Here is a 265,536-nt window from a genome sequence, read left to right on the forward strand (position 1 = left end):
GAAGAGCCTGGATGAGGCCCTTGGTGCCATGGTTGGGTTGATCAGATGGTGCTGGGGGAGAGGTTGGACTGGATGATCTCAAAGGTCCCTTCCAACCTGGTTCATTCTATTCCATTCTACTCTATTCTATTCTATTCAGAGGGGGGTGGAGGGGACCCCAGGGCTGTGCTGACAGCAGCTCTGCACCTGGGAGGTGGTCAACGAGCCCCAGAGTGCAGCAGTGGCTCAGCTCTGCCTGGCTGATGTGAGGCTTGGGCTGGAAACCTTCAGAGCAAGGCACAGGAGTTGTGCTGCCCCTGGCTGGAGGGCAGGAAGCTCTCAGAGGGGCAGGGAAGGGAGCTCCAGGCTCAGGCAGCTCCAAGCCCCTGCCATGGGCAGGGACACCTCACACCACAGCAGGTTGCTCACAGCCACCTCCAGCCTGGCTGCAAACACCTCCAGGCAGGAGGCTTCCACCACCTCCCTGGGCAGCCTGTGCCAGGCTCTCACCACCCTCCTGGGGAAGCTTCCTCCTGTGGGAGGGATGAGTGGGCACTGAGGGGAGTGGAGCTCCATGGGGTTGGACTCACTGATCTCCAGAGGTCCCTTCCAACCCCTAACATCCTGAGAGCCTGGGAGTTGGTTTGGTTGGAAGAGAAGAAGTTGTCCTCCTGGCTGAGAGAGCCAAGGGTGTCCTGGGGGGGTCATGGAGAGGAGTGTGGCCAGCAGTGCAAGGGAGGTTCTGCTGCCCCTCTGCCCAGGGAGGAGCTGGCAGGAGCTGGTGGGAGCCAGAGAAAGGCTGGGGGGAGCAAGGTGGAGTTTGGCAGGAACTGCTGGGAGCCAGGGAGGAGCTGAATAGGGTAGAGGCTGGCAGAAGCCAGGGAGGAGGTGGTAGGAGCAAGGTAGAAGCTGGCAGGAGCCAGGGAGGAGGTGGTAGGAGCAAGGTAGAGGCTGGCAGGAGCCAGGCAGGAGCTGGCAGGAGCAATGCAGAAGCTGGCAGGATGCAGTGGGAGCCAGGGAGAGGCTGGGGGGGAGCAAGGTGCAGCTCGGCAGGAACTGCTGGGAGCCAGGCAGGGCTTGGGGGGAGCCAGGGTGGTGTTGGGGGCAGCTGAAGAGGAAGCACTGGGAGCAAATTGGAGCTCTTCAGCTGTGACCTCCCTGCTTCAGCTGTGCCCAGAGCTGTGCTGAGTCCCCAGCTCTGGGCTCCCCAGCTCAGGAGGGACAGAGAAGTGCTGCAGAGAGCCCAGGGGAGGCTGGGAAGCTGCTGAGGGGCCTGGAGCAGCTCTGGCAGCAGCAAAGGCTGAGAGCCCTGGGGCTGAGAGCCTGCAGCAGAGCAGCCCCAGAGGGCAGCTGAGCAATGCTCAGCAAGAGCTAAAGGAGCTGTGGGGGGCAAGAGGCTGGGGCCAGGCTCTGCTGAGTGCTGCCCAGGGCCAGGCCAAGGGGCAAGGGGCACAGAGTGGCAGGCAGGAGGTTGGAGCTGAGCAGGAGGAGAAAGTTGTTTGGGGTGAGGCTGCTGGAGCCTGGAGCAGGCTGCCCAGAGAGGTTGTGGAGTCTGCTGGGGTGGAGAGCTTCCAACCCCCCCTGGGCACTGTGCCCCTGGGCAAGCTGCTGGGGGAGCCCTGCTGGGGCAGGGGCTGGGCTGGGGGAGCCCTGCTGGGGCAGGGGGGGGTTGGGCAGGGTGCCCCTTGCAGCCTGCCCCACGCCCTGGGGGCTCTGCCCTTGTGCCCTGCACAGAACGGGGACGCAGCCAACCCTGCCTGCAGCGGCATCGAGGGCGTGCTGGAAGCTTACCACCAGAGCCTGCGCAGCGTCCAGCTCTACGGCCCCACCAACTTCGCCCCCGTGGTCAACCACGTCGCCCGGTAAGGGGGTCCGGGTGCCAGCCCCCCCCGCCCCAAATCCCCTTCGCCCCCGGTGGGAGGATCTGCAGCGCCCCCTGGCGTCACTCAGCGCTTGTCCCCAGCTCGGCGGCGGAGGTGCTGGACGGCTCGCAGTACTTCGTGCTGCTGATCATCACCGACGGCGTCATCTCGGACATGGCACAGACCAAGGAGGCCATCGTCAACGTGAGTGCCCCCCACCCCCCGACGGGCGCCTGTGCTGCGCCCCCTGCCCGTCCCAGCCCCCCCCGGGCCCCCCCTCGCCGTGCTCGCAAGCGGCACAGTCCCCAGCGCTGCACCCCTCGGGCCCTGCGGCGCCTGTGCTGCCCCTGGGGGGGGTCACAGGGGCCGAGCGTGGGCTGGGCACCCCCTGGCTGGCACCCTCTGGTGGGCGTGGGGGGCAGCAGCTGGCTGGGGAGCCCCGAGCAGGATGCCCAAGGTGGCTGTCGTGGCCCTGGCTGCAGGATGCCCACTGTGAGCCCAGCAGGGACCTGGGCACGGGGTCGTGGCACGAGATGCCCAGCACAGCCCCAGGTGCACGATGCCAGTCAGAGCCCCTGGGCACGGGATGATCATCGTGGCACTCAGTGCAGGATGCCCATCATGAGCCCAAGGGAATGATGCCCATCATGGTGCTGGCACAAGGTGCCCACCATGGCACTCAGGGCTGGATGCCCATCATGAGCCCAAGGGAATGATGCCCATCATGGTCCTGGCACAAGGTGCCCATTATGGCACTCAGTGTAGGATGCCCATCAGGAGCGCAAGGGAATGATGCCCATCACGGTGCTGGCACAAGGGAATGATGCCCATCATGACTCTCAGAGCAGGGTGCCCATCACAACCCCAAGGGAATGATGCCCATTACAGTCCTGGCACAAGGGAATGATGCCCATCATGGTCCCGGGCACAAGGTGCCCACCATGGCACTCAGGGCTGGATGCCCATCATGAGCCCAAGGGAATGATGCCCATCATGGTCCCGGGCACAAGGTGCCCATCATGGCACTCAGGGCTGAATGCCCATCATGGTCCCGGGCACAAGGTGCCCACCATGGCACTCAGGGCTGGATGCCCATCACGGTCCTGGCACAAGGGAACGATGCCCATCATGGTCCCGGGCACAAGGTGCCCACCATGGCACTCAGTGCAGGGTGCCCATCATGACCCCAAGGGAATGATGCCCATCACGGTCCTGGCACAAGGGAATGATGCCCATCATGGTCCCGGGCACAAGGTGCCCACCATGGCACTCAGGGCTGGATGCCCATCATGGTCCCGGGCACAAGGTGCCCATCATGGCACTCAGGGCTGGATGCCCATCATGGTCCTGGCACAAGGTGCCCACCATGGCACTCAGGGCTGGATGCCCATCATGGTCTTGGCACAAGGTGCCCACCATGGCACTCAGGGCTGGATGCCCATCATGGTCCTGGCACAAGGTGCCCACCATGGCACTCAGGGCTGGATGCCCATCACGGTCCTGGCACAAGGGAATGATGCCCATCATGGTCCCGGGCACAAGGTGCCCACCATGGCACTCAGGGCTGGATGCCCATCATGGTCCTGGCACAAGGTGCCCACCATGGCACTCAGGGCTGGATGCCCATCACGGTCCTGGCACAAGGGAACGATGCCCATCATGGTCCCGGGCACAAGGTGCCCTTCCCAACCTGCCCCCTGGGTGCCCACCATGAGCAGGCAGCAGCACTCATGCCAGGGTGCCCACGGGGGTGCCCCCCCCGGAGCTGCCTGCCGCCACCCCGGGCAAAGAGGCTGCCCCCGGGGCCGGGCGGGTGCTGGGGGGGGCACCTTTGGGGGCACCACTCCAGCTGGGGGCCTCTCCCCTGCTCCCTCCCCCCCCGGCTGCTGCAGGCTGCCAGGCTGCCCATGTCCATCATCATCGTCGGAGTCGGCCAGGCTGAGTTCGACGGTGAGCCGGGGGGGGGGGCTGGGGAGGGGGCGGGGGGGGCCCAAGAAGCATTTTGGGGGTGTCTGGGGGGGGTCCAAGAAGGATTTGGGGGGGGGGGTCCGAGGAGGATTTAGGGGGATCTGGGGGGGAGGTCCTTTGGCCACTGGAGAACCAGGGATTGAATTGGGCAGGGCTCAGCTGGTGATGACTGAGAGCCCCCCCCGCCGTGTTTTGGCTTGGGGGGGTCCCTAGAGACCCTCCCCACACCCCCACACCCCCTCCCCAGTCACCAAAGCCTCCCCCCCACCCAAATTCCCAGTCCCACTCCCCTGCCTGCACCTCCGGGGGCTTGGGGGGGGGCTGCTGAGGCTGGGGGGCTGCTGGGGGGGGATTAAAGGGGTGCCCCCCGCATGGAGTCGGGGGGAGCTGACCCCCCCCCCCCTTCTGTCCGTGTGTCCCCCCCCGAATCCCCACCCCAACCACCAAACCCCCCCCCCCCCCGGTAATTCCCAGTCCCACTCCCCTGCCTGCTTGCAGCTGCTGGGGCTTGGGGGGGGGGGGGGGGCTGCTGAAGCTTGGGGGGCTCCTGGGGGGCGGGAGGGGGATTAAAGGGGTCCCCCCCCGCATGGAGTGGAGGGTGCTGACCCCCCCTCTGTCCGTGTGTCCCCCCCCAAGCCATGGTGGAGCTGGACGGGGATGATATTCGCATCTCCTCCCGGGGCAAGGTGGCTGAGAGAGACATTGTGCAGGTGCGGAGCGCCCCCCGGCGGCTGGGGAGTGAGGGACCCCCCCCAGAGTAGCATCCCCACTGCTGTTGGGGTGACCCCAACTGGTCCCAGCATGGGGGGGGTGAAGGGAGCGACTGGGACACTTAGGGGGGGAGGAGGAAATGAAGGGAGGGCACCGGGATTTGGGGGGGCACTGGGAGGTGATGAGGGGCACTGGGGCAGGGTGGGGGGCAGTGGGAGATGCTGGGGGGCACCGGGAGATGCTGGGGGGCACTGGGAGATGCTGGGGGGTACTGGGGCATGGGAGGGGCACTGGGGCATGGGGGGGCACTGGGAGATGCTGGGGGGCACTGGGGCATGTGGGGGGCAGTGGGAGATGCTGGGGGGCACCGGGGCATGGGGGGCACCGGGAGATCCTGGGGGGCACTGGGGCATGGGGGGGGCAGTGGGAGATGCTGGGGGGCACCGGGAGATGCTGGAGGGCACTGGGGCATGGGGGGGCACCGGGAGATGCTGGGGGGCACTGGGGCATGGGGGGGCACCGGGAGATGCTGGGGGGCACTGGGGCATGGGGGGGCACCGGGAGATGCTGGGGGGCACTGGGGCATGGGGGGGCACCGGGAGATGCTGGGGGGCACTGGGGCATGGGGGGGCACCGGGAGATGCTGGGGGGCACTGGGGCATGGGGGGGCACCGGGAGATGCTGGGGGGCACTGGGGCATGGGGGGGCAGTGGGAGATGCTGGGGGGCACCGGGAGATGCTGGGGGGCACTGGGAGATGCTGGGGGGGGCAGTGGGAGATGCTGGGGGGCCCTGGGGCACGGTGGGGGGGCACACTGGCACATGGGGGGAGGGGGCCGGGACACGAGACGAGCAAAGCTGGCCCGGGGGGCACCGGGACGTTGAGGAGGGGGCGGGGGGGGGGCGGGGGACCAGCGGGCCCGTCGTGGGCCACGGAGAACCAGATTAGCCTCCACCTCCCCAATGCCCCCAACCCCCTCATTCCCCCCCATGGCCCCCCTCCCCCCAAAGCCTGAGCCCCCCGCTCTGTGCCCCCCCAGTTCGTGCCGTTCCGGGACTACGTGGGGGGCGGCAGCAGCCCGGTGCTGAGCATGGCTCGGCTGGCCAAGGACGTGCTGGCCGAGATCCCCGAGCAGTTCATCTCCTACATGAAGGCTCGGGGCATCAAACCCCAGCCCGCGCCCGCCAGCCCCGACCCCCCCGGCCCCCCGCTGCCCCCCGAGCCCTGATCGAGCCCCCCCCGGCACCCCCCGATCCCACCCGAACCTCTCTCCCCCGAACCTCTCTCTTTATCCCCGGCCAGGGACTGGTCCCGGTGTGGGCTGGGGGTGATGATAGCCCCTGGGGGGGTTCCTTCCTCCCCCCTCACTCCTCCTCAGACATTTTTGGGGTCCCGATGCCCCCCGAGCCGTGATCGTGCCCCCCCCCCCCACCACCACCCCCCAATCCCAGCTGAACCTCTCCCCCTCCCCCCTCTCCTTATCCAAAGGATCAAAGGCAGCAGCAGGACCCTGCCAGGGACTGGTCCCAGTATGGGCTGGGGGTGAGGGTAGCCCCTGGGGGGTTTCCTTCCTCCCCCCCTCACTCCTCCTCAGACCTTTTTAGGGGTCCCGGCCCCCTAAGCCCTAATAGAGCCCCCCCTGACACCCCAAATCCCACCTGAACCTTTCCCCCTCTCTCCTTATCCAAAGGATGAGAGGGAGCAGCAGGACCCTGCCAGGGACTGGTCCCAGTATGGGCTGGGGGTGATGGTAACCCCCCTGGGGGGGTTGCTCCTCCCCCCTCACTCCCCCTCAGACCTTTTATGGCGTCCCGACCCCCCCGGCCTCCCACTGCCCCCCGAGCCCTGATCACTCCCCCCCCCCGGTACCCCCAAACCCCACCTGAACCTCTCCCCCTCCCCTCTCTCCTTATCCCCTGCCAGTGTGGGCTGGGGGTGATGGTAACCCCTTGGGGGGGTTCCTTCCTCCCCCCTCATTCCTCCTCAGACCTTTTTAGGGGTCCCGGCCCCCCACTGCCCCCGGAGCCCTCATCGTGCCCCCCCCCGGAGCCCCCCAATCCCACTTGAACTCCTCCCTCTCCCTCTCCCCTCTCTCATCCAAAGGCAGCAGCAGGACCCTGCCAGGGACTGGTCCCAGTGTGGGCTGGGGGCGGTGGTAGCCCCCGGGGGGGGTTCCTTCCTCCCCCCTCATTCCCCCTCATACCTTTTTAGGGGTCCCGGCCCCCCACTGCCACATCCTGACCCCCCCCCAGTAAAAAAGGGGGGGGCAGGGGGTCCCCCATCCCTTTGAGCACAAACCCCGGGGGGGCAGCAGCCACTTTGCCCCCCCCCCCAGCAAGGGGCAGAGTCCCTTTAGGTGACCCTGGTGACACAGAATGAGTTCAGGACCATTGCTGAGGGCCACATCCTGCTCCCCCCGCAGTAAAAAAGGGGGGGGGCAGGGGGTCCCCATCCCTTTGAGCACAACCCCCGGGGGGGGGGGGGGGAGTCAGCAGCCACTTTCCCCTCCCCCCATCCCAGGCATGGGGTCCCCTCTGATGGCCCTGGTGGCACTGAGCCCATCCCTGGGCTGCTGCATGGCCCCCACCCACCCATCCCCTCCCCCTGAAGCCCCTTCCCAGCCCTACAGACAGCTTCCCCCTCCCTCCCCCCCCCCCCCGAATCTCTCAGTGTGTGGTTCCCCCCCCCCTCCATCTTTTGTACTTGCATGGACCCCCCCCTTCCATCTCCCCCCCCCCAGTGTCCCCTGTGAGTTTGTATTGAGTGGCCTTAAACTGGAGTAAATTTTAGTCTTCTACTTGCTGCCTGCTGGCCTCTGGTGGCCTTTCATGGGGGGGGGGGGGGGGACAGCAGCTGGTGGCACCTCCCTGGGCCACTGCCACTGTGTGTGTCCCCCCCCCCAGCAGCCTGGTCACCAAGCTGGCCTTGGAAGGATGGAGCAGCTTGGCCAAGATGACCTTTGGAGGTCATCTTCCAACCCAAACCACTCCATGGCTTGGAGCTGAGGGCAGTGGCCAAGGGGTGACCCTCAGGGGGGGTTGGTGGTGCTGGGCCCAGCCCTGCTGGGTGGGGGGGGACATGGACAGGGGGAGGGGGGTGGAGGTGCTCTCAGCAGGGCTGGGATGGCACCAAGCTGCTGCTTGGGAGCCTGGAGGGAAGGATCCATCCCGGGGGGGGGGCACTTGGGACAGGCTGCAGAGGTGGAGCCAAGCCAAGCTCAGGAGGTTCGAGCGAGGGCAAGGTCCTGCAGCTGGGGCAGGGCACAGGGAGGGGATTCTGCCCCTCTGCTCTGCTCCCCTCAGCCCCCACCTGGGGGTCCCAGCACAAGGAGGACCTGGAGCTGCTGGAGAGGCTCCAGAGGAGGCCACAGAGATGAGCAAAGGCTGCAGAACCTCTGCTGGGGCAGGCTGGGAGAGCTGGGGCTGAGCAGCCTGGAGGAGAGAAGGCTCCAGGGAGAGCTCAGAGCAGCCTTGCAGGAGCTGAAGGGCTCCAGGAGAGCTGGGGAGGCAACCACCTGTGGGGTGCCCCAGGGAGCAGTGCTGGGCCCCAGCCTCTTGGACATCTTCATTGATGATCTGGAGGAGGGGATGGAGTCCAGCAGCAGGGAATGTGCAGAGGACACCAAGCTGGGGGCAGGAGCTGAGCTGTCAGAGGCCAGGAGAGCTCTGCAGAGGGACCTGGACAGGCTGGGCAGAGGGGCAGAGGCCAAGGGCAGGAGATTGAACACAGCCAAGTGCCAGGGGCTGCACTTTGGCCACAGCAACCCCAGGCAGGGCCACAGGCTGGGGGCAGAGTGGCTGAGAGCAGCCAGGCAGAGAGGGACCTGGGGGGAGTGGTGGAGAGCAGCTGAACAGGAGGCAGCAGGGTGCCCAGGGGGCCAAGAAGGCCAAGGGCAGCCTGGCCTGCAGCAGGCAGAGTGTGGCCAGCAGCAGCAGGGAGCTCATCCTGCCCTGTGCTCAGCACTGCTGAGGCCACAGCTGGAGTCCTGTGGCCAGCTCTGGGCTCCTCAGGTCAGGAAAGAGGTTGAGCTGCTGGAAGGTGTCCAGAGAAGGGCAACAAAGCTGGGGAGGGGTCTGGGGCACAGCCCTGGGAGGAGAGGCTGAGGGAGCTGGGGTTGCTTAGCCTGCAGCAGAGGAGGCTCAGGGGAGACCTTCTTGCTCTCTGCAACTGCCTGCAGGGAGGTTGGAGCCAGGTGGGGGTTGGGCTCTTCTCCCAGGCACCAGAACAAGAGGACACAGTCTCAAGCTGTGCCAGGGGAGGGTTAGGCTGGAGAGGAGAAAGAGAGATTGGCCCTGGGGATGTGCTGCCAAGGGAGGTGGTGGAGTCCCCATCCCTGGAGGGGTTCAAGAAGAGATTATTGAGAGTGAGGCTGGGGAGAGCCTGGCACAGGCTGCCCGGGGAGGCTGTGGCTGTGCCCTGCCTGGAGGTGTTCAGGACCAGGCTGGATGAGGCCTGGAGCAGCCTGGGCTGGGGGCAGCTGTCCCTGCCCAGGGCAGGGGGCTGGAGCTGGCTGAGCTTTGAGCTCCCTTCCCCCCCAACCCCTTCTGTGGTGCTGTGAAGATGCTGCCCAAGAGACAGAGCTGCAGGAGGGGGCAACAAGCTGAGCTCTGCAGCTCTCCTGGGCTGGGATTAGGGAGAGTGAGGCTGGGGAGAGCCTGGCACAGGCTGCCCAGGGAGGCTGTGGCTGTGCCCTGCCTGGAGGTGCTCAGGACCAGGCTGGATGAGGCCTGGAGCAGCCTGGGCTGGGGGCAGCTGTCCCTGCCCAGGGCAGGGGGCTGGAGCTGGCTGAGCTTTGAGCTCCCTTCCCCCCCAACCCATTCCCCACCCCCCTTCCCTGTACCCCCCGGGGTGCACCCCCCCCCTCCCCATACCCTCTGTGCCCCCCCCCCAAAGAGCAGGACCCCAAGGTTCCATTTTTGGCTTTCTAATAACCCAAATATACAGAAATTCCCCTTACAAAGTGGGGGTGCAGCCCCCTCTCCCCCTCCCCCCCCAAAACCAGGCCAAGGGCAATCGGGGGGGGGGGGGAAGGGGGGGGGAAGGCCCCCCCCAGGGTTATGGCTTTTTAATATGGGGGGGGGGGGGGTGGGGGGGGAAGGTTGTGACACTGTGTCCCTGCCCCCCCCCCCCCCCCCCCCCCGCGCCCCCCCCCCCGGCCCCAAGCGAGTCCCAGGGGGCTGCCAAGCACATGCAAAAGGGGGGGGGGGGCGCTAAAAAGGAGGGGGGGTCCCCCAATTCTGCCAGTGCCATGCTAAGGGGGGGGGTCTGGGTGGAGGGGGGGGGCAGCCTTGTCCTGTCATGATAGCTGGGGGGGAGGGGGGGAGCACACACACCACCACCCCCCCCCCCCCCCACCCCCCCCAGGACACCCCCTCCCCCTCCCCTAGCCCTGCAGCTTGGGGGGGGGGGGGGGGGCACTCAAAGCCCTTCCCCTCACCCAACCCCCCCCAACCAAAGTGGGGTGCAGGGTGGATTGGAAGGGGGGGGTGGGATATAAAGCCCCCACCCCCAACACCTCAGCTATGTTTGGGGGGGGGGGGAGGTGGAATATTGGAGTGCCCCCCCCCTAAAAAAGGGGGCTCCAGTGTAAGGGACTTAACAGTGCTGGGACCAGGACCTGAAGTGGGGGGGGGGGGGGGGGGGAAGGAGAAGTTGGGGGGGGGGGGGGGGCAAGCAAAGAACCTACCTTGAATTGGGGGGGGGGGGGGGGAAAGGGGGGGCTGCTTTTTTGCTCTACCTGCACCCTGAGCCCCCCCCCCCCAAAGAAAAAGAGCTTCAAGCTTTGCCTCATTATTGCTGCATCCCCTTGGCCACAGCCAGCCTGAGGGGGGGGCTAGGGGGGGAGGGCAGAGCCTGGCTGTTACCCTATGGGGGTGGGGACCCCCCCCCCCCCCTTTTAATTAAGGGGGACCCCCCCTCATCTAACGTGAAGGGGACCCTCACAGTCTAACATTAAGGGGACCCCCCCTTTAAATTAGGGGGACCCCCCCTCATCTAACATGAAGGGGACCCCCCCAGTCTAATATTAAGGGGACCCCCCCTCATCTAAATTGAAGGGGACCCCCCCCAGTCTAATATTAAGGGGACCCCCCCCCATCTAAATTGAAGGGGACCCCTCCCCATCTAAAATTAAGGGGAACCCCCATTACATTAAGGGGGACCCCCCCTCATCTAACATGAAGGTGACCCCCCCCAGTCTAACATGAAGGGGACCCCCCCAGTCTAATATTAAGGGGACCCCCCCCCTCATCTAAATTGAAGGGGAGCCCCCCATCTAAAATGAAGGGGACCCCCCTTTAAATTAAGGGGGACCCCCCCTCATCTAACATTAAGGGGACCCCCCCAATCTAGCATTAAGGGGATACCCCCCCTCATCTAAATTGAAGGGGACCCCCCAATCTAACATTAAGGGCACCCCCCCTTTGAATTAAGAGGGCCCCCCCATCTAAAATTAAGGGGACACCCCCCCTTTAAATAAGGGGGGGACCCCTCCCTCATCTAATATTAAAGGGACCCCCCCCCATCTAAAATTAAGGGGACCCCCCCTCAGCTAAAATAAAGGGCCTCCCCCCCTTTAAGGGGTGCCCCCCCCCCTTTAAGGGGACCCCCCCTTTAAGGGGTGTCCCCCCCATTAAATTAAGGCTCCCCCCCATCTAAAATTAAGGGGACCCCCCCTTTAAATTAAGGGGACCCCCCCCTCAGCTAAAATTAAGGGCCTCCCCCCCCCTCTAAGGGGGCCTCCCCCCCTTTAAGGGGCCTCCCCCCCTTTTAAGGGGACCCCCCCTTAAATTAAGGCCCCCCCCATCTAAAATGAAGGGGACCCCCCCCCAATATCTCTCCTTAGGGGTCCCCGGGGGGGGGTCTTGTATTGCTTTGGAGAAGTAAGCAGCAGGGGCTTGGGGGGGGGGGGGGGGGCGGGCTTGGGGGGGGGGGGGGGGGGAAATGTGGCCCCCCCCCCCCCAAAATACCCCCCCCCATAGTTGCCCCCCCCCCCAGCAGCAGGGTTTGTCCCCAGCCCCCTCCCCCCCCCGGATGTTTATTTGGGGGGGGGTCGTCCGGGGGGGTTGTGGCTCCCTAAAGGAGCCCTCCCCCCACCCTGCCCCCCCCCCCCCCCCCCCCCCCCCAGCTCGGGGGGGGTCACAGTGGAGTCGTTTTCCTGTCCCCCCCCCAGCAGCGAAGCAGCTCCCCCCCGGGGGGGGGCAGGCAGAGGGGCCCGGGGGGGGGCACTGGGAGGTGTCCCCCGGCCGCGAGGTCACTCCAGGAGGTCCTGGGGGGAGAGGAGAGAGAGGGTCACGGGGGGGGGGGCACGGAGTGGGGGTGTCCATGGGGGGGGGCACGGAGTGGGGGTGTCCAGGGGGGGGGCACGGAGTGGGGGTGTCCATGGGGGGGCACAGAGTGGGGGTGTCCGGGGGGGGCACGGAGTGGGGGTGTCCATGGGGGGGGGCACGGAGTGGGGGTGTCCGGGGGGGGCACGGAGTGGGGGTGTCCATGGGGGGGCACAGAGTGGGGGTGTCCATGGGGGGGGGCACGGAGTGGGGGTGTCCAGGGGGGGGGCACGGAGTGGGGGTGTCCAGGGGGGGGGCACAGAGTGAGGGTGTCCATGGGGGGGGCACGGAGTGGGGGTGTCCAGGGGGGGGCACAGAGTGGGGGTGTCCATGGGGGGGGCACGGAGTGAAGGTGTCCATGGGGGGGGCACAGAGTGGGGGTGTCCATGGGGGGGGGCACGGAGTGGGGGTGTCCATGGGGGGGGGCACGGAGTGGGGGTGTCCATGGGGGGGGCACAGAGTGAAGGTGTCCGGGGGGGGGGCACTGAATGTGGGGGGACACAGATTGGGTCCATGGGGGGGGGACATAGAATGGGGGGGGGGGCACGGAGTGGGGGTGTCCATGGGGGGGGGCACAGAGTGGGGGTGCCCATAAGTGGGGGGGACATAGAATGGGGGGGGGGGCACAGAATGGGGGTGTCCATGGGGGGGGGGCACTGAATGGGGGGGGGGACACAGAGTGGGGGTGTCCATGGGGGGGGGGGGCACTGAATGGGGGGGACACACAGAGTGGGGGTGTCCATAAGGGGGGGGGACAGAATCGGAGGGGACACAGAGTGGGGGTGTTCATAATGGGGGGGGACATAGGGGGGGGGGGGGGACACAGAGTGGGGGTGTCCATGGGGGGGCACTGAATGGGGGGGGGACACAGAATGGGGGGGGGAGGGGAGGGGGACAGAATGGGGGTGGTGCACAAAGCAGGGGGACACAGAATGGGGGGGTGCCCAGGGGGGTAGGGGACAGACTGTGGGCAGCCCCCAGGGGCGGGTGCCAGGGCGTGGGTGCCCCTGGAGAGGGGGTGCCAGGGCGTGGGTACCCCCAGGGGTGGGTGCCAGGCTGTGGATGCCCCTGGAGAGAGCATGACAGACTGTGGGTGCCCGCAGGGGTTGGGTGCCAGGCTGTGGGTGCCCGCAGGGGCGGGTGCCAGGGCGTGGGTGCCCGCAGGGGTTGGGTGCCAGGCTGTGGGTGCCCGCAGGGGTTGGGTGCCAGGCTGTGGGTGCCCCCAGGGGCGGGTGCCAGGGCGTGGGTGCCCGCAGGGGTTGGGTGCCAGGCTGTGGGTGCCCGCAGGGGCGGGTGCCAGGCTGTGGGTGCCCGCAGGGGTTGGGTGCCAGGCTGTGGGTGCATGCAGGGGTTGGGTGCCAGGCTGTGGGTGCCCGCAGGGGTTGGGTGCCAGGCTGTGGGTGCATGCAGGGGTTGGGTGCCAGGCTGTGGGTGCCCGCAGGGGCAGGTGCCAGGCTGTGGGTGCCCGCAGGGGTTGGGTGCCAGGCTGTGGGTGCCCGCAGGGGCGGGTGCCAGGCTGTGGGTGCCCGCAGGGGTTGGGTGCCAGGCTGTGGGTGCCCGCAGGGGCAGGTGCCAGGCTGTGGGTGCCCGCAGGGGTTGGGTGCCAGGCTGTGGGTGCCCGCAGGGGCGGGTGCCAGGCTGTGGGTGCCCGCAGGGGTTGGGTGCCAGGCTGTGGGTGCCCGCAGGGGCGGGTGCCAGGGCGTGGGTGCCCGCAGGGGTTGGGTGCCAGGCTGTGGGTGCCCGCAGGGGTTGGGTGCCAGGCTGTGGGTGCCCCCAGGGGCGGGTGCCAGGGCGTGGGTGCCCGCAGGGGTTGGGTGCCAGGCTGTGGGTGCCCGCAGGGGCGGGTGCCAGGCTGTGGGTGCCCGCAGGGGTGGGTGCCAGGCTGTGGGTGCCCGCAGGGGCGGGTGCCAGGCTGTGGGTGCCCCCAGGAGCGGGTGCCAGGCTGTGGGTGCCCGCAGGGGTTGGGTGCCAGGCTGTGGGTGCCCGCAGGGGCGGGTGCCAGGCTGTGGGTGCCCGCAGGGGCAGGTGCCAGGCTGTGGGTGCCCGCAGGGGCGGGTGAGAGCCCCGGCAGGGGCAGGGGGCACAGAGCCTGGGCAGCCCCTCGCTCACCTCGTCGGAGTCGTCGTGGTAGCCTCCCTTGGTGGCACAGCTGGCACTGCCCAGCCCCTCCAGCCCCTCGGCGCCGTTGGCCTCTGCCTGCTGCCGCAGCACCGAGTAGCGATGCACCAGGAACCTGCCACAGGGCACAGCTGGCACAGCCTGCCCCTGGCAAGCCTGGCAGCACCATGGCAGGGGGGGTGAGGGGGGCACTGGGACCTGGGGGTGGCACTGGGGGGTGTGAGGGTGGGACTGGGGGGTAAGGGTGGCATCAGGGTAAGGGTGGCATCAGGATGGCAGGGGGGGTGGGGGGGGTACTGGGACCTGGGGGTGGCACTGGGGGGTGTAAGGGTAGGACTGGGGGGTAAGGGTGGCATCAGGATGGCAGTGGGGGTGAGGGTGGCAGTGGGCTGGCACCCAGCTGAGGGTGGCACTGGGACTTGTGGGTGGCACTGGGGGGTGTAAGGGTGGGACTGGGGGGTAAGGGTGGCATCAGGATGCATGGGTGGCATCACAGTGTGTGGGTGGCATCAGGATGGCAGTGGGGGTGAGGGTGGCAGTGGGCTGGCACCTGGCTGAGGGTGGCACTGGGACCTGTGGGTGGCACTGGGGGGTAAGGCTGGCATCAGGATGGCAGTGTGGGGGGGTGTGAGGGTGCAGTGGGCTGGCACTGGTCTGAGAGTGGCACTGAGGTGTGAGGGTGGCACTGGGTGGCAGCAAGGTGTGGGGGTGGCACTGGGGGGGCACTGGGGGGCACCAAGGTGTGTGGGTGGGCCGGGGGGGCACTGGGTGGCACCAAGGTGTGTGTGTGGGTGGCACTGGGCAGCGGGTGCCCCTCACCTGCCCCCACAGATGTACTTCTTGACCAGCAGGGTGCCAGCCGCGGCGCTCAGCAGCAGCACTGCCACCACGGCCAGCACGATGGGCACGGAGCTGGGCGAGGCTGCCTGCGGGCACAAGGGACAGGCCTGCGGCTGGGGGGCACCAGGGGCACCCCCAGGCCCAACCAGCACCCCCCGGGAGCAGGCCCTGGCATCGCCAATGCCCAGAGAGGGCTCTGTGCCCAGCTGCCATCACTAATGCCAGGAGATGGCTCTGTGCCAATGCCCAGCTGGCACCACCAATGCTCAGAGAGGCTTCTGTGCCCAGCTGGCACCACCAACACCCAGAGAGGGCTCTGTGCCCAGCTGGCACCACTAATACCAGGAGATGGCTCTGTGCCAATGCCCAGCTGGCATCACCAATGCCCAGAGATAGCTTTGTGCCCAGCTGGCATCACTAATGCCAGGAGATGGCTCTGTGCCAATGCCCAGCTGGCATCATCAATGCTCAGAGAGGCTTCTGTGCCCAGCTGGCACCACCAATGCTCAGAGAGGCTTCTGTGCCCAGCTGGCATCACCAATGCCCAGAGATGGCTCTGTGCCCAGCTGGCATCACCAGTGCCCAGAGAGGGCTCTGTGCCAAGGCCCAACCCATATCACACTGCTGCCCACAGCTGTCCCCAGCCCCCCTCTGCCCACAGCTGTCCCCAGGGTCCCTGCTGCCCACAGCTGTCCCCAGCCCCCCTGCTGCCCACAGCTGTCCCCTGCCCCCTGCTGCTCACAGCTGTCCCTTGTCCCCTGCTGCCCACAGCTGTCCCCTGCCCCCTGCTGCCCACAGCTGTCCCCAGCCCCCCTCTGCCCACAGCTGTTCCTTGTCCCCTGCTGCCCACAGCTGTCCCCTGTCCCCTGCTGCCCACAGCTGTCCCCTGTCCCCTGCTGCCCACAGCTGTCCCAAGGGTCCCTGCTGCCCACAGCTGTCCCAAGGGTCCCTGCTGCCCACAGCTGTCCCCTGCCCCGCTCTGCCCACAGCTGTCCCCTGCCCCCTGCTGCCCACAGCTGTCCCCTGCCCCCTGCTGCCCACAGCTGTTCCTTGTCCCCTGCTGCCCACAGCTGTCCCCTGCCCCCTGCTGCCCTCATCTGCCCCCTGTCCCCTACCAGCTGCCCGGGGCTGAGGAGGTTGCTGGTGCATTTCTTCTTCATGTCCTTCTCCTCCCGGCTGGGGCTCTCCCCCCCTGCACATTTGTCCCCAGGGATCTTGCGGTACCTGGAGAGAGGGAGGGGACAGCTGGGTGCCAGCAGGGCAGGATCCGTGCCAGCTGGGTGCCAGCAGGGCAGGATCCGTGCCAGCTGGGTGCCACCAGGGCAGGATCTGTGCCAGCTGGGTGCCACCGGGGCAGGATCCGTGCCAGCTGGGTGCCACCAGGGCAGGATCCGTGCCTGCTGGGTGACACCGGGGCAGGATCCGTGCCAGCTGGGTGCCAGCGGGGCAGGATCCGTGCCAGCTGGGTGCCACCGGGGCAGGATCCGTGCCAGCTGGGTGCCACCGGGGCAGGATCCGTGCCTGCTGGGTGCCACCGGGGCAGGATCCGTGCCTGCTGGGTGACACCGGGGCAGGATCTGTGCCAGCTGGGTGACACCGGGGCAGGATCCGTGCCTGCTGGATGACACCGGGGCAGGATCCGTGCCTGCTGGATGACACCGGGGCAGGATCAGTGCCTGCTGGGTGCCAGCGGGGCAGGATCCGTGCCTGCTGGATGACACCGGGGCAGGATCCGTGCCAGCTGGGTGCCACCGGGGCAGGATCCGTGCCTGCTGGGTGCCACCGGGGCAGGATCCGTGCCAGCTGGGTGCCAGCGGGGCAGGATCCGTGCCTGCTGGGTGCCACCGGGGCAGGATCCGTGCCAGCTGGGTGCCACCGGGGCAGGATCCGTGCCTGCTGGATGACACCGGGGCAGGATCCGTGCCTGCTGGGTGCCGGCCTGCCGGCAGGGGGCGCTGGGAGGCCGGATGGGAGGGGTCCCGGGGGTCGGGGGGCGGCCGGGGCCGTACCCGCTGGTGCGCAGCAGCTCTCGCCGCCCGTAGAGGCAGAACTCCAGGTCGTGGCCCTTCAGCTCCGGCTGCTCCACGCACTCGGAGTGGTTCTCCGGCCGGAAGTAGCCAAAGTCACTGCAGGCAGAGGGGACAGGGAGCTGAGACCCTGCCCGGCAGGGTGGCACCACCCCCACAGCCATGGGGACAGGGAGCTGAGACCCTGCCCGGCAGGGTGGCACCACCCCCACAGCCATGGGGACAGGGAGCTGAGACCCTGCCCGGCAGGGTGGCACCACCCCCACAGCCATGGGGACAGGAGCTGAGACCCTGCCTGGGGACAAGCAGGACCGGGGTGACAACAGCCCCACAGCACTGGGGACAGGAGCTGAGATGCAGCTTGGGGACAAGCAGGAGCCAGGGTGAGATCAGTCCTGCAGCACTGGGGACAGGATGGGGAGAAGCTGAGACTCAGCCTGGGGACAAACAGGACCAGGGTGAGATCAGCCCCACAGGGCAGGGGACAGGAGGGGGAGAAGCTGAGACCCAGCTTGGGGACAAGCAGGACCAGGGTGAGATCAGCCCCACAGCACTGGGGACAGGAGGGGGAGAAGCTGAGACCCAGCTTGGGGACAAGCAGGACCAGGGTGAGATCAGCCCCACAGCACAGGGGACAGGATGGGGAGAAGCTGAGACCCAGCTTGGGGTCAAACAGGACCAGGGTGAGATCAGCCCCACAGCACTGGGGACAGGAGGGGGAGAAGCTGAGACCCAGCTTGGGGACAAACAGGACCAGGGTGAGATCAGTCCCACAGCACTGGGGACAGGAGGGGGAGAAGCTGAGACTCAGCCTGGGAACAAACAGGACCAGGGTGAGATCAGCCTCACAGCACTGGGGACAGGAGGGGGAGAAGCTGAGACCCAGCTTGGGGTCAAACAGGACCAGGGTGAGATCAGCCCCACAGCACTGGGGACAGGAGGGGGAGAAGCTGAGACCCAGCTTGGGGACACTGCAGGGCCAGGGTGAGATCAGCCCCACAGGACAGGGGACAGGATGGGGAGAAGCTGAGACCCAGCTTGGGGACAAGCAGGACCAGGATGAGATCAGCCCCACAGCACAGGGGACAGGAGGGGGAGAAGCTGAGACCCAGCTTGGGGACACTGCAGGACCAGGGTGAGATCAGCCCCACAGCACAGGGCACAGGAGGGGGCCGAGGCGCCCCCGGTGGCTACCAGAGGAAGTCCTCGAGGGTGCAGGGGCAGACGGAGGGCTGCTTGGTGACGACGTAGTCCCTGCCGTTGTGGCAGAGGGAGGACTTGCGCAGCCGCCGGTACTGCTCCTTGTAGCCCAGGATGCAGCCGTCGCTGGGGTCGCTGCTGTTGCTGGAGTGAGCCAGCCAGATGATGTAGTCCTTGTCCTCGCCTGCGGGGGACAGGGCTCAGCGCCACGGCCACCGAAGGCACTGCCACCGGCCTGGCACCCCGGCACCCCGGGTGCCCCCCCCCGAGGGAGCCCTGTGAAGGGCTCTGCTAAAGGCACCGGCACCGAGTGTCCTCCAGCTCGGCCCTGCCTGGCCCCAGCGCTGCTGTGCCCTGCCCTGGTTGTCCCCTGGCCCTGCCTGGCCCCAGCGCTGCTGTCCCCAGCCCTGGTTGTCCCCTGGCCCTGCCTGGCCCCAGTGCTGCTGTGCCCTGTCCTGGTTGTCCCCTGGCCCTGCCTGGCCCCAGTGCTGCTGTGCCCTGTCCTGGTTGTCCCCTGGCCCTGCCTGGCCCCAGCACTGCTATGCCCTGTCCTGGTTGTCCCCTGGCCCTGCCTGGCCCCAGCGCTGCTGTCCCCAGTCCTGGTTGTCCCTTGGCCCTGCCTGGCCCCAGCGCTGCTGTGCCCTGTCCTGGTTGTCCCCTGGCCCTGCCTGGCCCCAGCGCTGCTGTCCCCAGTCCTGGTTGTCCCTTGGCCCTGCCTGGCCCCAGCGCTGCTGTCCCCAGCCCTGGTTGTCCCCTGGCCCTGCCTGGCCCCAGTGCTGCTGTCCCCAGCCCTGGTTGTCCCCTGGCCCTACCTGGCCCCAGCGCTGCTGTGCCCTGCCCTGGTTGTCCCCTGGCCCTGCCTGGCCCCAGCGCTGCTGTGCCCTGCCCTGGTTGTCCCCTGGCCCTGCCTGGCCCCACTCCTGCCTGTCCCTAGCCCTGTTCCAACACTGCCTGTCCCTAGCCTTGCTTGTCCCCAGCTATAGTTAATCCCAACCCTGCCTGTCCCCACCTCTGGTTGTCCCCAGCCCTGCTTATCCCCAGCTCCAGCTGCCCCCTGCTCGTGCCCAGACCTGGCTGTCTCTGCCACCAGCTGTCACCAGCCTTGCCTGTGCCCTGCTCAACCCTGGCTGTCCCTAACCCTGCTTGTCCTCAGTCCTGGCTATGCCTGGCACCAGCCCTGCTTGTCCCCACTGCTGCCTGTCCCCAGCATCGTCTGCCTCCAGCCCTGCCTGTCCCCAGTCCTGACTGGCCTTGGCCCTGGGCTCTTTACCCCAGCCCTGGCTGTCCCCATCCCCTATACCCCCAGCACTGGCTGTCCCTGGCCTCATGCACCCCCAGCCCCATTTACCCCCATCCCTGTCTGTCCCCATCACCATTTGTCCCCTGCCCCATGTACCCCCAGCCCCATGTGCCCCATCCAGATGTACCCCATCCTCATTTGTCCCCATCCCCACGTACCCCATCTTCATGTACCCCTCAGCCCTGCATGCCCCCATCCCCACATACCCCATCCCCATGTGCCCCCATCCCCTCGTGCCCCATCCCTGTGTATCCCATCCCCACCTACCCCATCCCCATGTCTCCCCATCCCCATGTACCCCATTCCCCATGTGCTCCATCCCCATGCACCCCATCCCCATGTACCCCCATCCCCATGTGCTCCATCCCCATTTGCCCCATCCCCATGTACCCCATCCCCATGTACCCCATGCCCACGTGCCCCCATCCCCGTGTACCCCATCCCCATGTACCCCATTCCCCATGTGCTCCATCCCCCTTTGCCCCATCCCCATGCACCCCCATCCCCATGTGCCCCATCCCCACATGCCCACATGCCCATGTACCCCATCCCTATTTGTCCCCATCCCCATTTGTCCCCATCCCCGTGTGCCCCATCCCTATTTGTCCCCATCCCCGTGTGCCCCATCCCCATTTGTCCCCATCCCCATGTCCCCCATCCCTATTTGTCCCCATCCCCATGTCCCCCACCCCCGTGTGCCCCATCCCCATGTACCCCCACCCCCGCGTGCCCCCACCCCCGCGTGGCCCCGGCACGGCTGTGCCCGGGGCTGGCACTCACAGGTCCTGGCGAGCAGCTGGCTGAAGTCGATGGTGTAGGACACCCACTGGCGGGAGAGGAAGCTGCCGCGGAAGCCCCAGACGCTGACGTTCATGGAGCGAGCGCCGGGCTCCGAGGCCAGCCCCGTGAAGAAGATCGGCTCCGCCGAGAAGCTGTACTGGTACCAGCACTGCCCCTCGTCCGTGGAGAACCTGCCCACGGGGCACAGCGGCTCAGCGAGAAGCTGTACTGGTACCAGCACTGCCCCTCGTCCGTGGAGCCTGCCCAGGGGCACAGCGGCTCAGCGAGAAGCTGTACTGGTACCAGCACTGCCCCTCGTCCGTGCAGAGCCTGCCCAGGGGGCACAGCGGCTCAGCCAGAAGCTGTACTGGTACCAGCACTGCCCCTCGTCCGTGCAGAGCCTGCCCAGGGGCACAGCGGCTCAGCCAGAAGCTGTACTGGTACCAGCACTGCCCCTCGTCCGTGGAGAACCTGCCCACGGGGCACAGCGGCTCAGCGAGAAGCTGTACTGGTACCAGCACTGCCCCTCGTCCGTGGAGAGCCTGCCCCGGGGCACAGCGGCTCAGCCAGAAGCTGTACTGGTACCAGCACTGCCCCTCGTCCGTGCAGAGCCTGCCCAGGGGGCACAGCGGCTCAGCCAGAAGCTGTACTGGTACCAGCACTGCCCCTCGTCCGTGGAGCCTGCCCAGGGGGCACAGCGGCTCAGCCAGAAGCTGTACTGGTACCAGCACTGCCCCTCGTCCGTGCAGAGCCTGCCCAGGGGCACAGCGGCTCAGGGAGAAGCTGTACTGGTACCAGCACTGCCCCTCGTCCGTGCAGAGCCTGCCCAGGGGGCACAGCGGCTCAGCGAGAAGCTGTACTGGTACCAGCACTGCCCCTCGTCCGTGGAGCCTGCCCAGGGGGCACAGCGGCTCAGCGAGAAGCTGTACTGGTACCAGCACTGCCCCTCGTCCGTGGAGCCTGCCCAGGGGCACAGCGGCTCAGCCAGAAGCTGTACTGGTACCAGCACTGCCCCTCGTCCGTGCAGAGCCTGCCCAGGGGCACAGCGGCTCAGCCAGAAGCTGTACTGGTACCAGCACTGCCCCTCGTCCGTGCAGAGCCTGCCCAGGGGCACAGCGGCTCAGCCAGAAGCTGTACTGGTACCAGCACTGCCCCTCGTCCGTGCAGAGCCTGCCCAGGGGCACAGCGGCTCAGCGAGAAGCTGTACTGGTACCAGCACTGCCCCTCGTCCGTGGAGCCTGCCCAGGGGCACAGCGGCTCAGGGAGAAGCTGTACTGGTACCAGCACTGCCCCTCGTCCGTGCAGAGCCTGCCCAGGGGGCACAGCGGCTCAGGGAGAAGCTGTACTGGTACCAGCACTGCCCCTCGTCCGTGCAGAGCCTGCCCAGGGGCACAGCGGCTCAGCCAGAAGCTGTACTGGTACCAGCACTGCCCCTCGTCCGTGGAGAACCTGCCCAGGGGGCACAGCAGCTCAGCCAGAAGCTGTACTGGTGCCAGCACTGCCCCTCGTCCGTGCAGAGCCTGCCCCGGGGCACAGCGGCTCAGCGACCGCAGGGCCACGGCGCTTGCAAGGGACCCAGAGACCCCGGGATCACAGGGGATGGAGGGGACCCAGAGACCCCGGGATCACAGGATCCCAGGGGGTGGAAGGGACCCAGAGATCACTGGGCTGCCAGTGCCCATTGCTGCCTCCTGGCCAGCATCTCCCTCCACCAGCCCCCCCAAACCCTCCTCTCTGCAGGCCTGCCCTGGATCTCACCATCCTCTAGGCCTTGCCTCCAAACCCCTCCAGGGATGGCAACTCCACCCCAGCAGCCCTGTGCAGCCTTGGGCCAATCCTGGGGGCTCCAACCCAAACCTCCCCCACCGCCCACCCCCCGGCACCGAAGTGCTGGGAGCTCGGGAGGTGCCTGCCCAGCGCCCCCCAGTGGGAAGGGAAGGGAAGGGAAGGGGAGGGGAAGGGGAAGGGGAAGGGGAAGGGGAAGGGGAAGGGGAAGGGGAAGGGAAGGGGAAGGGGAAGGGGAAGGGGAAGGGGAAGGGGAAGGGGAAGGGGAAGGGGAAGGGGAAGGGGAAGGGGAAGGGGAAGGGGAAGGGGAAGGGGAAGGGGAAGGGGAAGGGGAAGGGGAAGGGGAAGGGGAAGGGGAAGGGGAAGGGGAGAAGAGGACGAGACCAGGTTGGAAGAGACCTTCAAGATTATTGTGTCCAACCTACCATCCAACACCACCTAATCAACTAACCCATGGCACCAAGCACCCCATCAAGTCTCCTCCTGAGCTCCTCCAGTGATGGGGACTCCACCACCTCCCCAGGCAGCCCATTCCAATGGGCAATCACTCTCTCTGTGTAGAACTTCCTTCTAACCTCCAGCCTAAACCTCCCCTGGCACAGCTTGAGACTGTGTCCTCTTGTTCTGGTGCTGCTTGCCTGGGAGAAGAGACCAACCTCTGCCTGTCTGCAACCTCCCTTAAGGTAGTGGTAGAGAGCAATGAGGTCACCCCTGAGGGGTGACCTCTGCAGGCTAAGCAACCCCAGCTCCCTCAGCCTCTCCTCCCAGGGCTGTGCCCCAGACCCCTCCCCAGCTTTGTTGCCCTTCTCTGGACACCTTCCAGCAGCTCAACCTCTTTCCTGACCTGAGGAGCCCAGAGCTGGCCACAGGACTCCAGGTGCGGCCTAACCAGTGCAGTGTACAGGGGCAGAATGACCTCCCTGCTCCTGCTGGCCACACTCTTCCTGCTGCAGGCCAGGATGCCCTTGGCCCTCCTGGCTGCCTGGGCACCCTGCAGGCTCCTGTTCAGCCTACCATCGACCAGCACCCCCAGGTCCCTCTCTGCCTGACCGCTCTCAGCCACTCTGCCCCCGGCCTGTAGCACTGCCTGGGGTTGCTGTGGCCAGTGTGCAGCCCCTGGCACTTGGATGTGCTCAGTCTCATGCCCTGCAACCTACTGGATGACGTTGACAGGCTGGCTGGTGTGCTCAATGGCCACGATGAGCCCCCCTGAGTCGAGGATGGCGTAGTGGTGAGGCCCCTCCAGCATCCGGGCCCAGGTGTAGCCTCCGTCGTCGGAGATGTAGACGTCAGGGCTCATCACGGAGATGGCCCCCCCCACGCTGCCTGCAGGGAGTTGGGCAGGTGGGACAGGGGCCAAGGGGGGCTCCTTGCACCCCCATGGTGCCCACACACCACACACAAACACACACACACCCCCCACCCCGGGGCAGGGGGGAGGGAGGGTCGGTACCGTGGGCGATGATGATGCCGACGGCGTTGGGCTCGGAGAGCGGAGCCATGGGGACGTTGAGCTTCTGGGAGATGCTGTAGGAGGCGTGGATGTGGAGACTGCACTGCAGGAGGGAGAGGAGGGGAGGAGGAGGGGAGGAGGAGGAGGGAGAGGAGGGAGAGGAGAGGAGAGTTTCGGAGAGGAGAGGTTCAGAGGGAGAGGAGAGGAGAGGTTCGGAGAGGAGAGGTTCGGAGAGGAGAGGTTCGGAGAGGAGAGGAGAGGAGAGGTTCGGAGAGGAGAGGAGAGGAGAGGTTCGGAGAGGAGAGGAGAGGTTCGGAGAGGAGAGGAGAGGTTCGGAGAGGAGAGGAGAGGAGAGGAGAGGAGAGGAGAGGAGAGGAGAGGAGAGGAGAGGAGAGGAGAGGAGAGGAGAGGAGAGGAGAGGAGAGGAGAGGAGAGGAGAGGAGAGGAGAGGAGAGGAGAGGAGAGGAGAGGAGAGGAGAGGAGAGGAGAGGAGAGGAGAAGAGGGAGAGGAGAGGAGAGGAGAGGAGAGGAGAGGAGAGGAGAGGAGAGGAGAGGAGAGGAGGGAGAAGAGGGAGAAGAGGGAGAAGAGGGAGAGGAGGAGAGGAGGAAGAGAGAAGAGGAGGAGAGGAAGAGGAGGGAGAAGAGGAGAGGAGGAAGAGAGGAGAGGAGGAGAGGAAGAGAGGAGAGGAAGAGAGGAAGAGAGGAGAAGAGGAAAGGAGGAGAAGGAGGAAGAGGAGAAGGAGGAGAGGAAGAAGAGAAGGAAGAGAAAAGAAGGAGGGAAGGAGAGAGGGGGAAGAGCCCAGCCAGGAGCCCGCAGGGCCCCAGCACAGGGCAGTCACCCTTTAACTTCTAGTGGATGCTGGGGAGTACCCCCAGCCCCCCCTCCTGCTCAGGGCTTGCCAGGCAGCCCCACAGTGAACCCACAGCCCCACCACAGTGTGACCCATGGCCCCACAGTGACACCCACGGCCCCATGGAATGACCCACAGCCCCACAGTGCCACCCACAGCCCCACACTGACACCCACGGCCCCATGGAGTGACCCACAGCCCCACAGTGCCACCCATGGCTCCACAGTGCCACCCACAGCCCCATGGAGTGACCCACAGACCCCATGGAGTGACCCTCAGCACCCCAGTGCCACCCCCAGCCCCACGGTGCCACCACAGCCCCCCAGTGCCACCCCCCAGCCCGATGCCCAGCTGCCCCCCACTCCCTCAGCATCTCCAGCAGGAGCTGAGGGAAGGACTCCCTGGCTCCTGAGCAGCCCAAGGTGGCAGCAGGCTGGGGGCTGTGCCCCACCTCCTCCTTGCTCCTGGCTGTGGAGTCACAGGTGGTGTTCTTGGGCTTCCGCAGGGGCACCCACTCCCCCCCGCGGTCAAAGGTGATGACAGACTGGATGGAGTTGTCTGGGAGGAGAAACAGGCAGGAGGAGGAGGGGGGAGGAGGAAGGAGGGAGAAGAGGGCAGGGGGGAGGAGGGAGGAGGAACAGAGGGGGGAGGAGGGAAGAAGGAGGAGGGAAGGAGGAGGAGAGGAGGAAGAGGGAAGGAAGAGGAGGGAGGGAGGGAGGAGGGGGGAGGAGGGAGAAGGAAGAAGGAGGGAGGAGGGAGGAAGGAGAAGGGAGAAGGAGGGAGGAGGAGGGAGAGGGATGGAGGAGGAGGGAAAAGGAGGGAGATGGATGGAGAAGGATGGAAAGAGGAGAGAGAAGGAGGGAGGAGGAAGAAGGGAGGAGGCAGAGGAAGAAGAGAAAGAGGAGGCAGAGGAAGAAGGGAAGGAGGAAGCAGAGGAAGAAGAGGAGGAGGAGGCAGAGGAAGAAGAGGAGGAGGAGGAGGCAGAGAAGGAGCCGCTGGTGAGCTTGGGCTGCTGCCTCCTTCCCCTCCCTGCTCCCCTCCCGCCCCGGCCGGCAGCCGGCCGCAGGGAGAGGTGAGCCCAGTTGTGGGGTGGGGGGAGAGGGAAGGGGGATGGGGGGTGGGGGGCCGGGGGGCTGCGGGCTCCGCTGAGCCTTGCAGGGCACCCACCCTCGGAGAGGACGCTGGTGATGTAGATGCCCCGCAGGGAGGTGACGTTGGTGAAGTCGGTCTCGCCGCCCGTGGTGGTGTAGAGGTGGCGCTCCAGCGACTTGGAGTAGACGATGCCGCGGTCGTCCGAGGTGTAGATGGTGCCGAAGCCGGTGTCTGCGGCAAGGAACTGCCGAGCCTCAGCCCAGCCCTGCCCCAGGGCGCCGCCAAAGCCTGCCCCCCGGCACCGCGGCTCCCCGGCACCGCGCCCCCCCGGCTCCCCGGCACCGCGGCCCCCCGGCACCGCACCCCCCGGCACCGCGCCCCCCCGGCACCGCGGCTCCCCGGCACCGCGCCCCCCCGGCTCCGCGGCACCGCGGCTCCCCGGCACCGCGGCTCCCCGGCACCGCGCCCCCCCGGCACCGCGGCTCCCCGGCACCGCGGCTCCCCGGCACCGCGGCCCCCGGCACCGCGGCCCCCGGCTCCCCGGCACCGCGCCCCCCGGCACCGCGGCTCCCCGGCACCGCGGCTCCCCGGCACCGCGCCCCCCCGGCACCACGGCCCCCCGGCTCCCCGGCACCGCGGCTCCCCGGCACCGCGGCCCCCGGCACCGCGCCCCCCGGCACCACGGCCCCCCGGCTCCCCGGCACCGCGGCTCCCCGGCACCGCGGCCCCCGGCACCGCGGCCCCCGGCTCCCCGGCACCGCGCCCCCCCGGCACCGCGCCCCCCGGCCACCGCGGCTCCCCGGCACCGCGGCTCCCCGGCACCGCGCCCCCCGGCACCACGGCCCCCCGGCTCCCCGGCACCGCGCCCCCCGGCACCGCGCCCCCCGGCACCGCGGCTCCCCGGCTCCCCGGCCCCCCGGCACCGCGGCTCCCCGGCACCGCGGCTCCCCGGCACCGCGCCCCCCGGCTCCCCGGCACCGCGCCCCCCGGCACCCCGGCTCCCCGGCACCGCGGCTCCCCGGCACCGCGCCCCCCCGGCTCCCCGGCACCGCGGCCCCCCGGCTTCCCGGCACCGCGCCCCCCGGCATCGCGGCTCCCTGCCGCTCAGACCCCGCCGGGGCCGGGGACTCCCTCGCTGCCCCTGGGCCAGGACTCTGCCACCCGCAGGGGGAAGAAGTTGCCCCCAGTGGCCAGGCTGAACCTCCCCTGGGGCAACCTGAGGCCATTGCCTCACGAGGAGAGGCCAGGAGCCCGGTGCCATGAAACCACTGAATTGGTTTGGCTGGGAAGGAGCTTTCAGCTCATCCAAGCCCAACCATTCCCTGGCTCTGCCGAGGCTGGGGCTGAACCCTGGCCCTCAGCACCACAGCTCTGAAAGCCCTCCAGGCATGGGGACTCCACCACCTCCCTGGGCAGCCTGGGCCAGGCTTTGAGAACCCTCTCAGGGAAGAAGTTTCTTCTTAAGCCCAACCTAAACCTCCCCTGGGGCAACCTGAGGCCATTTCCCCTGATCCTGTCCCTTGTTCCTCAGGGAGCAGAGCCCAACCCCCCCCTGGCTGCAGCCTCCTCTCAGGGAGCTGCAGAGAGCAATGAGGTCTCCCTCAGCCTCCTCTGCTCCAGGCTCAACCCCCCCAGCTCCCTCAGCTGCTCCTCCCCAGCCCTCTTCTCCAGCCCCTTCCCCAGCTCTGTTGCCCTTCCCTGGCCCTGCTCCAACCTCTCAATGTCCTTCCTGGGGTGAGGAGCTCAGAACTGAGCCCAAGACTCAAGCTGTGGCCTCCCCAGTGCCTAATCCAGGGGTATAATCCCTGCCCTGCCATGGCTGTCCCCCCTGTGGCTGTCCCCTGTGGCTGTCCCAGGCTCTGCTGTCCCCTGTGGCTGTCCCCCCTGTGGCTGTCCCCCCTGTGGCTGTCCCCCCTGTGGCTGTCCCAGGCTCTGCTGTCCCCTGTGGCTGTCCCCCCTGTGGCTGTCCCCCTGTGGCTGTCCCAGGCTCTGCTGTCCCCTGCAGGCTGCACTGCTGCCTGTGGCAGCATTCAGGGATCACAATCACAGCATCACACAATGGGCTTGGGTTGGAAGGGAGCTCCAAGCTCAGCCAGCTCCAACCCCCTGCCATGGGCTGGGACACCTCCCACCAGCTCAGCTGGCTCAGGGCCTCATCCAGCCTGGCCCTCAGCACCTCCCCATGCAGCTTTGGCCCTGCCTCAGTTTCCCTCAGGCTCCTCCTGAGTCTCTTTTGGGCTCTCACAGGGCCACAGGTTGGGGTTTGGGGGAGAGGAGCCCCTGGCACCAGGAACCTCCCTGCTCCCAGCTGTGCTGCCTGCAGGGCTCAGCTCCTAGCAGGGAGCTTCTCCCCACCACCCACAGCAGAACTTTCCCTGCTGCCTCCTGCCTCTGCCTGTGGTTTCAACCTGGAAGTTCCAGGCCTGGCAGCCTGAGCTCAGTGCCAGGGAAAGTGATGGAGCAGAGCATCCTGGGGGCAATCACTGCACCTGAAGGATGGCCAAGGGCTCAGGCCCAGCCAGCATGGGCTTAGGAAGGGCAGCTCCTGCCTCTCCAACCTGAGCTCCTTCCATGCCCAGGGGACTGCCTGGTGGCTGTGGGGCAGGCTGTGGATGTGGACTGCCTGGACTGCAGCAAGGCCTTGGCCACCATCCCCCACAGCCAACCCCTGGCTGAGCTGGCAGCCCCTGGCTGGGGCAGCAGCTCTCTGAGCTGGGTGAGGAACTGGCTGGAGGTTGAGCCTAGAGCATGCTGGTGACCTGCTGTGGCTCTCAGGGCCTCCCCTGCAGCCACACTTCCTGATGGAGTAACTTCCCCTCCAAGGCCCTGCAGAGGCATGCTGAGAGCTGCAGGGGATGCCCAGCTGCCCCCTCCCCCACTCACCTCCAGGCTCATCCACGTGCATGAAGACCAAGTCGTCGTTGGCAGCCAGGATGGAGTAGAACTGCTCGTGGCCCACGGAGGGCAGCTGAGCCATGTTCCAGCTCTCCCCCTGGTCCAGGGAGACGTGGATGCGCCTGGTGCTGCCCTGGGGCAGGGGAGGGCGAGCCAAGCTTCAGCATCCCTCCTCCTCCTCGCCAGGAGAGGAAGGGGACAGCAGGGGGAGAAGGGAGGGGGGAGGCCAAGGACCTTCTCTGTCATGACAGAGGCGAAGAGGAAGCGACCCCCCAGGCCGAAGGAGTAGATCTTGGTGCCGATGACCTTGAAGGTCCTGCCGAAGTCGTTGGTCCTCTTGAGCTCCAGCAGCCCCAGGTCAGCTTCTTGAGGGGAAGGGGCAGGGCTTAACCAGCTGCAGCCTCCCCGGCTGCCCCCGGCCCCGGCAGCCCCCCGGGGGCCCGGCCCGGCTCCCTCCCAGCTCCGCCGCGGGGACAGCCCCACGGGAGCGGGGCGCTGGGGAGGCTCTGGGGGGTGACACCCTGGGGAGGGGGGGACACCGTGGGGAGGGGGTGACACCATGGGGAGGGGGTGACGCCGTGGGGAGGGGGTGACACCCTGGGGAGGGGGTGACACCGTGGGGAGGGGGTGACACCATGGGGAGGGGGTGACACCCTGGGAGGGGGTGGGGCTGAGTGTGACACCGTGGGGAGGGGGGGACGCCGTGGGGAGGGGGTGACACCGTGGGGAGGGGGGGACGCCGTGGGGAGGGGGGGGACACCGTGGGGAGGGGGTGACACCGTGGGGAGGGGGGGACGCCGTGGGGAGGGGGGGGACACCGTGGGGAGGGGGTGACGCCATGGGGGAGGGGGTGACGCCGTGGGGCTGGGGGTGACACCGTGGGGAGGGGGTGATGCTGTGGGGCTGGGGGTGATGCCGTGGGGGAGGGGGTGATGCCGTGGGGGAGGGGGGGGACACCGTGGGGAGGGGGGGGACACCGTGGGGAGGGGGTGACACCGTGGGGGAGGGGATGACGCTGTGGGGCTGGGGGTGATGCCATGGGGCTGGGGGTGATGCCGTGGGGCTGGGGGTGACACTACAGGGCTGTAGGTGACACCATGGGGCTGCCCTGCACAGGCTGGGGAGGTCCTGGGGTTGCTCCCCAGCACCCACCAGCAGTTACTGGGTGAATCCCTCCCCCCAAGGCAGAGCCTCCCCCAAGACATGGATCCCCCCCAGACCACGAAGCTCTTACTACAGGAGTTGTTCAGGTAGGTGGTGAAGAAGATGACATCATTGGAACCCCTGGGGAAGAGGAGGAGATGGGGGAGACCACCCCCCAAGGAGGGTGTGACATGGTGAGCTGGGGTGCCACCAGCCCCCCCAGAGCAGGCAGCCACTCACCACTTGGCCAGGCAGACAGCTTTGTGGATCTCCTCCCAGCTCTCCCCAAAGTCCTTGGAGATCCAGAGGCCATTCTGCAGGAGCCAAGAGGTTGGTTATGGACAAGGCCTCCGCAGCCCAAACCCTGCCCTGCCCCCAGCTCCAGGCCTCCAAACCAGCCCCAGCCGAGTCCCCGGCCCCATGGCAGCACAAGGGACAGCCCTTGGGCACAGGGATGCAGCCCAGGAGATGCAGCCAGGGTCTACATCTTGGCCAAGGTCTGGCTTGGGCATGCAGCCCAGGAGATGCAGCCCAGGAGCTGCAGGCAGGGTCTGGCTTGGGGATGCAGCCTAGGAAATGCAGCCCAGGAGCTGCAGCCAGGTCTGGCTTGGGCATGCAGCCCAGGAGCTGCAGCCAGGTCTGGCTTGGGCATGCAGCCCAGGAGCTGCAGCCAGGTCTGGCTTGGGCATGCAGCCCAGGAGCTGCAGCCAGGTCTGGCTTGGGGATGGAGCCCAGGAGATGCAGCCCAGGAGCTGCAGCCAGGTCTGGCTTGGGGATGCAGCCCAGGAGCTGCAGCCAGGTCTGGCTTGGGGATGCAGCCCAGGAGCTGCAGCCAGGCCTGGCTTGGGGATGCAGCCCAGGAGCTGCAGCCAGGTCTGGCTTGGGGATGCAGCCCAGGAGCTGCAGCCAGGCCTGGCTTGGGGATGCAGCCCAGGAGCTGCAGCCAGGTCTGGCTTGGGGATGCAGCCCAGGAGCCGCAGCCAGGTCTGGCTTGGGGATGCAGCCCAGGAGCTGCAGCCAGGCCTGGCTTGGGGATGCAGCCAGGCCTGGCTTGGGGATGCAGCCCAGGAGCTGCAGCCAGGCCTGGCTTGGGGATGCAGCCCAGGAGCTGCAGCCAGGTCTGGCTTGGGCATGCAGCCCAGGAGCTGCAGCCAGGTCTGGCTTGGGGATGCAGCCCAGGAGCTGCAGCCAGGCCTGGCTTGGGGATGCAGCCCAGGAGCTGCAGCCAGGTCTGGCTTGGGCATGCAGCCCAGGAGCTGCAGCCAGGTCTGGCTTGGGGATGCAGCCCAGGAGCTGCAGCCAGGCCTGGCTTGGGCATGCAGCCCAGGAGCTGCAGCCAGGTCTGGCTTGGGGATGCAGCCCAGGAGCTGCAGCCAGGTCTGGCTTGGGCATGCAGCCCAGGAGCTGCAGCCAGGCCTGGCTTGGGGATGCAGCCCAGGAGCTGCAGCCAGGTCTGGCTTGGGCATGCAGCCCAGGAGCTGCAGCCAGGTCTGGCTTGGGCATGCAGCCCAGGAGCTGCAGCCAGGTCTGGCTTGGGGATGCAGCCCAGGAGCTGCAGCCAGGTCTGGCTTGGGCATGCAGCCCAGGAGCTCCAGCCAGGTCTGGCTTGGGGATGGAGCTCAGGAGATGCAGCCCAGGAGCTGCAGCCAGGTCTGGCTTGGGGATGGAGCCCAGGAGCTGCAGCCAGGTCTGGCTTGGGGATGGAGCTCAGGAGATGCAGCCCAGGAGCTGCAGCCAGGTCTGGCTTGGGGATGGAGCCCAGGAGCTGCAGCCAGGTCTGGCTTGGGCATGCAGCCCAGGAGCTGCAGCCAGGCCTGGCTTGGGGATGCAGCCCAGGAGCTGCAGCCAGGTCTGGCTTGGGCATGCAGCCCAGGAGCTGCAGCCAGGTCTGGCTTGGGCATGCAGCCCAGGAGCTGCAGCCAGGTCTGGCTTGGGCATGCAGCCCAGGAGCTGCAGCCAGGTCTGGCTTGGGCATGCAGCCCAGGAGCTGCAGCCAGGTCTGGCTTGGGCATGCAGCCCAGGAGCCGCAGCCAGGCCTGGCTTGGGGATGCAGCCCAGGAGCTGCAGCCAGGTCTGGCTTGGGCATGCAGCCCAGGAGCCGCAGCCAGGTCTGGCTTGGGGATGGAGCCCAGGAGATGCAGCCCAGGAGCTGCAGCCAGGTCTGGCTTGGGGATGCAGCCCAGGAGCTGCAGCCAGGTCTGGCTTGGGGATGCAGCCCAGGAGCCGCAGCCAGGTCTGGCTTGGGGATGGAGCTCAGGAGATGCAGCCCAGGAGCTGCAGCCAGGTCTGGCTTGGGGATGGAGCCCAGGAGATGCAGCCCAGGAGCTGCAGCCAGGTCTGGCTTGGGGATGCAGCCCAGGAGCTGCAGCCAGGTCTGGCTTGGGGATGCAGCCCAGGAGCCGCAGCCAGGTCTGGCTTGGGGATGCAGCCCAGGAGCCGCAGCCAGGTCTGGCTTGGGGATGCAGCCCAGGAGCTGCAGCCAGGCCTGGCTTGGGCATGCAGCCCAGGAGCTGCAGCCAGGCCTGGCTTGGGGATGGAGCTCAGGAGATGCAGCCCAGGAGCTGCAGCCAGGTCTGGCTTGGGGATGGAGCCCAGGAGCTGCAGCCAGGGTCCGGCTCGGGGCAGCATCCACCGGAGCCCTCGGTGCCCCCCGGGCAGGGTCCCATCCTGGCTCTCACCTCGGTGCTGAGGGCCAGCAGGTAGTTGGCGTTGTGGGGGTGGTAGGAGACCTGCAGCAGCGGGTGGAAGGGGAGCTCTGTCTGCACGAAGTGCTTGGCGAAGTCGGAGGAGCGGAAGATGCGACCGCCCCGGCTGCCCCCCGAGACGTCCCCCGTCAGGATCACCTGGGGGAGGGGGAGGAGGAGGAGGCTCAGCCTCGAGGGGAGCTTCAGGGGGATGCCAGCACCATGCCAGGATCCACCCAGGCTGGGGGTGGGGAGGGGCCTGGGCCACCTTGCCGGAGCTGCCGGGGCCGATGGCCATGCCGAACTCGGTGCGGATGAAGGTGTTGTTGATCAGCCCGGTGATGTCCTTGAAGGTCTTCCCATAGTCCTCACTGGGGGGGGGGACAGCAGGGCTCAGCAAGGCCCCCAGGCCACCACAGGGCACATTGGAGGGGTCAGTCCCCTGCCCAACCCTGCCCCCAGCCCCAGCCAGCTGCCAGTGCCCACGGCAGGGGGGTGGGGAGGGGGAGGTCTCACCTGCGGTACAGCTTGGACTGCCCGAAGCTCATAATCACCAGCGGCACCTGGAAGGTGGTGAGCACCAGGACCACCTGGGCAGGGAGGGGGGCACAGAGCTCAGGGCACAGCCCCCCAGGGGGGTCTCCCCACCACCACCCCCCCTCTGTGTCCCTATCCCCACCCCTGTGTGTCCCTATCCCCACCCCTGTGTCCCTGTCCCCATCCCTGTGTCCCTGTCCCCACCCCTGTGTCCCTATCCCCACCCCTGTGTGTCCCTATCCCCATCCCTGTGTCCCTATCCCCACCCCTGTGTCCCTATCCCCACCCCTGTGTCCCTATCCCCACCCCTGTGTGTCCCTATCCCCCACCCCTGTGTCCCTATCCCCACCCCTGTGTCCCTGTCCCCATCCCTGTGTCCCTATCCCCACCCCTGTGTCCCTATCCCCCTCCCTGTGTCCCTATCCCCATCCCTGTGTCCCTATCCCCCTCCCTGTGTCCCTATCCCCACCCCTGTGTCCCTATCCCCACCCCTGTGTCCCTGTCCCCCTCCCTGTGTCCCTATCCCCCTCCCTGTGTCCCCCCACCCCACCCCTGTGTCCCCACCCCCCCAGGGAAGGGCTGTGCCCCCCCTGCCCGCTCCCCCTCCCCCCACCCCAGCTGCCGCCAGCCCCTGGGGGGCAGGGTGAGGCCACTGCTGCCCTTTGGGGGGCGTCAGTGCCCCCTCCCCAGCGCTTACCCCGGTGCTGTCCCCAACCCAGGACAGGGACACGGAGCCGCTGAGGTCATCGAAGATGCACTGCAGGGCAGAGGAGACAGCTGGGGGGGACCGGCAGTGGGACCCCCCCCCGACAGGGCAGGGCTGCGGTGCCCCACAGGTGCCCTCCCCCGGGGACACCACGGGCATGGGCACACCACGGGCATGGGCACACCAAGGCCCTGGGCACACCGCGGGCATGGGCACACCAAGGCCCTGGGCACACCGCGGGCATGGGCACACCGCGGGCATGGGGACATCAAGGGCATGGGCACACCGCGGGCACGGGGACATCAAGGGCATGGGGACACCGCGGGCATGGGGACACCGCGGGCACGGGCACACCGCGGGCACGGGCACACCACGGGCCTGGGCACACCACGGGCCTGGGCACACCACGGGCCTGGGCACACCGCGGGCATGGGCACACCGCGGGCATGGGGACACCGCGGGCATGGGCACACCGCGGGCACGGGCACACCGCGGGCACGGGCACACCGCGGGCCTGGGCACACCGCGGGCATGGGGACACCGCGGGCCTGGGCACACCGCGGGCCTGGGCACACCGCGGGCACGGGCACACCGCGGGCACGGGCACACCGCGGGCCTGGGCACACCGCGGGCATGGGGACACCGCGGGCATGGGGACACCGCGGGCACGGGGACAGCGCGGGCACGGGGACACCGCGGGCACGGGGACACCAAGGGCATGGGCACACCACGGGCACGGGCACACCACGGGCATGGGGACACCGCGGGCACGGGGACACCGCGGGCATGGGGACACCACGGGCATGGGGACACCGCGGGCCTGGGGACACCACGGGCATGGGCACACCGCGGGCATGGGGACACCGCGGGCATGGGGCCCCTGCCACCCAGGCAGGGGGGACGCTGTCCCCACGGCTGCAGGAGGCTCCCCTCAGGCCTCCCCACCCAGCGCCACAACCTCCCCAGCCGGGCACTGGAAACGGCCCCAGGGCCACCCCGGGGCCACCCAGGCAGGGAGGGGACAGCGGTGCCACCCCGTGCCCTGCCCCCCCACCCCCGGGGGCAGCGCCTCCTGCAGGGCACCAGGGGAAAGGAAGCAAACTGGGGAGGGAGCAGAGTGAGGACTGCCCAGGCCGGGCTGGCACAGCACCCAGCGGCCGCTGGCAGGGCACAGCTGGCGGCCAGGAGCCAGCGGGGCCTGGCACTGACCCTGGCACTGATCCTGGCACTGATCCTGGCACTGACCCTGGCACTGATCCTGGCACTGACCCTGGCACTGACCCTGGCACTGATCCCAGCAGGTCCTGGTACTGATCCTAGCACTGATCCCAGCAGATCCTGGTGCTGATCCTGGCACTGATCCCAGCAGATCCTGGTGCTGATCCTGGCACCAATCCAAACAGATCCCAGTACTGATCCAAACAGATCCCAGCACTGATCCTGGCACTGATCCAGACAGACCCTGGCACTAATCCTGGCACTGATCCAAACATATCCCAGCACCCATCCTGACAGATCCTAGCACTGATCCCAGCACCAATCCCAACAGATCCTGGGCACTGATCCTGCCTGGAATCAATCCTGGCTCTGATCCTGACAGATCCCAGCACCAATCCCAACAGATCCTGGGCACTGATCCTGCCTGGAATCAATCCTGGCTCTGATCCTGACAGATCCCAGCACCAATCCCAGCAGATCCGATGCCAGCACCGACCCTGCCAGGTAGCAGCACTGATCCCAACGCTGATCCTCAGGGATCCCAGCACCGATCCCAGCAGATCCCAGCACAGATCCCAGCAGTACCAGCCCTGGGCTCAACATCCATCAGGAGGTGCCCTGCCCCACGCAGGGGAGTCTGTCTGTCTGTCTGTCTGTCTGTCCCACTGCAGCAGGTGCAGGGCAGTGTCTGTCTCTCCATCCCGGCGGGTGTCTGTCTGTCTCTCCATCCCAGGGGGTGTCTTCCCAGGGCATGCAGGGGGGATGTCTGTCTGTCTGTCCTGCTGCAGCAGGTGCCCCTCTGCCAGCAGGCATGGGGTGGTGTCTGTCCCTCAGGGCAACATCTGTCTGTCTGTCCCATCCTGCTCCAGCTGGCACCAGGGGCTGGCCCAGAGTCAGGAGACGTCTGTCAGTCCATCCATCTGTCCCAGGGGGTGTCTGTCCCTCTGTCTGTGCGTCTGACCACCCACCCCAAGGGATGCAGGGAGGTTATCTGTCTGTCTGTCCGTCCCAGGGGCGGGCTGGCTGTCCACCTATCCCAGGGCAGGTGGTTGTCTGTCTGTCCATCTGCCCATCCCAGTGGGCAACGTCTGTCTGTTCAGCCCAGGGGATGTGGTGTCTGTCTGTCTGTCTGTCCCAGAGGGCAGATATCTGTCTGCCCATCCCAAGGGCTGTCGAGAGGATGTCTGTCTGTCTGTCTGTCCACCCGTCTCAGGGGCCACAGGACAGGTGTCCGTCTGCCCGTCTGTCCCAGGGGATGCCGTGGGGATGTCTCTCTCTGTGTCCATCCCTCCCGGGGGATGCGGGTGCCTGTCAGTCGCTCCCAGGGGCCGCCGGACAGCCAGCCGTCCGTCTGTCCGTCCGTGCCGCCCGCAGGCCGCCAGTCGGGCCGGGCCGGGGCCGGTCAGGGCTGTCCCTCCGCCTATCCCGGGGCGGGGCGGGGCTGAGTGTCCCGTGTCCCCCCCCCGCCCTTCCCCTCCCCGCCCCGGGTAGCTGCCGCTGCCCCTCCCGCTGGCTCTGGGGGTCTGTCGGTCTGTCCGTCCGAGCGCCGGTCGGGCCGACCCCGCCGCCTCACCTGGTGCGTGTTGTTGCCCAGGGCGGCTGGGTCTCCGCGCAGGCCGCCGCAGGCCTCTCCTCCTCCGGCCGCCGCCAGCCCGTTGCTGCCGCGAGGGAACCGTGCCCGGTGCCGTGCCGGTACCCGCAGCCCCAGAGCCGCCGCCGCCGCCAGCGCCAGCCCCAGCGCCAGCCCCAGCGCCGCCCGCCGCGGGCCCATCGCGACTCCGGCCGCCACCGCCGCCCCGCTCCCGGGCCCGCTGCCGCCAGCCCGCCCCCCGCCTCCCATTGGCTCCCGCCGCACCGCGGCACGCCCCCGCGGCGCGCCCCCCTGTTGTGACTGGCTCAGGGAGGTGTCGCTCTCTCCTGGAGCACGCCTCCCCCGCGGCGCGCCCCGCCCCGCGCCTTCTGGTTAGCTCCTTCCCTTATCAATCGTCACCCTCCTGCTGCTGTGATTGGTCAGAAGCACTTGCACCACGGGCGCGAGCCCGCCCTCTCCCTCTTGACCCCTCTCTCTAATCTACCTAGCGACAGCCCTCTGATTGGCTGCATGGCGAGGCAGAGATTTTTCTGATTGGCCAAAGCTACAGGTAGTGGGGGGCGCGCCTCCGTCGCCGCACCGCCCACGTGTGCGGGACCCCCGGAGCCGGTTCGGGTCCCGGGACGGGGACGGGAGGAAGCTACTGCGGAAAGTGGGAGACCTGGGGAGGCTGAGGCTGATTTTGGAGGTGCGCAGGCGGCAGGGGACAGCAACGTGTGCCCCCCGGGGCTGGTACAGGTGGCGCCCGATGCCGGCGACACCGGCGCACAACGGCCACGCTGCACAAGCAGGGCTGGAGCGTGGCTGCTCCCCCGGCGAGCTTCGGTGCATCCCATGGGGCAGTGACCATCCCTGGGAGTCCGCTCAGCGCCGCAAAATGCACTTCCCCCAGCTCAAAGGGGCGGTGGGTAAGGGGACTGGGGGCTCTGTCACCACCCCAGGTGGCTGAATTCCCCACAGGACCCCAGTGAGAGCCTCGGGGAGCTCGGACTCAGCCTCGCAGCCCTCAGCCAAAGGGAACTGTCACCTTTCCACCCTGCCCTGCAGAACCCAGCCCGGGTTTGATGTGCGAAGGGCACCAGGAAACGCGGCTCTGCCCGGCTGGCATCGCTCTGCCAGCCCCAAAGGTGAGCAAAGGGGCAGAGGTCAGAGCCCCTCGGTGGGAGGAGGGCACCAAGAGCTTCATCATCCTCATTCCCCCACACACACACGGAGCCTCCAGTGGCTCAGGCTCTCAGCTCCAGCTTTCCACTTGTGCTCTGGGCTGCAGTTTTCTGTTCAAGCTCCAGCTCTGAGCTCCAGCCTTGAGCTCCAGTGTTCTGCCCAGGCTCCAGCTCCTGAGCTCCAGCTTCACATTGGAGCTCCAGCTCCTGAGCTCCAGCTTCACATTGGAGCTCCAGCTCCTGAGTTCCAGCTTCACATTGGAGCTCCAGCTCTCCCCTCCCCGGGAGGGATCAGATAAGGAGCACAAAGCTTCGGTTTTCCCTCGGGAGCAGCTCTCTCCTGTGCTGCCGGCAGCAGCAGCAGCCCCATGTGACGAGGGCAGGGCATAAAGGAGCATTTTCTCCCGGGTGCCCTGCTGGGAAGAATCAGCTTTTTGTGTGTCTGGGGTTTGTTTGTGTCCCCAGAAGAGCAGGAGGGCCCTGCAGGGCCACCCACTGCTGCCTTCCCAAAGGAGAACCCCAGAGCCCCAGCGTGGTCAGGGCTGGAAGGGAGCTCTGGAGCTCATCCACTCCAACCCCTGCCCCAGCAGGGCTCCCCCAGCAGAGCTCATCCACTCCAACCCCTGCCCCAGCAGGGCTCCCCCAGCAGAGCTCACCCACTGCAGCCCCTGCCCCAGCAGGGCTCCCCCAGCAGAGCTCACCCACTCCAGCCCCTGCCCCAGCAGGGCTCCCCCAGCAGAGCTTCCCCAGCCCCTGCCCCAGCAGGGCTCCCCCAGCAGAGCTCCCCCAGCCCAGCCCCTGCCCCAGCAGGGCTCCCCCAGCAGCTTGCCCAGGGGCACAGTGCCCAGGGGGGGTTGGAAGCTCTCCAGAGCCTCTCCACAACCTCTCTGGGCAGCCTGCTCCAGGCTCCAGCAGCCTCACCCCAAACAACTTTCTCCTCCTGCTCAGCTCCAACCTCCTGCCTGCCACTCTCTGCCCCTTGCCCCTTGGCCTGGCCCTGGGCACCACTCAGCAGAGCCTGGCCCCAGCCTCTTGCCCCCCACAGCTCCTTTAGCTCTTGCTGAGCATTGCTCAGCTGCCCTCTGGGGCTGCTCTGCTGCAGGCTCTCAGCCCCAGGGCTCTCAGCTCCTGCCAGAGCTGCTCCAGGCCCCTCAGCAGCTTCCCAGCCTCCCCTGGGCTCTCTGCAGCACTTCTCTGTCCCTCCTGAGCTGGGGAGCCCAGAGCTGGGGAGCCAAACACTCCAGATGTGGCCTCCAGATGAGAAAGGAACTTGAGACAGCAGTGAGAGGACGGAGACCTTCGAGGCAGGGGGAGGCTGAAGGCTGTTTACAGCTTCCACCTCCACCCCAGCTGATAAGAGGCTGCCTTCTGCTGGGCTGGGTGCTTTTTATGAGGCTGACACCTGGGGTGGTGCCCCAGCTCCATCCTGGCCTGCTGGATCTTCAGGCCAGGTGAGCTCCTCCCCCACAGCCACCTCAGCACCACCTTGACTTTAGCTTGGGGCTGAGGACTGGCACCAAGGGGCAGGAAGAGGGCTCCCAGGCTGGAGCCAGAGGCTGGAGCCAGAGGCTGGAGCCAGAGCCAGGCTCCCACGAAGGGTGAAGTCCATCGACTTCCCTTCTTGTGTTTGCTTTCCCTCCTGCAGATAAAGGAGCTGTGCCCAGCCCCTGCCATGACCTCAGGCACAGCCTGATGACCTAATTGGCTTAATTAGGCCAAGAGGGAACTCCCAGCAAGGCTCCAGAGAGGAAGGCACTGGGCAGTTGTTGGCCAGGGCTTGAGTGCCAGCCCAGCTCCTTCCTGCCTCCACCTAGCAGCACTGAGAGGATCTCATTAACAGGATTGGGATTTCCCCTCCTGTGAGAGGTGCTGGGGGGGAAAGTGAGGATCAGCTCCAGCTCTCTGGGACCTTGCCTGGCTGGAGACCAGCAGCACTGTGCCCAGTTCTGGAGCCTCTGCTCCAGGAAGGGTCTGGAAGGTGCTGGAAGGGCTCCAGAGCAGGGCCAGGAGGAGGAGCAGAGGGCTGGAGCTGCTCTGCCCTGCAGACAGCCTGAGAGAGTTGGGGTTGTGCAGGCTGGAGAGGAGAAGGCTCCCAGGAGACCTCCTTGTGGCCTTCCAGGAGCTGCAGGGGGCTGCAGGAAAGCTGGGGAGGGACTTTGGAGGGGGTCAGGGAGGGATAGGACTGGGGGGGATGGAGCAGAACTGGAAGTGGGGAGCTGGAGATTGGCTGTGAGGAAGAAGTTGTTGGCCAGGAGGGTGGTGAGAGCCTGGCACAGGCTGCCCAGGGAGGTGGTGGAAGCCTCCTGCCTGGAGGTGTTTGCAGCCAGGCTGGAGGTGGCTGTGAGCAACCTGCTGTGGTGTGAGGTGTCCCTGCCCATGGCAGGGGCTTGGAGCTGCCTGAGCCTGGAGCTCCCTTCCAGCCCTGTGATTTTCTAATGCCCAGAGGAGGGAAATGATTCATGGAGTCAGCCCCAGCTGGGGGCTGGGGTCCTGTGGTGTCCCCAGGGCTCAGGAGCCAGAGCTGTTTAACCTCTTCCTCCATGATCTGAACAAGGCACTAAGGCTCCCTGAGTGAGTGCAGACAGCACCAGGCTGGGTGGCAGTGAGGAGCTGCTGGAGCCTCTGCAGAGGGCCCTGGGCAGGCTGCAGCCAGGGGCTGAGGCCAAGGGGATGAGGATCAGCAAGGCCAAGGGCTGGGGGCTGCACTTGGGGCACAGGAAGGCTCCAGGCTGGGGGCAGAGGGGCTGGGAGCTGCCCAGCAGGAAAGGGCCCTGGGGGTGCTGGGTGCCAGCAGCTGGAGAGCAGCCAGGGGGTGCCCAGGGGGGGCAAGGAGGGCAGCAGCAGCCTGGCCTGGAGCAGCAGTGGGGTGGGCAGCAGGGGCAGGGCAGGGATGGTGCCCCTGGGCTGGGCACTGGGGAGGCCACAGCTTGAGTGCTGGGTTCAGCTCTGGGCTCCTCACCCCAGGAAGGACATTGAGAGGCTGGAGCAGGGCCAGGGAAGAAGGATCTGGAAACCAGAGCTGGGGAGGAGCAGCTGAGGGAGCCTGGAGGAGGCTGAGAGGCCTCCTGGAGAGAGCTGCTCTCTGCAGCTCCCTGAAAGGAGCTTGGAGGGAGGTGGGGGTTGGCCTCTTCTCCTCAGCACCAGGCAACAGGAGAGGACCTGGCCTGAAACTGTGCCAGGGGAGGCTGAGGTTGGAGGGGAGGAGAAGTTTTCTTTGCTCCAAGAGTGGTCAGGGCCTGGCAGAGGCTGCCCAGGGAGGTGGTGGAGTCCCCATGGCTGGAGGGGTTGCAGCAAGCTGTGGCCATGGCAGCTGGGGCCAGGGTTTGGGTGGCCATGGGGGGGTTGGGGTTGGCCTGGATGATCCTGGGAGGTCTTTTCCAACCCAAACAATTCCCAGAGGGAACCAAAGCCCAAGGCTGCTCCTGGGGTTTCCCCCCTGGGCAGGAGCTCCAAGGCAGCTGCTACACAAAGAAAACCCCAGCAGGAGGAGGAGGAGGGCAGGGAGGAGGCAGCCAGCAGGGAGAAGCAGCTCCAGGGTGATGCCAACCCCTGCAGAGCTCTGCTGGGGGAGCCCCAAGCTCTCCACAAGAGGGACAGCAGCCCCTGCCACTTCCCCCCTCCCTGCCAGGCCCAGCAGGTCTTGTCCTCCTCTGCCCCTGGCTTCAACCCCAGCTGCCTTCTCCCCTTCCTCCTCCTCCAGAGAGCCAGGCCAGAGTACCAAACTGCTTTATTGCCTCCTCCTCTCCTGGTGGAGCTCAGCTCTGTCCAGCAACTGTAAAAAACCCTCTCTGAGCCCCTGGAGAAGAGCACTCAGCCCCTGCTGGGGAAGAAAACCACCCAAAGAGCACAGCTGGCAGGGGGGAACTGGGCCCAGGTGGCTTGGGTCAGGATGGGACAAGCCTCAGGGGGAGCCTCCTTCCCCCTCCCCCTCCTCCTCAGATGTCCTTGATGACCTCCTCCAGCTCCTCTTTGGTGTACATGTGGAACTTCAGGCCAGGCTCCACGGTGGCAAGCTGCAAGAGAAGGAGCAAGGGGTTAAAGGGGCAGGGGGGCAGAGGAGCTGCAGCAGCAGCAGCAGCAGCCAGAGCAGCTGTTCCCTCTGCTGCCTGCTCTGCCAAGCCCAGCAGGCTCATTCCAGCCAGGACCATGCTCCTCCAGCCCCTAAAATAGCTGCCAGCCACCCAAATAGCTTGGGCTTGACTCAGCCTCCTCCTGGCAGCAGTCTCTCACAGGACCACAGAATCACCAAGGTTGGAAGAGACCTCAGAGATCATCCAGGCCAAGCTGTCCCCAAAGGCCTCAGGACTAGAGCAGGGCTCCAAGGGCCACATCCAAGCCCCCCCTGAGCACCTCCAGGGGTGGGGACTCCACCACCTCCCTGGGCAGCACATCCCCAGGGCCAACAACTCTCTCTGGGAAGAACTTTCTCCTCCCCTCCAGCCTGAACCTCCCCTGGCACAGCTTGAGACTGTGTCCTCTTGTTCTGGGGCTGGGTGCCTGGCAGAAGAGCCCAACCCCCACCTGGCTCCAACCTCCCTGCAGGGAGTTGCAGAGAGCAAGAAGGTCTCCCCTGAGCCTCCTCTCCTGCAGGCTAAGCAACCCCAGCTCCCTCAGCCTCTCCTCCCAGGGCTGTGCCCCAGACCCCTCCCCAGCTTTGTTGCCCTTCTCTGGACACCTTCCAGCAGCTCAACCTCTTTCCTGACCTGAGGAGCCCAGAGCTGGCCACAGGACTCCAGCTGTGGCCTCAGCAGTGCTGAGCACAGGGCAGGATGAGCTCCCTGCTGCTGCTGGCCACACTCTGCCTGCTGCAGGCCAGGCTGCCCTTGGCCTTCTTGGCCCCCTGGGCACACTGCTGCCTCCTGTTCAGCTGCTCTCCCCCACTCCCCCCAGGTCCCTCTCTGCCTGGCTGCTCTCAGCCACTCTGCCCCCAGCCTGTGGCACTGCCTGGGGTTGCTGTGGCCAAAGTGCAGCCCCTGGCACTTGGCTGTGTTCAATCTCCTGCCCTTGGCCTCTGCCCCTCTGCCCAGCCTGTCCAGGTCCCTCTGCAGAGCTCTCCTGGCCTCTCACAGCTCAGCTCCTGCCCCCAGCTTGGTGTCCTCTGCACATTCCCTGCTGCTGGACTCCATCCCCTCCTCCAGATCATCAATGAAGATATTGATCAGGCTGGGGCCCAGCACTGCTCCCTGGGGCACCCCACTGGTGCCTGGCTGCCAGCTGGCTGTGGCACCATTCACCACCACTCTCTGGGCTCAGCCTCCAGCCAGTTCCTCACCCAGCTCAGAGAGCTGCTGCCCCAGCCAGGGGCTGACAGCTCAGCCAGGGGTTGGCTGTGGGGGATGGTGGCCAAGGCCTTGCTGCACTCCAGGCAGAGCACATCCACAGCCTGCCCCACAGCCACCAGGCAGTCCCCTGGGCAGTGAAGGAGCTCAGGTTGGAGAGGCAGGAGCTGCCCTTCCTAAGCCCATGCTGGCTGGGCCTGAGCCCTTGGCCATCCTTCAGGTGCAGTGATTGCCCCCAGGATGCTCTGCTCCATCCCTTTCCCTGGCACTGAGCTCAGGCTGCCAGGCCTGGAGCTTCCAGGTTGAAACCACAGGCAGAGGCAGGAGGCAGCAGGGAAAGTTCTGCTGTGGGTGGTGGGGAGAAGCTCCCTGCTAGGAGCTGAGCCCTGCAGGCAGCACAGCTGGGAGCAGGGAGGTTCCTGGTGCCAGGGGCTCCTCTCCCCCAAACCCCAACCTGTGGCCTTGTGAGAGCCCAAAAGAGACTCAGGAGGAGCCTGAGGGAAACTGAGGCAGGGCCAAAGCTGCGTGGGGAGGTGCTGAGGGCCAGGCTGGATGAGGCCCTGAGCAAGCTGAGCTGGTGGGAGGTGTCCCAGCCCATGGCAGGGGGTTGGAGCTGGCTGAGCTTGGAGCTCCCTTCCAACCCAAGCCCATTGTGTGATGCTGTGATTGTGATCCCTGAATGCTGCCACAGGCAGCAGTGCAGCCTGCAGGGGACAGCAGAGCCTGGGACAGCCACAGGGGACAGCCACAGGGGACAGCAGAGCCTGGGACAGCCATAGGGAACAGCCATGGCAGGGCAGGGATTATACCCCTGGATTAGGCACTGGGGAGGCCACAGCTTGAGTCTTGGGCTCAGTTCTGAGCTCCTCACCCCAGGAAGGACATTGAGAGGCTGGAGCAGGGCCGGGGAAGGGCAACAGAGCTGGGGAAGGGGCTGGGGAAGAGGGCTGGGGAGCAGCAGCTGAGGGAGCTGGGGGGGTTGAGGCTGGAGCAGAGGAGGCTGAGGGAGACCTCATTGCTCTCTGCAGCTCCCTGAGAGGAGGCTGCAGCCAGGGAGGGGCTGAGCTCTTTTCTTGAGGGACCAAGTGGGCAAATGGCCTCAGGCTGCCCCAGGGGAGGTTCAGCTTGGCCATGAGGAACAATTTCTGCCCCTTGAGGCTTGCCCAGGCCTGGCCTAGAGGCAGTGGTGGAGTCCCCAATGCCTGGAGGTGATTAGGAAGAGCCTGGCTGAGGCCCTTGGAGCCATGGTTGAGTTGATCAGGAGGTGCTGGGGGAGAGGTTGGGCTTGGTGAGCTCTGAGCTCTTTTCCAACCTGGTTAATTCCTCTCCTCTCCCCTTCTCCCCCCTCTCCTCCTCTCCACTCCCCCCCTTCCAGCAGCACCCTTCAGCCCTCCTGGCTGGGAAGCAAAGCCCCAGGAGGGAGCAGAGCAGGGAGCAGAGCAGGGAGCAGAGCAGGCAGCAGAGCAGGCAGCAGAGCAGGCAGCAGAGCAGGCAGCAGAGCAGGCAGCAGAGCAGGCAGCAGAGCAGGCAGCAGAGCAGCCTCAGGTCCTGCCCAGGCAGCTCCTCCAGGGAGGAGCTTTTGGAGGGTGGACTGCAGGCCAGAGAAACCTTCTGGTCCTCAGCACATTCTCCTCATGCTCAGCCCTGAGGGGACTGCTCAGCCCCTGCAGGGCTCTGCCAAGCACAGTTAAGCCTCTGGCTGTTAAAGAGGGAGATGAGATCAGGGTACTGTACACTGCTCCCCCCCTGCCTCTCCTCCTGCCCACTGTACTGGGGCAGCAGCCAGGGCAAAGCTGGAGCTGAGGGAGGGCAGGGGAGGCAGAGCCCAGCTGGCTGCCAGGGCTCTGGGGCTGGGCACCCAAGCTCCCTGCTGCTGACAGCCCTTTAATCCTCCCCCTCCAAGGGGGAGAGGGGGGAGAGGGGATTGAATTAACCAGGTTGGGAAAGACCTTCAAGGGAGAGCTCCCCAGCAGCAGGATTTGCTCTCAGATTGTCTGCAGAGCTGGGGGCAAGGGGGAGGAAGAGAGAGAGAGAGAGAGAGGGGCAAAGGGGGGGGAAGGGAAAAGGGAGAGAGAGGCAAGGGAGAAGGCAAGGGAGGAAAGGGAGAGGGGCAAGGGAGAGGGGGGGCAAGGGAGAGGGGGGCAAGGGAGAGGGGGGCAAGGGAGAGGGGGGGCAAGGGAGAGGGGGGGCAAGGGAGAGGGGGGGCAAGGGAGAGGGGGGGCAAGGGAGAGGGGGGGCAAGGGAGAGGGGGGGCAAGGGAGAGGGGGGGCAAGGGAGAGGGGGGCAAGGGAGAGGGGGGCAAGGGAGAGGGGCAGGTGGAACAAGCTGCTTTGGGAAGCTCCTGGTGTCTCATAAGCACCAGGACCAGAGGCCAACTCCAGCCAGCAGCTTTGCTCTTCCTCCTGCTCCTCCTCCTCCCCACCAGCACCACCCCACTGGGAGGGCTGCCCCCCCCCACTGCTGCCCCCCCCCAGGAGCCCTGCCAGGGGGAGCAGGGGGCCAGGCAGCAGCCTGCTGCAGGGGCAGCAGCTCCCATCCCTGGAGGCTGCAGCTCTCTGCCCCTGCTGCCCAGGGGACTGCTGGCAGCAGCCCAGGAGCCAAGATAGCAAAGCCTGGGGCTGGGGAATTTGCCTCCCTTCTAGGATTACCAGGGGCAGGGCAGAGAGAGAGAGGCAGGGGGGAGAGGCAGCCCTGGGGGGGTCTCCAAGCTGCCCATCCTGAGCTGCTCCAGGGCTTGCTCCATGCTCCAGGAGCAGGGACAATGCTCTCCACAGCCAGGCAGCCTCTGCCTGGGACACCCTGAGCTGCTCCAGGGCTTCCTCCATGCTCCAGGAGCAGAGGCAATGCTCTCCACAGTCAGGCAGCCTCTGCCTGGGGCCATCCTGAGCTGCTCCAGGGCTTCCTCCATGCTCCAGGAGCAGAGGCAATGCTCTCCACAGTCAGGCAGCCTCTGCCTGGGGCCATCCTGAGCTGCTCCAGGGCTTCCTCCATGCTCCAGGAGCAGGGAGAATGCTCTCCACAGCCAGGCAGCCTCTGCCTGAGGCCATCCTGAGCTGCTCCAGGGCTTCCTCCATGCTCCAGGAGCAGAGGCAATGCTCTCCACAGCCAGGCAGCCTCTGCCTGGGGGCATTCTGAGCTGCTCCAGGCCTTGCTCCATGCTCCAGGAGCAGGGACAATGCTCTCCACAGCCAGGCAGCCTCTGCCTGAGGCCATCCTGAGCTGCTCCAGGGCTTGCTCCATGCTCCAGGAGCAGGGAGAATGCTCTCCACAGCCAGGCAGCTGCAGCCTGGGGGCATCCTGAGCTGCTCCAGGGCTTGCTCCATGCTCCAGGAGCAGAGGCAATGCTCTCCACAGCCAGGCAGCCTCTGCCTGGGACCACCCTGAGCTGTTCCAGGGCTTGTTCCATGCTCCAGGAGCAGAGGCAATGCTCTCCACAGCCAGGCAGCCTCTGCCTGGGACACCCTGAGCTGCTCCAGGAGCAGAGGCAATGCTCTCCACAGCCAGGCAGCCTCTGCCTGAGGCCATCCTGAGCTGCTCCAGGGCTTGCTCCTTGCTCCAGGAGCAGAGGCAATGCTCTCCACAGCCAGGCAGCTGCTGCCTGGGACACCCTGAGCTGCTCCAGGGCTTGCTCCATGCTCCAGGAGCAGGGAGAATGCTCTCCACAGCCAGGCAGCCTCTGCCTGGGGCCATCCTGAGCTGCTCCAGGGCTTGCTCCATGCTCTAGGGCAGGGAGAAGCCTTCCCTGCCCAGCTCAGGAGCTTCCTCAGCTGGGGCCATCCTGAGCTGCTCCAAGGAGCCAGGACAGGCAGCAGGGTCTGATGCTCCAGGCCAGCTTGGAGGAGGCTCTGAGCCCCTTGCTCCAGCAGGAGGTGTCCCTGCCCATGGCAAGGGCTTGGATCCTGATGATCCTTAAGGTCCCTTCCAACCCAAACCATTCCAGCCTGAGCTGCAGGGGGCTGGAAAGAGAGGGGGAGGCCAGAGAGGGGCAAGGAGGGGGAGGCCAGAGAGGGAGGGAGAGGGGCAAGGAAGGGGAGGCAAGAGAGAGGGAGGGGGCAAGAGAGGCAGGGGGAGAGGCCCCTTCCAACCCAAACCATTCCATCCTGAGCTGCAGGGGGGTTGGATCTAGAGGACCCCCAAGGCCCCTTCCAACCCCAAGCATTCCCTCAGCCTGCCCTGAGGAGCCCAGGCAGCAGGGGCAGGGGGGGCTGGACCCCAGCAGGGGGTCTGGGCAGGGGGGGCTGGGCCCCAGGCAGCAGGGGGGCTGGGCAGGGGGTCTGGGCCCCAGCAGGGAGCAGGGGGGCTGGGCAGGGGGTCTGGACCCCAGCAGGGAGCAGGGGGGCTGGGCAGGGGGTCTGGACCCCAGCAGGGAGCAGGGGGGCTGGGCAGGGGGTCTGGACCCCAGCAGGGAGCAGGGGGTCTGGGCCCCAGCAGGGGGTCTGGGCAGGGGGTCTAGGCCCCAGCAGGGGGTCTGGGCAGGGGGTCTGGGCCCCAGCAGGGAGCAGGGGGGCTGGGCAGGGGGTCTGGGCCCCAGCAGGGCAGCAGCCCCCTCCTCACCTCGATGTTGGTGGCATTGAGCTTCTCCTCCATGACCTGCTTCAGGATCACCAGGGAGGACTTGATGGCTTCCTTCAGGGTCATGGACTGCAGGGCAGAGCAGCCATGAGCCCAGGGGCAGAGCAGCCATGAGCCCAGGGGCAGAGCAGCCTTGAGCCCAGGGGCAGAGCAGCCTTGAGCCCAGGGGCAGAGCAGCCATGAGCCCAGGGCAGCCCTTCCCCCTCCCCCCCTCCAGCTGCAGCCCCCCCACACCCAGAGCCCCCCCCTGGCAGCCCAGCTGGGGCTCAGTGCCCTCCCTGTGGCAGCTGCAGGAGGGCAGAGCAGGCTGCTGGGGGAGGATGGGGACAGGCACAGGGATGAAGGCTGCTGGGGAAACCTCTCCCCAGAGCCTTGAGACCCCCAGGAGGGGCTGGGGGCTGCTTCTCCTCACCAGGCAAACAGCTGCAAGCCCCAGAGCAGCTCCTGGGAGCTCCAACACCCTCCTGGCAAGAGCCTGCAGGGGGGGGAAGCACCCAAAGGGGTGCTGGAGAAGGGCTGTGAGGCATCCAGAGGGGGGGTGGAGAGGACCCCAGGGCTGTGCTGACAGCAGCTCTGCACTTGGGAGGTGGTCAACGAGCCCCAGAGTGCAGCAGTGGCTCAGCTCTGCCTGGCTGATGTGAGGCTTGGGCTGGAAACCTTCAGAGCAAGGCACAGGAGTTGTGCTGCCCCTGGCTGGAGGGTGGTGGTGCCCTGGGGGGGGGGCTCTGGAAGCTCTTTCCCAGCCCAAAGGCCTCCCAGCCCCAGCCCAGGCCCTGGGGGGGGGGCTCTGGAAGCTCTTTCCCAGCCCAAAGGCCTCCCAGCCCCAGCCCAGGCCCTGGGGGGGGGCTCTGGAAGCTCTTTCCCAGCCCAAAGGCCTCCCAGCCCCAGCCCAGGCCCTGGGGGGGGGGCTCTGGAAGCTCTTTCCCAGCCCAAAGGCCTCCCAGCCCCAGCCCAGGCCCTAGGGGGGGGGCTCTGGAAGCTCTTTCCCAGCCCAAAGGCCTCCCAGCCCCAGCCCAGGCCCTGGGGGGGGGCTCTGGAAGCTCTTTCCCAGCCCAAAGGCCTCCCAGCCCCAGCCCAGGCCTTACCTTGTGGTAAACCTCCTGCAGGGAGCTCTGGGCCCCCTCTGAGGCAGAGCCAATGGCTCTGGCATCACACTGCACAAAGGTCCCCGAGGGGTCCATGTGGAACCTGGGGGGGGGAGAGAGACACAGAGCAAGGGGCAGAGAGCAGAGGGGCTGCGAGGGGGCCCACCCCTGGGAGCCCCCCCAGGAGCACCCCAGCACTGCCCAGAGCAGGGCTCAGAGCTGGGGGGGGGCTCAGAGCTGGGGGGGGGGCTCAGAGCAGGGCTCAGAGCTGGGGGGGGGCTCAGAGCTGGGGGGGGGGGCTCAGAGCTGGGGGGGGGGGCTCAGAGCTGGGGGGGGGGCTCAGAGCTGGGCTCAGAGCTGGGGGGGGGCTCAGAGCAGGGCCCAGAGCTGGGGGGGGTGGACCCAGAGCTGGGCTCAGGGCTGGGGGGGGGGGGACACAGAGCTGGGGGGGGGGACACAGAGCAGGGCTCAGAGCTGGGGGGGGGGACACAGAGCAGGGCTCAGAGCTGGGGGGGGGACACAGAGCAGGGCTCAGAGCTGGGGGGGGGGGGGGACACAGAGCAGGGCTCAGAGCTGGGGGGGGGGGCTCAGAGCTGGGGGGGACACACAGAGCTGGGCTCAGAGCTGGGGGGGGGGACACAGAGCTGGGCTCAGAGCTGGGGGGGGGGGGACACAGAGCTGGGCTCAGAGCTGGGGGGGGGGACACAGAGCTGGGCTCAGAGCTGGGGGGGGGGACACAGAGCAGGGCTCAGAGCTGGGGGGGGGACACAGAGCAGGGCTCAGGACACCACAAGCTCCTCCTGGGCATTGCTGCATCCAGGCTGCTTGGGGCCCTGCTGGGCTGAGCACACAGAGGAGGAGGAGGAGGAAGAGCCCAGGGGCTGGGGGGGCACCAGAGCCACCCTGGATGCCCTCTCCCCCCCCCCAGGGCTGGCTGCAGAAGCCATTTGCCTCCTTTTGGTTGCCCCCTTTGGGCTTGGGGGGGGTTGAACTGAACCCAGCAGGTTCTCCACCCTGGGGAGAGGGTGAGGAGGAGGAGGAAGAGGAGGAGGAGACCTTCCTGGGAGGTCTCAGCAGGGTTCTGGAGCAGGGAGCTCAGGTTGCAGCTCCTCCAACCTCCTCCCCAGGCAAGGCCACAGCAGGCAGCTGGGCTCAGGTTACCCCCGGGGGGGGCTCTCTGCTGCTCCTTGAGGGGAAGGGGAGAAGCAGCCCAGGGTGAGGAGAGCTCAAACCCCCTCCCCTCCTGCCCAGGAAGCTGGCAAAGACCCCCAAAAACCCCCACCCCCCCCAGGGGGGGCTGAGGGGGGCAGAGCCAAGCCCTGGGAAGGTATCAAGAAGGAGCTAAGAGGACAAAACTCTGCCCCCATCCCCCCCCCCCAGGGCTTGGCTTCAGTGGAAAGCTCAGAATGAAGGCCCTGGAAGGGCCCTGGGGGGGCAGGGGGAGGCCTGAGCCCCGGGGGGGGGGCAGGGGGAGGCCTGAGCCCCGGGGGGGGGGGGCAGGGGGAGGCCTGAGCCCCGGGGGGGGCAGGGGGAGGCCTGAGCCCCGGGGGGGGGCAGGGGGAGGCCTGAGCCCCGGGGGGGGGGCAGGGGGAGGCCTGAGCCCTGGGGGGGGGGCAGGGGGAGGCCTGAGCCCCGGGGGGGGGCAGGGGGGGCAGGGGGAGGCCTGAGCCCTGCCCTGGCTGCAACTTACAGCTGAGGACCTTTCTCGTCCACCCCTCCGAAGAGCAGAGCCACCCCGAAGGGCCGGGACTGGGGGGGGGAAGGGAAGGGAGGGGGTCAGGAGAGGGGGAGGGCACAGAGCCCCCAGCACCCCCCCCAGCAGTCCCCAGCACCCAGAGCAGCCCCCAGAACCCCCCACAGCAGCACCCCCCACCCAGAGCAGCCTCCCCCTCCCCCAGAGCAGCCCCCAGCACCCTTCAGAAGCAGTCATGTGTCCCCCCCCAGCAGCAGCCCCCAGAGACCCCCTCCAGAGCAGTGACCCCCTCCAGAGCAGCCCCCAGTGACCCCCCCAGAGCAGTGACCCCCTCCAGAGCAGCCCCCAGTGACCCCCCCAGAGCAGTGACCCCCTCCCACCCAGAGCAGCCCCCAGTGACCCCCCCAGAGCAGCCCCCTCCCACCCAGAGCAGCCCCCAGTGACCCCCCCAGAGCAGCCCCCTCCCACCCAGAGCAGCCCCCAGTGACCCCCCCAGAGCAGTGACCCCCTCCAGAGCAGCCCCCAGTGACCCCCCCAGAGCAGTGACCCCCTCCAGAGCAGCCCCCAGTGACCCCCCCAGAGCAGTGACCCCCTCCCACCCAGAGCAGCCCCCAGGGACCCCCCCCAGAGCAGTGACCCCCTCCCACCCAGAGCAGCCCCCAGTGACCCCCCCAGAGCAGCCCCCTCCCACCCAGAGCAGCCCCCAGAGACCCCCTCCAGAGCAGTGACCCCCTCCAGAGCAGCCCCCAGAGACCCCCCCCAGAGCAGTGACCCCCTCCCACCCAGAGCAGCCCCCAGTGACCCCCCCAGAGCAGTGACCCCCCCCCCACCCAGAGCAGCCCCCAGTGACCCCCCCAGAGCAGTGACCCCCTCCCCCCCAGATCAGCTCCCAGAGACCCCCTCCTAGAGCAGCCCCCTCCCACCCAGAGTAGCTCCCAGTGACCCCCTCCAGAGCAGCCCCCCTCTTAGATCAGCCCCTCCCCCCTAGCTCAGCCCCCTCCCCCCAGCTCAGCCCCCTCCCCCCAGATCAACCCCCTGCCCCCCCTTAGAGCAGCCCCCTCCTCCCCAGCGCAGCCCCCCCCCGCAGCCCCCTCCCCCCTAGCTCAGCCCCCCCAGCAGCCCCCTCCCCCCCAGCTCAGCCCCCTCCCCCCCTACATCAGCCCCCTCCCCCCCCACATCAGCCCCCTCCCCCCTCTGCAGCCCCCTCCCCCCCTACATCTCAGCCCCCTCCCCCCCTCCAGCTCAGCCCCCTCCCCCCCAGCAGCCCCTTGCCCCCCCCAGCAGCCCCCTCCCCCCTAGCTCAGCCCCCTCCCCCCCTAGCTCAGCCCCCTCCCCCCCCCCCCGCAGCCCCCTCCCCCCCCCCGCAGCCCCCCCCCCCCCCCGCAGCCCCCTGCCCCCACCATGGCCCCGGGGTCTGCGTCCTCCTCTCCGAACTGCAGGGCCAGGTTGGAGACCGCCTGGGTGACACTCTCCACCGTCATGGTCTCGTTGTAGGTGAACCAATGGTTCTGCAGGGGGGGGGACACACACAGGCAGCCCTCCAGCAGCACCCCTCCCCCCCCCACAGCCACCCCCACCCCCCCCCAGCACCCCCAGGGGGATGTGTGTGTGCCCCCCCCCCCCCGCTGCAGCCCCCCCTGCAAGGCAGAGCCAGCTGGGAAGCAGCAGCAACCTTTCCCCCCCCTCCTCCTCCTCCTCTTCCTCCTCCTCCCCCCCCCCAGCAGGCCCTTGGGGGCCAACACAGGGCTGGAGCACTTGGGGTGTCCCCCCCCCACCCCCCACCTCCCCAGCCAGGGTCTGCTGCAGAGGAAGGAGAGAGCTGAGCTGGGGGGGGGGGGGAAGGCTCCAAGCCAGGAGCCCCAGAACCAGGGCAAGGCAAGGGGCAGAGGCTGGGGGGGCAGCTGGGGGGGGGAGGAGGGGAGGGGGGGCAGCTGGGGGGGGGGGGCAGCTGGAGGAGGGGGGCCGCTGGAGGAGGGGGGCAGCTGGAGGAGGGGGGGCAGCTGGGGGGGGGGGCAGCTGGAGGGGGGGGGGCAGCTGGAGGGGGGGGGGCAGCTGGGGGGGGGGGGCAGCTGGGGGGGGGGGCAGCTGGGGGGGGGGGCAGCTGGGGGGGGGGCAGCTGGGGGGGGGCAGCTGGGGGGGGGCAGCTGGGGGGGCAGCTGGAGGAGGAGGGGGTGGGCAGCTGGAGGAGGAGGGGTGGGCAGCTGGAGGAGGAGGGGGTGGGCAGCTGGAGGAGGAGGGGGTGGGCAGCTGGAGGAGGAGGGGGTGGGCAGCTGGAGGAGGAGGGGGGGACAGCTGGAGGAGGAGGGGGGGACAGCTGGAGGAGGAGGGGGGGGGCAGCTGGAGGAGGAGGGGGTGGGCAGCTGGAGGAGGAGGGGGTGGGCAGCTGGAGGAGGAGGGGGGGACAGCTGGAGGAGGAGGGGGGCAGCTGGAGGAGGAGGAGGGGGGCAGCTGGAGGAGGAGGAGGGGGGCAGCTGGAGGAGGGGGGGGGCAGCTGGAGGAGGGGGGGGGCAGCTGGAGGAGAGGGGGTGGGGGGCAGCTGGAGGAGGAGGGGGGGGCAGCTGGAGGAGGAGGGGGGGGCAGCTGGAGGAGGAGGGGGGGGGGCAGCTGGAGGAGGGGGGGGGGCAGCTGGAGGAGAGGGGGGCAGCTGGAGGAGGGGGGGGGGGGGGGCAGCTGGAGGGGGAGGGGGGGGGGGGGCAGCTGGAGGGGGAGGGGGGGGGCAGCTGGAGGGGACTCTGCCCCTCTGCTGTGCCCTGCTCAGACCTCCCCTGCAGGGCTGGGGCAGCTCTGGAGCCCTCAGCACAGGGCCCTGGGGGGGAGGCCACAGGCAGGGCCCTGGGGGTGGGGGGGGGTGGGGAGGCCACAGGCAGGGCTGGAAGCCCTCTGCTGGGAGCCCAGGCTGGGAGGGTTGGGGCTGTGCAGCCTGGGGAGCTGGAGGCTCCCCAGGGAGGCCTCAGAGCAGCCCTGCAGGGTCTGCAGAGGCCTCCAGGAGAGCTGGGGAAGGGCTTTGCAAAGGCCTGGAGCGAGAGGCTGAGAGGGGAGGGCTGCAGGCTGCGAGCAGCTGCATTCAGACTGCAGCTCAGGAAGGAATTCTGCCCCAGGAGGCTGCCCCAGGGGAGGCCCTGCCAGAGGCTGCCCCAGGGGAGGCCCTGCCAGAGGCTGCCCCAGGGGAGGCCCTGCCAGAGGCTGCCCCAGGGGAGGCCCTGCCAGAGGCTGCCCCAGGGGAGGCCCTGCCAGAGGCTGCCCCAGGGGAGGCCCTGCCAGAGGCTGCCCCAGGGGAGGCCCTGCCAGAGGCTGCCCCAGGGGAGGCTGTGGAGGGTCCCAGCCTGGAGCTGCTCAAGGCCAGGCTGGGTGAGCAGCCTGGGCTAGGGGCAAGGGGTCCCAGGGCAGGGGGCTGCTGACCCCTGAGGTCCTCTCCCAGCCAACCCCCCCCAGGGCTGCTGTGCTCTGCCCCCAGCAGCGGAGGGGAAGCAAAAGCACAGCCAGGAGGCTCTGCAAGAGCCCCAGGGGAGGGGGGGAAGAGCTGCTGACCCCCCAGGGGAAGGGGAAAGGGAAGGGGAAAGGGAAGGGCTGCTCCCCCCAGGGGGAAGGGAAGGGGAAGAGCTGCTGACCCCCCAGGGGAGGGGAAAGGGAAGGGGAAAGGGAAGGGGAAAGGGAAGGGGAAAGGGAAGGGGAAAGGGAAGGGGAAAGGGAAGGGGAAAGGGAAGGGGAAAGGGAAGGGGAAAGGGAAGGGGAAAGGGAAGGGGAAAGGGAAGGGGAAAGGGAAGGGGAAAGGGAAGGGGAAAGGGAAGGGGAAAGGGAAGGGGCGAAGAGCTGCTCCCCCCAGGGGAGGGGAAAGGGAAGTGGAAAGGGAAGAGCTGCTCCCACAGGGGAAGGGGAAAGGGAAGAGCTGCTCCCCCAGGGGAAGGGGAAAGGGAAGAGCTGCTCCCCCCCAGGGGAAGGGGAAAGGGAAGAGCTGCTCCCCCCCAGGGGAAGGGGAAGGGGAAAGGGAAGAGCTGCTCCCCAGGAGCCTTCCCACTCCGCCACCAGTTGCTCTCTGCTGCAAAAATCCTCTTGCCCATGGGCCTGGAGGTGCCCCCCAGCCCCCCTAGGGGCCCAGGCAGGGTAAGGACCCCCCCCAAAGGGCCCAGGGGTGCCTGAGGAGGAGGAGGAGGAGAGCCAGAGCCAGCTCTTACCTGGGTCTCCACTCGAGCTTTATCAATCAGGGTCTTGGCATCAGCTATCAACCCACTCATGGCACAGCCTGGAGGGGCAGAGGGGCAGGCAGCAATCACTTCCCCCCCCCCTTGCCTTTGTGCCCTCCCCAGTGGGGTGAAGGAGGTCCTGGGGGGGGAGGGGAGGGGGCTGGGAGGGAGGATGGGATTGGAATGGATTCCCTTGAGAGCCAAGGGGGGAGGGGAGGATAACCCTCTGGGAGGGCAGCACCCAGCTCCCCCCCTGCCAGCCCCCAGAGCTCAGCTGCTTGAGAGTCACATTCTGGGGCCTCCTGGGAGCCTCCTGGGGGCCTCCTGGGGGCCTCCTGGGGCCTCCTGGGAGCCTCCTGGGAGCCTCCTGGGAGCCTCCTGGGAGCCTCCTGGGAGCCTCCTGGAGCCTCCTGAGAGCCTCCTGAGGCCTCCTGAGAGCCTCCTGAGAGCCTCCTGAGAGCCTCCTGAGGGCCTCCTGGGGGCCTCCTGGGGGCCTCCTGAGGAACCCACCCTGCATGGAAGGGGAACTGGCTCAGCCCCCAGGGCTGGGGAGGCAGCAGGAGCCTCCAGCACAGATCCTGCTCCAGGGGGGGGTCACAACTCCTCAGGAGCTCCTTCCACCCCCTCCTGGCACCAGCACCAGGAGGACTCTGCAGCTCTCCTGCTCCTTCTGGCCACAAGCCCTCGGTGGGAGGCTGCAGCAGGGGCTGCAGGGGGGCTGGGGCCCACCTGCCATTGGTGCTCCAGGAGGAGCTGGCCTTGGCTCAAGCCTTCCCCTGCTCTCCCCAGAGCTAAATTTGGGATGAGCTCTCACCAGGGAGGTCACTGAGGCAAGAGGGGGGAGGGGTGGGGAGGGAGGTTTGCTCCAGCTGCCTCTCTTCCTGCTCCACTGACTATGTCCTGCTGGCTTGGAGCCTGGAAAGCCACTGAGCAGCAGCTGGGGGTCAGGGGGAGGCAAAGCAAGGGAGGCTCCAGGCCTTGCTTCCAACCTTCCCAGGGGAGTTGAAAACCTCCTTCTGAAGTCTCTCCCAAAGCCTTGAGGGAGGCCTGGGGCCAGTTCTGGGCTCCTCAGCTTAAGGAGGGACATTGGAGACACTGGGAGGGGTCCAGAGAGGGACAAAGAGGCTGGGGAGGGGGCTGGGGGCACAGCCCTGGGAGGAGAGGCTGAGGGAGCTGGGGTTGCTTAGCCTGCAGGAGAGGAGGCTCAGGGGAGACCTTCTTGCTCTCTGCAACTGGGGCACAAGGCTGGGGGTTGCTTAGCCTGGAGGAGCTGAACAGGAGCCAGCAGTGTGCCCAGGGGGCCAAGAAGGCCAAGGGCAGCCTGGCCTGCAGCAGGCAGAGTGTGGCCAGCAGCAGCAGGGAGCTCATCCTGCCCTGTGCTCAGCACTGCTGAGGCCACAGCTGGAGTCCTGTGGCCAGCTCTGGGCTCCTCAGGGCAGGAAAGAGGTTGAGCTGCTGGAAGGTGTCCAGAGAAGGGCAACAAAGCTGGGGAGGGGTCTGGGGCACAGCCCTGGGAGGAGAGGCTGAGGGAGCTGGGGTTGCTTAGCCTGCAGGAGAGGAGGCTCAGGGGAGACCTTCTTGCTCTCTGCAACTCCCTGCAGGGAGGTTGGAGCCAGGTGGGGGTTGGGCTCTTCTCCCAGGCACACAGCCCCAGAACAAGAGGACACAGTCTCAAGCTGTGCCAGGGGAGGTTCAGGCTGGAGGGGAGGAAGAAATTCTTCCCAGAGAGAGAGATTGGCCCTGGGGATGTGCTGCCCAGGGAGGTGGTGGAGTCCCCATCCCTGGAGGTGTTTAGGGAGAGCCTGGATGAGGCCCTTGGTGCCATGGTTGAGTTGATCAGATGGTGCTGGGGGAGAGGTTGGACTTGGTGAGCTCTGAGGTCTTTTCCAACCTGGCTGATTCTGATCCTGATTATGATTCTGACTCTAGTTCTGATTCCCATTCTGATTCTGTTTCTGATCCTGATTCTGATCCTACTTCTCAGGCTGCCCAGGGAGGTGGTGGAGTCCCCATCCCTGGAGGTGTTTAGGGAGAGCCTGGATGAGGCCCTTGGTGCCATGTTTGAGTTGATCAGATGGTGCTGGGTGCTGGGTTGGACTGGATGAGCTCTGGGGCTGGAAGCTCTTGGTGAGCTCTGAGCTCTTTTGCCAGTTCCTCCTAGAGAGGGATTTGCCCTGGGGCTGTGCTGCCCAGGGAGGTGGTGGAGTCCCCATCCCTGGAGGTGTTCCCAGAGGGCCTGGATGTGGCCCTTGGAGCCCTGGCTGAGCTGTCAGGAGGTGCTGGGTCCCAGGCTGATGATCTCTGAGGGCTCTGCCAGCCCTGATGGCTTCTGGCAGCCTCCCAGGAGCCCCAGGCCTGAGGCCCTTTGCTGCTTACCAATGTGGGAGTCGATTTCCACAATCTTCTCAATGCTGCTGGGCTCCATCAGGGGGGAGGTGATCCTCTTCTCCACAGCCAGGCAAACCCCCTCTGAGGTCTGGATCCCAATGGCTGTGGAGCCAAGCTGCAAAGCACCACACTTAACTCCAGCCCTGCCCCCACCCCCACCACTGCTGGGCCCAGCAGGAGAGCTCCAGGCAGGGCAGAGCTCAGTGCTCAGCTGGGGATGGCTTTGGTGTGGAGGAAGCCACAGCCCTGCCAGACAGAGCCACACAGAGCCCCCCAGGGTGCTGCAGGCTGAGAGGGAGCTCTGGAGCTCAGCCACTGCACCCTCCCCCTGCCCCAGCAGGGCTCCCCCAGCCCAGCCCCTGCCCCAGCAGGGCTCCCCCAGCAGAGCTCCCCCAGCCCCTGCCCCAGCAGGGCTCCCCCAGCAGCTTGCCCAGGGGCACAGTGCCCAGGGGGGGTTGGAAGCTCTCCACCCCAGCAGACTCCACAACCTCTCTGGGCAGCCTGCTCCAGGCTCCAGCAGCCTCACCCCAAACAACTTTCTCCTCCTGCTCAGCTCCAACCTCCTGCCTGCCACTCTCTGCCCCTTGCCCCTTGGCCTGGCCCTGGGCAGCACTCAGCAGAGCCTGGCCCCAGCCTCTTGCCCCCCACAGCTCCTTTAGCTCTTGCTGAGCATTGCTCAGCTGCCCTCTGGGGCTGCTCTGCTGCAGGCTCTCAGCCCCAGGGCTCTCAGCTCCTGCCAGAGCTGCTCCAGGCCCCTCAGCAGCTTCCCAGCCTCCCCTGGGCTCTCTGCAGCACTTCTCTGTCCCTCCTGAGCTGGGGAGCCCAGAGCTGGGGACTCAGCACAGCTCTGGGCACAGCTGAAGCAGGGAGGGCACAGCTGAAGAGCTCCAATTTGCTCCCAGTGCTTCCTCTTCAGCTGCCCCCAACACCACCCTGGCTCCCCCCAAGCCCTGCCTGGCTCCCAGCAGTTCCTGCCAAGCTGCACCTTGCTCCCCCCCCAGCCTCTCCCTGGCTCCCACTGCATCCTGCCAGCTTCTGCATTGCTCCTGCCAGCTCCTGCCTGGCTCCTGCCAGCCTCTACCTTGCTCCTACCACCTCCTCCCTGGCTCCTGCCAGCTCCTGCCTGGCTCCTGCCAGCCTCTACCTTGCTCCTACCACCTCCTCCCTGGCTCCTGCCAGCTCCTCCCTGGCTCCTGCCAGCCTCTACCTTGCTCCCACCACCTCCTCCCTGGCTCCCAAAGGCTCCTGCCAGCCTCTACCCTGCTCCCACCACCTCCTCCATGGCTCCTGCCAGCCTCTACCCTGCTCCCACCAGCCTCTCCCTGCATCCCACTGGTTCCTGCCAGCCTCTCCCCAGCTCCTACCATCCTCTCCCTGGCTCCCACTGGCTCTGCCTTGCTGCCAGCAGTGCCTCCTGGCTCCAGACACTGCCCAACACAGCCTGCCCCAGCTGCACCCAGACCATGGGGGAAGCAGGGAGACCCCCAGGGGAAAGGAGGGGGACAGCCAGGGTCAGCTCCAGCTGGGGTTTGGTTGACAAAGCCAAACCTCCTCCTCCTCCTCCTCCTCCTCCCTTCACAGCTGGGCACCACACCCAAAGTGCCCCCAGAGCTGGGGCAGCCCCATCCAGCATGGGATGCTCTGGGAGGTGGGGAGGAGGCAGAGGAAGGCTCCCAGCAGATGTGGCTGCAGCTGGGAAGTGACCAAGACTCTTCCCAGAGCCTTCACCTCCCCAAGCCTCCCCAAACAGCAGCCCTTGGTGCCCCTCAGTCAAGCAGCACAGGGAGAGGATGAAGCCAGCTGCCTCCTCCTCCTCCTCCTCCTCCCTCACCACTCCCCTCCCCCCCCAGTCTCAACCTCTTCCCACTCTCACACCCAGGATATTTGTGCCCCCAAGAGCCCTCAACCCCCCAAAAGGATCATCTGGCTCTGCAGAGGTTGCTTGGGTTGGTCACAACCTCCTTCACCCTCAGGGGTTAGATACCAGCTGGGGGGGGAAGGGCTGCCCCAGGAGCTCCTCAGGGGGAGGGAGGAGAAGGCTGCCCCAGGAGCTCCTCAGGGGGAGGGAGGAGAAGGCTGCCCCAGGAGCTCCTCAGGGGGAGGGAGGAGAAGGCTGCCCCAGGAGCTCCTCAGGGGGAGGGGAGGAGAAGGCTGCCCCTGGAGCTCCTCAGGGGAAGGGAGGAGAAGGCTGCCCCAGGAGCTCCTCAGGGGGAGGGGAGAGAAGGCTGCCCCAGGAGCTCCTCAGGGGGAGGGGAGGAGAAGGCTGCCCCTGGAGCTCCTCAGGGGAAGGGAGGAGAAGGCTGCCCCAGGAGCTCCTCAGGGGGAGGGGAGGAGAAGGCTGCCCCAGGAGCTCCTCAGGGGGAGGGGAGGAGAAGGCTGCCCCAGGAGCTCCTCAGGGGGAGGGGAGGAGAAGGCTGCCCCAGGAGCTCCTCAGGGGGAGGGGAGGAGAAGGCTGCCCCAGGAGCTCCTCAGGGGGAGGGGAGGAGAAGGCTGCCCCTGGAGCTCCTCAGGGGGAGGGAGGAGAAGGCTGCCCCAGGAGCTCCTCAGGGGGAGGGGAGGAGAAGGCTGCCCCAGGAGCTCCTCAGGGGGGGGAGGGGGCAGAAGGCTGCCCCTGGAGCTCCTCAGGGGGAGGGGAGGAGAAGGCTGCCCCTGGAGCTCCTCAGGGGGAGGGGAGGAGAAGGCTGCCCCAGGAGCTCCTCAGGGGGAGGGAGGGGGCAGCAGGCTGCCCCAGGAGCTGAGGGAAGCCAACCTGGCAGGGAGAAGTTGCTGGTCTGGGGGGAGGCTTAAGGGATTATTGAAGCCCTACAGCCCACAGAGCAGAGAGGAAAGCTGTGGTGGCTCAGGGCAAGAGGCAGCAGAGTGCTCCCCTTGCTCTGAGGCAAGTGGTGGTGGGCACAGCACCTTGGCAGTGCCTGGCTCGTGGTGCAGGGGCACTCAGCACCTCCTGCTCCCAGCTCCCCTTGGAGCCCCATCAGCCCCTGCTTGGCTTTGGGGGTGAAGTGGGTGCTTGGCAGGAGCCAGGAAGGGGAAATCAGTGGGGTTTGGTTCTTCAGGAGCCATAAAAGGACAGAGCTGCAGGAGGCTTGGCTGGGCAGAGGCAATCAAAGGCTGGCACACAGCTCCCCTGCCCCAAACTGCAGGTGAGAGGCTGGCACAGAGCCCCCAGGGGGAGGGGGAGGTGGGGAGGAGAAGAAGAGGGTCGCTTGGCCTCTGGGGGAAGCTCTGGGGTTTTGTCTCTGCTCAAGAGGCCAAGGCCCCCTCAAATGAGTCCCAAGGCAGCAGATCCCCCCCTGTGTTACCCCAGGAGCCAGCCAGAGCCAAGGCCAGAGCCCCCAGGGAGCAGAACCTGCCTGGTCTGCCCCAGGCAAAGCCAGGCTTTGGGGTCAGAAGGAGCCTTCAACATCACCCTGCAAGAGGCAGAGGGAGCTGATGGTTACCTTGATGGCCTCGATGGCATACTCCACCTGGAAGAGCCTCCCCTCTGGAGAGAAAGTGTTGACACCCCTGCAAGAAGGACAGCAGGGAGGCAGTGAGGGGCAGGGAAGGCTGGCAGGGAATTCAACAGCGGTGGAGGGCAAGGTGGGGGCAGGCAGGGCCAGGTCCCACAGCAGGAGCCCAGCAGCCTCGGGCAGAGGCAACAAAAGGAAGGGCAGCAGGGGCTGGGCAGAGGCCAGGAGGAGGAGGTTGGTTGTCACAGCACACCCCCTTGGGACCCCAAAGGTTCTGCCTCCTCTCTACCCCAGCAGGCTTTTGTTTCACCAGCACAGCCCCGTTCCTGCCTCCGGAATCCCGCCACAGCCCCGCGCCCCGGCCCGGCCTCCCCCGCTCCTCCCCAGCCCCGCGCCCGAGGGCTCCATCCCCGGGCAGAACTCTCCCGGGGTCTCACCGAACTCCTCCCGAAACCAGGAGGCACTTAACGGAGAGCCTACAGCCGCAGGAGCGCCCCCGCAGCCCGGGGACCGCCCTCCCCCCCCGCCGGCAGCCTTGGGGGGCTTCCAGTACCGGAATCTCCCGGTCGCACGGGGCGAGCCCTTCCCTACACAGTGTTTAACGGAGCCAAACGAAGAGGGAAGAAGGAGCCGCCGGGAGGGAAGCCCCCGGGCCCGGGGAGACCGGGGAACCAGCAGAGCCCTCCGGCCACGGCCCAGCAAAGCTGTGGCCTCCCCGGCAGCTCCTCAGAGGGGCTGCAAGGGAGAAGCACCGGGCAGGGCCTAGCGGGCTGTGAGCGGCCGCAGGCCCGTGACTCAGCCGCAGGCCGCGGGGGGCGGGGAGGGGGCGGGAGAAGGGGGGCGGGGAGCGGGCCGGCACTCACCGATCGTACTCGGAGCGTGTGAGAAACATGGCAGCGGCGAAGGGACGCGGGGGAGCCGCGGGGAAAGAGGGAAACCGGGCGGCGGAAGCGGGAACCGGGAGCGCGCGGCCACCGCTTCCGGTCGGCAGCTCCGAAGTGCGCAGGCGTGAGCCCACCCCCTGCGCCCCACTTCCGCCCGCGCCGCTTCTCTATTGGTCAGCCTCCGCGAGGGGGTTAGCCAATGAGGAAACAGGGAAGGCAGGCTCGGCCGAGAGGCGGAGGGGGCGTGGCCATAGCAGCGAATGGGCGGTGCTGTGGCGAGGGGGAGGAGTCATAGCGCTATGGGGCGGGGCTACGGCACGCCGCCGGCTCCCGGCTGGGGGCACAGGGTACCGGGGAGGGGGTTTCGGGGCAGAGGCAGCGGGATGCCCCCGGGTCTTCTGAGGCCGTGCGGGCTCCCGGTGTGGTGCGCACAGACGCGTTACCGCCCCGTCGAGCCGCTAACGGGACTCTCGGCACCGCACCGGGAGCCGGCATGGCCCCGGGGCTGCCCGTCCCACTCCCGCTCCCAGCGACACAGGGAGACTAACTGAGGGTCGAACGGGAGGAGGCACCGAGGGGGCGGGAGAACGGACTGTCCCAAAGGGGAAGTGTCCGGGGGCGGCCTTTACCGGGGGGGCGGAGCGGTGCTGCCCGCCCCGGGGGCGGTGGGGGTGCCCCGGTGGCGGCTCTGACAGCGGAGCGGTCTCCCAGTGGGTGGTGGAGGTAATACCGACCGCCCCCGGCCCGGCCATGTCGGAGCCCGGTACCACCGCCACCAGTGACAAAGCGCTCCGGCTCCAGGTATGACTCCGGTGTGATCCCCTCCTCTCCTCTTCCTCCCCGGTGACCGGGACAGTCTCCCTCCTCGGTAGCCCGGCGCAATTCCCCGAGACAGCTCTCGATGCAATTCTCGGTCCCCCAATACAACTCCCGCTGCAATCCACCCACCGGTGTTCCGGTGCGACCCCCGGTGCAGTGTCCCGGCGCAACTCTCCGCTGTTCCGGTGCCGGGGGCTGGTGTAGCCCCCCCGCCCAAGAGTCCCGAGGCAATTCCTCGCCCGGGACAACTCCCGGTGCAGCCACGCGGTCCTGTGTTGCAACCCCCCGGGCCCCCGGGACTACGCCTCTCAGGAACAGCTCTTTCGGGGACCCTCAGAGCTGTCCCAGGTGTCCCCAGCCCCCCAGGTCAGCCCGCCGGTCCCCCGGAGCAACCCCCGGTGTCCCCGTTCGCTCGGGGTGCAGCTCTCCGGGACGGAGCAGCCCCTCGGAGCAGCCCCCCGCAAGTCCTCCGAAGCAGCCCATGGCGTAGCCATCGGTAATCCCCTATCGCCCGGAACAGCAGCGGTGCCCCCCCCGGGCCACCGGAGCAGCTCCCCGTCCGGTGCAGCGCTTCGGAGCAGTCCCCACGTTCCCCCGGAGCAGCCTCCCGTGTAGCCCCTGGCTACCCGCAAAGTAGCACTCGGTGCCTCCGGCTCCCCCGGGGGCAGCACCCCGGTCTCCCCGAGCGGCCCCCGGTGCGACCCCCCCGCTCCCTCAGAGCAACCCCCGGTGCCCCCCCCCGGTCCCCCGTTGCAGTCCTCGGCGCAACCCCTGGGTATTCCAGAGCAGCACCCGGTGCCTCCCGGTCCGCCGTTGAAGCCCCCTAGTGCCCCCCGGGGCATTTCCCGGTGCACCTCCCGCAGCACCCCGGTGCAGCCCCCGGTTCCCCGGTGCCCTCCAGTCCCCTCTCTCTCCTCGCAGGAGAGAGTCCTGGCCGGGGTGCGCTGGGGTCGTCTCCTCGAGCCCCTGGGCTTCATCAAGGTGCTGGAATGGGTGAGTGTCCCCCCCCCCGCCGTCAGTGTGTCCCCCCCCGCCGTCAGTGTGTCCCCCCCCGCCGTCAGTGTGTCCCCCCCTTCCCCGGGCTGTGTGAGTGTCCCCATCCCGGACCTGCTCCCCGGCTCCAGGCTCCCCCATCCCGGGCCCAGCCCCTTCCCCAGCACCCCTGAGTGTTGCTCCCAAGGACCCCTCCCCAGCCCCCCCCCCCCCCCCCCATTTGGGGCTCCCTCATTGCTTCTCTAAAGCTTCCCTGGGACAAGGGGACCCTGAAGACCACCCCGAGGGTGAGAGGACCCTGGACCCCCCCCCCCCAGCCCCTTCTGAAGCCTCTCCTTCCCCACAGGGACCCCAATCTGGACAGGTCCGGGGCTGGGGCCCCCAGCCGCCTGTATTCAGGCCCTGTGTGTCCCCCCCGCGGGTGACCTTGAGCAGGTGGCTTCCCCCAGCCACCCCAGAGGGGACAGTGACATGGGGGGGGGGGCGGGTCCCCAACTTTCCCACCGGCTTGGGGGGCGGGGGGGGAACAGTGAAGAGGGGTGGGTGGGGGGAGAGGGGTAGGGGTCAGTGGACTTCAGGGAAGGGGGACCCTGGGGGCGGGGGGGGGAGCCCGCGGCCATGTCCCGGCCGTGCCATGAGCGGCTCCGGGATTGTGTTTCAGGATGGCATTTCGGTGGCACGGCCGCGCCGGGGCCGAGGGGCTCCCGCCGGGCGCCGGGGCCGAGGGGCTCCCGCCGGGCACCGGGACCGAGGGGCTCCCGCCGGGCGCCGGGACCGAGGGGCTCCCGCCGGGCACCGGGACCGAGGGGCTCCCGCCGGGCACCGGGACCGAGGGGCTCCCGCCGGGCACCGGCGCTGGGCAAACTGGAGCAGGGGGGGAGGGAGGGGGCTGAGCCCCGCGGGGGTGAGGCTGGCCCCCTGTGGGGGCCTTCTCCCCATCCCACCGTGCTGTGGGTGATGCCAGCCAGGAGGGTACTGGGCACCCGGTGCCGGTGGGGGCAGGATGAGGAGAAGTGAGTTCAGGATCAGAGCTCACCAGGGGGTTGCAGGATCAGTGCCCACCAGTGGGGCTCAGGATCAGTGCTCACCAGGGAGGCTCAGGATCAGTGCCCACCAGTGGGGCTCAGGATCAGTGCCCACCAGTGGGGCTCAGGATCAGTGCTCACCAGGGAGGCTCAGGATCAGTGCTCACCAGTGGGGCTCAGGATCAGTGCTCACCAGGGAGGCTCAGGATCAGTGCCCAGCAGTAAGTGCAGGATCAGAGCTCACCAGTGAGGCTGAAGATCAGTGCCCAGCAGTGGGGTGCAGGATCAGTGCCCAGCAATGGGGTGCAGGATCAGTGCCCAGCAGTAGGTGCAGGATCAGAGCCCATGAGCAGGTGCAGGACAAGACCCGCCCCACAGTGGGTTGCAGGATCAGTGTCCAGCAGTGGGTTCAGGATCAGTGCCCAGCAGTAGGTGCAGGATCAGAGCCCATGAGCAGGTGCAGGACAAGACCCGCCCCACAGTGGGTTCAGGATCAGTGCCCAGCAGTGGGTTCAGGATCAGTGTCCAGCAGTGGGTGCAGGACCAGAGCCCAGCAGTGGGGTGCAGGACCAGAGCTCACCAGTGGGGTTCAGGATCAGTGCCCACCAGTGGGGCTCAGGATCGGTGCTCACCAGTGAGGCTGAAGATCAGAGCCCAGCAGTGGGGTGCAGGATCAGTGCCCAGCAGTGGGGTGCAGGATCAGGCCCTGGGTGTACAGCCCAGCCCCAAACCCAAACCTGGAGGCCAACCTGCTCCTGCTTCCTCGCTGGGTGCCAGCCGTGGCTCTGCCCATCCCCGTGGCACCAGACCTGGCTGCTCCCTTTCCCCCAGGATGAGTTACTGGAAAGCTGGTTGGGAACCGATGTGTTCCCAGCACCCTGCGCTGGTCACAGGAGCAGCTCAGCACCACAAAGGGCTCAACACGGCGCCGGTGTCATCCCCCCTCCCCCAGCGAGGGGACTGATGGCAGCAGGATGACCCTGGGGGTCCCTCCACGGTGGCGCTCCCAGCTTGCCGGAAACCCTCTGCAGCGCTCAGCACCCTGCCCAAATATCAGGGGGGCGAGGAGGAGGAGGACGTTGGCCTCGCTGCCCAACCCCCCCGCGGTGCCCCCCACCACTGCCCCACTCGTCCCCCCGCGCCCGGGGCAGCCCCGCTCGGCGCTGGCACCGGAGGCTGACAGCTGCGGGGGGTGGCAGCTCGCCCTGCGGTGACTCAGCGCCCGCGGGGTGCGACCCCCTGCCCGGGTTCATGCCACCCGAGGCTGCGAGGGGGTGGTCCCGAGGGGCTCCCGCAGGGTCCTGGAGCCCTCTCCCCACCCCCCCAGCCAGCAGCTCCTCTCCCGCAGCTCTTTGCCATCTTCGCCTTCGGGGCCTGCGGCTCCTTCAGCGGCGAGACCGGAGCGACGGTGAGGTGTGAAGGCGACGCCCCGGAGATGAGTGCCATCGCCGTGCAGTTCGGGTACCCCTTCAGGTAAGGGGCAACCCCCCCCCCCCGAAACCCCCACCCCAGCGCCACAGGGAACTCGAGAGGGGGACGCTGACTGAGCCCCCCCCGCGGTGCTGGGAGCGGGGCCACGGCCCTGGACCAGCTGCACCCTGGCACCGTGGGGCATCCCTGGCACCCGAGGCCATCCAGATGCCAGCCGGGGAAAGATGAAAGGATACTTGGGATCCCTGTGGAGGGCAGGATGGAGCTGGGCCAGCCCCGAGCTGTGGGTTTAACCCCTTCCTTTCACCACTGCTCCCGTGCTGGGCACTGCACTGAGGCAGAGGGGCCAGATCCTGCCCCAGCAGTGGGTCCGTGCCCGGGAGGGCAGCCCACGGTGGTCACTTCCCCCATGCCCAGCAGCCTCTCCATCTCCAGAGGGGTTGTTTTGGGGCTGGCAGAGCCATCTCTGCTGCCCTACTCACTCCCAGGGGACCAGCCCAGCATGCTTGCTTCACCCCCATCCTCATCATCCCCTCACCTGGGTGACCACCCCCAGCATGCTTACTTCACCCTCATCCTCATCATCCCCTCCTTACCTGGGTGACCACCCCCAGCATGCTTACTTCACCCCCATCCTCATCATCCTCTCCTTACCTGGTTCACCATCCCCAGCATGCTTACTTCACCCTCATCATCCCCTCCTTACCTGGGTGACCATCCCCAGCATGCTTACTTCACCCTCATCCTCATCATCCTCTCCTTACCTGGGTGACCATCCCCAGCATGCTTACTTCACCCCCATCCTCATCATCCCCTCCTTACCTGGGTGACCATCCCCAGCATGCTTACTTCACCCCCATCCTCATCATCCCCTCCTTACCTGGGTGACCATCCCCAGCATGCTTACTTCACCCCCATCCTCATCATCCCCTCCTTACCTGGGTGACCACCCCCAGCATGCTTGCTTCACCCCCATCCTCATCATCCCCTCCTTACCTGGGTGACCATCCCCAGCATGCTTACTTCACCACCACCCCAGCAAGGTTTCCCTCCCCCATCCCCATTGCCCTCCCCAGCCCCATGGCACCACCCCAGCAAGGTTTCCCTCCCCCATCCCCATTGCCCTCCCCTGCCCCATGGCACCACCCCAGCAAGGTTTCCCTCCCCCAGCCCCATTGCCCTCCCCTGCCCCATGGCACCACCCCAGCAAGGTTTCCCTCCCCCCATCCTCGCTGCCCTCATAGTCCCACTCCATCTTTGGGGGACCATCACCTCCAACCCTGGAGGATCACCCCAGGGTGGTTATATCCCCATTGTCCCCCTCCACCCCAGGGTGGTTACTTTGGCCATCACCCAGAGGATCCCACTCCAGCCCCGTGGCAAGGTTTCCCTCCCTCCCCTCCCCCAGCCCCATCCTGTGGCCCAGCCCCCAGCTGCCCCCTCCCTCTGGCCCAGGTTGTATCAGATCCCCTTCTCGGCGCCGGACTGCGCGGGGGAGTCGCAGACCCTGCACCTCGTGGGGGACTTCTCCGCCCCTGCCGAGTTCTTCGTGACCCTGGGGGTCTTCTCCTTCCTCTACGCCATGGTGGCCTTGGTGCTCTACCTGCGCTTCCATTCCCTCTACAGCGAGAACAAGAAGCTGCCCTTCGCGGTAGGGCTGCCCGCGGCCCCTGGCGGGGGGATGGGAGGAGGGGGCGGGCTGGGGGAGCGGGGGGAGTGTCTTTTGGGGGTGATGGGGGCGGAGGGGTGGGGGGTTGGAGGGGGGGGGGGGGATGTTCTGGGGTGCACTGGGGGGGTGGAGTGTTTTGGGGATGGGCGGGGGGGGTGATGTGTCTTGGGGGTGGGCTGGGGGAGTGTCTTTTGGAGGTGAGGGGGGTGGGATGGGGGGGCGGGGGTGGTGTTTTTTGGGGGCTGGTGTGTTTGGGGGGGGTGGGCTGGGAGGATGTTCTGGGGGTGTTGTGTTTTGGGGATGGGCTGGGAGGGGGGGCTGGTTTTGAGGGTGTTTTGGGGGGTGGTGTGTTTTGGGGGTGCTCTGGGGGCTGTTTTGGGGGTGGGCTGGGAGGGGGTGTGTGGTTTTGGGGGGTGGGTTGGGGGGTGGTGTGTTTTGGGGGTGCTCTGGGGGCTGTTTTGGGGGTGGGCTGGGAGGGGGTGTGTGGTTTTGGGGGGTGGGTTGGGGGGTGGTGTGTTTTGGGGGTGCTCTGGGAGGGGGTGTGTGGTTTTGGGGGTGGGTTGAGGGGGTGGGCTGTTTTGGGGGTGCGCTGGGGGTGGGGTGTTTTAGGGGTGGGCTGGGGGGGGGTGTGGGCTGCTTTGGGGGTGGGGGCTGGGGGCTGAGCCCGGTGTGTGTGTCCCCCCCGACCCCCGGCAGGATTTCTGCGTCACCCTCTGCTTCGCCTTCCTCTGGCTGGTGGCGGCGGCGGCCTGGGGCAAGGGGCTGAGCGACGTCAAGGCGGCCACTCGCCCCTCCAGCCTGCTGGCCGCCATGGCGGTGTGCCAGGGCCCCGACGTCACCTGCAGCGCGGGCACCACGCCCGCCATGGGGCTGGCCAACATCTCCGTGGTGAGCCGCGGGGCCGGAGGGCGGCCGGGGCCGTGCAGGGGAGGGGGGCGGCCGCGGGGGGGCGCCGCCGAGAGCGGGGAGGACGCGGTGTCGGGGGGGGGGCGTGGGAAAGGCGTGGAGAGCGCGGGGGGGGGCACGGGGGGGGGCACGGGGGTGGGCACGGGGGTGCATTGGGTGCGTGGGATGTGTAGGGGCGGGGGGGGTGCATGGGGCACGTGGGACACAGGTGCATGAGACACATGGGACACAGGTACATGGGACACAGGTACATGAGACACAGGTGCATGGGAGACATGGGACACAGGTACATGGGAGACATGGGACACAGGTACATGGGACACATGGGACACAGGTACATGGGGCACAGGTACATGGGACACGGGACACAGGTACATGGGGCACAGGTACATGGGAGACGTGGGACACAGGTACATGGGAGACATGGGACACAGGTGCATGGGACACATGGGACACAGGTACATGGGGCACATGGGACACAGGTACATGGGGCACAGGTACATGGGACACATGGGGTACACAGGGTACATGGGGCACAGGTACATGGGACATGTGTGACAGGTACATGAGACATATGGGGTGCACAGGGTACATGGGAGACATGGGACACAGGTACATGAGACACATGGGACACATGGGATACATGTACATGGAAGACATGGGACAGGGACATGGGACACATGGGACACAGGTACATGGGACACAGGTACATGGGACACAGGTACATGGGACACATGGGGTGCACAGGGTACATGAGACACAGGTACATGGGACACAGGGTACATGAGACACATGGGGTACACAGGGTACATGGAAGACATGGGACAGGGACATGGGACACATGGGACACATGGGACACATGGGACACAGGTACATGGGAGATATGGGACACATGGGGTGCATGGAAGATAGGGAACACATGGGACAGGCACATGGGACACATTGGACACATGGGACGCAGGTACATGGGACACATGGGGTGCATGGGACATGTGGGGTACATGGGGTATGTGGGGTACCTGGGACACATGGGAAGCATGGGGTACGTGGGGTGCCTGGGGTATGTGGGGTACATGAGAGACACATGGGACACATGGGGTACATGGGGGACACGTGGGGGACACATGGGACAGGTGGGGGACGTGTGGCACACGTGACACCCGAGGCAGGTGTGTGACCCGGGGCTCCCCCCGGGCTGTCCCCGCGGGGTCCCTCCTGTCCCTGCAGCTCTTCGGCTTCCTCAACTTCCTGCTGTGGGCTGGGAACTGCTGGTTCGTGCTGCAGGAGACCCAGTGGCGGGCGCAGGCGGCACCCCAGGGCCCCGACGCCGCCGAGCAGGGTGCCGTCGACAAGCAGTAGCGCCCGTGGGTGCCCCCGGGACCCCGCTGCCGCCGAGCAGCGTGCCCTCGGCAAGCGACGGCGCCCGTGGGTGCCGCTCGTCCCCCCGGAGCCCAGCGCCGCTGAGCAGGGTGCCCCCAACGCGCGGTGCCACCTATGGGTGCCACCTGTCACCCGAGGCCTTGCCGAGCAGAGGGCCATCGACAAGCGGCAGCGCCGATGGGTGCCACCTGGCCCCTTCAGGAGCACCCATGGGTGCCACCCATCCCCTGCAACCCCGCTGAGCAGGGTGCCATCGACAAGCAGTAGCACCCATGGGTGCCCCTCACCCCCTACAGTAACACCCATGGGTGCTTCCCGTCCTGTGAATTGGCACCCATGGGTGCCCCTCATCCCCTACAGTAACACCCATGGGTGCTCCCCATCCTGTGAATTAGCACCCATGGGTGCTTCCCATCCTGTGAATTAGCACCCATGGGTGCCCCTCATCCCCTACAGTAACACCCATGGGTGCTTTCCATCCTGTGAATTAGCACCCATGGGTGCTTCACATCCTGTGAATTAGCACCCATGGGTGCCCCTCATCCCCTCAATAAGCACCCATGTGTGCCTCTCACCCCTACAGTAACACCCATGGGTGCCCCCCACCCCGTGATTTAGCACCCATGGATAGCCCCATCCCCTGAATAAGCACCCATGGGTGCCCCGATCCCCTGCAGTAGCACCCATGGGTGCCACCTGTCCCCCAGGACCTCGCGCCGGCCGCCAGCAGGGGGCAGGGTGCCGCAGGCCGCGGGGGTGTGGGTGCTATAGAGGGGGACATGGCACCCCGGAACTGGGCTGTCTGTAGGGGGTCTGCGTACCCCAGGGAGCCCCACGCTGTATGGGGGGCAGGGGGAGACTCTGTGTGGGGCACATAAAGTCCGGGGTACCAGCTCTATATGGGGGGGCCCAGAGCCCCTGAGTCTGCCTCTGTGTGGGGGGAGAATGCAGCCCCTGGGTGCAAGGAGCTTTATATAGGGGGGAATGCAGCCCCTGGGTGTAAAGAGCTTTATATAGAGGTGAATGCAGCCCCTGGGTGCAAGGAGCTTTATATAGGGGGGAATGCAGCCCCTGGGTGCAAGGAGCTTTATATAGGGGGGAATGCAGCCCCTGGGTGCAAGGAGCTTTATATAAGGGGGAATGCAGCCCCTGGGTGTAAAGAGCTTTATATAGAGGTGAATGCAGCCCCTGGGAGCAAGGAGCTTTATATAGAGGTGAATGCAGCCCCTGGGTGTAAAGAGCTTTATATAGGGGGGAATGCAGCCCCTGGGCGCAAGGAGCTTTATATAGGGGGGAATGCAGCCCCTGGGTGCAAGGAGCTTTATATAGGGGGGAATGCAGCCCCTGGGTGTCAGGAGCTTTATATAGGGGGGAATGCAGCCCCTGGGTGCAAGGAGCTTTATATAGGGGGGAATGCAGCCCCTGGGTGTAAAGAGCTTTATATAGGGGGGAATGCAGCCCCTGGGTGTAAAGAGCTTTATATAGGGGGGAATGCAGCCCCTGGGTGCAAGGAGCTTTATATAGGGGGGAATGCAGCCCCTGGGTGCAAGGAGCTTTATATAGGGGGGAATGCAGCCCCTGGGTGCAAGGAGCTTTATATAGGGGGGAATGCAGCCCCTGGGTGCAAGGAGCTTTATATAGGGGGGAATGCAGCCCCTGGGTGTCAGGAGCTTTATATAGGGGTGAATGCAGCCGTGGGTGTAAGGAGCTGTATGTAGGGGCGAAATCAGCCCCTGGGTGTAAGGAGCTTTATACAGGGGTGAATGCAGCCCCTGGGTGCAAGGAGCTTTATATAGGGGGGAATGCAGCCCCTGGGTGTAAAGAGCTTTATATAGGGGGGAATGCAGCCCCTGGGTGTCAGGAGCTTTATATAGGGGTGAATGCAGCCGTGGGTGTAAGGAGCTGTATGTAGGGGCGAAATCAGCCCCTGGGGGTCAGGAGCTTTATACAGGGGTGAATGCAGCCCCTGGGTGCAAGGAGGTTTCTACAGCGGGCTATAGGCTGTACGCAGCCCCTGGGCACCAGGAGCCTTATACAGGGGCTGTAGGTAGCCCTTGGGCATCCTGCCCCCGAGGCTGAGTTTCTCCCAGGGCTGCCCAGCTCTCCGTGGGGCACTCCTGCGCCCCAGGCCCCATAGAACACCCCCGGGGCCCCAGCCCCCCTCTGGCGCCCCCAGCTGCCAGTCCCTGCAGCGCTGTGTGCCCCCCGCAGGGGTACAGGGACCCCAGCGCTGCACAGGGAGCATAGGGAACCCCGGGTCCCCCACATCTGTATCACGATATGGCCCCCCAGCCTCTCTATCGGTCTATGGATGCCCCTAACCCCTATATCACGATATAGACCCCAATCCCTATAGCAGAGTACGACCCCCTCCAACGCCTCTATCATGACATAGCCACCGCCCCCAGCCCCCATATCACGATATGGACCCCAATCCCTACAGCATTATATGACCCCTCCAGCCCCTGTATCACGATATAGCCACCGCCCAGCCCCTCTATCACGATGTAGCCATCCCCCCAAGCCCCTGTGTCATGATATAGCCACCCCCCCCTCGGCCCTGTATCGCGATATAGCCATCCCCCCCCCCCCCCGAGCTGCCATATCACGATATGGATCTCCAGTCCCGACAGCTGGCTGTGGACCCCCCCCCAGCCCCGCTGGCAGCCCGGTGCCGGTGCCGGGCGGGGCTGCCTGCGGGACTACACCGCCCGTGGTGCCGCGGGGCGGGCGGGGGCGCGCGGCGCATGCGCGGGGGCGCGCACGGGGCGGGGGCGGCGGCGGCAGCAGCGGCGGCGGCCGCCGTTGGGGGGGGGGGGAGGGGGGGGCGCGCTCGCTCCCGCGGCGGCGGCGGCGGCGATGGCGGCGGAGCGGCGGCTGCTGCCCAGCCTGGACGAGTTCGCGGGGCAGAGCTGGAGCGCCTGGGTGGAGCGGGCCGGGCCCGCCGAGCCGGGTGAGGGGCGGCGGCGGCGGGGGGGGGGGGGGGCGGGGGGAACCGGGAGGGGGGGGGTGACCGGCGGGGGGAGCAGCGAACGGGGCCGCGCCCGCCGCCCCCCGGTCCTAGCGCCGCCGAGCGGCAGGAGGGCAGCGGGAGCGGAGCAGCGGGCACCGGGCGTATTGCGCCGGGCACTGGGAAACGGGCACCGGGAAGCGGGCATCCTGCGCTGGGCAGCGGGAAATGGGCACGGGGAACTGGGCACCGCGCATCGGGCACCGGGCGTCTTGCACCGGGAACCGGGCATCCGGCGCTGGGAACCGGGCAGCAGGAGTGGGGCATCCCACGCTGGGCAGCGGGAAATGGGCACTGGGAAGTGGGCATCCTGCAGCGGGAGCTGGGCAGCAGGGAGAGAGCAGCCGGCACTGGGCAGCCCACACCTGGCACCGGGAGCTGGGCAGCGGGCAGCAGGAGCAGGGCAGCCCACACCTGGCACCAGGACATGGGCATCCTGCACTGGGCACCGGGAAATGGGCACAGGGAGCTGGGCATCCTGCGCTGGGCATCCTGGACTGGACGCTGGGAACAGGGCAGCAGGAGAGCTGTGCCCAGTGCAGGGTGCCTGGCACTGGGAGCTGGACAGTGGGAACCAGGCAGCTGGCACTGGGCACTCAGCACTGGAAACTGGGCATCCAGAACCAGGCAGCCAGAGCTGGCACTGGGCACCCCAGGTGCCAGGTATCCCTGGGTGCAGTGGGCACTAGGTAGCCTGGAGCAGGAAGTGGGTAGCCAAGCCTGGCAACCAATTTGCCACCCAGGCTGGGCAGAGGATGCCAGGTGCCCAGGATGGGCACCAGGTGGTATGGCATGGCTGGGTGGGCCTGGGTGCCCAGTATGACACGGCTGGATGGAACTGGGCACCAGGTGTGGCATAGCTTGATAGGAGTGGAGGTGGACTGGGCACCCAGTATGGCACTGGGCACCCAATATAGCACAGCCAGGCAGGAGTGGGTGCCCAGTGTGGCACTGTCAGACAGCATGTCCTGGATGGCATGGTCAGACTGGACTGGGTGCCCAGTATGGCATGGCCAGACAGGACTGGGGTTGAACTGGGCACCCAGACTGGCACTGCTGGCTGGGACTGGGCACCCAGTAGAGGAGAGCTGAGCGGGACTGGGTGTCCAGTTTGGTGCTGCTGGATGGCACTGGGCACCCAGACTGGCACAGCTGGCCTGGTGCCCACCAGTTGCCCCACAGCAGATTCCACGGCAGCTGGTTGGGTCTGGGCCACCACTGGGCACAGCTGGGATGCCCCCAAGGGTGTCCCTGGGGTGTCCCAAGGGTGTCCCTAGGGTGTCCCAGGGGTGTGCCAAGGGTATCCCAAGGGTGTCCCAGAGGTGTGCCAAGGGTATCCCAAGGGTGTGCCAGGGGTATCCCAGGGGTGTGCCAGGGGTATCCCAGGGGTGTGCCAGGGTGTGCCATCCCGGTGGGGCAGGGCTGGGAGGGGTTGGGTCACTGTGGGGCCAAGCCTGCTCCCGGGATGGATCCATCCCAGTTTGGTTGTCCTGGGCACGGTGCCGGTGCCAGGGAGGACTCAGCTGCTGGATGTGGCCCAGGGCAGGCCCAGGTTGTCCCTGTGCCAACCCCGCTGAAGGGCTTCTGTCCCTGGCAGGAGCTGGGCAGGAGCTGGAGGAGGGAGGGAAGAGCAGCAGCAAGAAGCTGGAGGCCATGACCCTGATCAAGGAAGGTGAGTGCCAGGGCTGGGGCACACCCCTGGGCATTGGGCTCTGCCAGGCTGTGCTGAGCTGTGCCAAGCTGTGCCCAGCTGGTGTGAGCTGTGTCAAGCTGTGCTGAGCTGGTGTGAGCTGTGCCAAGCCATGCCAGGCTGTGCTGAGCTGTGCCAAGCTGTGCCCAGCTGGTGTGAGCTGTGTCAAGCTGTGCTGAGCTGGTGTGAGCTGTGCCAAGCCATGCCAGGCTGTGCTGAGCTGTGCTGAGCTGTGCCCAGCTGGTGTGAGCTGTGTCAAGCTGTGCTGAGCTGGTGTGAGCTGTGCCAAGCCATGCCAGGCTGTGCTGAGCTGTGCCGAGCTGTGCCCAGCTGGTGTGAGCTGTGTCAAGCTGTGCTGAGCTGGTGTGAGCTGTGCCAAGCCATGCCAGGCTGTGCTGAGCTGCGCCAAGCTGTGCCCAGCTGGTGTGAGCTGTGTCAAGCTGTGCTGAGCCGGTGTGAGCTGTGCCAAGCCATGCCAGGCTGTGCTGAGCTGTGCTGAGCTGTGCCCAGCTGGTGTGAGCTGTGTCAAGCTGTGCTGAGCCGGTGTGAGCTGTGCCAAGCCATGCCAGGCTGTGCTGAGCTGTGCTGAGCTGTGCCCAGCTGGTGTGAGCTGTGTCAAGCTGTGCTGAGCTGGTGTGAGCTGTGCCAAGCCATGCCAGGCTGTGCTGAGCTGTGCTGAGCTGTGCCCAGCTGGTGTGAGCTGTGTCAAGCTGTGCTGAGCTGGTGTGAGCTGTGCCAAGCCATGCCAGGCTGTGCTGAGCTGTGCTGAGCTGTGCCCAGCTGGTGTGAGCTGTGTCAAGCTGTGCTGAGCTGGTGTGAGCTGTGCCAAGCCATGCCAGGCTGTGCTGAGCTGTGCCCAGCTGGTGTGAGCTGTGTCAAGCTGTGCTGAGCCGGTGTGAGCCATAGTGAGCTGTACCAAGCTATGCCAAGCTGTGCTGAGCTGGTGTGAACTGTGCCAAGCTGTGCCCAGCTGGTGTGAGCTGTGCCAAGCTGTGCTGAGCCGGTGTGAGCCACACTGAGCTGTGCCAAGCCGTGCCAGGCTGTGCTGAGCTGTGCCCAGCTGGTGTGAGCTGTGCCAAGCTCTGCTGAGCCGGTGTGAGCCACACTGAGCTGTACCAAGCTGTGCCAAGCTGTGCTGAGCTGGTGTGAGCCACACCAAGCTGTGCCGAGCTGTGCCAAGCTGGTGTGAGCCATACCAAGCTGTGCTGAGCCAGTGTGAGCTGTGCCAAGCCATGCCCAGCTGTGCTGAGCTGGTGTGAGCCATACCAAGCTGTGCCACGGTGTGCTGAGCCAGTGTGAGCTGTGCCAAGCTGCTCTGAGCTGGTGTGAGCCATACTAAGCTGTGCCAAGCCATGCCAAGTTGCACTGAGCTGGTGTGAGCCATAGAGAGCTGTGCCAAGCTGTGCCAAGCTATTCTGAGCTGGTGTGAGCCATACCAAGCTGTGCTGAGCCAGTGTGAGCTGTGCCAAGCCATGCCAAGCTGCTCTGAGCTGGTGTGAGCTGTACTAAGCTGTGCCAAGCTGTGGTGAGCTAGTGTGAGCTGTGCCAAGCCATGCCAAGCTGCTCTGAGCTGGTGTGAGCCATACCAAGCCGTGCCAAGCTGCTCTGAGCTGGTGTGAGCCATACCAAGCCGTGCCAAGCTGTGGTGAGCTGGTGTGAGCCATACCAAGCTGTGCCAAGCTATGCTGAGCCAGTGTGAGCCATACCAAGCTGTGCCAAGCTGCTCTGAGCTGGTGTGAGCTATAGAGAGCTGTGCCAAGCTGTGCAAACTGCACTGAGCTGCTGTGAGCCATACCAAGCTGTGCTGAGCTGGTGTGAGCTGTGCCAAGCCATGCCAAGCTGCTCTGATCTGGTGTGAGCCATACCAAGCTGTGCTGAGCCGGTGTGAGCTGTGCCAAGCCATGCCAAGCTGCACTGAGCTGGTGTGAGCCATACCAAGCCGTGCCAAGCTGGTGTGAGCCATACAGAGCTGTGCCAAGCTGGTGTGAGCTGGTGTGAACCATACCAAGCTGTGCCAAGCTGTGCTGAGCCAGTGTGAGCTGTGCCAAGCCATGCCAAGCTGTACTGAGCTGGTGTGAGCTGTACTAAGCTGTGCTAAGCCATGCCGAGTTGCACTGAGCTGGTGTGAGCCGTAGAGAGCTGTGCCAAGCTGTGCCAAGCTGCTCTGAGCTGGTGTGAGCCATAGAGAGCTGTACCAAGCTGTTCTGAGCTGGTGTGAGCCATGCCAAACTGTGCCAAGCTGGTGTGAGCCATACCAAGCTGTGCCAAGCTGTGCTGAGCTGGTGTGAGCCATACCAAACTGTGCCAAGCTGGTGTGAGCCATACCAAGCTGCTCTGACCTGGTGTGAGCCATACCAAGCTGTGCCAAGCTGCTCTGAGCTGGTGTGAGCCATACCAAGCCATGCCAAGCTGTGCTGAGCTGGTGTGAGCCATACCAAGCTGTGCCAAGCTGTGCCAAGCTGTGCTGAGCTGGTGTGAGCCATACCAAGCTGTGCCAAGCTGTGCTGAGCTGGTGTGAGCCATACCAAGCTGTGCCAAGCTGTTCTGAGCTGGTGTGAGCCATACCAAGCTGTGCCAAGCTGTGCTGAGCTGGTGTGTGCCATACAGAGCTGTGCTGAGCTGGTATGAGCTGTGCCATGCCATGCCAAGCTGCTCTGAGCTGGTGTGAGCCATCCCAAGCCGTGCCAAGCTGTGCCAAGCTGGTGTGAGCCCTGCCAAGCCCTTGCCCACCTCTGCCCCCGCAGACATGAACATCTTTGGGCACTGCCCTGCGCACGATGACTTCTACCTGGTGGTTTGCAACCACTGCAGCCAGGTGGTGAAGCCCCAGGCCTTCCAGAAGCACTGCGGTGAGTGGCACCCCGGGCACCGCCGTGCCCCCCCGGCGCCGGCCCTTCGGGTGCCGCCCCGCAGCGGTGGGCACCGCCCCCCCGTGGGTTTTGCCCCCCCCGTGCCACCCTCCCGTCCCGGCAGAGCGCCGCCACGGCCCCCTCAGCAAGCTGTACGCCCGCGCCGCCGCCGCCGCCACCGCCGCCCGCTGCCACGGCGCCGTCAACGGGCAGCCGGTGCCCGCCGGGACCCCTGGCACGGCCAAGGCGCTGCGGGAGAAGCCAGCAGGTGCCCGCGGGCGAGTCCAGCCCCTGCCCGAGCGGCCGGACAAGGACCTCTGGTGAGGGTTGGCACCGCTGGCCCTGCCCTTTCCCTGCCATGGCACCGCTAGCTCTGCCCTGTCCGTGCCATGGCACCCCTGGCCCTGCCCTTTCCATGCCATGGCACCCCTGGTGCTGTCCTTTCCCTGCCATGGCACCCCTGGCCCTGCCCTTTCCCTGCTATGGTACCCCTGGCCCTGCCCTTTCCTTGCCATGGTACTGCTAGCTCTGCCCTTTCCGTGCCATGGCACCCCTGGTGCTGCCCTTTCCACCCCATGGCACCCCTCGTTGTGCCCTTTCCGTGCTATGGCACCCCTGGTTGTGCCCATTCCATGCCATGGCACCCCTGGCCCTGCCCTTTCCGTGCCATGGCACCCCTGGCCCTGCCCTTTCCACCCCGTGGCACCCCTGGTGCTGCCCTTTCCACGCCATGGCACCGCTGGTGCTGCCCTTTCCTTGCCATGGCACCCCTGGCCCTGCCCTTTCCACCCCGTGGCACCGCTGGTGCTGCCCTTTCCTTGCCATGGCACCCCTGGCCCTGCCCTTTCCACCCCGTGGCACCCCTGGTGCTGCCTTTTCTATGCCATGGCACCCCGGTTGTGCCCTTTCCATCCCATGGCACCCCTGGCCCTGCCCTTTCCACGCCATGGCGCCGCTGGTGCTGCCCTTTCCGTGCCCTGGCACCGCCTCTGAACGCCCCCTCCCTCCCCTCCCCCCCTCTCCCCCAGCCTGTTCGTGCCAGTGGTCAACCTGGAGAAGATTCCCAGCATTCCCAAGGCGGATGGGCACGGGCTCAAGGTGCCCCCCAGGGCCGTGCCCAGCAGCTCCAGGGAGCCCTCGGGGAAAGCCGTGGCCGCCGCGGTGCCCACGGAGCCGCCGGTGCCAGCCGGGCCGGGGGGGGGCCTGGCGCTGCCCGGCCCTGCCTGCCAGCCGGAGCCGCTGCCTGCCCCGGGGGAGAGGGACGCGGCGGGCACCAAGGCACCCCCCAGGTCCCACAAGAAGCTGGCACGTGAGTGCCCCTCTCTGCCTTGCCAAGCACAGGGGGAGGGCAGCAGCCCAGTGCCCAGGTGGCACCGGCTCCCTGCCTGGCACCGGCTCCCTGCCTGGCACCGGCTCCCTGCCTGGCGTCCCAGTGCCGGCAGCTCGGGGGCAGGGTCCGGCAGCGGGGAGGGTCCCGAGGGGGCATCTCCTCCTTTCCTTTGCCCCTGCAGGTGCCAGTCTCAGCCAACAGTGCCGGCTGGCGCTAGCTGGTGCCCCCAGTGGGTGTTGGCAGGGGTAGGGGGTGGGTGCCAGGCTCGATCCCCCCCCCCCCTCCCCACCTCTCGTGTGCCCCCCTCCCAGAGCTGGGAGCTGGGCAGAGAGCTGTGGGCACCAGCGATGCCACAGCAGGACCCAGGCTGGGGGGGATGGGGGGGGGGGGGCTCACCCCAGGGCAGGAGGTGAAAGTTGGGGGTGGGCAGGAGTCGGTGCCACCCCCCCCCAGAGGAGGACGCTCAGGGGTGGGGTTTGTGCCCCCCTGACTCACCCCAAGGCCGGGGGGGGGGCAGGACTGGCACCCAGCAGCCAGTGGTGGTCCCAGTTGGATTGGGGGCCCCCCCTTTGACCCCCCCCGAGCTGCCAGCCCCTCCCCCCCCCCCATGCCACCTTCCACACCAAACCTCAACCAGTCGGGGGGGGGGGTGGGGGGGGCACTGGGGGCTGGTGCTGGGTGCCAGGGGTGCTGGCATGGGGTGGAGGAGGGGTACCTGGGGGGGGGGGGAGAGGGGGGATTCGGGGGGGGGGGGGCAGTGTCACCCCTTCCTGCCTGAACTGGGGGGGGGGGGGGAGGTCGTTGGGAGGATGAAGGAAGGGGAGTGGGGACGTGGGGGGGAGGGGGTCCCCATTTCATTCCCTTCCGACCTGAACTGGGGGGGGGCAATGTGAGGGAGCTGGGATTTGACAGGGGGTGTCCCCAATTGAATCAGGAAGGATGGGGGGGGGCAGGGATGGGAGAGGAGATTTGGGGGGGGGGGCAGGGATGGGAGATTTGGGGGGGGACAGGGTTGGGGGTGGAAATTGGGGGGCAGGGATGGGAGAGGAGATTTGGGGGGGGGGGGCAGGGATGGGAGATTTGGGGGGGGACAGGGTTGGGGGTGGAAATTGGGGGGCAGGGATGGGAGAGGAGATTTGGGGGGGGGGGGGGCAGGGATGGGAGATTTGGGGGGGGCCAGGGATGGGGGTGGGAATTGGGGGGCAGGGATGGGAGAGGAGATTTGGGGCGGGGCAGGGATGGGAGAGTTGGGGGGGGGACAGGGATGGGGGTGGGAATTGGGGGGCAGGGATGGGAGAGGAGATTTGGGGGAGGGGCAGGGATGGGAGATTTGGGGGGGGACAGGGATGGGGGTGGGAATTGGGGGGCAGGGATGGGAGAGGAGATTTGGGGGGGATGGGAGTGGATTTGGGGGGGGAACAAAGATGGGAGTGGAAATTGGGGGCCAGGGATGGGAGTGGAGGTTTGGGGGGGTCAGGGATGGGAGTAGTTTGGGGGGGGGGGCACAGGGATGTGAGTGGATATTTGGGGGGGACACAGGGATGGGAGTGGATTTTGGGGGGGGGGTCACAGGGATGGGAGTGGATTTGGGGGGGGGTCACAGGGATGGGAGTGGATTTTGGGGGGGGGTCACAGGGATGGGAGTGGATTTTGGGGGGGGGGTCACAGGGATGGGAGTGGATATTTGGGGGGGGTCACAGGGATGGGAGTGGATTTGGGAGGGGGCACAGGGATGGGAGTGGATTTTGGGGGGGGTCTCTCATTTTACTGGGAGAGCCAGGGTGGGGAAGCAGAGCTTTGGGTGCCTCCCATCTCACCCCCTTCCAGACCCCTGCCTCTGGGGGGGGGGTCAGAAGGGTTCCCCACCTTTCCTCACCCCAATATAGCCAGGACCCACCCCCCCCCCGGCAGAGACCCTCCCTCCCCCTGCAGCGACCCTTCCCCTCCCCCCCACCTTGCCCTGCTGTGCCTGCAGGCAAGGAGTGTGACCTGAACCGGCAGTGCGGGGTGCTGAACCCCGACACCAAGAAGATCTGCACTCGCCTGCTGACCTGCAAGGTACTGCTCGTGGTATTTTGGGGGGGGCTGGGGGGGGGTCGGCTGGGTGTTTTTCCGACCCTCTGACCCCCCCCGTCCCCTCCCCTCCCCCCGTCCCAGATCCACTCCGTGCACCAGCGCCGGGAGGTGCAGGGCCGCGCCAAGGACTTCGACGTGCTGGTGGCGGAGCTCAAGGCCAGCTCCCGCAAAGGGGAGCCCCCAAAAGAGAGGAGCCCCCCCGGGAAGGAAGCTGGGCCCCCCCAGCCTCCGCAGGACCCCTCCTCGCTTCCCCAGCCCCTGGCGGGGCCCCCTCCGTGCCGAGCCAAGCAGCCTCACCCCCTCTGCCCCCTCCCCAGGTGAGCGGCTGGGGAGTGGGGGATCGAGGGGGTGGGGGGTCACACACACACGCCCGCACGCACGACCCCCCCCCCAGATTGAGCACCCCCAGACTGGGCACCTCCGAAATCCCTCACCCCATGTCGTCCCCTTTCCCCCCCCCCCCCCCCCAACCTGTGCCGCAGGACTCAGCTCTCCTCCGACAGCGACCCCGAGGACGCTCCGGCTGCCTCCGGGGAGGGGGCTCTGGGGGTGTTCCCCTTCCCCCTGCCCAAGGGGGGGAACCGGGTGTCGAGTGAGGAGAGCGAGGAAGAGGGGGGCAGCGAGGAGCCCCCCCGGCCGCCCACCCGCCCCCCCCGGCCCCAGGCGGTGAGTAAGGAGGGGACCCCCCCCCCCCCCCACTACCAACACCCGGGCTGGGTCGGATGGATTGAGACCCCCCCCCAGCCCCACCACGAACCCCACGGCTGGCTGGGGCTCGTTGCTGGGGGAGGTGGGAGGGGGGGGTTGGAGAGGGGGAGGTGGTGGTGACCCTTGTGCGTGCCCCCCCCCCCCAAAGTTCTGCACCTTCGGGAGCCGCCTGGTGAGCCCTGGCTGCTACGTCTTCAACCGGAGGCTGGATCGGTTCTGCTCCGCCCTGGGCTCCATGCTGGAGAGGCATCTCAGCTCCCACATGTGGAGGTCAGGGGGGCACTGGGGGCGGGGGGCCGGCACGGGGAGGGGGCCCCGGGGGGGCACTAAGGGCTGGGGGGTTGCTGCTGGGTGCCAGGGTGCAAAATCACCCAGCCCCGAGGGGCAGTTTGTCCTCCCCGAGGTCCTGGCACAGGGTGGAGAGAAGGGACCTGGATTGAGGGGGGAGAGGGGGAGTGGAGATTTGGGGGGAGGGGGCTCTGGAGGAGAAGGGGGAGCACAGGGAAGGGGCACTGGGGGGGCACTAAGGGCTGGGGGGCTGCTGCTGGGAGCCAGGGTGCAAAATCACCCAGCCCCGAGGGGCAGTTTGTCCTCTCCGAGGTCCTGGCACAGGGTGGAGAGAAGGGACCTGGATTGAGGGGGGAGAGGGGGAGTGGGGATGGGGGGAGGGGGGCTCTGGAGGAGAAGGGGGAGCACAGGGAAGGGGCACTGGGGGGGCACTAAGGGCTGGGGGGCTGCTGCTGGGTGCCAGGGTGCAAAATCACCCAGCCCCGAGAGGCAGTTTGTCCTCTCCGAGGTCCTGGCACAGGGTGGAGGGAAGGGACCTGGATTGAAGGGGGGAGAGGGGGAGTGGGGATGGGGGGGGGCTCTGGAGGAGGAGGGGGCACGGGGAAGGGGCACTGGGGGGGCACTAAGGGCTGGGGGGCTGCTGCTGGGAGCCAGGGTGCAAAATCACCCAGCCCCGAGGGGCAGTTTGTCCTCTCCGAGGTCCTGGCACAGGGTGGAGGGAAGGGACCTGAATTGAGGGGGGAGAGGGGGAGTGGGGATGGGGGGAGGGGGGCTCTGGAGGAGGAGGGGGCACGGGGAGGGGGCACTAGGGGGGCACTAAGCATTGGGGGCTGCTGCTGGGTACCAGGGTGCAAAATCAACCAACCCTGAGGGGCAGTTTGTCCTCCCCGAGGTCCTGGCACAGGGTGGAGGGAAGGGAGCTGGATTGAAGGGGGGAGAGGGGGAGTGGGGATGGGGGGAGGGGGGAATGGGAATTTGGGGGGGAGGGATGGGGGAGTGTGACCCCTCCCTGCCTGAACATGGGGAGGATGCAGGGAGGGGAGCAGGGATTTGGGGGGGGGGGGTGTGTCCCATTTCACTCCTTTCCCACCCAAACAGGGGGACAAGGTGAGGATGCAGGGGTGGGAGTGGGGATTTGGGGGGGGGTCCTGCCTCACCCCTTCCCACCTGAACCAGGAATGATGGGGGGGGGGGAGGGGAGAGGGATGGGAGAGAGGATTTTGGGGAGTCCCTATTTCACCTCCTTCCTACCTGGAAGTAAGGATTTGGGGGGGGGGAGGAGAGGGAAGGGAGTGGGGATGAGGGGGAGGGATGGGGGAGGGATGGGAGTGGGGATGAGGGAGGGAAGGATGGGAGTAGGGATTGGGGGGGAGGGATGGGAGTGGGGATGAGGGGGGGAGGGATGGGAGTGGGGATTTGGGGGTGGGGGTGGAAGTGGGGATTGAGGGGGAGGAATAGGGGTGGGGATTGTGGGGGAGGGATGGGAGTAGGGATGAGGGGGGAAGGGATGGGAGTGGGGATTTGGGGGGGTAGGATGGGATTGGGGATTGGGGGAGGGATGGGAGTAGGGATTTGGGGGGGGGGGGGTGGGAGTGGGGATTTGGGGGGGTAGGATGGGAGTGAGGATTGGGAGGAGGCAGGGATAGGAGTGGGGATTGGGGGGGGAGGGATGGGATGGGGACTGGGGGAGGGATGGGAGTAGGGATGAGGGGGGAAGGGATGGGAGTGGGGATTTGGGGGGGTAGGATGGGATTGGGGATTGGGGGAGGGATGGGAGTGGGGATTGGGGGGGGAGGGATGGGATAGGGACTGGGGGAGGGATGGGAGTGGGGATTGGGGGGGGGAGGGATGGGATGGGGATTGGGGGAGGGATGGGAGTGGGGATTGGGGGGGGGAGGGATGGGATGGGGATTGGGGGAGGGATGGGAGTGGGGATTGGGGGGGGAGGGATGGGATAGGGATTGGGGGAGGGATGGGAGTGGGGATTGGGGGGGGGAGGGATGGGATGGGGATTGGGGGAGGGATGGGAGTGGGGATTGGGGGAGGGATGGGAGTGGAGATTGGGGGGGGAGGGATGGGATAGGGACTGGGGGAGGGATGGGAGTGGGGATGGGGGGGGGGAGGGATGGGATGGGGATTGGGGGAGGGATGGGAGTGGGGATTGGGGGGGGAGGGATGGGATAGGGACTGGGGGAGGGATGGGAGTGGGGATTGGGGGGGGAGGGATGGGATAGGGACTGGGGGAGGGATGGGAGTGGGGATTGGGGGGGGGAGGGATGGGATGGGGATTGGGGGAGGGATGGGAGTGGGGATTGGGGGGGGAGGGATGGGATAGGGACTGGGGGAGGGATGGGAGTGGGGATTGGGGGGGGAGGGATGGGATAGGGACTGGGGGAGGGATGGGAGTGGGGATTGGGGGGGGGAGGGATGGGATGGGGGGTGGGGGAGGGGTGGGAGTGGGGATTGGGGGGGGAGGGATGGGATAGGGACTGGGGGAGGGATGGGAGTGGGGATTGGGGGGGGGGAGGGATGGGATGGGGACTGGGGGAGGGATGGGAGTGGGGATTTGGGGGCGGGGGGGGGAAGGGGGTGGGCATTTGGGGGGTGTCATTTCACCCCCTTCCCATCTGAACTGAGGTGGGGACAAGGTGGGGAAGCAGAGCTGGGAGCTGGGGGGGTCCTGTCTCACCCCTCCCCACGTGAAGCAGGAAGGAAGAGGGGGGGGTCCCACCTTGCTCCTCCCCACCTGAATTAGGAAGGATGGGAGGAGGGGGCAGGAGTGGGAGCAAGATCTGGGGGGGGGGGGGGGTCCCATCTCATCCCTCTTCACCTGGACTGGGGGGGGATGTGGCAGGGATAGAAGCAGGTATTTGGGGGGGGGGGAGGGGGTCTCATCTCGCCCCCACCACACTTCAATCTGGGGGGGGGGGGGGCGAGTGCACACGAGGAGGCAAGGACTGGAGTGGGGGGGAGGGGATGAGGGTCCCATCTCATCCTCCCCCCTCCCTTCCCACAGGAAGATCCCTCCAGCTGCCGAGCCCCCTCTGCACAGCCCCCCGCCCCCCCCCCAGCCCTGCCGCCCCCACCTGTGGCCTCACCACCAGGACCCCCTCACCCCCACCACGGACCTCATCCTCCTCCTCCTCCTCCTCCTCAGCAGTGCCCCTGCGGGAAGGCAGGGTCCCCACCGTGGGGTCCCCCCCGGCAGCAGCCGCCTGCAGCCAGCCCGAGTGTGGCGGGGGGGGCAGCCAGTCCATCACCTCCCCCCTGCCCGCCAACACCCCCTCCCCCTCCTTCAGCAAGTTGCCTTCCACCAAGGCCAGCAAAGCCTCCCGAGCTCGGGAAGCTGCCGGGGGTGGGGGCAGGGGTGGGGGTGGGGGTGGGGCCGGGGGGGGGACGGACCCCGACACCCGCAAACGAAAGCCCCCCCTCACCCCCGGCTGCCCCCCCTACAAACGGACCTGTCCGGGTGACGGGGGCAAGAATAAACCCCCCAGCTGCCAGGCTTTGCCCCCCCCCGGCAAGACGAAACCCACCCCTGCGGCTTCTCCATCCTCCTCCTCCTCCTCCTCCGCCGCCCCCACCTCTCCCCCCGCCCCCCCCCCCCAACTCCGCCATCCTCAACGGCACCACGCGGGTCAAGCGGCTCCCCCCTCCCTCCTCCCTGGACTGCCGGGCCCCCCCCGTTGCCACCACCGTGGACCCCCGAGGTTCGCCGCTGCACGGCCCGCCGGGGGTCCCGCCGGGGGTCCCGGCGCCGCCTCGGTGCCTCTCCGATGACGAAGTGAAGAAGCGCAAGAACTCCGCCACCTACTGCCGGCCCCTCAAGCCCAAGCCTGTGCCGCCCCCTCCCCCGGCCGGGCCCCCCCAGCCGCCCCCCGCCTCCGCGCCCCCCGACTCCGCTGGCTCCATCAGGAGGAAGAAGCCGGCGACCCCCCCGGGCTTCGAGGAGAAGCGAAGCGCCCTGAAGGTAAGGGCTGGGCTGGGGGGGAGGGAGGGAGGGGTCCCGGCTGAGGTGGGAGGGGGTGTTTGGGGGGGCTCCTGAGGGGGCGCAGGGGCCGGGAAGGGGAATGGGGGGGACCCCACCAGGGCCGCTGGCACTCCCAGGGGGGACGGTGGGAGCCACCTTCCCCCGGGGCTTTGGGGCTGCTTGTGGGGGCCCACGGCCCCAGGGGCACTCTGGGCCCCGGGGGGGAGACCACCGTGAGGGCAACGTGGTCTCAGTAAGGGGGGGGCCAGGAGGACAGCTGGGCCTCAGGTGAGTGGCACCGTGGGGGACCCCCAGGGGATGGCAACGGCTTAGGCTGGGGACACCATGGGGACCCCGTGGGGGTGGCAATGGCTTAGCTTGGGGACCCCCTGGGGGTGGCAGTGTCCTGGGCAAGGGACACCATGGGGACCCCCTGGGGATGGCAGTGGCTTAGGCTGGGGACACCATGGGGACCCCCTGGGGCTGGCTGTGTCCTGGGCAAGGGACACCATGGGGACCCCCTGGGGATGGCAGTGGCTTAGGCTGGGGACACCATGGGGACCCCCTGGGGGTGGCAATGGCTTAGGTTGGGGACACCATGGGGACCCCCTGGGGTTGGCTGTGTCCTGGGCAGGGGACACCATGGGGACCCCCTGGGGGTGGCAATGGCTTAGGTTGGGGACACCATGGGGACCCCCTGGGGTTGGCTGTGTCCTGAGCAGGGGACACCATGGGGACCCCCTGGGGATGGCAATGTCATAGGTTGGGGACACCATGGGGACCCCCTGGGGATGGCCATGGCTTAGGTTGGGGACACCATGGGGACCCCCTGGGGGTGGCAATGGCTTAGGTTGGGGACACCATGGGGACCCCCTGGGGTTGGCTGTGTCCTGGGCAGGGGACACCATGGGGACCCCCTGGGGTTGGCTGTGTCCTGGGCAGGGGACACCATGGGGACCCCCTGGGGATGGCAATGTCATAGGTTGGGGACACCATGGGGACCCCCTGGGGATGGCAGTGGCTTAGGTTGGGGACACCATGGGGACCCCTTGGGGATGGCCATGGCTTAGGTTGGGGACACCATGGGGACCCCCTGGGGATGGCTGTGTCCTGGGCAAGGGACACCATGGAGACCCCCTGGGGATGGCTGTGTCCTGGGCAGGGGACACCATGGAGACCCCCTGGGGATGGCAATGGCTTAGGTTGGGGACACCATGGGGACCCCCTGGGGATGGCAATGTCATAGGTTGGGGACACCATGGGGACCCCCTGGGGCTGGCTGTGCCCTGGGCAAGGGACACCCTGGGCACTCTCTGAGTACCCCCTGGCCTGGGGGAGGGGGCTCTGGGGGACGCTGTGCTCTTGGGTGACGAGTGGTGGCTGCTCTGGGGGGGGGGGGGGTTGCTGTGGAGCAGGTAGGGGACCCCCCGGGGACCCCCTGGGGCTGCGAGCAGGGGGCGCTGGGCTGGGGGGCAGGGTCGGGATGCTGTGGGGACCCTCTGGTGGCCTGGCTGCGGCTGGGAGGTGTGGAGCCTCTGCTAGGGGCTGCTGGGGGTGCTCTTGACCCTGGGGGTGGGTGAGGGGACACCCCGGGGCTGGGGTCAAGGCCCCCCTCTTGTCCCTGGGGTCACTCCCCACGGCTGATCCCACATCTCCTGTCCCACAGTCCAAAGCCCATTAACGCTGGGGCCGCCTGGGCCAACCCCCACCCCCCACCCCCCCACCCCCACCCCTCACCAGGCACAGGTCCCCTTGGGGTGCCGGGAAGCCCCCACTGGATACCACCGAGAAACTGAGGAGAGGGGAAGGGGGGGTGGGGGCGCAGAGAAGCCCCCCCGGGTCCTACCCCACCCCCCCCAAGGAAACCAGAAGGAGAAGAAGAAGAAGAAGGAAGAAGGAGAACCTGCAGAAAATACCTCAAGACTCTCAGTTCTGTTCTCTTGCTGCTAACCCAACCCCTCCCCCACCCCCCCCCCCCAACCCCCCCCCCCCCCCCCGGCAACCCAGGTGGCCACAGCCGGGATTCGGAGGGGGAGGGGAGGGGAGGGTTGGGGAGGGGAAGGGGGGGGGGGGGGGGGGCCCGGCCACCAGGCGACCACCGGGGCCACCAGGAGGCCACCCCCGAGGCCAACCCCCCCTCCCCCCCCTCCGCCCCCCCCTCCCCTCCCCCCCCCCCCCCCCCCCCCGCCCGCGGGTATTTATAAGAATTATTGTTGGCTTTTGTTTCCTTTTGTAAGAAAAACCACAAAAAAAAAAACCCAGAAAGGGGGGAAAAAAAAAACCTCCAAACCAACCCAAAGTGAAGATGGAGGGGGGGGGGAAACGGGGGGGGGGGATCTGGGGCGGGAGGGGTGGTCCCCGGGAGCCCTGCGAGGGCACCAGAGGGGCTGGGGTGGCCCCAAGCCATTAGCGGTAGCAGGGGATGGGGGAGGGGGGGGGGGAGGGAGTGAGGGCCCCCCCCCGGGGATGAGGGCAGAAGGGGGGGATAGGGGTGGTCTGGGATGGGGTAATCCCCCCCCGCCGGGAGGATATTAGGAGCTGGGGGGGGCACAGAAGTGGCCCGGGATGGGTTGGTCCCCCCAGGGGTGACAGCAGGGGCTGGGGGGGCACAGGGGTGGCCCTGGATGGATGACCCCCCCCCCGGGATGACAGCAAGGGCTGGCGGGGCACAGGGGTCGCCTGGGATGGGTTGGTCCCCCCAGGGATGACAGCAGGGGCTGGGGGGCACAGGGGTGGCCCGGGATGGGTTGGTCCCCCCAGGGGTGACAGCAAGGGCTGGGGGGGCACAGGGGTGGCCCGGGATGGGTTGGCCCCCCCCAGGGGTGACAGCAGGGGCTGGGGGGGCACAGGGGTGGCCCGGGATGGGTTGGTCCCCCCAGGGGTGACAGCAGGGGCTGGGGGGGCACAGGGGTGGCCCGGGATGGGTTGGTCCCCCCCAGGGATGACAGCAGGGGCTGGGGGGGCACAGAGGTGGCCCGGGATGGGTTGGCCCCCCCAGGGGTGACAGCAGGGGCTGGGGGGGCACAGGGGTGGCCTGGGATGAGGTAATCCCTCCCCCCCCCCGGGAGGATATTAGGAGCCCTGGATTGGTTCCCCCCCAGGAATGACAGCAGGGGCTGGGGGGCATAGGGGGTGGCCTGGCATGGGGTAATCCTCACCCCCCCCGGGAGGACATTAGGAGCTGGGGGGGGCACAGGGGTGGCCCTGGATGGATGTCCCCCCGGGATGACAGCAGGGGCTGGGGGGCATAGGGGTGGCCTGGCATGGGGTAATCCTCACCCCCCCCCGGGAGGACATTAGGAGCTGGGGGGGGCACAGGGGTGGCCCGGGATGGGTTGCCCCCCCCAGGGTTGACAGCAAGGGCTGGGGGGGATAGGGGTGGCCCGGGATGGATGACCCCCCCCGGGATGACAGCAGGGGTTGGGGCACAAAGGTTACCCCGGATGGAGTGACCCTACCCCCGCCCCCCCCCCCCAAGGGAGGGCAGCATTGGACTGGAGGGGACAGAGGTGGCCCTGGCGGAGGTGACTTCCCCCAGGGAGGAGAGCAGGAGCTGGGGGGGCACAGGGGTGGCCCTGGAGGGGGTGACCCCCCCGCAGCGAGGACAGCAGGGGCTGGGGGTGACCCCGTGGGAATGGATGGGGAACATTAAGGGACAGTGGGGGGGGGGGAGGGGGGGTGTCATGGGGGTGCTGGGGACCAGAGGAAGGGGTTTGGGGTGCCGCGGGGGGGTGGTCAGTGAGCTGCCGGGGACCGAAGTGGGGAAACAAGTCGCTGGGGGGGGGGTCAGTAGAGTCACTGGGGAGAGGAGGACCATAAAGGAGCATGGGGGTGCAGGGGGCTGTGGGGGGCCTGTGGGAGTGGATGTGGAACCATAAGGGACTGTGGGGGGGCCAGTGGGGGGGGTGGGGGTCTCCCAGCACAGCCAGAGGGAGCCAGAGGCGGCTGGAAGCAAGGGGGAGCAGGATGTGACCCCCCCCCGACCCCCCAAGCCTCTGCTCCTGCAGCCCCTCCGTGCATCCATCCCGACCCTCGACGGGGGCTGGGGGGGGGGGGGGAGTGTGTCAGCCTGACCCCCGCGGGGGTCCTGTCCTCCCCAACCACCCCACACCCAGCGAGGAGCCCCCCCCCCATTAAAGCCCCCCCCTGCACCCCCAAACCGGGCGAGCGCTGCAGAGGCACCAGGGGGAACAACTTTATTCGGGCCAAGGAATCAGCGAGCAGCTGCCAGCGCGGGGGGGGCTGGGGGGGGGACACGACTGGAGGGGGGGGTGACATGGAGTGACACAGGCTGGGCCGCAAGGCCACAGGGCCAGGGGGGTGCTGGACTCCCCCAGGGTCTCACTCCCTGCTGGGGGGAGGGGAGGGGGGAGCCTCTGCTCGTGGCTGTGAGTTGCACGGTGGGGGGAGGAGGGGCGAGAGGGCGCTGGGATGGATGGGAGGAAGGTCCGGGGGGGGGGGGGGGGGGGGAGCTGCACCCCTGTGGGTCCCCAGGGGGGTGACCTGCCCCTCGTGTCCCCCCCCCCTGCCGGGGGTGGCACATGCTCCTCGGTGGGCTCATGCTTGGCGATACACATGCACGGCGTGGGGGGGGGGCTGGCAGGGAGGGGGCAGCGCCCTGCCAGTGTGGGACCACCCCCCTCCCCGCCCCCCCCCCCCCCCCCCCCCCCCCCCCCAATGTCACAGCCCGGGGGGGCGCGCCCAGTGCTGCCATCCTTGGGGGGCACTCAGTCTGTCACCTGCCGCCCTGCCACGTCTGGTGGGCAGTGGGGCTGGGGGTGCCCCTCCAGCAGTGCTGCCCCCCCCCCCCCCTCCGGGGAGCTCCTCCTTGCCCCTCAGGGTCCCACGGTGGAGGTGACCTCGGTGTGGGTGCACAGCAGCGACGCTCAGTCCGGGGGGGTGGGGGGCGATGCCATTCGTGTCCGTGCGTCCCCAAAGCTGGGGGCAACGTTCGGGGGTCCAGGCTGTCCCCTCCCCGCCCCCCGCCCTGCAGCACAGCCCTCGGGGACAAGTCTCAGCGGCAGAGGGGACAGGGCACGTCCCCGGGGACCGTCCCCGCGGCGTGTCCCCCACCTCTACACCACGATGGGGGTGTCGGAGAAGACGGAGCTGACCGAGTCCGGGTCCGACACCTTCCTCTGCGCCTTGGGGCCGTGCCTGGGGGGTGGCTGCGGGGTGCCCCCCGCCTTGAACCTCCCGTTCTGCCCCGGGCCGGCGGCGGAAGCCGAGTGAGACCGACACGGCTCCCCGGGGACCCCGGCGGCGTGGTTCGGAGTGGTGCTGAGCACCGAGGAGTTGATGCTGTCGTCCCGGGGGGCCGGGGGCTTCTCGGCGCCGCGGCAGCAGCAGCAGCGGCAGGGGGTGAGGTACAGGTAGATGAGCACCAGCACCACGCTCAGGATGCAGCCCACCAGCGTGGTGTAGGCCGTGTTGAGGGTGTCGTGGGGGCCGTGGAGGGTGAAGTTGTGCACCAGCAGCTCCACGTAGAGGGTCTCGTTGAGGAGGGGGCCTGCCACCCAGCAGGCGTAGGTGCCAGCGTCCTCGGGGCGCAGCGCCCGCAGCTGCAGGCTGCCGTTGGCCAGCAGCGCGGCGCTGCCGTTGCCCCCTTCCTCCAGCACCCTCTCGCCGCCGGGGGTCAGCCAGTGCCGCTGCCGCACCCCCCGCAAGCGAGTGTCGCAGCCCAGGGTCACCGTGTCCCCCAGGTGGGCTTCCAGCACCGCCTCCCTCGCCTCGCTGCAGTTGAGGGGCTGCTGGCCGGCCAGGCTGAGGATGCCGACGGGCACCGTGGCGGCGGGGGGCAGGCACCGCAGCTCCTCCTGGAAGTCCACCACGGCGCTCAGCCGGCGGCGGTGCCCGCGGTCCACCAGCTGGAAGAGAGGGCAGGAGCAGGCCAGGGGGTTGGCGTGCAGGTAGAGGCGGTCCCGGAGCCAGGCGGGCAGCGCCTGCAGCTCGCCCACGGGCACGGAGTGGAGGCGGTTGGCGGAGAGGTCGAGGAGGGCGAGCTGGGGCAGGCGGCTGCCGTCGCGCAGCAGCTCCAGCGGGAAGCGGGCGATGCGGTTCTGCCCCAGGTAGAGCTTGCGGAGCCGGCCCAGGTTCTCGAAAGCCGTGCGGTCCACCGAGGCGATCTCATTGTTGTAGAGCAGCAGCACCTCCAGCTCCGCCAGGTCGCTGAAGAGGTTCTCCTCCAGCGCCCGCAGGCGGTTGGAGGAGAGGTCGAGGTGGCGGAGGTGAGGGACGTGGGTGAAAGCCTCGGTGGAGACGAAGGAGAGGCCGTTGTGGCTGAGCAGCAGGGCGTGCAGGTGTGCCAGCCGCCCCGGTGCCCAGTCCGCCCGCAGCCGGCTGACGTTGTTGTGGCTGAGGTCGAGGACGGCGGCGAAGCGCGGCAGGGGGGTGGGCACCGCGCTCAGCGCCGCCTGCGAGCAGCTCAGGATGTTGGAGGCGCAGACGCAGCGCGGAGGGCAGCTGCCGCCCGCTGACCCCCCTGGGGGCAGCAGCAGCAGGGGCAGCAGCAGGGGCAGCAGCAGCGGCACCCTCCTGCCCCCCATGGCCGTGCCCGGCCCCACGGCCTCAGCAGGGTGTTGGGCACCGGGCAGCGGCATGGCTGTGACCCTCCGGTGTGCGGGGGGCACAGGGTGGCTCGGGTCACCTGGTGTCACAGCATGCACCAGGCTGGCTGTGCCCCCCCGTGTCACCAGACAGGGTGGCTTTGGTTTCCCGGGGGGGGGAGTGGAGTGGCTTTGTCACTTAAGTGTCACAGCATAGGCTACGAGGTGGCTTGGTCACCCAGTGGGGCAGAGGGGGGTGGCTTTGTCACCCAGTGTCACAGCTTGGGCTATGGGGCGACTTTGGTCACCCAGTGGGGCAGAGGGGGGTGGCTTTGTCACCCGGCAGGCCGGTGGGGGTGGCTTTGTCACCCACTCACAGCATGTCCTGAGGGGTGGCTCTGGGCCACCCAATGTCACAGCACGCCCCCAGCTAGCTGCTCCCCCGGTATCACTGTGCAGGGTGACTTGGTCACCTGGTGGGGCAGAGCGGGGGGTGGCTTTGTCACCCAGTGTCACAGCACGGGCTGCAGGGTGGCTTTGGTCACCCAGTGTGCCAGGCTGGCTGCTTGCCTAGTGCCATGGCACAGAGCCGCTTCGGCCACCCAGAGTCACCGCGCAAGGTGGCTGCTGTCCCCTGGTGTCACGGCATGCCCTGGTGTCACGACGCAGGGTGGCTTTGTCACCCGGTGCCACCGCGTGGGGTGGCTTTGTCACCCAACCTCGCAGCGCTAACCGCGGGCTGGCGTCGGCCCCCGGTCGGCACGGCGCGCACCGGGCTCGCTGCTCGCCTCGGGTGCGGCGGCAAGCGGCGGCTTTGGCCACCCAGCGCGGTGGCTTTTGTCACCTGCTGTCACGGGGTGGGGGCTCTGTGACACGCAGCAGGCTCCCCCCTCACCCAGAGTCCCGGCGCGGGGTGGCTTTGTCACCCGCTGGCACAGGTCCCGCCGCGGCCCCGTTCCTCCTGCGCCGCGGAGGTGGTCCCGGTCCCTCCCGGTCACCCCCGGGGCTCTTGGTCCTCCCGGTCCCCACCGGCCCCTCGCGACCTCCCCCGGTCCCAGCGCCGCTGCGTACGGAGCCCGCCGGAGGATGCTCAACTCTCCCCCACCCCCGCCCGGGGCGTTACCGGGGCCTGGTACCGGGGCCGGTGCGGAGCAAGGCGGCCAGGGGAGGCCGAGTCGGACCGAAACGAGCCGAACCGAACCGAACGAGGCCGAACCGGACTGAAGTGAGCCGAACGAGGCCGAACCGAGGCGGGCAGAGCCGAATCGAACCGAGGGGAGCCGAACAGAGGCTGGCGGAGACGAGCGGGGCCGAGCGGATCCGAGCGGTGCCGAGCAGAACCGAGCGGGCCGGGCCGAACCCAGCCGAGCCGAGCGGGCCGAGCCAGGCCGACCCGAGCCGAGAGGTGCCGACCCGGGCCGACCCGAGCCGATCAGAGCCGAGGGGGACGGAGCGGAGCCGAGCGGGCCGGACCGAGCCCCCGCCGGCTGCGGAGCGGCCCCGGGACAGGGTCTGGGGGCGGCCCCGGCGCGGCGCACCCCGCGCACGGCCCTTCCCCATTGGCTGTCGCTGCATCGCTCTCGACCAATGGCGGCGGCGCCTCGTTAACCCCTCGCGAGCCGCGCGTCGCCCCCCCGGCTGAGACCCCCCCGGGGGAGCCGGACCCGGACCGGGACCCCCCGGCCGGGATCACCCCCGGCCCGGCATCACCCCGCAGACCGGCACCGTGCCTGTCCCCGTCCCACGCTTCTCTCCATCCCCATCCCACCCATCTCGTCCTCATCTCTGTCCCCCGGACCCGTGCCTCAGCCTCGTCCCTAGCCCCATCCTCAGCTTCATCTTCATCCCCCTCTCCATCCCATCCTCATCCTCATCCCTACCCCAAATCCCCTCTCCATCCTATCCCATTTCAACCTTATCCCCAGCTTCATCCTCATCCCTCTCCTTATCCTTGTCCTCATCCCCATCACCCCCAACCCCATCCCCATCTCCATCCTCATCTTCACCCTCATGCCGATCCCACTCTTCATCCCATGCCTTCTTATCCTTATCCCCATCCTGATCCTTGTGCCCATCCCTGTTATCCTCATTCTCATCCTCACCCCATCTGTCCTATCCTATCCTATCCTATCCTATCCCATCCTATCCTATCCTACCCTACCCTATCCTAACCTATCCTCTGTCCTATTCTATTCCATCTCATCCTCATCCCCTTCCTAATCTCCTATCCCCATCCTCATTCCTGTCCTCACCATCCCCATCCCTCCAGCCCCATCCTCATCCCCATCCCATCCTCCTCTCCATGCCCACGCCCCTCTCTGTCCTATCCCATTTCATCCTTATCCCTATCCCCATCCTCATCCCTGTCCCTATCCCCACTATCCCCATCCCTGTATCCATCTCCACCCTCATCCCCATATCCCTCCCCATCCCATCCTCATCTCCATCCCCATTCCCAATCCCTATCCCTGACCCCATCCTCATCCCACCCCACCTACACCCCCATCCCTCCTACACCCCCATCCCTCCTACACCCCCATCCCACCTTTATCCCATCCCACATCCCAAATCCCTCTGTGCTGCCCCCAGCTCTGCCCCATCCTGCTGCGCCGGGACCCACTGCTTGTACTGTCCTGTCCAGCCCAGACCCCCCCCGGCACTGGCCCAGCCCCCCCCGGCACTGGCCCAGCCCTCCCCTTCCAGCTCAAGTTCCCGGGGACCGACCCCACCCCAGCGCCCCTCAGCCCCTCTGGGATGAAAGGGTCACATCCTGCCCCGAGCTCCCTGTCCAGGCGGGGCACCCTTGGGTGCTTTCACCCGCAGCCAGCCATGAGCACCCCATGCCCGCCCGCCCCGGTGCCCTCCCCCCTTCTCCTGGGTTATATTTTTAGCCCTGAAAGGTTTCTGCTGCTTTTTTGGGGCCAGAAGGAGAGGGAAAGGAGCCGGAAGGATCCGTGCCAGATGATGCAGCTCTTATCGGAGGGGGGGGGCAGGAATTAAAGGGGACCCCCGCCGGGGACTGGGTGACCTCGGGGTGCCCTCACCCTGTCCTGTGGTGCCTGTGTGTGCCCCCTCCCATCTCCCCCCTCCCCCCGATAAAATTTTGTCCTTTGCTCACCCTCGATGCCTGCTCTAATCCTGCTGCTAATCTCTGCCCAGCATCCACTGCCCGGCCTGGCACCCACCCAGCCCCCAGACCCCCCCCTTCCACCCCCCCCCCCCCCGACTTGGGTGCTCTGCCCAGCATCCACTGCCCGGCCTGGCACCCACCCAGCCCCCAGACCCCCCCCTTCCATCCCCCCCCCGACCAGGGGTGCTCTGCCCAGCCTGGCACCCACCCAGCCCCCAGACCCCCCCCTTCCATCCCCCTCCCCCGACCAGGGGTGCTCTGCCCAGCATCCACTGCCCGGCCTGGCACCCACCCAGCCCCCAGACCCCCCCCCCTTCCACACACCCCCGACCAGGGGTGCCCAACCTGCCCAGCCCACCGGTGGGGTCTGGGTGGCCCTGACCTTGTGCCAACGCAGTGAGGACATGGCAGGGAGGGAGGGGGGAGGGAGAGGCACAGCACAGGCACGGTGTGCCAGGCAGGATTGGTGCCAGCTGCTTGAGTGCGGTGGCACTGGATGGGCTGACCCCACTCCGCCCTGGGAAGGACAGCAGGGACTGGAGGGCATAGGGGTGGCACCAAGGGGGGCATCAGAGGTTGGGGAGACAGAGTGAGCACCCCCCAGGGAGGACAGCAGGGACTGGAGGGCATAGGGGTGGCACCAGGGGGGGCATCAGAGGTTGGGGAGACAGAGTGAGCACCCCCCAGGGAGGACAGCAGGGACTGGAGGGCATAGGGGTGGCACCAGGGGGGGCATCAGAGGTTGGGGAGACAGAGTGAGCAGCCCCCAGGGAGGACAGCAGGGACTGGAGGGCATAGGGGTGGCACCAAGGGGGGCATCAGAGGTTGGGGAGACAGGGTGAGCACCCCCCAGGGAAGACAGCAGGGACTGGAGGGCATAGGGGTGGCACCAAGGGGGGCATCAGAGGTTGGGGAGACAGAGTGAGCACCCCCCAGGGAGGACAGCAGGGACTGGAGGGCATAGGGGTGGCACCAAGGGGGGCATCAGAGGTTGGGGAGACAGAGTGAGCGCCCCCCAGGGAGGACAGCAGGGACTGAGACCCCCTCATGTCCCCACCCTGGTGGCACAAGGTCAGGGACCCCCAGAGCCCTCCGGTGGGTCAGGGAGGTTGGGGGGTGGGTGCTGGCAGGCAGGGCACCCCAGCTGCGGGGGGTGTCTGGGTGCTGGGTGAGTGCCAGGCTGGGCAGTGGGTGCTGGGCAGGGATTAGCACCAGGATTAAACCAGAAAGTGAGGGCGAGTCCAGGACATTTGTGCTGGCACAGCTGCAGGAGCCGTGCCAGGGTGCCAGGGCGCCAGGGCATGGGGGTGCCAGGGTGCTGGGTATGGGTGTGTAAGGGTGCTGGGGTGCTAGGGTGCTGGATATGTCAGGGTACTGCGGTGCCAGAGCATCAGGATGCCAGGGTATGGGCATGTCAGGATGCCAGGGTGCTGGGGTGCCAGGTATGGGTATGCCAGGGTGCCAGGATACTGGGGTGCAGCAGTCCAGATATGGCAGGGTGCCAGGGTTTTGGGGTGCCAGGGGACTGGGGTGCCAGTGTGCCTGTGTACTGGGGTGCTCAGTACCAAGGTGCCAGGATGGCAGGATGCCACCTGGCCATAGTGCCACGGTGCTGAGCTGCCAGTGTCATAGGGTGCTGGGATGGCAACGTGCCAGGATACTGAGGTACTGCCAGGACAGTGGGGTGCTTGGGAACCGGGGTGCCAGGGTGCCAGCAGTGCCAGGATGCTGGAGCACCAGGACAACGGGGTGCCAGCAATCAGGTGCCAAGCTAATGGGCTCTTTGGGGTGCTGAAGTACTGCAGTGCCAAGGTGCTGGGGCAGTAGGGTGCTCGAATGCTGGGATGCCAGGATGCCAGGGCACCCCCCTCTCAGCACACACCATGCCAGCTCCCTGGGGATCTGCCTGGGCTGGAAGATGGGCACCCAGGTAGAGTGGGCACCCAGGTTGGGGTGGGAACTCAGGTTGGAGTGGGCACCCAGGTTGGAGTGGGCATCAAGGGAAGGGTGGGAGCTCAGGTTGGGGTGGGGGCACCCAGGCTGAAGTGGGCACCCAGGTTGGGGTGGGCACCCAGGTGGGAGTGGGCATCCAGGGAAGGGTGGGCACCCAGGTTGGGGTGGGTAGCTAGGGAATGATGGGCACCTAGGGTGAGTGGGCACCCAGGGCAGCATGGGCAGCCAGGCAGAGTTGGGCATCCAGGGTCGGTTGGGCAGACAGGTTGGAGTGGGCACCAGGGCACCCAGGCTGATGTGGGTACCTAGGGAAGGAGGAGCAGCTAGGTTGGGATGGACAACCAGTGGGCATCCAAGGAAGGGTGGGCACCCAGCTTGAGGTGCAGGTACCCAGCTTGAGGTGAAGGCACTCAGGTTAGGGTGGGCACCCAGGTCAGGGCGGGCACTCATGCTCAGGGACAAAGGGGGTGCCCAGGGCTTCCTCCACCTAAGGTCAGGGCAGGTGCCCCAGAGGGGTGATGTGGGGCAGCCCTGGTGCCCTTCAGGCCTTGGCGCTGCCGCTCGCCGTGCTGCCCGCCGGAGCGGTGCCCGCCGTGCCCGGGCAGCCCCTGCCAGCCGCCGGGGCTGGTTCATGCCAGGTCCCACGTTTCTAATCTGGGCTGGTTTGGGCTATTTTTGGGTTTTTGTTACCTAGCAATGGGCACGTGACACCCAGGGCCTGTGCCAGGGCCTGTGCCAGGGCCTGTGCCAGGGCCGTGCATCGCCCGCCTGGCCCTGCCCGCTGTGCCCCCACCACCCTCTGCCACCCGCCCGGGGCTTGTGGCCTGCACCCCCCCCACCTAGGGCACCCACGGGCTGGGCTCAGGGCACTGCCAGGAGGATGCTCGAGGCCTGGAGGGGCTCCTGAGGGGATGCCAGGCTCTGGCTGGTGTTGGGGACCCCCCCCCCGCCCCGCAACTGTGCCAGGGGAAACCGAGGCACGGAGCCTGGCACCGCCCTGCTCCCAGCTGGCTCCGTTGCTGAACCGAGAGGAAGGGAAGGGCACAATGGGCTGGGGGTGGACAGAGCCGGGGGGGAGCTCCTTGGCATCTCTGAGCGGCCCCCCCCCGGCCCTGTGCCCACCCCCCGCAGCCGTCCCCATCCCCACCCCGTGCCCCAGCGCTGCGGAGCTGCCCCCTTGTCCCCTCCATCCCGCTGCCCCCTCCCCAGGCTGCCTCCTGTGCTGCCCCCCTGCTCCCCCTCCCTGCTCCCCCTCTTTGCCCTCCCCATGGCCCCCAAGAGACTGCTCCCCCCCAGCCCCCCCTCCAGCGGCCCCTTCGCCCCCATCCCCTCCCCATCCTCTTTTAGGGGGCAACTGGGGGGCAGCTGGGACCAGAATCCAAAGTGATGCCCAGGGCAGGACCTGGGGTCGATGGGGAAGGATACCCCCAATCCCCGCGGGGTGAAGCTGGGGTCCGCACGGCCGAGACAGCCCCCGCGGGATCCCTCCGCTGCAGCGGGGCCGGGGGCGGGGGGGGGGGGGGGGCCGTGCCGGGGTACCGGCGGCTGGCGGCAGGCGCTAGGACCCAGCAGCAGGCGGTGCGGAGCATCCCTCGCCGCAGCGGCTCCGGCCCCGGCCCGGCCCCGAGCGTCCCCCACACGCCCCCCCGCACCGGGGACCCCCGCCCACCCCGGGGCCCCCCCTGCGGCCTGCCCGGGGACCCTCGGGCCAGGCCCCGGCCCCATGCAGCCCCCCAGGGTAGGTACCGCGGTCGAGCTGCCCCACCGGGGCGATGCCCGGGGGTGGGGTGGGGGCGATACGGTGTTGGGAGTGGGGACGCCGGGAGATCGGAGGGGGGGTGCCCAGCCGGTGACATCGCCCCTGCACCCCCCGGGACTCGTTGCCTTCATCCCCCCCCCCTTCCATCCATACCTCCCTTCCATCAGCATCCTCCCTTCCCCCTGAGCTCCCTGCGGTGCAGAGGATGGCTGTCCCCCCCCCCGGGGAAGCAGCCATGGGTGAGGGTCTCTTGGGTAACCCCCAGACCCCTCCCCAGATCCGGGGCTCTGCTTTGCAGCTGGTGGCCCCCATCGGGGTGGGTGGGGGCGCAGCGCCCATGTCAGGGTTGGGCCTGGGTGGGGGTGTCCCTGAGGGCCCTCAGAGCACGAGGGGTGAAGCCAGGCGTTGGTGCCCCCCCCCCCCAGCCATCCCTGAGGCCCCTCGGGGTCCCCAAGTTCTGGGTGAAGGGTCCCACTGGGGTGGTTTGGGTGGAAACATCGGGGGTTGGGGGTTTCAGCCCCAGAATTGCTCCTTTGCAGAGGCTTTTGCTTGGGAACAGGGCTTGGGGGTGGGGAGGGTGTCACAGAGGGGCACCCAGGGGCAATGGGGGGGCTGCGATTTGGGGTCACGCTGAGTGAAGACCCTCCCCCCCAAACCTAGGCCATCAGGAGTCCCCCTGCCCAGGGTCGTGTCCCCTACCCTGCTGCCACCTCCACCCTCCCTGCAGGTGCCCGGAGCTGCCCAGCAGCGAGGAGCAGGGAGATGAGCAAGGCTGGGGGGCACCTTTGGGTGCTCTGAGCGGCACCCCCCAACCCCACCTCCCCCCAACCCTCCCGGGGCAGCACCCACCCGGAGCGGGCAGAAGGTAGGCAATGATGTGAGCCCCCCCGTGGGCGATGCCCGGCCCCCCGAGGATGGGCGATGGGCCGGTGAAGGCCCAGGATGGAGCCCTCCCTGCCCTCGCCCTGGGGCTGGAACGGCTCTAGGGGGGCTCGGGGGCTGCAGCCCAGCCCCAGCCCCATGCCCCCCAACGGCACGGCCGACGCCAAGCCTAAAGACGTGGCCTCCAAATCGGTTGGGCTCTTCTTCATGCTGCTGCTGGACCTGGTGGCCATCGTGGGCAACGCGGCCGTCATGACGGTGATCGTCAAGACCCCGGCGCTGCGCAAGTTCGTCTTCGTCTTCCACCTCTGCCTGGTGGACTTCCTGGCCGCCCTCACCCTGATGCCGCTGGAGATGCTCTCGGGCTCGGCCGTGTTCGAGAGCCCGGTGCTGGGCGAGGCGCTGTGCCGAGTCTACCTGTTCCTCAGCGTCTGCTTCATCAGCATGTGCATCCTCTCCATCTCCACCATCAACGTGGAGCGCTACTACTACGTGGTGCACCCCATGCGCTACGAGGTGAGGATGACCGTGGGGCTGGTGGCCTGCGTCCTGGTGGGCGTCTGGCTCAAAGCCGTGGCCACCTCCCTCGTCCCCGTCCTGGGTTGGTTGGCCCCCGACCACCGCCCCCCGCCGCCGCCTTCCTCCTCCTCGTCGTCGTCGTCGTCGTCGCCGCCGCCGCCTCCCGCCGGCCGCGGCTGTTCGTTGCAATGGAGCCGCGGGCCCTACTGCAAGTTCTTCGTGGTGTTCTTCGCCGCCTTTTACTTCCTCCTGCCCCTCCTCATCATCGTGGTGGTCTACTGCAGCATGTTCAAGGTGGCGCGGGTGGCCGCCATGCACCACGGGCCGCTGCCCACCTGGATGGAGACCCCGCGGCGGCGCCGCTCCGAGTCGCTCAGCAGCCGCTCCACCATGGTGACCACCTCGGGAGCCCCCCGGACCACCCCGCAGAGGACGTTCGGAGGGGGCAAAGCCGCCGCCATCCTCTTAGCCGTGGGGGGCCAATTCCTCTTCTGCTGGTTGCCCTACTTCTCCTTCCACCTCTACACGGCGCTCAGCTCCCAGCCCTTGGTGGGGCCGGCGGCGGAGACCGTGGTCACTTGGCTCGGGTACTTCTGCTTTACCTCCAACCCTTTCTTCTACGGGTGCCTCAACCGGCAGATCCGGGCCGAGCTGGGCCGGCTCCTGACCTGTTTCTTCAAGCAGCCCCCCGAGGAGGACCTGCGGCTGCCCAGCCGGGAGGGCTCCATCGAGGAGAACTTCCTGCAGTTCCTGCAGGGCACCGGCTGCCCGGCCGAGCCCCGGCCCCGCACCCCCAGCCCCAAGCGGGACCAGCCCCCCGTCGATTTTCGCATCCCGGGGCAGATCGACGAGGAGGCGGTGGAGGGCTCGGAGCGACGCGGGGGGGATGGGCTCTGTGTGCCCCCGGGGGGCCTCTCCCAAACCTGAGCTGTAGCCTTGGGGCAGGGGGGGTTTGGGGACAAACACGGCTGCAAGGGCAGAGCTGGTCTGAGTCGCCTGGCTGGGGTGGGTGGGGGGTCTGCGACGTTGCCCTGGGGGTCGGGGATCCCGGGGGAAGGGTTGGGGGGGTTCGGTGGGGCACGACCCCAGAGAAGCTGTGGGGCTAAGAGGCTTGGGGTCATCCCCACCCTGGCACGAAGGGTCTCCTCAGGAGGGGTGCCCCCCAGGTGCCCAGCACCCCCGCCAGCCAGCTGGCAGATGGGGATGGAACGCCCCAGAGGGGCGTCCGAGTCCTCTCTCTGACCCCTGCCCCTCCCAGGCCACTCCTTGCTTCCCCACCACCACTCACGCTGTGCCTGCCCCACGGCCGGGGGACCGAGGCCTGGCCCTCGGCGAGGGGGGCACAGAGCTGGAGCTCCTCACTGCAGGGGGAGCTGGGAACGGACCCACGGCAGGCTGGGGCTGGGGTCGGTGTGGGCTCGGGGGGTGCTCGGTGTGGGGCTGGGGTCGGTGTGGGCTCGGGGGGTGCTCGGTGTGGGGCTGGGGTCGGTGTGGGCTCGGGGGGTGCTCGGTGTGGGGCTGGGGTCAATGTGGGCTCGGGGGGTGCTCAGTGTGGGGCTGGGGTCGGTGTGGGGCCGGGGTCGGTGTGGGCTCGGGGGGTGCTCAGTGTGGGGCTGGGGTCGGTGTGGGTCGGGGGGTGCTCAGTGTGGGTGTGGGGTCGAGGGGTGCTCAATGTGTGGCTGGGGCTGGGGTCGGTGTGGGTCGGGGGGTGCTCGGTGTGGGGCTGGGGTCGGGGGGTGCTCAATGTGTGGCTGGGGCTGGGGTCGGTGTGGGGGTCGGGGGGTGCTCCCCTCGAGGGCTTCTGGAGCCGCCGTACGGCCAGGCCCGGCCAAGCCCCCGTGTGGGGCTGGGGTCCGTGTGGGACCGACGCGGGGGCCGCCATGGGCCCCACCGAGGCCTACGGCTCCCACCGTGCCCCGCCGTAGCGAGGCGGAAACTGAAGAGCTCCTCCCGGCCCCCGCGGAGGCGGAAGCGAAGCTCCCTCGGCTCCCATCGTGCCCCGCTCCACCGAGGCGGAGGCGCGGCGCACGCCCCCGTTCCCATCATGCCCCGCTCTACCGAGGCGGAAGCGAGGCGCCCGCCTCCGTTCCCATCGTGCCCCGCTCTATCGAGGCGGAACTCCCACCGCCGCCTCCCATCCCGCACCGCGGGGACTGCGCTTCCCGTGGTGCCCCGCGGCGCGGGACCGGATATCCGGCGCCGCCTCAGGGAGCCGCCCGGGCCGAGGCGAAGCGAGAGGCTCAGCCCCGCTCCGGCGCCGCTCCTGTCCCGCTGCCGGCGGCCGGGCCGCTCCGCCGGCCTCCCCCCACCCCGCCGCCGCCATGGGTTGCACGCTGAGCGCCGAGGACAAGGCGGCGGTGGAGCGGAGTAAGATGATCGACCGCAACCTGCGGGAGGACGGCGAGAAGGCGGCCAAGGAGGTGAAGCTGCTGCTGCTCGGTGAGGAACGGCCCCAGGGGAGGCTTGGAGGAGGGCTCTGAGGGGCCTAAAGTGCTCCGGAGGGAGGCCTTCGGGAGTGAGAGGGCTCCGGGGAGCGCGTTAAGAGGCCCAGAGGGCTCTGGGGAGGGTCTCAGGGGGCCGAGAGGGCTCTGGGGAGGGTCTCAGGGGGCCGAGAGGGCTCTGGGGAGGGTCTCAGGGGGCCGAGAGAGCTCTGGGGAGGGTCTCAAGGGGCCGAAAGAGCTCTGGGGAGGGTCTCAGGGGGCCGAGAGAGCTCTGGGGAGGGTCTCAGGGGGCTGAGAGAGCTCTGGGGAGGGTCTCGAGGGGCCTCAGGAAGGGGCTTAGGGGAAGGTGTGGCTCTTTAGCGCTGAGGAGGGGGCTTTTGAAGGTCCATAGAGTGCTTTAGAGAGGGGCTCTGTGGGGGTCCCAGCATCGAGGAGGGGTTCGATAAAGAGGAGGAGAGGAGGGCTGAGGGATTCTGTGGAGTCTCTCGGGCTTGGAGAGGGTGAAGGAGTCCCTGGGGAAGGGAGCTTGGAGCTTCCCGAGGCTCAGGAAGGCTCTAGGGGTGCCCGAGGGGAGGGAGGGGATCGAGGAGGTTAAGAGGCCTTCAGAGGGCAGGGGGTGAGGAGGGGGGGCGGTGATGGGGGCTGAGGAGAGTCCCGAGGGGTCCAGGGAGGTGTGAAGAGGATGAAGAGCTGGGGCAGGATCCTGCAGGAGGGCTGGGGAGGAGGGGACCCAGGGTAGGGCTGGGACAGGGCCGCTGGGAGCAGCAGCTGAGGGGGGGCCTGGGCTCTCCACGAGGTCCCCAGGTGCCATCCTGTCCCCTCCCCCCAGGCTTCCCTGATCCCCTCCGGGGGGGATGTGTCCTGCCCTGCCGAGGGCCGGGGGGCTCTGCTGCTCTCCCGGGTGGAAGAGCTGCTCCCTGGGTGGGCCCTGGGCTGGCTTCTGCCTGCTCCCGGGGGCAGATCCCTCCCTGGTGGCTTTGGGCTGAGGCTGTGGGAGCTGGAGGGGCTCGTTGGGCTGACACAGATGGCCTTGCAGCTCCCTCTTTGTGGGCCAGAGGAGGAGGAGGAGGAGGAGGAAGGGAGCCCTCTGCTTAGGCACAGAGATCCTGTCGGTGCCACTTGGCTGCTGAGCTCTTTGCCCAGCTGGGAGGGGGGAGTTAGATCCTTTGCCCCCAGAGGTGCCCAGGCTGGGGGGGGAGCTGCCCTGGCAGGCTGCTGTGATCCTGCTGCCACAGATCCCCTGCTGGCAGCTGCCTGCCTGGGGCAGGGGATGGGAGCTGGGCTGTGGCCCAGCTGGTTCTGCAGAGCTCCCAGGAGGCTGAGAGCAGCCCTGGAGGAGCTGCTGGGGGGGCAGAGAGCCCAGCAGGGAGGTGCTGCTGCTGCTGCTGTGCTCCTGCTGGCCCTGGGCCTCCTTTGGGGGCTGTGGGGAGAGCTCCTGCTGGCCCTGGGCCTCCTTTGGGGGCTATGGGGAGAGCTCCTGCTGGCCCTGGTCCTCCTTTGGGGGCCGTGGGGAGAGCTCCTGCTGGCCCTGGGCCTCCTTTGGGGGCCGTGGGGAGAGCTCCTGCTGGCCCTGGGCCATGTTTGGTGGCTATGGTTGGAGCTCCTGCTGGCCCTGGGCCTCCTTTGGGGGCCGTGGGGAGAGCTCCTGCTGGGTTTGGGTCATGTTTGGGGGTCGTGGTCAGAGCTTGTGCTGGGTTTGGGCTATGGTCAGAGCTTGTGCTGGGTCTGGGTCATGTCTGGGGGCCATGGTCAGAGCTTGTGCTGGGCCTGGGGGCCATGGTCAGAGCTTGTGCTGGGTCTGGGGGCCATGGTCAGAGCTTGTGCTGGGCCTGGGTCATGTTTAGGGGCCATGATTAAAGCTCCTGCTGGGTTTGGGCCATGGTCAGAGCTCCTGCTGGGGTTGGGCCGTGGTCAGAGCTTGTGCTGGGTCTGGGTCATGTCTGGGGGCCATGGTCAGAGCTTGTGCTGGGTCTGGGTCGTGTCTGGGGGCCATGGTCAGAGCTTGTGCTGGGTCTGGGGGCCATGGTCAGAGCTTGTGCTGGGTCTGGGTCGTGTCTGGGGGCCATGGTCAGAGCTTGTGCTGGGTCTGGGGGCCATGGTCAGAGCTTGTGCTGGGTCTGGGGGCCATGGTCAGAGCTTGTGCTGGGCCTGGGTCATGTTTAGGGGCCATTATTAGAGCTCCTGCTGGGGTTGGGCCATGGTCAGAGCTTGTGCTGGGCCTGGGTCATGTCTGGGGGCCATGGTCAGAGCTCCTGCTGGGTTTGGGCCATGGTCAGAGCTTGAGCTGTGCCTGAGCTGTGTTTGGAAGCTCTTGCTGCTGAGGACTGAGGCCCAGAGCAGGCAGGAGCTGCAGCCTCTGGAGCCTGCTGGGTGCAGCCCCACTCCTCCTGTGGCTCCTTGCTGTGTGGTGTGAGCTCAGGAGCAGGCAGCAAGGTGGAAGGGGTTGGCTGGACCCTGTGGTGGTCTCCCACTGCCTCTCTCAGGTGGGTTTCATCTCAGAGAGGCAGAGTGAGGTTGGGAGGACCACAGCAAGCTGCTGGATGGGACAGGGTCAGCCACAGCCTTCCCTCCTGCCTGTGTCTGGCAGGAGTGATTCCACCTCTGGCAGGCTGTTTGTGAGGGAGCTGGAGAGGGCTGTGGGGTGAGAGAGAGCCTGCCAGGAGGGGCTGGGGGTGTCCACAGTGGGCAGTAATCACCCTGCAAGCTCCACAGCCCCAGGGGAGCAGCTTCCCTTTGGCCTGAGGCTGATTGTTGCTTCTGAGCATCTCTTTGGACTCAGCCTTGTGCAGGCCCTTGCTGCAGGGGAGCTGCTGGGCAGCAGCTGGGCTGGATGTGGGGCTGGGGGTCTGCCTCCAGCCTTGCTGAATGGCAGTGCCCATTGGGATCAGGGCTGCACCCAGCTGGAGCCTGCAGTCCCCTCCTGGGGCTTCTCTAGCCCTAAAGAGGAGGCTGAACAGGGAGCTGGCCAGGCTGGACACCAGGAGGGGAAGCTGAGCCCAGGGCAAGGGCAGGGAACTGCCCCTGGGCAGCAACAACCTCCTGCAGCAGCACAGCTGAGGGGGGAGCTGCTGGAGAGCAGCTCCAAGGAGCAGCAGCTGGGAGTGCTGGGGGCCAGCAAGGTCCCCAGGAGCCAGCAAGGAGCCCTCATGGCCAAGGAGCTGCAGGGGGTCCTGGGGGGCATGGAGAAGAGTGTGGCCAGCAGGGCAGGGGAGGCTCTGCTGCCCCTCTGCTCTGCCCCAGCCAGGCCACAGCTGCAGCCCTGGGGCCAGCTCTGGGCTCCCCAGCTCAGGAGGGACAGAGAAGTGCTGCAGAGAGCCCAGGGGAGGCTGGGAAGCTGCTGAGGGGCCTGGAGCAGCTCTGGCAGGAGCTGAGAGCCCTGGGGCTGAGAGCCTGCAGCAGAGCAGCCCCAGAGGGCAGCTGAGCAATGCTCAGCAAGAGCTAAAGGAGCTGTGGGGGGCAAGAGGCTGGGGCCAGGCTCTGCTGAGTGCTGCCCAGGGCCAGGCCAAGGGGCAAGGGGCACAGAGTGGCAGGCAGGAGGTTGGAGCTGAGCAGGAGGAGAAAGTTGTTTGGGGTGAGGCTGCTGGAGCCTGGAGCAGGCTGCCCAGAGAGGTTGTGGAGTCTGCTGGGGTGGAGAGCTTCCAACCCCCCCTGGGCACTGTGCCCCTGGGCAAGCTGCTGGGGGAGCCCTGCTGGGGCAGGGGCTGGGCTGGGGGAGCTCTGCTGGGGGAGCCCTGCTGGGGCAGGGGCTGGGGGAGCTCTGCTGGAGGAGCCCTGCTGGGGCAAGGGGTGGGCAGGGTGTGCTCCAGAGCTCCCTTCCAGCCTGCACCCTGCAGGGGCTCTGTGCTCAGCACTGTTCAGCTCTGCTCCCCCCACCCCCAGGCCTCTCAGCATGGAGGTGTAGCAGGAGAGTGAACTACCAGGGGGGCAACATCTGGGCTGGGAGCTTTGCCCTTTGAGTGAGGCTCTGAGGAGCTGAGGGCAAAGCTCCTGGGGGGTTGGTGTTGCCTTTTGTTCCCTTTCCCATTGTTGGAGGAAGCTTTGGGTTTGGTTTCCCCCCCTTACAGCATAGGAACCTGGGATCCAGAGCACCCAGAGCAGTGCTGGTGACTGCTTGGAGGAGCTCCTGCAGTGCTTTATGTAACTGGAGCCAGGCTCTGGCAGTGCTGCTGCTGCTGCAGGGGAGTTGAGGAGAAGCTTCTCTCCTCATCCAGTTGGGAATCCAGAGCCCCAGCTCAGGCTGCCCAGAGCCTGAGGTAGGCTCAGGAGCAGCTCAGGGTGGTGCAGAGGGCAGTGGCTGATCCCCAGCACTGCTGCAAGCACAGCCTGGGTGTTAGGAGAGCTTGGGGATGAGCTCAGAGCCCCAGAGTGGGGCAGGCTGGAAGGGAGCTCTGGAGCTTACCCAGCCCAGCCCCTGCCCCAGCAGGGCTCCCCCAGCAGAGCTCCCCCAGCCCAGCCCCTGCCCCAGCAGGGCTCCCCCAGCAGAGCTCCCCCAGCCCAGCCCCTGCCCCAGCAGGGCTCCCCCAGCAGCTTGCCCAGGGGCACAGTGCCCAGGGGGGGTTGGAAGCTCTCCACCCCAGCAGACTCCACAACCTCTCTGGGCAGCCTGCTCCAGGCTCCAGCAGCCTCACCCCAAACAACTTTCTCCTCCTGCTCAGCTCCAACCTCCTGCCTGCCACTCTGTGCCCCTTGCCCCTTGGCCTGGCCCTGGGCAGCACTCAGCAGAGCCTGGCCCCAGCCTCTTGCCCCCCACAGCTCCTTTAGCTCTTGCTGAGCATTGCTCAGCTGCCCTCTGGGGCTGCTCTGCTGCAGGCTCTCAGCCCCAGGGCTCTCAGCTCCTGCCAGAGCTGCTCCAGGCCCCTCAGCAGCTTCCCAGCCTCCCCTGGGCTCTCTGCAGCACTTCTCTGTCCCTCCTGAGCTGGGGAGCCCAGAGCTGGCCCCAGGGCTGCAGCTGTGGCCTGGCTGGGGCAGAGCAGAGGGGCAGCAGAGCCTCCCCTGCCCTGCTGGCCACACTCTTCTCCATGCCCCCCAGGACCCCCTGCAGCTCCTTGGCCATGAGGGCTCCTTGCTGGCTCCTGGGGACCTTGCTGGCCTCCAGCAGCCTCCCACCAGAGAGGTTTCTCCTCCTGCTCAGGTGGAAGCTCCTTGGCCTGAGTGCAGCTCTGAGAGCCTCTGCAGAGGCTGTTAGAGGAGAAGGCCTTGGAGCTCCTGGCCTGGTGACTGCCTCCACACAGGGCAGTGCTGAGGCCAGATGCCATCCACCAGAGCAGCAGAGGAGGCCAAGGAGCTGCTGAGCTCCCAGGGAGAGGCCAGGAATTCATTGCAGGGAATCACAGAATTGGTTTGGCTGGGAAGGAGCTTTCAGCTCATCCAAGCCCAACCATTCCCTGACTGCTGAGGCTGAGCCCTGGCCCTCAGCACCACAGCTCTGAAACCCTTCCAGGCAGGGGGACTCCACCAGCTCCCTGGGCAGCCTGTGGGGCTCAGATGGGAGGCAGAATGGAGCAGATCTCCTCTGTGCTTGGAGCTTCTTGGAGGTCCCCAATGCACTTCTGGAAGGTGTCCAGAGAAGGGCAACCAAGCTGAACAGGAGGCAGCAGTGTGCCCAGGGGGCCAAGAAGGCCAAGGGCAGCCTGGCCTGCAGCAGGCAGAGTGTGGCCAGCAGCAGCAGGGAGCTCATCCTGCCCTGTGCTCAGCACTGCTGAGGCCACAGCTGGAGTCCTGTGGCCAGCTCTGGGCTCCTCAGGGCAGGAAAGAGGTTGAGCTGCTGGAAGGTGTCCAGAGAAGGGCAACAAAGCTGGGGAGGGGTCTGGGGCACAGCCCTGGGAGGAGAGGCTGAGGGAGCTGGGGTTGCTTAGCCTGCAGGAGAGGAGGCTCAGGGGAGACCTTCTTGCTCTCTGCAACCACCTGAAAGGTGATTGTGGCCAGGCAGGGGTTAGGCTCTTCTCCCAGGCACCAGAACAAGAGGACACAGTCTCAAGCTGTGCCAGGGGAGGTTCAGGCTGGAGGGGAGGAAGAAATTCTTCCCAGCCAGAGAGATTGGCCCTGGGGATGTGCTGCCCAGGGAGGTGGTGGAGTCCCCATCCCTGGAGGTGTTTAGGAAGAGCCTGGATGAGGCCCTTGGTGCCATGGTTGGGTTGATCAGATGGTGCTGGGATGGACTTGGTGAGCTCTGAGCTCTTTTCCAACCTGCTTCATTCTGTTCCCATCCCATCCTTCACCCAGCTCCTGGGGGACCTTGCTGCTGCCCTTTCCCTCTCTTGAGCTGTCAGAGCTGCAGCTTCCAGCTGAGTTTTCCCTGCTGCAGGGCTGAGGATCAAGTGCAGGATCCCTGGATCCTGTCCCACGAAGGGCAGAGCTGGGGAGGAGCAGCTGAGGGAGCTGGGGGGGTTGAGGCTGGAGCAGAGGAGGCTGAGGGAGACCTCATTGCTCTCTGCAGCTCCCTGAGAGGAGGCTGCAGCCAGGGGGGGGGTTGGGCTCTGCTCCCAGGGATAGGACAAGGGGAAATGGCCTCAGGCTGCCCCAGGGGAGGCTCAGCTTGGCCATGAGCAACAATTTCTGCCCCTTGAGGCTTGCCCAGGCCTGGCCCAGGCTGCCCAGGGGCGGTGGTGGTGTCCCCAGCCCTGGAGCTGTGGTGCTGAGCGCCAGGGGGTGGTGGTGCCCTGGGGCTGGGCTGGGGGCAGGCTTGGCCTGGATGCTCTCAGAGGGCTTTTCCAACCCAACCACTTCCAGGCCTCTGTGCTCCAGCCAGATCAGAGCCTTGCTCCCCATGGCTGTGGGGTCAGAGAGCATCTCCCGGTGCTGATCCCCCTCCCCCCTGCCCCCAGGCTCTGCTGCAGCCGCGGCCAGGCTCCTCTTTCATGGCATCCCAGGAGGTGTTCGGTGACTTCCCTGCCCCCCCCCCATCCTCCCCTGCTCCTTCACAACACCCGCGGCTGGGGGGGGAGCAGTGGCACCGAGGGAGGTGGGGGAGCTCAGCCCCCTGCAGCTCTGTGGCTTGGGGGCTCCATCCCTCAGCCCCCTGCAGCTCTGTGGCTTGGGGGCTCCATCCCTCAGCCCCCTGCAGCTCTGTGCTCTGGGGGCTCCATCCCTCAGCCCTCTGCAGCTCTGTGCTCTGGGGGCTCCATCCCTCAGCCCTCTGCAGCTCTGTGCTCTGGGGGCTCCATCCCTCAGCCCCCTGCAGCTCTGTGCTCTGGGGGCTCCATCCCTCAGCCCCCTGCAGCTCTGTGCTCTGGGGGCTCCATCCCTCAGCCCCTGCAGCTCTGTGCTCTGGGGGCTCCATCCCTCACCCTCTGCAGCTCTGTGCTCTGGGGGCTCCATCCCTCAGCCCCTGCAGCTCTGTGCTCTGGGGGCTGCATCCCTCAGCCCCTGCAGCTCTGTGCTCTGGGGGCTCCATCCCACAGCCCCTGCAGCTCTGTGCTCTGGGGGCTCCATCCCTCAGCCCCCCTGAGCTCAGCCCCCTGCAGCTCTGTGCTCTGGGGGCTGCATCCCTCAGCCCCTGCAGCTCTGTGCTCTGGGGGCTGCATCCCTCAGCCCCTGCAGCTCTGTGCTCTGGGGGCTCCATCCCTCAGCCCCCTGCAGCTCTGTGCTCTGGGGGCTCCATCCCTCAGCCCCTGCAGCTCTGTGCTCTGGGGGCTGCATCCCTCAGCCCCTGCAGCTCTGTGCTCTGGGGGCTGCATCCCTCAGCCCCTGCAGCTCTGTGCTCTGGGGGCTGCATCCCCCAGCCCCCTGCAGCTCTGTGCTCTGGGGGCTGCATCCCTCAGCCCCCTGCAGCTCTGTGCTCTGGGGGCTGCATCCCTCAGCCCCCTGCAGCTCTGTGCTCTGGGGGCTGCATCCCTCAGCCCCCTGCAGCTCTGTGCTCTGGGGGCTCCATCCCTCAGCCCCCTGCAGCTCTGTGCTCTGGGGGCTCCATCCCTCAGCCCCTGCAGCTCTGTGCTCTGGGGGCTGCATCCCTCAGCCCCCTGCAGCTCTGTGCTCTGGGGGCTGCATCCCTCAGCCCCCTGCAGCTCTGTGCTCTGGGGGCTGCATCCCTCAGCCCCTGCAGCTCTGTGCTCTGGGGGCTCCATCCCTCAGCCCCTGCAGCTCTGTGCTCTGGGGGCTGCATCCCTCTGCCCCCTGCAGCTCTGTGCTCTGGGGGCTGCATCCCTCAGCCCCCTGCAGCTCTGTGCTCTGGGGGCTGCATCCCTCAGCCCCCTGCAGCTCTGTGCTCTGGGGGCTGCATCCCTCAGCCCCTGCAGCTCTGTGCTCTGGGGGCTCCATCCCTCTGCCCCCACAGCTGTGTTTGGAGGGCTCCTTGCCTCAGCCCCCTGAGGGGTGAGGAATGAGCTGTTCCCTCTGCAGGGGAGCCCTGGGGCTGCTCCCCAGCCTCCTGCTTGTTTGGCTCAGTGCTGAGCAGCTCTGCAGTGCTGTCCCTGCCTGGGGCTGGGGGGGGGTTGCTCTACATAAACAGCCACAGCCCAGGAGGAAATTTGATCCAGAGACAGCAGGCTGCTGAAAATCTGCTCCAGATCTCCCTTCCCACCATTCCCTCTGCCAGCTCCTCCAGGTTGCTCAGCCTGGAGAGGAGAAGGCTCCAGGGAGGCCTCAGAGCAGCCTCCCAGCACCTGAAGGGCTCCAGGAGAGCTGGGGAGGGACCTGGGCCAAGGGCTGGGAGGGACAGGAGGAGGAACAATGGCTTTGAGCTGGGAGAGGGGAGACTGAGAGTGGAGAGGAGGAAGAGATTGTGGAGAGTGAGGCTGGGGAGACTCTGGCACAGGCTGCCCAGGGAGGCTGTGGCTGTGCCCTGCCTGGAGGTGCTCAGGACCAGGCTGGATGAGGCCTGGAGCAAGCTGTGCTGGGGGGAGGTGTCCCTGGGCAGGGCAGGGGGCTGGAGCTGGCTGAGCTCTGAGCTCCCTTCCAGCCTGACCCCATTCCATCAATCTGTTGCTTTCTGGTAGCTCCACTGCCAGGGGCCTGAAATTCAAGGCTCAGCCTCCTCTCAGGGAGCTGCAGAGAGCAATGAGGTCTCCCTCAGCCTCCTCCAGGCTCAACCCCCCCAGCTCCCTCAGCTGCTCCTCCCCAGCCCCTTCCCCAGCTCTGTTGCCCTTCCCTGGCCCTGCTGCAGCCTCTCAAGGTCCTTCCTGGGGTGAGGAGCCCAGAGCTGAACCCAGCACTCAAGCTGTGGCCTCCCCAGTGCCCAGCCCAGGGGCACCATCCCTGCCCTGCCCCTGCTGCCCACCCCACTGCTGCTCCAGGCCAGGCTGCTGCTGCCCTCCTTGGCCCCCCTGGGCACCCCCCAGCTCCCTCAGCTGCTCCTCCCCAGCCCCTTCCCCAGAGCTCTGTTGCCTTTCCCTGGCCCTGCTCCAGCCTCTCACTGTCCTCCTGTGCTGCCTTCCTCCCCTGCTGGTGCCTGGGCAGAGCAGGCTCTGTCCCCCCCCCCCGGCTGCAGCCTGCTGGCAGGGAGCTGCAGGGAGCAAGGAGCTGCAGGGAGCAAGGAGCTCTCCTCTCAGCCTCCTTTCTGCTCCCCCCAGGGCTGAACAACCTCCTGACCAAGCTGGAGGTGTCCCCTGCTGACTGCAGGGTGACCTTCGCTGCTCCCTTCCACCCTCAGCTGCTCCTCACGAGGGCAACCCCTGGGGCCAGCCCTGCCCAGGCTCTGACCCCCCCCTGGGTCGGGCTCTGCAGTCCCAGGCTGGGCTCTGCCCTCGGTCCCCAGCTCTGCTCTGCCCCCCCGGGTCCCAGGGCCTGGCTGTGGCACTCAGGGCCGTGGTGCACTCAGTCAGGAGGTGCTGGGTGGCAGCTTGGGCTTGTGGTGAGCTCTGAGGTCTCTTCCAGCCCTGCCTGAGTCTGTGCTTCCAACCCCCCCAGCTGGCAGGGAGGCAGCTGCAGGGAGTGAGGGATGCAGCCCCCAGAGCACAGAGCTGCAGAGGGTGAGGGATGCAGCCCCCAGAGCACAGAGCTGCAGGGAGTGAGGGATGCAGCCCCCAGAGCACAGAGCTGCAGGGGCTGAGGGATGCAGCCCCCAGAGCACAGAGCTGCAGGGGGTGAGGGATGGAGCCCCCAGAGCACAGAGCTGCAGGGGCTGAGGGATGCAGCCCCCAGAGCACAGAGCTGCAGGGGGCTGAGGGATGCAGCCCCCAGAGCACAGAGCTGCAGAGGGTGAGGGATGCAGCCCCCAGAGCACAGAGCTGCAGGGGCTGAGGGATGCAGCCCCCAGAGCACAGAGCTGCAGGGGCTGAGGGATGCAGCCCCCAGAGCACAGAGCTGCAGGGGGCTGAGGGATGCAGCCCCCAGAGCACAGAGCTGCAGAGGGTGAGGGATGCAGCCCCCAGAGCACAGAGCTGCAGAGGGTGAGGGATGCAGCCCCCAGAGCACAGAGCTGCAGAGGGTGAGGGATGCAGCCCCCAGAGCACAGAGCTGCAGGGGGCTGAGGGATGGAGCCCCCAGAGCACAGAGCTGCAGGGGCTGAGGGATGGAGCCCCCAGAGCACAGAGCTGCAGGGGGCTGAGGGATGGAGCCCCCAGAGCACAGAGCTGCAGGGGCTGAGGGATGGAGCCCCCAGAGCACAGAGCTGCAGGGGGCTGAGGGATGCAGCCCCCAGAGCACAGAGCTGCAGGGGCTGAGGGATGCAGCCCCCAGAGCACAGAGCTGCAGGGGCTGAGGGATGCAGCCCCCAGAGCACAGAGCTGCAGGGGGTGAGGGATGCAGACCCCAGAGCACAGAGCTGCAGGGGGCTGCAGGAGACCTCTTGCTTGGTTGACAGGAGCCCCCTGGAGGCAGTGCAGCCCCCAGGGCAGCAGGGGCTCCCCCTGCCTCCCCAGCAGGGCCTTCTTTCTGCTGCCTCTTCCCAGCCTGAGTTCCCCAGGAAGAATCCTTCCCAGCCTCTGCAGTTTCATAACTCTGTGATTCAGGTCCTGTTCCTGAGCTCCTCCAGCCAGGGCTGCCTGACCTCAATGAGTCACTCAGAGCTGGGGCTGCTCCCCCAGCTCCACCAGCCTGGGGCTTCCCAGGGGCTGGCAAGGCTCCAGGGCACAGCTCCTGGGGGGGGGAATCTCAACCCTGGGAGGTTGAGAGGGCTTGGCAAGGTCTGAGCAGGAGGGATCTGGCTGTAGGAGATGAGAGAGAGCTTGGCAGGCTCTGAGCAGGAGGGATCTGGCTGTAGGAGCTGAGAGAGAGCTTGGCAGGCTCTGAGCAGGAGGGATCTGGCTGTAGGAGGTCACAGAGAGCTTGGCAGGCTCTGAGCAGGAGGGATCTGGCTGTAGGAGCTCAGAGAGAGCTTGGCAGGCTCTGGGCAGGAGGGATCTGGCTGTAGGAGCTCAGAGGGAGCTTGGCAGGCTCTGGGCAGGAGGGATCTGGCTGTAGGAGCTGAGAGAGAGCTTGGCAGGCTCTGAGCAGGAGGGATCTGGCTGTAGGAGCTGAGAGAGAGCTTGGCAGGCTCTGGGCAGGAGGGATCTGGCTGTAGGAGCTCAGAGGGAGCTTGGCAGGCTCTGGGCAGGAGGGATCTGGCTGTAGGAGCTGAGAGAGAGCTTGGCAGGCTCTGAGTGAAGGGATCTGGCTGTAGGAGCTGAGAGGGAGCTTGGCAGGCTCTGGGCAGGAGGGATCTGGCTGTAGGAGCTCAGAGGGAGCTTGGCAGGCTCTGAGCAGGAGGGATCTGGCTGTAGGAGCTGAGAGAGAGCTTGGCAGGCTCTGAGTGAAGGGATCTGGCTGTAGGAGCTGAGAGGGAGCTTGGCAGGCTCTGAGCAGGAGGGATCTGGCTGTAGGAGCTCAGAGGGAGCTTGGCAGGCTCTGAGCAGGAGGGATCTGGCTGTAGGAGCTCAGAGGGAGCTTGGCAGGCTCTGAGCAGGAGGGATCTGGCTGTAGGAGCTCAGAGGGAGCTTGGCAGGCTCTGAGCTGAAGGGATCTGGCTGTAGGAGCTCAGAGAGAGCTTGGCAGGCTCTGAGCAGGAGGGATCTGGCTGTAGGAGCTGAGAGGGAGCTTGGCAGGCTCTGAGTGAAGGGATCTGGCTGTAGGAGCTGAGAGAGAGCTTGGCAGGCTCTGAGCAGGAGGGATCTGGCTGTAGGAGCTGAGAGAGAGCTTGGCAGGCTCTGAGCAGGAGGGATCTGGCTGTAGGAGCTGAGAGGGAGCTTGGCAGGCTCTGAGCAGGAGGGATCTGGCTGTAGGAGCTGAGAGAGAGCTTGGCAGGCTCTGAGCAGGAGGGATCTGGCTGTAGGAGCTCAGAGAGAGCTTGGCAGGCTCTGAGCAGGAGGGATCTGGCTGTAGGAGCTGAGAGGGAGCTTGGCAGGCTCTGAGCAGGAGGGATCTGGCTGTAGGAGCTGAGAGAGAGCTTGGCAGGCTCTGAGCAGGAGGGATCTGGCTGTAGGAGCTGAGAGGGAGCTTGGCAGGCTCTGAGCAGGAGGGATCTGGCTGTAGGAGCTCAGAGGGAGCTTGGCAGGCTCTGAGCAGGAGGGATCTGGCTGTAGGAGCTCAGAGAGAGCTTGGCAGGCTCTGAGCAGGAGGGATCTGGCTGTAGGAGCTCAGAGGGAGCTTGGCAGGCTCTGGGCAGGAGGGATCTGGCTGTAGGAGCTCAGAGAGAGCTTGGCAGGCTCTGGGCAGGAGGGATCTGGCTGTAGGAGCTCAGAGAGAGCTTGGCAGGCTCTGGGCAGGAGGGATCTGGCTGTAGGAGCTGAGAGGGAGCTTGGCAGGCTCTGAGCAGGAGGGATCTGGCTGTAGGAGCTGAGAGGGAGCTTGGCAGGCTCTGAGCAGGAGGGATCTGGCTGTAGGAGCTGAGAGAGAGCTTGGCAGGCTCTGAGCAGGAGGGATCTGGCTGTAGGAGCTGAGAGAGAGCTTGGCAGGCTCTGAGCAGGAGGGATCTGGCTGTAGGAGCTGAGAGAGAGCTTGGCAGGCTCTGAGCAGGAGGGATCTGGCTGTAGGAGCTGAGAGAGAGCTTGGCAGGCTCTGAGCAGGAGGGATCTGGCTGTAGGAGCTGAGAGAGAGCTTGGCAGGCTCTGGGCAGGAGGGATCTGGCTGTAGGAGCTGAGAGAGAGCTTGGCAGGCTCTGAGCAGGAGGGATCTGGCTGTAGGAGCTCAGAGAGAGCTTGGCAGGCTCTGAGCAGGAGGGGTCTGGCTGTAGGAGCTCAGAGAGAGCTTGGCAGGCTCTGAGCAGGAGGGATCTGGCTGTAGGAGCTCAGAGAGAGCTTGGCAGGCTCTGAGCAGGAGGGATCTGGCTGTAGGAGCTCAGAGAGAGCTTGGCAGGCTCTGAGCAGGAGGGATCTGGCTGTAGGAGCTGAGAGAGAGCTTGGCAGGCTCTGAGCAGGAGGGGTCTGGCTGTAGGAGCTCAGAGAGGGCTGTAGGAGGTGGCTGCACACTTCCCTGGGTGCCAAGCTGCCTGCTGGCTGGCCCCAGAGTGCTGGGGATGGAGTCACAGCAGCAGGGCAGCAGTGCTGTCCCCAGGGCTCAGTGCTGGGCACAGTTCCCTTCAGTGCCTGCATCAGTGGTCTGGGGGAGGGCATCAAAGTACCCACAGCTGGCACCAGGCTGGGTGGCAGCGAGGAGCTGCTGCAGGCTCTGCAGAGGGCCCTGGGCAGGCTGCAGCCAGGGGCTGAGGCCAAGGGGATGAGGATCACCAAGGCCAAGGGCTGGGGGCTGCACTTGGGGCACAACAACCCCAGGAGGGCTCCAGGCTGGGGGCAGAGGGGCTGGGAGCTGCCCAGCAGGAAAGGCCCTGGGGGTGCTGGGTGCCAGCAGCTGGAAAGCAGCCAGGGGGTGCCCAGGGGGGCAAGGAGGGCAGCAGCAGCCTGGCCTGGAGCAGCAGTGGGGTGGGCAGCAGGGGCAGGGCAGGGATGGTGCCCCTGGGCTGGGCACTGGGGAGGCCACAGCTTGAGTGCTGGGTTCAGCTCTGGGCTCCTCACCCCAGGAAGGACCTTGAGAGGCTGGAGCAGGGCCAGGGAAGGGCAACAGAGCTGGGGAAGGGTCTGGAGAGGAGCAGCTGAGGGAGCTGGGGGGGTTGAGCCTGGAGCAGAGGAGGCTGAGGGAGACCTCATTGCTCTCTGCAGCTCCCTGAGAGGAGGCTGCAGCCAGGGGGGGGTTGGGCTCTGCTCCCCAGGAACAGGACCAGAGGCAATGGCCTCAAGCTGCCCCAGGGGAGGTTTAGGTTGGACCTTAGAAGAAACTTTTTGACTAAAATGGTTCTCAAAGCCTGGCCCAGCTCCCTCAGCCTCTCCTCCCAGGGCTGTGCCCCAGACCCCTCCCCAGCTTTGTTGCCCTTCTCTGGACACCTTCCAGCAGCTCAACCTCTTTCCTGACCTGAGGAGCCCAGAGCTGGCCACAGGACTCCAGCTGTGGCCTCAGCAGTGCTGAGCACAGGGCAGGATGAGCTCCCTGCTGCTGCTGGCCACACTCTGCCTGCTGCAGGCCAGGCTGCCCTTGGCCTTCTTGGCCCCCTGGGCACACTGCTGGCTCCTGTTCAGCTGCTGTCCCCCACTCCCCCCAGGTCCCTCTCTGCCTGGCTGCTCTCAGCCACTCTGCCCCCAGCCTGTGGCCCTGCCTGGGGTTGCTGTGGCCAAGGGGCAGCCCCTGGCACTTGGCTGTGCTGCTTCTCCTCTGGAGTCCCCCTCAGGGTTTCAGTGTAACTCCATCCCCTGGCCCTCAGCATCTTCATTTCCATCTGGAGCATCAGTTTCCTGCCGGCTGGGGCAGGGTTTCAGCAGCCTTTCAAGTCCTCTCCTCTCTTGGGGGTGGTTTTCCTCTCCCCCTCCCTCCCTCCCTCCCTCAAGGTCCTTGAGTGGAGGCTTGGAGGCACATCCAGGCCAAACCCCTCCTGCCTCAGGGTAAACAGAGCTGGCTGCCAGCAGGGCACAAAAGGTGCTGATCAAAAGCTGCTGCCAGGGTGGCTCCTGCTGCAAAACCTTTCCAGCCCCTCCAGTCAGCTGGAAAAAAAGAGAGGAGGAGGAGGAGGAGGAAGGCAGCTGGAGCCTGCAGCCAGCTGCAAAGGGTTACAGAGGGTTCAAGCCTCCAAGAGCAGCAGGGAGAGCTTGGAGAGCAGGGGCTGGAGGGGGAGAGGGAAGTGTGAGGGATGAGGACCTTGGGAGGGTGAGGAAGGATGAAAGCAGAGGGAGAGGAAGGCCTCTGAGAAAGCTTAGTCAGGGAGCCATGGATGGGTTGGGTGGGAAGGGAGCTTCAGAGCCCCTCCAGGCCAAGCCCTGCAGCCCCCAGGGACATCCCCAGCCCCAGCAGGCTGCTCCCAGCCCCCTGCAGCTCTGTGCTCTGGGGGCTGCATCCCTCAGCCCCTGCAGCTCTGTGCTCTGGGGGCTGCATCCCTCACCCCCTGCAGCTCTGTGCTCTGGGGGCTCCATCCCTCAGCCCCTGCAGCTCTGTGCTCTGGGGGCTGCATCCCTCAGACCCCTGCAGCTCTGTGCTCTGGGGGCTGCATCCCTCAGCCCCTGCAGCTCTGTGCTCTGGGGGCTGCATCCCTCAGCCCCCTGCAGCTCTGTGCTCTGGGGGCTGCATCCCTCAGCCCCCTGCAGCTCTGTGCTCTGGGGGCTGCATCCCTCAGCCCCCTGCAGCTCTGTGCTCTGGGGGCTGCATCCCTCAGCCCCCTGCAGCTCTGTGCTCTGGGGGCTGCATCCCTCAGCCCCCTGCAGCTCTGTGCTCTGGGGGCTCCATCCCTCAGCCCCTGCAGCTCTGTGCTCTGGGGGCTCCATCCCTCACCCCCTGCAGCTCTGTGCTCTGGGGGCTGCATCCCTCACCCCCTGCAGCTCTGTGCTCTGGGGGCTGCATCCCTCAGCCCCCTGCAGCTCTGTGCTCTGGGGGCTCCATCCCTCAGCCCCTGCAGCTCTGTGCTCTGGGGGCTCCATCCCTCACCCCCTGCAGCTCTGTGCTCTGGGGGCTCCATCCCTCACCCCCTGCAGCTCTGTGCTCTGGGGGCTGCATCCCTCAGCCCCCTGCAGCTCTGTGCTCTGGGGGCTGCATCCCTCAGCCCCCTGCAGCTCTGTGCTCTGGGGGCTGCATCCCTCAGCCCCCTGCAGCTCTGTGCTCTGGGGGCTGCATCCCTCAGCCCCCTGCAGCTCTGTGCTCTGGGGGCTGCATCCCTCACCCCCTGCAGCTCTGTGCTCTGGGGGCTCCATCCCTCAGCCCCCTGCAGCTCTGTGCTCTGGGGGCTGCATCCCTCACCCCCTGCAGCTCTGTGCTCTGGGGGCTCCATCCCTCACCCCCTGCAGCTCTGTGCTCTGGGGGCTCCATCCCTCACCCCCTGCAGCTCTGTGCTCTGGGGGCTCCATCCCTCAGCCCCCTCCAGCCAGGAGGTTGGAGCTGAGCAGGAGGAGAAAGTTGTTTGGGGTGAGGCTGCTGGAGCCTGGAGCAGGCTGCCCAGAGAGGTTGTGGAGTCTGCTGGGGTGGAGAGCTTCCAACCCCCCCTGGGCACTGTGCCCCTGGGCAAGCTGCTGGGGGAGCCCTGCTGGGGCAGGGGCTGGGCTGGGGGAGCCCTGCTGGGGCAGGGGTTGGAGTGGCTGAGCTCCAGGGCTCCCTTCCAGCCTGCACCCTGCTGGGGTTCTCTACCCTTTGTGTGCAGCTCTGCTCTCTCCTCCAGAGGCCTGGAGGGGAGCAGGGCAGGGGGGAGCCAGGCCTGGCTGGCAGTGCTGGGGGATCTCCAGCTGGCAGAGGTGGTCTGGGGGCTGCTGGGGGCTGCTGGGGGCTGCTGGGGGCTGCTGGGGGCTGCTGGGGGCTGCTGGGGGCTGCTGGGGGCTGCTGGGTCTTTGGGCAGGCAGGGGCCAGGCAGGGACAGGTTCAGTGCTGCCTGCTGCAGCTGCAGAGGGATTTGAGGTCACCTGAAGGGGGAATGGCAGCAAATGTGAGGAGGGGAAAGAGAAGGCAGAGAGGCCACCTGCAAGAGTGGCTTCTCCAGCCCCCACTGCTGGGGCTCTGGCTTCAGGCCTCCTCTCTGGGGCCCACTGAGGCTTTCCCAGGCTCACAGAGCTGGCAGGGCTGGAAGGGAGCTCCAGGCTCAGGCAGCTCCAAGCCCCTGCCATGGGCAGGGACACCTCACACCACAGCAGGTTGCTCACAGCCACCTCCAGCCTGGCTCCAAACACCTCCAGGCAGGAGGCTTCCAGCACCTCCCTGGGCAGCCTGTGCCAGGCTCTCACAGCTCCCTGAGGTGGGGAGTGGGGCAGCTGGAGCAGGGCAGGGCCAGGTTGGGCATCAGGAGGAAGTTCTGCACAGGGAGGCAGGGCAGAGCCTGGCACAGGCTGCCCAGGGAGGTGCTGGAGGCTCCATCCTGGCACCACTCAGGATCAGCCTGGCTGTGGCCCTGGGCAGGCTGCTGTGGGTGAGGGAGGCCCTGCCTGTGGCAGGGGGGTTGGAGAGGAGGACCTTGGAGGCTCCCTCCCAGCCCAAGGCACTCTGTGAAACGAAGCCAAGGCTTCTGTGGGGCCTGCAGGCTGGAAGGTCTCAGTGTGCTGAGCTGCTGGGAGGCCATGGCAGGGGCACAGAGCTGCTCCCACAGCCCTCCTGGCTGCCAGCTCCACTGCCATCAACCTCAGCAGAGAGGAAAGGGCTGGGGAGGAGCAGCTGAGGGCCCAGCTGGCACCAGGCTGGGTGGCAGTGAGGAGCTGCTGCAGGCTCTGCAGAGGGCCCTGGGCAGGCTGCAGCCAGGGGCTGAGGCCAAGGGGATGAGGATCACCAAGGCCAAGGGCTGGGGGCTGCACTTGGGGCACAGGAAGGCTCCAGGCTGGGGGCAGAGGGGCTGGGAGCTGCCCAGCAGGAAAGGCCCTGGGGGTGCTGGGTGCCAGCAGCTGGAGAGCAGCCAGGGGGTGCCCAGGGGGGCAGGAAGGGCAGCAGCAGCCTGGCCTGGAGCAGCAGTGGGGTGCGCAGCAGGGGCAGGGCAGGGATGGTGCCCCTGGGCTGGGCACTGGGGAGGCCACAGCTTGAGTGCTGGGTTCAGCTCTGGGCTCCTCACCCCAGGAAGGACATTGAGAGGCTGCAGCAGGGCCAGGGAAGGGCAGCAGAGCTGGGGAAGGGGCTGGGGAGGAGCAGCTGAGGGAGCTGGGGGGTTGAGCCTGGAGCAGAGGAGGCTGAGGGAGACCTCATTGCTCTCTGCAGCTCCCTGAGAGGAGGCTGCAGCCAGGGGGGGGTTGGGCTCTGCTCCCCAGGCTCAGGGGACAGAAGGAGAGGAACTGGCCTGGAGTTGTGCCAGGGGAGGCTGAGGTTGGAGAGGAGGCAAAATGTCTTTGCTGGAGGAGTGGTCAGGGCCTGGCAGAGGCTGCCCAGGGAGGTGGTGGAGTCCCCATGGCTGGAGGGGTTGCAGCAAGCTGTGGCCATGGCACTGGGGCCAGGGTTTGGTGGCCATGGGGGGGTTGGGGTTGGGTTGGGGTTGGCCTGGGGGAGCTCAGGGGTCCCTTCCAACCCAAACCATCCTCTGGCTCTGTGATCTTCAGCAGGGAGCAGAGGTGATGAGCAAAGCAAAGCTGCTGCTGCAGGGGAGGATGTTTGCTGCTGGCACAGCAGGGCTGGGAGGCCAGGCTGGGAGGGTTGGGCTGCAAGCTGGGGGGAGGACATCCTGCCTGGATTGGACCTGACTGGGATCCCCTTCTGCTTTCCAGGTGCTGGAGAATCTGGGAAGAGCACCATTGTGAAGCAGATGAAGTAAGTGAGGAGGAGGCCTGGCAGCTGGGCTGGGGGGGAGGGGAAGGGAGAATCCCACAGCCTCAGCATGGAGAGGCTGGAAGGCAGCTCTGGAGCTCACCCACTCCAACCTCTGGAGCTGGAGGTGGCTGTGAGCAACCTGCTGTGGTGTGAGGTGTCCCTGTCCATGGCAGGGGCTTGGAGCTGGCTGAGCCTTGAGCTCCCTTCCAGCCCTGCCAGCTCTGTGAGCCTGGGAAAGCCTCAGTGGGCCCCAGAGAGGAGGCTTGAAGCCAGAGCCCCAGCAGTGGGGGCTGGAGAAGCCACTCTTGCAGGTGGCCTCTCTGCCTTCTCTTTCCCCTCCTCACATTTGCTGCCATTCCCCCTTCAGGTGACCTCAAATCCCTCTGCAGCTGCAGCAGGCAGCACTGAACCTGTCCCTGCCTGGCCCCTGCCTGCCCAAAGCCCCAGCAGCCCCCAGCAGCCCCCAGCAGCCCCCAGCAGCCCCCAGCAGCCCCCAGCAGCCCCCAGCAGCCCCCAGCAGCCCCCAGCAGCCCCCAGCAGCCCCCAGCAGCCCCCAGCAGCCCCCAGCAGCCCCCAGCAGCCCCCAGCAGCCCCCAGCAGCCCCCAGCAGCCCCCAGCAGCCCCCAGCAGCCCCCAGCAGCCCCCAGCAGCCCCCAGACCACCTCTGCCACCTGGAGATCCCCCAGCACTGCCAGCCAGGCCTGGCTCCCCTCTGCCCTGCTCCCCTCCAGGCCTCTGGAGGAGAGAGCAGAGCTGCACACAAAGGGTAGAGAACCCCAGCAGGGTGCAGGCTGGAAGGGAGCCCTGGAGCTCAGCCACTCCAACCCCTGCCCCAGCTCAGGCTGCCCAGAGCCTGATGTAGGCTCAGGAGCAGCTCAGGGTGGTGCAGAGGGCAGTGGCTGATCCCCAGCACTGCTGCAAGCACAGCCTGGGTGTTAGGAGAGCTTGGGGATGAGCTCAGAGCCCCAGAGTGGGGCAGGCAGGAAGGGAGCTCTGGAGCTTACCCTGCCCAGCCCCTGCCCCAGCAGGGCTCCCCCAGCAGCTTGCCCAGGGGCACAGTGCCCAGGGGGGGTTGGAAGCTCTCCACCCCAGCAGACTCCACAACCTCTCTGGGCAGCCTGCTCCAGGCTCCAGCAGCCTCACCCCAAACAACTTTCTCCTCCTGCTCAGCTCCAACCTCCTGGCTGCCACTCTGTGCCCCTTGCCCCTTGGCCTGGCCCTGGGCAGCACTCAGCAGAGCCTGGCCCCAGCCTCTTGCCCCCCACAGCTCCTTTAGCTCTTGCTGAGCATTGCTCAGCTGCCCTCTGGGGCTGCTCTGCTGCAGGCTCTCAGCCCCAGGGCTCTCAGCTCCTGCCAGAGCTGCTCCAGGCCCCTCAGCAGCTTCCCAGCCTCCCCTGGGCTCTCTGCAGCACTTCTCTCTCTCTGGAGCAGGCTGCCCAGGGAGCTTTTGGAGTCTCCTTCTCTAGAGATCTTCCAACCCCACCTGGATGCCTTCCTGTGTCACCTGCTGGGGGCTTGGTCTCTGCCTCTGGAGGTCTCCTTCCAGCCCTTAGCATTCTGTGATTCTCTGAGAGGCCAGAACTGGACCCAGGTAGAATGGAATAGAATGAACCAGGTTGGAAAAGACCTCAGAGCTCATCAAGTCCAACCCAGCACCCAGCACCATCTGATCAACTCAACCATGGCTCCAAGGGCCTCATCCAGGCTCTTCCTGAACACCTCCAGGGCTGGGGACTCCACCACCTCCCTGGGCAGCACATCCCCAGGGCCAATCTCTCTGGCTGGGAAGAATTTCTTCCTCCCCTCCAGCCTGAACCTCCCCTGGCACAGCTTGAGACTGTGTCCTCTTGTTCTGGGGCTGGGTGCCTGGGAGAAGAGCCCAACCCCCCCCTGGCTCCAACCTCCCTGCAGGCAGTTGCAGAGAGCAAGAAGGTCTCCCCTGAGCCTCCTCTCCTGCAGGCTAAGCAACCCCAGCTCCCTCAGCCTCTCCTCCCAGGGCTGTGCCCCAGACCCCTCCCCAGCTTTGTTGCCCTTCTCTGGACACCTTCCAGCAGCTCAACCTCTTTCCTGACCTGAGGAGCCCAGAGCTGGCCACAGGACTCCAGCTGTGGCCTCAGCAGTGCTGAGCACAGGGCAGGATGAGCTCCCTGCTGCTGCTGGCCACACTCTGCCTGCTGCAGGCCAGGCTGCCCTTGGCCTTCTTGGCCCCCTGGGCACACTGCTGGCTCCTGTTCAGCTGCTGTCCCCCACTCCCCCCAGGTCCCTCTCTGCCTGGCTGCTCTCAGCCACTCTGCCCCCAGCCTGTGGCACTGCCTGGGGTTGCTGTGGCCAAAGTGCAGCCCCTGGCACTTGGCTGTGTTCAATCTCCTGCCCTTGGCCTCTGCCCCTCTGCCCAGCCTGTCCAGGTCCCTCTGCAGAGCTCTCCTGGCCTCTGACAGCTCAGCTCCTGCCCCCAGCTTGGTGTCCTCTGCACATTCCCTGCTGCTGGCCTCCATCCCCTCCTCCAGATCATCAATGAAGATATTGATCAGGCTGGGGCCCAGCACTGCTCCCTGGGGCACCCCACTGGTGCCTGGCTGCCAGCTGCCTGTGGCACCATTCACCACCACTCTCTGGGCTCAGCCTCCAGCCAGTTCCTCACCCAGCTCAGAGAGCTGCTGCCCCAGCCAGGGGCTGCCAGCTTGGCCAGGGCTTGGCTGTGGGGCACACAGCAGCTGTCCAGCTGTGTGCAGGGCAGGGCAGGCTGGGGGGGAGGTGGCCTTTGGGTGCCCTGCTGCTGTGGCTCAGCAGTGCTGCTTTGCTTCCCTTCCAGGATCATCCATGAGGATGGCTACTCAGAGGAGGAGTGCAAGCAGTACAAAGTGGTTGTCTACAGCAACACCATCCAGTCCATCATTGCCATCATCAGAGCCATGGGCAGGCTAAAGATAGACTTTGGGGAGGTTGCCAGAGCTGTGAGTATCTCCTCGAGGTCCTGCCCTTGGAGCCTGGAAGCTCAGCCCCAGGGGAAATGTTTGTGCCAGGCTCCAACAGGGAAGGGTCAGGAGGGAGGAAGCCCAAACCAACCTCAGGCAGCTCAAGCAGCCCAAGGCCCTGCAGCTGGGGCAGCCCCAACTCTCCCAGCCTGGCCCCACAGGGGAGGTCCTGCAGCCTCTGCTCATCTCTGTGGCCTCCTCTGGAGCCTCCCCAGCAGCTCCAGGCCCTCCTTGTGCTGGGGGCCCCAGAGCTGGAGGCAGTGCTGCAGGTGGGGGCTGAGCAGAGCAGAGCAGAGGGGCAGAATCCCCTCCCTGTGCTGCTCTCTCCCTGCCCTGCCTGCAGCTCAGCTCTCAGCTGGCTCTGGGCTGCCAGGGACCACTGCTGGCTCCTGGGGACTTTGGCGCCACCTGACAGCCCCAAGGCCTTCTCCTCAGGGCTGCTCTCAGCCTCTCCTCCCCCAGCCTGGATCTGTGCTGGGGATTGCCCTGCCCCAGCTGCAGGACCTTGCCCTTGGCCTTGCTGAGCTCCTAGGCCATGCTGAGGGCTGCCAGGTGCCCCCTCAGGGTGCCTTGTCCCTAGAGGGGATGAGCTCCTGCCCTCTGAGCATCTCTGTGGCCTCCTCTGGAGCCTCTCCAGGTCCTCCTTGTGCTGGAGGCAGTGCTGCAGGTGGGGGCTGAGCAGAGCAGAGCAGAGGGGCAGGATCCCCTCCCTGTGCTGCTGCTCTCCCTGCAGCTCAGCACTCAGCTGGCTCTGGGCTGCCAGGGACCACTGCTGGCTCCTGGGGACTTTGGCACCACCTGACAGCCCCAAGGCCAAGGATGTTGTACTCCAGCTGAGCAGGGCAGAGGAGCAGAATCCCCTCCCTTGCCCTCTGGCCACTCCTCTGTGGCTGCAGCCCAGCTCAGAGCTGGCTTTGTGCTGCCAGAGCCTGGTGCAGCTCCTGCCAAGCTCCTCACCCACCCCCAGGGCTGCTCTCCCTCCACTCCTCCCCCAGCCTGGCTCTGTGCTGGGGACTGCCCTGCCCCAGCTGCAGGACCTTGCCCTTGGCCTTGTGGGGCTGCCTGAGGCTGGCTTGGCTGCACCTCTCCAGCCTGTCCCAAGTGCCCCTGGATGGATCCTTCCCTGCAGGGTGTCCAGCACACCACACAGCCTGCCCTCACCAGCCCCCCCTGGCCATGGCACCAGCAGAGATGTTACCCCAGGGCTGGTCCCAGCACCCATCCTGCAGGGGCTCCACTCCTCACTGGCCTCCACTGGGACACTGAGTCCTGGATGGTTGCTCCCTGGGAGTGGCCAATTCCTTAGCTACCCAGCAAGGCCATGGGGGAGGGGGGGGGAGAGCTCAGGGGTGGGGTGGGATGGGGGAGGGTTCAGGGATGGGATGGGTTGGAATGGGATGGGATGGGTTGGGATGGGATGGGGGAGAGCTCAGAGGTGGGATGGGATGGGGGAGAGTTCAGGGGTGGGATGGGATGGAGGAGAGCTCAGGTGGGATGGGTTAGGATGGGATGGGGAAGAGCTCAGAGGTGGGATGGGATGGAAGAGAGCTCAGGTGGGATGGGATGGGGTGGGGGAGAGCTCAGGTGGGATGGGATGGGGTGGATTGGGATGGGGTGGGATGAGATGGGGGAGAGCTCAAGGGTGGGATGGGATGGGGGAGGGTTCAGGGGTGGGATGGGATGGGTTGGGATTGGATGGGATGGGATGGGGGAGAGCTCAGAGGTGGGATGGGATGGGTTGGGATGGGATGGGGGAGAGTTCAGGGGTGGGATGGGATGGAGGAGAGCTCAGGTGGGATGGGATGGGGTGGGATGGGATGGAGGAGAGCTCAGGTGGGATGGGATGGGGTGGGGGAGAGCTCAGGGGTGGGATGGGATGGAGGAGAGCTCAGGTGGGATGGGATGGGGGAGAGCTCAGGGATGGGATGGGGTGGATTGGGATGGGGTGGGATGAGATGGGGGAGAGCTCAAGGGTGGGATGGGATGGGATGGGGGAGGGCTCAGGGGTGGGTGTTGGAGAGCCCAGGCTGTGCCAAGCACACTGCACAGATGTGCCCAGGTGTGCCAGCTGTGAAGGGGGCCCTGGGGCTGGGGGCTGGGCCCTGGGGCTGGGGGCTGAGCCCTGGGGCTGGGGGCTGAGCCCTGGGGCTGGGGGCTGAGCCCTGGGGCTGGGGGCTGAGCCCTGCTCTCCCTGTGCCCAGGACGATGCCCGGCAGCTCTTCGTGCTGGCTGGCAGTGCAGAGGAGGGGGTGATGACCACGGAGCTGGCTGGGGTGATCAAGAGGTTGTGGAGAGATGCTGGGGTCCAGGCCTGCTTCAGCAGATCCAGGGAGTATCAGCTCAACGACTCAGCCTCCTAGTAAGTGCTGCAGCAGGGCCTGGGGGCACAGTGGGCTTGGGGGAGGGGTGCTGAAATCCTGCCCTGCAGGGGGGCACAGGGCTGGGCTGGGGAAGGGACTCTGCTTCAGCTCACTGAATCACCAAGGTTGGAAGAGACCTCAAAGATCATCGAGGCCAAGCTGGCACCACAGACCTCCTGACCAAACCATGGCTCCAAGGGCCACATCCAAGCCCCTCCTGAACACCTCCAGGGATGGGGACTCCACCACCTCCCTGGGCAGCACAGCCCCAGGGCCAACAACTCTCTCTGGGAAGAACTTTCTCCTCCCCTCCAGCCTAACCCTCCCCTGGCACAGCTTGAGACTGTGTCCTCTTGTTCTGGGGCTGGGTGCCTGGGAGAAGAGCCCAACCCCCACCTGGCTCCAACCTCCCTGCAGGGAGTTGCAGAGAGCAAGAAGGTCTCCCCTGAGCCTCCTCTCCTGCAGGCTAAGCAACCCCAGCTCCCTCAGCCTCTCCTCCCAGGGCTGTGCCCCAGACCCCTCCCCAGCTTTGTTGCCCTTCTCTGGACACCTTCCAGCAGCTCAACCTCTTTCCTGACCTGAGGAGCCCAGAGCTGGCCACAGGACTCCAGCTGTGGCCTCAGCAGTGCTGAGCACAGGGCAGGATGAGCTCCCTGCTGCTGCTGGCCACACTCTGCCTGCTGCAGGCCAGGCTGCCCTTGGCCTTCTTGGCCCCCTGAGCACACTGCTGCCTCCTGTTCAGCTGCTGTCCCCCACTCCCCCCAGGTCCCTCTCTGTTTGGGAGCTCTCCAGAGCTCCTCCCAGGCAGCTTCAGTGTCCATCTCCCCTCTAGGTGGGAACAAAGCCACAGGGAGGGTGGTAAGAACCTGGCACAGGGTTGCCCAGGGAGGCTGTGGCTGTCCCCTCCCTGGAGGTGTTCAGGACCAGGCTGGATGAGGCCCTGAGCACCATGGGCTGGGGGGAGCTGTCCCTGCCCATGGCAGGGGGGTTGGAGCTGGCTGAGCTTTGAGCTCCCTTCCAGCCCAAGCCATGCTGGGAGTCTGTGAATTCCTTCTCCTGAGCCTGGGTGATTTGGCAGGCAGTGGAAGACTCACTTGGCAGCTTGTGCTGAGGTGGCAGCAGGGGAGGGGCTCTGCCACCTCCATTGTCCTTGCACAGAGCAGTGACACCTCCTGACACCAAGCTGCTGCTGCAGCCACCAAAGGTGTGATGAGCAGCAGCAGCTTCCAGGCAGTGAGGCCACAGCAGTGCTGGCAGGGCTGGAAGCCCTCTGCTGGGGCTGAGAGGGTTGGGGTTGTGCAGCCTGGAGAGGAGAAGGCTCCAGGGAGAGCTCCTGGTGGCCTTGCAGTGCTGCAAGGAGCCTGGAGGAAAGCTGGGGACAGAGTTTAGAGCAGGGCCTGATGTGCCAGGCCAAGGGGAGATGGTTTGGAGCTGAGAGAGGCAGATTGAGAGTGGAGAGAAGGAGAAATGTTTGGTGCTGAGGGTGGGGAGAGCCTGTGCCAGGCTGCCCAGAGAGCTGGGAGCTGCCCCATGCCTGGCACCAGTGCAGGGCAGGTTGTGTGGGGCTGGGAGCAGCCTGCTGGGGCTGGGGATGGCCCTGGGGGCTGCAGGGCTTGGGCTGGAGGAGCTCTGAGGATCCCTTCCCACCCAAAGCATTCCCTGCTCTGGTGCCCTGATGCTAGAGGTCAAAGGCAGCTTGGCTCTCTCAGCCCACCCAGGACCTCCTGAGTCACAGACCCAGCCCCAGGCCACTTCAGCTTCATTCCTTTGCCTTCAGCAACCTGCTGCCAAACCCAGCTGGATGTGCTCCTGGGTGCCCTGCCCTGGGTGCCCCTGCTCTGGCAGGGAGTTTGGACTGGGTGGTCCCCAGAGGTCCCTTCCAGCCCCTACCATTCTGTGCCAGGCCAAGGGGGGATGGTTTGGAGCTGAAAGAGGCAGATTGAGAGTGGAGAGAAGGAGAAATGTTTGGTGCTGAGGGTGGGGAGAGCCTGTGCCAGGCTGCCCAGAGAGCTGGGAGCTGCCCCAGGGCTGGCACCAGTGCAGGGCAGGTTGTGTGGGGCTGGGAGCAGCCTGCTGTGGTTGGGATAGCAGCTCAGAGCCAACCCAGCTCCCCTTAGAACCTTCTCCAGGGCAATTAACCTCCCCAAACCCCAAAGGGGATCTCTGGACCTGAGGCTGCCTCTGCTCCAGGCTTAGCCCTCTGCTGTCAGCCACTCAGCCTCTGGGCTTCAGGGCTCAGAACCTCTGCTGGGAGCTGCCCCAGGCCTGGCACCAGCGCAGGGCAGGTTGGTTGGGGCTGGGAGCAGCCTGCTGGGGCTGGGGATGGCCCTGGGGGCTGCAGGGGGTTGGGCTGGAGGAGCTCTGAAGCTCCCTTCCCCCCTCAGCTGGTCTGGGATCTCCTGCTGCTGGCAGCTCAGTGCTCAGGTTGCTGTTCTCCATCTCAGCTCTCCCTCTGGGGCAGAGCCAAGGGCTGGCTCCCAACCTGCTCAGTGCTCTGCTTCCCAGCCCCACAGCCTTGTTTAAGCTCTGAGCTGCACAGCCTGCTGCTGGCTGCTGCAGGAGAGCTCTGCCTAAGTGTCTGCACTGTTGCCAAGAGGCAGCTTGGAGCAGGGAGGGGAAACCACTTCCTTCCCCCAGCAGGGGAGTTGTTGCTTTCTGACCTCTTGAACTCCTAGAATAGATTAAGCTGGAAGGAACCTCCAAGCTCAGCCAGCTCCAGCCCCCTGCCATGCCCAGGGACACCTCCCCCCAGCACAGCTTGCTCAGGGCCTCATCCAGCCTGGTCCTGAGCACCTCCAGGCAGGGCACAGCCACAGCCTCCCTGGGCAGCCTGTGCCAGAGTCTCCCCAGCCTCACTCTCCACAATCTCTTCCTCCTCTCCAGTCTCTCCCAGCTCAAAGCCATTGTTCCTCCTCCTGTCCCTCCCAGCCCTTGGCCAAAGCTCTCCTGGAGCCCTTCAGGTCCTGCAAGGCTGCTCTGAGGTCTCCCTGGAGCCTTCTCCTCTCCAGGCTGCACAGCCCCAGCTCTCCCAACCTGACCCAGCAGAGGTTCTGTAGCCTCTGCTCATCTCTGTGGCCTCCTCTGGAGCCTCTCCAGCAGCTCCAGGCCCAGGACTCCAGGTGGGATCTCCCCTTGAGTGTCTAAATCAAACCTTTGGACCTGTGGCCAAGCTGCTTTGGGCTTCAGTTTGCCTCCTGCTGTCCAGCTGAGGACAGCAACCCCAAGAAGCAGTTCAGGGTGGCTGAGTTTTGTTGCTCAGCCTTTGGGAGCTGCCTGTGGGAGTGCCTGGTGAAGCAACCTGGGCTGTGCCAGAGCTCAGCTGTCTGCAGGCTCCTCCTGGGCAGGGCTGGGCAAGGAGAATCTCTGCTGCCTTGGCAGGGCTCTGGGGGGCTCAGGGCAAGGGAGAGGAGGTGACAGGAGGAGGCTGCCTCTGATCCCTCTCTTCCTCCTGCAGTCTTCAAGGAGGGAACTTGGCACTCAGAGGGAGATGGAAGGATAGAGGAGGAGGAGGAATGAAGGAGTAATGAGAGGAGAGGGGAGGGGGAGAGGAGGGAAGAGGGGAGGAGAGGAGAGAGGAGGGGAGAGGAGATGGGGAGAGGGGAGGGGAGGAGAGGAGAGGGGGAAGGATCCAGGTTTTCTTGAGCAGAGAGGAGCCAGGGCAGAGAGAGTGGAGTGGAGGAAGCTGAAGGTGTGGAACCTTGGCACTGAGGTGGAGTCATGGAGGGAGCTGGGCTGCCAAAGAGCTTTCAGCTCATCCACTCCAACCATGCCCTGACTCTGCCAAGGCTGAGGCTGAACCCTGGCCCTTAGCACCACAGCTGTGAAACCCCTCCAGGGGTGGGCATTCAACCACCCCCCTGGGCAGCCTGGGCCAGGCTTGCAGAACCATTTTAGTCAAGAAGTTTCTTCCAAGGTCCAACCTAAACCTCCCCTGGGGCAACCTGAGACACTTCTCATTGTCCCTTGTTCCTAGGGAGCAGAGCCCAACCCCCCCCTGGCTGCAGCCTCCTCTCAGGGAGCTGCAGAGAGCAATGAGGTCTCCCTCAGCCTCCTCTGCTCCAGGCTCAACCCCCCCAGCTCCCTCAGCTGCTCCTCTCAAGACCCTTCCCCAGACCCTTCCCCAGCTCTGTTGCCCTTCCCTGGCCCTGCTCCAGCCTCTCAATGTCCTTCCTGGGGTGAGGAGCCCAGAGCTGAACCCAGCACTCAAGCTGTGGCCTCCCCAGTGCCCAGCCCAGGGGCACCATCCCTGCCCTGCCCCTGCTGCCCACCCCACTGCTGCTCCAGGCCAGGCTGCTGCTGCCCTCCTTGCCCCTCTGGGCACCCCCTGGCTGCTCTCCAGCTGCTGGCACCCAGCACCCCCAGGGCCTTTCCTGCTGGGCAGCTCCCAGCCCCTCTGCCCCCAGCCTGGAGCCTTCCTGCGCCCCAAGTGCAGCCTCCAGCCCTTGGCCTTGCTGATCCTCATCCCCTTGGCCTCAGCCCCTGGATGCAGCCTGCTGAGTGCCCCCCAGGGGACTTCTCTGATCAGAGACTTTTGCTTCCTCTCCAGAGCCCACAGGAAGCTGAACCACAGCAGCTTTGTTTGCAGCTGGCTGCTCAGCAACTCAGTGGTCAGGGAAGGCTGTGAGTGGCTTCCCCCAGTGCACAAACCTCTTCCTCAGCAGCTGCAGAGGGGACATCCAGGCCCTGCTTTGACCTCCTCCACTCCAGCTGTGGTTCCTTGACCTCTATCTCCAGCTCCCTGCAAGGAGCTTGGAGCCAGGGTTGGGCTCTCCTCCCGAGGAGCAAGTGGAAGGACAAAGGAAATGGCCTCAAGTTGCCCCAGGGCAGGTTCAGCTTGGCCATGAGGAACAATTTCTGCCCCTTGAGGCTTGCCCAGGGGTTGCCCAGCCCTGGAGGGGTTTCAGAGCCCTGGAGCTGTGGTGCTGAGGGCCATGGGGGTGGTGGGGCCCTGGGGCAGGGCTGGGTGCAGGCTTGGCCAGGACCCGAAGGGCTCCAGGAGAGCTTTGGCCAAGGGCTGGGAGGGACAGGAGGAGGAACAATGGCTTTGAGCTGGGAGAGACTGGAGAGGAGGAAGAGATTGTGGAGAGTGAGGCTGGGGAGACTCTGGCACAGGCTGCCCAGGGAGGCTGTGGCTGTGCCCTGCCTGGAGGTGCTCAGGACCAGGCTGGATGAGGCCCTGAGCAAGCTGGGCTGGGGGGAGGTGTCCCTGGGCATGGCAGGGGGCTGGAGCTGGCTGAGCTTTGAGCTCCCTTCCAACCCAGCCCCTTCTGTTGTTCACTCTGCAGCAGCTCTCAGCCTGGGCAGGGCTGAGCACCACCCTCTGCCTCCCCAGGCTGGCACAGGGGCCTGGCATCCTCTGTCTTCAGAGGCTGACACCCACCTGGGTGCCAGACCTTCCCCTCCCTCTCCCCTTCCTCCTCTCCTTGCCTGGCTTTTGTTTGCTGTGCTGCTGTTTGGGACTGCCTGGGGCCAGCTCCTCCTCCCCAGGCCTCCAGCTGCCCTGAGCCCTTGACAAGAAAAGCTTTGTTGGGAGCTCTCAGAGCCTTGTCTGGCCCAGGGGGGACAGTCCTGCCAGGCAGAAAGTGCCAGCCAGGGCTCCTGAGGGGAAGGAGGGGGAGGAGGGGAGCTCTGATCTCTCAGGGCCAGGAAGATGACTGCAGGGTGCTGAGGGGACTGCAGCATCCCTCTGGGGAGGAAAAGCTGAGAGGCCTGGGGCTGCTGAGCCTGGAGAGTCATGAACTCAGGTGGGGGAAGAGGCTGTAAAGGTGGTGGAGTCCCAGGGGCTACCCCAGGGCACCACCACCCCATGGCCCTCAGCACCACAGCTCCAGGGCTTTGCAGCCCCTCCAGGGCTGGGGACTGCACCCCTCCAGAAGGTGGAAACTGAGAAGGTTGAGAGGGGATCTGAGGGGGCAGGGAGAGTGTGGCCAGAAGGTCAAGGGAGGTTCTCTTCCCCCTCTACTCTGCATGACTCCAGGGGCCAGCTCTGGGCTCCCCAGCTCAGGAGGGACAGAGAAGTGCTGCAGAGAGCCCAGGGGAGGCTGGGAAGCTGCTGAGGGGCCTGGAGCAGCTCTGGCAGGAGCTGAGAGCCCTGGGGCTGAGAGCCTGCAGCAGAGCAGCCCCAGAGGGCAGCTGAGCAATGCTCAGCAAGAGCTAAAGGAGCTGTGGGGGGCAAGAGGCTGGGGCCAGGCTCTGCTGAGTGGTGCCCAGGGCCAGGCCAAGGGGCAAGGGGCACAGAGTGGCAGCCAGGAGGTTGGAGCTGAGCAGGAGGAGAAAGTTGTTTGGGGTGAGGCTGCTGGAGCCTGGAGCAGGCTGCCCAGAGAGGTTGTGGAGTCTGCTGGGGTGGAGAGCTTCCAACCCCCCCTGGGCACTGTGCCCCTGGGCAAGCTGCTGGGGGAGCCCTGCTGGGGCAGGGGCTGGAGTGGGTGAGCTCTGCTGGGGGAGCCCTGCTGGGGCAGGGGCTGGGCTGGGGGAGCTCTGCTGGGGGAGCCCTGCTGGGGCAGGGGCTGGGCTGGGGGAGCTCTGCTGGGGGAGCCCTGCTGGGGCAGGGCTTGGAGTGGGTGAGCTCCAGAGCTCCCTTCCAGCCTGCCCCACTCTGGGGCTCTGAGCTCATCCCCAAGCTCTCCTAACACCCAGGCTGTGCTTGCAGCAGTGCTGGGGATCAGCCACTGCCCTCTGCACCACCCTGAGCTGCTCCTGAGCCTACCTCAGGCTCTGGGCAGCCTGAGCTGGGGCAGGGGTTGGTGAGCTCCAGAGCTCCTTTCCAGCCTGCACCCTGCTGGGCTCCTGTGAGGAGGAGGATGGCTGAGGCAGGCTGTGCTTGGGCAGCTCCTCTGCTGCTGAGCAATCCCCTGGGCTGGATCTTGCAGCCTCTGAGGCATTCCCATGGGATTTGCCCTTTGAGTCTCCCTGGAATCAGTCTGCCCAAGCCTACTTTTGCAGGCAGGGCCCTGCTTCCCCTGCCTGAGCTGCCAGGGACACCCTGCAGTCCCTCTGAGAGCTGCCTGGCTCCATTCTTCCCCCTCCCTGGCAGCCCCAGGAGCAGCAATTCCACCACTTTGCCTGCCCCAGGCTCTGCTGCTGGGAGCTGGCTGCTGGGAGCTGGAGCTTTGTGCCCTCCCCTTGCACATTTATCTTGTCAGAGTGGCTCTGTGCCCCCAGTCAGAGCCCAGGCACTTAGGAGCTGGTGGCTTAGGGACTTAGAGAATCAACCAGGTTGGAAAAGACCTCAGAGCTCAGCAAGTCCAACCCAGCACCATCTGATCAACTCAACCATGGCTCCAAGGGCCTCAGCCAGGCTCTTCCTGAACCCCTCCAGGGATGGGGACTCCACCACCTCCCTGGGCAGCACATCCCCAGGGCCAATCTCTCTGGCTGGGAAGAATTTCTTCCCCCCTCCAGCCTAACCCTCCCCTGGCACAGCTTGAGACTGTGTCCTCTTGTTCTGGTGCTGGGTGCCTGGCAGAAGAGCCCAACCCCCCCCTGGCTCCAACCTCCCTGCAGGCAGTTGCAGAGAGCAAGAAGGTCTCCCCTGAGCCTCCTCTCCTGCAGGCTAAGCAACCCCAGCTCCCTCAGCCTCTCCTCCCAGGGCTGTGCCCCAGACCCCTCCCCAGCTTTGTTGCCCTTCTCTGGACACCTTCCAGCAGCTCAACCTCTTTCCTGACCTGAGGAGCCCAGAGCTGGCCACAGGACTCCAGCTGTGGGCTGAGCAGTGCTGAGCACAGGGCAGGATGAGCTCCCTGCTGCTGCTGGCCACACTCTGCCTGCTGCAGGCCAGGCTGCCCTTGGCCTTCTTGGCCCCCTGGGCACACTGCTGGCTCCTGTTCAGCTGCTGTCCCCCACTCCCCCCAGGTCCCTCTCTGCCTGGCTGCTCTCAGCCACTCTGCCCCCAGCCTGTGGCACTGCCTGGGGTTGCTGTGGCCAAAGTGCAGCCCCTGGCACTTGGCCTTGGTCAATGCCAAGGTTCTTCTCTCCCCAGCAGCTCAGCCTGGGAGGAATGGGGCAGGGGAGAAGCTTCCTGGGCACAAGGGTCAGCCCCTTCCAGATGCTGTGCTGCTAGGCTGAAGCTAAAGCCAGGCCCAAGAGTGAGCTGTGGGTGCTGTGGGGTTTTTGGTCAGCAAGTGAGAGGAGTTCCTCCTTCCTGGGCTCCAAACCTCTGCCAGCTCTTGCCTGGGCATGCAGGGGCAGGAGCCTGGCAGGCAGGTTGGGTTCCTCTGGGGCTGGGAAACTAGGTCAGGGCTCTGGAAATGTGCTGTGGCAGGTCCTGGGCAGAGGAGATGCTGGCAGGGGAGGGGAGGGGGGGAGGGAGAGCTTTGTAGGAGCAGCAAATCCTGGAGGCTGGAGAAGAGGTTTTGAGGTTGTGAAGTTCAGTTGGTAACCAGCAGTGCCAGGGCAGCACCCCCCAACCCTGCCAGGGCAGCATGCCCACAACCCTGCCAGGGCACCACCACCCCAGGGCCCTCAGCACCACATCCCCAGGGCTCTGAAACCCCTCCAGGGCTGGGGGCTGCACCACTGCCCCTGGGCAGCCTGGGCCAGGCCTGGACAAGCCTCAAGGGGCAGAAATTGTTCCTCATGGCCAAGCTGAACCTCCCCTGGGGCAGCCTGAGGCCATTTCCCCTTCTTCCCTAGGAGAAGGAGGAGACCTCACTGCTGTCTGCAACTCCCTGAAAGGAGGTTGGATCCAGGTGGGGGTTGGGCTCTTCTGCCAGGCACCCAGCACCAGAACAAGAGGACACAGTCTCAAGCTGTGCCAGGGGAGGGCTAGGCTGGAGGGGAGGAGAAAGTTCTTCCCAGCCAGAGAGATTGGCCCTGGGGATGTGCTGCCCAGGGAGGTGGTGGAGTCCCCATCCCTGGAGGGGTTCCAGAGGGGCTTGGATGTGGCCCTTGGAGCCAGGGTTTGGTTGTCAGGAGGAGCTGGGGGACAGCTTGGACTTGCTGAGCTCTGAGGTCTTTTCCAGCCTCACTGATTCTGTGATTCTAAGAGCCCAGCTCCCAAGCCTCCCACTGAATCCTGGCCCTCAGCACCACAGCCCCAGGGCTCTGAAACCCCTCCAGGGCTGGGGGCTGCACCACTGCCCCTGGGCAGCCTGGGCCAGGCCTGGACAAGCCTCAAGGGGCAGAAATTGTTGCTCCTCTTCCTCCCCCTCCTCAGCAGGCTTCACTGCCCCAGCACCTTCTGCAGGGTCAGCTGTGGAGGGGCTTCAAATCCAACCCACAGCCCAGGGCAGGCCCCGGGCAGGCCCCAGGCGCTCAGGGCAGGCCCCAGGCAGGTGCCCAGGGCAGGCCCCAGGCAGGTGCCCAGGGCAGGCCCCAGGGCAGGCCCCAGGCAGGTGCCCAGGGCAGGCCCCAGGCCCCCAAGGCAGGTGCCCAGGCAGGTGCCCAAGGCAGGCCCCAGGCCCCAGGCAGGCGCCCAGGGCAGGCGCCCAGGGCAGGCCCCAGGCAGGCGCCCAGGGCAGGCGCCCAGGGCAGGCCCCAGGCAGGCCCCAGGCGCCCAGGGCAGGCGCCCAGGGCAGGCCCCAGGCAGGCCCCAGGCGCCCAGGGCAGGCCCCAGGGCAGGCCCCAGGGCAGGCCCCAGGGCAGGCCCCAGGGCAGGCCCCAGGCAGGCCCCAGGCGCCCAGGGCAGGCCCCAGGGCAGGCCCCAGGGCAGGCCCCAGGGCAGGCCCCAGGCAGGCCCCAGGCGCCCCGGGCAGGCTCCCAGGCGCCCAGGGCAGGCTCCCAGGCGCCCAGGGCAGGCTCCCAGGCGCCCAGGGCAGGCTCCCAGGCGCCCAGGGCAGGCTCCCAGGCCCCCAGGGCAGGCCCCAGGCGCCCAAGGCAGGCCCCAGGCGCCCAAGGCAGGCCCCAACCCCCCGGAGCTCCTGCGAGCCGCTCAAGAAAGCCTCTGCTGACTTCTTCTCTTTCTCCCCCTCCTCCTCCTGCTCCTCCTGCTGCAGCTCATGAGAGCTTCCTGGGCAGCAGGGAGGCTGACAGAGAGCTGCTCTTGTGTTGTCTTCCCCTGCTTTAGTTACCTGAACGACCTGGACAGGATCTCCCAGCCCAGCTACATCCCCACGCAGCAGGACGTGCTGCGCACCCGGGTGAAGACCACCGGCATCGTGGAGACTCACTTCACCTTCAAGGACCTCTACTTCAAGTGAGTGAAGGAGGGGCACCCACCCTGCCCCCCAGCTGCACTCTGGGGGCCTCTCCTCGCTGGCAGGCTCCCCACCTCCTCCAGCACCACCTTCACAGTATCACCGAGGTTGGAAGAGAGCTCGAGGGTCATCGAGTCCAAGCTGTCCCCACAGCCCCCATGGCCAGACCCTGGCACCAAGGGCCACATCCAGTCCCCTCTGGAACACCTCCAGGGATGGGGACTCCACCACCTCCCTGGGCAGCACATTCCCATGGCTAACAATTCTGTCAGTGAAGAACTTTCTCCTCACCTCCAGTCTAACCCTCCCCTGGCACAGCTTGAGGCTGTGTCCTCTTGTTCTGGGGCTGCTTGCCTGGGAGAAGAGCCCAACCCCCACCTGGCTACAGCCACCTTTCAGGGAGCTGTAGAGGGCAATGAGGTCTCCCCTGAGCCTCCTCTTCTTCAGGCTAAGCAACCCCAGCTCCCTCAGCCTCTCCTCCCAGGGCTGTGCTCAAGGCCTCTCCCCAGCCCTGTTGCCCTTCTCTGGACACCTTCAAGTCTCTCAATGTCCTTCCTGACCTGAGGAGCCCAGAACTGGACACAGGACTCCAGGTGTGGCCTAACCACTGCAGAGTCCAGGGGCACAATGACCTCCCTGCTCCTGCTGACCACACTGCTCCTGCTGCAGGCCAGGCTGCCCTTGGCCTTCTTGGCTGCCTGGGCACACTGCTGGCTCCTGTTCAGGCAGCTGTGAATCAGCCTCCCCAGGTCCCTCTCTGCCTGACTGCTCTCAGCCACTCTGCCCCCAGCCTGTAGCTCTGCCTGGGGTTGCTGTGGCCAAGCCCCTGGCACTTGTTGAATGCCATCCTGTTGGCCTCTGCCCATCTGTGCAGCCTGGCAAGGTCCCTCTGCAGAGCCCTTCTGCCCTCTGACAGCTCAGCTCCTGCCCCCAGCTTGGTGTCCTCTGCACACTCACTGCTGCTGGACTCCATCCCCTCCTCCAGATCATCAATGAAGATATTGATCAGGCTGGGGCCCAGCACTGCTCCCTGGGGCACCCCACTGGTGCCTGGCTGCCAGCTGGCTGTGGCACCATTCACCACCACTCTCTGGGCTCAGCCTCCAGCCAGTTCCTGACCCAGCTCAGAGAGCTGCTGCCCCAGCCAGGGGCTGCCAGCTTGGCCAGGGCTTGGCTGTGGGGGATGGTGGCCAAGGCCTTGCTGCAGTCCAGGCAGACCACATCCACAGCCTGCCCCACAGCCACCAGGCAGTCCCCTGGGCATGGAAGGAGCTCAGGTTGGAGAGGCAGGAGCTGCCCTTCCTGAATCCCTGCTTTCTGGGCCTGAGCCCTTGGCCATCCTTCAGGTGCAGTGATTGCCCCCAGGATGCTCTGCTCCATCACTTTCCCTGGCACTGAGCTCAGGCTGCCAGGCCTGGAGCTTCCAGGTTCCTCCCTCCTGCCCTTTTGCTGGATGGGGACCACCTTGGCCAGTTTCCAGTCCTCTGGGACCTCTCTGGTGAGCTAGGGCAGGAGGAAAATGATGGAGAGCAGCTTGGCAGCTCATCTGCCAGCTCCCTCAGCACCCTAGGGTGGATCCCATCCTGTCCCATGGACTTGTGAGTGTCCAAGGGGCTCAGCAGGTCCCCAGCTAATTCCTCATGGGGCATCACACTGCTCCCTGACCCCATCACCCAGCTCAGGAGGCCACTGGTGCTGAACCCCTGCCTTGCTGTTCAAGATGGAGGCAAAGAAGGTGCTCAGGACCTCAGCCTTTGCCTCCTCTTCAGGCAGAGTGTTCCCTTCCCTGCCCTGGCCAGGGTGTCCTCCCTGCCCTCCCTCTCTCACAGCTGGCTGGGAGGGAGTTGCTTTGACCTTCTTTTGCCTTCTTCTGTTCTTTGCAGCTGCTTTTATGTTGGGATCACAGACTCAGGTACCTCCTGCTTGGTTGCCAGGATCAAACAGCTCCCTACTAAACCACAAACAACCCCCCCCCAAGAAAGCCCCTTCCCCCCTCCCCTAAAGGACACTGACTCCTGGGCTGCAAGTTGGACTCTTAACCCTTGGGGCAGTCACAGCCAGGGGGCTGCATGGTGCTCCCCAAGGGCTGTGCTGCCTTGAGCCTGGCTGTGGGGCTGAGCTGTCCCCCTCTGCCTTCAGCTTTGGCCCTGCAGGGCTCCTGTGGCAGGCCTGGCCTCAGCAGTGTCCTTTCCATCTCACTAATCCAGCTCCCTCTAACCAGCTGCTAGCCTGCAGTGTAGCTCTGCTCTTCCTCCTCCTTCTCCTCCACTCCTTAGAACCCTGGCTTGGATCCCAGGGAGCAGTCCAGTGTGTGTGTGTGTCCCCACAGGGGGGGGTGGGCATTCCCATCCTGGAAGTGGGATGTAGGAGAAGGCAGTGCCTGGAATCCTGGGCAGGTTCCCTTCCCCTGTGCTGCTGTTCTCAAGTCTCTGTTGCCTCAGAACCCTTTAGAGGAAGCTTTGGTTTGCTGCTTTCAGCTGGTGTGTGAGAGAGCAAAGCTCCCAAGCCTGGCTGCTGGGACCCTCAGGGTGGGGGTTGGGGACAGCAGTGGCCCTTGGCCTTCTCAACTGTCTTGAGCTGCCAGACCTAACCAAAAGGCCTCCACACTTGGCACCCCCTGAGCTCTGTCAGCCTGAGAGGGTTGGGGTTGGGCAGCCTGGAGAGGAGAAGGCTCCAGGGAGAGCTCCTGGTGGCCTTGCAGTGCTTCAGGGGGCAGAGGAGGAAGCTGGGGACAGCCTTCTGAGCAGGGCCTGCTGTGCTCAGGGCCTCTGCTCTGCCCTGGAGTGCTGGGTCCAGAGTTGGGCTCCCCAATTCAAGAGGGACAGAGAAGTGCTGGGGAGAGCCCAGGGGAGGCTGGGAAGCTGCTGAGGGGCCTGGAGCAGCTCTGGCAGGAGCTGAGAGCCCTGGGGCTGAGAGCCTGCAGCAGAGCAGCCCCAGAGGGCAGCTGAGCAATGCTCAGCAAGAGCTAAAGGAGCTGTGGGGGGCAAGAGGCTGGGGCCAGGCTCTGCTGAGTGGTGCCCAGGGCCAGGCCAAGGGGCAAGGGGCACAGAGTGGCAGGCAGGAGGTTGGAGCTGAGCAGGAGGAGAAAGTTGTTTGGAGTGAGGCTGCTGGGGGACAGGAGGAGGCTCCAGGGAGAGCTCCTGGTGGCCTTGCAGTGCTTCAGGGGGCAGAGGAGGAAGCTGGGGACGGCCTTCTGAGCAGGGCCTGCTGTGCTCAGGGCCTCTGCTCTGCCCTGGAGTGCTGGGTCCAGCTCTGGGCTCCCCAGTTGAAGAGGGACAGAGACCTGCTGGGGAGAGTGCAGGGGAGGCTGTGAGGATGATGAAGGGCCTGGAAGAGCTCTGCTGTGAAGAGAGGCTGAGAGCCCAGGGGCTGCTGAGTCTGGAGAGAAGGCTGAGAGGAGATCTGATCAATGGCTATCAATAGCTGAGGGGGTGGGGGGCAAGGTGAAGCTGCCAGGCTCTGTTTGGTGGTGCCCTGTGAGAGGAGCAGGAGCAGTGGGCACAAACTGGAGCCCAGGAGGTTCCACCTCAGCAGGAGGAGAAAGTTGTTTGGGGTGAGGCTGCTGGAGCCTGGAGCAGGCTGCCCAGAGAGGTTGTGGAGTCTGCTGGGCTCCCTGCCAGCCCCTGCCCAGGCAGGGCAGGGCTGTGGCAGCTCCTGAGTGGCTCTTGTGCCCCTGGCCAGGATGTTTGACGTCGGTGGGCAGCGCTCAGAGAGGAAGAAGTGGATCCACTGCTTCGAGGGGGTCACAGCCATTATCTTCTGTGTGGCCCTCAGTGACTATGACCTGGTCCTGGCTGAGGATGAGGAGATGGTAAGCTCTGGAGGGACTCCCCAGGGCCTGGCTGCCTGGCACTGGAAAGGGGGGAGGGAGGTGGGGCCCTGCTGTGGGCACCTCTTGGCTCTTCTGCCTCGTGGTTGGGTTGGGAAGGTGGAGACCTTCTGCCAGCAGGAGCAAATCCTGGCCTCAGCTCTGGGCTCCTCACTCCAAGGAGGACACTGAGAGGCTGGAGCAGGACAACAGAGCTGGGGAAGGGGCTGGAGAGCAGGGCTGGGGAGGAGCAGCTGAGGGAGCTGGGGGGGTTGAGCCTGGAGCAGAGGAGGCTGAGGGAGACCTCATTGCTCTCTGCAGCTCCCTGAGAGGAGGCTGCAGCCAGGGGGGGGTTGGGCTCTGCTCCCCCAGGCTCAGGGGACAGAAGGAGAGGAACTGGCCTGGAGTTGTGCCAGGGGAGGCTGAGGTTGGAGGTGTTGGAGTGGTCAGGGACTAGAAGAGACTGCCCAAAGCTCCTGCAGGTGCTGGAGGTGACCAGCTGCAGCTTCACACCGCTGGCATCACCTTCAGCTTCATCACTGTGAGTGGCAGCAGCTGGAGAGCAGCCAGGGGGTGCCCAGGGGGGCAAGGAGGGCAGCAGCAGCCTGGCCTGGAGCAGCAGTGGGGTGGGCAGCAGGGGCAGGGCAGGGATGGTGCCCCTGGGCTGGGCACTGGGGAGGCCACAGCTTGAGTGCTGGGTTCAGCTCTGGGCTCCTCACCCCAGGAAGGACATTGAGAGGCTGGAGCAGGGCCGGGGAAGGGCAACAGAGCTGGGGAAGGGTCTGGGGAAGAGGGCTGGGGAGGAGCAGCTGAGGGAGCTGGGGGGGTTGAGCCTGGAGCAGAGGAGGCTGAGGGAGACCTCATTGCTCTCTGCAGCTCCCTGAGAGGAGGCTGCAGCCAGGGGGAGGTTGGGCTCTGCTCCCCAGGCTCAGGGGACAGAAGGAGAGGAACTGGCCTGGAATTGTGCCAGGGGAGGCTGAGGTTGGAGAGGAGGCAAAATGTCTTTGCTGGAGGAGTGCTCAGGGCCTGGCAGAGGCTGCCCAGGGAGGTGGTGGAGTCCCCATGGCTGGAGGGGTTGCAGCAAGCTGTGGCCATGGCAGCTGGGGCCAGGGCTTGGTGGCCATGGTGGGGTTGGGCTGCTGACCCCAGAGGGCTTTGCCAGCCAGAGCAGCTCTGTGATGGTCTGGCTCTGCCTTGCCCTAGGAAGTGCAGGGAATGAGGATTCCCTCCAGCCCCTGCTTGCTGGCAGGTTCCTCAGGCTCTCCCTCATCCTTTTGCCCTCCCTGGGGATCAAACCCCCCTGGGAGGAGCTGCAGGGCACGGAGCTGACCCAGGCCCTGCTCAGGGCCTTCCCTCTGCTGAGGTGGCCCTGGGGGTCCCTTGGGGAGCACTCAGCTCTTGGAGTGTGGCCTTGGCAGTGCAGCCTGGCCCCCACCCCATCCTCCCCTGGTGATCTGCTGGGATCCATCCTCCTCCTGCTCCTCCTTTGCTCGTTGCAGAACCGGATGCATGAGAGCATGAAGCTGTTTGACAGCATCTGCAACAACAAGTGGTTCACAGACACCTCCATCATCCTCTTCCTCAACAAGAAGGACCTCTTTGAGGAGAAGATCAAGAAGAGCCCCCTGACCATCTGCTACCCTGAGTACACAGGTAGGGCCAGGGCCACCAAGGGCTCACCCCAGGCCTCCACAGGCAGAGAGAGCTGCAGGGCTCAGCTTGCTCCCCACTCCTGGAGCTCTGTCTTAGGGCACAATCTTCACAGCACCTCAGAATGGGTTGGGGTGGAAGGGAGCTCAAAGCTCAGCCAGCTCCAACCCCCTGCCATGGGCAGGGACACTTCCCCCCAGCCCAGGCTGCTCAAGGCCTCATCCAGCTTGGCCCTGAAGACCTCCAGGGTGGAGGCAGCCACAGCCTCCATGGGCAACCTGTGCCAGGCTCTCCCCAGCCTCATGGGGAAGAATTGCTTCCTAATCTCAGTCCAGGCCTCCACAGGCAGGGAGGACTGCAGAGCTCAGCTTGTTGCCCACTCCTGGAGCTCTCTCTTGGGCAGCATCTTCACAGCACCACAGAAGGGGTTGGGCTGGAAGGGAGCTCAGAGCTCAGCCAGCTCCAACCCCCTGCCCTGGGCAGGGACAGCTGCCCCCAGCCCAGGCTGCTCAAGGCCTCATCCAGCCTGGTCCTGAGCACCTCCAGGGAGGAAGGATCCCCAGCCTCCCTGGGCAGCCTGTGCCAGAGTCTCAAGAAGAATTTCTTCCTAACCCTTGGGGCTCTGCTGTCAGCTGCTGGCTCTGCTGTGGTCATTGCTCTGTGGTTCAGAGCAGCCTGGGTCTGTCCTGGGGCCAGCTCTGGGCTCCCCAGCTCAGGAGGGACAGAGAAGTGCTGCAGAGAGCCCAGGGGAGGCTGGGAAGCTGCTGAGGGGCCTGGAGCAGCTCTGGCAGGAGCTGAGAGCCCTGGGGCTGAGAGCCTGCAGCAGAGCAGCCCCAGAGGGCAGCTGAGCAATGCTCAGCAAGAGCTAAAGGAGCTGTGGGGGGCAAGAGGCTGGGGCCAGGCTCTGCTGAGCAGTGCCCAGGGCCAGGCCAAGGGGCAAGGGGCAGAGAGTGTCAGGCAGGAGGTTGGAGCTGAGCAGGAGGAGAAAGTTGTTTGGGGTGAGGCTGCTGGAGCCTGGAGCAGGCTGCCCAGAGAGGTTGTGGAGTCTGCTGGGGTGGAGAGCTTCCAACCCCCCCTGGGCACTGTGCCCCTGGGCAAGCTGCTGGGGGAGCCCTGCTGGGGCAGGGGCTGGGTGAGCTCTGCTGGGGGAGCCCTGCTGGGGCAGGGGTTGGAGCCAGGGGGGAGTTGGGCTCTTCTCCCAGGCACCCAGCACCAGAACAAGAGGACACAGTCTCAAGCTGTGCCAGGGGAGGTTCAGGCTGGAGGTGAGGAAGAAATTCTTCCCAGAGAAGGGAGATTGGCCCTGGGGATGTGCCGCCCAGGGAGGTGGTGGAGTCCCCATTCCTGGAGGGGTTTAGGAAGAGCCTGGCTGAGGCCCTTGGAGCCATGGTTGATTTGATCAGATGGTGCTCTCAAAGGTGATCTCAAAGGTCTCTTCCAACCTGGTTATTTCCCTTCCGTTCCATTCCCTTCCAATCCTATCCCCATCCCATCCCACTCCATTCTTCTCTATTCTATTCTATCCCATCCCATTCTATCCCATCCCATTCTATCCCATCCCATTCTATCCCATCCCATTCTATCCCATCCCATTCTATCCCACCCCATCCCCATTTCCAGGCTCCAACACCTACGAGGAGGCAGCAGCCTACATCCAGTGTCAGTTTGAGGACCTGAACAGGAGGAAAGACACCAAGGAGATCTACACCCACTTCACCTGTGCCACCGACACCAAGAACGTGCAGTTCGTCTTCGACGCCGTCACGGACGTCATCATCAAGAACAACCTGAAGGAGTGTGGCCTCTACTGAGCGGGGCCTGGGAGCCAGGTGAGCTGTGCTGCCTTCCTGCCCTGCCCTCTCCCGCCTCGGGCCTGGCCCTGGCTGAGTCCCAGAGCCTGCCGGAGCCGTGCCGCAGCGTGGGGGCGCCCCCGGCACGGAGCTGCCCCGCGGCAGGCCCTGCGGCTCAGCGGGGGTGGGGTGGGGTGGAGTTGGGTAGAATGGGGTGGGGTGGGGTGGGGTGGAGTTGGGTGGAGTGGGGTGGGGTGGAGTTGGGTAGAATGGGGTGGAGTGGGGTGGAGTTGGGTAGAATGGGGTGGGGTGGAGTTGGGTAGGGTGGGGTGGGGTGGAGTTGGGTAGAATGGGGTGGAGTGGAGTGGGGTGGAGTTGGGTAGAATGGGGTGGAGTGGGGTGGAGTTGGGTAGAATGGGGTGGAGTGGAGTTGGGTAGAATGGGGTGGGGTGGGGTGGAGTTGGGTAGAATGGGGTGGGGTGGAGTTGGGTAGGGTGGGGTGGGGTGGGGTGGAGTGGGGTAGAATGGGGTGGGGTGGAGTGGGGTGGTGTAGAATGGGGTGGGGTGGAGTGGGGTGGAGTGGGGTGGGGTAGAATGGGGTGGGGTGGAGTGGGGTGGAGTGGAGTGGGGTAGAATGGGGTGGGGTGGAGTGGGGTGGAGTGGAGTTGCATAGAATGGGGTGGGGTGAAGTGGGGTGGGGTGGGGTAGAATGGGGTGGGGTGGAGTGGGGTGGAGTGGAGTTGCGTAGAATGGGGTGGGGTGAAGTGGGGTGGGGTGGGGTAGAATGGGGTGGGGTGGAGTGGGGTGGGGTGGAGTTGGGTAGAATGGGGTGGGGTGGAGTGGGGTGGGGTGGAGTTGGGTGGGGTGGGGTGGAGTTGGGTAGAATGGGGTGGGGTGGAGTTGGGTGGGGTGGGGTGGAGTTGGGTGGAGTGGGGTGGGGTGGAGTTGGGTAGAATGGGGTGGGGTGGAGTGGGGTGGAGTTGGGTAGAATGGGGTGGGGTGGAGTGGAGTTGGGTAGAATGGGGTGGAGTGGAGTGGAGTTGGGTAGAATGGGGTGGAGTGGGGTGGAGTGGGGTGGGGTGGAGTTGGGTAGAATGGGGTGGGGTGGGGTGGAGTTGGGTAGAATGGGGTGGGGTGGGGTGGAGTTGGGTAGAATGGGGTGGGGTGGGGTGGAGTTGGGTAGAGTGGGGTGGGGTGGGGTGGGGTGGAGTGGAGTTGGGTAGAGTGGGGTGGAGTGGAGTTGGGTAGAATGGGGTGGAGTTGAAGGGAGTGGAATGGAATGGGGTGGAGTGGAGAGGGGTGGAGTGGAATGGGGTGGAATGGAGAGGGGTAGGGTGGAATGGAGTGGAATGGAGAAGGGTGGAATGGAATGGAGTGGGGTAGAATGGAGGGATAGAATGGGGTGGAATGGAGAGGGGTGGAGTGGAATGGAATGGGGTGGAGTGGGGTAGAATGGAGTGGAATGGAATGGAGTGGAGTAGAATGGGGTGGAATGGGGTGGAGTGGGGTGGGGTAGAATGGAGTGGAATGGAATGGGGTAGAATGGAGTGGGGTGGAATGGAATAGAATAGAATTAACCAGTAGCTGAGCTGCTGGTGGTTGAGGTGGTGGTGAGAGAAGAACCTTGGCACTGACCAAGGCCAAGTGCTGCACTTTGGCAACACCAACCCCAGGCAGTGCCACAGGCTGGGGGCAGAGTGGCTGAGAGCAGCCAGGCAGAGAGGGACCTGGGGGCAGTGGTGGAGAGCAGCTGAACAGGAGCCAGCAGTGTGCCCAGGGGGCCAAGAAGGCCAAGGGCAGCCTGGCCTGCAGCAGGAGCAGTGTGGCCTCAGGGAGAGCTCAGAGCAGCCTTGCAGGAGCTGAAGGGCTCCAGGAGAGCTGGGGAGGGACTTGGGCCAAGGGCTGGGAGGGACAGGAGGAGGAACAATGGCTTTGAGCTGGGAGAGGGGAGACTGAGAGTGGAGAGGAGGAAGAGATTGTGGAGAGTGAGGCTGGGGAGACTCTGGCACAGGCTGCCCAGGGAGGCTGTGGTGGCTCCAAGCCTGGAAGTGCTCAGAGCCAGGCTGGATGAGGCCCTGAGCACTGGGGGGAGCTGTCCCTGCCCATGGCAGGGGGGAGGTTGGAGCTGGCTGAGCTTTGAGCTCCCTTCCAAGCCAAACCCACTGCAGGGTTCCCTGAGGCTGGGGCTGCTTGCCACCAGCTTGGCCTGGGCCCTGCTGTGACCTCCTCCCTGCTTTCCTTTCCAGTTTCCACGAGGAGTTTTGAGAAGCTGAATCTTTCCTGCCTCAGGGTGAGAGCTGCCAGCCTGGAGAGAGAGAGAGAGAAGGAGAGAGGAAGAGAGGAGCAGGGGGCAGGAGAGCAGCATGCAGAACCCCTCTCATTCTTTAGCACAAATCTTCTCTGGTTAGGGACCTTTAGTGGTGATTGCTGGGGGGAGGGGAGGTGGGGGGTGGGGGGTTGTTGGGGGAGGGCTGCTGAAGCCAGGTGGGAGGTGGAAGTGCCTCCAGTTCCAGCTCCATCCCCATCCCAGCAGCGTTTTGGCTGCCTCTGTGGTGCAGCTCTTGGTGACCTTGAGGTGCTGGATTCCAGGACCTTCACTATGTAGCTTTCCCTCTCTCTCTGTTTCGTTGTCTGTCTGGGTTCGGTTTGTGTTTGTTTTTATACCAGGCCACCACTTCAGGCTGGGCTTGGAGGGTTGGGAGGGGGAAAGAGGGGAGGGGAAGGTTTTATGCTCTTTATTTTGGGGGAGGGGGAGGGAGGGGGAGGATTTTATTCCATCAAGAAAACTTGACCTAAAAAAAGACCCCAAACCAATTCTCTTCTCCCTTTGGCTGCTTTTAGTTTGCCTCCTTCCTCCACCCCATTTCCCCCCTTGCCTTCCCCCATTTCCCCCCTTGCCTCCCCTCATTTCCCCCCTTGCCTCCCCTCATTTCCCCCCTTGCCTTCCCCCATTTCCCCCCTTGCCTCCCCTCATTTCCCCCCTTGCCTTCCCTCATTTCCCCCCTTGCCTTCCCTCATTTCCCCCCTTGCCTCCCCTCATTTCCCCCCTTGCCTTCCCTCATTTCCCCCCTTGCCTCCCCCCATTTCCCCCCTTGCCTTCCCCCATTTCCCCCCTCCCTAACCCTCCCCCTCCCTCCCTCCTTTTTATCTGCAACCCAAAAGGAGGGGGGGAGGGGAACCCAAACCACCTTTGAACTAACCAAACCCACACCAAACATGAAAACCTAATCACTGAACTATGCACTTGGAGGCCAGGATCAGGCCAGGAGGTTTGGGCTTGGGTTTTGCCCCTCTCCTTCCTCTGAGCAGGGACTCTGGGCTGTGTGACAGTGGCTGGGGGCAGGATTTCATGGTTCTGCTTCGAAAGGATCCTCCAAAGAGCTCTTTCTGCCTTTTTCCTGCTGTGTGGTTGAGGGTTTGGGGTTTTTGGGGGGGGTTCTGGGGGTTTTGGGGCCCCATCCTGCTTCCTGCTGCCCTTCAGCAGCTCCTGCAGCAGGGATGAAGTTGGTTTAGCTTCTTGGGTTTCCTGGTCCCCATCCTGCTGCCCTTCAGCAGCTCCTGCAGCAGGGATGAAGTTGGTTTAGCTTCTTGGGTTTCTGATCCCCATCCTGCTGCCCTTCAGCAGCTCCTGCAGCAGGGATGAAGTTGGTTTAGCTGCTTGGGTTTCCTGGTCCCCATCCTGCTGCTGCCCTTCAGCAGGGATGAAGCTCCTTTAGCTTCTTGGGTCTCTGATCCCCATCCTGCTGCCCTTCAGCAGCTCCTGCAGCAGGGATGAAGTTGGTTTAGCTTCTTGGGTTTCTGATCCCCATCCTGCTGCTGCCCTTCAGCAGCTCCTGCAGCAGGGATGAAGTTGGTTGAGCTTCTTGGGTTTCCTGGTCCCCATCCTGCTGCTGCCCTTCAGCAGGGATGAAGCTCCTTTAGCTTCTTGGGTCTCTGGTCCCCATCCTGCTGCCCTTCAGCAGCTCCTGCAGCAGGGATGAAGTTGGTTTAGCTTCTTGGGTCTCTGATCCCCATCCTGCTGCCCTTCAGCAGCTCCTGCAGCAGGGATGAAGCTCCTTTAGCTTCTTGGGTCTCTGGTCCCCATCCTGCTGCCCTTCAGCAGCTCCTGCAGCAGGCATGAAGTTGGTTCAGCTTCTTGGGTTGCAAGGGGTGAAGCCTGCTTGATGCTTGACCTCAAATGGGAATGGGGGAGGAGGGAAGGGGGGACTGGGGAGTGGGGGTGGGGAGCTTCAAGCCAGCTCCATGCTGAGCACAGCCCCTGGCTTGTGTCAGCTGTGAGCCCCAAAGTGCTTGGGGGAAGTGCTGCTCCACAGCCCCTCACCCACTTCGCTTGCTGGGGTTTGGTTCTCCCCTCCCTCCCCCCTCCCCCTTGCCCCCCCTGGGTTTATTTTTGGGGCCAGTCTGCCATGGGTGCACCTCAGCCTGCCTTGACCCTGAGCCTTCTCTTGTCTGGACTCCCCCTCCCCAAACCCCCCCCTCCAAGCTGTCCTGAGCATGCCTTGACTTTGTATATGTGGTGCCAAACCCCTGCCCCCTCCCTCCTTTGCCATTGTGTTGCCCCCCAGTGATGTTCTGAGTTCCCCCCCCACCCCCCAGCTCCTCCTGCCCCCTCTGCCCCCAGTCTGTCAGCTGTACAGTCCCAGTCTGGTGTAGTTGTTGGCAGTATTAAACTGGTGAGTGAACCTCTCAGCCTGCTCTGCACTTCATTCTCTGCCTCCCCCCTCCTTCCCTGGGGGTGAGGAGTGGTGGGAAGGGAGTGGGGATGGAAGGTGAGGAAGGCTCTTGGAAGGGCTTAGGAGGGAAGAGAGCTTTGGGGACTGAAGCCAAGCCTCAAGCCAGCACTGCCCCAGGGCACCACCAGCCCTCAGCACCACAGCTTGGAGACCACTTCCAGGGCTGGGGGCTCCACCACTGCCCTGGGCAGCCCAGAGAGGTTGTGCAGTCTGCTGGGGTGGAGAGCTTCCAACCCCCTCCCCAGGGCACTGTGCCCCTGGGCAAGGATGCAGCAGATGGAGCAGGAGGAGGGAATCAGCCTGCAGGAACCACCCCACAGCCAGGGGGGATTCAGAGCATCACTGAATCAGGCTGGGAATGAACTTGAAGATCATCCAGGCCAAGCCTCAACCCAGCCCTGCCCCAGGGCACCACCACCCCAGGGCCCTCAGCACCACAGCCCCAGGGCTCTGAAACCCCTCCAGGGCTGGGGGCTGCACCACTGCCCCTGGGCAGCCTGGGCCAGGCCTGGGCAAGCCTCAAGGGGCAGAAATTGTTCCTCAAGGCCAAGCTGAACCTCCCCTGGGGCAGCCTTGGGAGCTCCTTGGGAGACCAACCCTGACCTGGCTGCAGCCTCCTCTCAGGGAGCTGCAGAGAGCAATGAGGTCTCCCTCAGCCTCCTCTGCTCCAGGCTCAACCCCCCCAGCTCCCTCAGCTGCTCCTCTCCAGCCCTCTTCCCCAGCCCCTTCCCCAGCTCTGTTGCCCTTCCCTGGCCCTGCTGCAGCCTCTCAATGTCCTTCCTGGGGTGAGGAGCCCAGAGCTGAACCCAGCACTCAAGCTGTGGCCTCCCCAGTGCCCAGCCCAGGGGCACCATCCCTGCCCTGCCCCTGCTGCCCACCCCACTGCTGCTCCAGGCCAGGCTGCTGCTGCCCTTCCTGCCCCCCTGGGCACCCCCTGGCTGCTCTCCAGCTGCTGGCACCCAGCACCCCCAGGGCCTTTCCTGCTGGGCAGCTCCCAGCCCCTCTGCCCCCAGCCTGGAGCCTTCCTGTGGTTGTTGTGCCCCAAGTGCAACCCCCAGCCCTTGGCCTTAGTGATCCTCATCCCCTTGGCCTCAGCCCCTGGCTGCAGCCTGCCCAGGGCCCTCTGCAGAGCCTGCAGCAGCTCCTCACTGCCACCCAGCCTGGTGCCAGCTGGGCCCTCAGCTGCTCCTCCCCAGCCCTGCTCTCCAGCCCTTTCCCCTCCAGGCAGTTTGCAGCCCCTCTGCCCCAAGCCTGGAACCTTCTTGGGGTCGCTGTGAGCCACGTTCAGGAGCCAGGCAGGGTGCTGAAGGTGTTCTGGCTGCTGGTGGCCTGCTGCCACCTTTCACCCATCCCCACCAGCTGCCAGGGCTGTGCCCACCCTGGGCAGCAGTTTTGCCCTCAGCAGGAGCTTGAGGGGGGAAGGAAGGCACAGGCTGGGGAACAGCCTCTGCTGCAGGGCCTTGGGAGGTGGGAGCAGGGCTGGGGAACAGCCAGGGCAGGGGAGGAAGGAGAGGCAGCAGCCAGCCCCAGGTCCTTGCCTGCTCCTTTATTTGGGTTCTCCTACAGGGGGTGGAAGCTGCTGGTGGGCTCCGGGCTGGGCCGGGAGGGGACACAGGGCTCAGCTACAGCCCCAGGGGTTATGTACAAGCAGTCAAGAGCACAATCAGCTCTGAGCAGCGACAGAAGCCCTGCCCAGACACCATCTCCTCCTTAGCCAGCCCCTGCCTGCTCCCTCAGGGTGATGCCACCCCCAGCCCCTGACCCTCCCCCCAGCCACAACCCCTCCAGGGCCTGCCTCAGGCCACCGAACCCTCCCCTCCTCGATTCCCTCTGCCGAGGGTCTGCTTGGCTCCCGGGGTGGGCAGGCACTGGAAGGGGTTGCCCAGGGCTGCCTCCTGCCTGGAGGTGTTCAGGACCAGGCTGGATGAGGCCTTGAGCAGCCTGGGCTGGGGGGAGGTGTCCCTGCCCAGGGCAGGGGGCTGGAGCTGGATGCTCCTCAAGGTCCCTTCCAGCCCAACCATTCTGTGGTGCTGTGAAGATGCTGCCCAAGAGACAGAGCTGCAGGAGGGGGCAACAGAGGGGGCAACAAGCTGAGCTCTGCAGCTCTCCTGGGCTGGGATTAGGGAGAGTGAGGCTGGGGAGAGCCTGGCACAGGCTGCCCAGGGGGGCTGTGGCTGCCTCCTGCCTGGAGGTGCTCAGGACCAGGCTGGATGAGGCCAGGAGCAAGCTGTGCTGGGGGGAGGTGTCCCTGCCCAGGGCAGGGGGCTGGAGCTGGCTGCTCCTCAAGGTCCCTTCCAAGCCAAACTCATTGCAGGTTTCTCTGCCTCCCCCTCCCCTTTCCCAGCCCCTCCTGCTCCGATGGATTCCCCTCGGGGAGCGACGCAGCTGGGGGGCAGAGCCTGGCCCCCCGGCGCTGCCCACCCTAGGGCAGGGGGTGCAGGGGGGGCTCAGACCTTTGGGTACCTCTGGGGCTGGCTCGGGGCGGGGGCGGGGGGGGAGGGGAGCTCAGGCTCTTCGGTGCCGCACCGCAGGGGTCTCTCCTCTACAACGCATCCGAAACCGAAGAGGAAGTGGCCGGGGAAGGGAGGAGGGAGGCTCAGCCTCGGCCCCCTCCAGCTGCGGGCTCCGGAGGAGGGGTCCCGGGCGGGCAGGCCGTAGAAAAAGTGGGGGCTGGGGTCCGGGGGCTGGGTGCCTTGGGGGTCTCCTGCTGGATCCATCTGGCTCTGCTCGGCAGAACGGCGACAGGACGCAGGGGTCCTTCCCTCTTCTGCCGGGGAGGAAGGGCGAGAAGAGGAGGTCAGAGGCTGCCCAGCGCCTGGGCAGGGCTGCCAGGGCCGGGGGAGGGTGGGCAGAGGGCGTGGGGAGGGCAGGGAACCAGGGCATGGGGAGGGTGGGCACAGGGTAGAGGGAGGGTGGGCACAAGGTACGGGGAGGGTTGGCTCAGGGCATGGGGAAGGTTGGCACAGGGTGCAGGAAGGGTGGGCACAGAGTAGAGGGAGGGTGGGCACAGGAAGGGTGGGCACAGGGCAGAGGGAAGGTGGGCACAGGGACACAGCTTCTCCTCACACCCTGCCCAGGGACAGGGAACTGCAGTGCCCCAGAGCAGGGCTGAACCCTCCTGACCCCTCTGCTGCCCAGCTCCTGCTGCTGCCTGTGCCCTGGGGCCCCCCAGAGCTCCCTGCCTGCTGCCTGGCCCCTGCCTGCCCACTGCCTGCCTGCCACCTGCCCTCTGCCTGCCCCCTGCCTGCCCTCTGCCTGCCCTCTGCCTGCTGCCTGCCCACTGCCTGCCTGCTGCCTGCCAGCTCCCTGGGCACAGCAGCTCCACTTTGCTTGGCATCAGAAGTGGAGGTTCTGTGGAAGCTGCTCTGAGGGCACCTAGATGGAGGGCACCTGCCTGGGGGGGTCCTGCCTGGGGGGGGTCCTGCTTGGGGGGGGAAGTGCTTGGAGGGGGGGAAGTGCCTGGGGGCACTTACCTGGAGGGGACCTACTTGAAGGGGACTTGCCTTGGGGGGGGACACAGCACCTGCTTTGTGGGACCTACCTGGAGGGGATGTGCCTGGGGGGGGAACTGCTTGGGGGAGACTTACCTGGAGGGGACCTGCCTGGGGGGAGGGAACTGCTTGAGGGGGAACCTGCCTGGAGGGGACCTGCCCTGGGACAACCTTCCAAACCCTGCTTGGGGGGTCCCTGCCCACCCTGCCTGCTGCATTTCCTTCCTCTCTCTGAGTTCCCAGGGACAAGGGAGGAGCTGGAGGGTCCCTGAGAAGGCTGCAGGGGTTGGGCTGGAGGAGCTCTGAAGCTCCCTTCCCACCCAAATGAGTTCAAAACCTGGGCTGAGCAGCTCCTGCTTTGGGAAGCAGCTGGGGAAGGGAACTGAACCCTGTGGGGATGCTGGGGGGGGGGACCCCCAAAACCTCCCAGCACATCCTCCACTCCAGGTGGGGTTTTCCAGACCATGTTTGATGGCAAAACCTCAGGGGGGGACATCACCTGCAGAGCAGGACCATGGAACCACTCTGGTTGGCAGAGACCCTAAAGATCATCCAGGCCAAGCCTCAACCCAGCCCTGCCCCAGGGCAGCACCACCCCAGGGCCCTCAGCACCACAGCTCCAGGGCTCTGAAAGCCCTCCAGGGATGGAGGCTGCACCACTGCCCCTGGGCAGCCTGGGCCAGGCCTGGGCAAGCCTCAAGGGGCAGAAATTGTTGCTCATGGCCAAGCTGAACCTCCCCTGGGGCAGCCTGAGGCCATTTCTTATTCCATCACTTACTGCTTGGGAGCAGAGCCCAACCCTGACCTGGCTGCAGCCTCCTCTCAGGGAGCTGCAGAGAGCAATGAGGTCTCCCTCAGTCTCCTCTGCTCCAGGCTCAACCCCCCCAGCTCCCTCAGCTGCTCCTCCCCAGCCCTCTTCCCCAGCTCTGTTGCCCTTCCCTGGCCCTGCTGCAGCCTCTCAAGGTCCTTCCTGGGGTGAGGAGCCCAGAGCTGAACCCAGCACTCAAGCTGTGGCCTCCCCAGTGCCCAGCCCAGGGGCACCATCCCTGCCCTGCCCCTGCTGCCCACACCATAGCTGACCCTAGGCCAGGCTGCTGCAGAGAGCACTGAGGTCTCCCTCAGCCTCCTCAACCCCCCCAGCTCCCTCAGCTGCTCCTCCCCAGACCCTTCCCCAGCTCTGTTGCCCTTCTCTGGCTCCTCTCCAGCCCCTCAGTGTCCTCCTTGCAGGGACTGCCTCTCATTTCCTTCAGCAAGAGCAAACCAGCACCCAGCACTCCCTGGCCCTGCAACCACAGCACCCACAGAGGGATGAAGGCTCCACCACCCCCCTGGGCAGCCTGGGCCAGGCTTGGACAACCTTCTGAGGGCAGAAATTGTTCCTCGTGGCCGAGCCGAAGCTGCCCTGGGGCTCCCCGCGGGACGCTTTGGGGGTCCCTGAGCAGGGCTGGAGCTGGCTGTGCCACATCCTCACCCCCACACCCCAAGCCCCCAAAACCAAGCCTGGGGGTTGTGGCTCAGCAGCCAGCCCCCAGGTACCTGGCAGGGAGGTGCTCAGAAGAGGCCACAGTCCTTGAGGTTCTCCTTGATGATGACGTCCGTGACGGCGTCGAAGACGAACTTGACGTTCTGGGTGTCTGTGGCACAGGTCATGTGGCTGTAGATCTCCTTCACGTCCTTCCTCATGTTCAGGTCCAGGAACTGGGTCTTGATGTAGTTCCCAGCGTCCTCAAACGTGTTGGGGCCTGAAGGGAAGAGGCCAAACCCAGCTCGCTGCCGAGCTGCTTCCCCCACCCCGGGGGAGAGGAGCGGCAGGGGAGCAGGGAGGCAGGAGCAGGGCGGCAGGAGCAGGGCAGCAGGAGCAGGGCGGCAGGAGCAGGGAGGCAGGAGCAGGGAGGCAGGAGCAGGGAGGCAGGAGCAGGGCAGCAGGAGCAGGGCAGCAGGAGCAGGGAGGCAGGAGCAGGGCAGCAGGAGCAGGGAGGCAGGAGCAGGGCAGCAGGAGCAGGGCAGCAGGAGCAGGGCGGCAGGAGCAGGGAGGCAGGAGCAGGGCAGCAGGAGCAGGGCAGCAGGAGCAGGGAGGCAGGAGCAGGGAGGCAGGAGCAGGGCGGCAGGAGCAGGGCAGCAGGAGCAGGGAGGCAGGAGCAGGGCAGCAGGAGCAGGGAGGCAGGAGCAGGGCAGCAGGAGCAGGGAGGCAGGAGCAGGGCAGCAGGAGCAGGGCAGCAGGAGCAGGGCAGCAGGAGCAGGGAGGCAGGAGCAGGGCAGCAGGAGCAGGGCAGCAGGAGCAGGGAGGCAGGAGCAGGGCGGCAGGAGCAGGGCAGCAGGAGCAGGGAGGCAGGAGCAGGGAGGCAGGAGCAGGGCGGCAGGAGCAGGGCGGCAGGAGCAGGGAGGCAGGAGCAGGGCGGCAGGAGCAGGGCAGCAGGAGCAGGGAGGCAGGAGCAGGGCGGCAGGAGCAGGGCAGCAGGAGCAGGGAGGCAGGAGCAGGGCGGCAGGAGCAGGGAGGCAGGAGCAGGGCGGCAGGAGCAGGGCGGCAGGAGCAGGGCAGCAGGAGCAGGGAGGCAGGAGCAGGGCGGCAGGAGCAGGGAGGCAGGAGCAGGGCAGCAGGAGCAGGGAGGCAGGAGCAGGGCAGCAGGAGCAGGGCAGCAGGAGCAGGGAGGCAGGAGCAGGGCAGCAGGAGCAGGGAGGCAGGAGCAGGGCAGCAGGAGCAGGGAGGCAGGAGCAGGGAGGCAGGAGCAGGGCAGCAGGAGCAGGGAGGCAGGAGCAGGGCAGCAGGAGCAGGGAGGCAGGAGCAGGGCGGCAGGAGCAGGGAGGCAGGAGCAGGGCGGCAGGAGCAGGGAGGCAGGAGCAGGGCAGCAGGAGCAGGGAGGCAGGAGCAGGGCAGCAGGAGCAGGGAGGCAGGAGCAGGGAGGCAGGAGCAGGGAGGCAGGAGCAGGGCAGCAGGAGCAGGGAGGCAGGAGCAGGGCAGCAGGAGCAGGGAGGCAGGAGCAGGGAGGCAGGAGCAGGGCGGCAGGAGCAGGGAGGCAGGAGCAGGGCAGCAGGAGCAGGGAGGCAGGAGCAGGGCGGCAGGAGCAGGGCGGCAGGAGCAGGGAGGCAGGAGCAGGGAGGCAGGAGCAGGGCAGCAGGAGCAGGGCGGCAGGAGCAGGGCAGCAGGAGCAGGGAGGCAGGAGCAGGGAGGCAGGAGCAGGGAGGCAGGAGCAGGGCAGCAGGAGCAGGGAGGCAGGAGCAGGGCGGCAGGAGCAGGGCAGCAGGAGCAGGGAGGCAGGAGCAGGGCGGCAGGAGCAGGGAGGCAGGAGCAGGGCAGCAGGAGCAGGATCAGGGAATCAGAAACAGAGAAGCAGGGAATCAGAAACAGAGAAGCAGGGAATCAGAAACAGGGAAGCAGAGAATCAGAAGCAGAGAATCAGGAACAGGGAGTCAGAGAATCAGAATCAGGGAACCAGAATCAGAGAACCAGAATCAGCAGCAGGGAATCAGAAGCAGGGAATCAGAAGCAGAAGCAGGGAAGCAGAAGCAGGGAATCAGAATCAGCAGCAGGGAAGCAGAAGCAGGGAATTGGCAGCAGAGAAGCAGAGATTCAGAAGCAGGGAAGCAGAGAAGCAGAAGCAGAAAATCAGATAATTGGAATCAGAGAATCAGAATCTGGGAACCAGAAGCAGGGAATCAGTGGCAGAGAAGCAGAAGCAGAGAGGCAGGGAATCAGAATCAGGGAATCAGAATCAGGAGTCAGAAGCAGAGAATCAGAAACAGAAAAGCAGAAGCAGAATCAGGGATTCAGAATCAGCAGCAGGAAATCAGCAGCAGGGAATCAGAAAATCAGAATCAGGGAATCAGCAGCAGGGAATCAGCAGCAGGGAATCAGAATCAGCAGCAGGGAATCAGAAGCAGGGAATCAGCAGCAGGGAATCAGCAGCAGGGAATCAGCAGCGGGAATCAGAATCAGCAGCAGGGAATCAGCAGCAGGAAATCAGCAGCAGAGACTCAGAATCAGCAGCAGGGAATCAGCAGCAGGGAATCAGCAGCAGGGAATCAGAATCAGCAGCAGGGAATCAGCAGCAGGGAATCAGCAGCAGGGAATCAGCAGCAGGGAATCAGCAGCAGGGAATCAGAAAATCAGAAGCAGGGAATCAGCAGCAGGGAATCAGCAGCAGGGAATCAGAATCAGCAGCAGGGAATCAGAAGCAGGGAATCAGCAGCAGGGAATCAGAATCAGCAGCAGGGAATCAGAAGCAGGGAATCAGCAGCAGGGAATCAGCAGCAGGGAATCTCACAGAACGTTAGGGGCTGGAAGGGACCTCTGGAGCTGATCAAGTCCAACCCCCTGCCAGAGCAGGAGCACCCAGGGCAGGGCACCCAGGGTCACATCCAGGGGGCTTCTGACCAGCTCCAGAGAAGGAGACTCCCCAACCCTTCCTGGGCAGCCTGCTCCAGGGGATGCTTAGGGCTTGGGGGTTTTTAAGCCTGGATTTGGAATCTTCCTCCAGAGGAGGAGGAAGAGGAGGAGGGGAAGGGTTGGGTGGCAACTGCACCTAGCAACACCCCCACAGAAGCTGTTCTACTCCACCCCAACCCTTCCAAGCACCTTCCTGAGCCCACATTTGCTCTCCTCCTCCTCTACTCCTGCCTGCAGGACCTTGGTTTGATCCCAGCACCATCCCAAGCCAAGGTGCTGTGCCCGTGGGGTTTGCTTGGGTGGGGTGGGGTTATTTTGGGGAGGGGGTCTCAGGTGTCCAAGTGGAGGCCAGGGACAAATGGAGTCCCTCAGGGATCAGTCCTGGCACCAGGCTTGGTTAACAGCTTCGGTGGTGCCATGGACAGTGGCACTGAGGCAGCCTCAGCACCAAGCTGTGTGGTGCTGCTGACAGGTGGGAGGGGAGGGATCCATCCAGAGGGAGCTGGGCAGGCTGGAGGGAAGGGATCCATCTTGGACAGGCTGGAGGGAAGGAATCCATCCAGAGAGATCTGGGCAGGCTGGAGGGAAGGGATCCATCCTGGCCAGGCTAAAGGGAAGGGATCTATCCTGGACAGGCTGGAGGGAAGGATCCATCCAGAGGGACCTGGATAGGCTGCAGAGCTGGGCCCAGGACAACCTCAGGAGGTTCAACAAGGCCAAGGACAAGGTCCTGCAGCTGGGGCAGGGCAATGCCAGGCACTGACACAGGCTGGGCAGGGACTGGCTGCAGAGCAGCCCTGCAGGAAAGGCCTTGGGGGTGCTGGGGGAGGAGAAGCTCAGCAGGAGCCAGCAGGGAGCACTGGCAGCCCAGAGAGCCAAGCAGAGCCTGGGCTGCAGCAGCAGAAGTGTGGCCAGCAGGGCAGGGAGGGGATTCTGCCCCTCTGCTCCACTCTGTTGAGACCACAGCTGCAGCTCTGGGGCCAGGTCTGGAGCCTCTGTGCCAGGAAGGCTCTGGAGGGGCTGGAAGGTGTCCAGAGCAGGGCCAGGAGGAGGAGCAGAGGGCTGGAGCTGCTCTGCCCTGCAGACAGCCTGAGAGAGTTGGGGTTGTGCAGGCTGGAGAGGAGAAGGCTCCCAGGAGACCTCATTGTGGCCTCCCAGGAGCTGCAGGGGGCTGCAGGAAAGCTGTGGAAGGACTTTGGAGGGGGTCAGGGAGGGACAGAGCTGGGGGGGATGGAGCAGAACTAGGAGTGGGGAGCTGGAGATTGGCTGTGAGGAAGAAGTTGTTGGCCAGGAGGGTGGTGAGAGCCTGGCACAGGCTGCCCAGGGAGGTGGTGGAAGCCTCCTGGCTGGAGGTGTTTGCAGCCAGGCTGGAGTTGGCTGTGAGCAACCTGCTGTGGTGTGAGGGGTCCCTGCCCATGGCAGGGGGTTGGGGCTGGCTGAGCCTGGAGCTCCCTTCCAGCCCTGTGACCCTTAACTCACCATCATACTCTGGGAAGCAAATGCTGAGGTGAACCTTCTTGATCTTCTCCTCAAAGAGGTCTTTCTTGTTGAGGAAGAGGATGATGGAGGTGGCTGCGAAGAACTTGTGGTTGCATATGCTGTTGAAGAGGTGCAGGGACTCGTGCATGCGGTTCTGCAGGCCAAGGAGGGACCCCAGTCACCAGGCTGGACACCCCCTGGGCCACTCCAGACCCCCCCCCAGACCCCCCAGACCACCCCTTCAGTTCCCCAGACAAGAGCTTTCCCTGGGCTGCTGGAGAGGCTTCTCCTGCCCCCAGCACTTGGTGTCCCTGCTCCTGTGCCCAAGGCCCTCCTGCCCATCCCACCACCCCCTGTGCTCCTGGGACCAATCCTGGTGGTGCTGAGGATGGGATCCATGATGGCTGAGGTGCTGCAGTCCCTTCTGCCCATCCAAACCCTCTCTGTGCTCCTGGGATCAATCCAGCTGGTGCTGAGGAGGGCATCCATGTTGGCTGTGGTGCTGCAGTCCCTCCTGCCCATCCAAACCCTCTCTGTGCTCCTGGGACCAATCCTGGTGGTGCTGAGGGTGGGATCCATGATGGCTGAGGTGCTCCAGTTCCTTCTGCCCAGCCAAACATCCTCTGTGCTGCTGGGATCAATCCAGAGGGGTGCTGAGGAGAGGATCCATGATGGCTGAGGTGCTGCAGTCCCTCCTGTCCATCCAAACCCTCTCAGTGGTCCTGGGACCAATCCTGGTGGTGCTGAGGATGTGATCCAGGATGACTGAGGTGCTCCACTCCCTCCTGCCCATCCAAATATCCTCTGTGCTCCTGGGACCAATCCTGGTGGTGCTGAGGAGGGCATCCATGATGATTGAGGTGCTCCAGTTCCTCCTGCCCATCCAAACCCTCTCTGTGCTCCTGGGATCATTCCAGAGGGTGCTGAGGGTGGGATCCATGATGGCTGAGGTGCTGCAGTCCCTGCTGCCCATCCAAACCCTCTCTGTGCTCCTTTGTGAGCATCTGGGACCAATCCAGGTGGTGCTGAGGTTAGGATCCATGATGGCTGAGGTGCTGCAGTCCCTGCTGCCCATCCAAACCCTCTCTGTGCTCCTTTGTGAGCATCTGGGACCAATCCAGGTGGTGCTGAGGTTAGGATCCATGATGGCTGAGGTGCTGCAGTCCCTGCTGCCCATCCAAACCCTCTCTGTGCTCCTTTGTGAGCATCTGGGACCAATCCAGGTGGTGCTGAGGTTAGGATCCATGATGGCTGAGGTGCTGCAGTCCCTGCTGCCCATCCAAACCCTCTCTGTGCTCCTTTGTGAGCATCTGGGACCAATCCAGGTGGTGCTGAGGTTAGGATCCATGATGGATGAGGTGCTCCACTCCCTCCTGAGTCCCTCCCTCTTTGAGGGAAGAGGCAAAGCTGCAGCTCCAAGCCCTGCAGCTCTGGAGAGGAGCAGGCAGGAGGCAAAGCTGCAGCTCCAAGCCCTGCAGCTCTGCAGAGGAGCAGGCAGGAGGCAAAGCTGCAGCTCCAAGCCCTGCAGCTCTGGAGAGGAGCAGGCAGGAGGCAAAGCTGCAGCTCCAAGCCCTGCAGCTCTGGAGAGGAGCAGGCAGGAGGCAAAGCTGCAGCTCCAAGCCCTGCAGCTCTGCAGAGGAGCAGGCAGGAGGCAAAGCTGCAGCTCCAAACCCTGCAGCTCTGGAGAGGAGCAGGCAGGAGGCAAAGCTGCAGCTCCAAGCCCTGCAGCTCTGCAGAGGAGCAGGCAGGAGGCAAAGCTGCAGCTCCAAACCCTGCAGCTCTGGAGAGGAGCAGGCAGGAGGCAAAGCTGCAGCTCCAAGCCCTGCAGCTCTGCAGAGGAGCAGGCAGGAGGCAAAGCTGCAGCTCCAAGCCCTGCAGCTCTGCAGAGGAGCAGGCAGGAGGCAAAGCTGCAGCTCCAAGCCCTGCAGCCCTGGAGAGGAGCAGGGAGGAGGCAAAGCTGCAGCTCCAAGCCCTGCAGCCCTGGAGAGGAGCAGGGAGGAGGCAAAGCTGCAGCTCCAAGCCCTGCAGCTCTGGAGAGGAGCAGGCAGGAGGCAAAGCTGCAGCTCCAAGCCCTGCAGCTCTGCAGAGGAGCAGGCAGGAGGCAAAGCTGCAGCTCCAAGCCCTGCAGCTCTGGAGAGGAGCAGGCAGGAGGCAAAGCTGCAGCTCCAAGCCCTGCAGCTCTGGAGAGGAGCAGGCAGGAGGCAAAGCTGCAGCTCCAAGCCCTGCAGCTCTGGAGAGGAGCAGGCAGGAGGCAAAGCTGCAGCTCCAAACCCTGCAGCTCTGGAGAGGAGCAGGCAGGAGGCAAAGCTGCAGCTCCAAACCCTGCAGCTCTGCAGAGGAGCAGGCAGGAGGCAAAGCTGCAGCTCCAAGCCCTGCAGCTCTGGAGAGGAGCAGGCAGGAGGCAAAGCTGCAGCTCCAAGCCCTGCAGCTCTGGAGAGGAGCAGGCAGGAGGCAAAGCTGCAGCTCCAAGCCCTGCAGCTCTGCAGAGGAGCAGGCAGGAGGCAAAGCTGCAGCTCCAAACCCTGCAGCTCTGGAGAGGAGCAGGCAGGAGGCAAAGCTGCAGCTCCAAGCCCTGCAGCTCTGGAGAGGAGCAGGCAGGAGGCAAAGCTGCAGCTCCAAACCCTGCAGCTCTGCAGAGGAGCAGGCAGGAGGCAAAGCTGCAGCTCCAAGCCCTGCAGCTCTGGAGAGGAGCAGGCAGGAGGCAAAGCTGCAGCTCCAAACCCTGCAGCTCTGGAGAGGAGCAGGCAGGAGGCAAAGCTGCAGCTCCAAGCCCTGCAGCTCTGGAGAGGAGCAGGCAGGAGGCAAAGCTGCAGCTCCAAACCCTGCAGCTCTGGAGAGGAGCAGGCAGGAGGCAAAGCTGCAGCTCCAAACCCTGCAGCTCTGCAGAGGAGCAGGCAGGAGGCAAAGCTGCAGCTCCAAGCCAGGCCTCCAGCCCCCAGCTGGCTGCAGGAGCATCCTGGGCAGGAGCAGGCTGCAGGCAGCTGCAGCTAAGTCTCACCCAGGGCTGTTGCTGCTCTGCTGAGGGCAGGTTGAGCTCCTCCATCTCTGCAGGGTACCAGGAGGCTCCTGCAGGGCTGCCAGGGACGGTTTGGCCTTGTCCAGCTTCCCACTGCAGCAGCTTCTCGCTGAGCAGGGCACCAGCAGGGCCAAATCCTGCGCAGGGGCTGTGCCCCAGGCTCTCCTGGGGGCTTCCACGGGGCAGAAGCTCTGCATCCCTCATGCAGCTGACCCAGGCTGCTCCTTCATGGCTGAGGAAGGGCTCTGGGACCCTGCCTGGCCCTGGGGAGCCCCAGGGGTGGTGGAGGCCAACCTTGGCCCAGGTCCCAGCGATGGCCCCAGGAGCCCAGAGCCTTGGGGAGCAGCCATGGCAGGAGCCACATCTGGTAGGAGATGCCAGCGAGGCCACACGGTGCCAGGCAGGGGAGAAGGCCTCCTGCTCCTGCTCTGCTCCTGCTCCTAGTTTGCTCCTGCCCTGCTCCTGCTCTGCTCCTGCTCCTAGTTTGCTCCTGCTCTGCTCCTGCTCCTGCTCCTGCTCTGCTCCTGCTCTGCTCCTGCTCTGCTCCTGCTCCTAGTTTGCTCCTGCTCTGCTCCTGCTCCTGCTCAGCTCCTGCTCCTGCTCCTGCTCTGCTCCTGCTCCTAGTTTGCTCCTGCTCTGCTCCTGCTCCTGCTCCTGCTCTGCTCCTGCTCCTGGTTTGCTCCTGCCCTGCTCCTGCTCTGCTCCTGCTCTGCTCCTGCTCCTAGTTTGCTCCTGCTCTGCTCCTGCTCAGCTCCTGCTCCTGCTCCTGCTCTGCTCCTGCTCCTGGTTTGCTCCTGCTCTGCTCCTGCTCTGCTCCTGCTCCTACTCTGCTCCTGCTCAGCTCCTGCTCTGCTCCTGCTCCTACTCTGCTCCTGCCCTGCTCCTGCCCTGCTCCTGCTCCTGCTCCTGCTCCTCCTCCTTCTCTGCTCCTGCTGTGCTCCTCTTCAGCCCTTTGCTTCTTCCCAGAGGTGAGCCACGTTGGGGCCATCACCTTCCTCCTCTGGGTGACATCTTCCTTCTCCAAGCCCAGTCAGTGTCTCTTCTCCTACTCCTCTCTTGGGAGGTTTTCCTGCTCCTGGGAGGGCTCCCAGGTGGGATGGTGGCTCCCAGGTGGGATGGTGGCTCTCAGGAGGAGGTTGGTGTTGGGAGCCCTTGGTGGCTACTCAGGAGGACCAGGGGGAAGAGTTCCTCAAGGGCAGGATGGCCTTGGTTGTGCTGCTTGTGCCCCAGAGTCAGCGCTGAGATGGTTGCTGGGATCAGCTGGACCCAGCTTGGATCTCCAGTGAGACCCTGGGACAGGCTGTGGCTGCCCCCTCCCTGGAGGTGTTCAGGACCAGGCTGGATGAGGCCTTGAGCATCCTGGGCCGGTGGGAGGTGTCCCTGCCCTTGGCAGGGGGCTGGAGCTGGACGACCTTGAAGACCCCTCCCAACCCAACCCATTCCACCATCTCCCGCCCCCTTCCCAGAGCCCCCGGAGCAGGGGGGGTTGGGCTCCCTCCCCCTGCAGCCCCCCCCCCGGCTCCTCTGCAGCCGTGGCTGGGCAGCCCTGGCCGGCCTGGCACGCACCACTTCGTCGTCCTCCACCAGCACCATGTCGTAGGCGCTCAGCGCCCCGCAGAAGATGATGCAGGTGACGCCCTCGAAGCAGTGGATCCACTTCTTGCGCTCCGACCTCTGCCCGCCCACGTCGAACATCCTGCCGAGGGGCAGGCGTGGGGAGGAGACAGGGATGGGGAGGAGACAAGGATGGGGAGGGGGCAAGGATGAGGATGGGGAGGGGAAGGGGACAAGGATAGGGAGGGGAAGGGGACAAGGATAGGGGGGGAAGGGGACAAGGATGGGGAGGGGAGGAGACAGGGATGGGGAGGGGACAAGGATGGGGAGGGGGCGAGGATGGGGAAGGGAAGGGATAAGAATAGGGAGGGGAGAGGATAAGGATGGGGAGGGGAAGGGGACAAGGATGGGGAGAGGGCAGGGATGGGGAGGAGACAAGGGTAGGGAGTGGGACAAGGATGGAGAGGGGAAGGGAAAAGGATGGGGAGGGCATAAGGATAGGGAGGGGAGAGGATAAGGATGGGGGTGGGAAGGGGAAGGGACAAGGATGGGGAAAGGATAAGGAAGGGGAGGGGAAGGGACAAAGATGGGGAGGGGACAAGGATGGGGAGAGGAAGGGATAAGGGTGGGGAGAAGAGGAGCAGGGGTGGGGAGGGAAAGGGACAAGGTTGAGGAGGAGAGGGGACAAGGGTGGAGAGGGGACAAGGGTGGGGAGGAGGACAAAGATGAGGGGACAAGGATGGGGAGGGGGCAAGGATGAGGAGGGGACAAGGGTAGGGGGGAAGGGACAAGGATGGGGAGGGGAAGGGATAAGGATAAGGAGGGGAAGGGGACAAGGATGGGGAGAGGGCAAGGATAGGGAGGGGAAGGGAGAAGGATAGGAAGAGGACAAAGATGAGGAGGGGAGGGAACAAGGGTGGGGAAGGGACAGGGATGGGATGAGGATGGGAAGGGGAAGGGAACAAGGATGGAGAGGCAGACAAGGGTGGGGAAGGGACAAGGGTGGGGAGGGGACAAGGATGGCAAAGGGGTGTGACACACCTGCCCCTGCCACCCCTAAGGTCCTGGTGCCAGCACCCTGGCAGGGGTCAGTGCCCTGCTCCGGGTGGGGTTGGTGCTCCCTGCAGCATCAGGGTCAGCCCAGAACCTCCTCCCCACCGCTGGGGCCGGGGGGGAAGTGATGGGGGAGGGGGGCTGGGGGGGTGAAGGGGGGATGAGGGGGGCTGGGGGGGGAGGGTCTGGGGATCCCCCACCTGAAATTCAGGTCCTTGACAGAGAACTTGGTCTCGATGATGCCTGTGGTCTTCACTCGGGACCGCAGCACATCCTGCTCGTTGGGGAGGTAGCCAGGGGCTGTGATCCTGTCCAGCTGGTTCAGGTAGCTGGGAGGGGACAGGCGGGGAGGGGACACTGCTGAGGGGCTGCCCACGGCCTGTGTCCCCTCCCCTCCCCCCCCCCCCCCCCCCCAAATGGCTTTTTGGGGCCGGTTTGAGGGCTGAGCTCTGTGCCAAAGCCCAGGAATCCAGGGCAGCAGCGGCCCTGGGGGGGCGGTAGGGACACTGGGGTGGGGGCACCAGAGGGGGCTGCAGCCCAGTGGAACCGGTAGGATGGAAGGTGGTACTGGTGGGAGGGAGGATGGCACCAGAAGGGCGGAGGATGGCACTGGTGAGATGGAGGATGGCATTGGTGGGAGGGAGGATGGCACTGGTGGGATGGAGGATGGCATTGGTGGGATGGAGGATGGTGCCAGAAGGGTGGAGGATGGCACTGGTGGGATGGAGGATGGCACTGGTGGGATGGAGGATGGCATTGGTGGGATGGAGGATGGCACTGGTGGGATGGAGGATGGTGCCAGAAGGGTGGAGGATGGCACTGGTGGGATGGAGGATGGCACTGGTGGGATGGAGGATGGTGCCAGAAGGGTGGAGGATGGCACTGGTGGGATGGAGGATGGTGCCAGAAGGGTGGAAGGAGATGCTGGTGGGAGGGAGGATGGCACCAGAAGGGTGGAGGATGGCACTGGTGGGATGGAGGATGGCATTGGTGGGATGGAGGATGGCACCAGAAGGGTGGAGGATGGCACTAGTGAGATGGAGGATGGCACTGGTGGGATGGAGGATGGCATTGGTGGGATGGAGGATGGCACCAGTAGGATGGAAGGAGATGCTGGTGGGAGGGAGGATGGCACAAGAAGGGTGGAGGATGGCACTGGTGAGATGGAGGATGGCACCAGTAGGATGGAAGGAGATGCTGGTGGGAGGGAGGATGGCACTGGTGGAAGGGAGGATGGCACAAGAAGGGTGGAGGATGGCACTGGTGAGATGGGGGATGGCACTGGTGGGATGGAGGATGGCACCAGAAGGGTGGAGGATGGCACTGGTGGGATGTAGGATGGCACCAGAAGGGTGGAGGATGCCACTGTGAGATGAAGGATGGCATTGGTGGGATGGAATATGGTGCCAGAAGGGTGGAGGATGGCACTGGTGAGATGGAGGAGGATGGCCATTGGTGGGATGGGGACAGCACCAGCTGGGGCTGGAGGATGGCACTGGTTGGATGGAGGATGGAACCAGGAGGGCAGAGGATGGAACCAGGAGGGCAGAGGATGGCACTGGAGGGACAGATGGCTCCAGTGGGCTGGAAGATGGCACTGGTGGGCTGGAGGGCAGCAGCCTTGGGGTATTCTACAGGGGGCTGCAGGAAAGCTGGGGAGGGACTTTGGAGGGGGTCAGGGAGGGACAGGACTGGGGGGGATGGAGCAGAACTAGAAGTGGGGAGCTGGAGATTGGCTGTGAGGAAGAAGTTGTTGGCCAGGAGGGTGGTGAGAGCCTGGCACAGGCTGCCCAGGGAGGTGGTGGAAGCCTCCTGGCTGGAGGTGTTTGCAGCCAGGCTGGAGGTGGCTGTGAGCAACCTGCTGTGGGGTGAGGTGTCCCTGCCCATGGCAGGGGCTTGGAGCTGGCTGAGCCCTGAGCTCCCTCCCAGCCCTGGCAGCTCTGTGACCTCCAAGCTCAGCAGCTCTGTGATCCCATGGCACACATCCAGGGCTATTCCCTGAGCTGTTGAAGAGGGGAGAGTTGAAACCCAAGGAGAAACTCCTTCGGTGTGAGGCTGCTGGGGGCCTGGAGCAGGCTGCCCAGGGAGGCTGTGGAGCCTCCCCCCTGCCCGGGATGTGCCCCTGGGTGTCCCTGCCCAGGGCAGGGGAGGGGTCGGAGCCGGCTGAGCCTTGAGGTCCCTCCCAGCCCTGAGGGAATCAATCACTGCGGGCCGGGTGGGAGGCGGCAGCGAGCCGCCGGGGGGGGGGGGGGGGGGGCTGTGCCTGCGCCCCCCTGCCCGTGCCCGGCCGGGTGCCCGCCCTGGCACACTCACTAGGCGGCGGAGTCGTTGAGCTGGTACTCTGCCGCCCGGTCGAAGCAGGCCTGGACCCCGGCATCCTTCCACAGCTTCTGGATGCAGTCCACCAGCTCCGGGGGCATGGTGCCCTCCTCGATGGAGTCGGCCAGGTTGAAGAGCTGCCGCCCATCGTCCTGCCGCAGCCAGCCCTTGGCACCGGCCCCTGGCGCCCGGAGATGCACCCCACACACCCCCTGCCCCCCGCCCCCCTACCCCCCCGGGGCTGGGCGGCACCGAGGCCGCCGCAGACCTCAGCCCGGAGGACTTCCCAGCCCCCGGGCAGGGCAGGGTGGGGATGGGGGAGGTGGGGAGGGGGATGGGGACAAGCTGGGGGGGATAGGGACTGCTGGGGGGGGGGGATGGGGACAATTAGGGATGGGGATAACCAGGGGGGATGGGGACAACTGGGGGGGGATGGGGACAAGTTGGGGGGCATGGGGACAATTAGGGATGGGGATAACGGGGGGGGATGGGGACAACTGGGGGGGGATGGGGACAAGTTGGGGGGGATAGGGACAGCTGGGGGGGATGGGGATCACTGGGGGGGATGGGGACAAGTTGGGGGGGATAGGGACAGCTGGGGGGGATGGGGATCACTGGGGGGGTGGGGACAACTTGGGGGGGATGGGGATAAGTGGGAGGGATGGGGACAAGTTGGGGGGTGGGGACAGCTTGGGGGGGATGGGGATCACTGGGGGGGTGGGGACAACTGGGGATGGGGACTGTTGGGGGGGATGAGCATAACTTGGGGGGCATAGGGACAGCTGGGGGGGGATAGGGACAACTCTGGGGTATGGGGATAAGGGGGGGGGGATGGGGACAAGTTGAGGGGGGTGGGGACAAGTGGGAATGGGGATAACTTGGGGGGGGATGGGGACAACTGGGGGGCATGGGGATAATTTGGGGGGATGGGGATAACATGGGGGGAATGAGGATAACTTGGGGGGGATAGGGACAGCTGGGGGTGGGGGATGGGGATCACTGGGGGGGTGGAGACAACTGGGGACGGGGATGACATGGGGGGGGGGGAATGGGGACAACTGGGGGGGGGATGGGGACAACTTGGGGGGGGGGGGGGGGGGGGGGCACGGGCACAACCAGCCCCACTGACCGCCCGGGAAGCCTCTGCGTAGTCGATGCCCAGCGTGGACATGGCTCTGATGATGGCCAGGATGGACTGCAGGATGTTGCCATAGATGATGGCCTTGAACTCCATGCACTCCTCGGGCGTGTACCCGTCCTGGTGGATGATCCTGGGGCGGGGGGAGGGGGGCACAGTGTCCTCGACCCTCAGCTCTGGCACCCCGAGGTTTCCCCCCCCCTCCCCTCCCGGCGCCAGCCCAGCCTGGGCATCAGCAGAGCGCCAGCAGCGGCGTGGATGTGGCAGGGCAGGGCAGGGGGGGACCGAGGTCCTGCCGCCTCCTGCCCGAGGGGGGCTGGGGTCTCGTCCTGGTGGCCCTCCCCCAGCCCTCCGAGCTGGGCTGCTTCAGGCCATACTCACTTCATCTGCTTCACGATGGTGCTCTTGCCTGACTCTCCAGCCCCTGCAGAAGGGTGGGAGGACATCTTAGTGCTGCCCACAGCCCTGGTGCCCCACCGGGGGGGCACCTCCTGGAGCCCCTTCCTGCTCTGCCATCACCCCACCCCGCCCCCCCCCGTAGCCTCACACCCAGCCCATCCTCCTCCTCCTCTCATCACCCCCGTGCCCATCCTCCCCTTGCACTCAGAGCTGGACCACACCTCAGGGACCTCCAGGGGGGGTGGAGATCCACTGGGCTGGGGTCTCATGGGGGCGCTGGGGGGATCCTAGGGGGGGTCTCCTACTCCCACCCACCGCGGGCACCACAAGTGGTGGCTTGGGTGCCCTAAGCAGCTTAGGGCAGCACAGGAAGCCGCTTAGAATTAGGCTGCTAATCGCCTTGACCCCGGCCCCCCCACCTGGATAAGCCTCTGCCAGCGGCCCCTGCCCCTCAGGGCCCTCGGATGGCTCCCCGGGGGGTCACCCCCACCGCTCGAGTGGGGTTCAGAGGGACCCCCAAGGCGCTCCCTTGCCCCGGCCCCGTGCCCAGCAGTAGGGTTCTGGGGGTGCTGCTCACTCCCCAGGGTCTTGCTGACCCCTCTGAGATGTGCTGCAGCCTGGCCCTGGTGGGACGTGGTGCCCTGGTGGGACGTGGTGCCCTGGTGGGGCATGGTGCCCTGGTGGGATGTGGTGCCCAGGTGAGGCATGGTGCCCTGGTAGTGCCTTCCCCATCCCTGGGCTGTCTCTTTTGGCCCTGCCACTTGTCTAGGTGCCATCAAGAGCTGGTGCCACCCTTGGGCACAACCCCTGGGGACATCCAGCTGGGGGGACAACCTCAAGGGGAACTCATCAGCTGAGGAGGGCAGCAGGGCAGGGATTCTCCTTGGCCTGAAGGAGAGCAGAGCACCAGAAGACGACAGGGTTGAGAGTTCCCTGTCCCTATCTCTGTCCCCATCCGTGTCCCTGTCCCCATCCTTCTCCCTGTCCCCATCCCTATCCCTGTTCCTGTCCCTGTCCTCATCCTCATCCCTGTCCCTATCCCTGTTCCTATCCCTCCTCATCCTCATCCCTGTCCCTATCCCTGTCCCTGTCCCTATCCCTGTCCCTGTCTCCATCCCTGTCCCTCTCCCTATCCCCATCCCTGTCCTCATCCTCATCCCTGTCCCTATCCCTGTTCCTATCCCTGTCCCTGTCCTCATCCTCATCCCTGTCCCTATCCCTGTCCCCATCCCTATCCCTGTCTCCATCCCTATCCCTGTTCCTGTCCCTGTCCTCATCCTCATCCCTGTCCTCATCCTCATCCCTGTCCTCATCCCTGTCCCTATCCCCATCCCTCTCCCCATCCCTCTCCCCATCCCTATCCCTGTCCTCATCCCTATCCCCATCCTTGTCCCCTCTTCATGGTTGCTCTTCCTCTCTGCCCACCCCCAAGATCAAGAGGGTCTGGGGGAGGTCCGGGGGGGGGGGGTTGGGGGCACACATCTCCTGCACCCTCCCAGGGCCACCCCTCCTCTCCTCCCTTACCAAGCAGGAGCAGCTTGACCGTCTTGGCCTCCTTATCGGCATCCTCCTGGAGCTTCTTCTCCAGCTCCTTGGACCTCTTGGCCATCTCCTTGTCCTCGGCGCTGGCCCCGCTCCCCATGGCCTCCTCTTCCTCCTCTAACTCCTCGAGCAGGTCTAGGTCCCCGATCTCTTCCAGCTCTCCGCGGGGCTCCGCGCACGCACCCTGGGGGCGGGCGGTGGATGAGGAGGGGGAGAAAGAAGCGAAGCCCTCGGGCGAAGGCTCGGAGCCGGGCGGGCGCCGAGCCGAAGGTGGCGACCGTCGGGGAAGGAGGGAGGGAAGGAAGGAGGGAGGGAGGGGGTGGCCAGCGGCAGGTTAGAGCTCGGTTGGGTCCTCCCGGGCCGGCTGCCCCCCGCTCTCTCCCTTAATTCCCCATGGATAACCTGATTTTTCCCGGCCCCCGGGATTTGGGGACTTTTTATCTCGCCATGTGACCCAGGAAATCCAATTAGCCCAAGATGGCAAAGATTAGGGATCGGGGGGGGCGGGAGGGGGGCGATAAGGAGGGGGGAAAAAGGGGGGGGGGGGTACAAAAATAAGATGAGCATCTCGGCGAGGTGGGCACCAGGGGCTTTATCTAAGCCTGGCAGCTCCTGCCCGTGGGGATGCCCCCCTGAGTGTGCCCCCCCCCCCCGCCCCAAGATGTCTCACAGGGGTTACATGGGTCTGGGGGTGTCCCCCCCGTGGGGCCGTGGGGGTTGGTTGTGTGTCCCCCCCGCCGTGGGTTGTGCTGGCATTGGGGAAGGGCTTCAGGGCTGGGGAGGGCTTGGGTGCCCTGCTTGTGTGTCCCGTCCCGTGTCCCCCCCACCCCGGGGTGCTGTTGGGGTGGTGAGAGGGGGGGTCGGGGGGGGTGGCGCTGGGGGATTCCTGCCGCGGGTGGAATGGGAGCTAATTACCCCGGGCGGGGGTCGGGGGTGGGTAAGGAGCCCCCCCCCCCAATAATCCTGCCCTGTGGGTGCCACCCCTCGCCCTCCTGCTGCCTAAGCTCTTTAATGGGATCCTGTGCTCAGCCTTCCTCCTCCTCCTCCTCCTCCTCCTCCTGCTGGGCTCAGCGCCCTCCTCCCCAGCCCAGCAGGACCACAGAGACCCCTCCCACACCCCCGGGGAGGGGGCAGAGAGGGCAGGTGGGTGCCCCCCACCCCATCCTGCCGCAGCTGCTTCTGGGTGCAGGAGTGGCACCTTAGGGGACACCCGACCCAAGCTGGGGGTGTGGGGGGGTGTGGGGTCCCCCCAAAAGTGCTGCGAGTGTGTCCCCCCCCCCCCCCAGAATCCGAGGGCTTTAAGGTCCCCTAAAGCAGCCCACGGGGGCGCCGGGGGCTTTTTCTGTCCCTTTACGGTGCCCCCCGCCCCCGGCACCATCCGTGCCAGCCGCGGTGGCATGGGCACAGCCTGTCCCCGCCGACACAAAGCCCCTTCTGAGCCTCTAATGAACTTGGCGCTAATGAAGGGGGTCCAATTAAAGTGCCAAACCCTCCCCCCGCCGCCCCGCGACACCGTGCCGGGGACACAGCTCTCACCCACGGCCAGCCTGGGGGTCCCCAGCTCCCCGATGGCACAAGGGCCCCCTCAGCCTCCCCCCTCCCTCCCGAGCCAGCCTGGCACCGGAGCGGCCCCGAGGGGTGGCGTCACCCTCCGTGGGACAGCAGGATGGGGCTGGGGACGCCAGGAGGGGGGGTGCCAGGCCCCGGTGGGTGGCATTCCCTCCGCTCCGCCGGCGGCTAAAAATACCCCCCCGGCTCCGGTGCCGGATTAGGGGACTCGGACGGGTGCTCGGCAGGGACACAGCCTGGCACCCAGCGGCACCCGGCGCCCAGCGGGACCCGGCACCCAGCGGGACCCGGCACCCAGCGGGACCCGGCACCCAGCGGGACCTGGCACCCAGCGGGACCCGGCACTCACCGGGACCCGGCACCCACCGGGACGTGGCACCCACCGGGACCTGGCACCCACTGGGACCCGGCACTCACCGGGACCTGGCACCCAGCGGGACCCGGCACCCACTGGGACCCGGCACCCACTGGGACCCGGCACTCACCGGGACCCGGCACCCAGCGGGACCTGGCACCCACTGGGACCCGGCACTCACCGGGACCTGGCACCCAGCGGGACCCGGCACTCACCGGGACCTGGCACCCAGCGGGACCCGGCACCCACTCGGGAACCTGACACTCACCGGGACCCGGCACCCACTGGAACGCGGCACCTACCAGGACCTGGCACCCACCGAAAACCTGCCATCCACTGGCACCTAGCACCCACCAGGACCTGGCACCCACCAAAACCTGGGCACCGACCAGGACTGGGCACCCACTGGAAGCCAGCACCCACCGAAAGCCTGGCACCCACCTAAACCTGACACAGACTGGCACCTAGCACCCACCAGGACCTGGCACCCATCAAAACCTGGGCACCGACCAGGACTGGGCACCCGCCGGAACCCGGCACCCACCGAAAGCCTGGCACCCATCGGCACCTGGCACCCACCGGACCCTGACACCCACCCAAACACCTCCCTGGCACCCACCCTCCCTGGCACCCGAGGCCACCGGAGCCACTGGCACAGGTAGGGACCTGCAGGGCTCGGGGGGACACAAGGGGCCTGATGTGCCCCCCCCGCCCCAAGCTGCTTCCGGGGCGGGAGGCTGGGGGAGGGGGTGGTGCCCCCAGCTTGGTTTGGGGGTGCTGGGGGGGGGGGGTCCCCGCATGCCGGTGCCCCCAGCTTGGTTTGGGGGTGCTGGAGGGGGGGGTCCCCGCATGCCGGTGCCCTCAGCTTCCTTTGGGGGTGCTGGGGGGGGTCCCCGCATGCCGGTGCCCCCAGCTTGGTTTGGGGGTGCTGGGGGGGGGGGGTGTCCCCGCATGCCGGTGCCCCCAGCTTGGTTTGGGGGTGCTGGGGGGGGGGGTCCCCGCATGCCGGTGCCCCCAGCTTGGTTTGGGGGTGCTGGGGGGTTGGGAGTTGGGTCGGACCCCCTGCTGGCACCCCGTGGGTGCTGAGGGCATCCAACCCCCCCATATAGGGGGTGGGTTTTGGGGGGGGGGGCTGGTGACGGAGCGTGGCCCCTCTTTTGGGGTGCCACCCCCATGGGAGGGGGGGCTGCTCACTTTGGGGGGGCAGTGTCCCGTTTGGGGGCTTACTCAGTCTTTGGGGGGGAGGCAGTGGCGCAGAGCCAACCTGGGGGGGGGGGGGGGCTGCCCATACTGGAGGCTACGGTGCTGGGGGGGGGGGGGTTGGGGGGCAGGGGTGCAGTGCCCAGAAACGGGGGGGGCATGGAAGTGGAGTGGGGGGGGGAGGATGGGGGAGGTACCCCAACAGCGCCCGGGGTGGTGCTATGTCTGCGGGGGGCGGGAAGTGACCCCCCCCGGGTTGGGGGTGGGGAGTACTGCCTGCCTTAGGGGGGCAATGAGTGTCTGGGGGGGCTATGCTTAACTTGGGGAGGGAGTCACTGCCTTGGGGGGGCAATGTTTGCCTATCCTGGGGGGGGCAATGTTTGGCTATGGGGGGGCACCGCCTGTCTTGGGGGGACAATATTTGGCTGGGGGGGCAGTGCCTGTCTTGGGGGGGGGGCAATATTTGGCTATGGGGGGGGCACTACCTGTCCTGGGGGGGGGCAATGTTTGGCTAGGGGGGGGCACTACCTGTCCTGGGTGGGGGGGGAGAAATGGTTGGCTAGGGGGGGGGGGGCACTGCCTATCCTGGGGAGGGCAATGTTTGGCTATGGGGGGGCACTGCCTGTCTTGGGGGGGGGGCAATATGTGGCTGGGGGGGCAGTGCCTGTCTTGGGGGGGGGGCAATATGTGGCTGGGGGGGCAGTGCCTGTCTTGGGGGGGGGGCAATATTTGGCTGGGGGGGGCACTGCCTGTCTTGGGGGGGCAATATTTGGCTGGGGGAGCAGTGCCTGTCTTGGGGGGGGGGCAATATTTGGCTGGGGGTGGAGCACTACCTGTCCTAGGGGGGCCAATATTTGGCTGGGGGGGCAGTGCCTGTCTTGTGGGGGGGCAATATTTGGCTGGGGGGGGGCACTACCTGTCCTGGGGGGGGCAATATTTGGCTGGGGGGAGCAGTGCCTGTCTTGGGGGGGGGCAATATTTGGCTGGGGGGGGAGCACTACCTGTCCTGGGGGGGGGCCAATATTTGGCTGGGGGGGCAGTGCCTGTCTGGGGGGGGGGCAATATTTGGCTGGGGGGGGAGCACTACCTGTCCTGGGGGGGGCAATATTTGGCTGGGGGGGCAGTGCCTGTCTGGGGGGGGGGGCAATATTTGGCTGGGGGGGAGCACTACCTGTCCTGGGGGGGGGCAATATTTGGCTGGGGGAGCAGTGCCTGTCTGGGGGGGGGGCAATATTTGGCTGGGGGGGGAGCACTACCTGTCCTGGGGGGGGGCAATATTTGGCTGGGGGGGCAGTGCCTGTCTGGGGGGGGGGGCAATGCCTCTTGGGGGCGGATGGGAGGCACTGAGGGTCAGCGCTTGTCTGGGGGGGGGGAGGGGGGGTCCCTGCCTGTCTCGGGGGGGGGGTCCTCAGAGCGGTGCTATTGTTCGGGCTGCCGCTGCCATGTTGGGGGTGGTGCCAACAGCATTTCTCGGGGGGGGGGGTCGCGGGGTGGGGGGGGCTGTGTGCGTGGCACCCCCTCCTCGGGGGTGCGCTCCCCCCTCCTCCCCTGCCAGCAGCGCGGTTGCTCTGACAACCTTCCCCCCCCCGCCCCGGCCGCCTCCCGGCGCTCCCTCTCTTCCTCCTCCTCCTCCTCCGCCTCCTCCTCGGCCACATCCTCCTCCCGCCCCATCCTCTTCCTCGCTCGGGCTTCCGGCGCTGGCTCCGCCGGGGACTTTGGTCCAGCCCCGGGGCTCCGGCATCAATCATCAACCAGGGCCCCGCCGCCGGCGGACACCGCGCCGGGGGACAGCCCCCGCCCCGACCCCCCCCCCCCCCCCCCCGCCGCCGCTGCCGCCCCCCGAGCTGCCACCAACCCTCTCACCGCCGCCCCCCCCCCCCGCTCCGAGCTGCCGCCAGCCCCAGCGCCAACCCCCCCCCCCCGGCACCAACCAACCCCCCCCAGCGCCACCCCCCCCCCCCGGCACCAACCACCCCCCCCCGGCACCAACCACCCCCCCCCAGCGCCAACCCCCCCCCCCGGCACCAACCACCCCCCCCCCCGGCACCAACCAACCCCCCCCCCCGGCACCAACCAACCCCCCCCCCCGGCACCAACCAACCCCCCCCGGCACCACCCCCCCCCCGGCACCAACCAACCCCCCCGCGCCTCCTAACCTCCCCAACCCCCCCCCAATTCCCAACCTCCCCCCCCCCAATTCCCAACCTCCCCCCCCCATCCACTGCCAACCCCTCCCATCGCTAACCCCTCCCCGTCCCCATAGCCAGCCCCCCCCGAAGCCCCATCGCCAACCCCCCCCCCCCTCAAATCCCCATCGCCGCCTCCCCTCCCCCCCCATTGCTGACCCCTCCCCCTCTCATCACCGCCCCCCCCCCCTCGTACTCCCCCTCCCCTCCCCCTCCGGAGCCGCCATGTCCTCGCCCACCCCGGCCAAGTGTCCCTTCAAGAAGCGAGGCAGCCTCCAGGCGGCCCCCCCCGCAGGTGAGACGCCCCCCGCCCCAACACCCCTAAGCCCCCTCCCCACACCCCCTCCAACAACCTTACCCCCCCTACACCTCTCCCCCCCAATACCCCTAAGCCCCCTCCCCACACCCCCCCAACAACCTTACCCCCCCTACACCTCTCCCCCCCAATACCCCTAAGCCCCCTCCCCACCCTCCCCCAACCCTACCCCCCCCAACCTTACCCCCCCTACACCTCTCCCCCCCAATACCCCTAACTCCCCCTCCCCACACCCCCTCCTCCCTCCAGACTTGGAGCCGAGCCCCCTTTTACCTCCCCCCCCCCAAACCCCAGCACGGCCTCAGCAACCCCCCCCGGGGGTAGTACTGGGCGGGGGGGGAGGGGGGAAGGGGAGGTTGCCCGGGGGGGTGACCATGATTTGGGGGGGGGGGGGGGCTGTCTGTAATTTCGGGGGGAGGTGCCTGCGGTTTTGGGGGCGGAGGTTGCTGCCTGGGGTGGGGGGAGGGTGTCCGGGGTGGCATCAGGGCCCCCCCGGTGGTGTTGGGGTGCCCGGTGTGTGGCCCCCCCCGCCGTGTCCGGCCCCGCGGTGTCCGGGGGGGGTTCTGCGGCACGGCGATGGCGCAGCAGGAGCTGGAGAGGAGGAGGAGGAGGAGGAGGAGGGACGGTACTGGGGCTGGGGGGGGGTGGTGGGACCCCTCCCCCCCTCCGCGAGGCGTTGGGGTGCCGGGGTGGGGGGAGGGTGGCCTCGTGGGCGGTGGTCCGGGCTGGCCCCGGGGGTGGCACAGGGTGGGCGAGGTGGCACTTGGCGGCTGGCAGGGGGCTTGAGGTGCTGCCAGGACTGTGCCTGGCCGGGGCAGACACACAGGGCTGGCCCCACGGGGGGTGGCCCAGGGCGACCCCGGGTGGCCCCTTGCACCAGGCTGCCCTGGGTGATGCCCTCCCCCCCCCCCCGGGCACCTGCCAGCGGTGCCATCCTTGCCCCGGGTGGCAGTGGGCACCAGGCCTGGCAGGGTGCCACCGGCTGTCACCTGGCACAGGCAGGTACCCACAGGTACCCACGTGGTGAGGCAGGGCAGAGGATGGCTCCGGGGGGGGGGCAGGAAGGTGCCAGGCAGTGCCCCCTCCCCCTCACACTACCCAGACCGCAGGATTGGGGGGGGGGGGGCTTCTCCCCAGCCCCCCCTCATTCCAGCTTGGGTGCCGTGGGGAGGGTGCTCCTATGGGGTGGGGGGAGTTGGACCCCCTGGGTTCACCCCTGGAGGTGTGCCAGGTTGGGGTGGGGGGGCTCTTACTGGTGCCCCCAGTAACCTCTCCAGTGCCTCCCTGCTGAGCTGGCTCTGTGCTGCCACCCCTCGGGGGGGGCTATCCCTGATGCTGTTGGGGGGGGGGTTGCAGTGACCCCCCACACATACCCCCAGCCCATGAGCCCCAGTGCAGGAGCTGGGGGTGCTCCGGGGGGGTGTGGGGTGCTGGGGAGAGGAGGTTTGTTTGCTGGGGAGGGGTCTTTGCCTCCCTTCACTCCTAGTTGGGCCGTGCCCCCCCCCCCCCCCGCCCCCTCCATCCCGGTGGTGTCTTTCACACCGGACTGGGGGGCAACAGGAGGATGGGGGGGGCAGTGCTGGGTTGGGGGGGGGTGGATGAAGCTGTGGGGGAGAGAAGGGGGGGGGTGATGGGGTGACCCCAGTGTCTTGCCTCCCCCCCACCCTGTGTCTTGGGGGGGGGGTCCTGCTCCCCTATCCCCATTCACTAACTGGCTCTTGACCCCCCCCCCATCCCTTGGGCTAACAGCCCCGGGGGGGTGGGCAGAGGTGGGGGGGGGGTCCCACCTGCCCCATCACCACCACATCATCCCAGTTTGGGCTGGGGAGGGTCTGAGCAACCCCTCCCTGCCCAGGCTTTGCTTGGGGGGGGGCACAGCTCACTGTGTGCTGGTGTCTGCAGAGCTGCGGGGGGGGCTGGGGTCCCGGCCCCTGCAGTCTGCTCGGTCCCTGCCCGGGACCCCCCACAGCCTGAAGCACTTCCCGGTGGACCTGCGGACCTCCATGGACGGCAAGTACAAAGAGATCGCTGAGGTGAGTGCCCTGCCCTCGGCCCCTCCCCCACCCCCGCCCTCTCTCTGCAGCTGGGGGGGGGGGGGGGGTCCCAACTCCGCCCTTCCCACCCCCAAACCCCAGGCTGCAGCTTGGCTTCCCCCCCGGGGGCTCTTCCCCTCCTGGCCACAGCTGATGCCAGCGGTGCCCAGGCCGGAGCTGATCTCCCCTCCACCACCCGCTCCGAGCCGGGGCTGGGTTTAGGGCTGGGCAGGAGCTGGTCCCAGCTGCCCTTCCTATCCCCTCCCACTCCAGGCTGGAGCTGGGTTTAGGGCTGGGCAGGAGCTGGTCCCAGCTCCACTTTCCGCCCTTCCTATCCCCTCCCACTCCAGGCTGGAGCTGGGGTTGGGGATGTCCTGTGCCCATGGCTGTTCCCCTCTTGGCTGGGCAGGCTGAAGCTGGGCACAGCTGATCCCAGTGCTACCCAGGCTGGGCAGAGCTGATTGCAGTGCTGCCCATGCAGACTGAGGCTGGGTACAGCTGATGCCAGTGCTACCCAGGCAGGCCGAGGCTGGGCACAGCTGATGGCAGCAGTGCCCTGGGCAGGAGCTGGTCCCTCCACCCTCTCCGTGTCCAAAGCCCAAGCTGGAGCTCAGTTTGTGCACCTCCCCTGTTCCCTCTTGGCTGGGCAGGCTGAAGCTGGGCACAGCTGATGCCAGTGCTACCCAGGCAGGCTGAGGCTGGACACAGCTGATGCCAGTGCTGCCCAAGTAGGAGTTGTCTTGGGCCTGGCAGGCTGAGGCTGGGCACGGCTGATGGCATCACTGGGTGGGCAGGAGCTGTCTTGCCAGGAAGGCTGGAGCTGGGCACAGCTGAGGCTGGAGCTGGGTTTGGGGCTGGGAACCCTTTATCCCCTCTTGAGGCAGGCAGGCTGAGGCTGGGCACAGCTGATGGCAGCACTGCCCAGGGAGGAGCTGTCTTGCTGGGCAGGCTGAGGCTGGGCACAGAGGATGGCAGCACTGCCCAGGGAGGAGCTGTCTTGCTGGGCAGGAACTGTCTTGCTGGGCAGGCTGAGGCTGGGCACAGCCGATGGCAGCACTGCCCAGGGAGGAGCTGTCTTGCTGGGCAGGCTGAGGCTGGGCACAGAGGATGGCAGCACTGCCCAGGGAGGAGCTGTCTTGCTGGGCAGGAACTGTATTGCTGGGTAGGCTGAGGCTGGGCACAGCTGATGGCAGCACTGCCCAGGGAGGAGCTGTCTTGCTGGGCAGGCTGAGGCTGGGCACAGAGGATGGCAGCACTGCCCAGGGAGGAGCTGTCTTGCTGGGCAGGAACTGTCTTGCTGGGCAGGCTGAGGCTGGGCACAGCCGATGGCAGCACTGCCCAGGGAGGAGCTGTCTTGCTGGGCAGGAACTGTCTTGCTGGGCAGGCTGGGGCTGGGCACGGGGGATGGCAGCGCTGTGCGGGCAGGCTGGGGCCGGGCAGGGCTGGTGGCAGCGCTGTGCGGGCAGGCTGGGGCCGGGCAGGGCTGGTGGCAGCGCTGTGCGGGCAGGCTGGGGCCGGGCAGGGCTGGTGGCAGCGCTGTGCGGGCAGGGCTGATGGCAGCGCTGTGCGGGCAGGCTGGGGCCGGGCACCGGGCAGGGCTGGTGGCAGCGCTGTGCGGGCAGGCTGGGGCCGGGCACCGGGCAGGGCTGGTGGCAGCGCTGTGCGGGCAGGCTGGGCACCGGGCAGGGCTGATGGCAGCGCTGTGCGGGCAGGCTGGGGCCGGGCACCGGGCAGGGCTGGTGGCAGCGCTGTGCGGGCAGGCTGGGGCCGGGCACCGGGCAGGGCTGATGGCAGCGCTGTGCGGGCAGGCTGGGGCCGGGCCGGGCTGGTGGCAGCGCTGTGCGGGCAGGCTGGGGCCGGGCCGGGCTGGTGGCAGCGCTGTGCGGGCAGGCTGGGGCCGGGCACCGGGCAGGGCTGATGGCAGCGCTGTGCGGGCAGGCTGGGGCCGGGCAGGGCTGGTGGCAGCGCTGTGCGGGCAGGCTGGGGCCAGGCAGGGCTGATGGCAGCGCTGTGCGGGCAGGCTGGGGCCGGGCAGGGCTGGTGGCAGCGCTGTGCGGGCAGGCTGGGGCCGGGGCAGGGCTGGTGGCAGCGCTGTGCGGGCAGGCTGGGGCCGGGCCGGGCTGATGGCAGCGCTGTGCGGGCAGGCTGGGGCCGGGGCAGGGCTGGTGGCAGCGCTGTGCGGGCAGGCTGGGGCCGGGCAGGGCTGGTGGCAGCGCTGTGCGGGCAGGCTGGGGCCGGGCCGGGCTGGTGGCAGCGCTGTGCGGGCAGGCTGGGGCCGGGGCAGGGCTGGTGGCAGCGCTGTGCGGGCAGGCTGGGGCCGGGCCGGGCTGATGGCAGCGCTGTGCGGGCAGGCTGGGGCCGGGCAGTGCTGATGGCAGCGCTGTGCGGGCAGGCTGGGGCCGGGCAGGGCTGATGGCAGCGCTGTGCGGGCAGGGCTGGTGGCAGCGCTGTGCGGGCAGGCTGGGGCCGGGCCGGGCTGATGGCAGCGCTGCCCGGCAGGAGCTGTTCTGCCGCTCGCTGGCCGAGAGCGAGATGCGCTCCGCTCCCTACGAGTTCCCCGAGGAGAGTCCGATCGAGCAGCTGGAGGAGCGCCGGCAGCGCCTGGAGCGGCAGATCAGCCAGGACGTGAAGTGAGCTCGGGGAGGGGGCCGCTGGGGGCGGTGGGGACAGGGTGGCAGGGGCGGGGCCGTGCCCCGGGCAGTGGGGAGGGGGCGTGGGGGGCGTGGGTCGTGCGTGCCAGCTGTGTGTCCCCTCTGCCCCGTGGCTGTGTCACGCTCCCTGTCCCCCGCTGCGGGCTTCAGTCGTTCGTTGGTTTTGTTTTTCTCGGCTGGTTTCCGTCTGGCTTGGGTTGGTTTCACCATTAACTGGGGGTTGTTTTCTTCTTCCCACCTCCCCCTCCCCCCCCCCCCCAACCCTTCCCCTCCCACCTCCACCCCCACTTTGGTCCTGGCTTGTCCCTGTTGTCCCCCACCCCACCCCTGGCCCTGCCTGATTGTCCCCAGACTCGAGCCAGACATTTTGCTCAGAGCCAAACAGGACTTCCTGAAAATTGACAGTGCCACGGACTTACAGTGAGTGCCCAGCCCAGGGACACCCCCGGGGTGGGGGGAGTACTGGGGACCCCCCACCCCCCTAGCCCCACTCTGACCCAGCCTCTTCCCCTCCTGGCACCCAGAGGCCCCCACCCAGCTGCTCTCGCTGGCACCGAAAGGGTTAATGCACCCAAAGGGATCTGAGGGGAGGGGGTTGGGGTGAGCTGGGGGAGGTCCCAGCCCTGCTGGTGGCACACGCAGGACCATGGCCCAGCCCTGTCACCCCCACCCTGATGGGGGTGGGGTCCGATGCTGCTTGTCCCCCTCCCTCCTGTCTCCGCTTGGGAGCTGTCTGTGTCATGAGTGACTTCGTTCTCTGTCCCCCACCCCCATCCCCCATCTGCCACTTCTCATTGTGCTGTGTGGGGCTGGGGGATGTGTCTGGGGTGAGGGAACAACGTCCCCACCAGTGGGACGTGGAGGGCACCCAGCTGCCCTAACCTGGTGGTGGCAGCCCTGGGGCCAACATCACTCTCCTGCCACCCTGGGGCTGGGTGCAGTGCCTGGGGCTGGGTCCCTGGGGCTGGGTGCAGTGCCTGGGGCTGGGTCCCTGGGGCAGGGTGCAGTGCCTGGGGCTGGGTCCCTGGGTCTGGGTCCCTGGGGCAGGGTGCAGTGCCTGGGGCAGGGTGCAGTGCCTGGGGCTGGGTCCCTGGGGCAGGGTGTAGTCCCTGGGGCTGGGTCCCTGGGGCTGGGTCCCTGGAGCTGGATGCAGTGCCTGGGGCTGGATCCCATCCTTGGGGCTGGTGCTGGGGCTGGTGCTGCTGCTAGGGGGGGGTTGGGCAGGGGGGGGACACCCCCAGGGCTGGGGACAGCCTGTGTCACCCTGTCACCATCTGCACTCGCAGGCTCTTCAAGGAGCAGCACGAGGACCTGCGGGACTATGTCCCCAAGGAGCGAGAGGCACTGCTGGAGAGGGAGTTCCAGCGAGTCACCATCTCTGGGGAGGAGAAGTGTGGGGTGAGCCTCCCCCCAGCACCCCCCACAGCCTGCCCAGGGCCTTCAAGGCTGCCAGCCTCCGCCTTGGGGGTGCCAGCCTCCGCCTTGGGGGTTGCAGCCTCCACCTTGGGGCCTGGAACTTCCACCTGGGGGCTTGGAGATTCCACCTTGGGGGTTGCAAGGTGGAAGGAGGGGTGGGGGAGTTCCACTCTGGGGGGTTGCCAGCCTGCACCTTGGGGGCTTGGAGCTTCCACCTTGGGGTTGCAGCCTCCACTTTGGGGCTAGCATCTTCCACCTTGAGGGTTGCATCTTCCACCTTGGGGCCAGCATCTTCCACCTTGAGGGTTGCATCTTTCACCTTGGGCCTTGCAGCTTCCAGCTCGGGGGCTGGCTTGCAGCTTCCAGCTCGGGGGCTGGCTTGCAGCTTCCAGCTCGGGGGCTGGCTTGCAGCTTCCAGCTCGGGGGCTGGCTTGCAGCTTCCAGCTCGGGGGCTGGCTTGCAGCTTCCAGCTCGGGGGCTGGCTTGCAGCTTCCAGCTCGGGGCTTGCAGCTTCCAGCTCAGGGCTTGCAGCTTCCACCTCAGGGCTTGTAGCTTCCACATTGGGGCTGGCTTGCAGCTTCCAGCTCGGGGCTTGCAGCTTCCAGCTCGGGGCTTGCAGCTTCCAGCTCGGGGCTTGCAGCTTCCACCTCAGGGCTTGCAGCTTCCACATTGGGGCTGGCTTGCAGCTTCCAGCTCGGGGCTTGCAGCTTCCAGCTCGGGGCTTGCAGCTTCCACCTTGGGGGGGCTTGCAGCTTCCACCTCAGGGCTTGCAGCTTCCACATTGGGGCTGGCTTGCAGCTTCCAGCTCAGGGCTTGCAGCTTCCAGCTCGGGGCTTGCAGCTTCCACCTTGGGCTGGCTTGCAGCTTCCACCTCAGGGCTTGCAGCTTCCACATTGGGGCTGGCTTGCAGCTTCCAGCTCAGGGCTTGCAGCTTCCAGCTCAGGGCTTGCAGCTTCCAGCTCAGGGCTTGCAGCTTCCACCTCAGGGCTTGCAGCTTCCACCTCAGGGCTTGCAGCTTCCACCTCAGGGCTTGCAGCTTCCACATTGGGGCTGGCTTGCAGCTTCCAGCTCGGGGCTTGCAGCCTCGCCCTCGGGGGTTGATTCCTTTGCTTGGCCTCCTCAGGTGCCCTTCACCGACCTGCTGGACGCAGCCAAGAGCGTGGTGAAGGCTCTGTTTGTGAGGGAGAAGTACATGGGGCTGTCCCTGCAGAGCTTCTGCAAGACCACCGCCCGCTACCTGCAGGAGCTCTCCGAGAAGCCCCTGGAGACCCGCGCCTACGAGGAGGTGCCTGAGACCCCCGTGGCTGCCGGTGAGCCAGGCCTGGGCAGGGGGCTGCACCTCGGGGGGGGCTGCTGGGGGAACCAGCTGATGGTGGGAGAGGCTCTGTGAGGGCAGGCTGAGACCCCCACCTGGAGCTCTGCGGCCAGTTCTGGAGGCTCTGCGCCAGGAGGAGGTGCTGGAAGGTGTCCAGAGAAGGCAATGCCAGGCACTGATCCAGGCTGGCTGGAGAGCAGCCCTGCAGAAAAGGCCTTGGGGGTGCTGGAGGAGGAGAAGCTCAGCAGGAGCCAGCAGGGAGCACTTGCAGCCCAGAGAGCCAAGCAGAGCCTGGGCTGCAGCAGCAGAAGGGCCAGGGAGGGGATTCTGCCCCTCTGCTCCACTCTGCTGAGCCCACAGCTGCAGCTCTGGGGCCAGCTCTGGAGCCTCTGTGCCAGGAAGGCTCTGGAGGGGCTGGAAGGTGTCCAGAGCAGGGCCAGGAGGAGGAGCAGAGGGCTGGAGCTGCTCTGCCCTGCAGACAGCCTGAGAGAGTTGGGGTTGTGCAGGCTGGAGAGGAGAAGGCTCCCAGGAGACCTCCTTGTGGCCTCCCAGGAGCTGCAGGGGGCTGCAGGAAAGCTGGGGAGGGACTTTGGAGGGTGTCAGGGTGGGATAGGACTGGGGGGGATGGAGCAGAACTAGAAGTGGGGAGCTGGAGATTGGCTGTGAGGGAGAAGTTGTTGGCCAGGAGGGTGGTGAGAGCCTGGCACAGGCTGCCCAGGGAGGTGGTGGAAGCCTCCTGCCTGGAGGTGTTTGCAGCCAGGCTGGAGGTGGCTGTGAGCAACCTGCTGTGGTGTGAGGAGAGCAATGAGACTGAGGAAGGGACTGGAGGGAAGGTCTGATGAGGAGAGGCTGAGGGAGCTGGGAGGGCTCAGCCTGGAGGAGAGGAGGCTCAGGGGGGAGCTCAGCACACTCTACACCTACCTGAAGGGAAGCTGCAGTCAGGTGGGGGTCAGGCTCTGCTCCCAGGGCATGGCCTGAAGCTGTGCCAGGGGAGGGTGAGGTTGGATGTTAGGAAGCAATTCCTCATGGAAAGGGCAAAGAGAGCCTGGAATGTGCTGCCCAGGGAGGTGGTGGAGGGTTAGGTTGGATGTGGCACTCAGTGCCATGGTCTGCTCCAGGTGGTGGTGCTGGGCCAGGGGCTGGATGCTCTCAGGGCTCCATTCCAGCCTCTGGGGCAGGTGGTGCTGGGGCAGGGGCTGGATGCTCTCAGAGCTCCATTCCAGCCTCTGGGGCAGGTGGTGCTGGGGCAGGGGCTGGATGCTCTCAGGGCTCCATTCCAGCCTCTGGGGCAGGTGGTGCTGGGCCAGGGGCTGGATGCTCTCAGAGCTCCATTCCAGGCTCTGGGGCAGGTGGTGCTGGGGCAGGGGCTGGATGCTCTCAGGGGTCCATTCCAGGCTCTGGGGCAGGTGGTGCTGGGGCAGGGGCTGGATGCTCTCAGAGCTCCATTCCAGCCTCTGGGGCAGGTGGTGCTGGGGCAGGGGCTGGATGCTCTCAGAGCTCCATTCCAGCCTCTGGGGCAGGTGGTGCTGGGGCAGGGGCTGGATGCTCTCAGGGCTCCATTCCAGCCTCTGGGGCTGGTGGTGCTGGGGCAGGGGCTGGATGCTCTCAGAGCTCCATTCCAGCCTCTGGGGCAGGTGGTGCTGGGGCAGGGGCTGGATGCTCTCAGGGCTCCATGCCAGCCTCTGGGGCAGGTGGTGCTGGGGCAGGGGCTGGATGCTCTCAGGGCTCCATTCCAGCCTCAGCCCTTTGGTGACTCTGTGGTTCTGGGGCTGATGTCCTGCTGGGTGTCTCCTGGCTGCAGATGCCCCTGTGCACCCCCCCTTCATGGAGCAGCACCCCTATGAGGGCTGGGACCCCCAGAGCATGCCAGCTGACCTGGGCTTTGGCTTGAAGATGGTGGATGGTGTGGTGCACGTCTACACCAAGCAGGACCTGACCGACAAGTGAGGCCTGGGGGCTTGGGGCTCTGATGAGTTTGCTGGGATGGGTGGCAAGGGGACCCTGGTGTGGTCAGGAAGAAAGGTTGAGACCCCAGGGGCTGTTCAGTCTGGAGAGGAGAAGGCTGAGAGGGATCTGATCAATGGCTATCAATAGCTGAGGGCTGGGGGTCAGGAGGGGCCAGGGCCAGGCTCTGCTCAGCTGTACCCTGGGCAAGGGGCAGTGGATGGAAACTGCAGCACAGGAGGCTCCAGCTCAACACAAGGAGGAACTTCTGCACTGTGAGGCTCCCAGAGGCCTGGAGCAGGCTGCCCAGAGAGGTTGTGGAGTCTCTTCTGGAGCCTTTCCAGCTCCACCTGGATGTGTCCCTGGTTGAGGAAGGCTCCAAGGATGAGGAAGGGCCTGGAGCACTGCCTGGGGAGGAAAGGCTGAGAGCCCTGGGGGTGGTTAGTGTGGAGAGGAGAAGGCTGAGAAGGATCTGATCAATATCTATTAATAGCTGAGGGCTGGGGGTCAGGAGGGAAGGGACAGGGCCAGGCTCTGCTCAGCTGCACCCTGGGACAGGCCAAGGGGCAATGGATGGAAACTGCAGCACAGGAGGTTCCAGCTCAGCATGAGGAGGAACTTCAGCACTGTGAGGCTCCCAGAGCCCTGGAGCAGGCTGCCCAGGGGGGTTGTGGAGTCTCCTTCTCTGGAGCCTTCCCAGCCCCATCTGGATGTGTCCCTGTGTGACCTGAGCTGGATGCTGTGCTCCTGCTCTGGCAGGGTGGGGTTTGGACTGGGTGAGCTCCAGAGGTCCCTTCCAACCCCTAAGATCATCCTGGGAGCCACCTCTGTTCCTCCACCCAGGAGCACAGAGCTGGACCTGCCCTACCCAGACCTGCAGGAGTTCATTGCTGACATGAATTTCCTCATGGCTTTGATCATCAATGGTCCCATGTAAGGAGAAGGCTCCCACCACAGGGGGGTCCTGGGGGGAAAGGGGTGACCACCTGGGCTGGCATCTGTTGGGTTGGGTTGGGTGGGTTTGGGTTGGGTTGAGCTGGGTGGGATTGGGTTGAGTTGGGTTGGGTTGGGTTGGGTTGAGTTGGATTGGGTTGGGTTGGGTTGAGTTGGGTTGAGTTGAGGTGGGGTTGGGTTGAAGTGGTTGGGTTGGGTTGAGTTGAGGTGGGGTTGGGTTGAGTTGGGTTGGGTGGGGTTGGGTTGGGTTGAGTTGGGTTGGGTTGGGTTGGGTTGAGCTGGGTGGGATTGGGTTGGGTTGAGTTGAGGTGGGGTTGGGTTGGGTGGGGTTGGGTTGAGGTGGGGTTGGGTTGGGTGGGGTTGGGTTGAGTTGGGTTGAGTTGGGTTGGGTTGAGTTGGGTTGGGTTGAGTTGGGTTGGGTTGAGTTGGGTTGGGTTGGGTTGAGTTGGGTTGGGTTGAGTTGGGTTGGGTTGAGTTGAGGTGGGGTTGGGTTGGGTGGGGTTGGGTTGGGTGGGGTTGGGTTGAGTTGAGTTGGGTCCCTGGGGAGGTTTCCCCCATGGGGGTGTCTTTGGAGGGGCCTTACCATGGGAGTGTCTTGGGGGGGATCCCACCATGGAGATGTCTGCAGGGGAATGCCAGCATGGGATGGGCTCTGGGAGGATCTCCCATGGGGGTGTCTTGGGGGGTAGCCCACCATGGGGGTGCCTTTGAGGGGGGGATCTCACCGTGGGGGAGTCTTTAAGGAGCATCCCACCATTGGGGTGTCCCTGGGGGTCCCACCATAGAAGGTCTTGGAGGGCAAAGGTCCTGGGGGACAGCCCCAGAGGGCATGGTGGAGGCTGTGCCACGTGCTGCCAGGTGCAGCTCCCAGGCCCACGTGTCCAGGGCACGCAGGGCCTTGGGGAGGGGGGGTCCCAGAGTCCAGAGCTGTGCTCCCTCCCCCTGCTGGGCTCTGCGGCCCCCAGGCTGATGTGCTCTGCCCTCCCCGGGCAGCAAATCCTTCTGCTACCGCCGGCTGCAGTACCTGAGCTCCAAGTTCCAGATGCATGTCCTGCTCAACGAGATGAAGGAGCTGGCAGCCCAGAAGAAGGTTCCCCACAGGGACTTCTACAACATCCGCAAGGTGCCTGCGGGCCCTGGGCTCTGCCTGCCCGGGCAGCAGCCTGGGGGCGCTCTGCTCTGCCCTGCTGAGGCTGCAGCTGCAGCCCTGGGGCCAGCTCTGGGCCCCCCCCAGGTCAAGAACTGCTTGAGAGGGGCCAGAGCAGAGCCACACAGATAATGGAGGGAGTGGAATTGTCTCCTTTGTGAGCATCCAGGTCACACAGGGACACATCCAGGTGGGGCTGGGAAGGCTCCAGGGAAGGAGACTCCACAACCCCCCCTGGGCAGCCTGCTCCAGGGCTCTGTCACCCTCACTGGGCAGAAGCTCCTCCTCATGGTGAGGTGGAACCTCCTGTGCTGCAGTTTCCATCCATTGCCCCTTGGCCTGTCCCAGGGTGCAGCTGAGCAGAGCCTCTCCCTGTCCCCAGCTCTCAGATGTGCTCCTGTGGCATCCTGGGTTGCATCAGAAGGGCTGTGGTCAGTAGGTCCAGAGAGGTTCTTCTCCCTTTCCAGCCCCACCTGGATGTGTTCTGTGTGCCCTGTGCTGGATTCTGTGCTCCTGCTCTGGCAGGGGGGGGTTGGGCTCAATGACCTTTGAAGGTCCCTTCCAACCCCTAACATCCTCTGAGCCTTCTCTGGCAACATTCAAACCCCACCTGGATGCATTCCTGGGTGCTCCTGCTCTGGCAGGGGCTGGGGGTTGAGGGGTTTGGACTGGATGAGCTCTTGGAGGTCCCTTCCAACACTTAATATCCTCTGATCCCTCTCTGGCAACATTCAAGCCCCCACCTGGATGCATTCCTGGGTGCTCCTGCTCTGGCAGGGGCTGGGGGTTGAGGGGTTTGGACTGGATGAGGTCTTGAAGGTCCCTTCCAACCCCTAACATCCTCTGATCCCTTTCTGGCAACATTCAACCCCCACCTGGATGAATTCGTGGGTGCTCCTGCTCTGGCAGGGGCTGGGGGTTGAGGGGCTTGGACTGGATGAGCTCTTGAAGGTCCCTTCCAACCCCTGACATCCTCTGAGCCTTCTCTGGCAACATTCAACCCCCACCTGGATGCATTCCTGGGTGCTCCTGCTCTGGCAGGGGGTGGATGTTGAGGGGTTTGGACTGGATGAGCTCTTGAGGATCCCTTCCTACCCCTAACATCCTCTGATCCCTCTCTGGCAACATTCAACCCCCACCTGGATGCATTCCTGGGTGCTCCTGCTCTGGCAGGGGGTAGATGTTGAGGGGTTTGAACTGGGTGAGCTCTTGGAGGTCCCTTCCAACCCCTGACATCCTCTGATCCCTCTCTGGCAACATTCAACCCCCACCTGGATGCACTCCTGGGTGCTCCTCTCTGTCAGGGGGTGGTTGGTCTGGATAAGCTCTTGAAGGTCCCTTCCAACCCCTAACATCCTCTGAGCCTTCTCTGGCAACATTCAACCCCCACCTGGATGCACTCCTGGGTGCTCCTGCTCTGGCAGGGGGTGGATGCTGAGGGGTTTGGACTGGATGAGCTCTTGGAGGTCCCTTCCAATACTTAATATCCTCTGATCCCTCTCTGGCAACATTCAACCCCCACCTGGATGCACTCCTGGGTGCTCCTCTCTGTCAGGGGGTGGTTGGTCTGGATAAGCTCTTGAAGGTCCCTTCCAACCCCTAACATCCTCTGATCCCTCTCTGGCAACATTCAACCCCCACCTGGATGCACTCCTGGGTGCTCCTGCTCTGGCAGGGGGTGGATGTTGAGGGGTTTGGACTGGATGAGCTCTTGGAGGTCCCTTCCAACCCCTCCTGTCCCCCGGGGCCCCGCAGGTGGACACCCACATCCACGCCTCGTCCTGCATGAACCAGAAGCACCTCCTGCGCTTCATCAAGAGGGCCATGAAGAAGCACCTGGATGAGATTGTCCACGTGGAGAAGGGCAAGGAGCAGACCCTCAAGGAGGTCTTCGAGACGATGAACCTCACGGCCTACGACCTCAGCGTGGACACCTTGGACGTCCATGCGGTAGGGGGCGGCAGGGGGGGACCCCCCCCCAGAGCCTGGGGATGAGCAGCAGCCTCAGCCCATCTCTGGCTGGGGGTGAGGGTCTGGGGGTGGGGTTTGAATCTTCGCCAGGGCTCGTCCCAGGGTGAGGGTGGGAGATCCAAGGACGTGGACTTGATGGAGCAGGGCCAGAGGAGGGCCACGAAGGTGCTCAGGGGGTCGGAGCAGCTCTGCTACGAGGCCAGGCTGAGGGAGCTGGGGGTGTTCAGCCTGGGGGGAGACCTAAGAGCAGCCTGCCAGGACCTGAAGGGGGCTACAGGAAGGGTGCAATGGCTTCAAACTAGAGAAGGACAGATTTAGACTGGGTATCAGCTAGAAGTTCTTCACCATGAGGGTGGTGGAACACTGGAACAGGTTGCTCAGGGAGATAATTGAGGCTCCATCCCTGGAGGTATTCAAGGTGAGGCTTGATAAGGCCCTGGGCAACCTGATCTAGTTGGGGATGTCCTTGCTGACTGCAGAGGAGGGTGGACTGGAGGAGTTGTGGAAGTCCCTTCTGGGCTGGACCATTCTATGATTCCCTGCCTCCATGCTTCCCTGACTTCATGCCTCCATGCTTCCCTGCCCCCCTGCTCCCTGCCTCCCTGCCTCCATGCTTCCCTGCTCCCTGTCTCCCTGGGGCAGTGGCAGTGTGGGGAGGGGGGGTCCTGATGCCTGTGCCCCCCAGCAGGACCACAACACCTTCCACCACATCAACAAGTCCCTGCCCCCCTGCTTCCCTGCCCCCCTGCCTCCCTGCCTGCATGCTTCCCTGCTCCCTGCCTCCCTGGGGCAGTGGCAGTGTAGGGAGGGGGGGTCCTGACGCCTGTGCCCCCCAGCAGGACCACAACACCTTCCACCACTTCGACAAGTCCATGCTTCCCTGCCCCCCTGCCCCCCTGCCCCCCTGCCCCCCTGCCCCCCTGCCCCCCTGCTCCCCTGCCTCCCTGCTCCCCTGCCTCCCTGCCCCCCTGCCTCCCTGCCCCCCTGCCCCCCTGGGGCAGAGGCAGTGTGGGGAGGGGGGGTCCTGACGCCTGTGCCCCCCCGGCAGGACCGCAACACCTTCCACCGCTTCGACAAGTCCATGCCTCCCTGCCTCCCTGCCCCCCTGCCTCCCTGCCCCCCTGCCTCCCTGCCCCCCTGCCTCCCTGCCCCCCTGCTTCCCTGCCCCCCTGCCTCCCTGGGGCAGTGGCAGTGTGGGGAGGGGGGGTCCTGACGCCTGTGCCCCCCCGGCAGGACCGCAACACCTTCCACCGCTTCGACAAGTCCATGCCTCCCTGCCTCCCTGCTTCCCTGCTCCCATGCTCCCCTGCCCCCCTGCCTCCCTGCCCCCCTGCTTCCCTGCCCCCCTTCCCCCCTGCCTCCCTGGGGCAGAGGCAGTGTGGGGAGGGGGGGTCCTGACGCCTGTGCCCCCCCGGCAGGACCGCAACACCTTCCACCACTTCGACAAGTCCATGCCCCCCTGCCCCCCTGCCCCCCTGCCCCCCTGCCCCCCTGCCCCCCTGCCCCCCTGGGGCAGAGGCAGTGTGGGGAGGGGGGGTCCTGACGCCTGTGCCCCCCCGGCAGGACCGCAACACCTTCCACCGCTTCGACAAGTTCAACGCCAAGTACAACCCCATCGGGGAGTCCATCCTCAGGGAGATCTTCATCAAGACAGACAACTGTGTCTCGGGCAAGTACTTTGCCCACATCATCAAGGTGAGCAGCCCTGGCAGGAGGCTCCTCCAGGGCCTGGGGCACAGCCACCCCCGGCAGCGCCGCAGGCCTGGGGCAGCGCTGGGTCCAGCTCTGGGCCCCTCGGGTTGAGGAAGAGGTTGAGCTGCTGGAAGGTGTCCAGAGAAGGGCAACGAAGCTGGGGAGGGGTCTGGGGCACAGCCCTGGGAGGAGAGGCTGAGGGAGCTGGGGTTGCTTAGCCCGCAGGAGAGGAGGCTCAGGGGAGACCTTCTTGCTCTCTGCAACTCCCTGCAGGGAGGTTGGAGCCAGGTGGGGGTTGGGCTCTTCTGCCAGGCACCCAGCACCAGAACAAGAGGACACAGCCTCAAGCTGTGCCAGGGGAGGGTTAGGCTGGAGGGGAGGAAGAAATTCTTCCCAGCCAGAGAGATTGGCCCTGGGGATGTGCTGCCCAGGGAGGTGGTGGAGTCCCCATCCCTGGAGGTGTTTGGGAAGAGCCTGGATGAGGCCCCTGGTGCCATGGTTGAGTTGATCAGATGCTGCTGGGTGCTGGGTTGGACTTGGTGAGCTCTGAGGTCTTTTCCAACCTGCTTCATTCTGTATTCAGTGTGGCTGGAAAGCTGCTGGCAGGAAGGGACTTGGGGGGTGCTGATGGACAAGCAGCTGAACAGGAGCCAGCAGTGTGCCCAGGTGGCCAAGAAAGCCAAAGGCCTCCTGGCTGGGATCAGCAGTGCTGTGTCCAGAGGAGCAGGGCAGGGATTGTCCCCTGGGGCTCAGCTCTGGGGAGGCCACACCTGCAGTGCTGTGGCCAGGTTTGGGCACCTCAGTACCAGAGAGCTGTGGAGGTGCTGGAGCCAGGGCAGAGCAGGGCAAGGAAGGGGAAGGGCCTGGAGAATGAATCTGCTGAGGAGCAACTGAGGGAGCTGGGGATGGATAGTGTGAAACAGAGGAGGCTGAGGGGAGACCTCCTGGCTGCCTACAGCTCCCTGGAAGGAGGTTGTGGGAAGGTTGGTGCTGGTAATTAGTGGTAATTAGAGGTAATTAGTGATAGAACAAGAGGGAACAGCCTCAAGCTACGACTGACTGGGTAGGTTTAGACTGGAGAGCAGGAAAAAGAGAGGTCAGGGACTGGAATGTGCTGCCCAGGGAGGTGGTGGAGTCCCCAGCCCTGGAGGTGTTTGAAGGTGGTTTGGATGTGGTGCTTGGGGCTGTGGTTTAGGGCTGACCCTTGCAGAGCAGGGTTGGACCTGGTGATCCTGAGGCTCTTCTCCAACCTGAATGGTTCTCTGATCTCCTTCCCTCTGCTGCCTGTGGTGGCATTGCCCAGGGGGGTGGTGGAGTCACCAGCCCTGGATGTGCTTAAAGGCCATTTGGATGTGGTGCTTGGCAGGATATGGGTTAGGGATGAGCATCATAGAGTAGGCTTCTGGCTTGGGCTTGGTGACCCTGAGGCTCTTTTCCATCCAAAGTATTTCTGTCACCTCCTGCCCTCTGCTGCCTGTGGTGGCATTGCCCAGGGGGATGGTGGAGTCACCAACCCTGGAGATGTGTTTAAAGGTGGTTTGGATGTGGTGCTTGGGGGGCTGTGGTTTATGGCTGGTCCTTGCAGAGCAGGGTTGGACTTGGTGATCCTGAGGCTCTTTTCCAACCAGAGTATTTCTGTGTTCTCCTGCCCTCTGCTGCCTGTGGTGGCATTGCCCAGGGGAGTGGTTGAGTCACCAACCCTGGAGATGTGTTTAAAGGTGGTTTGGATGTGGTGCTTGGGGGGCTATGGGTTAGGGCTGACCCTGGCAGAGTAGGTTTTGGGTTGGACCTGGTGACCCTGAGGCTCTTTTCCAACCAGAGTATTTCTGTGTTCTCCTTCCCTCTGCTGCCTGTGGTGGCATTGCCCAGGGGGGTGGTTGAGTCACCAGCCCTGGAGATGTGTTTAAAGGTGGTTTGGATGTGGTGCTTGGGGGGCTATGGGTTAGGGCTGACCCTTGCAGAGTAGGCTTTGGGCAGGACCTGGTGACCCTGAGGCCCTATTCCGACCTGAACGTCGCTGCGACTCCGTCGCCTCCTGCCCTCCCCTGCCCGTGGTGGCCTTTCCCCTCTGGGCCAAGGGGTGACTCTTGCTGCTTGGCTGGGCAGGAGGTGATGGCTGACCTGGAGGAGAGCAAGTACCAGAACGCCGAGCTGCGGCTGTCCATCTACGGCCGCTCCCGGGACGAGTGGGACAAGCTGGCGCGCTGGGCGGTCAACCACCGCGTCCACTCCAACAACGTCCGCTGGCTGGTGCAGGTGCCACGGCTCTTGTGAGTGCTGCTCAGGGAGGGGGAAGAGGCCCTCAGCGAGCCAGGACCATGTCCTGCTTGGGCAGATGAGGCCAACCCACCAGGGGCTGAGTTGTGTGTGTGTGGGGGGGGTCTGTGCTCCCGCAGCGACGTCTACCGGACCAAGAAGCAGTTGGCCAACTTCCAGGAGATGCTGGAGAACATCTTCATGCCCCTCTACGAGGCCACCGTCCACCCTGCCCAGCACCCAGAGCTGCATCTCTTCCTGGAGCATGTGAGCCACCCCCAGCCTGCTCCTGGGGTGCTGGGGCAAGGGGGGAGGCTGGGGACACCACCAACCCCCTCCTCCCCCAGCTTGGACCCTGCTGGAGGCAGGGGGAACCATCCCGCCGTGGGGTTGTCTCTCCTGCAGGTGGATGGCTTCGACAGCGTGGATGATGAGTCCAAACCAGAGCACCACATCTTCAACCAGGACAGCCCTTTGCCAGGCAACTGGGTGGAGGAGGACAACCCTCCCTACTCCTACTACCTGTACTACATGTATGCCAACATGACAGTCCTCAACCACCTCCGGCGGTAAGGACACCGCGCGGGGGGCCCCGGCGCCTCCCTCCCCCCGGTCCTGGGGAGGGGCTGGGTGGGAAGGGGAGGGTCAGGTGGCAGAAAGAATTGAGAGTCAGAATTGGAATTGGAATCAGAATGAGGATCAGAAGCAGAACCAGAATCAGAATGAGAACTAGAATCAGAATGAGAATTAGGATCAGAGTCGGGATCAGAACTAGAATGAGAACTAGGATCAGAAGGAGAACTAGGATCAGAATGAGAATTAGGATCTGAATCAGAGTGAGAATTAGGATCAGAATCAGAATTAGGATCAGGATCAGAACTAGACTCAGAATGAGAATTAGGATCAGAATCAGAGTGAGAATTAGGATTAGAATCAGAACTAGAATCAGGATCAGAATTAGGATCAAGATCAGGATCAGAACTAGAATCAGAATTAGGATCAGAATCAGAACCAGAATCAGAGTGAGAATCAAGATCAGAATCAGAATTAGCATCAGGATCAGAATCAGAATTAGAATTAGCATCAGGATCAGAACTAGAATCAGAATTAGGATCAGGATCAGAATCAGAACCAGAATCAGAATGGGAATTAGGATCAGAACCAGAATCAGAATGGGAATTAGGATCAGAACCAGAATCAGAATGGGAATTAGGATCAGAACCAGAATCAGAATGGGAATTAGGATCAGGATCAGAAACAGAATCAGAATGATAATTAGGATCAGAATGAGAATCAGAACTAGAGTCAGAATCATAATCAGAATCAACCAGGTTGGAAAAGACCTCAGAGCTCACCAAGTCCAACCTCTCCCCCAGCACCATCTGATCAACTCAACCATGGCTCCAAGGGCCTCATCCAGGCTCTTCCTAAACACCTCCAGGGATGGGGACTCCACCACCTCCCTGGGCAGCACATCCCCAGGGCCAATCTCTCTGGCTGGGAAGAATTTCTTCCTCCCCTCCAGCCTGAACCTCCCCTGGCACAGCTTGAGGACTGTGTCCTCTTGTTCTGGCTGCTGGTGCCTGGCAGAAGAGCCCAACCCCCACCTGGCTCCAACCTCCCTTCAGGGAGTTGCAGAGAGCAAGAAGGTCTCCCCTGAGCCTCCTCTCCTGCAGGCTAAGCAACCCCAGCTCCCTCAGCCTCTCCTCCCAGGGCTGTGCCCCAGACCCCTCCCCAGCTTTGTTGCCCTTCTCTGGACACCTTCCAACCAGGGAGGTGGTGGAGTCCCCATCCCTGGAGGTGTTCAAGAGGGGATTGGATGTGGCCCTTGGAGCCATGGCTTGGTTGTCAGGAGGTGTTGGACTTGCTGAGCTCTGAGGTCCCTGGAGGTGTTCAAGAGGGGATTGGATGTGGCCCTTGGAGCCATGGTTTGGTTGTCAGGAGGTGTTGGGTGACAGGTTGGACTTGCTGATCTCTGAGGTCTTTCCCAACCTGGTTGGTTGCATGATGCTGGCTCCTGGCCCTGCTGCAGGAAGAGAGGCTTCCACACCTTCGTGCTGCGCCCGCACTGCGGGGAGGCTGGCCCCATCCACCACCTGGTCTCAGGCTTCATGGTCTCGGAGAACATCTCCCACGGCCTGCTGCTCCGCAAGGTGAGCTGGGCTGGGGGGGCCCATGGGGGTGGGCAGTGGGGCTGGGGCTGGAGCACTGCCCTCTGAGGAGAGGCTCTCAGCCATTAGGGTCTCTCAGACCTGGGGCTGCTTAGTCTGGAGAATCACAGAGTGTGAGGGGCTGGAAGGGACCTCCAGAGAGCATCCAGGCCAAGCCCCCTGCCAGAGCAGGGTCAGCCAGGGCAGCTCACACAGGAACACAGCCAGGCAGGTCTTGAATCTCTCCACAGAGGGAGACTCCACAGCCCCCCTGGTTAGCCTGCTCCAGGGCTCTGTCACCCTCACAGGGACAAAATCCTTCCTCCTGTTTCCATGGAACTTTCTCTGCCTCAGCTTCCACCACTGCCCCTTGGGCTGGCATTGGGCATCCCCCAGCAGAGCCTGGCTCCAGCCTCTGGGCACCACCCTGCACAGCTCCAGCACCAGCAAGGAGCTCACCCTCAGGCTGCTCCTCTCCAAGCTACAGAGCCCTCAGCTCCCTCAGGCTCTCCTCATGAGGAAGATCTTCCACTCCCTAAGTCATCTTTGTGCCTCTGCTCTGGACTCTTTCAAGCAGTTCCCTGAGGTCCTTCTTGACCTGAGGAGCCCAGAACTAGCCACAAGCTTCCAGCTGTGGCCTCAGCAGGGCAGAGTAGAGAGGGAGGAGAACCTCTCTGGACCTCCTGACCACAGCCCTTCTGATACAACCCAGGATGCTCTTGGCCTTCTTGGCCACAGGAGCACATCTGAGGGCTGGGGGTCAGGAGGGAGGGGACAAGGAGAGGCTCTGCTCAGCTGCACCCTGGGATAGGCCAAGGGGCAATGGATGGAAACTGCAGCACAGGAGGTTCCAGCTCACCATGAGGAGGAACTTCTGCCCTGTGAGGCTCCCAGAGCCCTGGAGCAGGCTGCCCAGAGGGGTTGTGGAGTCTCCTTCTCTGGAGCCTTCCCAGCCCTGTCTGGATGTGTCCCTGTGTGACCTGAGCTGGATTCTCTGGTCCTGCTCTGGCATGGGGGTTTGGACTGGGTGATCTCCAGAGGTCCCTTCCAACCCCTCACATCCTGTGAGCTGTGATCCTGTGACACCCCCCCCACCCCCAACTCTCTTCTCTCCCCCTCCCCAGGCCCCTGTCCTGCAGTACCTTTACTACCTGGCACAGATTGGCATCGCCATGTCCCCGCTGAGCAACAACAGCCTCTTCCTCAGCTACCACCGCAACCCCCTGCCCGAGTACCTCTCCAGGGGCCTCATGGTCTCCCTCTCCACCGATGACCCCCTCCAGTTCCACTTCACCAAGGTGAGCAGCTGTGGGAGGGAGGTCCCAGGCCACATACCCCCTGTCTGTGGGGTGGCCAGCAGCCAAGGCAGGGTGATGGGACAGTGGTGGTGATGGGCAGGAGCAAGGCGGTGCCAACAGGCTCTAGAGGATGGGGATGGTTCAGAGGGGGTGGGAGAAGCTGGGGACCTCCATCCTCAGTAAGTCTGCAGATGACACTGATCTGCTTATTTGGATGGCAGTGTGGATGGGCTGGAGGGTTGGAGGCTCTGCAGAGGGCCCTGGCCAGGCTGGATCCATGGGTGGAGGCCAGTGGGATGAGGATCACCAAGGCCAAGGGCTGAGTGCTGCACTTGGGTCACAACAATCCTATGAAGGCTCCAGGCTGAGGGCAGAGTGGTTGCAAAGTGCCTGGTGGAAAAGGACCTGGGGATGCTGGGTGGCAGCAGCTGAAGATGAGCCAGCAGTGCCCAGGTGGCCAAGAAGGCCACCAGCAGCCTGGCCTGGACCAGCAGGTGCAGGGCAGGGATCATCCCCTTGGGCTGGGCCCTGGTGAGGCCACGCTTGGAGTCCTGGGTTCAGGTCTGGGCTCCTCACTCAAAGAAGGACATTGAGAGGCTGGAGCAGGGCCAGGGAAGGGCAACAGAGCTGGGGAAGGGGCTGGGGAAGAGGGCTGGGGAGGAGCAGCTGAGGGAGCTGGGGGTGTTGAGCTGGAGAAGGGGAGGCTCAGGGGAGACCTCATTGCTCTCTGCAGCTCCCTGAGAGGAGGCTGCAGCCAGGTGGGGGTTGGGCTCTGCTCCCAAGGAACAAATGCCAGGATCAGAGGAAATGGCCTTAAGTTGCCCCAGGGGAGGTTGAGGTTGAAGATGAGAAGAAACTTCGTGACTAAAACGGCTCTCTAAGCCTGGCCCAGGTTGAATGCCCATCCCTGGAGGGGTTTCAGAGCTGCGGTGCTGAGGGCCAGGGTTTAGCCTCAGCCTTGGCAGAGTCAGGGAATGGTTGGGCTCGGACGATCCGAAAGCTCTTTTCCAACCCAAGCCATTCTGTGCTCCCCTTTTATGGGAGGGGGCACCCCCTGGGTGGGTGCTGAGGCCTCGTGTGTGTCCCCCCCCCCCAACCAGGAGCCCCTGATGGAGGAGTACAGCATTGCCACCCAGGTGTGGAAGCTCAGCTCCTGCGACATGTGCGAGCTGGCGCGGAACAGCGTCCTCATGAGCGGCTTCTCCCACAAGGTGACACCACCCCCCACCCCAGCCCCTCCTCCCCTCCCCCCCAGGCTGGGAGGCAGCTGCAAGACCACCTCCTTCCTCTTCTCCAGGTGAAGAGCTACTGGCTGGGTCCCAACTACATGAAGGAAGGCCCAGAGGGCAACGACATCCGCCGGACCAACGTGCCCGACATCCGCGTCAGCTACCGCTTCGAGACCCTGTGCCAGGAGCTGACCCTCATCACCCAGGCGGTGCAGAGCGAGGAGCTGGAGACCATCCAGGAGGAGGATGTGCTGACCATCACCTCCACCCTGGCCACCCACTGAGTGCCCTGCCTCAGGGAGCACATCTCCCCCCCCCCCCCAAATCATGTCGCCCCACATCCATCCAGGGCTTTGCTGCCGTCCCCCCCAACCTCCCTCAGCCTCCTGCTCCCTCCCTCCCAGGAAGGGGATGTGCCCAACTGCTGTCCCCAGCACCCTGAGGTGACACCATGGGGAGGGGGTGTGAGGGGGGTGGGGAGCTGCCAGGTTCTTGCCATTTGTTGTTCTGGGGTTGGTTTTTTTTTCCTGTCACTTAACTGTTTTGGGTTGTTTGTTTAAACTGATGTCCTCTTGCTGGGTTGGTCTCTGCTGGGTTTGGTGGCAAGGGGACACAGGAGGGGATGTGGGTGCTGAGGTGTCCTGGGCTTGGGGCAGGGTAGGGGCACAGCAGTGCTGGGTGTGGGGATGCTGTTGGGGGGCTGGGGGGGCGGGAGCCCAGCATCAGGACCCAGCTCCCAGCATCAGGACCCAGCTCCGTCCATGCTGTTGCCTCGTGCGGACAAACAGCAGTACCCAGGACCCAAACCTGGGCTCCTCTTGCACGCTCCCAGCCACGGGGACAGGGTGGAGGTGGTGACAAGGTGGTGGAGGTGGTGACAAGGTGGTGGAGGTGGTGACAAGGTGGCGCAGGGGCCAGGCGTGCTGGCAGGAGGAGCCCGGATGGGCTGGGGGCTGCTCCCTCCTCCTCCTCAGCGCAGGCAGGAAGGCAAAGGGACAGGGGGGACTGCGTGTCCCCGGCCCCTACGCTCCCAGGAGCTGCTTGTGGCCCGGATCGGGCCGGACGAGGCTCCTCCCTTACCGGGGTGGCCATTTCCCCGTCCTCGTGTGCCCCCAGCCCCGTCCTGCCGTGTGCCCCCAGCCCCGGCGCCACCGCCACCAGCCCGGTGCGGAGCTGCCAGGGGAGCGTGCGGGCGGCGACGGAAACCAAACAACGCAGCCCCAGCAGCGGGCGTGACAAATAAAAGTGTTTCAGTCCAAGAGTTCGCTGTAAGTGTGGAGGGGGGGCGGGAGCGCAGCCCCCGGGGGACGCTGAGGCAGCGCCGGAGGGGAGACCCCACACGTTGTCCCCACCGGGTGGTCCTGGGGCTGGGTGGTTGTGACATGCAAGGGCTGAGGAGGACGGATCCTGATCGCTCTGTGTCTCCGGAGCTCGCTGCTGTGCTGTTAGGTGATTCCCCGCCACGGGTTGGCTTTGGGGGTCAGCGTTGTGCCCACAGCCATGGGGGCCCGATCCTGCGCGGTGGGTGGCAGCCCCAGCGCTGGCCCCTGTGCTGGCAGGACGCCCCTGGCACCCTGTGGGCACCCGGTCACGTGGAAAGGGAGGGTGCTAGCAGGGAAGGGCGCTGGCGAGGGAGGGTGCTGAGCGCTCCGCTGCCGTCGCTGTCCCACTCCGAGTCCCCGCGGAGCCGGAGCTGAGTGGCACCATGGTGGTCACGCTGGGCTACTGGGACATCCGTGGGGTGCGTGAGTGGCTGTGGGGCGAGGCGGAGGGCGGAAAAGCCTTGCTGGGGGGTGGGGAGGGGAGAGGCGAGTGAGAGTGACAGGGTGCAGGGGGGTCCTGAGTGAGCGGGCAGCACAGGGGGGTGTTGGTTGGCGCTGGGGGTGGGTGCTGAACGTGGGTGGCGGGGGTGGGTGCCGGAGGTGAGTGAGTGCCGGAGGGGAGTGCTGGGGGTGAGTACTGGAAGTGAGTGAGTGCTGGAGGTGAGTGCTGGGGGTGAGTGAGTGCCGGAGGTGAGTGCTGGGGGTGAGTGAGTGCCGGAGGGGAGTGCTGGGGGTGAGTGCCGGAGGTGAGTGAGTGCCGGAGGTGAGTGCCGGAGGTGAGTGAGTGCCGGAGGTGAGTGAGTGCCGGAGGGGAGTGCTGGGGGTGAGTGCCGGAGGTGAGTGAGTGCCGGAGGTGAGTGAGTGCCGGAGGGGAGTGCTGGGGGTGAGTACTGGAAGTGAGTGAGTGCTGGAGGTGAGTGCTGGGGGTGAGTGAGTGCCGGAGGTGAGTGCTGGGGGTGAGTGAGTGCCGGAGGGGAGTGCTGGGGGTGAGTGCCGGAGGTGAGTGAGTGCCGGAGGTGAGTGCCGGAGGTGAGTGAGTGCCGGAGGTGAGTGAGTGCCGGAGGGGAGTGCTGGGGGTGAGTGCCGGAGGTGAGTGAGTGCCGGAGGTGAGTGAGTGCCGGAGGGGAGTGCTGGGGGTGAGTACTGGAAGTGAGTGAGTGCTGGAGGTGAGTGCTGGGGGTGAGTGAGTGCCGGAGGTGAGTGCTGGGGGTGAGTGAGTGCCGGAGGGGAGTGCTGGGGGTGAGTGAGTGCCGGAGGGGAGTGCTGGGGGTGAGTGAGTGCCGGAGGGGAGTGCTGGGGGTGAGTGCCGGAGGTGAGTGAGTGCCGGAGGTGAGTGCCGGAGGTGAGTGAGTGCCGGAGGTGGGTGCTGGGGGTGAGTGCTGGAGGTGGGTGCCGGAGGTGGGTGCTGGGGGTGAGTGCTGGAGGTGGGTGCTGGAGGTGGGTGCTGGGGTGAGTGCTGGAGGTGGGTGCCGGAGGTGGGTGCTGGGGGTGAGTGCTGGAGGTGGGTGCCAGCGGTGGGTGCTGGGGGTGAGTGCTGGAGGTGGGTGCCGGAGGTGGGTTCTGTGTCCCCCCAGCTGGCACACTCCATCCGCCTGCTGCTGGAGTACACCGAGACCCCCTACCAGGAGCGGCAGTACCGACCTGGTCCAGGTGAGGGGGGCAGCAGGGGGGTGTCCCCCAGCAAAGTCCATTCCCTCCGTGTTCCTCCCGCTCTGCTCCCTCGTCCGCCCGGTTCGTGCTGCACGTCGCAGGGTGAAAGCTCAGCCTGGCTCCCTGCCCACCCTTGTCCTCATGCCAGGTCTGGGGTTGGACAACTCTTGCCCCTCTGCCCCCAGTCCCATATCACCTCCTCCCCCTGGACCTTGGTCCCTGCTCCATCCCCTCCCTTGTCTGCCCAAGGAGGGTGCCCGGGGGCGGTGGGGACAGTAACACGGGGCTGCCCCTGGAGCACAGCGGGGACCCCCCCACACCTACACTGTGCACCCCCAGGGGTGAGATGAGGTCTTAGCGGGGTGGATGGCGGGGAGGGAGCGCCCCTCACTCCCGGTCTCTCTACCCCCTCCCAGCCCCTGACTACGACACAAGCGACTGGACCAAGGAAAAGGAGAAGCTGGGACTCGACTTCCCCAACGTAGGTGACGGATGGGGGCTTGGGGCGGGGGGGCTATAGGGAAGGGGCTGGCAGAGTCTGACCCCCTCCATGCCATCCCCCTCCCCCCCCCAGCTGCCCTACCTCATCGATGGCACCGTCAAGCTGACCCAGAGCAATGCCATCCTGCGCTACATCGCCCGCAAGCACAACATGTGTGAGTGCTGGGGGGCGAGGAGGGGGGCACAGCACCTAGAGGGGGGGGGTCCCCAGGTACGTAGTGGGGGGCACTGACCCCTCCCCATCCCGCAGGTGGAGAGACAGAGCAGGAGCTGATCTATGTGGACATGCTGGAGAACCACCTGATGGATTTGAGGATGAAATTCGCCCTGCTCTGTTACAATCCTGACTTCGTGAGTACCCCCCCGGGGTGAGGGGGGGCACAGGGGGACAGACACACAGCCCCCTCCCTACGCCCCCGACCCAAGGCACCTGTCCCCACCCCCACTGGGGACATGGGGACAAGAGGAATCCAGACATGGGGCAGGGAGGTGTTGGGGTGCAGCCCTCAGCCTGGCTGCACTCAGGGGGTGATGCTGAGGGCCCTGGCGGGGCAGTGTGGGGGTGCAGCCCTCGGCCCAGCTTTGTGCCCCCCCTGCAGGAGAAGCTGAAGCCTGCGTACCTGGAGCAGCTGCCGGGGAAGCTGCGAGAGCTGTCGCGGTTCCTGGGCTCCCGACAGTGGTTTGTGGGAGACAAGGTCAGCTGGGGGGCGCTGGGGAGTTTGGGGAGGGGGTGGAGGGGTCCCTGAAGGAGCTGACACCCCCCCGTGCCTCCGCCCCCACAGCTCACCTATGTGGATTTCCTGGCATACGATGTGCTGGACCAGCAGCGAATGTTCGTCCCTGACTGCCCTGAGCTGCAGGGCAACCTGAGCCAGTTCCTGCAGCGCTTCGAGGTGAGGGGGCTGGGGGGGGCACATCCTGCTCTCACCTGTGCTGTCCCTGGCACCTTCCCCAGCACCCCAGCGTCGCTGTCCCCACCCCTGACACCTCAGTGTCTCCATTCCCATCCCTGACACCCAACTATCCCCACCCCCAGTGTCCTGGCCCCCAGCACTGGTGTCCCCATCCCTGCCACCCTGCTGCCTCCGGTGCCATCTCCAATACCCTGATGTCGCTGTCCCCTCTCCCCTGGGAAGCCCTGGCTGTCTGCCATCCCCCTTCCTGACACCCCATCGATGTCCCAAGCATTCTGCTGTCCCCTTCCCCATCCATCTCTAACTCCTCTCTGTCCCCATCTCCATAATCTTCCCCAGCACCTTGATGTCCCTGTCCCCAACCCCCTGATGTCGCTGCTGCTGTCCCTAACACTTTGCTGTCCCAGGCTCTGCCCCTGTTCCTGACACTCCAATGTCTCCATCTCCATCCCTAACCCTCAGTGTCCCCCATTCCCATCCCTGACACCCCTCTTTCCTCATTCTTATCCCTGACTTGCAAGTGTCTCTGTTCCCATCTTCATCCTTGAATCCTTGGGTGTCCCAACAGCCAATGCCACCCTGTCCACAACCTGATCCTTGGCACCTTGGTGTCCCCATCCCCATCCCCATCCCCATCCCCATCTCCATCCCCATCCCCAACACCCTGGTACCCCAGGCCCCTTCCCCAACACATTGGTGTCCTCCACCCCAGTGTCCCTGGCCCCATCCTTGCCCTGCAGTGTCCTCATCTCCATCCCCATCCCCAACACCCTGGCATCCCAGGCCCCATGCCCAGGACAATGATGTCCTCTACCCAATCCCTGGGTGTCCCTATCCCCATCCCCATCCCCATCCCCATCTCCACCTCCACCTCCATCCCCATCTCCACCTCCACCTCCATCCCCATCTCCATCTCCACCTCCATCCCCATCCCTACCTCCACCTCCATCCCCATCCCTACCTCCATCTCCACCTCCACCTCTACCTCCATCTCCACCTCCATCCCCACCTCCATCTCCGTCTCCATCTTCATCTCCATCTCCATCTCCATCTTCACCTCCATTCCCATCACCTTCACCTCCATCCCATCCCATCCCCACCTCCACCTCCATCCCCATCCCACCTCCATCCCCACCTCCACCTCCATCCCCACCTCCATCTCCATCCCCACCTCCACCTCCATCTCCATCCCCACCTCCACCTCTATCTCCATCTCCACCTCCACCTCCATCCCCATCTCCATCTCCACCTCCATCCCCATCCCTACCTCCACCTCCATCCCCATCCCTACCTCCATCTCCACCTCCACCTCTACCTCCATCTCCACCTCCATCTCCATCTCCATCCCCACCTCCATCTCCATCTCCATCTTCACCTCCATTCCCATCACCTTCACCTCCATCCCATCCCATCCCCACCTCCACCTCCATCCCCACCTCCATCCCCATCCCCACCTCCATCCCCACCTCCATCCCCATCCCCACCTCCATCCCCACCTCCATCCCCACCTCCACCTCCATCCCCACCTCCATCTCCATCCCCACCTCCATCTCCATCCCCACCTCCACCTCCATCTCCATCTCCACCTCCACCTCCATCCCCATCTCCATCTCCACCTCCATCCCCATCCCTACCTCCACCTCCATCCCCATCCCTACCTCCACCTCCATCCCTACCTCCACCTCCACCTCCACCTCCACCTCCATCTCCACCTCTACCTCCATCTCCACTTCCATCCCCACCTCCATCTCCACCTCCACCTCCCTCCCCACCTCCACTTCCATCCCCCTCTCCATCCCCCTCTCCATCTCCTCCCCCCCTGCAGGCCCTGGAGAAGGTCTCTGCCTACCTGCGCTCAGGACGCTTCATGAAGACTCCGATTTTCTGGCGCACAGCACAGTGGTGCAACACCAAGGACTGATTGGGGTCACCTGCCCTGCACCCCACCACCCCCTCAGGCACACCCCACACCCCTCTCTGCCCCTTCTCCTGCTCAATAAATGATCAAGCTGCTTGTGGAGTGCATCGAGCTGCTGTGGGACTGCAGGGGTGCTGGGAGTGGTGTGGGGCTGTGGGGACCCCCCCTCCCCCCTTTTTTTGTGGGGTGACTCCTGGAGGGTGTGCAGGGGAGGGGGGTTTGGAACCCTCTGCAGCCTGGCATGGGGGGGAAGCCGTTTCCCCTTGTTACCCCCCGGGATAAGGGGGAGCCCACCCCCCAGCACATGCACTGTGGGGCCCAGGCTTGGGGGCATGGAGGCGCTGGGGTGTCCTGGCTTCAGCTCCTGGGCTTGGGACACTGTTGGGGGACAGCAGTGCCGGCCGGGGGGACGCTGTGGGGAGCCCCAGCCCAGCATCGGGACCCGGCTCCTGCCCCTCTCTCCATCCACGCTGTTGCCCCGCGGGAGCGTGGGGGACACACAGAGCAGCCCCCGGGGTCCCAAAGCCAAACTTCCCTCACACCCTCCCTGCCACGGGGATGCGGTGCCGGTGGGGGAGACGGTGGCGGGGGAGAGATGGTGGAGGAGACGGTGGCGGTGGGGGAGACGGTGGCCGTGGGGGAGACGATGGCGGGGGGGAGATGGTGGAGAGACGGTGGCGGTGAGGGATGCGGTGGCTGTGGGGGATGCGGTGGTGGCGGTGTGGGATACGATGGCAGTGGGTGAGATGGGGGCGGCGAGGGTTGCGGTGGCCGTGGGGGATACGGTGGCGGCGGTGTGGGATACGATGGCAGTGGGTGAGATGGGGGCGGCGAGGGATACGGTGGCCGTGGGGGATACGGTGGCGGCGGTGTGGGATACGATGGCAGTGGGTGAGATGGTGGCGGTGGGGGATACGGTGGCGGATACGGTGGCTGTGGGGGATACGGTGGTGGCGGTGGGTGAGATGGTGGCGGTGGGGGATGCGGTGGCCGTGGAGGATGCGGTGGCCGTGGGGGATGCGGTGGCCGTGGGGGATGCGGTGGCGCTGGAGCCAGGGGGTGCTGGCAGGAGGGTCCGGGCGCGTCCGGGGCGGGCTGGGGGGTTGCTCCCTCCTCCTCCTCAGAGCAGAGAGGAAGGCAAAGGCACAGCAGCTGCTTGCGGCCCGGAAGAGGCTTTTCCCTTCCCTGCGTGGGGGGCATTTCCCCGCCCCGGGTCCCCCCAGCCCGGCCCCCGAGCGGCGCGGAGCCTGCGGCCGGCGCTGCCTGCGAGGGCGGCGACAGAAACCAAAGCATTAAACTCCCAGCAGCGGGCACGAAAAATACAAGTGTTCAAGTCCAAGCGTTCGGTGTAAGCGAGTGCGCAGGGCAGAGCCCCCCCGGGGTCTCACCCGAGGGTGGCCCTGGAGCTTGACTGCGCGGACAAGAGGGTCTGCAAAGTGATGAGGAGGCTGGATCCTGGTCAGAGGATCCTGATCAGGCTGGATCCTCATCAGAGGGGTGGCCTCATAGCTGTGTCCCCCCGCCATGGGTCGGCTTTGGGGACAGGAGTGTCCCCAGGGTGCGGGGGGGTGCCAAGAGCCTGCCTGACAAGCGACAGCCAGCTCTGGCGCTGTGCCCAGTGCTGGCCCCGGGCACCCTGCTACCCGACCGGGAGAAGAACGGAGGGCAAAGGGAAGCCTCCCGGCTTGGTCCCTCCCTTCCTGCCCCCGTCCCGGTGCGTGTCCCCGCGGAGCCGCAGCTGGGTGCCACCATGGTGGTCACATTGGGCTACTGGGACATCCGGGGGGTGAGTGAGAGGCTGCTGGGGGTAGGGAAGCCTCGCTGGGGATTGTGCGAGGGCGCGGGAGGGGGGTGGGGGGAGAAGGCAGACAGGGTCCTGGGGCAGCGCAGGGAGGTGTTGGTGGGCGCCGGCGGTGGGTGCCGGCGGTGGGTGCCGGCGGTGGGTGACGGCGGTGGGTGCCGGAGGTGAGTGCCGGCGGTGGGTGCCGGAGGTGGGTGCCGGGGGTGGGGAGTGCCGGAGGTGGGTGCCGGGGGTGGGTGCCGGGGGTGGGGAGTGCCGGAGGTGAGTGCCGGCGGTGGGTGCCGGAGGTGGGTGCCGGAGGTGAGTGCCGGCGGTGGGTGCCGGAGGTGGGTGCCGGAGGTGGGCTCTGTGCCCCCCCAGCTGGCACACGCCATCCGCCTGCTGCTGGAGTACACCGGGACCCCCTACCAGGAGAAACGCTACGTCTTCGGGCCAGGTAAAGGTGGGCAACAGGGGATTGTGTCCCCTTGATGTGTGCCCCTCCCCACCTCAACGTGTCCCCCCCACCCTCTCTGGACCTCCATCCCCTCGGTTCGTGCTGCGGCAGAAGAAACTCCCCCTGACGGAGGGGGGGAAGCTCAGCCCCGTGGCCTCTTGCCCCCCCCGGCCGCCTCTTGCCCCCTTGCTGCTTCTCATCCCACAACTAGTGTGTGTGTGGGGGGGGCCACCTCCGAACACCCCACCTCCCCATCCTCTGCCCCCCAACCCCACCCTGGACCTTGGTCCCTGCTCAGTGTCCTCTTTGTCTGCCCGAGGAGGGTGTGGGGGACACGCGTGGCTGCGCCTAGGGCAGAGCAGGGACACCTCCCACCATGAAGGGCTATGGGTGAGAGCGGCGGGGGGGGGGGGGGGGGGATAAGGGGGAGCTGCGGGACGCCCCCTCCCCACCCTCCCACCCCTCTCCACCCCCTCCCAGCCCCTGACTACGACTGGAGCGACTGGACCAAGGAGAAGGAGAAGCTGGGACTTGACTTCCCCAACGTAGGTGACGGAGTGGAGGAGTGGGAGGGGGGTGAGGAGGGGGCGGGGGGGGAGGGCCGGGGCAGGGGGCTGACCCCTCCGTGGCACCCTGCCTCCCCCCTCAGTTGCCCTACCTCATCGATGGCGCCGTCAGGCTGACCCAGAGCAATGCCATCCTGCGCTACATCGCCCGCAAGCACAACATGTGTGAGTGCTAGGGGGGGGGGAAGGGGGTACAGCGCCAAGGGGGGGGGTCCTCAGGTACGTAGTGGGGGGCACTGACCCCTCCCCACCCCGCAGGTGGAGAGACAGAGCAGGAGCTGATGCATGTGGACATGCTGGAGAACCACCTGATGGACTTCCAGAGGCGCATCGGGGACCTGTGCTACAGCCCCGACTTTGTGAGTACCCCCCCGCGGGGAGGGGGGCGCAGGTGGGTGGTCACCCCCCCCCCCCCCGCCTGTCCCAAGGCTCCTGTCCCCAACCCCACTGGGAACAGAGGGGCAAGAGGAGTCCAGACAGGGCAGGCTGGGGTTTGGGGGTGCAGCCCTCAGCCTGGCTGCAGCCAGGGGGTGATGCTGATGGCCCTGGGGGGACAGTGTGGGGGTGCAGCCCTCAGCCTGGCTGCAGCCAGGGGGTGATGCTGAGGGCCCTGGGGGGGCAATGTGGGGGTGCAGCTCTCAGCCTGGCTGCAGCCAGGGGGTGATGCTGAGGGCCCTGGGGGGGCAGTGTGGGGGTGCAGCTCTCAGCCTGGCTGCAGCCAGGGGGTGATGCTGAGGGCCCTGGGGGGGCAGTGTGGGGGTGCAGCTCTCAGCCTGGCTGCAGCCAGGGGGTGATGCTGAGGGCCCTGGGGGGGCAATGTGGGGGTGCAGCTCTCAGCCTGGCTGCAGCCAGGGGGTGATGCTGAGGGCCCTGGGGGGGCACTGTGGGGGTGCAGCCCTCAGCCTGGCTGCAGCCAGGGGGTGATGCTGATGGCCCTGGGGGGGCAGTGTGGGGGTGCAGCCCTCAGCCTGGCTGCAGCCAGGGGGTGATGCTGAGGGCCCTGGGGGGGCACTGTGGGGGTGCAGCCCTCAGCCTGGCTGCACTCAGGGGGTGATGCTGAGGGCCCTGGGGGGGCACTGTGGGGGTGCAGCCCTCAGCCTGGCTGCAGCCAGGGGGTGATGCTGATGGCCCTGGGGGGGCAGTGTGGGGGTGCAGCCCTCAGCCTGGCTGCAGTCAGGGGGTGATGCTGAGGGCCCTGGGGGGGGCAGTGTGGGGGTGCAGCCCTCAGCCTGGCTGCAGTCAGGGGGTGATGCTGAGGGCCCTGGGGGGGCAGTGTGGGGGTGCAGCCCTCGGCCCAGCTTTGTGCCCCCCCTGCAGGAGAAGCTGAAGCCTGCGTACCTGGAGCAGCTGCCGGGGAAGCTGCGAGAGCTGTCGCAGTTCCTGGGCTCCCGACAGTGGTTTGTGGGGGACAAGGTAAGCTGGGGGGCGCTGGGGAGTTTGGGGAGGGGGTGGAGGGGTCCCTGGAGGAGCTGAGCTCCCCCTGTCACCCTGTCACATCCCCTCCCAGCTCACCTATGTGGATTTCCTGGCATACGATGTGCTGGACCAGCACCGTGTCCTCGCCCCTGACTGCCCTGAGCTGCAGGGCAACCTGAGCCAGTTCCTGCAGCGCTTCGAGGTGAGGGGGCTGGGGGGGGCACATCCTGCTCTCACCTGTGCTGTCCCTGGCACCTTCCCCAGCACCCCAGCGTCCCTGTCCCCACCCCTGACACGTGGGTGTCCAACTGCATCCCCTTCCCTGACACCCCAGGGCCCCCACCCAGCCTCACTGTGGTGTCCCCATCTCCATCAGCATCCCTGACTCATGGCCCTGGCTGCATCCCCAGCACCCCACTGTCCCCAGCACCCCACTGTCCCCATCCTGTCCCTGACACCCCAGTGTTCTCAGACCCATGTCTGTCATCCCAGGGTCCCCATCCCCAGTGCTGTGCTGTCTTCATCTCCATCCCCAACACTCTGGTAGCCTTCACTCCATCCCCATCCCCAGGGGTCCCCCTCTCCATCCCCAGGGGTCCCCTCCTCCTACCTTCCCAGGGATTCCCCCTCTCCATCCCCATCCCCAGGGTCCCCCTCTCCATCCCTATCCCCAAGTATCCCCCACTCCATCCCCATCCCCAGGGGTCCCCCTCTCCATCCCCAGGGGTCCCCTCCTCCTACCTTCCCAGGGATTCCCCCCCTCCATCCCCATCCCCAGGGTCCCCCTCTCCATCCCCAGGGGTCCCCTCCTCCTACCTTCCCAGGGATTCCCCCTCTCCATCCCCATCCCCAGGTGTCTCTCACTCCATCACCATCCCCAGGGGGTCCCCCTCTCCATCCCCAGGGGTCCCCTTCTCCATCCCCATCCCCAACACCTTCATGTCCCTGTCCCCAGCCTTCATCTGGGAGGGAAGAATAAGCTGCAGGTTGGGAGGGGATCTGCTGCAGAGCAGCCCCAAGGAGAAGGACCTGGGAGTGCTGCTGGGCAGCAAGTTCTGCATGGGGCAGCAATGTGCCCTGGGGGCCAAGAGGCCAAGGGGGTCCTGGGGGGCATTCAGAGGAGTGTGGCCAGCAGAGCCAGGGAGGTTCTCCTCTCCTGGGCAGACCTCACCTGGAATACTGCATCCAGCTCTGGGCTCCCCAGCTCAGGAGGGACAGAGATCTGCTGGAGAGAGCCCAAGGGAGGGCTCCAAGGATGCTGAAGGGACTGGAGACTGCCTGGGGAGGAGAGGCTGAGAGCCCTGGGGGTGGTTAGTGTGGAGAGGAGAAGGCTGAGAGGGATCTGATCAATGGCTATCAATAGCTGAGGGCTGGGGGTCAGGAGGGGCCAGGGCCAGGCTCTGCTCAGCTGCACCCTGGGCCAGGCCAAGGGGCAGGGGATGGAAACTGCAGCACAGGAGGCTCCAGCTCAGCAGGAAGAGGCTCCCAGAGGCCTGGAGCAGGCTGCCCAGGGGGGTTGTGGAGTCTCCTCCGGAGCCTTCCCAGCCCTGCCTGAAGTGTCCCTGTGCCACCTGCGCTGGATGCTGCGCTCCCGCTCTGCCAGGGGGCAGGGCTCGGAGCGGATGAGCTCCGGAGGTCCCTCCCAACCCCCTGGCATCCTCCCGGGAGCAGCCTCCCGGCGTGCGCAGCGCCGGGGCTGACGCTGGGGGGCGCTGTTCCCGCAGGCCGTGCCGCAGCTCTCTGCCTACCTGCGCTCCCAGCGCCTCCTGCGCTTCCCCTTCTTCGGGCCCCAGGCCAAGTGGGGCAACACCAAGGATATGGCAGGGTGACCCCCCCCGACCCCCAGCCCTCTAACCCCCCCCCCCCCCGCACCCCCCCAACCCCTCCCCAAGCTCCTTCTGCACAATAAAGGATGAAGGGGGCGGGGGGGACACCTTGCCCCCTTGTCTGGCTGCGTGGAGCTGATGGAGGAGCTGGGAAGGGGGCAGGGGGGGCTGTGGGGACCCCCAGCTTTGTGGGGTGACTCCTGGGAAGGGAGGTTGGAGGGGGAGGGGGCTGTTGGACCCTCCTGAAGCGGGGGTGGGGGGCTCCCATGTCTGGCTGCTTGTGGGGGGCTTAGAGCTGATGAGGAGCTCAGGGGGGGCTGTGGGGACCCCCAGTTTTGTGGGGTGACAGCTGGGGAAGTGGGTTAGAGAGGGAGGGGGCTGTTGGACCCTCCTGAAGCGGGGGTGGGGGGCTCCCATGTCTGGCTGCTTGTGGGGGGCTTAGAGCTGATGAGGAGCTCAGGGAGGGCTGTGGGGACCCCCAGCTTTGTGGGGTGACTCCTGGGAAGGGGCTTAGAGGGGGAGGGGGCTGTTAGACCCTCCTGAAGGGGGGGGTGGGACTTGCCCCCTTGTCTCCTTCTGGGGTGCTTAGTGCTGATGGGGGGGGTTCTGGGAAGGGGTGGGGGCTGGGGGGACCCCCAGTGTTGTGGGGTGACTCCTGGGCTTAGAGGGGGAGGGGGCTGTTAGACCCTCCTGCCACTTCCCCCTCCCCCCCCCCCTCCATAAATAGGATCTCCCCTTTGGAGGCTGTGGACCCCATCTGGGGGGGCTCATGGCCTCACCCCCCCAGGATAATGACAGCCCCCCCCCCCCCCCCCATGTGGCTTAGGGGCTTGGAACAGGGACCCTCATGCAGTTTGAGGAGGGGGTCCCAGAGGCACCCCTGCCCCTCAAGGAAGGGGGGGGGCTCTCTATGCACTAGACAGGGGGGGACCACTGCTCCCTAAAGCCAGGGGGACCCCCATGCAGGCTGGGGGTGCTGCAAGGGAGGACTCATTGCCCTCCCCCCCCCCCCCCAGTGTAAAGAGGACACCCTACAGGCTGGGGGGGTGGGGGGGGAGGGTGTGCAAAGAAGCCCCCAGACCCCTTATGCAGATTGGGGGGGGCTCATACCCATCCTAGGAGTGCAGGCTGGGCAGGGGGGGACTCCCCCCCCAGGTAAGATGGAAGGGGGGGGAGGGGGAGGTGGCAATGGGGGGGAGGTGGCAGTGGGGGAGGGGCTGGGGGCTGGGGGGAAGGTGGTGGCAGGGGGGAAGGGGTGGTGGCAATGAGGGGCCCAGGGGACAGCACAGAGCCGAGTTGACCCCCACCTACCTCCCCCCAGCCATGCCAAGGTTGGAGGGGGCAGGGGGGGGAGGGGAGCTGCCCATTGGGCCAGGGCTGCCCCCACTGCCCCCCCCCCCCAAAAGCTCAACCCCCCCTCCCCACCCCACAGCACTCAGGCTGCTATGTCTAAAGGTCTTTATTGCCTTGAGGGGCTTCATGCCCAACTTCACCCCACCACAGAGGGTACCTGGGGGGGGAGGGGGGTCAGGTCAGGATCCCCTTACCCCTCAGTGACCTCCCCCCTCCCCTCACACCTTCTTGCTGCCCCACTTGGCTGCCCTGTTGTTGATGGGCAGCTGCTGGAACCTGGGGGACTTCAGGTAGGCTGCCACCTTCTCCAGGGCCTGTGGGGAAGGAGGGCACCATGGCGGGGGGGGATGGACCCCTGGGGGGGGGGTCCTTCTCCCAGGTGGGGGGGGGGGGGGGGGGGGGCATGCCCAGGCTGAGCCCCAGCTCACCCCAAAGCGCTGCATGAAGTCCCTGAGGTTCTGGAAGGGCTGCAGGCAGCTGGGCTCCAGCAGCTGGTTCTGGTCCAGCACATCAAACATCAGGAAGTCCACGAAGGTGAGCTGGGGGCAGGGGGCACAGTGAGGACCAGCAGGGGGACAAACCCCCTCCCCCCAGCCCCCACCCACCTCCCCCCCCCCAGGGGGCTGCAGGTTACCTTCTCCCCTGCAAACCACTTCCTGCTCCCCAGGAAGTTGGAGAAGAGCTTCAGCTTCCCCGGGAGCTGCTCCAGGTAGCCAGGTTTGAGCTTCTCCTGCCGGGGAAGGGCTGAGGGTGAGGCTGAGCCCCACCCTGGGGTGGGGACAACAGCAGGTGCCCAACCCTGCTGCAAGCCAGGGAGGAGCCCAGCAGGGTGTGGTCAGCCCAGCCCAGCAGGGTGTGGTGTGGTCAGCCCAACAAGGTGTGGTCAGCCCAGCAGGGGATGTGGTCAGCCCAGATGGGTGTGGTCAGACCAGCTGGGTGTGGTCAGCCCAGCAGGGCGTGGTCGGCTCAGATGTGTGTGGTCAGCTTAGCCCAACAGAGCATGGTCAGGTCAGCCCAGGAGGGTGTGGCCAGCCCAGCCAGGCATGGTTAGCTCAGCCCAGCAGGGTGTGGTTAGCGCAGCCCAGCAGGGTGTGGTTAGCGCAGCCCAGCAGGGTGTGGTTAGCTCAGCCCAGCAGGGTGTGGTTAGCGCAGCCCAGCAGGGTGTGGTTAGCGCAGCCCAGCAGGGCATGGTCAGCCCAGCCTGGCAGGGTGTGGTCAGACCAGGAGGGTGTGGTCAGACTAGCCCAGATGGGTGTGGTCAGCCCAGCAGCACGTGGTCAGATCAGATCAGCAGGGCATGGTCAGCCCCGCCCAGCAGGGCGTGGTCGGCTCAGCCCAGCAGGGCGTGGTTGGCCCAGCCCAGGAGGGCGTGGCTGGCCCAGCCCAGTGTGGTCAGCCCAGCAGGGTGTGGTCAGATCAGATCAGCAGAGTGTGGCCAGCCCAGCAGGGCATGGTCAGCTCAGCCCAGCAGGGTGTGGTTGGCCCAGCCCAGCAGGGCGTGGTCAGCCCAGCCCGGTGTGGTCAGCTCAGCCCAGCAGGGTGTAGTTGGCCCAGCCAAGAGAGCGTGGTCAGCCCAGCCCAGGAGGGGATGTGGTCAACCCAGCAGGGTGTGGCGGGCCCAGCCCAGCAGGGCGTGGCAGGCCCAGCCCAGCAGGGCGTGGCGGGCAGGGCACTCACGAAGTCAGGGTTGTAGCAGATCATGACCAGGCTGAGCCGGAAGTCCATCACCTGGTTCTCCAGCAGGTCCACTCGCAGCAGCTCCTCCTCTGTCTCCCCGCCTGTGCCAGGGGCACACAGCAGAGCTGGGGGGAGGGGGAGCCCCCAGCCCTGCCCCCTGCCCCCTCCCCGACTCCAAGCCCAATTCCAGCCCCAAGCCGAACAGCTCCGAGGCCAAACCCAGCCCCAGCCCTGAGCCAAACCCAAATCCATTCCTGTTCCCAGCTGAACAACTCCTGCCCAGCTCCCTGCCCAGCTCCCTGCCCAGCTCCACTCCCATGCCCAGCTCCCTGCCCAGCTCCCTGCCCAGCTCCCTGCCCAGCTCCATGCCCAGCTCCCTGCCCAGCTCCCTGCCCAGCTCCAAACCCACACCCAGCTCCCTGCCCAGCTCCACTCCCACACCCAGCTCCCTGCCCAGCTCCCTGCCCAGCTCCACTCCCACACCCAGCTCCCTGCCCAGCTCCATGCCCAGCTCCACTCCCACGCCCAGCTCCATGCCCAGCTTCACACCCAGCTCTGTGCCCAGCTCTGTGCCCAGCTCCCTGCCCAGCGGTGCCCAGCTCTGTGCCCAGCTCCCTGCCCAGCTCTGTGCCCAGTGGTGCCCAGCTCTGTGCCCAGCTCTGTGCCCAGTGGTGCCCAGCTCTGTGCCCAGCTCCCTGCCCAGCGGTGCCCAGCTCTGTGCCCAGTGGTGCCCAGCTCCGTGCCCAGCGGTGCCCAGCTCCCTGCCCAGCTCTGTGCCCAGTGGTGCCCAGCTCTGTGCCCAGCTCTGTGCCCAGTGGTGCCCAGCTCCGTGCCCAGCGGTGCCCAGCTCCCTGCCCAGCTCTGTGCCCAGTGGTGCCCAGCTCTGTGCCCAGCTCTGTGCCCAGCAGTGCCCAGCGGTGCCCAGCTCTGTGCCCAGCGGTGCCCAGCTCCCTGCCCAGCGGTGCCCAGCTCCCTGCCCAGCTCTGTGCCCAGTGGTGCCCAGCTCTGTGCCCAGCTCTGTGCCCAGCTCTGTGCCCAGCGGTGCCCAGCGGTGCCCAGCTCGGTGCCCAGCGGTGCCCAGCTCTGTGCCCAGCTCTGTGCCCAGTGGTGCCCAGCTCTGTGCCCAGCTCTGTGCCCAGCAGTGCCCAGCGGTGCCCAGCTCTGTGCCCAGCGGTGCCCGGCGGTGCCCAGCACTCACAGAGGCCGTGCCTGCGGGCGATGTGGCGCAGGATGGCATTGCTCTGGGTCAGCTTCACAGGGCCGTCGATGAAGTAGGGCAGCTGGGGGGCACCAGGGTGTGAGGACCCCCCCCCAAAGAGCAAGGAACCCCCCCCCAGACCATAGGGACCCCCAGAGCCCCCCCACCCCCCAGAACAGGGGGAGCCCCATGCAGGGGGGAGGCAGTAAGGGAGAAGGGGGGGGGGGGGGGCCAGGCCACTGAGTACCCCAGGAAGGACTCCCCCCTCCCCCCCCAGCCCACTCACCCCATGGCTGTCCCAGCACTGCCATGGCCGAGTGCTGTGACCCCCCCAAGCCTCACTCCCACCTCCCCCCCCCCGCCTCCCACCTTCTCCCCAACCTCCCCCTCCCCATGCTCCCCTCCCCCTCCCCATGCTCCCCTCCCCCTCCCCAACCTCCCCCTCCCCATGCTCCCCTCCCCCTCCCCAACCTCCCCCTCCCCATGCTCCCCTCCCCCTCCCCTCCCCCCATGCTCCCCTCCACCTCCCCCTCCCCAACCTCCCCCTCCCCCTCCTCCCTCACTCTGACCCCACCCCCCACCTCCACCCTCCCCTTCCCCATGCCCCACTCCCCCACCCCCATCCCCCTCTCCCCCCTTCCCACCTCCCTCCCCACTACACTCCCCCCTCCCCCCTCACTTCCCACCTCCCCCTCCCCAACCTCCCCAACCTCCCCACCCCCCACCTCCCCCAACCTCCCTCTCCCCACCCCCTACTCCTCCACACCTCTCCCCTCCCCCCCCACTTGCCCACCTCCCACACCCTCCCTCCCCACCCCCCCTCCCCCCTCCCTTTCCCCCCCCTCCCCCCCCCCATCCTCACCCCGCCCCTCCCCGCGGGTGTGTCGCTCTTAAAGGGACAGGGACCTCAACACGGCTGCTGCAGAGGGGTGCAGCCCCCTCCCCATGCACCCCCTAGCCCCTCCCCCCCCCGGCCCTCCCCCCCCGCCCCTCCCCCTACGTTGGGGAAGTCCAAGCCCAGCTTCTCCTTCTCGTTGAACCATTGGCTCCTGTCGTAGTCAGGGGCTGCAGGGGGGGGAGGGGGAAGGGGGTGAGGAGGGGGGGTTGGGGGATGCCATCTCCACCCCCACCCCAAACCCCAGACCTCCCTGCCCCCCCCCGAGCCCCCTCCCCCTTTCCCTCACCTTCCCCACACCGGTAGAGCTTCTCCTCGTAGGGGGTCTCGGTGTACTCCAGCAGCAGGCGGATGGCATGGGCCAGCTGGGGGGGGGGCTAGGGGTCAGGGAGACCCTCCCCCCGCCCCCACATGTCCTAATCCCACCCCCACCCCCCCCCCCGGAAAACTGAGGCACAGAGGAAGATGAGCAACCCCCCACCCCCCCAGGGAGTGGGGACCTCACAACCCCCCTGAAGTGCAGGGGGACCAACACAGCCCCCCCCCCCCCCCAGGAGCAAGGGAAGCCCCCCCATGAGCAAAGGGATCCCCACAGACCCCCCCCCAAGAGCAAAAGGACCCCCACAGACCCCTCCCAGGAGCAAAGGACACCCCCAAGACCATAAGGATCCCCACGGACACCCCCAAGAGCAAGGGACCACCCCCCCAAGAGCAAAGGGACCCCCCACAGCCCACCCCAAGAGCAAGAGGACCCCCCCGCAGCCCCCCACCCCCCAGAACAGCCCCCCCCCCCAAGAGCAAGGGACCCCCACACACAACCAAAGGGACCCCCAGAGCCCCCCCCAAGAGCAAGGGACCCCCCCCAAGACTGAAGGGACACCCACAGCCACCCCCCAAAGAGCAAGGGACCCCTCCATGACCCCCCCAGAGAAACGGACCCCCTCCCGAGACCAAAGGGACCCCCACAGACACCCCCCCCCCCCAGGAGCAAGGAACACCTCCCCCAAGACCGTAGGGACCCCCACAGCCCCCTCCCCAGGAGCAAGGGACCCCCCTCAAGACCATAGGGAACCCACAGCCCCCCCCCAAGTGCAGAGAAACCTCCACAGCCCCCCCAGGGCCAAGAGGACCCCCGCAGCCCCCCGCCCCCAAGAGCAGCCCCCCCCAGGAGCAAGGGACCCCCCCCCGAGATCACAGGGACCCCCACAGCCCCCTCCCCACAGCAAGGGACGCCCCCCCCCAAGAAAAAAGGGACCCCCACAGACACCCCCCCAAGAGCCAAGGGACCCCCGCACCCCCCCGCCCCCTAGCACAGGGCCCCCCCAAGAGCCAAGGGACCCCCGCAGCCCCCCGCCCCCTAGCACAGGGCCCCCCCAAGAGCCAAGGGACCCCCGCAGCCCCCCGCCCCCTAGCACAGGGCCCCCCCAAGAGCCAAGGGACCCCCGCAGCCCCCCGCCCCTAGCACAGCCCCCCCAAGAGCCAAGGGACCCCCGCAGCCCCCCGCCCCTAGCACAGGGCCCCCGAGAGCCAAGGGACCCCCGCAGCCCCCCGCCCCCTAGCGCAGGCCCCCCAAGAGCCAAGGGACCCCCCGCAGCCCCCCGCCCCCTAGCGCAGCCCCCCCAAGAGCCAAGGGACCCCCGCAGCCCCCCGCCCCCTAGCACAGCCCCCCCAACAGCCAAGGGACCCCCGCAGCCCCCCGCCCCCTAGCACCGCCCCCCCAAGGGACCCCCGCAGCCCCCCGCCCCCTAGCGCAGCCCCCCCAAGAGCCAAGGGACCCCCGCAGCCCCCCGCCCCTAGCACAGCCTCCCCCAAGAGCCAAGGGACCCCCGCAGCCCCCCGCCCCTAGCACAGCCCCCCCAAGAGCCAAGGGACCCCCGCAGCCCCCCGCCCCTAGCACAGCCCCCCCCAAGAGCCAAGGGACCCCCGCAGCCCCCCGCCCCTAGCGCAGGCCCCCCAAGAGCCAAGGGACCCCCGCAGCCCCCCGCCCCCTAGCGCAGCCCCCCCAAGAGCCAAGGGACACCCCCGCAGCCCCCCGCCCCTAGCACAGCCCCCCCAAGAGCCAAGGGACCCCCGCAGCCCCCCGCCCCCTAGCTGCCCCCCCCAAGAGCCAAGGGACCCCCGCAGCCCCCCGCCCCTAGCACAGCCCCCCCCAAGAGCCAAGGGACCCCCGCAGCCCCCCGCCCCTAGCGCAGGCCCCCCAAGAGCCAAGGGACCCCCGCAGCCCCCCGCCCCCTAGCGCAGCCCCCCCAAGAGCCAAGGGACACCCCCGCAGCCCCCCGCCCCTAGCACAGCCCCCCCAAGAGCCAAGGGACCCCCGCAGCCCCCCGCCCCCTAGCTGCCCCCCCCAAGAGCCAAGGGACCCCCGCAGCCCCCCGCCCCCTAGCACAGCCCCCCCAAGAGCCAAGGGACCCCCGCAGCCCCCCGCCCCTAGCACAGCCCCCCCCAAGAGCCAAGGGACCCCCGCAGCCCCCCGCCCCCTAGCACAGCTCCCCCCAAGAGCCAAGGGACCCCCGCAGCCCCCCGCCCCCTAGCGCAGCCCCCCCAAGAGCCAAGGGACCCCCGCAGCCCCCCGCCCCCTAGCACAGCCCCCCCAAGGGACCCCCGCAGCCCCCCGCCCCCTAGCTGCCCCCCCCGAGAGCCAAGGGACCCCCGCAGCCCCCCGCCCCCTAGCACAGCCCCCCCGAGAGCCAAGGGACCCCCGCAGCCCCCCGCCCCCTAGCACAGCCCCCCCAAGAGCCAAGGGACCCCCGCAGCCCCCCGCCCCCTAGCACAGCCCCCCCCAAGAGCCAAGGGACCCCCGCAGCCCCCCGCCCCCTAGCACAGCCCCCCCCAAGAGCCAAGGGACCCCCGCAGCCCCCCGCCCCTAGCACAGCCCCCCCAAGAGCCAAGGGACCCCCGCAGCCCCCCCGCCCCCTAGCGCAGGGGGAGCCCCGTGCCGGGGGGAGGCAGTAAGGGGAGGAGGGGGGGATGGGACCCCCCCGGGACCCCCCCCCCAGCCCACTCACCCCACGGATGTCCCAGTAGCCCAGCACGGCCATGGCCACGCGCTGCGCCCCGCCCCGTCCGCGTGACACGACACACCCCCCGCCCCGCCCCGCCCCGCCCCCACCCCAGCCAGAGCCTCGCCCCGCCCCTTCCGGGGGGGGCTGAACCGGGGGGGGGGGGGGGAGGCTCTTAAAGGGACACGAACCTCCAGACGGCTGCTGCGGGGGGGGGGGGGGGGGCAGCTCCCCCCCCCGACCTCCCCCCCCGGGGGCTTTGGACCCCCCCCCCAAGCTCTCTGCACCCCCCTCCGATCCTGGGGGCTCTGTGCCCCCACCCCAAGCTCTTGGGGGCTCTCTGCCCCCTCTCAAGCTCTGTGTCCCCCCCCCAATCCTGGGGGCTCTGTACCCCCCCAAGCTCTTTGTGACCCCCCCTTACCCTGGGGGGCTCTGGGCCCCCCCCCCAAGCTCTGTGTGCCCCCCCCCCCCCCGATCCTGGGGTCTCTGTGCCCCCCCCTTACCCTGGGGGCTCTGTGCCCCCCCTCAAGCTCTTGGGGGCTCTGTGCCCCCCCCCCAAAGCTCTGTGCCCCCCCCCCCGATCCTGGGGTCTCTGTGCCCCCCCCTTACTCTGGGGGCTCTGTGCCCCCCCTCAAGCTCTTGGGGGCTCTGTGCCCCCCCCCCCAAGCTCTGTGTGCCCCCCCCGATCCTGGGGGCTCTGTACCCCCCCCAAGCTCTTTGTGACCCCCCCTTACCCTGGGGGGCTCTGTGCCCCCCCCAAAGCTCTGTGCCCCCCCCCCGATCTTGGGGTCTCTGTGCCCCCCCCTTACCCTGGGGGCTCTGTGCCCCCCCTCAAGCTCTTGGGGGCTCTGTGCCCCCCCCCCCCCCCCAAGCTCTGGATGCCCCCCCTGATCCTGGGGGCTCTGTGCCCCCCCCCCCCCAAGCTCTGTGTGCCCCCCCCCCGATCCTGGGGGTTCTGTGCCCACCCCCCAAAGTCTTTGTGCCCCCCCCCTTACCCTGGGGGCTCTGTTCCCCCCTCCCCCAAGCTCTTGGGGGTTCTGTGCCCCCTCTCCAGCTCTGTGTGCCCCCCCCCTCCCGATCCTGGGGGCCTCTGTGCCCCCCACCAAGCTCTTTGTGCCCCCCCCTTATGTGCCCCCCCTCATTTGCCCCCCCCCCCCAGCCACGAGGCTGTGCCCACGGTGGGGGCCCAGAGGCATCCCCTGGGTGCTGCTGCAGGGGTCGGGGGGGGGGGGGGTGGTGTGTGACGAGCTGTGCCCCCCCCCCCCCCCCCCCCGCACCACCAGGGTGACCCCCAGGGGTCGTGGGGCCCGGGGGGTGTCCCCCCCCCCAGCAGCCTTTATTTCCCTTCACACTTTTTGGGGGGCAATCACAATCCACAGGGCCTGGACCCCCCCCGGCCCCCCCCGACCCCGACCCCCTGGAGAGCTCCAGCACCACGTGTGGGGACCCCCCCCCCATGTCCTGGGGGGGTCCCCAAAAGCCCTCTGGCACAGGGGGGGGTCCCCAGCAGCTGTCCATCGCTGGTGGCTTGGGGGGGGGTGGGGTGCTGGGGGGGGTCACACAGGTCCCCTGCCCCCCCCCCCCCCCCCCAGGGAGTGCTGCTCCATTTGGGGGAGCCAGGTGGGGGGTGAGGAGTGTTTGCGGGGGGGGCTGTGTGTGTGCCCCCCCCCGAGCCCTCCTCATCCTGCAGGGCTTGGGGGGCTCCGTGGGGAGGGGTCCATGGGGGGGGCAGGCTGCTGGCTCAGTCCCTGGGGGCCATCTGCAGAGCAAAGGGAAGGAGAAGCATTGGGGGGGGGGAAGTGGTGAGACCCCCGGGGTGGGGAGGGGGCTTGGGGGAGGTGGTGGTGAGACCCCAGGGTGAAGAGGGGGCTTGGGGGGAGGTGGTGAGACCCCAGGGTGGGGAGGGGGCTTGGGGGAAGGGTGGTGGTGAGACCCCCAGGGTGAGGAGGGGGCTTGGGGGGAGGTGGTGGTGAGACCCCAGGGTGGGGAGGGGGCTTGGGGGGAGGTGGTGGTGAGACCCCTAGGGTGAGGAGGGGGCTTGGGGGGAGGTGGTGGTGAGACCCCAGGGTGGGGAGGGGGCTTGGGGGGAGGTGGTGGTGAGACCCCTAGGGTGGGGAGGGGGCTTGGGGGGAGGTGGTGGTGAGACCCCAGGGTGGGGAGGGGGCTTGGGGGGAGGCGGTGGTGAGACCCCTAGGGTGGGGAGGGGGCTTGGGGGGAGGTGGTGAGACCCCCAGGGTGGGGAGGGGGCTTGGGGGGAGGTGGTGGTGAGACCCCTAGGGTGGGGAGGGGGCTTGGGGGACGGGTGGTGGTGAGACCCCTAGGGTGGGGAGGGGGCTTGGGGGGAGGTGGTGGTGAGACCCCTAGGGTGGGGAGGGGGCTTGGGGGAAGGGTGGTGGTGAGACCCCTAGGGTGGGGAGGGGGCTTGGGGGGAGGTGGTGGTGAGACCCCTAGGGTGGGGAGGGGGCTTGGGGAGAGGTGGTGGTGAGACCCCTAGGGTGGGAAGGGGGCTTGGGGGGAGGTGGTGGTCAGACCCCAGGGTGGGGAGGGGGCTCGGGGGGAGGTGTTGAGACCCCCAGAGTGAGGAGGGGGCTTGGGGGGAGGTGGTGGTCAGACCCCAGGGTGGGGAGGGGCCGGGGGGGGGGTCCGGGGGGGTCTGGGGGCCTCCCCTTACCCCCAGGGAGGTCTTGATGGGGGAGAGCTTGAAGAGGATTCTCCTCCACTCCTCCGGGCAGGCAGCTCGCAGCTCCTCTGCCCTCAGCTCCAGCAGCTGCTGCCCGGACAGCACCCCCAGGCACCGCACCGTGCTGCAGACAGACAGACAGACAGACAGACAGGGACAGACAGAGACAGGGACAGATAGGCAGAGACAGGCAGGAAGAAGGCAGAGAGGCAAACAGGCAGCCAGAGAGGCAGCCAGACAGACAGACAGGCAGAGAGAGAGGCAGGGGGACAGACAGGCAGACAGACACACAGACAGGCACACAGGCAGGCAGGAAGACAGGCAGGGGGACAGACAGACAGGCAGGGGGACAGACATGCAGACAGACAGGCAGGCAGGGGGACAGACAGACAGGCAGGGGGACAGACATGCAGACACACAGGCAGGCAGGGGGACAGACAGGGGGACAGACAGGCAGGGGGACAGACATGCAGGCAGGGGGACAGACAGACAGGCAGGGGGACAGACAGGCAGACACACAGACAGGCAGACACACAGACAGACAGGGGGACAGACATGCAGACAGACAGGGGGACAGACAGACAGACAGGGGGACAACCATGCAGACAGACAGGGGGACAGACAGGCAGGGGGACAGACAGACAGGCAGGGGGACAGACAGGCAGACACACAGGCAGGCAGGGGGACAGACAGGCAGGCAGGGGGACAGACAGGCAGGCAGGGGGACAGACAGGGGGACAGACAGGCAGAGAGGCAGGGGGACAGACAGACAGGCAGGGGGACAGACAGGCAGACAGACAGGCAGGGGGACAGACAGGGGGACAGACAGGCAGACAGACAGGCAGGGGGACAGACAGGCAGAGAGGCAGGGGGTGAGCAAGGCTCAGCCCCACCCCCACCCCCTCCCCCCCCAATCCAGCCCGGGGGGGGCTGCCCGGGGGCCACCTACAGGCGCGAGAAGCCTTTGTCCTGCAGCCAGGCTGTGACCTCCTCCGGGGGGGAGTCGGGGAGCAGGCTGGGGGGGCTGCGCTGCCCGGGGGGGCTGCGCTGCCCGGGGGGGCTGCGCTGCCCGGGGGGGCTGCGCTGCCCGGGGGGGCTGTCCTGCAGAGGGACACAAAAGGAGGAGGGGGCAGGGCAGGGTGGCCTCCTGCCAGCCCCCTCCCGGCGGTGGGGGGGGGGGATGCGGGGAGGGGGGTGGCGGGGGGGGGGGGATACCAACCCGGCTGCTGCTGTGCCTCCCCCCCTGGCCCTGCTGCAGGGGCTGCAGGAGGTTGCTGGGGACGTAGCCTCTCTGCCCCCTGCTGTCCTGCACCAGCCACCACTTCCTCTGCTGCTCCAGCACCTGAGGTGACAACGCGGGGGGGGGGGGGCAGGAAGAGGGGGCTGCACCCTGCTGCCGACCCCCCCCCCCGGGACCCTCAGCAGGCGGGGGGGGTGTGGGGGTGGGGTAGGGCAGTTTTAGGCTATGCCTTTAAAAGGTAGCCGCTGGGGGGGAGCCTTCAACCCACCCCACAGGGGGGTCCCCACTCCATCACCCCCCACGGAGGGGGCACCCCCCCAGGCTCCTACCTGCAGGGTGTCTCCCACCCTGATGCTCAGCTCCTGAGGGTTCCTGCCCTGGAACTCGTAGAGAGCTTGGGCCAGGCTCTGGGCAGGGAGGGAGGGAGGCCTGGAGGTGCAGCGGGGGACGGCCAGGAATGAGCAGCCAGGCAGGGGCCAAATCCTGCCCCAGCCCCCAGCGGCCGCGGGGAGAACTTACACCTGGTCAGCAACGTCCCTCTGGCTGGGGAGCAGCAGCTGTGGGGGGAGAGGGAGAGAAGGGAGGAGTTGGGAGGGAGGGAAGGGAGGAGGTGGAGAGGGAGAGAAGGGAAGGGGTTGGGAGGGAGGGAAGGGAGGAGGTTGGGAGGGATGGGAAGGGAAGGGAAGGGAAAGGGTTGAGAGGGAGGGAAGGGAGGAGGTTGGGACGGAGAGAAGGGAGGAGGTGGAGAGGGAGAGAAGGGAAGGGGTTGGGAGGTAGGGAAGGGAGGAGGTGGAGAGGGAGGAAAGGGAGGAGGTTGAGAGGGAGGGAAGGGAAGGGATTGAGAGGGAGAGAAGGGAGGAGGTTGGGAGGGAGAGAAGGGAGGAGGTTGGGAGGGAGGGAAGGGAGGAGGTTGGGAGGGAGGGAAGGGAAGGGATTGAGAGGGAGGGAAGGGAGGAGGTTGGGAGGGAGGGAAGGGAAGGGATTGAGAGGGAGGGAAGGGAGGAGGTTGGGAGGGAGGGAAGGGAAGGGATTGAGAGGGAGGGAAGGGAGGAGGTTGGGAGGGAGGGAAGGGATTGAGAGGGAGGGAAGGGAGGAGGTTGGGAGGGAGAGAAGGGAGGAGGTTGGGAGGGAGGGAAGGGAGGAGGTTGGGAGGGAGGGAAGGGAAGGGATTGAGAGGGAGAGAAGGGAGGAGGTTGGGAGGGAGTTGGGCAAACCGAGGCAGGCAGTGAGACATCATCCTGGGGGTCTCCCATCACCCACCCTGGGGGTGTCCCACTGCCCACCCCCCGCTGCTGTACCTGGTCCAGGGGGGGAGGCATCCACCCATCAGAGAAGGCAGGGATGTAGCTGGGCACCATCTCCCCCCGGGGGTACTCTGCCCTGCAGGGGGCACGGGGAGAGGCAGCGTGGGGCAGGAGACCTCTCCACTCCCTACCCCAAGGCAAGGCCCTCGGTGCTGGGGGGTGGGGGAGGGGGGTGCTGGACCCCACCTGGACTTGTTCCAGGCCGGGCCCAGGCTCTTCCAGAGGCCATAGGCGTCGGGAGCCAGAGCCTCCTCCAGCAGCTCCAGCGCCGCCGGCAGCAGCAGCGGAGACTCCACCGCGGGGGCCAGGCTGGGGCTGGGGCAGTGCTCCAGGACCTGCCAGGGGCAGAGCTGGAGCAGCACCCCCGCGGGGGAGGAGATCTGGGGGTGGGCTGAGGGCTGCTCCCCACCCTGCTCAGCCCCAGGGTCTCCCCCAGCAGCTCCGCTGCCTCCAGCAGCAGCAGAGGAGGCTGCACCGTGGGGGTCAGGCTGAGGATGGGGCAATGGATCTGCCACGGGCAGTGGTGGAGCAGCACCCCCGCGGGGGAGGAGATTTGGGGGGGGTGGGGGGGCTGGGGGTGGGCTGAGGGCTGCTCCCCACCCTGCTCAGCCCCAGGGTGCAGGGTTGGGGGCTGGTTTCTGGGGGCACTCACGTAGGAGAGGGCTGTGAAGATGAGATGCAGCAGGCTGGAGGGGCTCGGCTGCACCTGCCAGCGGCTCCGGGCCTGCGTGGAGGGGGAAGAGATGTCCCCAGGCAGCCCCTGCTGTCCCCAGGCAGCCCCTTCTGTCCCCAGGCAGCCCCTCCTGTCCCCAGGCAGCCCCTCCTGTCCCCTATCAGCCCCTGATGTCCCCTATCAGCCCCTGCTGTCCCCAGGCAGCCCCTCCTGTCCCCAGGCAGCCCCTCCTGTCCCCTATCAGCCCCTGGTGTCCCCAGGCAGCCCCTGCTGTCCCCAACAGCCCCTCCTGTCCCCAACAGCCCCTCCTGTCCCCAGGCAGCCCCTGATGTCCCCTAGCAGCCCCTGCTGTCCCCAGGCAGCCCCTCCTGTCCCCAACAGCCCCTCCTGTCCCCAACAGCCTCTGCTGTCCCCAGGCAGCCCCTCCTGTCCCCAACAGCCCCTCCTGTCCCCAACAGCCTCTGCTGTCCCCTATCAGCCCCTGATGTCCCCTATCAGCCCCTGGTGTCCCCAAGCAGCCCCTCCTGTCCCCAGGCAGCCCCTCCCCACCCCCCCGCCGCCCCCAGCCCAGCAGCAGGGCAGGCAGAGAGGTGGCAGCGATGCCCCTGAGCCCCGGGGGGTCACATCCTGCCCGGCAGGACCTACCAGCAGGTTGAAGGAGTATTTCACCTTCTGGAAGAAGTCTCTGTAGTCATTCACAGGGGGCAGAGCTGGAGGGGCAAGAGAGGGGAGGGGGCTGGCACCGGGGGGGACCATCCCCCAGCCCTCTGCCGACCCTCCCCCCCGCCCCCCCCGGGGCCACAGCCCTCCCTCAGCACCTTTCTTCTTCTTCTTGCTGCTGGCCAAGCTCTCAGCTCTCCTCAGCCTGGCCACGAAGAGCTCCAAGTCTCTCAGGACGTGGTTGAGGACCTCCTGCGGGGGCGAGGGGCGGTGGGAGGGGGAGCAACCCGGTGGGTGCCGGTGGGGGGAGGGCTGGGGGTGTCCCCAGCTAAGGTGGGGGTCGGGGGTGGGGGGTGGGATGGCTCTTACCACGTCTCGGTCCGCCTCGGTCATCGCCTTGCCCGCTGGGGTCTGCTGGGGCTCCGGCAAGCCTGGCGAGAGGGGAGGGTCGCAGCTCCGCTGCCCACCGCCCCACTCCCGCCCCCTGCTCCTGGGGGCACCCCCCAGCCCCCCCGCCGAGGACTCACTGGAGACTGAGGAGGGTGGCCCACGCTGGGGGGGCTCCTGGGGTCTCCGGGGGGGCTCCGGGGAGCTCCAGGGGGGCTCCAACGCTTCAGGGACCTGCCCCCAGCGCTCCGGCGGCGCCTCCAGGCTGCTCCTGGGCGAGGAGGGGGCAAGGGGGGCTGGGGCTGAGCCTGGGGCGGGGGTCTTGGGGGGGTGGGGGTGGCTGTGTCCGTGGTTATGGGGTAGAGGGGGGATTGAGTCTGGGGATGGGGTACAGAGCCGGGGTGGGGGTGCTGTGCCCCTGGGTGTGGGGTAGGTGCTGCCCCTTATCCGTGCCCAGGCTGCCCCTCACCTGTGCCCATGGTGCCCCTTAGCTGTGCCCATGCTGCCCCTTAGCTGTGTCCAGGCTGCCCCTCACCTGTGCCCATGCTGCCCCTCACCTGTGCCCATGGTGCCCCTTAGCCGTGCCCATGGTGCCCCTCACCTGTGCCCATGCTGCCCCTTACCCGTGCCCATGCTGCCCCTCACCTGTGCCCATGCTGCCCCTCACCCGTGCCCATGCTGCCCCTTAGCTGTGCCCATGCTGCCCCTCACCCGTGCCCATGCTGCCCCTCACCTGTGCCCATGCTGCCCCTCACCTGTGCCCATGCTGCCCCTTACCCGTGCCCATGCTGCCCCTCACCCGTGCCCATGCTGCTCCTTACCCGTGCCCATGCTGCCCCTTAGCTGTGCCCATGCTGCCCCTCACCCGTGCCCATGCTGCCCCTCACCCGTGCCCATGCTGCCCCTCACCTGTGCCCATGCTGCCCCCTCTGCTCCTCCTTCCACTGCTTCAGTATCTTCTCCAGACTGCTCTTCAGCTGCTCCGCCTGGCACAGACCCAGCACCGCCCTCAGCACCCCCAGCAGCCTGGGGGGGGGGCTGCCCTCCAACCCCCTCCCCCTCCATTGACCCCTCCAGGGGGCTGCTGCCCCCCGGCCGCTCGCACGCACCCCCGGGGGGGTTTCTCTCCCGGACGCCGACGGCCAGCACCGAGTCGGTGCTGCAGGAGTCCAGCACCACCCAGCAGCCCTGGATGCTGCCCTCCACCCCCTAAACCCCATCGCCCCCCACCCACACCTCACTGACCCCACCCCGGGGGTCTCCTCGCCCCCGGCCGCTCGCACGCACCCCCGGGGGGTTCCCTCCCGGGCGCCGATGGCCAGCACCGAGTCGGAACCGCAGCAGTCCAGCACCACCCAGCAGCCCTGGATGCTGCCCTCCACCCCCCAAACCCCACTGACCCCACCCCGGGGGTCTCCTCGCCCCCGGCCGCTCGCACGCAGCCCCCGGGGGGTTCCCTCCGGGACGCCGATGGCCAGCACCGAGTCGGAGCTGCAGGAGTCCAGCACCGCCCAGCAGCCCTGGATGCTGCCCTCTACCCCCCCACACACCCCGTTGCCCCCCACCCACACCTCACTGACCCCACCCCGGGGGTCTCCTCTCCCCCGGCCCCTCGCACGCACCCCCGGGGGGGTTCCCTCCCGGACGCTGATGGCCAGCACCGAGTCGGAGCCGCAGCAGTCCAGCACCGCCCGGCAGCCCTGGATGCTGCCCTCCACCCCCTCCATCTCCCACTGCCCCCTACCCACACCCCACTGACTCCCCTCCGAGGGTCTCCTCGCCCCCGGCCCCTCGCACGCACCCCCGGGGGGGGTTCCCTCCCGGGCGCCGATGGCCAGCACCGAGTCGGAGCCGCAGCAGTCCAGCACCGCCCAGCAGCCCTGGATGCTGCCCTCCACCCCCTAACCCCCATCACCCCCCCACCCACACCACACTGCCTCCCCCCCGAGGCTCTCCTCACCCCCGGCCGCTCGCACTGGAAGAGGAGGACGCAGCCCCCGGGGGGGTTTCTCTCCTGCACGCCGATGGCCAGCACCGAGTCGTAGCTGCAGGAGTCCAGCACCGCCCAGCAGTCCTGGATGCTGCCCAGGGGGTAGGAGTCCAGCTCCTCCTGGCCGGGCAAGAGGGGGGGAGTGGGGGGTGGGCAGGAGACGGGGTGCCCAGAGCCCCCCCAGAATGGCTACTGGGCGCAGGGGGTGCAAAGGGTTAGAGAGGGGCTGGGGGCTGGGGGGCAGGAAGGGTTGTGGGAGGGGAAGGGTTAATGGGGGTGGCACGGTCGGGGGCATAATGGAGTTGGGGGGGAGGGCTGGCATGGGGTAGAAAGGCGGATGCCAGGCTTGCAGGGGTGCCAGGGCTGGTGGGCAGCAGGCTTCTGGGGGTGTCAGGGTTGTAGAAGTGCCAGGGGTGGGGGTGGGGGGGTAGCAGGGTTAGGGGGTGCCAGGTTTAGAGGGTGGTGAGGCTATGGTGGGGGCCAGAGGTAAAGGGGTGCAAGGGTGAGGGGGTGCCAGGGCTGGAAAGGATGCCAGGGTTATAAGGGTGCAAGGTTTAGGGGGTGCCAGAGCTGTGGTTGGTGCCAGGGCCAGAGGAGTGCCAAGCTTGTAGGAGTTCAAGGCCTTGGGGGGTTATGGGGTGCCAGGCTTAGAGGGTGGTGAGGTTATAGTGGGTGCCAGAGGTAAAGGGATGCAAGGTTGAGGGGATGCCAGGGCTAGAAGGGATGCCAGGGTTATAAGGGTGCAAGGTTGAGGGGGTGCCAGGGCTAGAAGGGATGCCAGGGTTATAAGGGTACAAGGTTGAGGGGGTGCCAGGGCTAGAAGGGATGCCAGGGTTATAAGGGTGCAAGGTTTAGGGGGTGCCAGGGCTAGAAGGGATGCCAGGGTTATAAGGGTGCAAGGTTGAGGGGGTGCCAGGGCTAGAAGGGATGCCAGGGTTATAAGGGTGCAAGGTTGAGGGGGTGCCAGGGCTAGAAGGGATGCCAGGGTTATAAGGGTGCAAGGTTGAGGGGGTGCCAGGGCTAGAAGGGATGCCAGGGTTATAAGGGTACAAGGTTGAGGGGATGCCAGGGCTAGAAGGGATGCCAGGGTTATAAGGGTGCAAGGTTTAGGGGCTGCCAGAGCTGTGGTTGGTGCCAGGGCCAAAGGGGTGCCAAGCTTGTAGGAGTTCAAGGCCTTGGGGGGTTATGAGGTGCCAGGTTTAGAGGGAGGTGAGGTTATAGTGGGTGCCAGAGCTAAAGGGATGCAAGGGTGAGGGGATGCCAGGGTTTTAGGGGATGCCAGGGTTTTAGGGGATGCCAGGGTCATAGGGGATGCCAGGGTCATAGGGGGTGCCAGGCTTATAGGTGTGCAACGTTTGGGGGGGTGCCAGAGCTGTGGTTGGTGCCAGGGCCAAAGGGGTGCCAGGCTTGAGGGGTGGGTGGTGCCCTAGGCAGGGGGTGCCAGGCTTTGTGGGGCTGGTGGTGCCCTGCCAGGGGGTGCCAGGCTTTGGCCGGGGGTTACCTTGCTCTCCACGTCGCTCAGCACCAGCTCCTGGTCCTTGACTTGCAGGAGGAGGTCCTGGCCCCAGACCCTGCCCTGCGCCTCCAGCAGCCGCAGGCGCTGCAGGCAGTGCTCGGCGCTGCGGATGTCCCTCCCCAGGGGCACGGTCAGCAGGTGCTGCGGGGGGGGAGGGCACACACCCACGAGTGGCACCGGGCACCCTGCCCCCACCCCGCGCCCCGCGGACAGAGGCCCCCTGCCGACGTCCGGGGGCTCCGGGGCAGGGTTTGGGGGTTCAGGGCAGGGTTTGGGGGTTCAGGACAGGTTCTGGGAGCTCCAGGGCAGGTTTTGGGGGTTCAGGACAGGTTCTGGGGGGCTCAGGGCAGGTTCTGGGGGTTCAGGGCAGGTTCTGGGAGCTCCAGGGCAGGGTTTGGGGGTTCAGGACAGGTTCTGGGGGTTCAGGGTAGGTTCTGGGAGTTCCAGGGCAGGGTTTGGGGGTTCAGGGCAGGGTTTGGGGGTTCAGGACAGGTTTTGGGAGCTCCAGGGCAGGGTTTGGGGGTTCAGGGCAGGTTCTGGGGGGTTCAGGGCAGGGTTTGGGGGTTCAGGACAGGTTTTGGGGGTTCAGGGTAGGTTCTGGGGGCTCCAGGGCAGGTTCGGGGGGGCTCAGGGCAGGGTTTGGGGGTTCAGGACAGGTTCTGGGAGCTCCAGGGCAGGTTCTGGGGGGCTCAGGGCAGGTTTTGGGGGTTCAGGGTAGGTTCTGGGAGCTCCAGGGCAGGTTCGGGGGGGCTCAGGGCAGGTTTTGAGGGCTCAGGGTAGGTTCTGGGAGCTCCAGGGCAGGTTCTGGGGGGCTCAGGGCAGGTTTTGGGGGTTCAGAGTAGGTTCTGGGAGCTCCAGGGCAGGTTCTGGGGGGGCTCAGGGCAGGTTTTGGGGGTTCAGAGTAGGTTCTGGGTCTCCAGGGCAGGTTCGGGGGGGCTCAGGGCAGGTTCTGGGGGTCAGAGTAGGTTCTGGGTCTCCAGGGCAGGTTCGGGGGGGCTCAGGGCAGGTTTTGAGGGTTCAGGGCAGGTTCTGGGTCTCCAGGGCAGGTTCGGGGGGGCTCAGGGCAGGTTCTGGGGGTCAGAGTAGGTTCTGGGTCTCCAGGGCAGGTTCGGGGGGGCTCAGGGCAGGTTTTGAGGGTTCAGGGCAGGTTCTGGGTCTCCAGGGCAGGTTCTGGGAGCTCCAGGGCAGGTTCGGGGGGGCTCAGGGCAGGTTTTGGGGGTTCAGGGCACGTTCTGGGGGGCTCCGGGGCAGGTTTTGAGGGGCTCAGGGCAGGTTTTGGGGGGCTCCTACCTCGACGTGGTGCTGGAAGTCCCCCTGAGGCTGGAGCAGGCTCTGGCCGTAGTCCCTGCGCTGCTCTGTGGGGACGCAGAGGCTCAGGGGCCGGGGGCAGGTTGGGGACAGCAGCGGGGGGGGTCCGGGGGGGGGGGTTTGGGGGTGCAGACCCCCACTCACTGTAGATGCTTCTCCCGCTGGGCCGCGCGAAGCTGTTGGGCTGGGGCAGGAAGCTGCTGTCCTGGTCCTGCCTGGACGGACAGACAGACAGACAGCTGGAGCCCTGCGCTCGGCGCTGGGACCCCCCCCCCCGCTCCCCCCCCAGCCCTGGGGGGGGGACAGGACCCCCCCTCCCTGCTGCTTACCGGGGCAGGGAGGTGCTCCGGCGGTAGAAGGAGTCTCCCATCCTGCTGGGGGGCGGCGGGGGGCAGCTGGGTCCTGCTACGGGGTCCTGAGCTGGGCACAGTCCCTGTGTCACCCCCGGTGTGTGTCCCCCCCCCCGCCAGTCCCCGTGTCACCCCCAGTGTGCCCCCAAACACCCCCAGCGTGTCCCCATGTCCCCCCCAGTGTGTCCCCATGTCCCCCCTAGTGTGTCCCCATGTCCCCCCCAGTGTGTCCCCAAACACCCCCAGCGTGTCCCCATGTCCCCCCCAGTGTGTCCCCAAACACCCCCAGTGTGTCCCCATGTCCCCCCCAGTGTGTCCCCATGTCCCCCCTAGTGTGTCCCCATGTCCCCCCCAGTGTGTCCCCAAACACCCCCAGTGTGTCCCCATGTCCCCCCCAGTGTGTCCCCATGTCCCCCCAGTGTGTCCCCAAACACCCCCAGTGTGTCCCCATGTCCCCCCCAGTGTGTCCCCAAACACCCCCAGTGTGTCCCCATGTCCCCCCCAGTGTGTCCCCATGTCCCCCCAGTGTGTCCCCAAACATCCCCAGTGTGTGCCATGTCCACCCTCCCAGTGTGCCCCCACATCCCCCCAGTCCCCCTGTCCCCCCCCCAGTGTGTCCCATGCCCCCCCAGTGTGCCCCCACATCCCCCCAGCCCCCGTGTCCCCCCCAGTGTGTCCCCATGTCCCCCCAGTGTGTCCCCAAACATCCCCAGTGTGTGCCATGTCCACCCTCCCAGTGTGCCCCCACATCCCCCCAGCCCCCGTGTCCCCTCCCAGTGTGCCCCCACATCCCCCCAGCCCCCGTCTCCCCTCCCAGTGTGCCCCCACACCCCCCCAGTGTGTCTGTCCCCACATCCCCCCAGCCCCCGGGTCCCCCCCAGTGTGTCCCTGTGTCCCCCCCAGTGTGTCCCCAGACACCTGGAGACCCCTCCCTGCCACCCCCCCGCGCCCGAGCCGGTGCCATCTCCCTGGTGCCCAGCAGGACCCCTCCCGCCCTGCCCCTTCCCAGCCCTCTGGGCTTCACCCAGCGAGCGGTGCCAGCCCCCCACCTCCCCCTCCCCCCAGTGCCCCTCGCTGGGGTCCCTGTCCTGGGCGGGGGGGGGTTCCCCATCCTGGGCGGGGGGGTGTCCCCACTCACCCCCGTCCCGGTGCCACCGCTTTGGCTGCCCAGGCTGGAAGTGGCTGCCGCGGGCGGGGGCAGGAGCCTGACGTTGGCACCGCACCCGGCTGCTCTTTGCCCGGTGGAGCCTGCCCGGAGGCGCGGGGGGGGGCTGGGGGGGGGGGGGGCGGGGCGGGTGGGTGCCCGGGTGGGGGGGGGGCACGCACACAACCACCTGGCACAGCTGCCATCCCCCCCACCCTCGCCCCGCCGTGCCCACCCTGCCCGCCGCAGGACCTGGCTGGCCTTGAGGGCACCCAAGTGGCCCGAAGCTGGCAGGGTGCCCCCCCCCCCGCTCCGATGCCAACCTGGTGTCCCCCCCCCCCCCCCGCGGCCGGGGCTGAGCCTTGGTGACGTCCCCGGGTGGCATCACCCAGCCCTGCCTCCCACAGTCCTCTCGGTGCCCTTGCCCCGAGGGTAACCCTGGGCTCGCCCCGAAACTGCCTCCGCCGCTGAGTTCAGCCTGCCAGGGTGCTTTGTGCCCGGGGGAGGGCAGGATGCGGCCCCCGGGCTCCATCCCCCGCTGGGGCACTGCCGCCGGCCCCGCGGTGCCACCCCTGGCCCTGCCTGCCCAGCCCCGCTCCGTCCCCTGGCAGGATCTGTCCCTCAGCACCTCCGGGAGGGCTCCGGCCCCCGGCTGCCCCCTCCGGCCCTGCCAGGGGGGCATCGGGGTGGCCACAGCCTGGTTGGCAGCGGCCGAGGGTCACATCGGTGGCACCAAGGTGCCTGCTGCCGGCCCTCCTGCTGCCCTGGCACCGCCAGGGAGGGGTTGGCTTCGGTTGGAGCCTTTCGGCTCTCTCCGGGCTGGTTCCAGCTCGGGGTGGGGGGGTTGGAGTGGGGGGTCGGGGTAGGGGGCGTGGGGGGGGAGCTGGTGATGGTTCAGCTGTGCCCACTCTGTGCCCAAGGACCTTGACTCCGTGGGGTCCCATCCGGGACCCCCCCAGGCTGTCACATCCCTGCTGAGCCTCTCTCCCCACTTTGGCTTCCCAGGGTCCCAGACCCCTGCCCCCCCAGGCTGGCACCCGGGGCGCTGCTGGCGCCGTTCTGGGGGTGTCCAGGGAGCGTCCGTGGGAGAGGAGAAGCGAGGGGAGGGAGAAGGAGCCGGGAGGGGAAGGGGGTGCGGGGAACGGCCCCCAGGGAGCGGGGAGGGGCTGGAGGGGGTTGGGGCCGTGCCTCAGTTTCCCCGTTTCAGGCAGGGGCAGGTTGCAGGTCCCGCCTGCGGCCGGCAGGGGGCAGCACTTCCCCACGGCACCTCCGTCCCCAGCTGTGTGCCAGCCCTCCCAGATGTGTGACACGTCCTCCCCCCGCAAGGGGGCCCAGATGTGGTCCCCCCTGGCCCCAGAGGTGTGTGACCACCCCCGCGAAGATGTGTGACCCCCCAGATGTGTGACCCCCTCCAGATGTGTGACCCCCCCCAGATATGTGACCCCTCCAGATGTGTGACAGCCCTGGCCCCCAGACATGTGACCTCCTCTCCAGATGTGTGACCCCTCCCAGATACATAGTTCCCCCCCATATGTAGGATCCTGATGTCCCTGTCCAGATGTGTGACCCCTCCAGATGTGTGACCCCTCCAGATGTGTGACAGCCCTGGCCCCCAGACTCATGACTTCCTCTCCAGATGTGTGACCCCTCCCAGACACACAGTTGTCCACCCCCCCATATATAGGGTCCTGATGTCCCTGTCCAGATGTGTGACCCCCTCCAGATGTGTGACAGCCCTGGCCCCAGACACATGACCTCCCCTCCAGATGTGTGACCCCCTCCAGATGTGTTCCCTCCCCCCCACAGAGACTCACAGCTGCGCAGGGTCCCAGGGGTGCCTGGTGCCAGCCCTGCCCCGGGGGCATTTGGTGACATCCCCCGGGGGGGGAAGGGGGAGGGGCACAAGCAGGCACCTGCCTCCCGGTGCCCAGGGGGTGGGGGTTGGGGTTACAGCCCCCCCGGGAGCTCAGCACCCCCCTGGCAGGGAATGGGAATGGGCATGGGGAGGGGTCCCTGCCACGGTCCCCCTGTCCCCTCCTCCGGAGGGGCAGAGCCAGGACTCAGCCTGCAGTGGGCACCAGGGAGGAGTTTGGGGAGCACAGAGTAGAGGGGGGGCTGGGGATGTGGGTCCAAATGCACTGTGCCCATGGTGCCCCTTACCTGTGCCCATGCTGCCCCTCACCTGTGCCCATGCTGCCCCTTGCTGTGCCCATGCTGCCCCTTGCCTGTGCCCATGCTGCCCCTTGCTGTGCCCATGCTGCCCCTTGCCTGTGCCCATGCTGCCCCTTACCCATGCCCATGCTGCCCCCCCTGGCTGCAGCCTCCTCTCAGGGAGCTGCAGAGAGCAATGAGGTCTCCCTCAGCCTCCTCTGCTCCAGGCTCAACCCCCCCAGCTCCCTCAGCTGCTCCTCCCCAGCCCTCTTCCCCAGACCCTTCCCCAGCTCTGTTGCCCTTCCCTGGCCCTGCTGCAGCCTCTCAATGTCCTTCCTGGGGTGAGGAGCCCAGAGCTGAACCCAGCACTCAAGCTGTGGCCTCCCCAGTGCCCAGCCCAGGGGCACCATCCCTGCCCTGCCCCTGCTGCCCACCCCACTGCTGCTCCAGGCCAGGCTGCTGCTGCCCTCCTTGCCCCCCTGGGCACCCCCTGGCTGCTCTCCAGCTGCTGGCACCCAGCACCCCCAGGGCCTTTCCTGCTGGGCAGCTCCCAGCCCCTCTGCCCCCAGCCTGGAGCCTTCCTGGGGTTGTTGTGCCCCAAGGGCAGGACCCTGCCCACGGCCTTGGTGAACCTCATGCCAATGGCCTTGGCACTCCTTGGCACTCCTGCTCATCAGTCCCATCCCAGCAGCACAAGCAGGGGAATTCCAGAGCTGGTGGGAGCTGAGAGGGCAGTGGCACCACCTGGGTTTGGGTAGAGGTGATGAGGACACCCAAATGAGCTGGTCACAAGCTGGGGCAAGTCCCTGGAGGCTCTGGAGATGCTGCTGGGCATTTCCCACGCTCCAGTGTCAGGGTTGGCACCACCTAGGGCACAGGGCTGGGAGTGGGAGAGGGCAGGGATGGGGGGCAGGGAGGTGAGACCCCCAAAGCCATCCCAGCCTGTGGATGTGTCCCTCTCTGGCCTGGGGAGCAGCTCCCTGATGGGATCATGGCCTCATGGCAGCGAGCCCCAGGAGAGCCTGGGAAGGGAAACCCTGCTCCAGTTTGGGCTGACTTGGGGCTGAACCTCCCCATGGGGAGAGCTGCAGCCTCCAGCTCCCCCATGCTGCCCTTCCATCCTGCTTCCCATCCCTTCCCTCCTCCTCAGCACTGCCCAGACCAGGCCTGAACCTAACCTGAAAGCTTCCCAAGGCTCCCAGGAGACCTCATTGTGGCCTCCCAGGAGCTGCAGGGGGCTGCAGGAAAGCTGGGGAGGGACTTTGGAGGGGGTCAGGGAGGGATAGGGCTGGGGGGGATGGAGCAGAACTAGAAGTGGGGAGCTGGAGATTGGCTGTGAGGAAGAAGTTGTTGGCCAGGAGGGTGGTGAGAGCCTGGCACAGGCTGCCCAGGGAGGTGGTGGAAGCCTCCTGCCTGGAGGTGTTTGCAGCCAGGCTGGAGGTGGCTGTGAGCAACCTGCTGTGGTGTGAGGTGTCCCTGCCCATGGCAGGGGCTTGGAGCTGCCTGAGCCTTGAGCTCCCTTCCAGCCCTGCAGATCTCTGCTTCTCTGTCCCACCAGAGGAGAAGCCTCTCCAGGAGCAGGATCTGATCTTGCAGCTTTCCTCCACCCTAACCCCCTTCAAATTCAGGGAAGAGCAGAGCTTGGCTGCCAAATCCTTCAGCCTGGGAGCCTGAGGGAATGAGCTGGGGCTCAGCACAGCAGCCAAAGGAGCTCAGGAAAGCCCCAGCTGTGCCCTCAAAGAAAATGAGCTCAGCTCCCTGGATGGAACAAAACCCATGGAGATCAACCCATGGAGCCCAAACCCATGGACCCCAAACCCTTGGAGCCCAAACCCATGGAGATCAACCCATGGAACCCAAACCCATGGAACCCAAACCCATGGAGCCCAAACCCTTGGAACCCAAAACCCTTGGAGCCCAAAACCCTTGGAACCCAAAACCCTTGGAGCCCAAAACCCTTGGAGCCCAAACTCATGGAGCCCAAACCCTTTGAACCCAAACCCATGGAGCCCAAACCCTTTGAACCCAAACCCATGGAGCTCAAACCCATGGAGCCCAAACCCATGGAACCCAAACCCATGGAGCCCAAACCCTTTGAACCCAAACCCATGGAGCTCAAACCCATGGAGCCCAAACCCATGGAACCCAAACCCATGGAGCCCAAACCCATGGAGCCCAAACCCATGGAACCCAAACCCATGGAGCCCAAACCCTTGGAACCCAAACCCATGGAGCCCAAACCCTTGGAACCCAAACCCATGGAGCCCAAACCCATGGAACCCAAACCCATGGAGCCCAAACCCTTGGAACCCAAACCCTTGGAGCCCAAACCAATGGACCCTGTACCCATGGAACCCAAACCCATGAACCCAAACCCTTGGATCCCAAACCCATGGAATCCAAACCCATGAACCCAAACCCATGAACCCAAATCCTTGGAACTCAAACCCATGAACCCAAACCCTTGGATCCCAAACCCATGGAACCCAAACACATGGAACCCAAACCCATGGAACCCAAACACATGGAACCCAAACCAATGGAACCCAAACCCATGGAACCCAAACACATGGAACCCAAACCAATGGAACCCAAACCAATGGAACCCAAACCCATGAACCCAAATCCTTGGAACCCAAACTCATGGAGCCCAAACCCTTTGAACCCAAACACATGGAACCCAAACCCATGGAACCCAAACACATGGAACCCAAACCCATGAACCCAAATCCTTGGAACCCAAACACATGGATCCCAAACCCTTGGAACCCAAACACATGGAACCCAAACCCATGGAACCCAAACACATGGAACCCAAACCAATGGAACCCAAACCCATGGAACCCAAACCAATGGAGGCCAAACCAATGGAGGCCAAACCCATGGAACCCAAACCCATGGAACCCAAACCCATGAACCCAAATCCTTGGAACCCAAACTCATGGAGCCCAAACCCTTTGAACCCAAACCCATGGAGCTCAAACCCATGGAACCCAACCCCATGGAGCCCAACCCCATGGAACCCAAACCCATGGAGCCCAGACCCATGGAGCCCAACCCCATGGAGCCCAACCCCATGGAGCCCAAACCCATGGAGCCCAGACCCATGGAGCTCAACCCATTGAACCCAAACCCATGGAGCCCAGACCCATGGAGCTCAACCCATTGAACCCAAGCCCTTGGCTGCTGTTGGCCTGGAGCCAGGCAGCCTGGCTGTGAGAATTTTCCTTCAGACAAGGAGCCTGGGGCCATGCCAGGGAGGAGGAAGAGGCCAAGCAGAGCAGCCAGTGGTGCTTCTAGGGAAAACACAACTTCACCCACAGCTTTCCAGGGAGGTGCTGGCACAAGGGTGAAGGCAGCACATGATGCTGAGCTGGTCAGGGGGGAGAAGTCCCCAGCCCAAAAAAAGGCTCTGAGTGATGAGCTGTGATGAGAGATTCCCCTCCTGGGCTGATGTGCTGCTGAGTCAAGGCTCAAGGAGACCTTGTGAGCGGTGGGACCGGGCTGGGAGCCGCCCCTGAGGTCCCCAGCTGGGGGCCAGGCCTGGAGCACGCCGCTGAGCCTGGCTCTGTGGTGCCCTGCTCGAAGGAGAAGCTCTGCAGGAAGTTGTGAAAGGGCCAGCAGAGGTCATCTGCCTGGGGGGGAGGCAGCCACGGGTGGGCTGGGGGGGGGAAAACCCCAGGCAGGAGGTTCCCAGGGTGGGGTCCCCAGGGTGGGTCCCCAGGGTGGGTCCCCAGGGTGAGTTCCCAAGGTGGGGTTCCCAGAGTGGGTTCCCAGGGTGGGTTCCCCAGGGTGGGTCCCCAGGGTGGGTTCCCAAGGTGGGGTCCCCAGGGTGGGGTCCCAAGGTGGGGTCCCCAGAGTGGGTTCCCAAGGTGGGCTCCCAGGGTGGGTTCCCAGGGTGGGTTCCCAGGGTGGGTTCCCAAGGTGGGGTTCCCAGGGTGGGCTCCCAGGGTGGGTTCCCAAGGTGGGTTCCCCAGGGTGGGTTCCCAGGGTGGGTTTCCCAGAGTGGGTTCCCAGGGTGGGTTCCCAAGGTGGGGTCCCCAGAGTGGGTTCCCAAGGTGGGGTCCCCAGGGTGGGTTCCCAAGGTGGGGTCCCCAGAGTGGGTTCCCAAGGTGGGTTCCTAGGGTGGGTTCCCAGGGTGGGTTCCCAGGTGGGGATCTCAAGGTGGGGTTCCCAAGGTGGGGTTCCAGGGTGGGGTTCCAGGGTGGGTTCCCAGGTGGGGTTCCCAGGTGAGGTTCCCAGGGTGGGGTTCCCAAGGTGGGGTTCCCAGGGTGGGCTCCCAGGGTGGGCTCCCAGGGTGGGTTCCCAGGTGGGGATCTCAAGGTGGGTTCCCAGGGTGGGCTCCCAGGGTGGGCTCCCAGGGTGGGTTCCCAGGGTGGGTTCCCAGGGTGGGTTCCCAGGTGGGGATCTCAAGGTGGGGTTCCCAGGGTGGGTTCCCAGGGTGGGTTCCTAGGATGGGTTCCCAGGGTGGGTTCCCAGGGTGGGTTCCCAATGTGGGAAATGCAGATTGCTGGTCCTGAGGGGACCTCCTGAGGGGGCTCAGCAGCCACCAGCACCCAAGGGTGACCATGGGCCAAGAGGAAGGAGCTTGGGAAGAGGCAGAGAGCTGGGGAAGGGCAGTTGGAGCAGGATGAGCAGCTCTGTGAGGAGGCTTAAGGCCAATCCCAACTCCTGTTCCTGCCATGGTGACATCTCCCACACTTGATCATTGTCCCTACTTGAGATGGAGCCCTAATGGCTTTAACTCCTCTCTGGAGGGCTTCAAGCTCTGCTCCTGGGGGTGGGGGTGGGGGGAGCTGCCTCCTTTCCAGCCTGCCCGAGCCCAGGGCTCCTGCCAAGCCCTGGTGCTGAAGCTCTTGTGAGGTTCCTGCAGCTGTGAGCAGCCAGGGATGCTCAGTGGTGCCACAGCACCCAGCTGGGGGCAGGAGCTGAGCTGTCAGAGGCCAGGAGAGCTCTGCAGAGGGACCTGGACAGGCTGGGCAGAGGGGCAGAGGCCAAGGGCAGGAGATTGAACACAGCCAAGTGCCAGGGGCTGCACTTTGGCCACAGCAACCCCAGGCAGGGCCACAGGCTGGGGGCAGAGTGGCTGAGAGCAGCCAGGCAGAGAGGGACCTGGGGGGAGTGGTGGAGAGCAGCTGAACAGGAGACAGCAGTGTGCCCAGGGGGCCAAGAGGGCCAAGGGCAGCCTGGCCTGCAGCAGGCAGAGTGTGGCCAGCAGCAGCAGGGAGCTCATCCTGCCCTGTGCTCAGCACTGCTGAGGCCACAGCTGGAGTCCTGTGGCCAGCTCTGGGCTCCTCAGGTCAGGAAAGAGGTTGAGCTGCTGGAAGGTGTCCAGAGAAGGGCAACAAAGCTGGGGAGGGGTCTGGGGCACAGCCCTGGGAGGAGAGGCTGAGGGAGCTGGGGTTGCTTAGCCTGCAGGAGAGGAGGCTCAGGGGAGACCTTCTTGCTCTCTGCAACTGCCTGAAGGGAGGTTGGAGCCAGGTGGGGGTTGGGCTCTTCTCCCAGGCACCCAGCAGCAGAACAAGAGGACACAGTCTCAAGTTGTGCCAGGGGAGGTTCAGGCTGGAGGGGAGGAAGAAATTCTTCCCAGCCAGAGAGATTGGCCCTGGGGATGTGCTGCCCAGGGAGGTGGTGGAGTCCCCATCCCTGGAGGGGTTTAAGCAGAGCCTGGCTGAGGCCCTTGGTGCCAGGGTTGGGTTGATCAGAAGGTGCTGGGCGCTGGGTTGGACTTGATGACCTCTGAGCTCTTTTCCAACCTGCTTAATTCTCTTCCATTAAGAGTTGCCAAGAGGCTGTACCCCGAAGCTGGCACCGGAGGCAGCTGTGGGGGAGGCACTGTGGGGGGCTGGGGGCGGTGTTGTGCTGCCTGTTGGGATCCTGGCTGGCCGCGGAGGGCTGCTGGGCTGCGTGGCCGCGGCCGGCGGGGCCGGGCTGGCCGTCTGGCCAAACCGCGCTGGCTGCTGGCACATGCCCACCGGGACCACCCAGCCCGGCAGGCAGCTAGCCCCCGCCACGCTGCGGGGGCACGGAGAGGCGGCCGGCTGCCTGCTGCTGAGAGGGGGATGCTGGCTGTCCCCCCCCGCCCGGGATGGGCAGGGAGAGAGGAGCCGCAGGGGTGAAACCTGCTCCTCCCCAGCCCGCAGCCCTGCTCGGGGCCGCAGGTCACCGCGGGGCTCATCTGCCGCAGGAGGGATGCTCGGTGCCCGACACACCAGCGGCAGGGCGGCTGGGCTATAGGCTTGTGTCACCCAGCATCGCCCAGCCTTGAGCCCAGCCCCCCCTGAAAGCCTGCAGGATGCGACCCGGGACCCTCCTTCCCCCAGGCAGCTCCGGGGGTGCCTGCCCCGGCTGCGGGCTCCATCCAGCAGCTCCGGCAGGAGCTGCAGGGGGAGGTTTTGCTCTTTCGACCCCGGGGTGGGGGTTTGGCTTCTCCTCCCCTCGATCTGCAGCTTTATTTTGCTTCGGCTTGGATTCGTGACTCATCTCAGGGCTGTTGCCGGGAGGAAACCGGAATCGAAAGTGGCCCAACAGGGACACAAAGATCATCTCCTTTCTATCAGCGAAAGCAAATCCTAACCCCCACGCCCCCCAAAACAGGCAGGGGAGGGGGGGGGAAAGTCAAGCAGCAGCTCCCCAGGACACTCCACAACCACTTCTCCTTCCCTTGGTTTAGAATCATAGTCACAGAAGTGTCAGGGCTGGAAGGGAGCTCCAGGCTCAGCCAGCTCCAAGCCCCTGCCATGGGCAGGGACACCTCACCCCACAGCAGGTTGCTCACAGCCACCTCCAGCCTGGCTGCAAACACCTCCAGGCAGGAGGCTTCCACCACCTCCCTGGGCAGCCTGTGCCAGGCTCTCACCACCCTCCTGGCCAACAACTTCTTCCTCACAGCCAATCTCCAGCTCCCCACTTCTAGTTCTGCTCCATCCCCCCCAGGCCTATCCCTCCCTGACCCCCTCCAAAGTCCCTCCCCAGCTTTCCTGCAGCCCCCTGCAGCTCCTGGGAGGCCACAATGAGGTCTCCTGGGAGCCTTCTCCTCTCCAGCCTGCACAACCCCAACTCTCTCAGGCTGTCTGCAGAGCAGAGCAGCTCCAGCCCTCTGCTCCTCCTCCTGGCCCTGCTCTGGACACCTTCCAGCCCCTCCAGAGCCTTCCTGGCACAGAGGCTGCAGAGCTGGCCCCAGAGCTGCAGCTGTGGGCTCAGCAGAGTGGAGCAGAGGGGCAGAATCCCCTCCCTGCCCTGCTGGCCACACTTCTGCTGCTGCAGCCCAGGCTCTGCTTGGCTCTCTGGGCTGCCAGTGCTCCCTGCTGGCTCCTGCTGAGCTTCTCCTCCCCCAGCACCCCCAAGGCCTTTCCTGCAGGGCTGCTCTGCAGCCAGTCCCTGCCCAGCCTGTGTCAGTGCCTGGCATTGCCCTGCCCCAGCTGCAGGACCTTGCCCTTGCAGGTTTCACTCCCAGGGTGGGTCCTCAGGGTGGCTTCCTCCCCACACATCCTTCGTTGTGTCTTCCAGGGGGGGGTTGGGCTCCTTCCTTCACCCTGTGTGAAAGGAGGCTGGAAAAGGGGCACAGAGCTGGGGAGGGGAAGCTGGAGCAGGATGAGGAGCTCTGGGAGGAGGTTTGAGGCTGATCCCAACTCCTCTTTGTGCCATTCTGGCATCTCCCACACTTGATCAGCAACATTTTAGGAGCCTCCTGCTCTTCCCTCTCAACTCCATCTGGGGACTCCTTTGGGGACATCCTTGGTTCCTTTGGGACAGTTTTGGGGTGCAGGGAAGTAACAGAGGGTCCCAGGGAGGCATTTTGAGGTCTCAGGCTGCTGTTGGAGGCCAGGAGAGCTCTGCAGAGGGACCTGGACAGGCTGGGCAGAGGGGCAGAGGCCAAGGGCAGGAGATTGAACACAGCCAAGTGCCAGGGGCTGCACTTTGGCCACAGCAACCCCAGGCAGTGCCACAGGCTGGGGGCAGAGTGGCTGAGAGCAGCCAGGCAGAGAGGGACCTGGGGGGAGTGGGGGACAGCAGCTGAACAGGAGGCAGCAGTGTGCCCAGGGGGCCAAGAAGGCCAAGGGCAGCCTGGCCTGCAGCAGGCAGAGTGTGGCCAGCAGCAGCAGGGAGCTCATCCTGCCCTGTGCTCAGCACTGCTGAGCCCACAGCTGGAGTCCTGTGGCCAGCTCTGGGCTCCTCAGGTCAGGAAAGAGGTTGAGCTGCTGGAAGGTGTCCAGAGAAGGGCAACAGAGCTGGGGAGGGGTCTGGGGCACAGCCCTGGGAGGAGAGGCTGAGGGAGCTGGGGTTGCTTAGCCTGCAGGAGAGGAGGCTCAGGGGAGACCTTCTTGCTCTCTGCAACTCCCTGCAGGGAGGTAGGAGCCAGGTGGGGGTTGGGCTCTTCTCCCAGGCAGCCAGCACCAGAACAAGAGGACACAGTCTCAAGCTGTGCCAGGGGAGGGTTAGGCTGGAGGGGAGGAAGAAATTCTTCCCAGCCAGAGAGATTGGCCCTGGGGATGTGCTGCCCAGGGAGGTGGTGGAGTCCCCATCCCTGGAGGTGTTCCAGAGGGGCTTGGATGTGGCCCTTGGAGCCAGGGTTTAGCTGTCAGGAGCTGCTGGGGGACAGCTTGGACTTGCTGAGCTCTGAGGTCTTTCCCAACCTGGTTGATTCTATGATGCTCTGATCATTCCTAGTCCCACAGGAGACACAGGACAGGTGCCCTGGTGTCCATAGGGTGAGCCACAGGGATTCAGCACCCAAGGACCTGCTGGAACAGAGTGAGGGGGCCAGGGTGGGGGGGCACACAGTGAGGGTGCCCAATTAGTGCTGGTGCCCAAGAGATGAGGCTGTGCTGTTCATGTGGGTGCCAGGGTCATGAGGGTGCCCCAGAGATGCTGCCCCTGGCATGAGGCTGCCCTCCAGCTGAGGGTGCCCCAGAGGTGATGATGCCACATTTATGAGGGTGCCAGGCTAAGGGTGCCATGGAGGTTGAGGGTACCCTGGAGATGAGGTGCCCCAGAGGTGCTGGTGCCCCTGAGATGAGGCTGCCCTTGGGGTGAGGGTGCCCTGGATAGGAGGCACCCCAGGGATGGTGGTGCCCTTTTAATGGGGATGCCATGCTAAGGGTGCCATGGAGGTGAGGGTGCCCCAAAGGTTATGGTGCCACAGAGGTGCTGCTGCCCCTGGCATGAGGCTGCCCTTAGGGTGAGGGTGCCCCAGAGGTGCTGGTGCCCCATTCCTGGGGGTGCCATGCTAAGGGTGCCAGGGAGGTGAGGGTGTCCCAGAGGTGATGGTGCCATGGAGATGAAGGTGCCCCAAAGGTTATGGTGCCACAGAGGTGCTGCTGCCCCTGGCATGAGGCTGCTCTTAGGGTGAGGGTGCCCCAGAGGTGCTGGTGCCCCATTCCTGGGGGTGCCATGCTAAGGGTGCCAGGGAGGTGAGGGTGTCCCAGAGGTGATGGTGCCATGGAGATGAAGGTGCCCCAAAGGTTATGGTGCCACAGAGGTGCTGCTGCCCCTGGCATGAGGCTGCTCTTAGGGTGAGGGTGCCCCAGAGGTGCTGGTGCCCCATTCCTGGGGGTGCCATGCTAAGGGTGCCAGGGAGCCCAGGGTGCCCTGTGCTTCATCCTCCTGGCTCTGATGAGTCTCTCCTGGAGCTGGGGGGGGCAGGCAGTGCCCTGGGGAGGTCCCTTGCCCCCTGGCAGCTCCTTTGCCCTTCCTCCAGCCAGGGCTGATTCAGCTCCTCAGCCTGGCTGGAATGTGTGAAAATTGGGGAGGAAAATAAACCCCAAACAGCCCCAAAAGGAACATCCTGGGGAGGGGGGGAGGGGAGGAGGGGGGAGGGGGGGGTGCTGAGCTGTGCCTCTGGCATGCAAAGCATCCACCCAGACCCCCCAAACCCAGCTGCCAGGCGTTGGTCCTGACCCCCAGGGGGTTAAATCAGCCTCCCTGACTCAGCAGGAAGGCTTTGGAGGGACAGAGGGAGGCAGCTTGGCTCTCACCCCAATCCCAATCCCAATCCCAACACATTTCCTCCCTGTTGCAACATCAGAGCTGGTGCTGCTCCCCCCCCAGTGCCAGGCCCTGGGCACAGGGGGTGCCAGCAGCTCCTCTGCACCCTCCTGGCTGAGGGATGGAGCTTTGGTGCTTCCAATCACAGCCCCAGGGTGATCCTGCTGCCTCCTGCCCTGGAATGGGGGAGGGGGACAAGGGGTGGGGGGAGATCAGCCAGTTTGGGGGGGCACTGTTTGGCTTTGCTGAGCTGTGCCTACACAAAGCATCCACCCAGACCCCCCCAAACCCAGCTGTCCTGACCCCCAGGGGGTTAAATCAGCCTCCCTGGCTCAGCAGGAAGGCTTTGGAGGGACAGAGGGAGGCAGCTTGGCTCTCACCCCAATCCCAATCCCAATCCCAATCCCAATCCCAATCCCAATCCATTTCCTCCCTGTTGCAACATCAGAGCTGATGCTGCTCCCCACCCAGTGCCAGGCCCTGGGCACAGGGGGTGCCAGCAGCTCCTCTGCACCCTCCTGGCTGAGGGATGGAGCTTTGGTGCTTCCAATCACAGCCCCAGGGTGATCCTGCTGCCTCCTGCCCTGGAATGGGGGAGGGGGGCAGGGGGTGGGGGGAGATCAGCCGGTTTGGGGGGGCACTGTTTGGCTTCTGGGGGAGGTGCTGGCACAGCACCCAGGCTGAGGTGGGGCTGGGGAGAGAGGTGAAGCCATTGTGGTGGCACTGAGGGGGCTCTACGGTGGGCATGGGGCACATGCTCCCCTCCCATGCAGGTGGTGGGGTGGGTGGGGGGCACAGGGGTGCTCCAGTTGCACCCCAAGATGCTCAGCCTTGGGGGGGGGGGGGTTGAACAAAGCAAGATCCAGCCCCAGGGCTGGGGTCTGGGGGGGCTCTCCATCAGCTGCTGTAAGCTTCCCTCCCCTCCTCACTGGGATTTCAGCCCAGGAGTGGCTCCAGCTCCACTCTCCTGTGCTGGGGGAGGGGGGCACAGGTCCCAACCACCCCCCTGGGGTTTGGCTCTTTCCTCCCCTCCCAACTCCTGAAGCCAAGGTGCTGTTTTTGGGGTCAGGCACCTTGTGGTGACCCAGAGCCTCATCTGCCAGGGGGAGAGGACTCAAGGGAAGCCAAACCCCCCCCAGGACCTCCCCAGCCAGGAGAGCTGCTGCTGGGCAGCAGCAGGCAGCAGCTCCAAGCCCTTTGGGCTTGCCCCAGGGGAGCTGCTCCCAGCTCCTCTCCTGCTTTCCTGTGGTGCTGCCATCAGCTTGGGGCGACCCAGGGGTCCCCCCTCTGAACCCTGCCCAGGTCTCTGCTGGAGTTTTGGCAGCCCTGGGGCCCGAGGTGGGCTCCATCCCCACGCTGTGCCTCTCTGCCCAGGAGGAGTTGCCTTCTGCTGCCTGCCCTTTCCCTTCCTGCCTCCGTCGGAGGCTCCAGCATCGGCCCCCGGGCTGGGCTGGGGATTCAGTTGGTGGCTTTGCCCTCCTCGGGGACAGCACCACGGGGGTGGGAGAGGGAGGCCATGACCCACCAGGAAACCACAAACGGTTTCGATGTGTTTATTAGCTTGGGCACAACTTCCCCTGCCCTCCTTCCCCGGCAGGGGCCACTGCCTCCCCAAGCCACTTGAGCTCCACTGGGCTCGGTTCCATGACCAGTTCTGGGGGGCCCCCCAGCACCAGAAGGGCATTGAGCAGCTGGAGAGGGTCCAGAGGAGGCCACCAAGAGGAGCAGAGGGCTGGAGAACCTCCCCCGCGGGGACAGGCTGGGAGAGCTGGGGCTGAGCAGCCTGGAGAGGAGAAGGCTCCAGGGAGACCTCAGAGCAGCCTTCCAGTACCTGAAGGGCTCCAGGAGAGCTGGGGAGGGACCTGAGCCAAGGGCTGGGAGGGACAGGAGGAGGAACAATGGCTTTGAGCTGGGAGAGGGGAGATTGAGGGTTAGGTCTTTGCAGTGAGAGCCTGGCACAGGCTGCCCAGGGAGGCTGTGGCTGTCCCCTGCCTGGAGGTGTTCAGGACCAGGCTGGATGAGGCCCTGAGCAAGCTGTGCTGGGGGGAGGTGTCCCTGCCCCATGGCAGGGGCTTGGAGCTGGCTGAGCTTTGAGCTCCCTTCCAACCCAACCCCTTCTGATTCCATCATTCCACACACCCCAAGGATGTGCAAAGGGAGGCAGCACCCATGGGACCCTTCCAGGGCCTCGAGTGGCCCTGAGGGGGGCTTGGCAGCAAAGCTGAGGTAGGTTTGATCTGGGGGGGGGTGGGGGGGGTGGATGTTAGCTCCAGCATGGCTGGGACTGTGATACCCTCACGGTGTGGGGGACACAGGAGCAGAGTCAGAGCAGGGCTGAGGCAGGGGGAGAGGTTCACCACCCCCCCCAGGGGTGATGCTTGCCCTCATGGAGAGGCTGAGTGGGGCTGGCTGTGGGTCCCACTCTCTCTCCTCCAGGAAGAGCTCTGGCAGAGGTTATTTTTAGGGAGGAAAGAAAGCAAAAATAAACCAAGCAGAGAGAGGAGAGAAGTTTCCTCTCTTCCTTCCCCATCTCAGGCACGTGGGGGTGAGGTCATGGAGTGCCTGGGCTGGCGGCAGGATGTGCTTCCAGCTCGGACTAATCTCATCCCCAGGGCCACAGCCAGACTGTTCTTGGCCTGGGAGGGGGTGTGTGGGGGGTGGGGGTTGTTTCTCCTGCCTCTGCCCCCCCCCCCCACCAGCCAGCTGCCCCTCCAGCTCCACTGTGCTCCTGGTCAGGCCACCACATCCTGAGGCAGCCCTTGGGCTGCTTCCTTGGCTCCCCTCTGGGGCTTCCCGGAGTGGCTTCTGCATCCCAGAGGCCGATGTGGCTTCCCGTGGCAAATCAGCCCCAGATGTGGCTCAGCTGCTGCTGCTGCAGCACCAGGGGTGGGGAGGGGGCTTGGGGACATGGGGGTGGCAGGAGGGACCTGCTGGGTGGCCAGGATCTGAGAGATAGCAGCTCCTGGAAGGGTTTACCCCACTCGTGGGCAGGGGAAGAGTGACCCTGTGCACTCCAGGGATGGGTGACAGCAGCACCTAGGGGTCCTCACCCTTGGGGACAGCAGGAGGGACCTGCTGGGTGACCAGGACCCAAGAGACAGCAGCTCCTGGAAGGGTTTACCCACTCGTGGGCAGGGGAAGAGTGACCCTGTGCACTCCAGGGAAGGGTGACAGAGGCACCTAGGGGTCTGCACCCTTAGGGACAGCAGAAGGGAACTATTGGGTGACAGTAACACCTAGGGGTCCTCACCCGTGGGGACAGCAGGAGGGACCTGTTGGGTGACCAGGACCTGAGAGACAGCAGCTCCTGGAAGGGTTTACCCACTCGTGGGCAGGGGAAGAGTGTCCCCTCTGCACCCCAGGGAGGGGTGACAGCAGCACCTAGGGGTCCTCACCCTTAGGGACAGCAGGAGGGACCTGCTGGGTGACCAGGACCCGAGAGACAGCAGCTCCTGGAAGGGTTTACCCCACTCGTGGGCAGGGGAAGAGTGACCCTGTGCACTCCAGGGAAGGGTGACAGCAGCACCTAGGGGTCTGCACCCTTAGGGAGAGCAGAAGGGAACTATTGGGTGACAGTAACACCTAGGGCTCCTCACCCGTGGGGACAGCAGGAGGGACTTGCTGGGTGACCAGGATCTGAGAGACAGCAGCTCCTGGAAGGGTTTACCCACTCGTGGGCAGGGGAAGAGTGTCCCCTCTGCACCCCAGGGAGGGGTGACAGCAGCACCTAGGGGTCCTCACCCTTAGGGACAGCAGAAAGGAACTATTGGGTGACAGCAGCACCTAGGGGTCCTCACCCTTGGGGACAGCAGGAGGGACCTGCTGGGTGACCAGGACCTGAGAGACAGCAGCTCCTGGAAGGATTTATCCCATTCCTTGAGGAGCATGGGCAGGGGATGAGGATCCCCTGTGCACCCCAGAGAGGGGTGTCAGGAGCACTTAGGGGTCCTCACCCTTGGGGACAGCAGGGGATGAGGATCCCCTGTGCACCCCAGAGAGGGGTGTCAGGAGCACTTAGGGGTCCTCACCCTTGGGGACAGCAGGGGAAGAGGATCCCCTGTGCACCCCAGAGAGGGGTGACAGCAGCACCCAGAGACTCCCTCAGCCCCGGGGACAGGCACTGGGCCGTGCAGCAGTGAGGCTGAGCACAGCCCTGCTGTCCTGGCTGGCTGTGCGAGCACGGAGCAGCCTCCAGCTTGGCCGGGGGGGGCCGCGGGGCAGCTCCTCTCCAGCAGCTGCCCACATCCCGGGGCTGTTTCCCGGGAAGCAGGATCCGGGGGAGGCAGGAGCCCTTTGCCCTGCCACTTCCCACCCAGGCTGCGCCCCCAGCTTGATGGCACAGCCCCACCGCGGGGCAGGGGGGGCGCATCGTGAGCCGTAACAGATCGGGGATGCTCGGGGGACCCTCGGGGACCTCCCGGCCGAGGTCCCCAGCCCAGCGTGGCCCTGCTGGCCCCGCTGAGGGCAAACTGTCAGAGGGCCGTGGGGCGGGAACCGCTCCCTAATCGAAAGAGGATGGAAAAACTCTTGTGGCTGCTCGGGAATGAGGCAGGAGCAGACCACACCAACCTCCAGATGCGACAGCAGCAGCCGCGGGATGAAATTCCACCGCAGCCTCCTGAAGGATGAGCACCGAGGGGGAGGAGGAAGGGAGGGAGGGAGGCAGCTGCAGGCTGGCCCTGTGGCAGCCCCGGGCATGGGAAGTGGCCTAAAGCCCTCTCCCCATGGGCTGGGAGCAGATGTGGGGCTGCCCAGCGGGTGCCCAGCTCATGCCCAGGTCTCCTCGTGGAGCTGGGATTGGCCTGGCTCATCCCTGCTCCTGCAGCTCAGCCTTGCCAAGACTTTCAGGGATTCTTGGTCTGTCCCACGGCTTGGGGTAGGAGGAATCACAGCAGGGGCTGCTGACTCTTTCCAGGACTTGGAGGGACTCAGGATCCTGACCTCCAATCCTGCGTCCCGGGTCCCATCCTGTGTCCTGGGTCCCATCCTGTGTCCTGGGTCCCATCCTGGGTCCTGACCCCAAATCCTGCATACTGATATCCACCCTGCACCCTGGCCCCCATCCTGCATTCCTGCATCCTGACCCCTAATCCTGCATCCCAGACATCCTGGACCCCACCCTTCACCCTGGTCCCCATCTTGGATCTTAAATCCCATCCTGGACCCTATCCTACGCTATGAACCCCACTCTGGACCCTATCCTGCATTCTCAGCCCCACTCTGGACCTTATCCTGCATTCTCAACCCCATCCTGGTCCCTATCCTGCACTATGACCCCCACTCTAGACCCTATCCTGCATTCTGAACCCCATCCTGGACCCTATCCTGCACTATGAACCCCACTCTGGACCCTATCCTGCATTCTCAACCCCATCCTGGTCCCTATCCTGCACTATGAACCCCACTCTGGACCCTATCCTGCATTCTCAACCGCATCCTGGACCTTGTCCTGCATTGTCAGCCCCACTCTGGACCCTATCCTGCACTATGGATGCCATCCTGGACCCTATCCTGCACTATGAACCCCACTCTGGACCCTATCCTGCACTATGGATCCCATCCTGGACCCTATCCTGCACTATGAACCCCACTCTGGACCCTATCCTGCACTATGGATCCCATCCTGGACCCTATCCTGCACTATGAACCCCACTCTGGATCCTATCCTGCACTATGGATGCCATCCTGGACCCTATCCTGCACTATGAACCCCATTCTGGACCCTATCCTGCACTATGGATCCCATCCTGGACCCTATCCTGCACTATGAACCCCACTCTGGACCCTATCCTGCATTATGGATCCCATCCTGGACCCTATCCTGCACTATGAACCCCATCCTGGACCCTATCCTGCACTATGAACCCCACTCTGGACCCTGTCCTGCACTATGGATCCCATCCTGGACCCTCTCCTGCGTTCTCAACCCCGTGCTCTCTTGCATCCTGACCCCAAATCCTACACCCTGCCCTCCAGCCCTGCATCCCGGCCCTCATCCTGCATCCTCCCCAGGCACGGCCGTGGGAGACGACCCAACCCCAAGGTCCGGGCGAGGTTTTCCTCTAGCATCCCCCTCTCCCCGGGGTCGCGCAGGTTCCCCCTCGCGGTTCCGAGCTCCCCAGCGCCGCCGCCGGGCGCCGCTTCCATCCCTCCGCCTTGCGACAGCCCTCTCGCTCCGCGGGCTTGCGGAGGGGCCCCGGGGCTGGCTTTTGCCAGCGGTCCCGGGGGGCCGGCAGGGAGGATGGGTGGAGGCCCCAGCAGCACATGCCAAGATGCATCAGCCCGTGTTTTTCTGGTGGTGGCTGAAGGTTGTTTGTGCTGTGCCGGGGATGATACAATGCTCTTGGCCGAGGTGCAGGACCCCGGCGCCGGGTACACGAGGTGCTAGCGGCCGGGAGGAGCTTTGGGCTCCCCTGAAGCATCTCCTCCTCTAAGCTTGAGCCTCACCCCCCCCCCCCAAAAAAAAGTGGTAGTAAATTGCTGTGGGACCCTGTTTTGATTCAGCTTGGCTGCAGGCCTTCATCAGCACCCCGCTTCCCAGCTCTGCTCAACTCTTCCTCCTGGCACTGATGCTCCCTGGAGTGGGAGAGCTGAGCAGGGAAAGGACTGAAAGGACTTCACCTGCTGGAAGGATTTCACCTCCTGAATCATAGAATCACAGAAGTGTCAGGGCTGGAAGGGAGCTCCAGGCTCAGCCAGCTCCAAGCCCCTGCCATGGGCAGGGACACCTCACCCCACAGCAGGTTGCTCACAGCCACCTCCAGCCTGGCTGCAAACACCTCCAGGCAGGAGGCTTCCACCACCTCCCTGGGCAGCCTGTGCCAGGCTCTCACCACCCTCCTGGCCAACAACTTCTTCCTCACAGCCAATCTCCAGCTCCCCACTTCTAGTTCTGCTCCATCCCCCCCAGTCCTGTCCCTCCCTGACCCCCTCCAAAGTCCCTCCCCAGCTTTCCTGCAGCCCCTGGAAGGCCACAATGAGGTCTCCTGGGAGCCTTCTCCTCTGCAGCCTGCACAACCCCAACTCTCTCAGGCTGTCTGCAGGGCAGAGCAGCTCCAGCCCTCTGCTCCTCCTCCTGGCCCTGCTCTGGACACCTTCCAGCCCCTCCAGAGCCTTCCTGGCACAGAGGCTCCAGAGCTGGCCCCAGAGCTGCAGCTGTGGGCTCAGCAGAGTGGAGCAGAGGGGCAGAATCCCCTCCCTGGCCCTGCTGGCCACACTTCTGCTGCTGCAGCCCAGGCTCTGCTTGGCTCTCTGGGCTGCCAGTGCTCCCTGCTGGCTCCTGCTGAGCTTCTCCTCCCCCAGCACCCCCAAGGCCTTTCCTGCAGGGCTGCTCTGCAGCCAGTCCCTGCCCAGCCTGGGTCAGTGCCTGGCATTGCCCTGCCCCAGCTGCAGGACCTTGCCCTTGCAGGTTTCATTCCCGGGATGGGTTCCAGGGGCTCCAGAAGCTCCACAACTGGACTTCACCACTGGGAGGACTTCACCTGCTGGAAGGACCATCAGTTTTCTTGGCAAAAAAGCAGGAACTGCATCACAATTGGACTCTCCAACCCCACATGGAAGCAGCTGGAGCCCCTTCCCCCCACCCCCGTTGCTGGGGGGGCTGCTCAGCTCTGCTCTCGGATGGGGATGGAGGTTGCAGAGGGTGGGAGGAAGAGGGTGAGGGAAAAAAGGGCAGGTGTTGGGATGGGAAATGTCCCTAGGGAGGGAAGGCAGGGCTGCTGGGATGCTCCTGCACCTCATCCAGCTGCGAGGGAGCTGGGAAAGGACGGATTTAGCAGCGGTGCTGGCCCGGGAGCGTGGGAGAGGGCTCTGCTCTCTGCCTGGGGGCTTCCTCCAGAGAGATGCCAGCTGGGCTGGGTCCTGCTGGGTGCCCTCCTGCAAGCACAGATCACAGAGCCACAGATTCACTTAGGCTGCAAAAGATCTTTCAGATCATGGAGTCCAAGCCTTAACCCAGCACTGCCAGGGCACCACCAAACCCTGGCCCTCAGCACCACATCTGCACAGCTGTCAAAGCCCTCCAGGCAGGGGGATTCAACCACTTCCCTGTTCCAAGCCTTGGCAACCCTTTTGGGGAAGAAATTGTTCCTTATGGCCAACCTAATCCTCCCCTAGGGCAACTTGAGGCCATATCCCCTTGTCCTGTCACTTGTTCCTTGGGAGAAGAGCCCAACCCTGACCTGGCTCCAGCCTCCTCCCAGGGAGCTGTAGAGAGCAAGGAGGTCTCCCTCAGCCTCCTCTTCTCCAGGCTCAACACCCCCCAGCTCCCTCAGCTGCTCCTCACAAGACTTGTGCTCCACAGGTGGTTTAAACCAGTGATGCCAGACCCAGGCTGCCTGCAAGCAGGGCTGGACCAGGGATTGGTTTCCCAAAGCCCCCAGAGATGCTTTACATAAACCCAGATTGATCTCAGACTCTTCACAAGACCAAGGTTTGGCTGGAGGGCTACAAGCTTGAAGAGCTTTTTGCAGCACCCCCAAAGTCCTATTCACCCCCTTGTCACTATCTTCACCCCCATATCACCATCTTCACCCCCTTATCACTATCTTCACTCCCTTATCACCATCTTCACCCCCACATCACCATCTTCACCTCCATATCACCATCTTCACCCCCATATCACCATCTTCAACCCTTATCACCATCTTCACCCCTTTATCACCATCTTCACCCCCATATCACTATCTTCAACCCTTATCACCATTTTTACCCCCTTATCACCATCTTTACCACCTTATCACCATCTTCACCCCCACATCACCATCTTCACCCCCTTATCACTATCTTTACCCCCACATCACCATCTTCACCCCCTTATCACTATCTTTACCCCCATATCACCATCTTCACCCCCTTATCACCACCTTCACTCCCTTATCACCATCTTCAGCTCCATATCACCATCTTCACCCCCACCAGCCATTGCAGAGGGTTCCAATCTCCTGTTTTCAGCCCCAAATGAACCCTTCAGCTCCTAGACAGGGCAGCAGGCTGGGGCTGCAGCATGTGCATGCCATGGCTTCAGCACACCTGGCATTAGTGGCTCTGACTGCATCCCCTGCAGAGGGAAAGGGCTGGGTCCAGGCATGGAGCCACATCCAGCACTCAAGGCCAAAGCTCACCAGGGCTGAACCACCACCAGCTTCTGGATCTCTTGAACTGTTTGAGGTGGTCCAGAGGAGGCCACCAAGATGATCAGAGGGCAGGAGCTCGTCTCCTCTAGGGACAAGGCACCCTGAGGGGGCACCTGGCAGCCCTCAACATGGCCTAGGAGTTCAACAAGGCCAAGGGCAAGGTCCTGCAGCTGGGGCAGGGCAATCCCCAGCACAGATCCAGGAGTGGCTGAGACCAGCCCTGAGGAGGTCTTTTGGGGGTGTCTGCTGGTGCCAAAGTCCCCAGGAGCCAGCACTGGTCCCTGGCAGCCCGGAGCCAGCTGAGTGCTGAGCTGCAGGCAGGGCAGGGAGAGAGCAGCACAGGGAGGGGATTCTGCCCCTCTGCTCTGCTCTGCTCAGCCCCCACCTGCAGCACTGCCTCCAGCCCTGGGGGGCCCAGCACAAGGAGGACCTGGAGTTGCTGGGGAGGCTCCAGAGGAGGCCACAGAGATGAGCAGAGGCTGCAAAAACCTCTGCTGGGACAGGCTGGGAGAGTTGGGGCTGTGCAGCCTGGAGGAGAGAAGGCTCCAGGGAGACCTCAGAGCAGCCTTGCAGGACCTGAAGGGCTCCAGAAGAGCTGGGGAGGGACTTGGGCCAAGAGCTGGGAGGGACAGGAGGAGGAACAATGGCTTTGAGCTGGGAGAGGGGAGACTGAGAGTGGAGAGGAGGAAGAGATTGTGGAGAGTGAGGCTGGGGAGACTGGCACAGGTTGCCCAGGGAGGCTGTGGCTGCCTCCTGCCTGGAGATGTCCAGGAGCAGGCTGGATGAGGCCTGGAGCAAGCTGTGCTGGTGCAGAAGGTTGGAACTGGATGATCTTTGAGGTCCCTTCCAACCCAACCCACTCTGTGATTCTGTGATCCCCTAAACCTGTCCCTGGGAGCCTGTTCCCCACGGCAGGGTTCAGGCTCTCAGAGGCCATCACAGAGCCACAGGCAGGAGGGAGGAGGCAGCTTCAGGGCTCTGAAATCTCTGTGCTAATGAAAAACAGGCTCGGGGCAGCCAAACAGCTGATCCGTGGCCGCCGAGCTGAGTAATGCCTCCAGCTCCTGGCAGGAGCTGCTTCCTCTCGGCCGGCGCTGGCTCCTCCCCGTGTGCCCCCCGCCGCGGGGCTCTGCCAGGGGCTGGCCCCTGCCCTGGATGGGGCAGCCCCCAGCCACCCCTTGGGGATTGGGTCTGGGGTCAGGAAATCAAAGTACAGGGTTTAGAGGTTTGGTTGGTGATGGTCTGTCTGTCTGTCTGTCCAGCCTTCTGTCCATCCATCCCTCCAGCTGTCCCTTCCTTCCTCCCTTCCTCTATTCATCCATCTCTCCTTCCATCCCTCCATCTCTCCCTCCATCCCTTCCTTCATCCATCCATCCATCCATCCATCCATCCATCCATCCATCCATCCATCCATTCCTCCTTCCCTCCCTCCATCTCTTCCTCCTTCCTTCCCTTCATCCCTCCATCCATCCCTACCTCATTCCATCTCTCCCTCCCCCCCTTCCTCTATCCCTAAATCCATCCCTACCTCCTTCCTTCCCTCCTTCCCTCCCTCCTTCCCTTCTTCCCTCCCTCCTTCCCTCCATCCCTCCATCCCTCCATCCCTCCATCCCTCCCTCCCTCCCTCCCTCTCTCCTCATAGTCACTTCCCTTGGCCTCCCTCCATCCACAGGGAGGATGGAGGTTGAGCCCCACGGCAGCCTGCAGCGCCCAGGGACAGGTCGTTGTCCCCTAGGGTGTCCCTCTGGCTGTCCCCTGGGGCTGCTTTCAAGGACGGCTGCAAGCAGGGACGGGAAGGGAAGGAGCTCAGCACCTCCCAGGGATGGATCCTGCCGCTGGCGGCGGCGGGGCAGGAGGGCCGCGGGGTGTGGAGCAGGATGAGGCCATGACTCAGCCCTCGCCTTCGCACAGCCCGAGCCGGCCCTGCTCCCCCTCCTTCCCCAGCAAAGCCCTGATGGCACCTGGGGACCCCGGGCCCCGGCGCCTGTGTCGGTGGTGGAGAGCGGGGCCAGTCGCTGATGTAAACAGCTGCGGCTGCAGATAAACAACCGGCCCCGGGGAGGACAAACGCAGCCTCTGTTCCCCGGACCCTCCCCGCGGCACCCAGGCAGCATCTCCAGCCTGTGGGGGTCGGTGGCTGCAAACACCTCCTCCAGCCCCGCGTTTGCGGGTGCCACCCCTGTGCCACCCCTGTGCTTCCGGTGGGGCTGCCCCCCCTGTGGGGTGCAGACGCCCAGTTTTGGGGGGAAAAGCTGGGATTTAGGCACAGGGGCGTGGGCTGAGGCCAGGGCTGATGCTGGCCCCATCCATCGCACAGCTCAAGGTCCATGGCGTCCCGACGAGGGGCAGGAGCTTGTGCCTGACCCCCGGTGACAGCCAGGGACCCCTCCCCAGCCCTTCCAGGGTGGGTGCTGCCAGTTGTCCTCCTCCCCCCCGCGGCGCCAAGACCAAGCTTCCCCGCAGCGCTCCCAAGCCCTTTGGCCGTCCTGCCCCCGGTCCTGGCACAGAGCCTTGCCCCCCCCTCCCCCTCCCCCCGCCACAACTCAGCCACCCGCCCCCAGCTTGGCCACTTGCTCCCAGCGCAGCCCCCGGACCCCCTCATGGGTCAGTCCCTGCCTGGCTCCAGCCGGGCTGAGCTGGAGGGCGCTGGGGTTGTACCCACTCAGCGCTGTGCCAGGTGATGCTGAGCAGCCCCGGGTGGGGCTGAGCAGGGGCTGAGGCACACCGGGGGCTGTGACCCACCCCCAGCACCCTGGTTCAGGGTATACTGAGGGTGCTGGGGAGCCCTGGCCACCCACGGGTGCGGCACCCCAGAGCATCATCACATGGATGTGGGTGGTGGGCAGCCTTGTGCCACCACCCCGCCAAGGTCACTGCAGCTGAGAGGCTGCCGGTGGCACCCCCTTGTCCCCCTCAGCCTCGGGGGCTGCTGGCAGGCAGTTGCCCAGGAAGAGTTTTCACTCCAGCTCCATCCACATTCCTGGGTGGAGGGAGGAGTTGGTGCCTGGCATGACTCAGAGCCAGCCACGAGGGTTGGGGACATGTTGGTGACCCACGTGGGACTTCAACCCCATCCTCTGTCCCCCCTCACCGCCCGGTGTGGGCAGGCCCTGGTGTGGGCAGCCCCTCCTGGAGCCAAGGGGGCTGAGCTTTACTCCTGCTCAGGGACCCCCGAGCAGGTTCCCCCCAAGAGCCTCCATGGTGGAGGATGGGGGACCCCGGCTCAGGATCACCCCAAATGGGGACCTGCTCCAGGCACAGCCTGACTCTGCAGCTCCCTCACTCCCAGCCCAGCTGGCACCCAGCCACCAACTCCCCTGTGCCCGAATCCAGAAGGTGCCCCCCTCCCGTGGGTGCCCACCCCATGGGGAGGGGGCTGCCGCCAGGGCACCCTGAGCATGGGGGCGATGGAGCTGGATGAGGGAGTCTGGAGCAGGACAGAGGGCGTGGAGCAGGCTGCATGGGAGGGGAGGAAGAGGTAGGCTGGCAGCAGGGTGAAGGCTCCGGCTGCCTTCTGCCACCCTGAGTCCCCACGGCTGGCAGGGGGCCAGGGGGAGCGTTCGCCACCCGCATTCCTCTGCTCCTCCGAGGGACCAGCTCGGGACCTTCCCACGGGGATTTCCAGGCTGGGCACACACCGCTCCAGCCCGGATCGTGCTGGGGGGGCCCCGCGGTCCCGGCTCCTGCGGAGACTCCGCCGCCAGCTGCAGGAAGGAGGTCCTGGCCGCCGCTGAATCACCGCGGAAGGAACTCATCAGGAGCTCGCTGCACTTTTCTTGCTGGAGAGAACTTTCTCCGCTCGCAGCCGGGGAGCTGGGACGGGCTGCAGGATTGAGCTCCCCCTTTGGTGCTCGCTGCCCCCCTCCCCCCCAAAAAAAAAGCTTCCCAAAGAGGAAGCTTTGGAAGCAAATGGCTGAAGCTGCCCAATCAGCATCATCTTCAGCTTCCTGAGTGCAAGGATGGAGGTCCAGGGATGCTCTGACTTTGGACCTGGAGGAGAGGTGGCTCTCAGAAGGATGGTGCCAGCTGGTCCAGGCCCTTTGGAGCCAGATGCATCCTGGCATCCCCCTGTGCTGGGGGCCAGCAGACATAGCCTCCCCTCCCCCCCCCTCCCCTAGGATGCCCATGAACCCCCATGGCCTCATCCTGCCTTTTCCCCCTGGGTGACAGCTCCACAGACTCACAGAAGCAGTAAAGTTGGAGAAGATCTCCGAGTCCAACATCAACCCAACCCCACCAGGGCCACCAAGCCATGTCCCCAAGTGCCATGGCCTCCAGGGACACCTCCAGGGACAGTGACCTCACCACCTCCCTGGGCAGCCTGCTCCATGGCTGTGGGGGACACGGGGGACAGCACCCCTTAGGCAGTGCCTGGCCCCAGTTTCCAGCCAGGGGCTGGCACAGCCTGGTTCCCCCTCGCCCTACGTTTTGCCTCCCCCCGTGTTTGGGGCACGAGGTGTGCTGCCACCACGGTCACCTGCCACCCCTCTTGATGCTGGCCCTCTTCCTGCCCCATGACTCAGGGATTTCAGCAGGTTAGGGAGGGGAGGAGCTGCCAAAGCCACTTCCCTGCCAAAAAACAAGGGGGCGGGCACTGCTCTCAGCCTCCTCTCGCCGGGGGTGGGTTATTAACCCGAGCCCCACACTGTCCCTCCGTCCCCCTCGTCCCTCTGTCCCTCCTGCCCCATGACTCGGGGATGTGACACTTTTCCTGCCCCTTGAAAGGAGGAGGGAGGGGGATGAGTGTGCAGGGGGTGAGAAGCAGCGTGGTCCTCAAAGGGCCTCGTGTGCTGGCACGGGGTCCCCGTGAGTCACCCCCCTGGGGCTGGTGTCACCCACTGCTGGGTGCTCAGCCTGGCATCCTCCCACTGCTGGGTGCTGCTGAGGCTCCCAGGACAGCTCACTGTGGAAAATGAAGGTAATCTCTGGGCACTTTGGGGGGGAGAAAAGGGAAGGATTTGAGGACTGTGGCTCATTTCTGATGCTCATTTCTAATGACTCCCTCCTCCCCCTGTGCCCTTCCTCTCCCTCGGCCCCATCTCCCTCAGCATCGATGATTAGGTGTGTGCGGTTGCTCAGGGTGATAAGGAACACACAGAGCACCCACGGGTGACAAGAACACGTGGGCACCCACACGCTGGCACAGCTGTGACGCCCTTGCAGGGTTGGGCACCGCACTCCCCAGCCTCCAGGCCAGCTCCCAGCTTTTCCCAGCCCCCGAGTCCCTGTGCTCCCTGTCCTGGCCCTCTCCTCACTTGGGGTTATCTCAGCTCCAAGAAAAACCCTCAGCAGCTTCTGAAACCCCAGCAGCATTTCCGGCCCGGGGGGGCCGGGGCCGGGGGGGGGGGGAGGGGGCTGACACCGCCGCTTCCTCGAAGCTGGGATGTGGTGGCTGTCACCAGCACGCGGCCTCCTTGTCACCCTGCCCTCGTCCCCGCCGCAGCCCCGGGGCCGCCGCCGCTGGCAGCCGCCGGGGTCTGGGCAGTGTTTTGCTTTCCGCTGCCGGGCAGCGGGAGGGACGCTCCGCAGAGCCGCAGGTCCCCTCCCAGCAGCTGCGGCCCGGCGGCCTGCGGGCAACCGGCAAGGGGGGAAACCGTGAAGCCTGGCACAGGGCTTTGTGTGCACTCGGTGGCCCCGGGCTGGGGGCACTTCTGTGGCCGGAGCTGTCCCCCACGAGGCTCTGCTCTGTGCTGCACTTGTGGGTCCATCCCTGCACACACATGGAAAGGGATTTGCTTGTGCACATCCATCCATGCAGAGGTGGATCCACCCATGGACAAGTGGATCCATCCATGGACATGTGGATCCACCCATTCACACGTGGATCTGTCCATGCAGAGGTGGATCCACCCATGCACATGTAGATCCATCCATTCACACATGGATCTGTCCATGCAGAGGTGGATTCATCCATGGAGATGTAGATCCATCCATTCACACATGGATCTGTCCATGCAGTGGTGGATTCATCCATGCAGAGGTGGATCCATCCATGCAGAGGTGGATCCATCCATTCACACGTGGATCTGTCCATGAAGAGGTGGATTCATCCATGGAGATGTAGATCCATCCATTCACACATGGATCTGTCCATGCAGTGGTGGATTCATCCATGGAGATGTAGATCCATCCATTCACACATGGATCTGTCCATGCAGTGGTGGATTCATCCATGCAGAGGTGGATCCATCCATGCAGAGGTGGATCCATCCATTCACACGTGGATCTGTCCATGAAGAGGTGGATCCATCCATGCACATGTAGATCCATCCATTCACACATGGATCTGTCCATGCAGTGGTGGATTCATCCATGGAGATGTGGATCCATCCATTCACACATGGATCTGGCCACACAGAGGTGCATCCATCCATGCAGAGGTGGATTCATCCATGCAGATGTGGATATGTCCATGCAGATGTGGATCCATCCATGCAGATGTTCACACATGGATCTCTCCATGCACCCCCACGGATCTGTCCATGCAGGTGTGAATCCATCTGTGCACATGGATCTCTCCAGGCACACCTATGCACGTGGATCCATCCATGCACACAGGGATCCATCCATGCACATGCACAGGGTTTGTACATGCCCATGGGGATCCACCCATACAAATCCACCCATGCCCATGTGGATCCATCTGTGCCCATCTGGATCCACTCATGCAGATGTGGATCCATCCATGCCCATGTGGATCCATCTGTGTCCATCTGGATCCACTCATGCAGATGTGGATCCATCCATGCCCATGTGGATCCATCTGTGTCCATCTAGATCCACTCATGCAGATGGGGATCCACCCATGCCCACGTGGATCCACCCATGCCCACGTGGATCCACCCATGCTCACAAATCTGTTCCTGAGACCCCTGCAAAGGGAGCTGCTGGTGCAGCTGTGGATCTGCCTGTGGAGGCGTGGATCCATCTGTGCCCATGGATCCATCCCTGCACTCCCACACGTGGATCCACTCCTGCACACCCACGCACAGATCCATTCCCCACCCTCCGCTCTTGCCCAACTCCCGCAGCTGGAAGAGCCTCCCTGGGTGCCTGGGGACACCTGGGGACACCTGGGGACCGCTTCCCATCCTCCTGCCCCGCTCGCAGCCACCCCACTGCCCAAATCCCCCCTCCAGGATCTGCTCCCAGCACCCAGCGCCCCCCCAGGCCCTGCAGCCTAGCCCCAGGCGTCCTGCAGCCCGCGGCACCGGCGTGGGTGTGCATGAGTGTGCGCGTGTGTGCTGCCCGTGGGCTGCACGCTGCACACGCGTGTGAGGCTGTGGCCTGCGTCCCTGCGGCTGCGTGGCGCCGCAGCGCGCGTGCAGCCGGTGCCCGCCTGCGTGTGCACGGCTGCGCCCGCGTGCACGTGGTGCTGCGCGTGCCCGGGGCTGCGCATGCGCGCGCACACGCGTGTGCAAGCCCCGAGGCTCTGCGTGTGTGCAGGGGCTGCCTGTGTCACAGGCTCACAGGGTGCCAGGGGTTGATCGTCGAGCCCAAGCCCCCTGGCAGAGCGGGAGCGCGGCATCCAGCGCAGGTGGCACAGGGACACATCCAGGCGGGGCTGGGAAGGCTCCAGAGCAGGAGACTCCACAACCCCCCTGGGCAGCCTGCTCCAGGCCTCTGGGAGCCTCACAGGGCAGAAGTTCCTCCTCATGCTGAGGTGGAACCTCCTGTGCTGCAGTTTCCATCCGCTGCCCCTTGGCCTATCCCAGGGTGCAGCTGAGCGGAGCCTGGCCCTGTCCCTTCCCTCCCGACCCCCAGCCCTCAGCTATTGATAGCCATTGATCAGATCCCTCTCAGTCTTCTCCTCTCCACACTAACCACCCCCAGGGCTCTCAGCCTCTCCTCCCCAGGCAGTGCTTCATTCCCTTCAGCATCCTTGGAGCCCTCCCTTGGGCTCTCTCCAGCAGATCCCTGTCCCTCCTGAGCTGGGGAGCCCAGAGCTGGATGCAATATTCCAGGTGAGGTCTCAGCAGGGCAGAGCAGAGGGGGAGGAGAACCTCCCTGGCTCTGCTGGCCACACTCCTCTGAATGCCCCCCAGGACCCCCTTGGCCTCTTGGCCCCCAGGGCACATTGCTGCCCCATGCAGAACTTGCTGCCCAGCAGCACTCCCAGGTCCTTCTCCTTGGGGCTGCTCTGCAGCAGATCCCTTCCCAACCTGCAGTTTATTCCTCCTGCCCAGCTGCAGGACTCTGCTCTCATCCTTGCTACCCCTCATCAGGTTCCTCCCTGCCCAGCTCTCAGTCTGTCCAGGCCTGAGCACGTGCACACACGCGTGTGCAAGCCCAAGGCTCTGTGGGTTTGCGTGTGCTACACGTGTGCATGTGCCCAGGGTGAGCCTGCACCTACACAGGTACAAGCTCCAGTGTCTGTGTGTGCCATGGGGACATGCATGGACATGTGTGCATGCCCAGCATCATGCATGATGTGTCTGTCCTTGGCATGTGCACACGTGTGTGTGCCCAGGGGACATGCATGGACATGTGTGCATGCCCAGCACTGTGCATGATGTGTCCATCCTTGGCATGTGCACATGTGTGTGTGCCCAGGGGACATGCATGGACATGTGTGCATGCCCAGCATCATGCATGATGTGTCCATCCTTGGCATGTGCACGTGTGTGTGTGCCCAGGGGACATGCATGGACATGTGTGCATGCCCAGCACTGTGCATGATGTGTCTGTCCTTGGCATGTGCACATGTGTGTGTGCCCAGGGGACATGCATGGACATGTGTGCATGCCCAGCACCGTGCATGATGTGTCTGTCCTTGGCATGTGCACACGTGTGTGTGCCCAGGAGACATGCATGGACACATGGGTGGGTGTGTTCATGTGATGGTGCTGGGCGTGAGGGCGTCATGCACACAGAGCACAGCCCTTGTGAGTGCCCCGAATCGAGCCGAGCCGACCTGAGCAGGGCCACTCCACGGAGGTCGATTCAATCGGACCCGAGCCCACCCGAGCCGGTACAAGAGGCCGAGCCGCGTGGGGCCCATTCGCCCTGACGGAGCCGAGCCCACCCGAGCGCAGCCGAGCCCAGGGGACCGAGCCAAGCCGAGCGAGGCCAATCCGACCCGATCTAAGCCGAGCCGAGGGGGCCGAGCCGATCAAATCCGAGTAGGCTGAGCCGATCCGATCAGAGGGGCTGGTCCTAACCGAGCGGAGCCGAATCAAACCCGAGTGGGGGCCGATCCAATCCCATCCGACCCAAGGAGGCCGATCCGATCAGAGGGGGCTGAGCCGATCCTAGCCGAGTGGGCTGAGCCGAGCCGAAAGGGGCCGGGCCGGGCCGAGCCGAGTAGGCTGAGCCGAGCCAAGCGGGGCCGATCCGATCCGATCCGATCCGATCCGAGTGGGCTGAGCCGAGCCGAGCGGGGCCGGGCCGAGCCAAGCCGAGTGGGCTGAGCCGAGCCGAGCGGGGCCGGGCCGAGCCGAGCCGCGGGCGCTGGCCGGCCGCCAGCCCTTTCTCATAAACCACATGCTGCTGCCGCCGCGCTATAAAGGGCAGCGCGCCGGCGGCGGCGGCTCAGCCCGGCCCCGCTCGGCCCCGCCGCCGCCTCGCCCGCACCGCCCGGCCCCGCCGCAGCCCCGGCCCCACGGCAGCCCTCATGCCCCGCCTCGGAGCCAAGGTACGGCGGCTTCTCCCGCTTTCCCCGATCCCCGCTATTGCCACCTGTGAGGGGGTCTCTGCGGGGAGCGGCCTCGGCTCTCCTCATACCCCCGGCCCGGTCACGCAGGGGGACGTGGCAAAGCTCCTTTTTGGGGGGATCCCGGCGGGGTGATGCTCCAGCCCCGGCTCGGTTCCTGGACTTGCGGGATGAGATTCCAGCCCCGTCCCCAGTTTCGGTTCCAGCCCCATCCCGGCTGCCGGAGCCAAGGGGTAAAGCCCCATCCCGGCCTCAGTTCCCGTCCCCGGCGGGGTGATGCTCCAGCCCCGGCTGTGTTCTGGAACCCCCAGCAATCTGTTTCAGCCTCATTCTGGCTCTTGGACCCGAGGGATGAAGCCCCATCCCCGTCCCAATTCTTGGCTCTATCCTCGTCCCCGTTCCTGGACCCGGCGGGGAGAGGCTTCGGCTCCAGCCTCGTCCTGGATCCGGCTCCAGCCCCGTCCTGGATCCGGTTCCAGTCCATTCCCGGCGGGGTTCTGGGACCCCTGGTTCTCGGTTCCGTTCCCGGACCTCCAAAAAGGAGAGGCTCCGGTTCCAGCCCCGTCCCATCCCCCGGCTGCAGCCCGTTCCCGGCGGGGTGAGGCTCCGGCCAGCCGTAGCCGTCTCTCGGCGGTGGCCCGGGCGGCATCTTCCAGTTTCACAAGAGGGGAGGATTTTCTGGACAACCTCCAAGGGCAATTCCCCCCCACCCATCACCCAGGCACCCTCTCGGTGCCGGTACACCGGGAGGGAGTCACACACGCACACACCCACCCCGGGTGTCTGCTCCATCCGCACTTCGGGGGTCTTGGCCCTGGGACAAGCCTCGTTGCTCACGGGGGTCCCACGGCGGTTCGGGGCCTCCCCTCTTCTTTGCAGGGGGATTGGGAAGGGAATTTGGGGGGCTGCCAGAGCCTCTGCACGGAAAAAGCCCGGCGGGTGCAGGCGCTGGGGGCTGGGGGGGGGGGTGGGGGGTCCGGAGGGTGGGAAGAGGATTTTTGGGACTGGGTGGGTCAGTGCGTCAGGCAGTTCCCCGGAGCTGGGGTGGAGGAGAAGAGCTGCAGGAGAAATGGTGCGGGACAAGGGCTGGATGGGGAATGTGGAGATGGCCGAGAGCCACCTCCAGGCTTCTACCAGCCAGGACCCAGCCCCTCGGCAGCACCAGCGCCGGACGCTGGGAAATTCCCAGCTGACCTGGCGCTCCTAAAAATAGCAGGATGGGGACAGCCACCCGGGCTGGAGGGTGGCCTTGGGGTTATCCCACCAGGCCAGGGTCAAGCCCTGTCCACCACAACAGTGGCTGCGCTGGGGGAGGGTGGTGGGAAAGGGCAGTGGGCTCAGGGTGGGGAGGGTCAGCCCCTCTCTAAGCCTCTGCTCTGCCATGCCCAGGTGTCCCTGCTCCGCTGCACTCTGCTGTCATCCCTCATCCTCCTCCTGGTCTGCAGCATCCATGAGACGGAGCAGAACAGCTACTGCCAGCAGATCATCACGGAGAAGCACCTGGCCGAGCTGGAGGAGCTGGTGAGTGCCCTTCCCAGGCTGTGCTGTGGGGTGGGGGCTCATTCAGGGCTGGGACAGGCATAAATCAGCCCAGTGTTTAAGGGCTGGAAAGAAACAAATCAGCTGATAAGGAAGAAATTAGGAAGAAGTTGTTCCCCAGGAGGGTGGTGAGAGACTGGCACAGGTTGCCCAGGGAGGTGGTGGAAGCCTCATCCCTGGAGGCCAGGCTGGAGGTGGCTGTGAGCAACCTGCTGTGGTGTGAGGTGTCCCTGCCCATGGCAGGGGGCTTGGAGCTGGCTGAGCTTTGAGGTCCTTTCCAGCCCTGAGGGTTCTGTGAGTCTATGACAAGTGATGGTACCCAGGAGCTGAGCATCCCTGGGCATGAGGGACAAGTGGGCAGCGGGGCCGGGGAGGTGACAGTGTGCCTCTGTCACTGGTGGCTGTGGAAAAGCATCAATGGGAGGGGAGGGAAGCAGAGGGGGAAGCAGAGGGGGAAGCGGGAGGCGAGAGGAGCGTGGCTGGGAAGGGGACACGAGTGGGGCTGGGTGGGCGCAGGGGCGATGGGGAAGCGGCACGGGGGAGGGCCGTGGTGTTTTCCGGGCGGCTGCGCAGGGGTTAAGCGGAGGAATCCGGCTGCATTCCTGAGTCCAGCTGCTTGCCTGGAAGCTGGGCTGGCAATGGGGCTGTGGGTGGGTGGCAGGCAGCGAGGGGGGCCGGCGGCCAGGCTAGCCGGGTGATGGAGCCAGCCGGGCTGGGGACACGGATGCCTCCATCCCCGCCTGAGCCCTGGGCAGCTCTGGGGGTGCTCGCATCCAGCCCGCGGCGGGGCAGCTCCCGCCGGCCCCATCTTGGCCGCCGCTGGGGCCGCTGCATCTCGCTCGCCCTGGCCCTCGGTTCACCTCCGAGCGGGGGAATCGGGCGGATGTCCAGGGAAGAAGCGGGAATCGGGGGCACGCAGGGATTTAGCAGGGTTGTCGCAGATTAAATCCTGCTCTCGGCGGCCGGCGGGGGGCGAAGGGCCGGGAGCGCTGCGCCTCCCCGAGCCCTCCTTTGCTTCGCACCGAAAGCTCCAGCCTCTACCCCAGCCTCTAACCGCCGCATCCGGGCTCGCTTTTCACCTCTTCCTCTTTTAAAACGCCGAGCTGCGGCGCCAGGAGCTGGCAGATATCACCTCTGCAAGCTCAGCTTCCTCTACCCTGCAAGCCCTCAGCACCCCACATCCCTGGGGGAGCTTCCTTCCCCCCCCCTTTGCATCTCCCCTGGAGGATTAAAAGCAGGGTGCGTGGTTGGGGGGGGGGAGACAAAAAAGAGAAGTGGGGGGGGACGGTGCAGGTTTGAATGGGAGCTGTGCTTTTGCAGCCAGGGGATTGCAAAGCCCTCTCCTCTCTTTCCCGCTAGCGGTGGAGCCAGCCCTTGCTGCAGCTCCTGAGGGATAATGGAGCAATTGTTTCCGGGCCGGCATCCCAGGCTGGGAGGGTTGAGGGCTGCCAGAATTGCCGGCCGGCAATTCTGGCAGCCCTCAACCCCTCCCAGCCTGGGATGCCGGCCTGGAGGTGGCGTGAGCTTGTTTGGGGGTTGCTTTTCACACCCCTCCCAAAGAGAGAAAAGACGAGACAAAAGGGGGCACGGTGTGTGGCCCCCCCCCCCCCCCCCCCCCCGGTGTTTTGTGATGGTCCTGGAGGGTTATGTGACCTCGCTGTCACCCTCACCTCCCCCCATGGCAGGATGCTCTTTTGTGGTGCGGGGGAAGAGCCTGGGAGAAGGGATGCAGAGCTGGGCTCTGCCGTGGTGCTGGGAGGAGGAAGAGGAAGGGAGGTGGGGTGGGAGGGGGCGAGCGAGGAGCAGGCATCCCTGGGCCGGGAAGCACCGTCCTGGGTGGGATGCTGGAGAGCTTTGGCCTTAGGGAAGCAGCAGTGTGGGGAGGAGGATGGAGTGGGGTGAAGCAGGAGTGGGAGAAGAACCACAGCTCTGTGGGTTTGGGGGAGGCTCAGGCACCCCTTTATGTCCTTGGGGGGGGAGGGTCCCTGTTTTGTCTCCACTGCCCCTTCCTGCTGTCACCCAGCCCCCTGGGCTCACATCCTGCTCTCTCCTTCCAGGCTGACACTCAGATGCAGCACCCAGGCAGGGTCTCCTTCAAGTTCATCAATAAGACACAGTTGGTGAGTGGCTCCTCCCTGGGCGCCAGGGCACAGCTGCGGACCAGAGCTGGCTGGGTGCATTGTGTGTGTGTGTGTGTGGGGGGGTTCCCAGGCCCACAACCTCCCCTCTTCTAACCCCCTTTATGGGAGACAGCCCAGGAGGGACTCATCCTGCCCGAGCAGCTCTCAAACCCCAGCTTGGGCAGCCCGCGGGGCCACACAGAGGCGTTTTGGGGCTCCGTGCCTCACTTTCCCCCTCAGGTAGCCTCTGGCCTCCCCCCAGTCTCCAGCCTGACTGGTGTCTGGGGGGGATGGTTGTTGCAGAATGACTCTGTTTGCTACGTGAAAGCTGCCTTCCCCCTGCTGGGCAAGATCCTGGAGCGAACAGAGTTCAAGGAGAACTCCTCCAACGCCAAGAGGATGCAGGCGGTGCGCAGGATGTACAACAGCATCGACGAGAACGTCGACCCCTGCATCAGGGAGGAGGATGATGAGGAGAGGGAGGTAGGTAGGGGGGCTTCCACCTTCCTGGTGCTGGTGGGGGAAAACCAGGTCTGTCAAGGTGTGGGTGCCAAGTCTTCAGCCCTGGGTGAAACGGAGGGTCTGGAGCGTCCTAGGGTGGGGGTGGGCGAAGGGATCAGGTGTGTATGGACACAGGGAGCCATGGGTGGGGGTCAAACCCTGCTTGGGGTGCTGAGTGGAAGCCGGTGGTGGCAGTGGTGGTGGTGCTGGGGGTGAGTGGTCTTGGTGCTGAGCTGGGTGATGCTGGGGGTGAGTGGTCCTGGCGCTGAGCGGTCCAGGTGCTGAGCTGGGTGGTGCTGGGGTGAGTGGTCCTGGTGCTGAGCTGGGTGATGCTGGGGGTGAGTGGTCCTGGCGCTGAGCGGTCGTGGTGCTGGGGTGAGTGGTCTTGGGGGTGAGCGGTCCTGGCACTGAGCTGGGTGGTGCTGGGGTGAGTGGTTCTGGTGCTGAGCTGGGTGATGCTGGGGTGAACAGTCCTGGTGCTGAGCGGTCCCGATGCTGA

The 265,536-nt window shown here is 66.1% G+C and overlaps 14 protein-coding genes across 15 annotated transcripts in view; 8 read left to right on the forward strand and 6 right to left on the reverse strand.

The window, feature by feature from the left end:
* CPNE5 (copine 5) overlaps positions 1–5,748 on the forward strand; it is a 26,517-nt gene extending 20,769 nt beyond the window's left edge. The window contains exons 17-21 of the mRNA XM_054176575.1: positions 1,714–1,841; positions 1,943–2,045; positions 3,734–3,791; positions 4,446–4,519; positions 5,560–5,748. Of these exons, the coding sequence (XP_054032550.1) occupies positions 1,714–1,841; positions 1,943–2,045; positions 3,734–3,791; positions 4,446–4,519; positions 5,560–5,748 (552 nt within the window). The remainder of the gene's footprint in view (positions 1–1,713; positions 1,842–1,942; positions 2,046–3,733; positions 3,792–4,445; positions 4,520–5,559) is intronic.
* A 6,024-nt stretch (positions 5,749–11,772) lies between these two features.
* On the reverse strand, positions 11,773–36,295 carry SORT1 (sortilin 1). The gene is made up of 20 exons (XM_054176302.1): positions 36,048–36,295; positions 33,248–33,307; positions 32,530–32,603; positions 32,282–32,384; positions 32,008–32,172; positions 29,570–29,643; positions 29,421–29,470; positions 28,421–28,551; positions 28,175–28,319; positions 25,367–25,522; positions 24,651–24,757; positions 23,349–23,451; positions 23,053–23,221; positions 20,111–20,301; positions 18,025–18,214; positions 16,813–16,929; positions 15,919–16,027; positions 14,783–14,889; positions 13,955–14,078; positions 11,773–11,787 (listed from the first exon to the last, which is right to left on the reverse strand). The coding sequence occupies exons 1-20, from the start codon at positions 36,243–36,245 to the stop codon at positions 11,773–11,775; spliced, it is 2,388 nt and encodes a 795-aa protein (XP_054032277.1). The 5' UTR covers positions 36,246–36,295.
* Positions 36,296–40,950: 4,655 nt separating this feature from the next.
* PSMA5 (proteasome 20S subunit alpha 5) lies at positions 40,951–60,878 on the reverse strand. Its single transcript, XM_054176564.1, has 9 exons — positions 60,739–60,878; positions 59,864–59,930; positions 56,415–56,541; positions 54,030–54,097; positions 51,258–51,365; positions 49,855–49,913; positions 48,165–48,267; positions 47,062–47,148; positions 40,951–41,241 (listed from the first exon to the last, which is right to left on the reverse strand). Exons 1-9 carry the CDS (start codon positions 60,765–60,767, stop codon positions 41,164–41,166), a joined length of 726 nt encoding a protein of 241 aa, XP_054032539.1. The 5' UTR covers positions 60,768–60,878; the 3' UTR covers positions 40,951–41,163.
* Positions 60,879–61,418: 540 nt separating this feature from the next.
* Positions 61,419–68,961, forward strand: SYPL2 (synaptophysin like 2). Its single transcript, XM_054176567.1, has 6 exons — positions 61,419–61,560; positions 62,500–62,571; positions 64,945–65,069; positions 66,483–66,678; positions 67,393–67,584; positions 68,830–68,961. The coding sequence occupies exons 1-6, from the start codon at positions 61,510–61,512 to the stop codon at positions 68,959–68,961; spliced, it is 768 nt and encodes a 255-aa protein (XP_054032542.1). The 5' UTR covers positions 61,419–61,509.
* A 2,855-nt stretch (positions 68,962–71,816) lies between these two features.
* Positions 71,817–88,257, forward strand: ATXN7L2 (ataxin 7 like 2). The gene is given in 14 exon segments (XM_054176303.1): positions 71,817–71,935; positions 73,590–73,664; positions 76,427–76,531; positions 76,656–76,851; positions 77,560–77,840; positions 79,837–79,919; positions 80,019–80,254; positions 80,420–80,603; positions 80,794–80,915; positions 83,950–83,983; positions 83,985–84,487; positions 84,543–84,903; positions 86,644–86,742; positions 88,252–88,257. Coding segments are annotated over 14 exon segments (2,379 nt in total). The 5' UTR covers positions 71,817–71,841.
* A 1,675-nt stretch (positions 88,258–89,932) lies between these two features.
* AMIGO1 (adhesion molecule with Ig like domain 1) lies at positions 89,933–91,750 on the reverse strand. Its single transcript, XM_054176558.1, has one exon. The coding sequence runs from the start codon at positions 91,500–91,502 to the stop codon at positions 89,979–89,981; it is 1,524 nt and encodes a 507-aa protein (XP_054032533.1). The 5' UTR covers positions 91,503–91,750; the 3' UTR covers positions 89,933–89,978.
* Positions 91,751–99,186: 7,436 nt separating this feature from the next.
* On the forward strand, positions 99,187–100,630 carry GPR61 (G protein-coupled receptor 61). Its single transcript, XM_009896703.2, has one exon. It carries the CDS (start codon positions 99,233–99,235, stop codon positions 100,616–100,618), a length of 1,386 nt encoding a protein of 461 aa, XP_009895005.2. The 5' UTR covers positions 99,187–99,232; the 3' UTR covers positions 100,619–100,630.
* A 1,253-nt stretch (positions 100,631–101,883) lies between these two features.
* GNAI3 (G protein subunit alpha i3) lies at positions 101,884–145,868 on the forward strand. Its single transcript, XM_054176562.1, has 9 exons — positions 101,884–102,130; positions 120,681–120,723; positions 123,536–123,677; positions 125,900–126,057; positions 136,062–136,190; positions 139,873–140,002; positions 141,499–141,652; positions 143,270–143,478; positions 145,686–145,868. The coding sequence occupies exons 1-8, from the start codon at positions 102,013–102,015 to the stop codon at positions 143,458–143,460; spliced, it is 1,065 nt and encodes a 354-aa protein (XP_054032537.1). The 5' UTR covers positions 101,884–102,012; the 3' UTR covers positions 143,461–143,478; positions 145,686–145,868.
* A 4,962-nt stretch (positions 145,869–150,830) lies between these two features.
* GNAT2 (G protein subunit alpha transducin 2) lies at positions 150,831–168,815 on the reverse strand. The gene is made up of 9 exons (XM_054176561.1): positions 168,530–168,815; positions 166,988–167,030; positions 166,598–166,739; positions 165,463–165,620; positions 163,350–163,478; positions 162,109–162,238; positions 157,527–157,680; positions 153,200–153,405; positions 150,831–150,939 (listed from the first exon to the last, which is right to left on the reverse strand). The coding sequence occupies exons 1-8, from the start codon at positions 168,645–168,647 to the stop codon at positions 153,215–153,217; spliced, it is 1,065 nt and encodes a 354-aa protein (XP_054032536.1). The 5' UTR covers positions 168,648–168,815; the 3' UTR covers positions 150,831–150,939; positions 153,200–153,214.
* Positions 168,816–174,066: 5,251 nt separating this feature from the next.
* AMPD2 (adenosine monophosphate deaminase 2) lies at positions 174,067–196,545 on the forward strand. 2 transcript variants are annotated; one of them, XM_054176548.1, is made up of 18 exons: positions 174,067–174,152; positions 176,076–176,206; positions 178,706–178,836; positions 179,209–179,277; positions 180,144–180,255; positions 181,397–181,583; positions 183,390–183,531; positions 184,376–184,465; positions 185,480–185,609; positions 187,389–187,583; positions 189,168–189,299; positions 191,403–191,566; positions 191,693–191,819; positions 191,958–192,121; positions 193,585–193,705; positions 194,827–195,000; positions 196,101–196,211; positions 196,298–196,545. In XM_054176548.1, exons 1-18 carry the CDS (start codon positions 174,083–174,085, stop codon positions 196,511–196,513), a joined length of 2,466 nt encoding a protein of 821 aa, XP_054032523.1. In that variant the 5' UTR covers positions 174,067–174,082; the 3' UTR covers positions 196,514–196,545. The 2 variants fall into 2 exon arrangements, with proteins under 2 accessions (XP_054032523.1, XP_054032524.1); XM_054176549.1 differs by lacking the exon at positions 179,209–179,277.
* Positions 196,546–197,861: 1,316 nt separating this feature from the next.
* Positions 197,862–202,582, forward strand: LOC104302142 (glutathione S-transferase 2). The gene is made up of 8 exons (XM_009902624.2): positions 197,862–197,970; positions 199,126–199,201; positions 199,618–199,682; positions 199,776–199,857; positions 199,953–200,053; positions 200,302–200,397; positions 200,485–200,595; positions 202,442–202,582. Exons 1-8 carry the CDS (start codon positions 197,935–197,937, stop codon positions 202,535–202,537), a joined length of 663 nt encoding a protein of 220 aa, XP_009900926.2. The 5' UTR covers positions 197,862–197,934; the 3' UTR covers positions 202,538–202,582.
* A 7,543-nt stretch (positions 202,583–210,125) lies between these two features.
* LOC128898924 (glutathione S-transferase Mu 3-like) lies at positions 210,126–216,782 on the reverse strand. The gene is made up of 8 exons (XM_054176580.1): positions 216,708–216,782; positions 213,992–214,067; positions 213,808–213,872; positions 212,808–212,889; positions 211,610–211,710; positions 210,567–210,662; positions 210,361–210,471; positions 210,126–210,246 (listed from the first exon to the last, which is right to left on the reverse strand). The coding sequence occupies exons 1-8, from the start codon at positions 216,738–216,740 to the stop codon at positions 210,151–210,153; spliced, it is 660 nt and encodes a 219-aa protein (XP_054032555.1). The 5' UTR covers positions 216,741–216,782; the 3' UTR covers positions 210,126–210,150.
* A 1,660-nt stretch (positions 216,783–218,442) lies between these two features.
* On the reverse strand, positions 218,443–228,829 carry EPS8L3 (EPS8 like 3). Its single transcript, XM_054176304.1, has 18 exons — positions 228,789–228,829; positions 228,604–228,674; positions 228,442–228,506; positions 227,137–227,292; positions 225,606–225,755; positions 224,555–224,631; positions 223,628–223,916; positions 223,447–223,510; positions 223,244–223,308; positions 222,578–222,649; positions 222,112–222,260; positions 221,878–222,001; positions 221,141–221,160; positions 220,951–221,050; positions 220,617–220,723; positions 220,331–220,405; positions 219,373–219,505; positions 218,443–218,460 (listed from the first exon to the last, which is right to left on the reverse strand). The coding sequence occupies exons 1-18, from the start codon at positions 228,827–228,829 to the stop codon at positions 218,443–218,445; spliced, it is 1,776 nt and encodes a 591-aa protein (XP_054032279.1).
* A 31,924-nt stretch (positions 228,830–260,753) lies between these two features.
* The window catches only part of CSF1 (colony stimulating factor 1), a 9,526-nt gene continuing 4,743 nt past the window's right edge, over positions 260,754–265,536 (forward strand). The window contains exons 1-4 of the mRNA XM_054176559.1: positions 260,754–260,859; positions 262,267–262,398; positions 264,474–264,536; positions 264,840–265,019. Of these exons, the coding sequence (XP_054032534.1) occupies positions 260,839–260,859; positions 262,267–262,398; positions 264,474–264,536; positions 264,840–265,019 (396 nt within the window). The 5' untranslated portion in view covers positions 260,754–260,838. The remainder of the gene's footprint in view (positions 260,860–262,266; positions 262,399–264,473; positions 264,537–264,839; positions 265,020–265,536) is intronic.

The sequence above is a fragment of the Dryobates pubescens genome, chromosome 35 (genome assembly GCF_014839835.1).
Source record: "Dryobates pubescens isolate bDryPub1 chromosome 35, bDryPub1.pri, whole genome shotgun sequence".
In the NCBI taxonomy this organism is placed as follows: Eukaryota; Metazoa; Chordata; class Aves; order Piciformes; family Picidae; genus Dryobates; species Dryobates pubescens.

Excerpts from the sequence above, each read along its gene's own strand:
- LOC128898924 (XM_054176580.1), bottom strand. The coding sequence starts at position 216,740 with ATGGCCGTGCTGGGCTACTGGGACATCCGTGGG. Across the intron at positions 210,472-210,566 it reads AGTGGTTTGCAGGGGAGAAG|CTCACCTTCGTGGACTTCCT; the intron begins GTAACCTGCAGC and ends CCCTGCCCCCAG. Across the intron at positions 210,247-210,360 it reads ACTTCATGCAGCGCTTTGGG|GCCCTGGAGAAGGTGGCAGC; the intron begins GTGAGCTGGGGC and ends CCTTCCCCACAG.
- PSMA5 (XM_054176564.1), bottom strand. The coding sequence starts at position 60,767 with ATGTTTCTCACACGCTCCGAGTACGATCG. Across the intron at positions 56,542-59,863 it reads ATGCCATCGAGGCCATCAAG|CTTGGCTCCACAGCCATTGG; the intron begins GTAACCATCAGC and ends GGTGCTTTGCAG. Across the intron at positions 41,242-47,061 it reads TCAATGCCACCAACATCGAG|CTTGCCACCGTGGAGCCTGG; the intron begins GTGAGGAGGGGG and ends CTTCTCTTGCAG.
- SORT1 (XM_054176302.1), bottom strand. The coding sequence starts at position 36,245 with ATGGGCCCGCGGCGGGCGGCGCTGGGGCTGGCGCTGGGGCTGGCGCTG. Across the intron at positions 29,644-32,007 it reads TGCTGGCCCTCAGCACCGAG|AATGGCCTCTGGATCTCCAA; the intron begins GTGAGAGCCAGG and ends TGGCTCCTGCAG. Across the intron at positions 18,215-20,110 it reads CCAGCTGCTCGCCAGGACCT|GCGAGGACAAGGACTACATC; the intron begins GTGAGTGCCAGC and ends TGTCCCCCGCAG.
- AMPD2 (XM_054176548.1), top strand. The coding sequence starts at position 174,083 with ATGTCCTCGCCCACCCCGGCCAAGTGTCCCTTCAAGAAGCGAGGCAGC. Across the intron at positions 178,837-179,208 it reads CAGATCAGCCAGGACGTGAA|ACTCGAGCCAGACATTTTGC; the intron begins GTGAGCTCGGGG and ends GATTGTCCCCAG. Across the intron at positions 187,584-189,167 it reads ACACCTTGGACGTCCATGCG|GACCGCAACACCTTCCACCG; the intron begins GTAGGGGGCGGC and ends CCCCCCCGGCAG.
- AMIGO1 (XM_054176558.1), bottom strand. The coding sequence starts at position 91,502 with ATGCCGCTGCCCGGTGCCCAACACCCTGCTGAGGCCGTGGGGCCGGGC.
- SYPL2 (XM_054176567.1), top strand. The coding sequence starts at position 61,510 with ATGTCGGAGCCCGGTACCACCGCCACCAGTGACAAAGCGCTCCGGCTC. Across the intron at positions 61,561-62,499 it reads ACAAAGCGCTCCGGCTCCAG|GAGAGAGTCCTGGCCGGGGT; the intron begins GTATGACTCCGG and ends CTCTCCTCGCAG. Across the intron at positions 66,679-67,392 it reads ACAAGAAGCTGCCCTTCGCG|GATTTCTGCGTCACCCTCTG; the intron begins GTAGGGCTGCCC and ends GACCCCCGGCAG.
- GPR61 (XM_009896703.2), top strand. The coding sequence starts at position 99,233 with ATGGAGCCCTCCCTGCCCTCGCCCTGGGGCTGGAACGGCTCTAGGGGG.
- EPS8L3 (XM_054176304.1), bottom strand. The coding sequence starts at position 228,829 with ATGGGAGACTCCTTCTACCGCCGGAGCACCTCCCTGCCCCG. Across the intron at positions 228,675-228,788 it reads CGGAGCACCTCCCTGCCCCG|GCAGGACCAGGACAGCAGCT; the intron begins GTAAGCAGCAGG and ends CTGTCCGTCCAG. Across the intron at positions 227,293-228,441 it reads ACTTCCAGCACCACGTCGAG|CACCTGCTGACCGTGCCCCT; the intron begins GTAGGAGCCCCC and ends CCCCCCCCGCAG.
- GNAI3 (XM_054176562.1), top strand. The coding sequence starts at position 102,013 with ATGGGTTGCACGCTGAGCGCCGAGGACAAGGCGGCGGTGGAGCGGAGT. Across the intron at positions 102,131-120,680 it reads GGTGAAGCTGCTGCTGCTCG|GTGCTGGAGAATCTGGGAAG; the intron begins GTGAGGAACGGC and ends TCTGCTTTCCAG. Across the intron at positions 136,191-139,872 it reads TTCAAGGACCTCTACTTCAA|GATGTTTGACGTCGGTGGGC; the intron begins GTGAGTGAAGGA and ends GCCCCTGGCCAG.
- GNAT2 (XM_054176561.1), bottom strand. The coding sequence starts at position 168,647 with ATGGGGAGCGGGGCCAGCGCCGAGGACAAGGAGATGGCCAAGAGGTCC. Across the intron at positions 166,740-166,987 it reads ACCATCGTGAAGCAGATGAA|GATCATCCACCAGGACGGGT; the intron begins GTGAGTATGGCC and ends CCCCCGCCCCAG. Across the intron at positions 165,621-166,597 it reads ACGCAGAGGCTTCCCGGGCG|GACGATGGGCGGCAGCTCTT; the intron begins GTCAGTGGGGCT and ends TGGCTGCGGCAG.
- LOC104302142 (XM_009902624.2), top strand. The coding sequence starts at position 197,935 with ATGGTGGTCACGCTGGGCTACTGGGACATCCGTGGG. Across the intron at positions 199,858-199,952 it reads CGCCCGCAAGCACAACATGT|GTGGAGAGACAGAGCAGGAG; the intron begins GTGAGTGCTGGG and ends CCCATCCCGCAG. Across the intron at positions 200,398-200,484 it reads AGTGGTTTGTGGGAGACAAG|CTCACCTATGTGGATTTCCT; the intron begins GTCAGCTGGGGG and ends CCGCCCCCACAG.